At 45.0% G+C, this 288358-nt stretch overlaps 2 long non-coding RNA genes across 2 annotated transcripts in view; one reads left to right on the forward strand and one right to left on the reverse strand.

Annotated features, from left to right (window-relative positions):
* Window positions 1-21855: 21855 nt before the first annotated feature.
* LOC128329102 (uncharacterized) lies at window positions 21856-173645 on the forward strand. The gene is made up of 3 exons (XR_008309514.1): window positions 21856-21921; window positions 41756-41969; window positions 173518-173645. It is a non-coding gene; the product is annotated as an uncharacterized LOC128329102 (long non-coding RNA).
* A 27264-nt stretch (window positions 173646-200909) lies between these two features.
* Window positions 200910-288358, reverse strand: part of LOC128331722 (uncharacterized) — a 104144-nt gene continuing 16695 nt past the window's right edge. The window contains exons 2-3 of the long non-coding RNA XR_008310411.1: window positions 219404-219472; window positions 200910-201030 (exon numbers count right to left, since the gene is read on the reverse strand). This is a non-coding gene — a long non-coding RNA (uncharacterized LOC128331722). The remainder of the gene's footprint in view (window positions 201031-219403; window positions 219473-288358) is intronic.

The following is a 288358-nucleotide window of genomic DNA, read 5'->3' on the forward strand; positions in this document are numbered from 1 at the left end:
CTGACTCATTCAACCTCTTTCTATTTAATGTGCATTTCTTTAAACATACACTTTTACTATGGCCAGTTGGCAGATACAAGATCAAGCTCACATTTCTAGGAAAACAGCATTAATTTCATGGAATGTTGGCCGCCCTTCGAATCGAAGAATGAAAATTACTGTTTATAATTCAAATGGCTCCTGGGCGCTCTTCTCTCAGTACTACAACTAATTCTTAACCATAAGCACACAGCAGAATTGAGAAGAAGGAAAATGTGGGGGGAAAGCACTAAGGGTTTTGGTTTCGGGGAGGGGTGAGGTTTCATGGAAGAGAACCAGTAAGAAGACCACTCAGTCTTGTGCTGTTGGCAAATAGTTTGAGTGACAATAGGAACATAGGAAGCTGCCTTATATGGAGTCAGACCATTGATCCACCTAGCTCAGCATTGTCTTCACTGACTGGCAGCAGCTTCTCCAAGTTTTCAGGCAGGAATATCTCTCAGTCCTTCTGCATGCAAAGCAGATGCTCCACCACTGAGCTACAGCCCCATTCCCTAAGGGGAAATCTTATAGTGCTAATATGTAAGGAGGAGAGCTAGCCTTGTGGGGGCAAGCATGAATTGTTCCCTTTGCTATGCAGGATCCAACCTGGTTTGCATTTGAATGGGAGACTACATGTGTGAGCACTGTAAAATATCGGAACTGCTCTGGGAAGAGCACCAGCATGCCTGTATGCAGAAGGTTCCGAGTTCATTCCCTGGCATCTCCAAGATAGGGCTGAGAGAGACTGCTGCCTGAAGCTGCTGCCAATCTGGGTAGACAATGCTGACCTAGATAGACCATGGTCAGACTCAGTATAAGGAAGCTTCCTTTGTAGTCTTCCATCCAAATGCAAATCCTGCTTAGGAAAGCAGAGAATTCATGCTTGCTACCACAAGGCCAGCTTTCCTCCTGCTGTGTGATTGTGAGGATCTGCCCAGTAAGTCTTTATTTTTTCTATGAGATATATTCTTAAATGCCATTAAGTTCTTGGTTCCCAGTCAAACCAACTGTCTATAGGAGGAAAAATGTGTCCCATTAATTCCACCTTCAGTAGATTCACTGTAGGAGTGATAAATAAACTCCAGGACAGATGGCACTTACTGATCACAAACTTCAGCTCTACTCTAAAAATGGATTCCGAACTGCCCTTCCAGGTAAGGTCGACAAAGATGGCCCCAGGTTTCTGCTTAGCTGCCTTGTGAATCTTTGTTGCGGTTTCCAGCCGTACAGAAACCCAAGCCTTTGCCTCTCACACATATGCTGGGGAGAGCTTGCTTTGCTTGAGCTCTTTTAATAGCTCTCCCTAAGTATGAAATATCTGACCACTGGGGACTTGCCTGGCAAGTTGAACAAATTAGGCTGCTGTTACAAGTCAAGGATGGCTCCTGCCGGCTTCCTCCATCTGCCTGATGCTGCCAGGTTCTTTACAAGCATCAGGAGATGGAATTAAACAGATGGCAAGGAATGCTCTTGGCCCTTGCACTTGGGAGAGGAAGGCGAGAAGCCGCCAGTTCGTCTAACGTCTCCCCTTTCCCTCATTATTTCATATTAGAAAATGCAAATGTCATCACTGCAAAAGGTAACTATCATTAAAATACAAAACCAGCAGGGGAAAAAAAGGAAACTTTCTGTAAAGTTTCAGCCATAAGAAAACCACGGTTAGCCTCCCTAGGTGATTTTTACAGCTGATGGGTTGATTTTTTTAAAAAAAAATCACTTGGCACAACTAATAATGATCCTGCTGAACTTGTTTCTTGTTTTCTGTAAAAGACCACGGGAAACTGTCAGTCAGAAAGCATAGGAAGGCCATGTGGTAACTGTGCATTTAAAGGTCTAGAGAGGACACACTACTGCACACCATCATGCTGTTCTTTGATGAAGGATTATTACACTCTTTACTGGAAGCAATAAGGGCTGTATTGGGGGTTTATTGGTAGATACATCTTAGACCTTTTGCCAGGCTCTGTCTTCCCACCAGATGGTTCTCATCAGGCGGGAACCTCCCATGGACCTTGTTCCGTATAAGTGGCCTAAAATAGCCTTCCTTGCAAACTTTAGGCATGGTTGGACTTAACATGGCGGCAGTGACACCAGCACAATGATTCCTGGATTCTGCTCTGCAGTGCATGGTCCCTATGTTCAAAAAAGAAGAAGAAAAATGCCAAAACACTTCCCCAGAGAAAATTATTGCATATTCTGAAAGAATATTCAATAAGAATTGGAGAGTAGAAGCCAACACCTCTAGGGAAGACTCTGTCTTATGACTTATTTGATTCCTGAAATGCAAGCAGGGATGAAGTCTGGCTTGAGTTCCAGTGTCTTGGGACCAGCATCGAAAAGACTGTGTAGACAGTACTGAGCTAGATACTGACTTATATGGCAGCTTTCTATGTTCCCATGAACCCGTCCCTTGCACATCTTACTTCAGATAGTGAGGAAACATGGAGGCTCAACAGAATATCTCAGTGGTTGAGCAGATAAATATGGATGGAAGCGATTCTGTCCTTAGACTCTCTCAAACGACTAAAGGGAGTAGGGGCATAGCTAGGGGAGTGGGGGGGCGCAGTGTTCACCCCTCTCCCCAGTGGTCCTCAGAGTGAGGGAGATTATGAGGGAAATAGGAAGAGGTGGAGCTGGGGGGGGCCTGGAGTTTGGGGGCCCGGGTTCATTGAACCCATCCACTCAATTAAAGCTACACCCCTGAAAAGGAGATATGATAAAGATCTACAAAATTATGCATGGTGTGGAAAGAGAAAGAAATCCCCCCCCCCCGCCCTCTCACTCAACACCAGAACCAGGGATCATCTCAGGAAACTGATTGCTAGAAGGTTTAGGATTGAGGAAAGGAAGCACTTTTCCCACAGTGCATAATGGAATTCTTTGCCACATGATGTGGTGAGGGCCACTAGCTTGGATGGCCTTAAAAGACAAATTAATGGAGGACAGTCCTATTAATGGCTACTAGTCTGGTGGCTGTGAGCCACCTCCAGCCTCAGAGGCATGATGCCTCTTAATACCAGTTGCAAGGGAGTAACAGCAGGAGAGAGGCCATGCACATACTTCTTGCCTGTGGGCTCCCTAGAGGCATCTGGTGGGCCACTGTGGGAAATAGGATGCTGGACTAGATGGGCCTTGGAGCTGATCCAGCAGGGCTGCTCTTATGTTCTTAAACAGACTGCCTTCATCTTGACTTTAGAGTGGACTCTGAAGGTAGTAGCTTAAGACAAAACTTGTAACCCTTTAACTACTTGCACTGCCATCCCCTACCCCCGCCTAGCTTTCTCTATTCTATGCTTCCATCACTCCAGAGCCAGGTGAGGGTAACATCCCCACACTCCTCTATGGACTGCTCCCAGGGACATGTCTTGGAAATACTCGTTGAACTTCCTTGTATGTTGTCCCATTGACCATTGTTGGGCAACCACCAACAATGGTCAATGGGACTTCCTCATTCTGTATAATTAGCTAATGTCAGCTTTGACCTGAAGACTTAAGGCCTGGATACCTGTAAGGAAGTGACAATGGCTGATGTGATACAAAAGTCAAATGTAGGGGTGTGCACAAAACCAGTTTGCCCGGTTCAGTTTGAATCCTTGAGCCAGACCAGTTCAATGGTAAACCGGCTCGAGGTTGATGGTGAACCAGCTCGAGGCTCGCACATCCCTAATGGGGAGTGAAGGCATTGGTGCCACCACTGCTGTGGGCACAGAAGCACTGTTGTCACTGTTTCTGACTGGCCATTGTACAAGCAGCATCCTTGCAGTTTTTCCCATGGTGAAGAATGGGAGAAATCATGAATGGGAGAAGTCATGACCTGGCCATGCACGGTCCCACTGCGCAGGCGTGGCAGCCTCCAAAATGGCCACCATGACAGGGAATAGGCCTGGAAAGGGCCAAAGATGCCCAAACTGGGTGATTTCTAATAGAAGGAAGGCCAGTGGGGGAGGAGAAAGCTCTGTGGACCCCTCTGCCACCTTGCAGAAGCCCCCCCAGAGGGGGTAAGTTAGAAAAAAAGAAGAACATTAAAAAAAAAAGTTCATTGAACCCTCAAACTGGGGTGTGTGTGTGTGTTCATTCTGGGGTTGAGCCAAGCTGGGGATGGTTCGGCCCGACCCCAGACCTTCAAACCGAACTGGTTCAATGTGAAACTGATTCAGATTTGAGCTGGTTTGCACACCCCCATCTCTCATCCCCATCTTGGAAATTGCAGGGAGGGAACTTGTAGACTAGAACTTGAACTTACAGAACAAGCGTGCAGATTGTCTTCCCAGAGCAGCCCCATCCCCTAAGGGGAATAGCTTGCAGTGCTCACATGTAGTGTCCCATTCAAGTGCAAACCTGGTCAGAGCCTGCTTAGCCAAGGGGACAATTCATGCTCACTATCACAAGACTAGTTCTCCTCCCTAAAGGGTCTCACAGTTTGAAAACTCAAACAAAAACGTGTGTGTGTGTGTGTGTGCGTGCGCTCGGGGGGGGGGGGGCACCAGCAACAGCCACTGGGAGGGATACTATGCTTGACTGAATAGGGCCAAGTCCAGTTTTGACCACTTTAAAAGGTGCCTCTTTGCCCAGTTAGCAGGGGTTAATACTACTCAAGGTCTTGAGTGAGTTGTGAACCTTTGGGGAAATGAGAAGGTACTGGGCTGAAGCGATATTATAGGATTCCTTTGTCCCTAGTCCCTCAAAATCTGGCATTGGCCTGTTGTAGTCTCAGTGGACTCCTCACTTTTGTCTCTTTTTCTGCATTCAGTCTGGTGATGAATGTGCTTTATATGACTCTCTAGGGTCAGCTTTAGTAGTGAATAATGCCTCCATTAAAAAAAAAACAACTTTAGGGCCTTCTTAAACTAGCTTCCTGTTAACATTCAATGCCATGGTATATTTTTTCTGCTAAAGCTTGTTAAATTTAATTTAATTATAATGTGGTGGCTGTTACTGAATGTTAAACCAGATCTTTGGTGTAGTGTGTAGGCTCATCTGTTTCTTTAGACTACAGTGATGGAAATCAGACTCCTCCCTTGTGTAGTCTAGAAAGAGCTTTGGGACAGAGGATTCCATTGCTGCAGCTGACTTTTACAGACCATTTCTTTTGTTCTACTTTTGTTATTTCTGGTGACTGAACTTCAGGATTCAGGAGACTTGACAGCTCAGGTTCAAACAACAGTCGGCCTGCAGTTCCATGTAGTCGTATTTCCCCCTTTCATTGTTTGAAACCCAAACCAGCATGGTCAATGCCTCTGAATACCAGTTGCAGGGGAGCAACAGCTGGAGAGGGGGCATGCCTTCTTCTCCTGCTTGGGAGTTTCCTAGACATCTGGTGGGCCACTGTGGGAAACAGGATACTCTACTAGATAGGCCTTGAGCCTGATCCAGCAGGGCTGTTCTTATGCTAACTCTTCTATTTGGAGTAGTTTAATACGAGTAACACATTACTCATATTAATATGTTACTCGTATTAGAGAACTAGGGGAACTAGGGATAGACTGGGGATTCTGTTGGTGTACCGTCCACCCTCCTGCCCAGCTGACTCCCTAACTGAGCTGACGGAGCTGGTCGCAGAGTTGGTGTTGGAGTCTCCTAGACTTTTAGTGCTGGGGGACTTCAATATCCACTTTGGGGCTGGCTTATTTGGTGCTGATCAGGAGTTCATAGCGGCCATGACAACTATGGGCCTATCCCAATTAGTTTCTGAACCAACTCATGTTGTCGGCTATGCACTCAGTTTGGTCTTTTGTTTGGATCAGGGGGGTGTTCCGTGGGTGGAGGATCCTGTCATTTCCCCATTGTCATGGACGGACCACTACCTGGTTAAGGTTGGTCTCACAGCCGCAATCTACCCCTGCAGGGGTGGTGGACCTATTAGGATGGACCTATTAGTTTTACTTTGGTGAATGCATCTCATAAAGTAGAACATCAAGATCATTCCCGGAGGAATCCAGCAGAGGCAGATGCCATAAGCATCCCCAGGAATAAGTTTAGAAGGCAGCTCAAGTTTCATACAACCTTTTACAGTACTGATATCCAGGACTGATTCAGACATGTGAGCAATGTGTCTGGGTTTACAGCAATAAATCTTATAAAGCATGAACGGGAGGTGTGTGTGTGTCACTAGGGTAGGAGAAGCCTCCTACCCTAACTTGGAAGCTGGGCATGTTCCAAATTGTCGATCATGCGTTAGAGAAAACAAGGTTGGAGCTTGATCACCCGTCACACCTCAGCTGGGTAGGACAAGAATGCCCCACTCAAATTCAATCCCCAGCTTCTGAAAAAAGTAGGCAGGAAATTCATCCTACCCAACTGGAGCTTGACTGATTTTTTCTAACACACCTTACATAGGAACATAGGAAGCTACCATATACTGAGTCAGACCATGGGTCTATCTAGCTCAGTATTGTCTTCACAGAGTGGCAGTGGCTTCTGCAAGGTTGCAGGCAGGAGTCTCTTTCAGCCCTATCTTGGAGATGCCAGGGAGGGAATTTGGAACCTAGATGCTCTTCCCAGAGAGGCTCCACACCTTGGGCCTACTTGTTCTTTTCTAACACATGATCAAAAATTAGGAGTGTGTCCAAATTAGGATAGTAGTGGCACTGACCCAACAGGGGTGGTGTAGTCACTGTCACACTGTCCACAGTCAAACCGATGAGCACTGGTTCAGAGGGTTAGACTGGCTCAGGCAGGCTGAGGTTGGAATCATCATTCAGAACGGGAGCCCAGAATACAGGCTAGCTGATCTGATCCAAGAGGAGGTCCAGGTTAGCTGCTGCTCTGACAGAGACCTTGAACAGACTGCAGGCTTATTTTCCCTGTAGCCTAGGTTTGAACGGAGATCACTCCCCAGAGTAAGACATGGAGAGTCAAAAGGCACTCACCTGCTATCTTGTGTTCAGGTATTAGTGAGGCTAGGATATCTCAGATTTCCTTGTGGACCCCTCTGACTCTATGTCTGGAGGCAATAGAGTGTACTCTGGCCTGAAAAGGAGGGCCTAGGTGACATCTTAGGGTGTGGGATACCTGGGGATCCACAAGGGCCCTGGGTTTTCCAAGTAGAATACCTTGGGGTCCAGCACTCTGTCTTCATCCTCATCAGAGGTTTCATCCAGGATGGATGGGAGGCCATGACTATAGGTCATGACATGGAGGTTTCTCCTACCTTAATGATGATACCCCACTAATGCCCCCCCCCCCCAAGCTAATTGCTATCATTGTTAGCATGTTGGAAATCTCCTCTCCACATTTGGTCTTGGACCCCATTAAGACATGAATAAAATCTCTGCCATGCAAGTTAAGACCCGAGCCGTATGTTCCCCATCGCTACCTTGCAGGAGTTCCTTAATCTTTCAATTAAATCCAAACTGTATTCACTAATCTATGCCTCGCAAGGCATAACGAATTGGGGTCAAGATTGGACTGCCATGTTGTGTGTGTTTAAATCAAGATCCTCCTCTCCTTTCCCAGCGAGCACCATGCCCTGCCGTTCTGCCCAGCATGCCATAAATTATCCTCCTTGACTTGCCCATTAGTGAGCCGAAACACCTCTTATTTACTGATGTGATTAACTGCTCCAGAAGCCAGGCGTGATTCTGCCGCGTCGCTCTCTCTCCCCCAAGACAGCTGTAATGGCTGCATACACCTGTGGAGCAAGTACCACCAGCAGCGAGCTAACATTGTTTGCCACTAATGAGCCGTAAAATTGCAGCAGTTCAATGCCGCTTCCGTGGCTACTAGGTAGATAGAAGTGGACTGCAATGAAACCCAATCGGAGAACCCAGCTAGCTCTAGCTATGTGGCTCCTACAAGCATCTAAATTGAATTTAACTGGGCAGTTCTTGTTGAATTGCAGTGTGATGGATGGAAGGCTAATTTGTGAATGACAATAATTTACTGTGTGCCATGCCATATTAATTTAGAATTTACTATGGCTGGTTAGAAAATGGAGACGATAAAAATGGAACCTAGCACTGCATTCCCTGGGAAATATTATGTGCACAGTGTTCTATAACGCCAAGTGGACTAGCCATCCGTGGGTGTAGCGACAATAATAAATTAATATGAAGTGCCCTCACTAAAGCAAATGAACTCTTAATTGTTGTTTCCATAAGTAGGATAATGCAATGTGAATTCATTTGACTGCATTATTCTGTTCCAGCAAAAAGGCTAGAAAGAGAGTTGGAAAAGAAAATAGGCTCAGCAGCTAGGAGGATTGCCAACTAACTGGAAAAAAAACCTGGCCAAGCCTGCTCTTGTGTCTTTCAGAGCAGCCTGGTTTGCTGAAATCAGCAGGTGCAGCTTTTCATTGCCTGCAAATGAACATTCTCACCTGCTAATGCCTGCCAATCTTTCTGAAAAGTTGGCATCTCTAGTGTTCATGTATGTCATTGACAACAAGCCACCATTTCATTGGAATTGGGGCTTTCCTGCAGTGGATTCTTTATTTGTTGTAGGCCATTGCTACAAAACTTTGGCCCTCTAGATGTTTTTCTACTACAATTACCATCATCCTCAGCCAAATGGTCAGTGGTCAGGGATGATGGGAGATGTAGTCTGACATCTGCATGAGGGCTGAGGTTGTGCAACCCTGCTGTAGATAGCAAAGGGGTTCTTAAATGCAAGGTTCAGTCAAACCACTGTGCTTATCACATGTCAACTCATGGATTGTCCTCATTGGCTGACATACTGCACAATGGCACATCACTACACAATGGCACATCAACCTGATAACTTTGCATGCACGCAAGTTGCACAAATGCAAAATTGGCACAAATGATATCACACGAGAGACAGCTCACTGGAATCAATGGGCTTACTCTTGTGTAACATCATTTGTTCAACTTGTGTGCATGGAAAATTTTGTTGTGACATTGTGCAGTATGTCAGCCACTGTGTCCAAACAGGTATGCTTATCATGCAATACCAGTACCAACAGGGTTTGATACTTCTCAGTACAGTATTGTCAATTCCTTAACCCAGGGGTTATCAACTTGTGGTACTTCTGATGTTGCTGAACTACAACTCCCATTATTCCCAGCTACAATGTATTTTGGCTGGGAATGATGGGAGTTGTAGTTCAACAACATCTGGCACACCACAGGTTGAGAACCTCTGCATTGACCTATCTCACAGGGTTGTGATGAGGATAAGATAGAAGGGGCCTTGTTTGTCTCTCTGAGCTCCTTGGAGGAAGGATTTTTTTAAAAGTGAGGAAGAATTTTTAAAATGTGACTAGTCTGTGTGCCATAATATTTGCTCTGCATTTACTTAGCTGCCTTTGGTATTAGTTATTGATATATTGTTTTGCTCTGAAATTTTAGTTTTGTAGCTTGTCTTAATGCAGTGATTTTCACTTCTTTTAAAAGTGAGAGCCTTTTAAAGTCTTATTTATTTATTTGGTACATTTATACACCACCCCATACAAAAAAAGACCTTGGGTGGTTCACAATATAAAACCAATTAAAACATCAACACATTTAAAACAATTTAAAATGCAATAAAAACACAAAAACCGAAGCTTTAAAACTATAAATACAAAACGTATTTGTTTGGCCTGGCTTTCCAGGGTTTAAAAATCTGTTTTAATATTCTAACCTGATTTGGGGGCTTTTGATCACTGGGATTGTTTAATTGTTCTTTTAAAATGTTTTTAAATTGTTAATTGTTGTTATATTGTTTTTAATTTGTTTTTAGCTCTTTATGGTTTTAGTGGTTTGTTTTAATTGTAAACCGCCCTGAGCCATTTGGGAAGGGCGGTATATAAATCAATCAATCAATCAAACAAACAAACAAATAATAAATTCAAAGCCTGACTAAACAGGTATATTTTTAGGTCCTTCTTAAAAACATTCAGAGAAGGGGAAACTCTAATTTCATTAGGAAGCGTGTTCCAGAGTCCCGGGGCAACTCTAGAAAGAGCCTGGTTTCGAGACTCCACCAACCGAGCCAGCAACTGCAACTGAACCTCCCCAGATGATCTTAACAAATGGTGGGGTTGATGAAGAAGAAAGAACTCTCTTAAAAACCTCAGACCCAAGCTATTTAGGGTTTTATAGGTAATAACCAGCACTTTGTGTTTCGCCTGGAAACTCATTGGCAGCCAGTGTAATTCTTTTAAATGGGTGTAATATTATCTCTTCAGGCAACCCCGGAGGCCAACCTGGCTGCTGCATTCTGTACTAACTGCAGTTTCCGAACTACATACAAAGACAACCCAACATAGTGCGCATTGCAGTATTCAAGTCTGGATGTTAACAGCATAGGCACCCCTATTTTAAGGTCATTTATCTCCAGAAATGGATGTCGCTGGAGAATCAGATGAAGCTGATAAAAAGCACTCCTGGACACTGCCTTAACCTGAGAAATCAGAGAGAGGTTTGGGTCCAGAAGTACCCCTACACTATGTACCTGCTTTTTCCGGGGGAGTGCAACCCCGTCCCAAACCAGCAGATCTAAACCACTTCCTAAGTCTTGTTATCCCACAATGAGTACCTCCATCTTGCTTGGATTCAGCCTCAGTTTGTTCTCCCTCATCCAGCCCATTACCTCCTCCAGGCAGGCATTTAGGGAAATTAGGCCATTTACTGATGAAGCTGACATGGAGAAATAGATTTGGGTGTCATCAGCATACTGATAACACCCTGTACCAAATCTCCTGATGATCTATCCCAGCGGTTTCCTGTAGATGTTAAAAAGCATTGGAAACTGTATGGAGCCTTGTGGAACTCCATACCAGAGCTCTTGTCTTGAAGAGCAACAGTTTCCAAGTGAAACCATCTGGAACCTACCTGAGAGGTAGGAGTGGAACCACTGCAAAGCAGTGCTTCCCACTCCTAACCCCTGCATGAGTCTCAGAAGGATACTATGGTCGATGGTATTGAAAGTTGCTGAGAGATCCAAAAGGATCAACAGAATCACATCATAGGAATAGGAACATAGGAAGCTGCCATATACTGAGTCAGATCATAGGTCCATCTTGCTCTGTATTGTCTGCACAGACTGGCAGTGGCTTCTGCAAGGTTGCAGGCAAGAATCTCTCTCAGCTCTATCTTGGAGATTCCAGGGAAGGAACTTGGAACCTAGATGCTCTTCCCAGAGTGGCTCCACCCCCTAAGGGGAATATCTTACATTCTTCACACATCAAGTCTCCATTTCATATGTAACCACAGTGGACCCTGCTTAGCTAAGGGGACAAGTCATGCTTGCTACCAGAAGACCAGCTCTCTTCCCCCTGTCAGTTTCTAATTGGAGATCATCCAACATGCCGACCAAGGCCATCTGTCTCAACCCCAGGGCCTGCTTGAAAGCCAGTTTGAAATGGGTCTGGATAATCCACTTCCTCCAAGACAACCTGGAGCTGAGACCCGACCAACCTCTCAATCACCTTGCCCAGCCATGGGAGGTTGGCGACAGGCCTATAATTGTCCAATTCTGAGGGATCCAATGCAGGCCACTTCAAGAGTGGTCTTATAAATACCTCCTTGAGACAAGGAGGCATCCTGCCCTCCCTCAGAGAAGCATTAACAATCTTAACAAGGCCCTGTCCAATAACTTTGCTACTAGATCCTATAAGCCATGTTGGGCAACGGTTGAGAGAACAGGTGGTGAGGTGCAGTGTCTCAAGTATCTTTTCCACATCCTTGGGAGTCATAAACTGAAATTGATCCAATTTAGCCACACAATAGGAGCTCCTGGACACCTCCATGACAGACTCTGTGGTAACTGTAGAGTCTAATTCAGCTAGAATATGAAAGATTTTATCTGTAAAATAAAATCTCAATTGTTTTGGCAAACAAACAAAACATCAATGTGAGAAACTTCACTGCAGTACTGCACTTTTCCCATGTTGGGGGTGGGGTGTATTTAAGAGAAACAGGGCCTGAAAGGACTACATTTGAAAGGACTACATTTCCCAGTGCTCCATGCACACCTTAGAAAATGGCACTGCACTGGGGCTTCAGAGGCACCATTTCTCTTAAAGGGGTCCCACTGGCACTGGACAAAGTATAGCCTAATAAACAATCAGTCATTATTTTCATTTTCAGCCTAAAAATGTTCATAGGCAAACATTCCAGGCCAATAAGGAACTATGGGAATCATGCTTGCCAATAGGAAACAATAGGAAAACCATTAAAATAACCCTGTCACCTCACCCTGGCATGGGAGCACCAGGGGAGCCTAGGAATGGGCTGTCCATCAGCTTCCATTCAAATCACACTTGGGTATTCTGGGGGAGTCACTCAGAGCAGCTACGGTTTCAAAACACATGAAATGCTGGTCCCCGCGGCTGCACCAGCATGGTTGGGCAGGGGCGGGGTTGTGTTGCACCTCATTAGGCAGGACATGCGAGGCTGCCATCTTCCTCGGCCGAGCACGTGAAAGTGCTCGGCCAATTAGAGGAAGGATGACTGGCTCCTAAGGGTCAATCTCTCCTCCTCCCTGCACATGTTCTCTGCAGAGTGGCACCCACCCGCCCACCTCTATTCTCAGTGGGGGTTAACCGGTTGCCATTGGGGCCAAATAGGAATTTTTTGGGCTGTATGCCAGGAGCTGACACCGACAAGATGGCACACTTTACTTAACCTGATTGGTGCTAGGTGTGGCCTTTTTTTGTCTACTTCTCACTGAGTTCTTATGGGCTGTGTTCAGGGTGGTGGTGTTGTCAGGGTTGATGATCTTGTCATAGTTTGGTCACTATGGCAGGAGAGTGCTGGTATGGATAGGTAGGATTACCTATCGGTGTTCAGCTGGAGGGCCATTGAGGTGAGGGGGGCTACCATGGAAAACCCCTTCAGAGTTTTCCAGCCCAGTGGGTTGGGAGTGGCCCCCTTTTCGGGAGTTGCTTTTGCTCACCAGAGGTTTGAGTTGCAGTGGGTCGAGTAGCCCACCCCTCAATGTGGGAAAGGCATGTGGTGAGAGGTGAGGAGAACCCTCACTGTGGTTAGTTAAGAACTCTGCTGCAAATTAATTTGTGTTTATTAATAAAGTGGCCCCCTTTACTCCACTCATGCGTGTCTTGTGTTATTTGGGGTTTGGTTGCAAGCCAACATGCCCCAAATGACCCTGTTACTCCACCTAGATTTTTTAAATCAAATTCCACATCTGCATGGGATCAACTTCTGTGAATAATACTAATCTGGAAAATAATCCTGATTTCCCAAAAAGTCAGTACAGAGCAATTATGAAAAATTAGGGCCAATTAGGACAAAATTTGAAGTGAATGTAAGGGCTCCTTTAAGGAAAAATGAGAATTTTAAGGGAAGCAGAATGAATTACTATAAGATAAGTGAATTTTTGGAGACTTTTTGGCATATTCCTGTAAGTATTACTGCTTCTCATTAGCTTTTCATCAACACTGGAAAAGGACAGATTTCAACACTGGAATAGGACCAAACAGAAATCGGCAAGTAGATTTTTGACTTTTTCTAATTTTCCTAAATTTACTTCACTTTCAGAATCTCAAAACATTCATCCAAAGGGCAGTGCAAATGCTTAGAAATCCTTCTTTCTTAAGGACAGTAGTTTTACATAGAACTATGAAGTTGAAATTTTCTTCACTTAAAAGATAACATAGTGGAATTTCTTTTAAAGAATCATCAGGCTTTTAGTGACACCTGGTGGCTACAGTGCAGTACTCCTTTACTAACAAATTAAGTACTGTATGATATATACACTCACATATTTTTTCTCTCATGTTCACCTGGATCTTTTCATTATTCCAACCTACTCTATTTTGCATTATTCCAACTACTCAGTGGTTCTAATCCACTCCATTCCCCGATAATAATGAATAGTTGCAAACCATCTGAAAGCACTGAGATAGGCAAGCAAATACACATATCTCTCCGGTGTCTCTTATTGTCATATACGGAAACCTTGATCATAACTCTTAAGAATTAAGCTAGGAGTTTAATAATCTTGTTCAACAGAAGGAACAATTAGGTGTGAACTTGAGGATGCCACAGTAGATCTCATTATGCTCACTGTGACTTATATACTGTGTAGCTACTCACAGATGGAAATGGGTGGTGCACCTGCTGTCTCTGTCCATCTTGAACCTGCCTTGGCTTGCCTAATGGTGGTGTGAGCATATCTGTCCAAATTGTGCCCTGTGTCAGAACAGCTCTGCTCTGGGTGGAGTAGCGATTTGGAAGGGAACCATTTGGTCTCCCACACCATTGCTAGGGGCGCCAACATGGTTTCAGGATGGTCAGAGGCAGTGTGTACACCACCCGCTTCCATTGGCGGGTACTAGGTACTTGCACAGTATGTAAGGCAGTAGCCCTAATCTGGTGTTCTTGTCATCATGTGTTATGAGCATGCATGTTTGTGTGTGTGAGAGAGAAGGCTCTGCCTTGCTCCCTATGCATGTCCAATCAATGTACAAAGATCAGAGCTAGAACTTGCTGCCCTTCCCCTACATGTATTCATTGGTTGCCCTGCATCAATGTCTGAATAGGCTATTGTCTTGCATCAATGTAACTGGAATCCCAGGAAGGAGGTGGCCGTCATCCAAGCACCCACAGAATGGTTCTCCCATGGGTACAGAACCTTAAGTGTGTAGCTGGAGAGGAGTGAGGCCTCCGATGGATACTAATGCGACTACACCAGAGTTCTAGCTGTGGCTTATACATCTGCACTCATAGGCACAACTGCTTGGAAGAAAGTTCCACTGAAACCAAGCAGTGAGACATTTCTGACCAAATACAGGTAGGGAGCTGGGCTGCAAGAAAGCAAGCAAACAAGCAAGCAAGCAAGCAAGCAAGCAAGCAAGCAAGAAAGAAAGAAAGAAAGAAAGAAAGAAAGAAAGAAAGACACCTTGCCAAACCCAGTGATGGGGTTAATAAATTTTAAGTTATGCATCTGGAATGTTGAGTTGACAACCAATTTATGTTTTTAAAATGCCTACTTCTATATTGATGTGATAAAAGTCAGTGTCAGGTGTTGGCATCATTGGACAGCTGCTGAAGCCTCAGGCCCTCAGATGCACCCACTGCTGATCCCTGAAACCATCTATGTTCCCATAGCCTTTGTGTGGTGGCAGTGGCTCTCTTTGGATCGGACTTCCGGGCCAGGAGGTCCAGTCCCCTTCAGGCCTAGGGGGCCTCCAAATGCTGGCCTGGGGTAGGGTGGGATCCAAATGCTGAATGGTCCACTAATATAAGTGGCAGGATTGTCCATGCAAAATATGGTATCTTTCTGCAAGTCTGTGGGAAGTATCTTATTCAGAATCTCTTCTAAAAGGACACACACAAACACACAAAGTTTTCAGCTCTCCCTGAGCATGTTCTGGTGTTTGTTTGTTTTTTAAAGTGCATTGCAGCTTATCCAGCAGTGGTGGTGGGGGAGGTGTCCACCACAAAGGCCTTTAGGTCCAGGCTCCAAAATTACCTCGGTGTGCCTTTGAGTGGTGGTGGTGATGATGGAGGGACATTCAAGAAACCTAAGTAGGAGGGGGTCTATAGAGGGCCCCTGAAACCTGGAGCCCACCCTGCCTTCACTCTTCTCTGTCAGTATAAACCTTCAGTGGCCTGCCCCCAGCCCCCTTTAAAGGATGCTGTAAATAAAACCCAAGGTATCATAGACAGCCATTCTAGTTCATAGTCCCTCTTCCATGTCTTTGGATATTTTGCCTCTCATCCAGGGATATTCAGACTTGGGTCTCCAGATGCCTTAACATATTCCTTCAGCTCAGTAGTCTAGAGCAGGGGCTCTCAAACTTCATTCCCCAGATGTTGTTGGAGTACAGACCCCACCATCCCCAGCCACAATGGCCTTTGTCTGAAGCTTGGTGGTAGTGCATTTGCTTTGTAGGCAAAATGTTCCAGGTTCAATCCCTGGAACCTTCAGGTAGGGTGGGGAAAGACTTCTGAATTAAACCTTGGATAAACCACTGTGAGTCAGTGCAGACAAAACTGAGATAGATGGACCTGCCATCTTTCTTGGTAGGAGGCAGCTTCTTATCTTCTTTTGTAGCCCAATAACATCTGAGGACCCAAGGCTGAGAAGCCCTGCTTTAGATGACTGAGCTGAAGGAATAGGAACATAGGAAGCTGCCATATACTGAGTCAGACCATAGGTCCAGCTCACTCAGTATTCCTTGCACAGACTGGCAGCAGCTTCTCCAAGGTTGCAGGCAGGAATCTCTCTCAGCCCTACCTTGGAGATGCCAGGGAGGGAACTTAGAACCTTCTGCACTTCCCTGAGGGGAATATCTGACAGTGCTCACACATCAAGTCTCCCATTCATATGCAACATGGCAGACCCTGCTTACCTAAGGGGACAAGTCATGCTTGCGACCACAAGACCAGCTCTCCTCTCCTCACTGCAGCAGCCCAGGGCAGGAGAGGCAGAAGAGAGTGGAGCCCTGATATTATGGTGTAGCTAAGCGTGTGGGTTGCCTTCATCCTGTCTAGATATGCCACAAAATTGCACTTACTCTGCCACTCGCAACTGTCGTGCCTCAGATTCACTACCATGGTCATGCTAAAATGCTATAAAGTTTAAACTATTGCTGATCAGGAAGTTTTCAATGGAAAACCTTTAGGCTCATCACTGGGGTAGCAAGTGAATTTTGGGGGGAGTGAAACCAGTGAGGGTATTCTCACGATCACTGGAAAGTAGGCTAAGGGAACTTAGTCCACTTTCCAGTCATCGTGAGAACCAGTGGGCTTGCAGGCGAGCCCGGTGGTTCCCTGGCAGCTAGCCCACCAAAGTAGCCCTCCCCTTAGCCAAGGTTAGCAGAGCGAGCGCGCCACTAACCCGGGCTTCCTGATCGTGTATTGCCATAGCGCAGCTCCACGCTGTGGCAACACATGAGGAGACCCCCGGCCGGGAGGGTTTGGGGGTCTCTCCAGCATACCCCATGCACTTGTGGGGCATCCTTGAACTTCCGGGGGCTGTTAGGCCCCCGATCCCTGCAGCCCCCGCTGGCTATGTGACAGAGCTGGCAGTCATGTGGGTGGCCGATTTGGCTGCCCAGGGCTGAAGCCTTGATCGTCTGCAGGGAGAGCAGGCTAAGCCCACTTTCCCCGCAAACCCCCTTACGGTGAGTCTCACTGATCATGAGACTCGCCTCCGTGATTATTTCAGGAGCAAGCCTGAGAAAGTCTGAGAAACCTTCGGTGGCAACTTATTACTTGATGTCAGCATCCAGCCTTCTTTCCTCTATATTTTTTTCATGCCACCTCTTTGGCAGTGGTGACAACAGCAGTATGTGGCCTTTTTTTGGCAGCTGACTTCTGCTAGTTGTGAAGGATTTCCCCCCAGAATGCCATGGGAATGATGCTGCATCAGGACATGCCATCATTTCAAGGAGACTTCTAGATTGGGGTGGAAATGGCAGCTGCCCCCTCAGAATTATCATGATGTAGCATCACTCCCATGGTATGCTGGGAGAAAATTCACGGCAGCTTGCAAGAGCTGGCTGCTGTAAAAACACATTGCCATCACTCAAAAATGCAGCAGAAAATATTTGTTTCAAGGAAAGGACAGCTGTCTCTACTGCCAATCAGAAATAAAGCTCCTGAGACTTTCTCAGAATTTATCAGCCTCCCCTGAAAAAGAATGTCGAAATGCAACCCTCATTTTTGCTGCCCAGGAATGGGGTAGTGAAAATGGCGGGGGTGGGGTGGAAATATTTCACTCAGCTGTAACAGAACAAAACCTATATCAATAGTAGTCCTTGATCAAGCCAGTGTCTGGATTGCAGACACTGGATTATGAAAATGTTGTGGATGCTATCTAAATCACAAAACTTGGCATGGACCAATTTACCTCACAGGCCCGTTTGCGGGAGGAAAAGTCATGTATGCCACCCTGAGCTTATTTACTCACTCACTGACTGACTGAGGTAAATGAACAATATTAGCATGTTTGTACCACAAAGCACGAGATAGAGCTTTAGGCATAGGGATATTTGATTTCATCACAATGGACTAGATAATATATAAAAGGCTGCTTCAGGCATCATATGAAACCTAGTTAGAGCTGGGCTCCACACAATGTCCCTGAGCCTCAGAACACATGCTTGTCTCTCCCATCCCCACACAAATGTCTACTTCCTATTTAGATTAGAATAATCTGAGATTTATCATTCTGTTTTGAACCCACAGTCATGGCTTATTCTAACCTACACATTTCAAATAATCTGAGATCTGTACCCAAGGTCTAAAGAGAGTTACAGATCTCGGGTGATTTGAAGCATCTAGCTTAAAATAAACCAAAATTGGTCATGTCATCCAACTTCAACAATCCTGGCTTATTTTAACCTAGATAGGATGTAGAAGTTTGCATGGGGATGGGAGGGTGGACCACATCATCTTGAGACTCAGGGACACTGCACAGAGCCTAACTCTAACTGAGGTTTTGTGTGATGTCTGAACCAGCCCAGACTGATACTTAATGCCGGTATAACCTTCATATGAACTGGGCTGTGAGCTAAAGCTCGAGAAACCAGTTTACTTGTGGAAAATTTTGGCCAGAGGAGAAACTAGAGCTTGATTCATGTAAACAAGGTCATTCTTCATGAGCTAAACATTATTTGTGAAGCCACTAATTTGTGAACATCTCCTCTTGATAATTGAAGAGCAAGTTATCATGTGAACTAAGTTTAGTAACAGGGGGGAAAATTTGTGCGGAAAAGTTTGCTAAAAGACAGAACTGCTCATGCCTGATCCTTGTAGGATTTTCCAGAGATTCCTAAACATCTACTGTCTGTAGAAAATTGTTGGATTTAGAAATCTGAAACCTCAGGTGCATTGCAGCCTAGAACTGCATTTGCACGCATTCGGACATAACACTTCGGGAATCTTGACCCATTCAATTGTGGTTTTATGTTCTGTGTGAATGCAGCCAGTGCAACATCTCCTTCCTTATGAACTGGCAGTAATATGCAAAACAGAGAAGCTCTTTGTAAGCCACCCCAAACACCAGTGTGCTGGAGGAGGGCAAGATATGAATATTTCAAATGAATAAGTGTGTGTGTGTGTTTGTGTGTGTGTGTTTGTGTATCATGTCTCACAGGGACATGGTGGAACATAGGAAGCTGCCTTATACTGAGACAGACCATTGGTCCTTCTAGCTCAGTACTGTCTACACAGGCTGGCAACAGCTTCTCTAAGGTTTCAGGCAGGAGTTTTTCCCAGCCCTATCTGGAAGTGCCAGGGATTGAACTTGGGACCTTCTGCATGCAAAGCAGATGCTCGGAGCTATGTAAACCACTTTCATAAACACGGTGATTTACAGTGTTTCAAGAAAAAATAGTCAGGCCTTTGCCACCACAGAGTGTACAATGAAGCTATTCTCACAACCAGCAAAAACAGGGCTTGAGGTCTGAAGGCGGGGTTAGCACTACCGTGTGGAACCTCAGCATGCTCCCAAACAGGGCTGTGTCAGAAGAGGATCACCCAGTTCCCAGCCCCTCCTCTAAAACCAGGTTCAGCAAGCAGGGGAGGTTGCCTACCCCCTCCCAGTGCCCGTGTGGAGCCACGGAACGCTGTGGAACGCTGCTTGAGGCTCCCTCCCCGGGGATACCATAGAGACTGGATAACAGAGTGGGCTGCAAAGCAAGCAGAAGTTTGCTTGGGGAAAGCCTGTCCAGCAAACAGCACTGAGCTTCCTTAAAGTGGCAGGCACCTTGCAAATGAGCCCAAGGGAAAATATGAACATAGGAAGCTGCCTTCCACTGAGTCAGACCATTAGTCCATCCAGCTTAGTACTGTCAACACAGACTGGCAGTGGCTTCCTGAGGCTCTCAGGCGGGGTTCCTGCTCAGCCCGACCTGGAGATGCCAGGCAGGGAGCTCAAATCCTTCTTCCTATAGCAGCCCTATCCCCTAAGGGGAATAGTTGCACAGACACATGTCATACTATTCATTCATTTTACATTTTACTAGCTGACCCTGCACAGAGCATCTGTGTGGTCTTGCACTGAGCCTGTGGCATTGCACCCCCAAAACGCTCTCGCTTGCTCTCGCAACCCCCGCTCTCCCCCCGCAAGTCTCTTGCCACTCCCGCAATGCTCTCGCTCACTCTCGCCACCCCCGCTCTCCCCCGCAAGTCTCTCACCACTCCCTCAACGCTCTCGCTCGCTCTTGCCACCCCCGCTCGCCCCCCGCAAGTCTCGTGCTCGTGCTCTCTGTCCTCCGTCTTTCTATCTCTGTCTCACAGTCCTTGCTTCCCCCTGCCACTACCAGGGACTGTTGCCTGCTCACCTGACAGACTCTGAGCTCCCTGCCACTTCATGGCGCAGTTCAGCCAACCGTCTGCTGCCCGCAGCCCTCAGAGCCAACTGTCCAGCTTCCGAAGCTGCCCCCAGCATCCGAGCTCCCTGCTGCTTCACAGTGCCCCCAATCCAACTGTCAAACTGCTTTCCAGCTGCCCCGCAGGGCGCATGGCCCATCTAGAAGAATTAATAATATAGAATATCCCACTCTTCCTCCAAGGAGCCTAGAGCAGTGTACTACATACTCAAGTTCCTCCTCACAACAACCCTGTGGGGTAGGTCAGGCTGAGAGTGAAGTGACTGGCCCAGAGTCACCCAGCAAGTATCATGGCTGAATGGGGATTTTTGTGCTCCTTCCTTTCTCCTGCAAGTCACTGGACAAGATCAGGAGTGTCCCTGCCCTTGCCTGCAGCTGCCCTTGCCTGCAGCGTGGTGTAGTGGTTAAAGTGCTGGACTAGGACCGGGGAGACCCAAGTTCAAATCCCCATTCAGCCATGAGACTTGCTGGGTGACTCTGGGCCAGTCACTTTTCTCTCAGCCTAGCCTACTTCACAGGGTTGTTGTGAGGAGGAACATGAGTATGTAGTACACCGCTCTGGGCTCCACCGGTTCCTCCTTCCATCTGCTGGTGGAGTGGGAGCGACCGCTGTAATGACTGTCCGTACAAGGGTCACTGTTTCGGCCTCATGGAGGCAATGGCAGTGGGAGGAGGCTCGTGATGGCAGCAGGGGGTTCACGGCAGCGGCGGAGGGCCTCACAGCAGGGGCAGTCCAGGTACCCAATTTGCATCGGTGTGACACTGCACCCACCTGCCCACCCTTGCACCATCATCAAGATGCAGATGGTAGCAGTGCCAATGAGGGTGTGAAAGTGTGGGCGACACTTTGCCACTCACTCTCCCACCCTGCTGGCACTGCAAGAGTGGCAAGTGGCAGCATCAGGGCAGGTGGGTGATGGGGCACCCTCCCCCACATGCCTACTCTCCTACGCCCAGAGAAGCTAGCAAGGGGTGGCAGTGGCGGATTGATGGGGAGGCAGAGTCATCACTTGGCTACGGCGGCAGTGGGTGGGTGGGTTCTCCTTTTTACCTTCTACACACACTATACAGTGGGGTGGGGGTGTGTGCCATGGAGGCCACAGCCACAGCTGCGGGGAGGGTGAGCGGGCGAGGGGAAGGTTCCCCTTTCTGCCTTCCCAAACCATGCTGCAGTGTATGGAGTGTGCCTTGTGCCTGGGCTACTTATGGGGGCATCTTGCAATTGCTCTCATCGGCATCTGGCAATTGCTCCAGGGGGCATCGGCTGTGTCCCTCCTGGATCTGAGGAGTACGTTGGGGGTGTGTGTGACTCTTCCTTTGGGGCTGGTTGGAAGCTGCAGCTGCTCTAGTCTTCTCTCTCCTTTAGGGCATCAGGATGGAGTTCAGTTCCTTTGACAGTGCTGCAATTGCCAGGAAAGGGTTAACTGAGGCTACCCATCAGGGAGCAGCAAAGAGGGACTGCAGCTTGGAGCCCTCTGAGTGGTCTCCTTGGGTCACGTGTTTGCTCTGTCCACTCATGACTGCTGTTGCCATGGGCGGGGCTGGAGGACCAACAATGCTAGCAATGGATGGAGAGAACCTGAAAAAGTTAATCGTCTGTTGCTCACACTCCCTGCCATGTTTTCAGCATGTGCCCGTCTGTTTGCTATGAGGTAAAAATAGAGTTCTATCTGCTTTCAGGAGGTAACCCTGTTTTCTACTCGTCTTAATAGCTTCAATATTTTTTTAAAAAATGAATACAGCACATGGAGGGGAAAGGCAATAGTTGTGAGATGAATGTAAGCAAATCCATGTACTTAAGAACATAAGAACATGTTCTTAGTATCTGGTTACAGTTGGAAATGTGGATTAGAGGGATAAGTGAAAAGCCACATGGACGAGGTGGGTTTTTGAGGGAAGGAATAAGTACATCTTCATGTACATATTCAGGGAGGAAGTAACATGCATACAACACAGGAACATAGGAAGCTGCCTTATACCGAGTCAGACCATTGGTCCATCTCCCTCAGTATTGTCTACACCGACTGGCTGTGACTCTCTAAAGTTTCAGGCAGGAGTCTTTCCCAGCCCTATCTGGAGAGGTCAGAGATGGAACCCAGCACTTCCTGCATGCAAGCATACAGCTGCTCTACCACTGAGTTACAGCCCCATCCCTTAAGGGGAATATCTGACAGCAAATGCAAACCGAGGCAAACCTTGCTTAGCAAAAGGGACAATACATGCTCGTGACCCTAAGACTGGCTTTCCATCCCAGTCAGCTATGGAGAAGAAGTGGTGTTTTCACAGAGAGGCAGGGAAACATTTGGGTAGGATAGGATAATTCAACCATGCATATACTATGTTTAGGAATTAGCGAGGGGTATTTGACAGGTCCTGGCAATCCGATTTTCATTTCCAGACTAAAAATCTTCATAAGCAAACACTCTGGGCAACCCTGAAATTACAAATATCTCAGTTTAATGCACACTAAAAGTGTCTCAATATTGCTCCGGGTGCATTACCATCTACAGTGGGATCTCTCACCAAGAAGCCATCTGCCTTGTTAATGGCACAGAATGTACTTTCTTCTTTTGCAAAATATGTGCATTCAATTAATAACAAACATCTGCTCTTTCTATGCACGAAGTCTCTTTCTTCCCCTTGTGCACTCCTTGAGAAACCTCGCACAATCACTTTGGAAAAAAACGAGGGCTGGAAAAAAGAGGTTTCTTCCCAGGCGGCATTCCAGTGGGCTCCGACTCCCTTGGTTGCTGAAAAGGAGGAAGTGGGAGTGAAACAATAGTGTTGGCTGCTTTGTCTCCCCCACAGACAGCTGTGCGCTCATTCAGTGTCAGCAAGAAAATAAAATCTAACTAGTAAAAACAGCAGCAGGAATGGAGAGGTGCTGCTGATCTCTCCATAATAAGAAGGCCAAGCACAGCTGTTGAATCCCAAGGAGGTCTGCCTTTCCAGTATCAAAAGAGATACTTTTGACAACGAATGGAAGGGAAGTCAGGATGGTGAGGGGGAAATTAGGTACGACTGCCAAAAGAAGACAGGAGAGGAGGAGAGCTTGTCTTGTGGTAGCAAGCATGACTTGTCCCCTTAGCTAAGCAGGGTCTGCCCTGGTTGCATATGAGTGGGAGACTAGAAGAGAAGCCACTGCCAGTCTATGTAGACAATACAGAGCTAGATGGACGAATGGTCTGATTCAGTATAAGGCAGCTTCCTATGTCCCTAAGAAAGAAGGAGAATGAGGCCCAATTCTGTCATATGTTTTGTGTTTTTGTACTGTTTATACAATAATGTTTTATACATAATGTTTTGTGTTTTTGTATTGTTTTATTATTGTGACCCGCCCCGAGACTTTGGTTTGGGGCGGTATAGAAATGTATTAAATAATAAATAATAAATAATAAATAATAATAATAATGCAGAATTGTGGGTCCAATGGTCTGCACTCCTCCCCCCACTCTCCTGTCCGCTTTTGGATGACAGGGAGAGCTGCTTCTCTGCAGTCAGTGAGGCTGCAGAGAGGTGGGGGAGCTGGCTGTGTGGGCTTCCTTCTTGACAGAAAGACAGCCCACACAGCCAATTGGGAAAGAGGGAGGGAGGATCTTCCTCCCTCAATTCTGGTTCCATAGAGCCCAAATTGCAGTGCCAGCATTCAGATGTAATGCTGGCACTGCAAAACCAGAGTTAAGGACGGCAAATCTCCACTCTGGCAGAAGGTTTAGAGTGGAGTTTGGCGAGGGAAACCACAGGTTTCTTTTTGCCCTTAACTCCGGCTTGTTGGATTCAAACATTCAGCTTTGGACACCGGAGGTGAAGGGACCTCTGGTTTCCTATTTCTTCTGAATTCAGCCTATATTTCTGCCAATAAACTTGCTGGTCACTAAGTTTCTCAAATTATGAAAGTATAGGTGTATTTAGAGGACTCCACGCAATTGGAAAGTTGACAACATTTTGGTAAAATTTCGGAAACTGGGAGTGCACGTTCACATTGGGTATGATGTCTGAATCTGCCCACTTATACTGCATTACTGAGATTTTACCAACTTCTAGCCAGCTTCTGTAACCAGGATTTTTAAAAAAACTATTTATTTTTCATTTAAAGCACACAAAACAATAATATAAATGATGTATCACATAAAATTAGAAAACAAAATTCAAACAAAATACAGAGGGCGGTAATCAGCACTATTCATATCAAAAAGTGCATAAGAATAATTATCCATATCATTTTAAATTTCAATATTTCATATAATAAATATCATCTTTAACTTCTCTGGCCTAGCATAAATGGACTTAGAATTGTTGATGAAATTAAGAAAGTCTCTAAACATATAACCAGAAATTGAAGTTGGCTTGACATAGTCGATAGAATCTTGATAATGTGGCATGGAAAATGAATATAGAGTGTTCCATTCCAATTGGTTCTCCAGTGTTCTCAAGATGTTACCGACATACTATTGACTTATGAGCCTGCTGGTGGTTTTCTGAACCCGCCCTATGATATTTTGAGGCTCTTTAATGAAAATTATATTTGTAACAATAGGAGTAGCTATTATTAAATGACATCAGAATTACCTCATTAGTCAAAACAAAACTAAAGTAATCATAGTTGATGTGGAGAAATTTCTCTAGAGTGGAATTTCTTTCCAAATTTTAGTGTTTTCAGGGTTTACTCAAAAAAATTCAAACTATCTTTGGAATTTAAGGGTTCTTCTAAAGGAGAAGTTTTGGAGAATTTACTTAGATGGTTTCTCCACATCCATTCATGGCAGTTTGGGACAATTTTGCAGTGTAGACAAACTTGTACCAACTGACATTGGATGTCTTGGACTTCACTGACAAGAATCCTTTGAGCGGTGTGCAGGTTTCTCTGCATGAGAGCTGGGGAAATTGTCAATAAGGAAAAGAATCTATGCATGGCTCTCTTGTCCACATCTCTCTCTTATTAATACAAATTCAGAGGGGATAACCACTCAAAATGTTAAGAAATCCCTTTCATTATTCCGAGTCCATGTAAGGTAGCCTATATTTATTTCAAGAACTTTTTCTGCATCTAGAACTGAGCCTTCCATTTCAACTGATATTATTATGGAGTTGCTACTAATATTTTGCCAGCTGTGACATTTTAAGTGCTTTGGAGGATGCCTTCTCAGGCAAAACAGCTGAGAACGTTAAGGGAATACTAGAGTTTTCATAGGAATGACAAAATGTCTACTGGGGGAGGGGGATATGTTGGATGCACTCCTGCATTGTCATTTCATTTCACTTGTGCTGAGCTTCAAAGTACACTTGGAGTTCTGCCCTCATGTGAAATAATCAAGGAGTTTCAAGGGAAGCCAAAGTGTTTTGCTAAGACACACTGGGATTCCCCCAATGCTCCACGCATGTCACACAGTGCATTGTGGGAAATCAGGAAGTCGGGATGCATTTTCCTAGCCTCTGGAACTCTGCACTGCACCAAGCAGCACGGACTGTCTGGGAGCGCAGTCCACACTCGCAGCAACATCCCAGAGATAATCTGAGAGGAAGATGAGTAGAACCAGCCTACCCATTTCCCCACACCTGCCTGGTCATGTGAATGGCCCCAGTATGTTATATGAACCCATGCCTGAGTATGGTGAATGTTTTAGACACCATTACCCCTCATAAGCAGAAGAGGCTGTGCATGTCTTGAGGGAGCATTCTTCAGGCTGAGAAATTTCCCACTGATTTTGTTCAAGCCCTCCTTTCACCACCGAGTTCCATTTGCTCTGACTACCTGGTTGTCTGTTATCTGCCCTCAGAGTCTGCAAACATTCCCTCCATTGAGTTACATTGCAGCGATTGGGGGGATTTCCCCCCCCCTTGCCCTTTTTATTTTGCCATCTGATTTTTGTGAGAAGGATGGATTTGTGAGTTACCCCGTGTCTGCCAGTACCTCCCTCTCACCCTCAGATGCTCCAATTATGCATCCATAAGGATCATAACATTGCCAGCTCTTCTGGAAATAGATATCAGATTACTGAAATGTATTGGGTGGGCTTGCACATACCTAGAATATTTCTTACTTAACACATGGAAACAGTCTAATGATTGAATACTGATAAATAGCTTCAATTTGTAGCCATAAGAACAACGAACAATAACGTAGATGCTTACTATGGTAGCCATGTGGATTCTATAGTCCTTCCAAAGATGGGAAGCCAGTTTTCCAATGGCTGCAGCTGCCAGGCTTAGGCAGGCAGATGTATTTTTGTCAATTGTTCAGTGGCTGTGTATTTCAGAAGTGGCACTTGGGAATCTACATCATGCTGACAACAAATAGAAAGCAATCCAAATCTATTGGCCAGTTTGTAAAGCCAGAAGATGCCTAAAGGGCTGTGTTGGCACCCTGGTTGCTGTTGGAGTCTGGGCTGGAAGATATACAACTGAAGTTTACTATTCCAGGCCAATTCCATCCGTGGGCAGCCATGTTTGGAAATAAAATTTATTTCAACACAATGGTCAAAAGGAGATAGCAGAATTCCCATCAGAACCATCTGAGGTTATCAGCACTCCTCAGGAAAGACACTACATGCTTCTTCATGTGGTCTCACTCTGGGGAATATGTCTGGAGGCAGCAGCTGATTCTCTGGCTCTAGGTTCAAATTTCTCCCTCAATACAAAACCCTGGAGGGAAATAATCTGTTAAAGGCCTTTGTGAAACCAGAAGACCTCTTGGGTGTTTGAAAATGGCAATTTTTTCCATCCCGGCATCTTCTACGTAACCATTTCAGTCTTAAGGCTTTTCAGTGGAGAACAAGATGTGGTTATCATCCAGAACAGGGATTCTCAAAGTTGGGTCCCCAGATGTTATTGGACTTCAACTCCCATAATCTCCAGCCAAAGGCCACTGGGGCTGTGGATTATGGGAGTTGAAGTCCAATAACATCTGGGGCTCCAACTTTGAGAATCCCTGATCTAGAAAATGTGGTGAGGGCCTCTGCTCATTAAATGAACCCAGAATTCCCAGAATTTCTCCATTAAGTGTCAAAGCCTAGACTCCCCTCTCTATCTTGCTATTGGGCAAATATAAAAACCTTCCACATGAAAGCCTACACGTGGTGAGAAAACAAGGTAGCTGGCTTTAGTGGGCCTGTTGGGGCGGTTTGCACTAGGGGCTCACTCTAGCCTTCCAGAGTAAATCACTCTGTGAGGCGTTTTAGAAAATAAAATAAACGGATTTATTGAATTGCTACAAAAATAGTTTGGCTTATGTTTCCGCTTTTTGGTTACAGAGTATTTCAAAACACCCAGTTCTTTCTTGGGCGGCAGACAATGAAATCTTAGTTACTCAGTTGCAAAGAAGCAGATATTTGGGAATGCAAAGCACACACAGAAAGCAAAATAAGTTCCTAATGCAAAGTCTGACTAAACACACACACGCCTAGGTAATTTTGGAGTCTGGACCTAAAGGCCTTTGGAGCCCGCCCCCCCCCCACCTCAAGTGAAACATTTTTTGACATGTAGATTCTTGACGGCACACACCACACCGCCCAGGACAGACTAAAGACAATTTGGGGGCCCCCAGGGGGTGTGGAGGCCCTGGACTTTGGCCCTGAAGTCCAAGGGTAAGAGCACCTTTGCATACACACTGAGGTCATTCATAAGACATTTGGATAGGAGGGAGTTCCCGACCCAGCAGCTGCAGACCTGGGTAGCCCATATTTTGCTACCTGGGCAAAGAGTGAGGTAGGAGGGAGAAAGGAGTTAGTCCTACCTCACTTTTCAGTTGACTGAAGCACCAGGGCTCTGGAGACAGCTGCTGGCAGTGGTGGACATAGAGCCCTAAGTACAGTGTGGCCAGGGAGAGGAGCCCTGCTGCATTGAAGCAGGCTGCCTCTCCACTGTCCATGCAGTGCATTGTGGGATGTGAGAGAACCTCCTCCTCACAATCCCATGTCGGCCATTAGTGATGTGCACGGACCGGTTTGCAGGCCATTCTAAAGGCCTGCGAACCAGTTCGGGGGGTGGTGGTGGTGGTTCATGGTTCGCAGCCAGGGGGTGGCTCTTTAAGGGTGGAGGAGGGTGCACTTACCCATCCCGCTGCTTTCCCCCTGCCAGCGCTCATTTTTTGAAAAGCATACGAGGCAGCAGCGTACCTCCCTGCTGCCCCTTTCCCTGTTCCTCGGCAAAAGGCTTCAGAATGTGTTGCATGCATGTGTGCATCAGACTGCATGTGCGCTCGTGTGCATGCGCAATCGTGCATTCTGAAGCCTTTTGCCGAGGAACAGGGGAAGGGGCGGCAGGGAGGTACACTGCCGCCTAAAATGCTTTTCAAAAAAGGAGTGCCAGCAGGGGGAAAGCAGCGAGAGAGGTAAGTGCACCCTCCCCCTCCCTTAAAGTGCCCCCCCTGGCTGCGAACCGGAATGCCGCAGTTCCATGCACACCCCTATCGGCCATCTGCGACTGCACTGGTCATGTGGGCATACGGGTGGCAGAGTCACGAAGAGTCACTGATCATGTAGGGGGGAGGTAGGTAGGAATAAATAATTATTTATTATTTCTCTGTGTAAACTGCCCTGAGCCATTTTTGGAAGGGCGGTATAGAAATCAAATAAATTCATCATCATCATCATCATCATCATCATCATCATCATCATCATCCTGCCTTCTACCCAGTCTTCCCCAGCCTCAGTCACTATGGTCATAGAACTGTTCCCTCTGATTTTTTCTATCTGTGTACAGAATGAGTTTCGTTCTGGGCAGCAGTATCAAGGCACTGTGTGCACATGTGCATTAAGAGTGGGGCATTCCTGATTCAGCCTGAGTAGGATCTAAAATAAACTGAGCAGACATTTTTTTTTTTAAAAAAAAAACCACCTTGGAAGTGCAAGCACATTCACATGCTTTAAGGGAACAGTCGTCATGAGAACGGCCTCACTTTATTCTGAACAAAATGGTCTTGGTTATAGGCCGTTCCTGCTCTGTTCACTAGCTTATGTTGCTTCCACCTCACATATGCTCTTTTAGGACTTAAAAAACACTTGTATTTAAGTCATTTATTATCTTTCTCTGTTAAAAAGCCAGAGGTCTCACCACAGAAGAATGCAGGCCTTGTAATCCTCTAGATTGACAGTTATAGATTATTACAAGGATTGCATTCTTCCATGGTGAGACCTCTGACGTTTTCACAGAATAAGCTAATAAATGCCACCTTATTAATAGTGCAAAAGCATGTTCTTTTTCCAGTGGGGTGTACCCCTAGGTCAAGTGCATTTTGTCCTTACATATAGTCCAATAAAATGTACTCATTTTCAGAATCCTTCTGCCTATTTTGTATTCCGTAGCACTGTCCTGCCGGCAATATTTCAGCTTTTCTCTCCTCAGAAAAGTGGAGACTATCATAATGGAGGTCCAGTTAGGCTAACCAAATACAATGGAAGATGAGGTTACTGCATTTTTAATAGTGTTAGCAAGACTTTCAGCGGGCACAATGTTTCCTCCATATCTTGGGCTGGGGAAACCTCAGGCTCTGCATTATGTGTGAACCACACCCCAGGGCAGTTTGATTGTGGTTTATAAATCAAGATATGTAAATGGACTAGACAACTCAGAGAACTGTGATTTAACAATGACATAGGCCTCACTCAAAGCTGGATACTCAAGGTGTGGAGGAGAAAAAAGGGAGAGGAGAGGAGAGAGTGTATGGGCTTGATGCTTCTTAGGCTCATCTCCTTGCTCCAACAAACCATGGTGGTTTGGATTATCATTGGTGGTTTGGATTATTAACTAAGACACTATTCTGAGCATCCCTCCTGACTGGAAGGAAGCAAGCTTTGTCACTGACTCATGAACAGGGCCAGCCCTAGGGGGTTTTTGGGGGGGTGAAGTTTGAATTTGGAGGGCCGTCCCCAGCTGAGACGTGTGGAGCCCCAGCTTTAACCTGAGCCATGCTGGCTGCTCCTTTGCAAACTCGAATGACCAGCCCAGATGGATGAACAGCAAATGACTAGCCTGTGCTGGTTTGAGGATACAGTGGGAAGGAGTTCCCAGTTTATTACGGGGACAAAACTTGAGCACTTCAGGGATGAAAAGATGCTGCTGTTAATTTGGGAATCTGGTCTGAGACAAATTTAATATATAATTTGTTAGCTTCCCCATTAAAAATTGTTCTCTGGGCAGCTCACAACAATTTTTTTTTAAAAAAATCCAATAAAAACACACAAAACAAAGCAAACAAATTAAAATACAAAATACAATACAAAACATTGCAAAAACCTTTAAAAACAAACAATTTTTTGCTGAATGCTGAGACAACAACAAAAATATTTATATACCGCTTTTCAACAAAAGTTTTCAAAGCGGTTTACATAGAGAAATAACAAACAAATAATTAAGATGGCTCCCTGTCCCCAAAGGGATCACAATCTAAAAAGAAACATAAGATAGACACCAACAACAGTCACAGGAAGTACTGTGCTGGGGGTGGTGGGGATAGGGCCAGTTACTCCCTACCCCCTGTCAAATAAAGAGAATCACCACATTAAAAGGTGCCTCTTTGCCCAGTTAGACAGGCATTTCATACTCAAGAGAGAGAGTGCAGCTTATGAGACTAGCTGCTTATTGGTGGCAAAGAAGACAGTGTATTTCAGGGTGTGGAATGTGCAGACCCTTTGGGGAGCAGGGTGAAGTATTACGTAGTACATTCTTATACCACTTTAGGTGTGGAATACTTTAGGTGTGGAATACTTTAGGTGTGCAATACAAGAGGAAGAGATAAAATAATTGGTGGTGCTATATTCTGGTACGGTTCATGTACCCCCTTTGCCCACCCCCCCGAACTGCTGCCCTAGCTGACCTCCTAGGTCTGACTAGCGGATGTGTCAGCCCTGCTCATGAAGACATGCAAAGGGGAGTTTCCCTTGTGGTTGGGTGTTTTGGCATCACAGGAGTCTTTAATAATTTAATGAATTAATTTCCCACAGTATACTTGCAGTTCTCCTTCAGTATGCAGGTTGGGAATGACCCAGGATATCTGGCTGAACTGGCTTTCCAAAGAAGGGAGGAGAAGGCTTTCTTTGGCTTCATATCAGTTCCATTCCTGATTTACTGCTTCATAAAGGTTAACCAATGCTATAACCAGTGTATGCAATTTTATATGGCAAATTTCACTTGCCCACTTTTCCCCACCCTTGTAGTTGAGTCTGTGATTAAATTCCCCATCAAGAGCTTTGAACTCTTGGCTGAAAAAAAAATATCTCCAGGTTTACAAGCCAGCTATCTACCATTTCCAACCACATTGGGAATTGGTTTTCGTCACTCCCATCCCACAGCAGCCACCCAACTCTGATGCATCCTCTTCCTATGACTGCTGTACTCAGGACATGTGGAGCAAAGTCCCCGTGACTTAGCATATTTAGGGCTTGACAACTGTTATATCAGAACATTGGATTGATGGCAGGGTTGAATGGAGATGGTTTCTGCCGGCTTGGCTATAGAACGTCTTCAGCAGAAAAGTCAAGCTGAGGTCCAGCCCTGAAACACTTAACTGTGAGCAAGCCTAACTGAATATAATGCAGATTACTTTGTAGAAAAGCAGTGCCCTTTGGTATTGTTACTGGATTTTTTAAAAGAAAAACCTTATAATGTGGATGGGCCATAGCTCCGTGGTAGAGTTTCTGCTTTGCCTGCAGAAGGTTGCAGCTTCAATCTTTGGCATTTCCAGGTAAGACTGAGAAAAGTAGGAAGGTAAGATTCTGCCTCCCACCTCCCGCCCACCCCACTTTGGTTGTATGAACAACCTTATAGGTTCCATCAACACAAGGAGGGTGTGAGAGAAGCCAACCCAATTTCCCCCCTCCATGTATGCAGTTTAGAACATCTGGGAAATTCTTCATCACTATTGGAATGGGATATTTTGCCATAAAGCAAGGGTTCTCACGTGGGTCTCCAGTTGTTGAATGACAACTGCCCTTATCCGCAGCCACAATGGTCAAAGCCACCATGGACACAGGACCATAGAAAGCCGCCTTATACCAAGTCAGACTGTTGGTCCATCTAGCTTAGTACAGTCTGGTCCTTTTCCTTTCTCAGAAAATAGAGGAGAGCTGGTCTTGTGGTAGCAAACATGACTTGTCCCCTTAGCTAAGCAGGGTCTGCCCTGGTTGCTTATGAAAGGGAGACTAGAAGCGTGAGCATTGTAAGATAGTCCCCTCAGGGAAAGTTCCCTCCCTGGCTTCTCCAAGATAGGGCTGAGAGAGATTCCTGCCTGCAACCTTGGAGAAGCCGCTGTCAGTCTGTGAAGACAATACTGAGCTAGGTAGACCAATGGTCTGACTCAGTATATGGCAGCTTCCTATGTCTACATTGGCTGTCCAAGATTTCAGGGAGGATTGTCTCCCAGTCCTACCTGGAGATGCCAGGGAGTGAACCTGGGCCCTTTTCCATGCAAGCATACAGATGCCCTTCCACTAAGCTCTGCCCCCACCCCTTAAGGGGAATATCTTACAGTGCTCACATGCAGCCCCCTATCTAAATTCAAGCCAAGATGGACCCGGCTTAGAAAAGGGGACAATCCATGCTCGCTACCATAAGGCCAGCAAGCACCACCAGAAAGCATGACTGCTGAAAAAGAAGGCGATGCACCACACCAGTTGCTCTGGAACAACAATCACTCTGGAACAATAATCACAAGCTCTCCAGTTGTTCGAGAGCCGGCTCCCCCTTAGTTTACATTTGCATAGGAGACTACATGTGTGATCACTGTAAAATATTCCTCTTAGGGGATGGAACCACTCTCTCCTGCTTGCATACAGAAGGTTCTGAGGTCCCTCCCTGGCATCTCCAGATTGGGCTGAGAGACACTCCTGCCTCTATCCGTGGAAAAGCTGCTGCCAGTCTGTGTAGACAGTACTGAGCCAATGGTGTGACTCTGTATAAGGCAGCTTCCTATGTTCCTGTGTAGTTTGGAATGCAGTGGTGTGCAATCGGCTACCCTGCCCTGGCCTCGCTAAAGGTTGCCCCTGGTTTGGACGTCTCTGATTTGAAATAAAGCTGGATGCAAATAAACAAACCATGAGTACTCAAGAAGCTAATTCGGTCTGACTGGGAGGCAAAGCAGCTATGCCTCCCAGATCATTGCTCCGGAGAGCCGGGTTTGTGTCCCAGCCGATTAAAGTTTGCATTGCGGTGAGAGACTCCTGTTCACCTCAGCAAGGACAGTGAGCAAAAACATACATATGCAATATTTCTTGCCCTGTCATTGGAAGTATAAATGATAGCTCCAAGTCTATAAATATTTATTACAGTACAAACTGCCCTTTAGATACACTGCACAGCTTTGGAAGAAGAGTATTTACATAATCGGCTCATTCTCCTAATATAGCCAACACTCGACTATCCTGTGGTAACATCCAATTTCCCTATTAGCCCCATATGCTTGCGATACTGTGTCATAAGCTCTGTGGATTTTGCATGGGGAGAAAAAAGCTGACACTTCTCTTTAGTTTTGTTTGTGCGACTGACTGTAATTTGTTTTTTCACTCTTTGTGTTCTATTTTTTCTTTATATCAAAATGCATCTCTCTTCTGGTGTTGTTGTTGTTGTTTTATTCCTGGGGGCATTTTTTCCTTTTTCCTTCCCTGCTTAGCTTAAATATTTAAATAAAACAGTATGCACATAATGTTAGCACTTCAGAACCAGCCGCCCTTCTGTACTTCTACTGTTTCACATTGCATTTCAGTTGGTTCTCTAACAGTTTCTGCATTGCTACTGAAAATCATTCTGGTGAGCATCTCTGAAGTCTTTCTGGTTGTTTCTGTACTTTTTTACTGGCCTGTCTTCTTGTTCCTTTAACATCCACCTTGCAGAAATTTAGGAGCTGAAACTTTCCCCCTCCTTTAATTCTAGGAAAAGCTTTACCTGCTGCAACTGGGAGTCTGTTAAAATTGCAGCAGTAAGGCTGGTAAAAGAAAAAGGTTGCCAATCCTAAACAACAAAGCATGTGGTAAAACAGCCACGAAACTAGCCTGATATTAAGAGATCTCCTGTAGGAGTGCCCAATAATGTTTTGTTTCATTACTACATTCATTTTTGTTGTCCAAAAGTGTTTTCATTTCATCATTCATTAAACTTAGCTTTATTTCAGGTATTATTTCATCGCTTTTCATTACTCACATGTTTTCATAACTTACTAGCATGGCAAAGCAATGCCTCCCCGTTTTTCTTTTCTTTTTAAAGAACATTGAAAAAGAGCAGCAGAGTTCCATTTTTTGCAGCTGCTAACTCTCCCCGCCCCCCACACAAGAACAAATGTGCCCTTGACACTGAATCCTTACAGGACATTCTGGGGAAAGAATGGCAGCCATGATACAAATCTAGCAACTTCCATGGGCAGCCACCATATCCCTTTCCAGAATTCCCTGGAACAGTAGAACATCTTGGGCATTCTGGGAAAAGAAATAGTGAGCTCTAGGAGGCAACTTCCAAAAGCTGCCCTGCTGTTCCTTTTAAGTCTAAGTTTATAAAAGATAAAAGCTGCTCTAGCACATCTGTATATATATAGTTTGCTAAGACATACCCATGGCTAATCCCATGCGTGGCAACTCTCATGAGGGTTTGCGAGCAAGGGGAGGGGGAGAGGAAGGCGAGTGGCCAGCAAGAGAAAACAGCGGCTGGCCTGGCCACCAGGCGAGAACAAACTGGGGCAGAAGTGGGGGGAGGATGAACTGGGGCACAAGGGGGAGAGAACAAACTGGGGCAGAAGGGAGAGAGAATGAACTGGGGCAGAAGGGGGAGAGAATGAACTGGGGCAGAAGGGAGGGGAGAACAAACTGGGGCAGAAGGGGGGAGAATGAACTGGGGCAGAGGGGGGAGAATGAACTGGGGCAGAAGGGAGGGGAGAATGAACTGGGGCAGAAGGGAGAGAGAACGAACTGGGGCAGAAGGGAGAGAGAACGAACTGGGGCAGAAGGGGGAGAGAATGAACTGGGGCAGAAGGGAGGGGAGAACAAACTGGGGCAGAGGGGGAGAATGAACTGGGGCAGAAGGGAGGGGAGAATGAACTGGGGCAGAAGGGAGAGAGAACGAACTGGGGCACAAGGGGGAGAGAACAAACTGGTGCAGAAGGGAGGAGAATGAACTGAAGGGATGGGGGAGACACAGGGAGAATTAGGGGTGCAAATACTCTGCACCAGGTCAGCTAGTTACTATTAAGTCCCGCACAGTCTCCCACAGTTACACACATAAATTAGGGCCTGGAATGAAAGGAATAGTATATATGCCATCTGCTTCATAGGGACATAGGAAGCTGCCTTCAAATCATTGGTCCATGTAGCTCAGTATTATCTACTCAGACTGGCAGCAGCGTCTCCAAGGTTTCAGACAGGCCTAGGTTTCAGGCAGGTTTCCCAGCCCTATTGTGGACTTGCCAGGGAGTGAATGTGCCAGGTAAAAGTGCTGGGTAGGACAACAGCATTGGAGACTGTGCCCACCTCCACACAATCACTTTCCCCTCCTCCAACCTAGCTTTTATTTTTTTAATTTGATTTGTGCCCAAACTGAATCACCCCTGATTTGTTTTGTGTCCGAATCTTTGCCCTCGAATCACCCCAGACATGATTTGGATTTGATATGATTCAGACCTAAGTTTGTCAAGTAGTTGGCTGAGTCAAGGCAGACCCTAAGGCCCAGTTCATACGTAATGGGAAACCGGAGGTCCCTTCACTTCCGGTTTCCAAACCCAAACATCCAAACCTGGAGAAATTGAGTTTGTGGGGGAAAGTGGCCTGCGGTTTCCCTTCCCAAATTCCACTCTGAACCTGTGGAGTTTTGCCACCCTTACTTCTGGTTCTGTGGCATGAACATTACATACGAATGCTGGTACTACAGTCTGGGCCCCATGGAGCCAGAGTTGAGGTTACAAGCTCCTCCCTCACGCCGGCCCAATAGGCTGTATGGGTTGTCCTTCTGAGTGGAAAGAAGCCCACACTGCCAACTCCCCCATATCTCTGCAGCCTCACTGATTGCAGAGAGATGCTTTCTCCAGCGTTTGAATGCGGACGGGAGGGGGGGGCACAGATCCACGGGTCCATTGGTCCTGCAATTCTGTGTTACATATGAACCAGGTCTGACTTTAAAGTCTATCCGTTTCAACAGTTTGTATAAATTTCTATCAATGAATTGCTTGAGATTTTCGGCATCGTTACTTAGGATTGGATCTGATACTTTAATCCCTTATGAAAGCCTCTGAAAACCCCCAATCTCACAGCACTTAAAAATAGTTTCCTTCTCAGTCAAGAGTCTCTCTGTGAGCTAAGACATCCTTTGGAATAACTACTAATATTATTAGCTGCTTTGGTAGGTGAATCAGAAAACAGTTATTTGTGAGACATCAAGCTGTCCATGACAGCAACTTGCATTCTTTGTTCAGAAAGTACTACACATTCTCTGAAATAATGTTGGAATGCAGATCCCTTGATTTTGTTTTCTGAAACCAGAATTGCAACATCATGCAAAAGAGATACTGAGTATTAACTATAAAGCCCATGATGCAGGGTGGCCTAATGATTATTCAGGAAATCCTTATGCTGAAATTATCTTCATGTCTCAGAACGTTAAACAAAAAAGGTTGTCAGTATATATAATTTGGCACAGAATCTGAACAAGTTTGTAAAAATGTAAGTATAGTTCTTGTGTAATTCTGACATGTCTTCATTGAAACAGTATCAGTTCTCATTATGGATTAATGAGCTGCAAAATTTCACTCAAAGTAAAAATTCATTCTTACACATCTTGCGAAAGGCGGTACTCAAAGCGTAAGATTAACATAAAATAATTCAACCGCTCAGTAGTATTTTATTCCCTTGGTTATTTCATCCACAAGAGGGAAGTTAGGAACATAGGAACATAAGAAGCTGTCGTATACTGAGTCAGACCATTGGTCCATCTAGCTCCATATTGCCTACACAGCAGCGGTGGCTGGTGCAGGTGTTGCCTGGGGCGGGGGCGGGGGGCGGAGGAGGCACCTTTAACTGTAAATTAGCAAGTGTTTACCTCTCCTCCTGCAGCAGCTGGGTATGAGTGCTTTTCTTCTTATCTCATTCAGCAGCTGGGTACAGTTGCTGGGTAGGATGGAGTCCTCATACCCAGCTGCCACTTATCAGATTTCAAGGTCATTCTCACAACCAGCCTGTTGTGGATAGGAGAGGGTTAAGCCTGGTACAGAGGCTTGTCTGGAGCCATGGGAATCTCTTCTACCCAGCACTTGCCTAAGTGGGTAGCCTAACATTAGGACCCACACTTTAACCAAGGTAGGACAGAAACCCGCAATGTCCTCCCTCTCTTACACCTGAAAACACACCTGTGAGGACTGCACTTCTAAGGGACATATTTCCAGGTGGCACAGAGGGCTTCCTGGGGAAGGGGAGGGTGTCGAAAATCACCTCTTCTCTCTTGCACCTGTGCAGGCAGCTAGGAAGTTCTGTTAGGCGGCTCTCTCACTGCACTGGGGCAGCCTTGCTCTATATTGCACAAGTGCACAGTCAGTGTACTTGTGCAATATACCTATGCCAGGGGTGTCTGAATTTGGGCAATTACCAAGGGCACAGAGCCCCTGAAGGGGTCCCCTGCTGATGCCTGAGACCAGCTCTGTTTTCATAGTCCTTGTTTGATGGTGGTTGAGTGATTATCTTGGGGCCCAGCCAGGCGGGGGGGGCATGAGGGGCAGTTTGCAGACCTGTAGCTGGAAGGGGGAAAGGGTGGGCCTGCCCCCACAATCCCACCCCCAATATTTTATAAACAAATAATTTAAAATAACAGTGTTGCTTGCACAAGACTGATGGGGGCTAGATAAGCTGGTTTTGATGGGCACCCCCAAACCTTTAGGCTGTGAGCCTGGCAGTGTGCTGAGGCCCCCCTGAAAACAGCTTAAGACTATAGTCTCAGCAGGGAAACCAAGAAAATAAAGAGAGGAAAACCAATATGTGAGCCAGCATTGCTGCAGCTGGCTTCCAAGGGCACCGAGGAGCATTTGTGACAATCGAGTGCCTTTCTGTGTGCCATTATGCCACATCTTTTCTTTTCTCCTACATAGAGAGCCTCCCTGTGAAAATACTGTGATTAACATCATTGTATTAACAGCTTTCAGAAGTGCTTGCCTTTGTTCAAATGAGGGCAATGACTGCACAATGATTTGGAACTGATTCACACAGTTGGCATCAATAGCACATGGGCACATGAGAGCCTTGGGATGGCTGTGTGCCCGCTGATTGTGTAGAGGCAGCTTGGTGTGCATCACTCCACCACGTGATCACTGTTTGTGCAAGTATGGCCTGATTGCATCTCCACTTTGAAGTTGCGTGCAGTGATTGCATCAATGGCTGATTTTCACCAATGAGGCTCCACATGAACAACAGTTGCAGGATTAACATCTGATCTTGTGGCAATAAGCATGCTTTCCCCCACTTTGCTAAGCAGGGTCCACCTTGGCTTGCACTTGGATGGGAGACTACATGTGAGTGTTGTAAGATATTTCCCTTGGGGGATGGGAATTCCATAGCTCAGTGGAAGACCATCTGCATGTTTGGATGCAGAAGGTCCCAGGTTCACTCCCTGGCATCTGGAGTGAGGCACGCTCCTGTTGTCTGTTTGTGTGTAAGATTAAAAACAAGGTTGGAGTCTGGAAACTTACTCGTCTGTCAAGCCCCAGCTGTCATGCTCTTTCCTCCTTTCTCGTTCTGAAGCTGGGGACAAAATCTGGGTAGGGCATGCTCATCCTACCCAGTTGGGACTTGGCAGATGAGCAAGCTCCCCGCCTCCAACCTTACTTTTATCTAACACATGATCAAATATTGAGAGTGTGTCCAGTTTGTAACTAAGGTAAAAGAAGCCGCCTACTATAATGATTGATTATGAGGATGGTCCTAGAGCAGTGGTTTCTAAACTTGGCTCCTTCAGATGTTGCTGAACTACAACTCCTATCATCTACAACTACAATTTACTCAGGCCTTTTAAATTTAATTTTTTAAAAAATTGTTCTGATTGTAACTGATTTTTTTTTAAAAATGCTTTAAAATTGGTTTTGTATTGGGCGGCTAACAAATAAAGTTTATTAATCCCGGGGGGGGGGCAAATCTAGGGTTCATATGGAGGACCTCAAATTTGGGAAACACTGCCCTAGAGAATTAAAAATGGTGTTTTCTGGTCTACACTACACTTTTTTCATGCATGCAGTTTGAGCATTCAGCCTGCACCTTCTCCTTGCATGTCCAATCAGCTTCAGATTGCATTCGTGAGAAGGACTGCAGAGCAACTGGGAAGTATTGGCCTGGTCCAAACACAGAGCAGAACTTATTTAGGTTCCTTATTCTCGCTTCCCTGGGGCTGATCAGGGACAGAGAACATTCTCCCATGCCCAAATATAGCTTTGGGGGACCAGCCTAACATAATTATCCTGCAAGTGCAGGGTGAAACAGCCTTCTAACATTTCTACAGATGAAAGCAGTGCCATACCAGCGATGATTCACTGCCTGACCACTTTCCATCTTGTGCAGTGAATAACAGAAGGAAAAAGCGGTATTGTGGTCAGGCAGTGAAATCCTGGATCTTATAATGCATATGGGCACAGAGGCCTAGCAGAGATTGTTGAAGGAACACTTCTCGCCCCCCAGCCAGCAGCCGTTGTCATAGCAACCTTGACTTTAACTAACAGCTAGCATCAAATCTTATGGGCATCAATGGTACTTTCCAACATCACCAAAAATTAGAATTTTCCAGTTTGTGAGACTGAGGATATAAGTCCGAAAGAACTGCAAACATTTCAGCATCCATATTGACAATCTTTCAGACAGATTATTTGCATGGAAAATCCAGTACTGCAGAATTACATGGAATACATGGAAAATCTAGTACAGACGGCCCTCTTTATTTGGGGGAGTTCAATTTTCACCTAGAACCACGGGTATGCAAATCATAAATAAAGAAACCTTACCCCTATGGGAATCTAAGGGTTAGGTTCCTAATGCAGGGCGGCGGGGGGGGGGGGGGAAGAGCCAAAGAAGTGGGAAGGGAGGAGAAATAAAAGTAGAAACACACATTACCTTGCTTTCCAGGACTCCAGAAATACCCCCGAAAACTCACACATCAACTGAATTTTTGATGAATATTCACACACAAAAAGATTTTTTAAGGAAGTTCTTCAGTGCAGTTGTATATAAGCCATATGTTGTTTTTGTTTCTCTAAACGGAGGCATCCTCTCCCTTTAGAAATAACACCACTGAGGAAGGTTCCTAATCTGTGCCTCTAGTTCTCCCTCAGCCACCATTTTCTTTGCCTGCCGCCGTCTCTTTCTCCCCCTTCCCACTGCCACCATTTTCTCCACCTGTCAGCCAGTTGGCTGGCCCGCCACTGCTGCTGCGTTCTCCCTGCCTGCAAGGAATCCTGTCCCGTGCCACTGCTTTCCTCTTCCCCTGCCAGGAGCTCGCTCATGAACTCTCGCAAGAGCTGCCAGGCAGGGACGTAACGATGGGGGGGCAGGCAGGGAACGTGCCCTGGGCGCCACTCCGGTGGGTCACGTGGGGGGCACCCAAAAGTGGCATCTCCCCGACCCCCCCGGATCGCCGAGTGCAGCGGCGGTGGTGGCACAGTTGGGAAGCAGTTGGGAAGCGACGCCGGGCCAGATGGCAGGCCTCGGCGTCGCTCTGCTGCACTCAGCGGGCCATCCGCCGCTGCCCGCCACCGCCGAATCGCCGCCAGCCACCGCTGCACTCGGCAGGTGATCTGCCACCACTGCCGCTGCACTCGGCAGGCGATCAGCTGCCACCGCCGCACTCGGATCGCTGCCACCGCCGGTGATCTGCCGCCGCCTGCCACCGCCGCGCTCACTCCGGCCAGGGGGGCGCCGGCGCAGGTATGTGGGGGCCTGGGGGGGCGGGGGTGGGTGGGAGGAGGGTGCAATTTCAGGGGCAGAGCTTGCCCTGGGTGCCGTTTCCCCCCATTACGCCACTGCTGCCAGGTATGGGATTAGCGACGTATACGCCTAAGAGAAACATATATATAGATCACTGGATATACCTCTCCGAAACAGCTGTTGCTTTCACATGACCTTTTGCCACACTGCAAAGCATCATTGGAAATATTTCACAGAAATAGTCAATACTTTTAAATGGAATCTTTGGACATATCCATGGACTTGAATAAAGTCCACACATTGACCTCCATTGCACTGACTGGGTAACACCCCAAAATACAACCTTTGGACTTTTTTTTTTTTTTTTTTAGAGATTTTGTTTATACATTTGTTATAATAGGAATGGATTGTCTTATGTATGTTTTTAATGTGTGAATATTTGACGGGGTTTTAGTATTTGGGATCAACATATTAAAATTAAAGAAGTGCTGTTATTTAGCATTTATATCCATTTAAAATGGAGTATTCCATGATTTAATTGTTTAAATTGAGATTTTTCAGTTGGGATTCTTTTACATATCATTCTTTTCTATTTGAGTCCTCAAAAGGTTTTATTTCATTGCAGCAACCATGCTGGCCTTGCAAATGGCCACTGTGCATGTGTAGAGGCTCTGTACATGCCAGTGCCATGCAGGGGCAGCTGGGGAAGATTGCCACCAGCACGCATGGAGAGCTGGAGGAGTGCCACCAGTATGGCAATGGCGGTGAGCAGAGGAAGAGCAGGGATGGGCCTGCACTCCTCCGTGTTAAAGGGGCTGGGTAACCTCTCGATTTTAAAGGTATTGTGCCATGATTCAGCTTCCAAATCACATTTTGAGCATATCCCTACATCCTTAGGTAATAAGGCTACAACACCTGGGGCTTTTTAGTTAGAAAAAAGATGACTGTGGAGTGATGTGATAGAGGTCTATAAAATTATGCATGATGTGGAGAGAGAGATTTTTTTCTCCATCTCGCATAACACTAGAACCAGGGGTCAGCCCATGATACTGAAGGCCAAGAAATTTAGGACCAACAAAAGGAAGTACCTTTTCTATCCAACACATACTTAACCTATGGAATTCTCTGCCACAAAATGTAAGGACAGCCTCCAGCCAGGATGGCTTTAAGAAGGGTATAGATAAATTCATGGAGGAAACATCTATCAATGGCTACTTATAGGCTACCTCCAGCCTAAGAGGCAAGATGCCTCTAAATACCATTTGTAGGGGAGCAGCAGCAAGAGAGGGCATGCCCTCAGATCTTGCCTGTGGGCTTCCCAGAGGCATCTGGTGGTCCACTGTGTGAGACAGGATAGATAGTCCTTGGGCCTGATGCAGCAGGGCTGTTCATATGTTCTTATGAGGCACGAGGCAAGGCAAGGAGGGAGGCTGAAGGTGAGGTTGGAGGTGAGGCAGGAGGCAGGAGGCGAGGCCAGGTGGGAGCCTTGAGGTGATGTGGGAGGCTGGAGGCACGGCTGGAGGCTAGGCTGTACATGAGGCAAAAGGCTGTATATGAGGTGTGGCGGGAGGCTGAAGGTGTGGCAAGGCAGAAGGCTGAAGGCTAGATTGGAGGCTAGGCTGGTGCTACCTCCAGCTTCACTTCGCCTCACCTCCAGCCTCACTTTGATCCTCTAGCCTCATGCCTTGCCTCACCTCCAGCCTAGCTGGTCTAGGTGAGACTGGAGGTGAGGCGAGGTGATATACTGTAATTTTTTGTGTGTGGGTCCATTCTTGTTTTGTTTTTTTAAGGTTTATTGTGCAGGCCTTAAAACCTCAATAAGGGTTCATTTGTAAGCTCCTCATAAAAAGTTCACAAAAATGTGAAAATGGCAGTCCAGAAGCAGAAGAGAATGATGCACAATGATTCTCAAGAGCAAAAATTGTCCTATTTTTGTAAATACTCCATGAACAGTAATATTGACTGAAACATTTGGAGATCTTAAATATGACCCCACTATGATGATGATGATATCTGAGCCAGGATGGCTTATATTTTGCAGGGACGTCATAGGTGATGCCATAGGTTTCTGTGTACAAACCACCTAGCACCTTGAATAAGTCTGTCCCACAGAAGGAATCAATTCAAACTGACCATCCCTACTGTGTCCTATCCTCAGTTCTGTTTCTTGGGCTTAGAATGGAACAGTGGAAACCGGTTCTATGTATATCCATCTGTTGACTGAAGGGACAGGGAGGGGAGGGTTGGGGGAGGAGTGGCGCTGTATATCAAAGAAGGGATAGATTCCAATAAGCTAGAAAACCTAGGTGGACAAGAGTCCTCCACATAATCATTATGGGTAACATTACGAGGACTGAAAGGAAATGTGTTACTAGGGATGTGCTATCGCCCTCCAGATCAAAGCGCTGAGAGTGACCTGGAGTTGGAGAAACAAATAAGAGAGGCATCAAAGAGAGATAGGGCAGTAATAATGGGTGACTAACTACTGACACATAGACCACATAGACATAGAGCCAGCATGATCTAGTGGTTAGAGTTCTGGACTAGGACCTGGGAGACCCAAGTTCAAATCCCCCTTCAGCCATGATACTTGCTGGGTGACTCTGGGCCAGTCACTTCTCTCTCAGCCTAACCTATTTCACAGGGTTGTTGTGAGGAGAAACCTAAGTATGTAGTACACCGCTCTGGGCTCCTTGGAGGAAGAGCAGGATATAAAATGTAAAACAAACAAACTGGGTAAATTCACATTCAGGTTATGACAGAGATTCTAAATTTCTAGATGTGCTAAATGACTGTGCCTTAGAACACAGGGGAACCAACCACAGGGGACCAACACAGGTTGGTCGGGGAACCAACCAGAGAGATGGTGACTTTGGATTTAATCCTATGTGGGGCCCAGGACCTGGTGCGAGATGTCAGAGTTGCAGAACCATTGGGTAGCAGTGACCATAGTGTGATCCAATTCAGCTTATATGTGAGTGGTGAATTGTCAACTAATTCCAACACAGAATTGTTGGACTTCAGAAGAGGAAACTTTTCAAAAATGAGGGAACTGGTACGAAAGAAGTTCAAAGGAAAGGTCAGGAGGGTCAAATCACTCCAGAAAGCATGGAACTTAATAAAAACCACAGTAATAGATGCACAGTTGGAATGTATACCAAAAAGGCGGAAAGGTACCACCAAGTTCAGGTGGATTCCAGCATGGCTAACAAGTAGAGTCAGGGAAGCTATACAAGGGAAGAAGACTTCCTTCAGAAAATAGAAGTCCTGCGCAAATGAAGAGAACAGGAAGGAACATAAACTCTGGCAAAAGAAATGTGAGGAGACAATAAGGGATGCAAAAAGAGAGTTTGAGGAGCATATAGCTAGAAGTGTCAAGGGGAATAACAAAAACTTCTTTAAATATACGGGAAGGTGGTTGGACCCTTAGATGATGAGGGTGTGAAAGGGATTATTAAGGAGGATAAGGAGATTGCAGGGAAGCTGAATGAGTTCTTTGCATCTGTCTTCACAGCAGAGGATACTGACCATGTACCCTCTCTAGAATTGAGTTTTTCAGGTTTAGCCGCTGAGGAACTGGGTGAATTTGAGGTGACAAGGGAAGATGTTCTAAACTGTCTTGAAAATCTAAAAATTAACAAATTGCCAGGGCCAGATGGCATCCACCCAAGGGTTCTGAAGGAACTCAAATGTGAAATTGCCGATCTCCTAGCAAAAATATATAACTTGTCCCTATAATCAGGCTCTGTATCAGAGGACTGGAAAGTAGCCAATGTGACTCCAGTTTTCAAGAAGGAATCGGAGGGGAGGGGTGGGGTCTGGGAAATTACAGGCCGGTCAGCTTAACTTTGGTGCCGGGTAAATTGATGGAAATTTAGGACCGACAAGCGGAAGTACTTTTTCACACAGTGCATAATTAATCTACGGAATTCCATGGGGTGTGGTGATGGCTTTAAAAGGGTTTTAGACAGATTCATGGAGGACTGGTAAACAATGGCTACTAGTCTGATGGCTGTGGGCTACCTCCAGCCTCAGGGGCAAGATGCCTCTCAATACCAGTTGCAGGGGAGCAATAGCAGGAGAGAAGGCATGCATATACCTCTTGCCTGTGGGCTCCCCAGAGGCATCTGGTGGGCCACTGTGTGAAACAGGATGGTGGACTAAATGGGCCTTGTGCCTGATCCAGCAGGGCTGTTCTTATGATTCTGCAGTTAAAATTATTTTTATGAATTTTATGAATTCTAAGTGTTATGTTTTTAATTCTGTACACCACCTAGAGATTTTTATACTAGGTGGTATATAAATTCAATAAATAAATAATAATCAAGATTCAGCACAGTGAATTAACTGCCGTCAAGTACTATCCAGATTGTCCCCATCTTCCCCTATTCCAGTGGGCTAGTAGAAGCCCTTTTGCAGGCAAAGGTGTGAGAGATCTGCCAGGGGATTGTATATAACCCTATTACTCGTAATGCAGTTACATCACCAATATTGGTGTGGAGCCTATAGATGGATAGTAAGAATATCTGTAAGATCGTGACTAACAGGATAACTCCAGGCATTCACAGACTCTTAACAAAACATTTTCATTGAGCAACATACACACTAAGTAAAGATAGCAGATGCAACAGCTTGGCAGATTCAACATACTTCAGTCCAGAGTGAAACCTAACTGCAGATTCACTAAACACAATTCAAACATAACTAACAATATCTGTATAGCGATATTATTCTATTAAGTTCTGTTCCTAAGTCTAAGGCAAGAGATTTCAATTTTTTTTAAACAAGCCCGAGCACATAACTAGCTGGTCATGCGGAGAGAAAGAGGGAGGGATGCTGCCTGGCACTCCTCCTCCTCCCAGTGGTGAGGAGAGGGAGCCAGTGGTGTGTAGCATGAGAGTCATGGAGATGGCGGGGAGCATTTTGTGTATCCCCTACGAGGCTTCCAAGTACGTCCAGGGGTTCAAGTGCCCCTGGTTGAAAATTCCTGCTCTAAAGCAAATGAAACATTCATCACTGTCATCCTGTGTGCACAGAGGGGATCGTCACTGGTTCCTCCTGAGCCATTCCTAATACTGTAAAGTCCTCCTGTGGGTGACAAAGGCCAGGTTGTCCAGACCGCCATCTAAGCTGTGCTTTAGATTATTATGAATGGGCTACAGCAAGCCTTTGAGCTGCACGCTCACCCCGCTCTCCCCTCTTCTCCTTTTACGCTTGTGAGGGAAGGAGATGGAGTATGAACTTGGTACCCTGCCAACAATGGAAGGAAAAGAAACTACAGCCCGTCCGCTCAAGAGGAACCATGTGACCTGGGGAGTTAATAGAAGCTCTGCTAGTCCGATGGTAGGCAAGAATCCTAAGCTAGGCGCCCCAATAACTGGGGATGGAACCACAGCTCAGTGATAGAGCATCTGCTTTGCATGCAGAACGTCCCAAATTCAATTCCCGGCAGCATCTCCAGATAGGGCTGAGAAAGATGCCTGCTTGAAACCTTGAGATCTACTGCCAGCCAGGGTAGATAATACTGAGCTAGAGGGAGCCGTGGTCTGACTCCACATAAGTCAGTTTCCTATATTACCTCCCACACTGAGTAACCAGGCAGATTTCATCACCTTGCCTTGTCTTCTCTCACTTGCCTGATTGGGCACCTGACCACCAGCCTATCTTCAACCATGTCTTCTGCCTCTGGCCCTTTTGCTTCTCATCTGCCCACACAGATGGTGAGGGGTGGGGGTGGCTCAACCCGAGAATCTCTTATTTGCATATAGAATGTCCCAGGTTCTATCCCTTGTATCCCTAAATAAGGCCAAGAAAGACCCGTGCCTGAAACCCTGGAAGGCCACTGCTTGCCAGTGTAGACAATACTGACTTAGTAGAAGGCAGCTTTGTCTATTCATGCCAGAAATTGACCACCAGCTACAGCTTGGTTTGGAATTTAGCCAAAGCCTGACAACAGTCTCCATCATTTCAAATAGTAAAATAAATATTTGTGTCCCCCCGGACTCCATAGCAAAGAATTGACATAAGAGCAGCTCTTCTGTCCCCCAGCATTTCAGCTGTGAAATGTTTTATGGCATGAGCATCCTGAGCAAGAATCCATCTTTCTGGTTTGCTTACAAAAGAGGATTACATGTTTGCCTAAATTGGCAAGTACGAGAGACATCAGAAGAGCGAAAGCCTGGGCAGCTGTTTCTCCAGAGCACTTTCCCCTGCAATCTTTAGGTGGCGCTATGCCCCTAAAGTAAACTGAAGACAAATGTCTTCTCTCTCAGGCTGAGCTTGGAAAGCAAGCCCATTGTGTGTAAAACACATCACTTGGAAGTGGGTTGCTTAGTTTCATTTTCACATGAGTGCCAGCTGAAGAACGCAGTCCATTTTGCGCTCAAGACAAACAGAGCTGGGTCCCTCAGCACAGCACCAGCGGCTGTTCAGAGTATATGCATACATTGCTGCAGCTGGAAATCTAATCCTAGCAGAAAGGAAACTTCTGGCAAACTTCCTCCGCTTTCCAGCTAACCTGCTCTTGGCCTTGCCTTGGCAAGGAACCCTGACAGTTTGTAACGGATGGCTATTCACTGCCTGTGCTGACTAACATTTCCTGCTCTCTGGGTCTGCAGCTTGCTCCCTGCACAGGCTGTGTATAACCATATTTGTTAATCGGTCCATAGTATTTTCTTTCGTCAGTTTGGCGAAACAAATTCCCCCCTATCTTGGGAAGCTGGGCGACACTTTATTACTTCCACATATGGCTCTGAAGGGCTGTGATACAGAGGAACACAATGTGCTTAAGCCAACAGGAAGCTTAAAAAAAGCAACATGTCAAAAAGGCTTGAACAAACTTGTTTGTCTTCCCACCAAGCCTCTTGTCATTCGCTCCAGCAAGCAGGCTGCGGATTTAAATGCTGGAGCACAACCAAAGAACAAACTGCCGGGAGAAGCATGAAAAAGAAAGCTGGGGAACTGTCGAGTTTCCATGTGGCGTTGCTGTATTTTTGGTCGGATGAGCCAAATTCCACGAGGGAGTAGTCTCCTGGCTGTGGTGGATGCGGATGCCCAGCATCCTTCAGGGGTGAACTCACTCTTTCAAAACAACTGGAGGCCTATAGCCAGCCTTTTGTCTGCTCATGTCCCAATCAAAATGTGATTTATAACCACATAAGTGCATAAGAAGAGCCTTGCTGGATCAGACCTGTGACCTATTGAGTTCAGCACCTGTTTCACACGGTGGCCCATCAGATGGCTTGGGAAGCCACACAACCACGAGATGAAGGAATGTCCCCCTCCTGCCAGGGGCGGAGCCACCACTGAGTGAACGGGTTCAAAGAAACCAGGTTGCCAATGAAAAGGGCCGCTGGAGCCCCTGTTGTGCATAACTTCATGTGCAAAAGGGGCGTGGCCCAAATGCCAGAAGGCCTGCCCCATTCTCCACATCTCATTTCCAGGCAGCATTTGCTACCTGACAGCATTTTGACCTCACAGATGAGGCTCATCAAAGTGATACTCCTTGCTACAAGAAGAACAAACAACTCCTGTGCCAGAGAACCCAAGAATTAAGAGAAGTGTCCATTACATGAGACCACCTAAAAGACTTTGTCACTAAATTTTAAATTGGTTCAATTTCTGGTTGTTAAAAAGGGGAGGGATGTGTTGTATTCTATCCAGTAATCTTTTCCCTGGCAATCAGTTTCATGGGATGACCCCTGGTTCTTGTGATGTGAGGGAGGAAGAAGAACATCTCCCTATCCGTGTTCTCTAAACCCTGCATAATTTTATAAACCGCTATCACGTCTCCCCTTAGTTGCTTTTTTCCTAAACTAAAAAGCGCCCAAAGCCCAAAAATATTGTAGCCTTACCTCGTAAGGAAGGTGCTCTAGAACCGTGATAATCTTGGCTGCCATCATTCTGTGCCAACATAATGCAGACTGGAATGCCTCTGCACCTTTTCCAGTTCTAAAATACCCTTTTTGAGATACAATGGCCACATTCACATGTAATGCCGAACCAGAGTTTAAGGGGCCAGAGGTTGCCAGATTCATTACATCTGAATATGTGCAACTCGGGTTCTGCAACATGAGCAACTCAAAGCTGTCTCTTTGGAACTCCAGTTTGAACCCTTGGGTTGTAATGAGTTTCGTCACCCCTACCTGAGCTTCAACACAGCCTGCATTGTGTCAAAATTCAAAACCGCAGGCTGCATTCCCTTCAACTGGAGTTGAGGGAGGAAGCTCCTCCCACTCTCCTGCCATGATCGACTGTGCAGGCTGTCCTTCATGCAAGAAGGAAGTCTGCACAGACAGTTCCCCCTCCTCTCTGCAGACTCACTGACTTCAGGCTCCCTGCTCTCTGTTACATCCGAATTTAGAAAGGAGAGCTGGGTGGGGTGGGGAACAGAATCATGGGTCCACTAGATCCACAGCTCTGTGTTACATACAAATACGGCCAGTGACTGACCACTCCAACTCCACTTTGGCTGCCATTTTCCTTTTCCTCTCAGATTCCTCCCACTGGCCTGTTCCTCATTCCTTTGGGCTGCTTCTTCTCCCAAGTGTGGACTCTCCTTTCTTGGGCCCTCCTTTTCCTATGGGACTGCTGCCTCTTCAGATCCCTGCTTTTCTAAGCCCATGGCTGGTTCTTGTATACCATTTTCCTTAGGTACTTTTGCTGGCCTTGCCTCTCTCTATGACAGAGCAGTACACCCAATGAGTCAAATATGTTTGGCATCAAAGCACCTGAAGTAATGGCATGCAGAGATGTTTCTGTCTGCTTTTCCTCCCTAATGTTAAGGCAGCTTAGTCAATCACAGCCATGACCTTAGCTAATTACACTCTAGATCAGTGTGGGCAAACCTCTCCCTCTAGCTGTTATTGAACTACAACTCCCATAATCCCCAGCCACAATAAATTGTATATAAAAGATTTTTATACACACACACACACACACACACACACACTAGATTATATTATATGTAATATTGTGTTAACCAATTAAATTCTTATGCAGTATGGACAAATTCCTTAGTCCCAATTCACACATTTGGAGCAGTGTATAAACTGCTTCCCTGTGATGGAAGTCAACCTTGTTCTGGGAACATCTCTGAAAATGAAGAACATGGGTGAGTCAAATTATGGGATTCCTTCACACAACAGCATTCCACACGATTCCTCTCTGCAAATGTTATTGGCACAGCATGGGACCAAAGCTACATGGAACCAGATTATGAGGAAAGGGTTCACACATTAATTTTTGTAAATCAGATGTAAGTCACCTCATGTAAATTTCTAAGTATTTACATGAATATTGTGACTGGGTCTCACTTAAGGAGCTAGAAAAAAGAGCAAGGACCTGCAAAGGGACTTTTTCTGGAACTATTGTCCAACTGTGGAAGTTCCCAACATTTCCCACAGAAATTATAACAGACCTTCAAAGACACTCCTATGCTGTGACATTCTGGTGATGCACAAGCCTTCCCATCATTACACATCTAGACTGGGGAATATCCACATTTCTGGTCACTCCATATCCAAAAAGGCATGTTACCTTCATACCATGCCTCTGGGCTTCCCAGAATATTCTGGCTTTACATTTTTGGAAACTGGAAGCTGAACTAGATGGTCTGTTGCTCTGATCCAGTAGGACTCTTCCGATGTTCTTATAACTCTTATAAACAAGTTGCAGGATTATTTGCATTTCACCCTATGATAAACAGTTTCTTAGGAAACGAGTGCCTTTGGCGCCCCCTATGGTCAGATTGTCCGTAGCTCACTGCAGAGAGTACATCCAACAATTCATAGAAAGATAAAAACAAAGTCAGAGGCGGGACGCTTGACCTTCCCTCATGCCCCAGCTGGGTAGGATGATTTTTTTCCACCTTACATAGGAAGCTGCCATATACTGAGTCAGACCATAAGTCCATCTAGCTCAGTATTGTCTACACAGACTGGCAGCAGCTTCTCCAAGGTTGCAGGCAGGAATCTCTCTCAGCCCTATCTTAAAGATGCTAGGGAGGGAACATGGAACCTTCTGCTCTTCCCAGAGCGGCTACATCCCCTGAGGGGAATATCTTACAGTGCTCACACATGTAGTCCCCCATTCATATGCAACCAGGGCAGACCCTGCTTAGCTAAGGAGACAAGTCATGCTTGCTACCACAAGACCAACTCTCCTCCACTCTTGAGCTGTTTATCTTAGCTCAGCGCCCCCTTCAGGTTGGTGTCTAGCTCACCCATGACTTAGGGTGGCCCTGGCCTTTGGTTATTATATACTTCACTGACATTCAGTCCGTATGCTACATTTTATTCAATTATTGTACTGCCTGCTTGACCAAGTATCTACGATTAACATGTTTTAAGCACTAACACTTTCCTTCACAATATATGCTGTGCAACAGCATTCCTTCAATACAAGCAAGAAACAAATATATATGCAGCAATTACACTACACTCAAACTATTTTCTAAAGGAAGTCTGCAGTCTCATACCTTGTTATGCATGCTTAAATCCATTAATTCAAGTGGGCATAAGATGAATAAGTATATGAAGAATTGCTGACTGATGGGCAATGAGCATGACCATAGCAGTGTGGCGGCCAACGGCAGAATAAAGGACCAAGGTTTCACATTAAACTATTCTTTCTCTGGAGCCGTGACTATGTGGAGGTAGATTCCTCAATGTGGGAGTCATATGACAGGAAGCAGCACCAAGAGAAGTCTATACTGTGGTCTGGGAAACATGGCTTTAAGACACACACATCCTCAGAAACCAGCTGTGTCTGATTTGACATTTGTGTCCACTCAAGAGAACGACCTCAAAACAGTGGTGCATCAGCTGGTAACTTCCAGGCTTGACTATCGCAATGTGCTCTATGAGAGCTACCTTTGTATGCTGTTCAGAAACTTCAAAATGCGGCAGCCAAACTGACCTCTGGGGTGAACCGGAGAGACCATATTATGCCTGTTTTAAACAGTTGCATTTGCTGCTGATATGTTTCCAGACAGAATACAAAGTGCTGGTTATTATGGAGAGAAGAGCTGGTCTTGTGGTAGCAAGCATGACTTGCCCCCTTAGCTAAGCAGGGTCCACCCTGGTTGCATATGAATGGGAGACTACTTGATGTGTGAGCACTGCAAGATATTCCCCTGAGGGGATGGAGCCGCTCTGGGGAGAGCAGAAGGTTCCAAGTTCCCTCCCTGGCTTCTCCAAGATAAGGCTGAGAGAGATTCCTGCCTGCAACCTTAGAGAAGCCACTGCCATTCTGTGAGGACAATACTGAGCTATATAGACCAATGGTCTGACTCAGTATGTGGCAGCTTCCTATGTTCCTATGTAAGGTGAAAAAATCATCCTACCCAGCTGGGGCATGAGGGAGGGTCAAGCTTCCTGCCTCTGACCTTGTTTGTATCTAACACAGGATTGCAAAACAAGAGGGCACCCAGCTCCTGAAACTGGGTGGAACTCGCCTCCTAGCCAGTCTATAGTCGTTTGAATTTCTGCACACAATCTCATCTATCATCAGGGCCATCCCTAGCTTGTGCAGGACCTAGGTGAAATACTTGGTGCCCACCTGCTAATGAATCAATCTTGCTACAGCCATGGGTGACTGTCCCTATAGCCCTCCCCTTCAGACAGCTTCATCGCTCTTCTTCCTCTAAAGTGGCAATTCAGTGTCAAGGGGGCCCTGGGTAGTCATTGATTTCATAGACAACACCCCAGATCGGGTAGATAGTTTTTATGTTTTTATTTGCATGCAGCACAACTGAACAGTACTTGGAGTACCTTTGCCTTCTGCAGGGTTGGTCTGAGCATATTCCTTCAGAGTTCTGGCCTGATTTTCTGTTCAATGGGGCTTGCAGAGATCATTTCCTGTTTTTGGCTGGGGAGGACATTCTTTTCCTGCAGCCCCATAGTCAATGGGCTTACTTTATTTGGAGAAGGTATCCAGGTACCCAGCTTCTTTCCTTCTTTTCTTTCTTTCCTGCCAATCAGATTACCAGCCTTAAGGCAGGTGTGTGTATGTGTGTGTGTGTGTGTGTGTGTGTGTGTGTGTTTGATGACCCCTGATCACAGGTCACAGGTACAGTGATGTGCCGGACTAAATTACTCAGTGTAAATACAACACAAAATAGGGTGTATTGCTGATTAAAGAAAAAAAAGTAGATGCCAAAATAAGAGACCAGAACAAGAAACTAATGTAATAATGAGCTGCCCAAAATTCAGATACCTGAAAATGGGTATCTATCTATCTATCTATCTATCTATCTATCTATCTATCTATCTATCTATCTATCTATCTCTAAGGCGTACCTGTCTCTAATCCCATGTGTGGCTGAGAGAGAGAGAGAGAGAGAGAGAGAGAGAGAGAGAGAGTTTGTGAGTGAGCTGCTGGCAGCGGGAGAGGAAATTGGCAGCGCCAGCGGACAAGGTTAGAGTTAGGTGGGAAACAAAATGGTGGCTGGGAGGGGGGAGAAAACTGTGGCAGGCGGGCAGGGGGAGAAAATGGTGGCAGGTGGGTAGGGGGTGGGCAGGCGGGTGGGGAAGAAATCGGCAGTGGCGGGCAGGCGGAAGGGCGTGTGGGCATGCAGGCAGGGAAAGAAAGCAGTGGTGGCCAGGCGAAACGAGAGGTGCAGATGCTCTGTGCCCGGCCCAGCTAGTATTAATATAATTTACAAGTTCTATATAGAACAACTACACACATTTAAAATCATAACATAATAACCTTCCAGCACAGACAACAATAAAGACAACAAAACCACATAAAGGAATATATAAAAATGTCCCAGAATAGTCAAGGTAGGCTCACAGTGAGCCCAAACGAAGACTGAATACCTTTCCACCAAAACAATAAGAAGTATTTTCAAAGTGTAAGAGCTCTTTTCAGTGGGTCATTTCCAACGCTGACTATTCAGGGACATTTTTATATATCCCTTTATGTGGTTTTGTATCATATTGTTGTCTGCACAGGAATGTTTTTATGGTATGATTTTAAATGTGTGTCATTGTTCTGTGTAGAACTTGTACATTATACGACTATACCCATTTTCAGGTACATTCTGAATTTTGGGCAGCCTATTATTACATTAGTTTCTTGTTCTGGTCTCTGTCTCTCTCTCTCTGGCATCTGAATTACCCAGTGTGACATCAAGTGTGTTGGCAACAGGTGTTACTCAGGGTGCTTCCGTCTTGGCAGCCCCCTTCACAGTGGGTCCCCACATTATGCAATTGGAACTCATAGTCATATATCTCATGATATCCTATCTATATTACACTCTGATACATTTTAAATGGACATAGGAAGAATGTAGGGAACTGTCTTATATGGAGTCAGACCTCACCATTCATCCATCTAGCTCAATATTGTCTACTCTGACAAGCAGTGGCTCTCTAAGGTTTCAGGCGGGACTCTTCCCCCATCTTACCTGGAGATACTGGGTTTTGAACCTGGGGCTTTCTGCATACAAAGCGGATGCTCTACCACTGAGCTATGGCCCCAGACCTTAATCCAGCCAAGGAAATCAGAACATGATTCATTCAGAAACAAATGCACACCCTTAATTTGGATATTAGGGGTGCTAACATGGCAAAGCGGCGCCTTTTAACATGGTGATTCTCTTTATTGAGCAGAGGGAGAGTAACTGGCCCTATCCATCCCCAGCACAGGACCTCCAGTGACTGTTGCTGGTGTCTATCTTACGTTTCTTTTTAGATTGTGAGCCCTTTGGGGACAGGGGGCCATCTTATTTATTTATTTATTATTCCTCTGTGTAAATCGCCCTGAGCCATTTTTGGAAGGGCGGTATAGAAATCAAATAAATAAACAAACAAACAAATAAATAAATATGTCATCATAGTGCTCCAGGCAGGCATACATCTAATATCCAATTTATTTGTTTAATTAACATGTCAGAAAAAAAGACTTAAAGATCTCTTTAATATGTCAAATACTCCTATATTATTATATCAAATTAATACATTCATGTTCACTGCTTACCATTTGGTTACCAGTTTGTCTTGATATATAATTTATCACCAACCTCCAGCATTTCTAATATCCAAAGACTGGTTCTAACTCAAACAAAGTATGAATATTTATGTCATATTAACCATAGGCCATCACAATGGAACAATTCTGTGTCCACGATAATCCAGAGAAAGATAACATCAAATACAAATCAAAGTCCCCGATGATGTTGTGGATAAACTTGTACACATCAGCTCACAACAGAGAATAATTAAAACTGATGCTGGTGTAATAGGGTGGCCATATGCCCCCTATTACAGAGGACAGTCCTCTTTTTTGGGATCATTCCCTGTCCCACCCCCACATCCCCATGTCCTAATGTGGACCTGGCCACCCTACTGGCAATCATGTCAAGTAATACATCTAATCTATATATTTAATTCTCTTAGTCGGCATGTGTGTCCTCCTGGATATGGCGGCGGAACTCTCGCGACACATTGCGAAAGTTCCGTCCTTGGCTTGGGTGAGACTTGAAGGGAAAGAAAAAATGGAGGCGGCAGCGGTGGCAGGGGGCCACAAAACGGCCAAGGAGGTGGCGGTGGGACGGCCTGGCCTGACCATCCCAGGTGAAGAGGTGGCGGCGGCAGCCTCGGCTGGCTGCTGGGAGGTGGCGGCGGGACGGGTAAGGAAGTGGCGGCAGCAGCGGCAGTGGCGGCTGGGCGCTGGAAGGCACTGGTTGTAGGATGGCCTGGCCTGGCCACGCCGTCTGGGGAAAGGAGGTGTCGGTGGACTTGGCTGGCCTCTGGGAGTTGGCGGCTGTGGGACAGCCTGGCCCATTCTGGGTGAGGAGGCAGCGGCGGCGGCAGCCTGACCTGGCCACCAGGAGCAGGAGGCAGCGACGGGACAGACAGGTGAGGGGAGAGGAGGAGAGCCGGCGGGGGAGTGAGTGGGGCAGCCTGCGGTGAGCGTGGGGAAGGGGGGAGGGGGAGGGGAGGGGGGAAGAGAGTGAGGCAGGGGAGAGGGGAGGGGGAAAGAGAGGGAGAGGGGAGGGGGAAGGGAGGGGGAAAGAGAGCGGGGCAAGGGGGAGAGGAGAGGGAAAGAGAGGAGGGAGGGGTAGGAGGGAGGGGGGCAAGATAGAGTGGGATGGGGGGGCAGCCGGCCCCTAATAGCGCACAGATGCTCTGTGAGGGTTGGCTAGTATAGTATAATTTGTCTAATTTTCTGCTTTCTCCAGGACTGGGGCAGCTTGGTGAGTGGAGGGATTAGAATTATATTTTATACTTTGATGCCTGTTTATTGGTTCATGTTGCCTTTCGAAAATGTTGGGCTTTTATATGTTAATCCATATGTGCATCTATAAATATGAATTAACATATGTAGATTTTATGAAAATCAGTGTCATCTTTTTGTCTTCTTTTTTGGAGACCCATGTCCTCTTTTTGGCAATATGGACCTGGCCATTCTGAAGTATAGTAGATGCCAATCCCTTAACTTGGCAAAGATTCACCTTTTAACATGGTGATTCTCTTTATTGAGCAGGGGGAGAGAAACTGGCCCTATTCACCCCCAGCACTAGTACCTCCAGTGACTGTTGCTGGTGTCTATCTTGTGTTTCCTTTTAGATTGTGAGCCCTTTGGGGACAGGGATCCATCTTATTTACTTATTATTTCTCTGTGTAAACTGCCGTGAGCCATTTTTGGAAGGGCGGTATAGAAATCGAATAAATAAAAATAAATAAATAAACCTGGCAAGAACCATGCAGAAATCAGACTGAAAATGAAAACTGAAGAGAAGGCTATTTGAACTGTTTCCACCCTATTTTCTATCCAAATGCATCTTATGGGCATCTGAATTGCAATTGCAGGGGAGCACCAGCAGGAGAGGGAACAGGCCTTCATATCTTGCTTGTAGGCTTCCTAGAGGCATCTGATGGGCCACTGTGGGAAATAGGATGCAGGCTGAGATAGGCCTTGGTGTCTTCTTATGTTCTATGTACTTATTACCAGAATATTTTCAGGTGGTTAGGTAGAAATTGGACAGCCAGGGTGAAGGCATAGCTAACACTGCAAAATGTCAGCCATTGTCCTTAGAGACAATGTACATCACATTACTAAGGGCAGGGAGGCATTGTTCGATGCACAAATTGTTCGATGCAGAACTGGTTAATCACGAACTGGGCTGGTTCAGCGGATCGATCAGAAACAGAACCAGGGGCAGTTTGGTCCACGATCAAACTGAACCAAGCCCAGTTCAGACAGACCAGTTCTGTGTCTGAGGTTGTTAAAGTGTTTCTTACCTGGCTGGTGTGGCTGCCGGTGCTGCCACTTGCCCCACCTCACGTGCAGCTCATAGCCAAATGTGCACTGTGATGCCTCCTTTACAAAGTTGCCCATGTGGTAGCTGTGTAGTTCTGGCCGCTGAGCATCCATTTAGCTACTTTTCTTGCTGCCCCTTGCCCCTAACAGCCTCCCAGGACCCTCAGCCCTTTACATGTAAAGGGGAATCCTCACCAGATCCCCCTTTACAAATATCACCGCACTCAAACCGCTGAACCGATTCGGTTAAACGGAACAGACCAGCTGGATGGTTTGACCTGGTTTGTGCACATCCCTATTCTACATTTCTCCTCATCCTCAAGTTGCCCTAGCTTCCTATTGTCTCTCGTAGATTAGGTGCTGTGAGGAAAATAATGGTTCGGTACCTCTGTTTTGACACCAAACTATATTATCTTGGTTTGCCAGCTCACCTGTCTTGCTCATTTCTGGATACACTAAAGCCTCAGCTATTTCATTTAATTTTAGAGTTTCCAGTGTAAATGTGTGTGGGTGAAAAGGTGAGGTACTAATAGGCCTTGCAGCTGCTGCAAAATATTTTCCTTGGCCAGAATGAGTAAGTGGAAAGCCATGCCGCATGTCATGACAGTTCCTATGGAATACGGAGAATTAACACTGAGAAATGCCTTGAGACCAGGGCACAAATCCTCTGCGTTTACATGGAACTTATCAATTTGGAATAACATTCTGTTCTAAGTAATCATGATGGATTTGAGGGGATGAGAGGAGTTCCTGAGGTAGACTATATAAGGTACTTGTGGTCTAATTTGGACCACTTTGTTTATCCTGCAGTAAATAGTTCCTTGATTTACCAGATCATTTCTAGTACATATGACACGCACCAGACACTGAAACCTCTCCATTCAGCTTAAGGAATGCCTAGTTCTGAGTCAGGTGGTAAATCTACGTCTGGGCTGTACCACTGAAGGTAGGAATGCACAGGCTTAAATGCTCGTCCACCAAAAAAATAAGTTATATCCCTCCACATAGAAAAGAGATGTCTCAGAGATGGCTTCTTCCTCGACATGCTATTTTTACTAGTATGTAGAAAGACATTCAATCATGTGAGCCCTCAAAGGCCATCTGAAGATACTAGTTTATGACCTCTGTGAGGACTAGGCCACCTAACAAGAATAAATATTAGTTTCAGGCAAAAGGAGAGGCATAGGAATTTATGTTAGAGCCCATCGGCATTTTACCAGGTTAAAATGGTCAGGAGAATGTGGTGTAGTGGTTAGAGTGCTGGACTAGGACCGGGGAGACCCAAGTTCAAATCCACATTCAGCCACAATACTTTCTGGGTGATTCTGGGCCAGTCATTTCTCTCTCAGCCTAACCTACTTCACAGGGTTGTTGCAAGGAGAAACTAAATTTTCTCCTCTGGGCTTCTTGGAGGAAGAGCGGAATATAAATGTAAATAAATAAATAAATGTGATAACAAAATGGCGGGACAAAAAAACCCCACACAACTACTAAATGACATCACCATAGGGATAATTATTTCCCAGTGTCTGATATGATTGATGGTGATGATGGTGGTGAGTATTATTTGATTAATTGACATTTGTATCCTCTCCTTCCTCTGTTCTGCTCAGGATGGCATGCAGAGACAGGGGTTACCCCATTTTATCCTCACAACAACCCTGTGAGGGAGGACAGAGAGACAGTAAGCTCATTCTCGTGACTCTGCACAGTGTAGCAAGAGCATCCAGCCAGGGTAGAAGAGACGTGTTCACTCCTGAACAGCAGACATATGCATGCAAAGATCTAGGTTGGAGGAGGGAAGAGTGATCATGCAGGAGGTGGGAGCTGGGTAGGAAGGCTGTTCTTCTATCCTCAATGCTGGGGACAGAATGTGGGATGGTCAGGCCTGTCCTACCCAGCTCCTGACTACCGCATGATCTTTGCTAACACACAACTGCCAATCAGGAGTTTAACCACCCTGGCTGGGAGCAACTCCTAACCTGATTTTGATCATGAGAACAGCCCTCGTCACTGCCCCCGAGGTCACCTAATATACTTCATGGCTGATTTGACACTCAACACATCAGTTGACATCCAGACCAATGAAGTGCTTGTGGAAGACATGCTACTCTAGCTAGTTGTGCTAAGTCTGAAGCTTGCATTCCAGACTAGTGTTGGACGAGCACAAACATACACAGGACATAGGAAGCTGCCACATACCATATCAGACCACTGGCCCATCTACTTCAGTATTGTCTTCACAGACTGGCAGTGACTTCTCCAACGTTACAGGCAGGAGTCTCCCTCAGCCCTATCTTGGAGATGCCAGGGAGGGAACCTGGAACCTAGATGCTGTTCCCAGAGCGGCTCCATCCCCTGAGGTGAATATCTTACAGTGCTCACATGTAGTCTCCCATTCATATGCAACCAGGGTGGACCTTGCATAGCAAAGAGGACAATTCATGCTTGCTACCACAAGACCCACTAGTGCAACAAGTTGCACAACCTGTGGCATTCCTCTTATGTTTTGCTTGCAACAGGTTGTATTGTTGTTGGGGTTTTTTGGTCATGGATATTTTAAATGCACACAACTCCATATGCACATCAATAAAATGCTACCCCCTCCAAAAAAATAAAAATAAAAATAAAAATCTTGCTGCAGTCTTCTCTGTTCGTTTCAGGGACAATAAAGGGAACACACCGGCCTAAAAATACAACTATTCTTTATTGTTACAATCAGGATCTGTTGAAGTTCTACTCAACAACTCCAGCTCCCAAAAAACTACATGAGCTGCAGAGGTCCAAAAAGCATAACTAAACAACACAGTGCCCCCTAGCATACATAACACAGTCAGACAACCAATATCACACACATTTCTTTTTTTGGCAGTTTTTATCAACGTGCATACTGGTAAAGTGCAGGGAGGAAGACGTGAATGAAAGCCAAGAATGGAAAACTCTGGCATCATATTCTGTCCAAAATGCAGACATAAAAAAGAGAACAACAGACAATTTCTAATGTATTCATTCAATTTCATAAACAATGCACTGTAATTTGGAACTCCAAAATCCCAGGAGAAACCTGGATGAGTAGGATTTAAAAACAAATCCCGATTTGGCACTTCTTTTTTGCATATTTAACATATGCTGTATGAAGTTCACATAACGTTCATGTCTGCTCTTCCTGGTTTGCAGCATTTTTACGCTTAATCCACCTGTGTCCTATAACGGATTCCCAAAGAGCCATAAAATGCCAGTGAAATCCCACCATCTCTACCATCCTGTTCTAAACAGAGTCACAAAGAATGCTGCTTTGGATTCAAAGAATACTAGAGATTATTTGGGGACACTTCCCCAAAAGGGAAGGAAACCCCCAAAGCATTTTAGACCAAGCATTCTGCATAAAACAGCTTTTGCATCCTTGGGTAACAGAAGAGAATGATAGGTTGTTCTTTAAGGGAACCCTGTTATTTATTAACCAAATGCAACAGTTCAATAATTCCAATCCATTCCTCATCGGCTCAGATCAAGTTAAAGTCAGCACAAGACAGATTTATGCTCGCCGCTCCTCACAGACAGACAATGGGGGCTCTGTGCTTCCTAATGGTTTAATGTTTGTCAGCTTTAAAACAATGGGATGAACACATGTGTATGCACCGTAGGTTTTTTTTGGTTTTTTTTGACAGCTTTGTGCCATGGAGATCAATAACAGAAGTGTAATCTTTGCTTTAGACAGCTGTTACGCCATTTTTCCCAGGAGTATGAGTTTCCCAGCTCTCCTACTCTGCCTATATCTCTTTCCCCCTCGATATGTCTTTTTGCTCCCTCTGCTCTGTAGAAACTAACCTGCCATTGTCCCCTTGCATTACCCCCCTGCCTTTTATGACTCTCACCTGGAACTGTGTCACTGTAGAGGCAGGCATAGTACTAGACCTGGTTCCAGGCCTCACATCAGGCCAAAATCTGAAAGAACCCTGGAATCAGAGCCTTCCCCCTAAAACAGAACCCTCAGAATCTGAGCTCCCTGACACAGCTCCCTCGAAACGAGTGTCCCTATGACAGGGACTCCCAGATGTTGCTGACTACAACTCCCATCACCCCCGACCCAGGGTCGTTGTAGCTGGGGATGATAGGAGTTGTAATCAGCAACAGCTGGTGATCCATGTTACAGGGGACACTGCAGTTGGAACCTAAGTCCCCTGGCTCCACCCACACTGCTGCATCTCCTGATATTTTGAAGCCAGTGCCAATGGCAAATGAGGCAGGGTCAAATAGAGCAGAAGAGGAAGAGTGCCAGACTGCATAAGCCTGCCCCTTTATGATTTCCACTCCCCAAGCAAGGAGGTGGAGCCCAGGAGGGATGGCCTGAGCTCAGCCCTGTCCCCACTGCTTCTGCCAGGGACAATGGAGGTGGCCCTAGCAAAGGGTCCCCAGTCACTCTCTGTGGGAGTGGCTGGCTCTGGCAGATTCAAAACGGATGGTTCCAGGGGGCTGTCAACAGGTGTGGGGACCCAGGTTAGGGTAGACTCCCCTTCCTCCTCCTCCAGTTTGGTCTCTCCTGTGTTGACATCTGAGTGAACCTCAACACCTCTCTTAGGGATAACTAGTTAATTCCTTTGGGCAGGGGTATCAAACTGCAACCCTCCAGCTATTGTTGTCCTACAACTTCCATCATTCCTGGCTACAGGCCACCGTGCCTGGGGATGATGGGAGTTTCAGGTGAACGACAGCTGGAGGGCCACAGTTTGACATCCCTCCCTTATGTTTTCTACGGGTTGAAAATGCTTTATTCGAAGTTCATTGGACTGCACTGTCATCCATCCATCCATCCATCCATCCATCCATCCATCCATCCATCCATCCATCCATCCTTTAATCCATCCATTCATGCATTATTTTTTACATTTATATCCCGCTCTTCCTCCAAGAAGCCCGGAGTGGTGAACAAGGTTATGTTTATCCTCACAACAACCCTGTGAAGTAGGTTAGGCAGAGAGAGAAGTGACTGGCCCAGGGTCACCCAGTGAGTTTCATGGTTGATTGAGGATTTGAACTTAGGTTTCCACTGGTCCTAGTCCAGCACTCTAAGCACTAGAGCCTGCTGGCTCTCATGGTATACCATGGTGCATGCAAGATGTCCTTGAGCAGAGATTCATTTGTTGTTGTTCTAATTGTAGGCCATTTCAAATGTGGAGAGGTGCTGCCCTGTTAAGAGAAACAGGGGCCGCATTCGCATGTAACACAGAACCATGGATCTAATGGACCCGTAGTTCTGCGCCCCTGGCCTGCTCTTCTGTCCACATTCAGATGTATTGGAGAGCATCCTTTCCGCAGTCAGCGAGATTGCAGAGAGGTGGGGGAGCTGATTGTGAGGGCTTCCTTCTTGCTTGAAGGACAGCTCACACAGCCAATCAGGATGGGAGCGAGGGAGGAGCTTCCTCCCTCAAATCCAGTCCAGCCAAATGCAGCCTCCAGTGCTGCATTCGGATGGCAGGGAGGTTCCATGGAACCTCGGTTTGGAGCAGCATAACTCACTACAAACCAAGGGTTCAAACTGGAATCTCCTCAGTGCAACCTTGGGTCATGCTACAGATGGGATTGGAATTGCACATGTTCAGAATTAATGGTAAGTTAACCGTGGGTCCCTCCAACTCTGGTCCCCTGTTATGTGTGAATGCTGCTGGGGATGCTTCTAATTTTAAAAAAGGAGCTTTTTCTCCTATGACAATATTAGAAACCCAGGTCACTCAATGCCCTATTCAGTCATTCAACACATGTAAAATCTGTTCAATGCATTCACAATCTGTGTAGAATGTATGCACATACAGAACTTTATGCATGCACAATTATTCATACATTACATTCAACAAACGTAGAGTAGTACACATCGTGTCTGTACCCTGCATTTGAAGCGGATTACAGCCAAACTCACTTTTAAAACGAACTCAAAAAATTCACACAAAAATGTAAACATGTACAGACATCTGCACATGTTATGATGCCATGTCTGAATAAGGCTCAGGTCATCCAATACTGTATAAGCAATCAGCAGGAGATTCAAAACAAGACAAGGCTTGAAAGGACAAATTCATGGAGGAGGATAGATCTGTCCATTTGTCTATTTGTCGTGATGGCTGCTTGGGGCCTCCATGTTCAGAAGCATTATCCCTCTGTGCTTGTGGGATTCCTGGAGGTATCTGTCTGGTCACTGTGAGAAACAGTGGACATGATGGGCCTTTGGTTAGAGTCATCTTAAGGCTGTTCACACAACCAAAAATTGGGTGGGACAGGTGTCCTACCCAGGTGTGGGAGCCCTGCGTGCTCCTAATGTTTGGTTGTGTGGGAGCAAGTGATTGTGTGGGAGACAGGAGATGAGTTGGACAGCTTTTCTTCCTACCTTGGTCAAATGCTGGGTATGAAAGCTGGGTAGGATGGCACTGTCAGTCCAGCCCAAATCTTGTCTCCCACACAAGCACACCTCCCTCCTTCTACGTAGTTGTTTGCTCCCACACAATCAAAAATTGTGAGTGTGCCCCATTCCCAAACAGTTTCCAGTTGTGTGAACAGCCTCCTTATGTTGCTATAGGAGACCCAAATGTTTGTATAGGGGGAAAATATAGGTTCCTTCACAGCTTAGCCTAACTCACAGAGTCATTCTTGTGATAAAGAGAGTAAGGATGCAAAGGCACATTACACACTGAAAAGTAAATAGTTAAGAATGTTTTGGAAACTGAGCCAACAAGAAAAGCGATCTGCCTTTGCATACCTTGTGAACATTGCCACAGGGCATGCCAGCCGTGTACATGGAGACACCTTGCATTTGCCAAGATAAATAAACAAATGAGACCAAACCACTACAGATCTACAGATCTCCTATGTATCTTGGCGCAAAGGCAGCCTTTGCAGAAGGAAGACTTGGAGAATAGGAAACGCCAGCCCTTCTGTGCAAGTTTTTCCTCTTGGTGTTTTGGAAATGAAATGGATAACAACTGAGGAGCCAACGTTGTTCTCAGGAAATAGCTTAGTAGTGCAGTCAGATGTTGTGCCGATCTGGGCCTATAAAACAAACACAAAAGATTACAATGAGAATGGTACTACTGTTTGCTAGAGGTCAAAGTGATGACTGTGTGGCCTTTCTGTGGACCGTAGCCCAGAAAGAGAAATGGAAAGAATGGTTAGGCCCGGGTTTTTCATCACCTTACCATCTCGTGGGAACATAGGAACTTGGGAAGCTGCCTTATACTGAGTCAGACCATTGGTCCATCTAGCTCAGTATTGTCTCTACAGACTGGCAGCGGCTTCTCTAAGGTTACGGGCAGGAGTCTCTCTTAGCCCTATCTTGGTGATGCCAGGGAGGGAATCTGGGACCTTCTTCATGCAAGCAGGCAGATGATCTTTCCAGAGTGGCCGTAAGGGGAATATCTTACAAATAGAGGTACACCTAGGTAATTTTGGAGCCTGGACCTAAAGGCCTCTGGAGTGGCCCCCCTGCAAGTTAAGCATTCCCCCCCCCATAGGTTCTTGAGTGCACCAAGCACACCACCCAGGACAGACTAAAGAGGAGTTGGGGGCCTCCAGGGGGTGTGGAGGCCCTGGACTCCAGCCCCGAAGTCCAGGGGTAAGAGCACCTCTGTTTACAGTGTTCACATGTAGTCCCCCATTCAAATACAAGCCAGGGCAGACCCTGCTTTGCAAAGGGGACAATTCATGCTTCCTACCACAAGACCAGCTCTCCTTCCCTCTGCAGCATAATAACTGTGCCTCCTAGAGGACCAACCCACAATGCCTGACAAAAAGAATATAGATTATTCCATTCTACCAGGCTCTCTCTCTCTCTCTCTCTCTCTCTATCTATCTATCTATCTATCTATCTATCTATCTTTTAAGCAGCACTTATAGTACTCTTGGATTATAGAAGTACTGGGTGCAGGACTCACATTCATATAAAATAGGGGTTCCCAAGGTTGTGGCCAAAGGTGTTTCTGGACTACAACTCCCAGAGTCCCATCCCCAGGCTTTCCACGCAGTGTGTCCCAAGTTAAATCCTGGTCTCTCCAGGTAGTGCTGGGGAAAGAACCTTCTGGAGAGCCTCTGCCATTCAGTGTTGACAATACTGAGTCACTGCGATGACCTGACCCAGTACAAGGCAGCTTCCTACGTCCAACTCAGGGAACTATTTAATTGGATTATGGAATTTGTTGGCATAGGACATGGCGATGTCCACTAGCTTTAAAGTTTGGATGGCTTTAAAAGGGGATTAGTCAACTGGAGGAAAAGTCTATTAATGGCTACTGGTCTTGAGGGCTGTATGCTAACTCCAGGTTGAGAGGCAGGATGCCTCTGAGTGTTGGTCATAGGGAAGCAATGGCAGGAATGGGGGTATATCTTCATCTCCTGCTTGTGGGCTTCCCAAAGGCATCGGGTGGGCTTCTGCAGGAAACAGGATGCTGGACTAGATAGGAGTTGGGCCTGATCCAGCTAGAGTCATGTTCTTATGGACTGGTTGAGGACCAGTGGTAGCAAACATGAATTTGCTAAGCAGGGTCCATCCTGGTTTGTATTTGAATGGGAGACTACATGTGAGCACTGCAAAATATTCCCCTTAGGGGATGGGGCCATAGTTCAGTGGAAAAGGATCTGCATGCTTACACACAGAAAGCTCCAAGTTCCCTCCCTGACAATACTGACCTCCTGCCTGCAACCTTGGAGAAGCCATTGCCAGTCTGTGCAGACAGTATTGAGCTAGATGGACCAAGGGTATGACTGAGTAAAAGGCAGATACCTATGTTCCTATATAAGCTCCTATGTTCCCTTTCATCACCATGAAGAGAAAATAGTGATCAAAGATGGTAAGGGCATGTCTTCTTAAAACTCTGGAAGAGAATATCTCCTTCCTTCCTTCCTTCCTTCCCTCCCTCCCTCCCTCCCTCCTTCCTTTTTGGAAGGAAGAAACCTTCTGTTTCTTTGTAATATGACTGTATTGTTTCCCCCTCCTGGTTAATTTTCAGATTTCTCGCAGTTGCAAGAGAGTGGTGAGGTGGTGGAAACAGATTATCAGTTATATTCTTTAAATTTATATATGTCAACATAATTTGAAAAGCTCTTGCTCCCTCTTTGAAGGAACAGCCTTCCTGCTCTTCTCCAAAGCAGTGTACATTCTGTGCCATCCATCTGCCTGGTGACAAATTTTTCTTGATTGTCAGGCATCTGTCATGCCAGCATGAATGGACAACGTGAACCTATTCTCCAATTATCAGATTTTTTTAAGAAGTAAGAAAACTGGCTTTGCTCAGGATTTATAGAAAAAAGCGCAAGCCACCTTACCGGATTGTTGTAAGAATTACCAAGTTAGGTAAAGTAAGGTAAGGAAGTCAGGTGGTTCACAAGACCATTTTTCCTGGGGCTGGGGAGGTCTGGGGGAAAGGCAGGATCAGTCCTACCTTCTCCCACATGACTGCTGCCTCTGTCCCACTCACTGCACCATGCTCCCACATGATCACCCCTGCAGCGAGCGGTGTTGAGAGAGAGAGAGAGAGAAGCAGGGGGAGGGACACCCGGCCGTCAGGAATCCCACAATGCAATTTGCTGCTCCCACAGTGCATTGTAGAAATTCTAGAGGCCAGGTTGGCTACTGGCAGCCCGTGCTCCACACACACAACTGGGCAGTGGGGTATGAGGGTGTGCATGTGACATCCTATGTCATTTTTAGCCCAGTTAAAAACCTAGGCTACCTGGCAGAGGAGTGCTGGGATTGGAAGTGGTCATAAACAGGTCTCTCTGGGTGGACCTGGTCTTGTGAATGACCTCAGTGCATGTTAAGTGCTTTGAACACTCATGAGCACCATATAAATGCCAAGCATCCTGCAGCAGCAACTGCCAGAGGTCTGCCTACAATTGCCACTGGCTTGTTTGATGACATATTGGGGTCGGATGTTCTCTGTAGCCATCCCTGAGTTTTGGAACATTCTTCCTGTTGAAGTAAGAGGCTTAAGATCTCTGGTGGCCTTTAGGAAGGCCTTGACTTAACACCAGGCTTTCAACCAGGCTTCTGGTGGATGCTTTTTAATTGTTCCTAAATGTTTCCAATTTTTGTCTTTTGTTTTTGTTTGTAAACTGCCATCAGATTTTTATTATGTGGAAGTTATAGAAGGAAGGAAGGAAGGAGAGAAAGAAAGGAAGGAAGGAAGGAGGAAGGAAGGAAGGAAGGAAGGAATGTTTTATGGTCCTTAGACCAGCATAACATTTAAAATAATACATTTATAATTTGCAAAATATTCAAATTGCTAATACAAGCTCTACGAAGTTTGGATGCAACAAAATAAAACTTGGCCACATTATAGAAAGAAAGAACGAGAAAGCAAGCAAGCAAGCTTCTGTCTGCTGAGTCAGAGCATTGGTCCATCTAACTCAGTATTGTCTACTCTGACTAGCAGCAGCTCTCCAGGGCTTGAATTTTTCTCAGCCCTACCTCAAAATGCTGGGGATTGAAGATGACATCTTCTGCATGCTAAGCAGATGCTGTACCACTCCGCTATAGTCCCATCCCCGAATAAGTATTGTGCAACCATGTGTTTCCCAATGCAATCATACACAGAACACACAGGCACCCACCCCATATCAACCCAATGGGGTGAGTGCATGCAGGCCTGACACTGAGGTGAGAGATCTCCTCAGACAATCCAAATTCATTATTCTAATCCCATCTGGGCTGCATCTACTAATCCCAGGGGCAGAAATGGCCCGGTCCATTTTGTTACCAGATGCAGAAAATCTAAAGAGCATCATCGTAAACTATAAGAAAACTACCCTGCCTAGGTTTGGGTTAGAGGAAGAGACATCATAGGAAACTGCCTTATACTGAGTCAGACCATTGGTCTATCTTGCTCAGTCTTGTCTTCACAGACTGGCAGCGGCTTCTCCAAGGTGGCAGGCAGGAGTCTCTCTCAGTCCTGTCTTGGAGAAGCCAGGGAGGGAACTTGGAACCTTCTGTTCTTCCCAGAGCGGCCCCAATATCTTACAGCACTCGCATATAGAAGCTATTCACATGAGCGTACAAAACTGGTCTAAGGGAGCCCAGCCTGGTTTTGCACACTCGACTCATGTGAACCACCAGCTTCAGGCCTGATCCGGGTGGCGACATGGTGGCAAACCCGTCAAAGTAGCCTCCTCATTAAATGAGGTTAAGGGAGCTTGTGCTCCCTGAAGCCTATTTTGTTGGTTGTGTGTCTACTCGCAGCCACGGCAGGCACACTTGGGAGGGAGGGGAGCTCCCAGTAATGCACTACACACTTGTGTGCGGTGCATTATTGGGACTCTGGGGGTGGGTGGAGCACCATGCAACAGCACTTTCCTATGCCCGACCCCCCCCCCCCCGAGCTGCCGGGTGACCGTGGGTGGGCTGCAGGTCAGCCACTGCTCATCTGGGTGGGTGATCTGCCCACCCAGGGAAGGGTAAACGATTGTCTGTGGGGAGGGCCAGGCAAACCCACCCTCCCCACAGACCTGCAGGGAGATTTTCTCCATGATTGTGAGAAGAGCTCCATAGTCTCCCATTAAAATGCCCACCAGGGCAGACTCTGCTTAGCAAAGGAGGCGATTCACGTTTTCTACCACCACAAGAGCAGCTCCCCTCCCATTGTTCAGTGGTAGAGAATTAGTTTTGTATACCTAGGACTCCAAGTTCAACCCTTGGCATCTTCAACGAAACAAGCAGACAAACTAGAGCAGTAAGAAGGAGAGAAACTTTTCTGTCTAAAATCCGAGCAGACAATACAGAAATGACTTCGAAGGGAAGGAAGGCTGGCAAGTTCTCCCCCCCCCCCCCCGCCAAAAAAATATTCCCCACTCCCCTAATAACATTTTTGCCAGCCCTTTGCTCTCCCTAACTAGCTGTTCTAGAGCAGGGGGAGGCAATGTGTGGCTTTCCAGCTGTTGCTGAACTACAACTCCCATCATTATGGCTGGGTGTGTTGGGAGTTGAAGTTCAGCAACATTTGGAGAGCCACACATTCCCTCCCCCTGCTCTAGAATCACCCCTGAGACAATATGGAATGAGATGAGCCAATGGTCTAGCTGAGTAGAACACAGCTTCATATGGTCACTCCTGAGTTGCAGAAGCTTTGGATGTGATGGGCTTATATGCCTTATTCCCTCTGTATTTCCATATCATCAGCAATAGAGCTTTCACATCTCCATCCGCCATCTTTTTCCCCGTATGTGCACTTTTCTGGGGCATATGGCTAGCCACGATCAGAGAGGGATTACTAGACTAGACCAAGCTTCAGCCCAAGCACAGCCACCTATGTTCATGGCATTCTGTTGTGGTGCATGGCAAATTTTATATTCCTGCTTTTTGCCCAATAGCAAGGTACAAATCCAGCTCATGCTAGAAACTGGATTGTGTACAAGTGAGTAACTGCTGCACATTCCTTACACAAAGTAGCTGATCATCTGGAAATAACCTGCATCCTGGGTTTCCCTCTAATGAATGTGGGAGGAAATGAGGCAGAAGTTGGCATGAAGGCCGTCCTCAGAAGACGAACAGCCTCAGTGACTAGCAGAAGAAGTTGAACTGCTATTTCAGTTCAAAGAAGAAAATTCGGTTTCACCACAAAGGGCTACTATGAGTGATGATAGAAGAATCTTTCAACCGTTATTTTGCAATTTGCCTTTTCACTTGATGGACTTAAGAAAAGAAGGCAATGGGAATCAAAATAAACCTTTTGTGTGCTATTTTTTGTCTCACACACAGGCTGTTAAAGATACATTTCCACTGAACGTTGATACAACAGAAAGTGACCAGAATCATCATCAGTTTGCAAGATCAGTCTGCTCAGAGTAGATCTATCTATCTATCTATCTATCTATCTATCTATCTATCTATCTATCTATCTATCTATCTGATCATGCTTATTTTCTAAAATGAAAGGTTCTGGGTTGAATTGTGCTTGGATGTCACATCTACTCATGTTCAGGGCCAGCCCTACCATGAAGCAGAGTAAACCAGGATGCTTCAGGCAGCAAATTGTGGGTCAGGGGCAGCACTACAGCCCTCTTGGCACCTTGCCCCAGGGATGGCCTGTAGGGGAAAGAAGGTGAAATGCTTTCCCTCTTCCCTTACCAATAGAAAAGGAAGGGAGAGGGAGAGATTTGAAAGGAAGGGAGGAATGTGGACTATCATCTCCGATAGAAAAAAAGGCAAAGGGGAGGAAGGGTGGGGTCACCAGTTGCTGTCCACTTCAGGTCGCGAAATGTCATGAGCTGGCACTGGTCATATGTTTTTATTTATTACATTTATATGCCACTTTTCCTCCAAGGAGCCCAGAGCAGTGTACATGGCTATATTAATCCTCACAAAAACCTGTGAGGTAGGTTAGGTTGAGAGACAAGTGACAGGCACAGAGTCATCCAGTGAGTTTCATGGTTGAGCGGGGATTTGAACTCGGGTCTCCCCATTCCTAGTGCAACACTCTATGGATGCCCATATTTCCTGTCTCTGCTCTGTTGGTGTAGCTAATCTGTGATGAGTGGATTCACTTTGCACATACTCCAAGGGAGACTTTCTCTTTTTGAGGGGGGGGAGTTCTTGTGAAAGAACTCTTGCAAACTCTTGTGAAGAACTTTTGTGAAGAGGTCTGTTAAGAGGTCTTGTGAAGACGTCTTGTGAAAAACTCTTGTGAAGAACTTTTTTGAAAAGTTCTTGTGAAGAACTCTGGTGATCTTGATCTCTGGCTAGGACTGCCATATTGAAAGGAGGACAGACCTCATGTACCTTTAATAGATGCACAGTAGTGGGAATTTCAGCAGGTGCGGCTTGCCACATAGGAGGACGAAAAGCCACACCTGCTGAAATTCCCCTTCTGTGCATCTATTAAAGATACAGGAAACATGTCCTTCTTTCCATATAGTAGGCTCAGTTCTGGCCTCTGTGACTATTATTGATTGATTCTGTGCCTAGACCTATACACACTTGCTAGCGAGTAAGCATTGAACACAAGAGATCATACCTGAGTATACATGCATAAGATTGCACAGTAAGACTATTTCTCAATGTTTTCGAACTCACCTTTCTTCTGAACTTACTGTACATTCTACACCCCTCCTGCCACCTACATAGCACATACATGTTCCACAGGGGAACTTGGATATCATCATGTTCAGTTGCATTCAGCCTGATCCTGGACAGAAACAAGGATCTGTGCAATATTATGTTAATTCACCTCAGCATTAGAAAAGTAATAGAACAGGATAGCTCCCCCCTCCAAAAAGCATGCCCAAGGCAATAGGTTCTCCTGAGTTTCCTTTTTCACAAATCATGTTGGCGTATTCGCATGTAACACAAAATCAGAGGTGATGAGGCCTCCAGTTTCAATTTACATACATCCAGATGTGGGCAACTGTAGTTTCACTGTGTAATGTACCTGCAGTTTTCCGTCCTGGACTCTGATTTGTACCTTCAGTTGGGCGTAGGTTTCATGGCCAGTTCCTCAGTGCTAGCATTACGTCCGAACACAGCACCACAGTCTTGCTTCCCGACAACCGGAGTTAAGAGAGGAAGCTCATCCCTCACTCTGGCTGCTATTGGCTGCTAGGGATGTCCTTCAGTAAAAAAGGAACCCCAGGTAGCCAGTTCCCCTTCCTCTCTGCAGTCAGCGAGACTGCAGAGAGAGAGCTCTCCTGAATGTCTAAATTTGGATGAGAGTGTGTGTGTGTGTGTGGGGGGGTGTTGTGTGCAGAACCATGGGTCCATCGGACCCACAGTTCAGTGTTTTGTCCGAAGTTGGCCATTGTGTTAATAAGGAGAAGGCTAGAATCATAGTCACCTCAGAAATCCAGTGTGAATCAATCAGAATCCCCTGAGTGTCAGGTTTTCTGTAGCAGTTTCCTGTCCTAACTGGGGGTTGGACTAGAAGACCTACAAGAGCCCTTTGAAGTCTAGAATTCTTTGACTGGAGAATTGAACCTATCCAGGTTTTTGGCTGCTACAGGAGAAGGCTCCCCCACCTTCAGGATGCTATCCTTTCCTGAAACTCCGTTACTTCCTTTAGATGTCCCATGCTTTCCAAAGGGAGCCAGTTCCAAAACATGAGAATGTCTGGATTAAGAGGACAACTTTCCTGTATGTAAAAAATGGAATTTCATAAGATGTGCTTTCTTTAGTCCTCTTGCATGCCAACATTTACATGCCAAAATTAGAAAATATTTATTTTTTCCTTGTTCCATTCCTTTATCCTCCTGGGGCGTCACTCTGTTCAGTCTTCCACTCCTACTGAATTCCAGTTTGAGAATTTCTAAAATTAATTTCAGAATTGGAGCATGCCCAGTTTGCAGTCCCTCCAGTTTATTTGCATCTCCCCCCTGCTGCCTACATTAAGTGTGTGCACTGATAAAAAGCTGCAAAAAACCCCGCACCACCATCCTGATGTGATCATAAGTGTGACTGCAGCCAAGTTCTTTTTGTGCAGTGTTATTTGCAAGTACTAAGGTGATGTCCTTGAGGATGGGGCTGTAGCACAGAGGCAGAACACTTGCTTTGCATGCAGATGGTCCCAGATTCAATCCCTGGCATCTCCATAAACATTTGGGAAGGATTTCTGCATCAATCCTTAGAGAGCCACTGCCAGTCAGTGTAGACAAGATGAGCTAGATTGACCAAGGATCTGACTTGGTATAAGACTCATCATCTTAATCTATGGAATTCTCTGCCATAGGATGTGGTGATGGCTACCAGCTTGGATGGTTTTAAGTGGGGCTCAAACAAATCCATGGAGAAGAAGTCTATCAATGACTCTTAGTCTTGATGGCTATAGACTACCTCCATGTTCAGATACAGGATGCCTCTGAATACCAATTGCAAGGGAGCAACAGCAGGAGATGCGTCATGCCTGCATCTCCTGGTTGTGTCGCTTCTGAGAGGCATCTTTCCCCCACACGTTTCAGCCCAATGGGTGACACAGGGTGCTGGACTAGACAGTCCTGATCCAACAATGCTCTTCTTATGTTCTTACATTCTTATGTTTGAAGGCAGATTTCTATGTTTCTACCTATGTTTCCATGGGGGGCAAGGAGGAATCTTGATTTAGCAGTGTGTACAATCAATCTTGAGATTGTTTTTTACTTTTGTTTTTTATTGCACATTGGAAATGCAGAGAGGGTTAAAAAGACACAAATGAGCTGAAGGAATTTAAAGCTAGGGCATGCCACACATGTGCAAAATTTGGAAATAAAAAAAATGGAACAATTGGGAATTCCCAACACAGTTCTGCTTTAGAAACAAGCCCAGATAATTTGGAACTTCCAAATTTTAGGAGAGGTCCCATATGAGGACCATGTCAAAAGTATTTCTAGCCCAAATCCCCTGTTCTAGCCAAACATTAAAAGCACAGGATTCCTTTCCTCTTTTGCATCTGATCACTGTATTATTAATTCCATAATCCCATGTATAATTAATGGATCCTCAGCATACAGGTTTGTGTTCTTCCTCATTATCAAAAAATGATGGTTAGACCAGAAGATGGCAGTGGTGTCTTGTTCTAGCAATGCTCCTGGAGCGGTTCAGAAACATAATTTAATTGACAATTGTTCTATATATCAGAAGGGAAGGAGGGCATGCATGTAGTCAAACCAATTACCGGCTTTTTCTTTTTTGAAAATATTACACCTAACGTAGTTGTCACTGTTCAGGAATCTTCAGCGCAGCTCTCTTGTGTTGGCTCTTTCATTTTAATGTATAATTGCTCTGGAAATCTGTCATCTCCGAGCCATATGGCCAATATTATACACATGGTATTAACACAGAAATTAATTTGCAATGATCTGATTATCTTCACCTCAGGTATCTGAAATCCTTCCACGTATCCTCTAGCATCTTCATCACTCTTTGTATTGGTGTAGCAATTTTCGAATGCTCCAAGTAGATCACAAACATTATCTCGATAATATTTTCAATTTCAATAATTGGTTAATATCACATATTACAGCATGGGCTGAGATGGAGAGATAGTAGGCTGCATGAGGCCACTTTGGAGTTCAATGACAGCGATGAGATTCGAACCTCATTCACTCTTCAGCCTTTTAGCCACTATATCCGGACTTCATTTTGGCCCCTCAGCTGCTGTTAGACTACATTTCCCATCATCCCCAGGCATTGTGGCCAATAGTTGGGGATGATGGGAGTTCCAACAGCATCCGGAGGGCCAAAGTTGTGCAGCTCTGCACTATACTAAAGCGTAGGAGATGAGTCCCACATAACTGAATTCTTTGAATTCCCTCTCTTCAAATGGAGAAAGCAGGAAAGTGTGTTTCCATACTAGAAAAACATATGTATTGTGTTTTGTTCATAAATAACATACCTAATAGGGCTGTTGTAAGTATTCAGGACGTTCTTACCCCTGGAGTTTGGGGCTGAAGTTCAAGGCCTCCACACCCCCTGGGGTTCCCCCCGCCCCAATCCTCTTTAGTCTGTCCTGGATAGTATGGTCGTGGGACCATGTCATGGGCCTGCAATGAGCCAGACAGCTGAGTGCGATTGTGACTTGTGCAGGGTGCTTTAGAGACAGCGGGGGGAGTGGGGAACGTGTTAAGTTGCTCATTGAAATGTTTCTGCTAATGCATATTTGCATAAATATACCTGTTCTACATTCTTACATTCTTGTGAGTTCAGTTGCCCTCAAAAACCCATGTGTTAAAACTGTGTGTTGTGTCATAGTTTGTGTAGGGGGCATGCTTAACTTGGGGGTGGTGGTGGACTCCAGTGGGGTGTGTGTGTCTCCAAAGATCTTTAGGTCCAGGCTCCAAAATTACCCAAGTGCACCTCTGTAAGGATTATGACTCAATAATACATGGGAAGCGCTATATAAATGTTATATGTGACATTTGGAAGCGCTGAATAAATAAGTATTATTATCACTTAAGATGCCTGTTATATATTTACGTAATACATTTCTATCTTACTTTTATCATAAGATTTCATATTATTCTAGTATTCATCCAACTGCACTGCTTCCGTTTTATTTCTGGACACACCACAAAGTTCTGGTTGGCTATAACTATAAAGCCCTAAATGGTTTGAGGGCCAAGAGGATCATTTCCCTCCATGTAAATCTGCCCATCCACTGTGATAGTCATCGAAAGCCTTCCACTATGCCCTATTGTCATTGTTTGGGATATAAGAGATGGCCTTCTCTGTTGCGGTACAAGATCGTGCAACTCCTTCCTCAGAATAACCTTGTTAACGGTGTTTTAGTGGGCAATTAAAACATTTCTTTCTGTCCAACCTTTAGTCTGTTCTGGATTGTTAGTTTCGCAGTGAGGATTGTGGTAGCTGTGAACCCAATTTTATTGTTGTCCTATGATAGTATATTTCGAATTTGTTGAAGCCATCTTGGGGCCTCCTACTGGAGGAATATAACATGTATTTTTGTTATGTCAAGGTGGCAAATATAATGAAGTAATGAAATCAAGCAGAACAATATTTAAAACAAGAATAAACCAGGAGCTGACACTGCTATAAGTAGTAGGCAGACAAAGAGACTGTTCTCACAATCATATTGGGTGGAATGGAGGTAAGGCACACTTCTCCCTTGTGTGTGTCCCAGACAACCAGAGCCCCCTTTTGACTCTGCAGCTCAGGAGCCCACGTGAACACTGCAGCAGCTTTCTCCATTACTGATATCAGGAGCTGGGTCCTCCAGCTATCCCACAATGCATTGCACAAGCAGGAGAAAGGCAGCCCTCAGTGCTGCATTAGTTCAACTCTGCCTCACCTTTCAAGCCACAGGACACTCTGATAAACATGGCCACTGTCTGCCTGAGAACAGTTTGAAACGGCATGGCAGCACAGATGACCAAAACAAAAGGTAGGATGGGCTCCATTTTTCTCTTCCTACCTCACTTTTAACCTACGTAGCAGATAAGGGCTACCAGGTTTGGAACTGCTGGGTTGGGAGGACTCCCGGTACCCCGCCAATCACAGATTCCTGGGGCAAGCCTCTCCTACCCAGGAATCCCTGGTCATGAGAACAGTCTCAACAGCTATTAGCAGACTAGCACAGATTGCAGCCTAGCCTGGGCTAGGATTCTCATGTGGAGCCCTAGGATCCATGGAGATCCTGGCAATCCTGCCCAGCCAAACCCAGTTTCCAAGCCTGACCATTAGCTGAGGTTAAGGGCGCGAGAGTGTGCAGGATTGTGTGCAAGCTCAAGCTGCTTGCAGCCTGAATACACACAGAAGTGGGTGCCTCGAGCTCCCATCTCATGGGGGTATCCCCCAATGCTATGTCAAGGTGGCAAAGGTGGCATTCTTTGCAGGGTATATTGTGGGATACCTGGAAGCTGGGACGCATAGGAGAGCCACAATGTAGGAGCATGGATCATGTGGGAGCCGAGCGTGGTCCCCACTCCCAGCAGCGATTTTCAGTTGTCTGGGGGGGAGGTAGGTGAAACCCTGCCTATCCACCCTGTCAGTCGTGAGTATAGCCTCATAATCTGAATTAAAAGGTCTGAGCAAATAAAGTCATCTACACTGGACAGCTACAACTCTTTTGAGTTGACACCTGGCAGTGGGAAGGGCATTCTGCAGGAGGCCCAATTTTAGGTCACCCCACATTTTACTCCATCATCACCCCAACAGCTGAAATGCCCTCTACTTGTAGAGCCTGCAAATAGGTCTGTATAAGTGTGTGGAGGGGTATTTTGGTCTAGACCGGGCAATACCACTTATGCATCTCCTGTAGCATCTAGTTTCCACCTAAGTGAGGCCAGGGGTATGCTTACATAGCATCTACCTTCAAATAACTCAGTGCAGAGAGAGGCTTTCTGCAGTGCTTGTAGCCGGGTAAATGCACCAGATTGAATTTGAAATAACAGATGATTGGGATTTGGACCACTAATTAGCCGTGTATTTTAATCTACTCATATATTTAAAGAGAGCTTTGTGTGTATAACCTGTCAGTAACACAGTAGCATTAATTCTTTATATTCTTTCTGAACGCTCGCCAACTACCTAGATGCCTCTAGCTATTCTATGGAACAGGATTAATCTCCACTTGTTTTCTTTCCCTAGCACTGTTTTCTCCCTGTTATTTACCAAAAAAGACTTTAATTCCTCCCAGGTTAGGTTTAGATTTGTTTGAGCCTAACACACTGTCTGGGCATATCTTAGTTATGCAGGCTTGAAAGGACCTTGGCAGTGTGTGGTGAAAAGGTGTTAGAGAGTTATACAGGGATCAAAACCAGTGTGAAATCATGCAGATATTTCAGTCAATTGGAGGACAAAGTTCACCGACAGCATTTCAAGGTCCTTTCAATACATTCCTGCCAGGAAGTGAGTCTGAAATTCACAGGGACCTTAAGATGTGAACTGACCTTCTTTAAGTCATGTTTATGACACCTCCCATCAGAGCTGCTGACAGTGGGGGAGAACAAAACCTCCTGTCCCGCTGTCTGGAAGGCAACAGGAGGCCTAGAAGGGGAGGCACCACCTCAAGTGCCTGCACCTCCCTGCCACCATCATCTTTCCTCTTCGCTGTCTGCACTGCAAAGAAGTCAGTAATGTATTGATCTTGAGTGGCTCTACAGAGAGCCTCTGTGTCAGCACTCTACTGGCCTGCCAGGCTTGGGTTGCCATATTCAAGCTTCCCAAATCTGGGTGGCCTAATTTGCACATTATGCAAATAACTGCATGTTGATTTGCATATTATACAAATTAATATGGGACTCTAATTTGCACGTTATGCAGATTATGCAGCAACTCATTTGCATTTTATTTATTTATTTGACAGATGTATATACTTTCCCTCCTTCTCTGCCTACCCATGTGATTGTATCCAGAGCAAAATCTGGGCAATCCAGGCAGCGCATTTGAAATCCATGTAAATCTGGGGGGAATTTAGCTGCTGGGTGGAGGAGCCAAAATCCAGGGAATACCCTAAATTCTGGGGGATATGGCAACCCCATTCCAGGGGTGCAGATCCCCCCTAAGCATTTGAGGAATTTCCCCCTAATTTTATTGAGCCCCCACCAAGTCTAATAGCCTATCTCCCCCACCTTCCACAAAGGGTCTTTCCTATCGCTGACCAAAAAAAATTAAGTTAGGAGTCGCTAGTCACACTTTCACTCTATCTGCACCCTTGGTGGCCTCAATCCACTTCTGCTCCAGTGTTCTTTTTCAAAGGCTGAAGGTAGGCCCCAGTCAAAAAGGAAGGAAGGAAGAGGAAGGAAGGAACAAAAGAGGTGGGGCATACAGGTAGGTGAATGGAACCCACAATTGGTGCAACTCACAACTTGAAAAAGAGGTTTGAGACAGGTGGATGAGGAGATGGCAGAAGAAGCTGCCAACTGGTGTTCCTAAAAATGCTAGCCTGAAAAAATGTCTTGGGATGGACTCTGACTTGACTGTGGTCAGTCTGTGTAAAGAGTGGGGGTAGAATCCACCAATTTGATTTTTAAGACTAGTTCTTCAAGTGATGAAACAAAAATTACACGTGGATCATATTATAATTCTCTCTATAATAATTTTGCAATTGAAATTACAAATACAAATGTCATCTCGCAAGGCAAATAGGCTGTGAAATGCATCTTTAAGTGCCTCAGGTAAGATTGCTAATTATATTATATGTCACCTCTTGAAGAGGATTTTCAGTGAGATCAAAGGCAAGTTTTCCTGCAGAAGCTGCAGAAGTCCCAAATTAGGAGGAAAATTTGAAATATGTAAAACATGTGCCATGTTTGATATGAGCATCTGCAGCCTCCGATAAATGAAAACAGATCTTTTAAATGTATTTTATTGGCATTGATATAAAGTGTGAAGAACAAAACCAACTCTCAAGAACTTATATCAGTACAGGTGGCCCTTGTTACTCACAGGGGTTCCGTTCCTGCCATTTCCCGCTGATAATGAAACTATGACTAATGAGACTTTGAATCTGGGAACTGGTGGGGTTAGGTTTTTTGAGCTTGAAAAAAGCACTAAAAAAGCACGAAGGGGTCAGGAATCAGGGTAGAAAAGCACATTACCTTATTCTTCAGATCTCCAGGAACACCCCGCCCCCCCGCCGAATAATCTTTTTATTTAAAATCTGTTTTGTTTTGATTTACAAAAAAAGAGCCACAAAATTGTTCTGCACTTCAAAATGGTGGCCAGAAATGAGACTGGAAACTGGGTCTCTCAGATCCATGAAACTGTGATCCATGAAACTGCAGATAACTGTGGATAATAGGGTCTCCTGTATAGCTTTCATTCCTCAATAATCTGGACAGGATTAGTTGGGCATTGTAGTACTGATTGTTATGGTTGGCTAACATATTGTGTAGCATATCACAAGCAGATTAAGCACTGTTGCACTTAGACTTAGAGAAGAATACTTGCCAATGCATTAATTATAATTGAAGAGAGTATTTTGGAGAGTTATTCTATCCATTCTATTAAATGCATTGGTGAAATTATGCTAAAAATGGGATTTGTACAACAGCACTATTGCACAATAGTGCTGTTCTCAGTGACGCAAATGAGGTGTGCTGCAGTTGCACAAATGTAAGCAAGATTGTGGTTGCACTGTACTAGTCTGAGATTCAAACTCTAGACATCATACATCTAGCTAGCGCAGCGATCTTCACTACCTTGGTGAAAACACTTCAATGTGCAAGCCATTTCCAACTCTGCTGACCTTCGCACAGTTCTACACTTTCCTCAGTGCTGGGAGGGCCCTCTAAGAGAGACAAAGCCCTCTCTAAAGAGTTCTGTGGGGGAAGTACTGGAAAGGGCTACACTTCTCAGAACTCTTTGCAAGTGTCCCGAGATTGTGCAATTGCTCAAGAGGGCTCCGTTTTCCTTAAGGAAACTTAAGGGAAACTTACGTGCTCTGGGCACGGCACAGCACAGCGCAGCACTGCATAGGTTAAATGGTTCACATGGTGCCAGGGAGACTGTGCAGAGTATTCCACTTTGGCCAAAGCTTCACACAGGCCGAATAAACACTTTGTCAGGCAGCCACTCTTAGGCCTGACATGGGGCCATCACTGAGCCCTGTGTTCATTGTAAAGAACACTGGGCTGCCACAACAGATCTGTGTTAGCACAACTCCTTCCCACATACAGTATGCTGAGCAACTTGTCAGCCATTTTCTTAAAAAAGAAAAATGGGATAAAACATTTGGGCAGAAACAATCTTCCTTCTGAATTCTAAATTGTATATATGATTCTTGTAGTCTGGGAAACATTTCTCCTCTTTTTGTGACTTAGTTCTGAGGAATGTACCTGTATGATACAAGTGTTTGCCTCATTCACACATCCAAATTTTAGAGCACACTTAGGTGTCATCTGAGCACTTCAAAAGCATAATGTGTGAACATTAACCCTTGCTTCCAGAAATACTTGATTATCCAGGGTTTATCGTGGACCTGACATATGTAAATCCACGAGGGGGGGAAACTCAGCACAGAGAATTTTAAAGTGCATATTACAACCTATTTGCTTTGTCAGATGGCAGTTGGTTTGGTCATTTCAATTGCAAAATAATTCTGAGGAGAATTATAAGATGACCCCAATGGAACTTTGTATATGATTTACATAAATATGTACTACGGAATATATTAAAAAAATAAATCAAGGGATGGGATTCTGTCCTGATGATGACTTAAATGGGGAGTCTATGAGGAGACTGCACAGCTGGATCTGTCATTTACAAGAGAGAGCTGCGATGCCTGCACAAGAAGTCGCCCCACAATGAATCTAGTCTAGCATCAAAATGAGTGCTAATGGAATGGAATTGCTGCATAAAATGTAGAGAATGTTTAATGCAACATTGCGTTGAAGGCAAGAGGAAATGGTAGGAGGAGATGAGAAATGAAGAGTAAACAACAGCTATAATTCCTGTCCAGCCATGTTAGCATCCAGAGAAGTTTCAGAAGTCCAGAAGTATAAACAATGCCCCTACTACGTTATCCATTGAGAATGAGGTTATGAGTAAGGGTGAGTCATGGATCTTTCCCATTATTACTATACTAGCAAAATGCCCACCGTGATAACAAGTGGCATATAATAATATATACACTATATACAGTCACCTTAAGTGGTGCAGTGGGGAAATGCTTGACTAACAAGCAGAAGGTTGCCGTTTCGAATCCCCGCTGGTACTATATTGAGCAGCAGCGATATAGAAAGATGCTGAAAGGCATTGTCTCATGCTGCATGGAAGGTGGCAATGGTAAACCCTTCCTGTGTTCTACCAAAGAAAACCACAGGGCTCTGTGGGCGCCAGAAGTCAAAATCGACTTCACGGCACACTTTACTTTACTTTATATACTATATATTATATACTACATGTGTGGAACAAAAGCCATATTATTGCACAGACCTCAAGGAAGGAAAATGTCATTTCCTTTCCAGCATTGAGCTAGTGTGGCGTAGTGGTTAGAGTGTTGGACTAGGACTGGGGAGACCTGAATTTGCATCCATGTTCAGCCATGACATTCACTGGGTGACTCTGGCTAGGGATGTGCGGAACTGCTCCGGCGGTCCGATAGTTTGGTCCAGGGGTTCGTGGGTTCGGGATCAAACCGAACCACCCCCCAGTTCTGTTGGACCACAAATTTTTTAAAAAATTATTTTTTAAAAAAATGTTAAAGAAGTACCTGTAGCCCTTTGGGGACTTGCTGTAGCCGTGGGGTGTGTGTCCGCACCGGCTCCATCTCCCCCCCGCCAGCCTTCCTTATCACCGCTGCGGCCGGTAACCAAAGCCTTTTGGCCCTTTTGGGCCTCTGTACAAGCAAGCGGCCACCATTTTGGCAGCTGCTGTGCACGTGCAAATGCCCTCTGCGAGCTTCGCACGGCATTGCAGAGGGCATTTGCGCATGCGCAGCAGCCAGCAAAATGGCAGCTGCTCACTTGTACGGTGGCCCAAAAGGGCCAAAAAGGATTTGGTTACCGGCCGCGGTGGTGAAAAGGAAGGCCGGCGGGAGGAGAGGGAACCCGTGTGGGGACACACACACACACACACACACACACACACACACACACACACGCGCGCGGCTGCAGCAAGCCCCCCGAAGGGGCTACAGGTACTGCTTTAACTTAAAAAAAAAATTTAAAAAATTGCGGACTGGTCCGGGACCGGACTGGACCGGTGGGAGGGGTTCTATGGGGGCTGGACCGAACTGGCCTGGTTCCGTTAGAGGCCGGTCCGGCGTCGAACCAAACCGGGCCAGACGGTTCCGTGCACACCCCTAACTCTGGCCCAGTCACTTCTCTCTCAACCTAACCTACCTCACAGGGTTGTTGTGAGGATAAACATAACCATGTACACTGCTTTGGGCTGCTTGGAGGAAGAGTGAGATATAAATAAATAAATTGCCCCTGGGCACATTATATTCTCTCATATTCTTTTACATGGGAAAAAAAAGTAAAGATGTGCATGCAAGGGACAGTATTCAGATAGGGAGAAACCTCACCCTTGGATAAGGTACTGGGGAGGGTGGTGTCTTCATCTGAAGCTCCCAGATATTGGGTCTGATTCCAGCATCTTACCATCTGCAGCATAAGTTCCAATGCAAATCAGGCAGTTGGAGTCCTCTGTGATTCACGGCACCACCACCAAGGCTGTAATAACACCCTGGGGCCAGTCCCACGATCAGGCGAAGTGCTCCGCAAACCTGGTTTAAGCAATCATGAGTAGCCACGGAGCAGCTCCGCGTCGCAGCTACTCACGAGTAGACCCCCTGCGGGAGGCTGAAAAACAGCCTCCCAGCTTGGGGGTCTCCCCAGTACGCCCTGTGCATTTGCGCAGGGCATAGTGGAGCTTCTGGTGGCCGCACAGCCCTCGATCCTCCCAGCCCCCATCGGCTCCGTCGCGGAGCCGGCAGTTGTGTGGGCGGCCAATCTGGCCACCCAGGGATCCCGCCCTGCTCGTCGTCTCTCCGCTTACCTTTACAAACTGGGTCTCACTGATCGTGAGACCCGGCTCCATGCCTGAGCATTCAATCAGCTGACCTATCAAGCTCTAGCTTCAAATCTTGCTTCGTAGTCTGAACAACTTGTCTTGGGAGTGAAAACACTGCTTAAGCTCCTCTGTTTCCCTCAGTTGCTGCTGGGGAACTTGACCCCTGATTGTCTTGAGCAACTATCTGCTTCTCTTCCAGGTGGACTGACAGCGAGATCCAACTCAGTCCCAGAATGCAAACCCCTGGAGCCCGACTTTTGCTGAACCCTGACACCCTTGCCACTGGTTCAAACAATACTTTGAGGCCATTCACATAATCATAAACTGTGTTCTGCCCAGGTTTGGGAGATTTGTGTGCTCCCATTTTTTGGTTGTATGGAAGCAAGGTAGGAGGAAAAGCTGGGTAGAAGTAACTGTGTGGAAGCAAGGTAGGAGAAAAAGCTGGGTAGAAGTAACTGTGTGGAAGCAAGGTAGGAGGAAAAGCTGGGTAGCTTTTTCTCCTACCTTGCTTCCACACAATCATATCACTATTTTAGCTAAGTTATTTATTAAATTTTGTTAATATACTATCTACAGGTCTTATAGCATAGAGAGGTTCACGTACAATTTTTAGGCATCAGTGTTTTTCTGTCATTATTTGGAGTTCTTTTTGAAATATCTGTTAAATTGGGGAAACTCATTTGGGTTCTTTTAAGTATTGTGGTTAGGAACATAGGAAGCTGCCTTATTCTGAGTCAGACCATTGGTCCATCTAGCTCAGTATAGTCTACACAGACTGGCAGTAGCTACTTCAGGGTTGCAGGCAGGAGTCTCTCTGAGCTCTATCTGGCGATGCCAGGGAGAAAACTTGGACCCTTCTGCATGCAAGCATGCAGATGCTCTTCCCAGGGCAGCCCCATCCCCTAAGGGGAATATCTTACACTGCTCACACATATAGGGGCTATTCTCACAATTAGCAAAAATCGGGCTAGGAGAGATTTTTGCTAATCGTGAGAACCACCGGGCTCGGCTGCGAGCCCGGTGGTTCTAGAGCGGGTAAGCCGCTCCTGTAGCCCTCCCCATAGCCCGGGTTTATGGAGCGAGTGCTCCGCAAACCCGGGCTATCTGGTCATGAGTAGCCGCTGCGCGGCTCCATGCCGTGGCTGCTCATAAGTAGACCACCGGAGGGGAGGTGAAAAGCCGCCTCCCGGCTCCTGGGGTCTCCCCAGTATGCCCTGCGTGCTTGCGCAGGGCATACTGAGGCTTCTAGGGGCTCCGTGGCCCCCGCTCCCCCCAGCCCCTGCCGGCTCCATCACAGAGCTGGCAATCTCACAGGGCTCCTTCTCCGCTCATGAGCGGGGAGAGCGGGCTTAGCTCACCCTGCAAAACCGGGTCTCTCAGATCGTGAGACCCGGCTCACTGTCTCCCATTCAAGTTCAAATGAGGGCAGACCCTGCTTAGCAAAGGGGCCAATCCATGCTTGCAACCACAAGACCAGCTCTCCTGGTTGAAAATGCCAGGTCGATGGAGGGTACCCAACATTCTCCACTTGACATTTCTGGGATCTGAAGACACCGAAACAGTGGCAGGAGTAGGAATGTGTGCCTGGTGGGAACGGGCAGCTCTTCTCTGCTTACTTGCTGCCATTGTGTGGGAACCCAGCCATTGAGAACTGAGCCAGCCTCCATTTGCATGTTCACATTTCTGTCTCTTGAGATGCCTACCCTGTTTCTTGATGTGAAGGCAGGGTATGATGGCATCCCAGGCTTTTTAGCATGTGTGTGTGAGAGAAGATGCTTCAAATGGGTTATTATTATACCTTGTTCCAGCTCTCCTTCACTCACTGATTACAAATCATCATGCCCAATTGTGTGTGCAACTATGAGACCTCTGAATTTATTAGCCTGCACCTGCCACTTGTATGCCAAAGACCATGACCTCTGTCTAGCAATTAAACAGCTGCCCTCTAGTTTATAACCAACTTGACATCATCTACATGAATTTCCCCACCCGGTATATAGAAAGGATAGTATATCATCCCCTCCCCCTGCTCACCACCACGAGGGCTATGACATTCAGCATATTTAAATAGAACACCAAAAAACTTGGTGAACTACTTTTCTTTTCTTAAAGAAGGCCTGCATTTGAATTTCCATCCCAAAGTAAATCAACTGGGGAATATGGAGCAATGTGCAATTTTCTTGGACGCCCTACTTATTTTGACACAATCGCCACAGCTGTTCTGCTCCTCAGCTCTAGAATTCAGAGAAGCCTTTTTCTTTTCTTGAACAGGTGTCTGCTTTCCTTTCAAAGCAAAATGCCTCTAAAAATAAAATGGAAAGTAGAAATCCGAAAAAGGAGAAAGCAAAGTTGAGAATCCACTTACAAAAATATTTTCCTAATGTATTTTCTGGTAAAAGAGCGACATGTTTCCTATTTTAAAAAAACCAAATCGCCTCATTCTGAACGTCATCTTGAAAATGAATGAAGGTAATGGAATGTTGTATTAATGTTAATCTATTTGGCAAGTGTTATTTGAACTATTTTTTAACCACATGAGTCAGAGCAGCAATTCTAGACCCACTTACTTCTGGAATGAGACCATAATGAGACTGTGGAATTTACTTCCAACTAAACACACATATGACTGATTGCATGGTGGTAGTTAGTATTATTTCCCCATGTTTTGTTTAACAGCAACTATTTCTCTGAAGAAGGACTGTATAGCAGAACTGTGTTGGGACTTTTTATGTCTTGGTTGGACAGATAAAGTATCTCTGTGCCTTTGTAATCTCCTTTGCATCCATTTATTGTGGCTTTTCGTATGGATAATATCAAAGCCCCTAGCCATGATATCGGCATGTTCAAGCGAATAGCGTAATTTTTAAAAACTTACTTGGAACACATATATCTCCTTCCCAATCTCTCCCCGCAACCCCAATTACGATTAAAACCACATTATTTACAATTACAGCAATTTAAACTGGCAGCAAAGAACTAGTTGCCTTAAAAGTCTTAAATTAATGTCCAGATTTTAACAGTGTAGGCACCAGGCAAGCCTTTCTGGGAAGGGAGTTCCATAAATCAGGCACAACAAGGTGTATCTCCAGTCACCAATCTGACAGCGAGGCATCCAGAGGAAGACCTCCAAAAATGTTCTTAGTACATGGACAGGTTGATCAAGAAACAGCTTTTCCATAAACTAGTATCCAGGTCCCAAGCAGTACAGGACCGTACAGTTCAATGGACCGTCACTTTAAATTGAGTGTGTGCATGCGCAATACCCTCAGAGTAACATGGCCTCATGTGTACTATAGTTTGTGGTATACTACAACACCCATGATGCAGTGTGGCTGTGAGTGACTTGTGTATGCAAAAATGGGTCTGTCAATGCTGCTATCAGTATTATAGATCCCAGATGCTCTTTGGGAGATGCAGCTCAAAGAACTGAAATCGACCAGATGCCAAACAGATTCTGGTAACTGCTCCTTAAGAGAGAGATTGAAAAAAGAACTGCATGCACTGCCCACCTATAAATCCTAACTGACACCAAAGTTGCTATCAGAGCACGCAGTTCTGTTTCATTGAAACTTTGCAGGTCTTGGGGGTTGTGGATTTCAGCCTTTGGCTGAGATATCATCATTTGAGGATTCCTCGGGGATATTTGCCAAATGTAAACTAGCCTCTCCTGCTAAACAATTAAAGGTAAAGTGTGCCGTGGAGTCAGTGTCAACTCCTGGCGACCACAGAGCCCTGTGGTTGTCTTTGGTAGAATACAGGAGGGGTTTGCCATTGCCTCCTCCCGCGCAATATGAGATGTTGCCTTTCAGCATCTTCCTGTATCGCTGCTGCCCAATATAGGTGTTTCCTATAGTCTGGGAAACATACCAGTGGGGAACTGGAACCAGCAACCGCTTGCTTACTAGTCAAGCCATCTCCCCGCTGCACCATTAGGTGGCTACTGTTAAACAATTACCTCCTGTTTATCTGACTGACTTATGATTTCTCCAACTCTGATGGCTAAACATGCAAAGAAAATAAAGCTGGTGGGCAACACAGTGTACTCCCATCTACGTATTAAGTGCATCTTAGCTTCAGAGGAAATTGCTTTTATTACATGTCTAACCTGTGGTATCGTGTTAACCTTGGCCGATCACAGATTGGCCCACGACACCAGCCCTAGACATTATGTCCTATGAGCTGTACCATGTCTGTATGCCTGTACCTGCTGTTGTGTGAATGACCATGCGTACATTCATTTAAAAAGTGAATCTGGGTACAGATCCCTCAAATGCATGGTACAGAGAAGAACTGTACTGCCGTACCTGTGTTCAGTGTAAAGTGGGAGTACAGATCTGTACCTGTGTACAACGCATATGCTGAACAGAACATGTGAATAGGGCTACTGAGTTAGGGCCTCTTGGGTGGTGATCGGGTCAGCACCCCAAAAAGCAAAGCACCTCCGCTACCATCCCTTTGGAAATAAGAAGTCTGCCCTATCCTATCTGGAAGAGCCTGCATCCACAACTGCGATGTGAGCATTTTTTGCTAGCTTGTAACTACCAGTTCTGCAAAGCCCACTGTAGAATTTAGCCTTATCTGACCTTTGATTTCTTTTTTTCTAAATTGCCTGGTTTTCCTTGATGCTTTTATCTCTCTGTGTTTTATCAATAAAATACCTTTCTTGATTTGAGCACTCTAGACTTTTGTGATACTTCAATCCTGAAACTACCATGCACATTAAAAACCCCTGTGTATATTACTGATCTAAGTGGGGTGAGAGAGAAAAGTTGAAAAGACCTGTATTCAGAGACTGGGGTAATAGAGCTGCCCTTAAGGTTTCCTCCTCATTAATCCTGCCACATGTGACCCTACCAGGGAATGAGATATTACCTAAGGGATGGCAAGGACATCTGGTCTTCCAGTAGCAAGCATGAATTGTCCCTTTTGCTAAGCAGGGTCTGCCCTGGTTTGCATTTGGATGGGTGACTGCATGTGAGTCACTATCTGCTGTAAGATATTCCCCTTAGGGGATAGTGCTGTAGGTCAATGGTAAAGCATCTGCTTGCATGCAGAAGGTCCCAGGTGAACTGACATCTCCAGGTAGGTCTGGGAAAGACTCCTGCCTATAACCTTGGAAGCCACCGCCAGCCAGTTTAGATAGCACTGAGATGGATCAATCTAGGCTAGAGGGACCAATGCTCTGATTCAGTGTAAAGCAGCTTCATGTGTTCCTGTGGTAGATTTGTAGACTATCTCCGAATTAATGCCAAAAGGAGCGGATTGGAGGCAAAACGGTGAGAGCCAGTGAAGCTCCTCCAATGAGCCTGATTCCCCCCTCCCCTGAAGTTCCAGAGTAACTGCACTGGTGAAAGGGTGATTTTTGATGTCCTCACCTTCCCCAGGAAGCCCTCTGTGACACCAGAAAATATGTCCCTGAGGGTTGTGCAAAGGAGAACTCCCAAGCCATGCAGTTCCTCCCCATGTTTGCATAGGTGGAATGGTAACTATGGTATCAGGAGGTGTCTCAGTATGGGCTTTCCCCACTCTGCCTAGGCAGGAGTTCTGAACTTTGGGTCCCCAGCTGTTGTTGAACTCTAGCTCCCATCATGGTATTTGGCCATTGTGGCTGGGGATGATGGGACTTGTAGTCCATCAATATCTGGGGACCCAGGGTTGTGAACTGCTGCTCTAGGACATCTCACATTACCAAAGGGGTGTAGGAAGGTGTTGGTTCCAGTGTTTCCTAAACCACTAACAAAACATGAGAACAAGCCCTTAAATGTAGTTCACAGAACAACAGATGAGAGTACGGGTCTGCAAACCGATTTTAATTTGAATCAATGTGGTTAGATTCTGGATGATTTGATTGATTTGAATTCGAATAAAATCAACCCTTAAAAGGGCAATGCAATTCGGATTCAAATCGAAATTTTGAAATTTGATTCATATTTCATTTGAGAGCTGTTTGCCACCTTTTAAAAACCATTCAGGACCCCTAATTGGTTTTGAAAGGTGCCAGACAAAACAGGGTTGAATCAATCTGAATTTGATTCAAATTCGAATTGACTTTTTGGGCCAGATTTTCATTTGATTTGAAAAATTCATTTCATGCACATCTGTAGATGAGATATGGTAAAACTGTCCCTGGACTTTCCAGTATCAGACTACAGATGTGGGGTTGCATTATGAATTTGACACTCACCGATGAGCTGCAATTTGCAGGGTCATAGTCCAGGAACATTGTAGGGGGGTTCTCAAACATGGCTCCCCAGATGTTGTTGAACTACAATTTATTTTATTTTTATTAAAACAATGTTATTAAATTTCCATCATCCACATCCACCTTCCATTGTGGCTGGACTGATGGGAGTTGCATTCCAACAAAATCTAGGGACCCAAGGTTAAGAAGAGCAAAAGTTGAAAAATCAACACCAAACAGCAAGTGCCGCCTTTGTAAGGAAGCAGATGAAACCGTGGACCACCTAATCAGCTGTTGTAAAAAGATCACACAGACTGACTACAAGCAAAGGCATGACAAAGTAGCAGGGATGATACACTGGAACATCTGCAAAAAATACAAGCTACCTGTAGCCAAACATTGGTGGGACCATCAAATTGAAAAAGTTGTAGAAACTGAAGATGTAAAAATATTATGGGACTTCTGACTACAAACAGACAAACATCTGCCACACAATACACCAGATATAACTGTAGTCAAGAAGAAATCACTTCATCCACTGAATGTATGAGCCAGGTCTAAATTCAGTTGAAACGTGAAACATTCTGCATGACCCTTATCAGAAATGTTTTCAGGCTCTGCTAGCAAACTAAAGATGAATGCATCAATTATATTAGAACTTAGATAAACTAACAAGTTAACATGCCTCCTGTGGCCATTTCTCCCTTAGTGATCGAATCACGCTCAACCCTGACTGTAACTTTGAGCCAAATCCAATTGGTGCAGATTTGCCCCTAAAGGAGCTTATCATATATTAAGGGGTTTCTCGTTTGTCAACTTTTCACAAGACTGAAGTAAATCTCTTCTATCAAAGGTTGAATCATTTTAAGCAAGCTTACCTTGCAGGATTTTGCCTGTTCAGCTAATCTGATTGAAAAACAATTTGGTGTATTTTGTGAAATTGCATTGACAGAACCATTGCCAGTTCAGGAATTGATATAGGTGTTACAAGACCCAAGCTGAACCCTCCTTAGTCTCACCAGAGTGCCATTTACAGAGTGCCATTTACAGGGCTCTGTATTGTCTCCGATGTTGTTTAACATCTACATGAAACCACTAGGAGAGATCATCGGGAGATTTGGTGCAGGGTTTTACCAGTATGCTGATGACACTCAAATCTATTTATCTATGTAAGCATCATCAGGAGAGGGCATAACCTCCCTAAATGCCTGCCTGGAGTCGGTAATGGGATGGATGAGGGATAACAAACTGAGACTGAATCCAAATAAGACGGAGGTACTCATTGTGCGAGGTCAAAACTGGAGACGATTTTGATCTGCCTGTTCTGGATGGGGTCACACTTCCCCAGAAGGAACAGGTACGCAGTTTGGGGGTGCTTCTGGATCTGAGACTCTCCCTGGTGTCCCAGGTTGAGGCAGTGGCCAGAGGTGACTTCTATCCGCTCTGGCTGATACGCCAGCTGCGTCCGTTTCTTGAGATAGATGACCTCAAAACAGTGGTACATCTGCTGGTAACCTCCAGACTGGATTACTGTAATGCACTCCATGTGCGGCTGCCCTTGTACGTAGTCTGGAAACTCCAGTTGTTTCAGAATGCGGCAGCCAGGCTGGTCTCTGGGTCATCTCGGAGAGACCATATTACTCCTGTAGTGAAGGAGTTACACTGGCTGCCGATATGTTTCCGGGCAAAATACAAGGTGTTAGTTATAACCTATAAAGCCCTAAACAGCTTGGGCCTTGGGTATTTAAGAGAATGTCTTCTTCGTTATGAACCCCACCGCCCATTAAGATCATCAGGAGAGGTCCATCTGCATTTGCCACCGGCTCGTCTGGTGGCTACTCAGGGACGGGCCTTCTCCGCTGCTGCCCCGAGGCTTTGGAATGCGCTCCCTAGTGAAATAAGAGCCTCCCCATCTCTGACAGCTTTTAAAAGGTCTTTAAAGATGCATCTGTTCACCCAGGCTTTTAACTGATGCTGTTTTGATTGTTTTTAATGTTGTTTTTAGAGCATTGTTTTAATTTTTTTTAATTTGTTGTGTTTTAAATTTCTTGTTTTTGTTTTTAAATAATGTTGTTTTTATCTGTTGTAAACTGCCCAGAGACCTATGTTTTGGGCGGTATAAAAATATGTAAACAAATAAACAAACAAATAAATTTAGAGGACCTCATTTCAGACCTCATGTGACAGTTAGGAGCTCTGGCAACACACTAGTCCTACAACCTAGCCATATCCACTTGTCCCTCCACATTCCTATTCAGAGAGCAAGATGAAGTGAGGGGGAGCAGCACTGTGCCTGATGCCATAAGAACAGCCCTGCTGGATCAGGCCCAAGGCCTTTCTAGTCCAACATCCTGTTTCACACAGTGGCCCACTAGATGCCTCTGAGAAGCCCACAGGCAGGAGTTGAGGGCATGCCCTCTCTCGTGCTGTTACTCCCTTGCAACTGGTATTTAGCATGGTTGCCAGAACCTAAGGGATATACTCGTGAGTCAAATGGGCCATAAGCCAGAATTTGGCTTTTTAAAAGCCAAATCTGGCCACCTAGTTTAGAGGCTTTTTGCCTCTGAGGCTAAAAAAATAAGAACAGCCCTGTTGGATCAGGCACAAGGCCCATCTAGTCCACCATCCTGTTTCACACAGTGGCCCATCAGATGACACTGGAAGCCCACAGGCAGGAGTTGAGGACCTATAGCCCTCTGACTAGTAGCCGCTGATAGACCTCTCCTCCTCGAAGTTATTCAAACCCCTCTTAAAGCCAGTCAGGTTGTTGGCTGTCACCACATCTTGTGGCAGAAAATTCCACAAGTTGACTATGTGTTGTGTGGGAAAAAATACTTCTGTTTGCTGGTCCTAAATTTCCTAGCGATCAGTTTCATGGGATCTTATCTAAGCCCCCTTTAAAGCCATCCAATCTAGAGGCCATCATCACAGCCCATGGCATAGAATTCTATAGATTAATGATGTGCTGTGTGAAAAAGTACTTCCTTTTCTTGGTCCTATATTTCCTGGCCTTCAGTTTGATGGGATGACTCCTGGTTCTAGTGTTTTGGGAGAGGGAGAAAACTTTCTCTCTGTTCACTCTCTCTACTCCATGCATAATTTTATAGACCTCTATCATGTCTCCCCTTAGTTGCCTCTCTTCCAAACTAAAACTTCCTAGATGCTGTAGCCTTGCCTCATAAGGAAGGTGCTCCAGGCCCCTGATCATGTTGGTTGCCCTCTTCTGCACCTTTTCCAGATCTACAAAGTCTTCCTTAAAATATAGTGACCAGAACTGTACGCAGTACTCCCAATGTGACCATACCATAAGGGCATTATATTATTAGCAGTTTTATTTTCAACCTCCTTCCTAATGATGCCTAGCACAGAATTTGTATTTTTCACAGCTGCCACACACTGAACTGATACTTCCAACCATCTGTCCAGCATGACCCAAATATATCTCTCCTGGTCAGTCACCGACAGCTCAGACCCCATCAGAGTATATGTGAAATTGGAGTTTTTGCCCCAATATGTATCACTTTACACTTGTGTGCATTGAACCACATTAACTAATTTCAATCTGAAATCCAAACCTGGAAAACCTTCTGTACAGAGAATGTTCTGAATCCACATTTCATTGAAAAAGGGTCTCCACCTGCCTTTTATGTTCCTATGAACATTGTATTCCATGTTTTGTAGGATTATGAAAGGCAGGTTAACACCAGGTGTCCACATTGCTTGTCAGTAACCATTCATTTCAATTTAATGCATTTCTAAGTAAGGGTGACTGTGCATAGGATCAGGGCACACATTCTTGATTCAGCGCATATGCACTAAATCATGTGAGAGCTATTAGGGAGTGCTAATTTCCTCTGGGATGCAGAAATCTTACACCTCAGAGCTATTCCAGCAGAAATGTAGAGGGGCAGAATGTTACTTAAAAAGTATAGATTTGATGTAACCTAGATATTGTGGGATGGTGCTTCTGGTGTACAGAAGATGGAGTTGTTCTGCAAGACAAGATAACGATGAAAAAGGTGGCAGGGGAGAGGATAGAGCCAAGGAACTGATAAGTCTTGGACAGCAAAGTAGTATGATGTGTTAATGCTAGATTAGCCAAAGGGTTAAGAGCTTCTGAAATAGATCAAGGAGAAAAGAACTAGAGAGAAATCACAACCACTTATACCTGAGGGAGATAAAATCAAGTTGCTACTAAAACGCCCAAGGTGCTTATATCCTTTAAAGTAATTTTACATTTCCCTTCACCCAGAAAGAAAGAGAAGAGATAAATAGGAAGAAGGCCTATAAAGGCAACCATTAGGCCTTCCCGCTACATTGTAAAGTAGACCCAGTGATTTCCTTCATTTTGCTCCTTTAATTTGACTGTGCCTCCTTTATTCACAGTGTTGTGAGCATGAGCAAATATATTCATATTCTCATATTTTGAGGGTTATTGTGACTCAGTAGGCAGAGAGCTGAACTTTGAGGATATTAGCACCTTTCACAATGTACACAACATGTATAGGAGAAGGGTGGGGTTGCAATGGAAAACAGCACAGCTCTTGACCATGCAGAAGAGCCTAGGTGTGCCATGTGCACTGTCATGACCATATCCCAGAGTCTGATCCTGAGGAGGTGGGGAGCAGTTAGGGAGAAGGAGTTCTTCCTGGGCCAAGTTCCATCCCCAAGCTCTGACATCAGGCTAAAGTCTGAACCTACCAGCTGGGAGACTCTGGAACCAGGAACCCTGGACGACCCAGCACACACTGAGCATGAGCCTCTCAATGAACCAGTCAAGTACCTCATGCTACCCCAAGTCTTTACACCACCTCTAGAAATAGGCCAGGAGGGACTTGATGGAGCAGAGGAGAAGAACTAAGTTCCAGATGGGAGGACTGCCCTTTTAAATCTCAGTGTTATATAAGCAGGGAGGTGGAGCTTGAGAGGGGTAGGCGGAGCTATTCCAGCCCTGTCCTTGTTGGAACAAGTTGTTCACTGGGAGCTATCTTAGCAATAGCACTTACATTTATATACCGCTCTATAGCTGGAAGCTCTCTAAGCGGTTTACAATGATTTAGCATATTGCCCCCCAACATTCTGGGTACTCATTTTACCGACCTCGGAAGGATGGAAGGCTGAGTCAACCTTGAGCCCCTGGTCAGGATTGAACTTGTAACCTTCTGGTTACAGGGTGGCAGTTTTACCACTGCGCCACCAGGAGCTCTTAGGTGCTGAAACCCTGACTTCCAGGTGCTGAAACCACGAATGCAGGTGTATAGATGTACATTAGTATTGTGGTTGGAGGCAGAGTTCTTGGCTATATCTGTGGTTGCCCCCATCCCTACATGCTTTGGCAATATGTGCAGTTCGCCACATGAAATATGGTATGAACTCATGTGACCTGGAGATGTTTCTCTTCTTTTCAATTTCTCATCCAGAAATGAGAACACAGCTTAAATCTTCTGTTGTAAATGGATCATCTGTTAATTATAATCAAATTCAGACATTATGTTGTATGTGCATACAGGTGTATGTAAACTTGAACATGCTTTTGTGTGAATGACCATGCATGCATTCATTTTAAACGTGAACCTGAGATCAGGCCCCCTTAAATACATACTAGGATACAAATGCAGATAGGAAGTGTACTGCTTACATGCGCTGAACATGATACAGATCTGCGTGTGCATACGCTGTACACTGATTGTATGTGCAATTAACATAACATATGAATAGGGCTAAAGACCTCAAGAAAATAAATGTGCATGGTGTGTGCTATAGTATTGTCTTTCAAATGGGTGTTACATTGCTTTTCTTTAGAATGCAAATGCACCACTCTTCTCCAGTCTCAACTTGCAGTTAGTAATTTTTTCAGGATATTTCCCTATCAAATATACATTTCATGTTTATTGCATTAAATCTGTCTGTCTGTCCATCCATACAATCATCCACAAATTCTTGTTTAGTGCCACTGTTTTCCCTGGTTGCTTCCTCTTTTGTCCTTCTGGCTTAGTTGCATGGTGATCCCATCCAATCAGGGATCACAGTAAATGAAATGCTATCACAGTGCTATGTAAATCAAATTTGGCTATAAGATGAAGTCAGTGAGGGCAATGAAGAAAAATAGAGGTAAGTGCAATGTGCATGAATATGTGGATATTTTCATAGGGGAATCATTTTTCAGCACTGCCAGAAATATTCACAAAAAATGGGCTAGTTCTGGCTGAGCTCATCTTTTGCTGTTGCTGTTTTTTAAAGTCTTATTAGATAGGTAGACAAATAGGGCTGTGCACAAACCATATGATACTGAACTGGTTCACCTCAAACAAGACTGGTTTGATGGTTCGGTCATGAATTGGACCGGAGGCAGTTTGGTCCATGAGTGAACCAAACCAAGCCCGGTTCTTGTGGACCAGTTCAGGATCGAGGAGCAATGCGAATGTAAAGGGGAATCTGGTGAGGATTCTCCTTTACAAGGAAAGGGGTGGGGGAATCCTCAAAAGATGTTCCAAAGGGTGGCTGGAGATGTTTATGTTTGCAAAAGAAGTAGATTATGGTTCTTACCGGCTTGGCAGCAGCCTCCCTTGCCACTCAACCCCCGGCACAATCCAAATGCACAGCTCTCCCTCTGCAGAAACCCACCTTCAGGGCAGCAACACAGATTCGGCCTCCATGGATGCATGGAGGCCAGAACCGCACTGCTGCACAGGCGGCTTGTTGCAGAGGGAGCGCCACATGCTTGGGCTGTGCCGCAGGGGTGAGTGCTTGTGCTGGTGGCCACTACTGGGCTGATAATCATCATCATCTACTTCTCTTGCCACCCCTCGACCACCTTTGATGACACCTTTCAAGGACTCCCTCACCTTTTGCTTGTAAAGGGAATAACCCTCACTGGATTCCCCTTTATGCGTATATCCCCTCAAACCACCAAACTGGTTTGGTTGAATAGTCCGGACCGGCTGGTCAGTTCAACTGAACCTGTTCTGGGATGAGTGGTTTGGTTCAAATTTGCTCCAAATTCAAACCGAACCACAATTTTCAATTTGTGCACAAGTGTATAGACAAATAGGCAGACATCTCTCTTTTGATATGTGAGTCATGTTGCTCTTAACTACTTAACATGATGCATAGCCCTCCATTGCCAGAGGTTGTGGGTCCCTAAGAAGCAGTCCGCATCCTCCACTGAAGGCTTCTTTGCAGAGGACCAGGCATAGAAATGGAAGGAGACGTGATTTCACATCTCCTCACTCCCTCCAAAAGCCCTTTCAGGTTGTATAAATCTGTTCCTGGAGAGAGTGCAACATTCTTGTGAACCCACAGCCCTCCACATGCGATGGAGCTGCACATCATGTAAGCCATCGACATTTTCCACCTAGCAAAGCAGTCATGTGATTTCTTCAGAACTCACCTACTTCAGGCATCCTGCATATATGGAGATGAGTTATGACAAATAACATCTGTGGCAGATGACTGTGCACCTGCAGTATATCCTCAATCATTATTATTTATATGATGTGCCTACAGCAAAACTGCAATCCCACAATGCTAATCCAGTTTCATTTGAAATGACAGATTTTGGTGATTTTCCTCTCATTTACTATAATAACCTACATAGTAAAGAAATGGAATGTATCCGTTATAATAATGACACCTAACATGTCAGTATATGTGTGTGCGTGCATGTGTGTATACACACACACACACACACACACACACACAAAACTTTAAAATGATTTTTAAACCCTCTGCTAATAGCTTTGCCTTGCCATCTGGCTCTGTAATTCCCCACACTTTGTTTAAGAAAAGGAGTGTAAGCAGAGATGCAGATGGCTTCAAATCTAGGATGCCGACAACGATTTGCATGAGCAGGAAAGGTAGAGCACAGAGAGGGCTCCCTTAGAATGGTTTTGCATACCAAATTTCTTTTTTTGGGGGGGGGGATCTATTCAGTGAGACTGCGGCAGACGACACCATGCCAGTGTGTTATACAATCTTCTTTCAAATAATAGAAGTAAATGGATTTGGAGGCAATGGAAGGTACTCCAAGATAACTCTGCTTCCTGGAGCAATGGGGAAAGAACAAGCCAAATGTGATGCATGTCTAATGTAGATACAACAAAGCAAACATATAATTTGCTTAAGGAGTTTGTTCCACTTGCCGGATTTTATTAAGAAGGACTGTGGGGCTTTGATGTTTGATGAAATATTACTTGGCTGGGAGGCATGAAATTTGGGCACATTTCCGTGCGTAATAATGAAATGGAGGGTTCACTGGCCAGCAAAACAAAATCTCTAGCGGGTTTCACTGAATATTAATAGTGTTCTGGGGAAATAAAAACAGTATGACTGCTGGTCAGCTGAAACCTGTGTGTTTCTGCAAGAATCTGTAGCGTGACTTTGTGTATTGTCCAGTGATTTGGGGATGGGGCTGTCGCTCTGAGGTAGAGCATCGGCTCTGTACGCAGGAGGTCCCAGGTTCCATTCCTAGCATCTCCAGATGGGGCCGGGAAAGATTCCTGCCTGAAACCTTGGAGAACCACTGCCAGTCAGTGTAGATAATACTGAGCTAGATGGATCTAAGGAGAGGAGAGCTGGTCTTCTGGTAGCAAGCATGACTTATTTCCTTAGCTAATCAGGGTCCGTCCTGGTTGCATACGAATGGGAGACTATATGCATGAGCACTGTCAGATTTTCCCCTTAGGGGATGGAGCCACTCTGGGAAGAGCATCTAGGTTCCATGTCCCCTCCCTGGCATCTACAATATAGGGCTGAGAGAGATCCCTGCCCATAACCTTGGAGAAGCTGCTGCCAGGCTGTGTAGACCAGGGATTCTGAACATTGGGTCCCCAGATGTTATTTGACTTCAACTCCCATAATCCCCAGCCCCAGTGGCCTTGAGTTGGGAATTATGGGAGTTGAAGTCCAATAACATCTGGGGACCTAACATTGAGAATCCCTGGTGTAGACAATACTGAGCTAGATGGACCTATGGTCTGACTCAGTGAGGTTATTCCCACGATCGCCCAAAAGCAGGCTATGGGAGCCCAGCCCACTTTGGGGCAATCATGTCCTGCAATGGGAGCTGCACGGCTCCTGGCAGCTAGCCACATTAAATCCCCCTCCCCTTAAACGAATTTAACGGAGCGATCGCTCCATTAACCTTGTTTTTGTGCTTGTGTGTGCACAACGACAACGTTGTGGTGCATGGCGACACATGAATAAACCCCCAACTGGGAGGCTGCAAGCAGCCTCCTGGGCTCGGGGGTCTCTCCAGGATGCCCCATGCACTTGCATGGGGCATTCTGGAACTTCTGGGGGCCACGCAGCCCCCAATCCCTGCAGCCCCCGCCAGCTCTGTGATGGAGCCGGCAGTCGTTTGCACGGCCGATCTGGCTGCCCAGCTATGAGTGGCTACTTGGCTAAGCCGCTCTCCCCGCAGAACCCCGTCAGACACTTCACACGTATTGTGTGAAGCACCTCAGTATATGGCAGCTTCCTGTTTTCCTGTGATCAATGGTCTGAGTCAGTTTAACGCAGCTTCCTCTGTTCCTAAAGTTGCTTTTAGAATGTTCCTATGTTCCCGTGTTGCTTTTATAATATTAGACCTAATAACACCACTCCCTCCAGGTTATACTGGGATGGTGCTGGCTTTGCACCATCCTATTTGGATAAAGCACAAGGAGTGGATTAAGACGATATAGAGAAGGAGGTGTTTCAGCAGCCAATATGTGGCTCTTCCTACTCAGTGCCTCATTGTAGATGGGAACAACAGCCCACCCCCTCACCTGCGATTCCCAGGATAGGGTTAGCTGGTTGCCCATGGGAGCTGAGGAGGAATTTGGTGCTTCCTTGCTTGACTGTCTGTGGCTGGCTAACCCCCCACTATGTTTTGAACTGATGTGGTTGCAGCCTGATGGTCACAACTGGGAGTGCAGACAGGGGAAGAAACTACAGACACAGAGGAGATTCTTACAATTGGCAAAAAGCGGGCTAAGGGAGCCTAGCCCGCTTTTTGCCGATCGTCTGCTACTACGGGAGCCGCGCAACTCCTGGCAGCAAACCTCCCAAAGTACCCCTCCCCTTAGCCAAGGTTAACGGAGTGAGCGCTCCGTTAACCTCGTCTTTCTGATTGTGTATTGCCACAGCGCGGCTCTGTGATGTGGCGACACACAAGGAGACCCCCACTGGGAGGCTGAAACAAGCCTCCCGGCCCTGGGGGTCTCTCCAGGATGCCCCGCGCAATCATGCGGGGCATCCTGAGACTTCCGGGGGCTGTGTGGCCCCTGATCCCTGCAGTCCCTGCTGGCTCCGTGATGGAGCCGGCTGTCGTGTGGGCGGCCAATCCAGCCACCCAGGGCTGCAATTGTGATCGTCTGCAGGGAAAGTGGGCTAAGCTCGCTCTCCTCACAAACCCTCTTACGGTGGGTCTCACTGATAGTGAGACTTGCCTCTAAGTTCGGAGTCTTGAGACACTCTTTGAGCAAAGAGAAGATTCTTAAACCAATTTATCAAGGCTGGACAGTGTGAGGAATGAATTACAAGGAAATCGCACCTCATGGTGAGATTTCCCTATACAATTTGATCCTAGAAACTCAGTCCTCTGAATCTAAAAACCTACATTTCCAAAGAATGCTGGACTGGATGCATTAACAGCCAGTTCTGTGAGAACATTCCTCACAGAGGCTGCGAAACAGTAAATATGATTGTTCTTTGGGTCAAATTATTGGTGACATTATCCTCTCATTGTGAGAAGCGGGAAATACACTCAGTGTGTCCGACCAATTCTGTCAAAGTGCTCTGAACACTGAATGTTTACCAGTGTCTACTTGACCCATCTGTGGCACTGTCGCCTTTTCTCATTTCCCCTTTTCCCTGTTAGTCTGCACTATATCACATACCAATTGCCTTTGTCTGAATGAATGGCATCGTTTAGCTGGATGGGAATGTACAGTTCTCTTTGCTGCATTTTCAAGCACGGAGCTCCAAACCCTTCTTTCGGAATCTTTGGAATAGCTTGCAAGTCTGCAATTTTAATCACAGTTCATAAGATGTCAGCAAAGTGCCCAGTGTCCAACTCTCTTCCTTGCTTTGATGATTTCCACAGCTACAGTATTCTGAAAACTGTAATGGTACCTATAAACACCTTGGCCTCCTTGCATTTCACAATTTGGAACAGGTGTCCTGAGGTGATCCTAAGCAGCAGAACTCTGGATGCATAACAATAACAGCTGTTATTGTTCCCTTATCAGAAATGCCAATTTAAAAACTCAGTTGGACACACAAATGCATACTCTTTGTTGGTCAAATGGATGTAGCACTGTTTGTCCTACTTTTGTTTACACCTGCTGAAGATTCAGTTCCTGCAGAATATATGCATTGCTTTTGGTCAAAAGCGCATTTTTCACATAGGGCTTTGAGCTCGCATCTCCTCTGTAATGGAGGTGTGTGTTCACATATGGGCCAGATTTACCCTGAAGTCCCTGCGAGCTATCGTGGAGGACTTCCTACACAATTTGGGTTTTTCATAGCATGTTAGAGTGTACCCCGATTTATATCTAGGGTAAAATAAAGCCATTTTTAACATTGGTTTTGGGGGGCAACTTCGAACTCGCAGTAAAGCCTCGCGTAAAGCCTCGCAGTAAACTCACAGTAAAGCCTGCTGTCTGAAAACCCTCCAGGACGTAAGCTATAACACATTCTGCTAGACAAATCGCCTTTTAAAAAACCGAAACAAAGACAAGACAGCAACGTATGGGATGCAGATACGATCTGCAATCTTCCATAGACTTAAGATTGGCATCCAATGATAGTTACATTTGATGATGACAGATAGAATATTGTATGGCACAGAAAGTGGAGGGCGAGTGTACACACACACACACACACACACACACACACACACACACACCATTCTGAGATCATGCTGAAGATTTGTACATAGGAACATAGGAAGCTGCCTTATTCTGAGTCAGACCATTGGTCCATCTAGCTCAGTATTGTCTACACAGACTGGCAGCCGCTTCTCCAAAGCTACAGGCAGGAGTCTCTCTCAGCCCTATCTTGGAGATGCCAAGGAAGGAACTTTGAACCTAGATGCTCTTCCCAGAGTGGCTCCATCCCCTAAGGGGAAAATCTTACAGTGCTCACACATGTAGTCTCCCATTCATATGCAACCAGGGCAGACCCTGTTTAGCTAAGGGGACAAGTAATGATTGCTACCACAAGACCAGCTCTCCTCACTGTACAATGTGTGTACAGTGTACACAGGTACAGATCTGCACACAAGTACAGTTATTCACATGTTGTGTTGAACACAGGTACAACAGTACTTTTCAGTAACATCCAGTTTGGACTACTGCAATGCGCTCTATGTGGGGCTGCCCTTGAAGACTGTTTGGAAGCTTCAGCTGGTTCAGAATGCTGCCGCAAGGATGCTCATGGGTGCAAGTCACTTCATGAGTATTTCCCCCATCTTGCGTCAGCTTCATTGGCTACCAGTCCGCTTCTGGACTAGATTCAAAGTGCTGGTATTGTCCTCTAAAGCCCTACACGGCTTGGGGCCGGGGTACCGCATTCACTCATATGAATCTTCCAGTGCCCTCCGCTCATCATCTCAGGCCCTGTTCATGACCCCGCCACTAACAGGAATTGGCAGGAATTAGACACAGGGCCTTTTTGGTTGTGGCCTCTCAGCTGTGGAACGCCCTTCCTAAAGAACTTCACCATGCTCCCTCCCTCAGTGTTTTTTAAAAAAATCTTAAAATGCACCTTTTAAAGGAGGCTTTTCAATGCCCCATTTTTTTTTTGTTATATCTTAAATAATTTCCCTATCTGTACCAAACATTTGAGGGGCCTATGTACATTTTCTATCTGTACCAGCAGATAGGTAAAATGATCACTTTTAAAATGAATATAGATCCAGTCATTCATACAACAACATGTATTCATACAACAACATGAATATAAATCCAGTCATTCATACAACAATCTGCACACTTGTACAACATAGTGTCTGAAGAGGGCTGCTCACATATGTAGAACAAAATTGTCTAACAGCAGATTTTCAGCACAGACCGTCCAAGGAAGCTGGCTTCCTTCCTTCCCCACACAGTTTGTTAGAAACACTCAGCTATGGTACTTGGGCCGTATGCTGCATTTCACTGCTCTGCAAATCCATTTATGCGAAGCGCCACTGATCGAGGAACCCCAAGTGTATGAGTTGCAACCTTATACCTCCACGCAGATGTTTTTGGTAACAAGATGTTGAATGTCTAAAATGGGAATTCGTTTCATCTAAACTCTTGACTCCTTTCCAGACTCTTCTTCAGCAGAAGACACAGTAGGCCTACAGAGGCTCAATATTTGTTCCCAGTTCATTAGGTTCTTTAGTAGTCTGCAGCTGCAGACGTGTGATGGAAGAGCTAGAGTTGAGGGTGATATCATGCTGTGAGTTTGCTGTGCCAACCCAGATGTTTTTAATGTTAGCTTTATAACGGTTCATCTGCTAGGTAAGCTGTAGGTGTTGAGGTGTCTTGGAGCAGACTGTCTTGCAACCACACTTCTGCTCTACACCTCCACAGAGTTGGAGAATAATATAGGGCCTGAAAATGAACAAAGACAGCTAGGAGAGGTGCTTACACAGGGATCTGGTTACTACATGCATGTTGGAAAATGGCCCTCTTCATGTACCCTAAGAACATGTTGTTGTTGTTGTTGCTGCTGCTGCTACTGTTGGTAAACAGGTGGGGTAGATATTATCTGCTGGATATTGTAGAACCGGAAAAGGTGCAGAAGATGGGAACCATGATTAGAAGCCTAGGGCACCTTCCTTATGAGGCAAGGCTACAACATCTGGGGCTTTTAAGTTTAGAAAAAGGATGACTGAGACATGATAGCGGTCTATAAAATTACGCATGGTGTGGAGAGAGTAAATTTTGTCCCTCTATCACAACCCTAGAACAAGGGGCCATCCCATGAAAATGACTGCAAGGAAATTTAGGACTGAGAAAAGGAAGTTCTTTTCACACCATGCAGAATGGATCTATAGAATTCCCTGTCATGGGGTGTAGCAATGACCACCAGCCTGGGTGGTCTTAAAAGGGGCTTCGACAAATTCTTGGAGTACACAGGAAGATAGGAATCTGCCATATACTGAGTCAGACCATAGGTCTATCTAGCTCAGAACTGTGTACACAGATTGGCAGCAGTTTCTCCAAGGTTGCAGGCAGGAATCACTCTCAGCCCTATCTTGGAGATGCCAGTGAGGGAACCTGGAAACTTCTGCTCTTCCCAAAGCGGCTCCATCCCCTAAGGGTAATATCATACAGTGCTCACACATCATCTCCCATTCATATGCAACCAGGGCAGACCCTGCTTAGCTAAGGGAACAAGTCATGCTTGCCACCACAAGACCAGGAGGCTCTCCACACAAGCAGTGCAGAGAGCTGAGGAGTGTTCTGCAGGGAGAGTGGGCTTGACCCGCTCTCCCTGCAGATGATCCTGCACCTAGCCCTGGGCGGCCAGATCGGCTGCACAATTACCGACTCCATCACAGACCCAGTAGGGGTGGTGGGGATCGGGGGCCGTCTGGCCCATCAAAGTCCCAGGATGCCCCACACAAGTGCACGGGGCATTCTGGGGAGACCCCCAAGGCTGGGAGGGTCACTTCCAGTGACTATTGCTGGTGCCTGTCTTATGTTTCTTTTTAGATTGCGAGCCCTTTGGGGACAGGGAGCGATCTTGTTTATTTATTATTTCTCCATGTAAACTGTTTTGTTGAAAAGCGGTATATGAATATTTGTTGTTGTTGTTGTTGTTGTTGTTGAGACTTGTAGCCTCCTGGTCGGGGGTCTTCTCATGAGTTGCCACCGCGCGGAGCAATGCTGTGATTCACGATTAAAAAAAAAGTTTAAGGGTGGGGGCATTTACGGAGGCTTGCTATCGGGAGCCGCTTGACTCCCATTGCAGCACACTAGCAGCAGGAACTGGGATGGGCTCCCTTAGCTCAGTTCCTGCTGCTCATGAGAGTAGCCTCCAGGTCTATCAATAGCTACTAGCCTTGATGTTTATACCCACCTCCTCCAGGCTCAGAGGCAGGATGCCTCTGAATACCAACTGCAGGAGAGCAACAGCAGGTGAGAGGGCATGCCTTCATCTCTTGTCTGTGGGCTTCCTAAAGGCATCTGGTGGGCCATTGTGTGAAACAGGATGCTGGACTAGATAGGCCTTGGGTCTGATCTAGCAGGGCTGTTTCTTATCTGGTCAGTTCAGAGTCCATTTTGGAGCTCCTGCTGAACAGCATCCATCTTTGGACCTGTCCAGGAACCCCTAGACCCCACCGAACCTGATCCCAACAGCGGACAACTGTAACCACTAAGATAATCTCCCTTTCTGTCAGATCTGGTCAAAAAATTCACACATTATGTTCAATGCACATGCAGTCAGTGTACAGTGTATATATATGTACAGAACTGTACATATGGACAGTTATTAATGTATTCTGTTGAACACATGTAATGTAATTCTGTATTTACAACCCAAGGTCAGCATAACATGACATAAACAGAACATATCATAACATAGAGAGATACAATTGGAAGAAGAAAATATGTAACTGTTGAACACACGTACAGACATACACATCCTCTGTGTAACATTTGAAGGATCTGTACCTAGGTTCACTTTTAAAATTAATACATGTACTACAGTCATTCACACAAAAATGTGTACATCTTTACAGATACCTGAATGTACACATAGCATAATGTCTGAATATGGCTAGGGGCTCAATCTAGCCCGAGTTTAACTATGCAGACAATGAGGGCTCTCCAGTTTGTATGGGCTATTGGTCGACTAGAATCCCAGATTTCACATTTCCCATAAAAGATAACACCCCACATGTTAGGGGAGATTTGTGTAGGAGCTCCAGCAAAGTAAAGGAAAACATTGAGATCATTCTCATGACCAGTTCTACCTAAATTAGTGCAGCCCTAATCGGGTAGAGCTGGTCATGAGAAGTGCCAGAATCAATCCTGATCCCAGCACTCCTCAACTGGCTAGCCCAGAATTTAAACCTGGGCTAAAAGTGAGGGAGGAGGATGCACATGTGCCTTCCTCCCTACTACCTGGTCATGCAGAAGCTTGGGCTGTCTATGTTTTCCAGCCATGGACCTGGTTCACACCATCATTCAACTCCAAGTTTAATGTGGGTTCAAAATTAGCCTGATGGTGTGAATCCATGCCAAGGTGGTTTATGGCCGAAGATGAATCTGAGTTTCTCGCCTTGGTGTGGGTTCACACAATCACACTAATGTCAGTAACCCACATTAAACCGAGGTTCAAATGACTGTGTGGACTAGGCTAAAGTGTGATGCTTATTTCCCCCTCAGAAGCACCTGTATCTCTAGTTATTATGAAAAATAGAAAGGTAGTTAATCATATGCTCTTCTTTGAAAAAAATACCCACTGCTTTTTGCACTCTAATCTTCAATATGTCAAAGAGCAGGCCTTGAGAGTTTGCCATAAACCTTTTCCTCACCAGCCCTTACTGAAATTGGAAGTGGTGGCCCAGGTGGTGAATAGCAAGGGACAAGAGTTCCAAAAGCCAGGGATATTCATAATTCCTAGACAATAATAATGAGCTACAGAGGACACTTGTAAGGGCAAGTTAGCATAATAGGCAGCTGCCTCCAAGCTAGGCCCTGACATCCCTTAGTCAGTGGTAGGAGTGTGTGCACAAAACCGGATGGCTCAGTTCGGTTCGAGTCCAAACCAAACCATTAACACACAAATGGAACAGAGCCTATCTACGAATTGCATGAAGCCAACATGACACGATGAAGCACTTCAGACAACATGATGGCTTTTGACCTTTCCTTCCCTGCTGCAAATCCTTGGAGTAAAAATTGCGACAATAACCCTGATTGAAATAACAAAGGAACTCCACATTCTGCAATCCAAGCCTGGGATGGCGATGCTCAGGATAAAGAGTTTCTTTTCGGCGATTTGTACCTTATTACAAGAGCTTGTTCAGAAATAATGAGAGGAAATAAATACATAAATTCCGCCTTTCTCTAGAACAGCACAGCATGCAGCGCTCTGAAAGAGTGAGCTCAGCGGTTTGTAAGGATCCAGTTCCCTCTTTGACAACAACCCAAGAACATTACAGCCATTTTCCAATAGCCTTGGAGTGAAGGGAACACAATCCATGGAGCAGCTTGAGCCTGTGTTTAAGTGAACTGGGCTCCTCTGGCTGGCAGCAGCTGCTTGTTGGCCGATAGTGATTTATGCCGCTCGCTCCCAGGAATGCAAAACAGACCCGACAAATTCTAAAGCTGGCATTTAAAATAGGATCAATTGACGCATTTATGAGCGGAGTGAGAAACGGCCGGGCAAACATATTATCACCTCTCTGCGGAATGGCCATGAACAAGGCATGGAATTTGCAAAGCCTCCAAAGCCACGCAACAATATGGATTGAAATGAATGTTACAATTACATTTCAAATTCTGCAGCTTCAGCCTTTCAGAAGATTTCAGAACTGTCAGTGCAGTGCAAATGTTCTCTGGCGAGCCTGCTGCTCCTACTTCAAATGCAGCAGCCAGCCAGAAGCCTTACTGTAGAAATTAAGAGTCTTCTGGAACAAATGCATCTGGAGAAGAGGGAAGAGAGACTTCAGTATTGCTGGTGGGGCAGGCAGAAGAAGGCACCATATGGGACATAGGAAGCTGCCTTATACCGAGTCAGACCACTGGTCTTGTGGTAGCTCAGTATTGTCTACACAGACTGGCAGCGGCATCCCCAAGGTTGCAGGCAGGCGTCTGAGGCCATTGTGCTTGCAACGGACTTGCAAAAGGTTACTACAGATCTGTCCTGAGGTTTATAGAGATAATTACTACAGCTCCATCCTTCAGCCACAAATATGTATGCAAAGCATTGCCTTCTATCAGCAGCCCTTTTGTTTCTTAACAGATCTTATATGACCTACTTGCTCTGCCAAGCTTTAAGGGTACCCAAGTGGAGCTTTTGTTGCCACTGCTGCTTCTACAGGTTTTATTCATGATTTTAAAACTGATTTGGTTTCAATGCATTTCGCTATATTTTGTACATTGCCTCAGACACTTTTTTATGGAGCGGCAATTGAATTCTCCCTCTTCATTCTGGTATGTGTGTGTATGCAATTTTATTTTATTTTATTTTATTTTATTTTATTTTATTTTATTTTATTTTATTTTCCTTTTGCTGAGAACAGGTGATGGGATTATTATAGCTGACAGAGGGAGGTGAGATTACTTACCTTGTCTATTTGATTTGGAGTGATCAGTATCCATTCATTTTGGATAAATTATTATCACAGGATTAGACACAGCCTCTGAATCTCACAATCCCCTAATTGCAAGGGAGGACAGAATGGAAAAAAGTTGCTTGTTGTGTCTTCTTTTGTTACATGAAAAAGACATTTAATAAAATTTTGGTAACAAAAATAAAGCTAAAAAGTAAAAGAAATAATGATTCACTTCTTCACTACCAGATTTGGAAGCAGCAGTTTAGAAAAAGCTCTTGAGAAGACAAGGCCCAGAGCAGGCAAGGCAACAAACATTTGTTTTCTTTCCTGAAGAAGCAAGCAAGCAAGCAAGCAAGCAAAGTCAAATTTCTAAACATACTAAAGGATTGTGCCTTAGAACAGTTGGTTGTGGAACCAATCAGAGAGAAGGTGACCTTGAATTTAATCCTGAGTGGTGCCCAGGACCTGGTGCAAGATGTCAGAGTTGTAGAACCATTGGGGAACAGTGATCATAGTATGATTCAATTCAGTTTATATGCTAGTGGAGCATTGCCAAGGAAGCCCAACACAAATGAGCTGGACTTCAGAAGAGGAAACTTCTCAAAAATGAGGGGACTGGTAAAAAGGAAGCTGAAAGGGAAAGTCAGGAGCATCAAACCACTCCAGAAATCATGGAACTTCTTTAAAACCACAATAATAGAAGCTCAGTTAGAATGTATACCAAAGAGGAGGAAAAGTACCACCAAGTTCAAGAGGATGCTTGTATGGCTAACAAGTAGAGTCAGGGAAGCTATACAAGGGAAGAAGTCTGCCTTCAGAAACTGGAAGTTTAAAAAACCCTTCTTTAAGTACATTAGAAGCAGAAAACCTGCCCAGAAGGCAGTTGGGCCCTTAGATGATGAAGGCGTGAAAGGGATTATTAAGGAGGATAAGTTGATTGTAGAGAAGCTGAATATGTTCTTTACATCTGTCTTCACGTTGGAGGATACTGACTATATACCCATTCTGGGATAGGTTCATGTAAAGACTGGTAACTGGTTGAAAGACAGAAAACAGAGGGTAGGGATAAATGGACAGTCTGTGCAAAGGGATCACTACTGGCCCCAGAGCTCTTTAACGTGTTCATAAACGTTCTAGAAGTTGGAGTAAGCAGATAAAGGTCCAAATTTGCAGATGACACTAAACAATGTAGGGTAGTAAAATCCAAAACGGATGGTGATGAGCTCCAAAAGGATCTCTCCAAAGTGGTGAATGGGCGACAAAATGGCAAATTTAAGTTCAATGTAAGCAAATGTGAAGTGATGCATATTGGGGCAAAAAAACTCAACTTCACATATACACTGATGGAGTCTGAGCTGTCAGTGACTGATTAGGCAAGATGTGCAGCCACATTTGTAGTACTCCATACAGTTCTGGTCACACTATCTTAAGAAGGACATTGTAGAACCGGAAAAGATGCAGAAGAGGGCAACCAAGATGATAAGGTGCCTGGAGTACCTTCCTTATGAGACAAGCTACAGCATCTGGGGTGTTTTAGTTTGGAAAAGAGGCAACTATGGAGAACAAGATAGAGGTGTATACAATTATGCATGGAGCAGTGAGAGTGGATAGACCGAAACCCCCCCCCCCAACTCACAATACTAGAACTAGGGGTCATACCATGAAACTAGTGGCCAGGAAATTTAGAAGGCAGTACTTTTTCACACAGCACATAATTAATCTATGGAATTCTTTGCTATGGGATGTGGTACGGCCACTAGCTTGGATGGCTTTAAAAGGGGCTTGGACAAATTCATGGAGGATGGGTCTATCAATGGGTGGCTATAGGCCACCTCCAGCCTCAGAGGCAAGATGGCTCTCAATACCAGTTGCAGGAGACCAACAGCAGGAGAGAGAGGCATGCCCTCACCTCTTGCCTGTGGCCTTCTCAAAGGCATCTGTTGGGCCACTGTGGTAAACAGAATGCTGGACTAGATAGGTCTTGGGCCTGATCCAACCAGCAGGGCTGTTGCTATGTACTTAATAGTCCTGAATGGAGATTTTCAGCACACAGGTTTGCATGTCCACATCAGTTTTGAACACAGTCACTTTTTCTTGAAACACCCGTTATAATCTGACTCTCACGGAAAGGCCATAAATAATAGGGGTTCTTCTTGTATCCCTGATTTCTTTTTGGGAAATTTGGCTATGTCTCACCTGGAGTTTTGACTGTAAATTATCTGTTACAAAGGGATTTGTCCTGCCATATGTTCACTGCTGCGTAATTGTCACTTTCCGCATCTCCTATAAATAAGAAAGCATGTGTCAGTGTTCTGTGAAGTCAACCAAAGATGTGTGGGCTATTGTGATTTGGGATAAATTATAAATTGTGAAGGAGAATGAGAGATGAACCAGGAGAGGTGCCGAACACTTCCTCCTATGGAGTTTACTGCTAAAGTCAACAGCCTCTTCAATGGCTTTGAAGCGTGACTTCAAAGTAATCGTGTGTTAAAGTGTAAGCGGGATGACTGTTTACCATATTGATAGGAGACGAGGCAATACTTGCTTATTTTCTTTTAAGAAGTCAGGGGTGGATTTTTTCCCCCCTTTTGAAGTCAATGGTTGATTTTATATCAAGTTCTTAATTTATTTTGAAAGTCGCATCTTGGATGTATATGGGTCACTGTGCTTCTGTTAAGTGACAGGAAGTGAAAGCTACTTCGGCAAAGACCTTTCATGTAGTAATTTCAAATTAGATTCTGCTCTATTACTCCTGTTCCCCCATTTCTCTGAAGGCTGTTGACATATGAAACTGGTGCTGCCAGGAGTGGCATTACAAAGGATGCTCCAAACCCACCTCTGAGGAATACTGTAAGGCTTCATTCCTTCATGTCTGGGAAGTGCTTGGAAAAGCTGAACAAATGCTAAGAAAACTACAAATCACTCTTATTAATCTTGTTGAAGAAACAGGCAGAAACAGAACAATACAAAGTACTGAGCTGGTGTTCTTGGGAGTGCAGTGCAGTAGATAGACCACATCCGGGTACCAATTGCGTTTTGCTCTTTCATTTGAAATTTCTCTTGGATTAATGTTGTTGTAGGATTAATGTTGCTGTATACTCCAGGACAGTGTTCTTCACTGTAAGGACCAGGGGCAAGTGGTGGCCTTGATCAGCCCTAAGCACAGCTCCCTGACTAGTTTTTTATTGGGCCTCGGAGAAACTTCCGTCTGAGCAGAGGAATCCCCCTGCCGCCATGTGGAGGTGACCATTCTCATGGTGCAGTGCTGCACTTTGCCCAATGCTGGGGGGCTCTTTTAAGGAAAACGGAGCCCTCTTGAGCCTCTACACTATCTTGGAGGGCATGCACAGAAATCGGGGAAGTTTAGCCCTTGCCAGTGCTTTCCTCAAATAGCTCATAAGAGAGGGCTCCATCTCTCTTAAAGGGCTCTTTTATCCCACTGAAAAAGTGTAGTACTCTATGAAAGTCTGCACAGTAGGGAATGGCTTGCACATTGAAGGGTGGGGTTTTTTTGGTCAAAGTGCCCCCCACTTGAAAAATAGTGAACTTAACTGCTCTAGGGACCTCTATGCCTGGAATGCTGCTGGGTCCACCAGCTTCCTGTGGGCTCTGTGTTCTGGAAATGCACGTGTATTTCCTCAATCGAGACTGGGGTAGGCAACCTTGACACTCCAGCTGTTGTACTACAATTCCCATAACTCCCAACCTTTATTGTGACTGGGGATGATGGGAGTTATAATACAACAACAGCTGGAGACAAGGGCACCCTTTAGACTGGACATCTGGTAAAAAGTCTGGTCCCCACAGGCCTTGGGGCCCCCCAGTTCTGCTTGTTGTACCATGGGAGGTGGCCTGCCTGCACCCAGGCAGCCGAGCATGCCAGTGTGACTCGGCCAGGGCACCCAATCCGGACCTTCTTCTCTCCCTCCAGCCAGGTTCCATCATTGGAATCAGTATGCATAGCGGCAGTGGGGCTGAGTCGGCTCGAGATAAATTGCCAAGCAGACAGCAGCTTCTGCCCCAGCCGACTATGAAGAGGTGCAGTTTGGGGGAAAATTGGGAACTGGAGGTGAAGAGGAGGAAGAAGTGTGGCAGCAGTGGCAGCAGCCGCAGCAGCCAAGCAGGAAAGCAGGCTGCACTAGTTCCTGGGGCCAGCTGGGAACAGGGATGGGAGAAGATTCACTGATTCCCACCACTTCTCCTGATGCATTTCTCTCCTACAATCCACTGCCCATGCCTGCCAAGTGCCATCCCAAAGAAGGAGTTTCTTCACTGAGTTTTCACTGTCTTTACTGTGGCTGGTACTGGCACACTCCAGACAGAGTAAGTGGAGGTGAGGGAGGTATTGAGGAGGGTAGCAGGACTGTCCATACAAAATGCAATATGTACAGGTCAGTGGGAAGTTTCTTATGCAGACGTTTTTCTTTTTATTTCATTTTTAATTTTTCTTTTAAAAATCCAGCTTTCCCTGAGCATGTTCTGGTGCAAAAAAAAAAAAAAAGTGCATTCCGCTAATGTAAGGAGCAGGACTGTCCATGCAAAAAGTGGTATGTGCAGGTCAATGGGAAGAATCTTATTCAGAATTTATTCTAAAAATTGCATCTTGTGGGGGGCAGCTTGGGGGTTCAGAGGTGGTTAGGTCCATGCTCCAAAATTACCTAGGTGTACTTCTGGCTGGCTGAAGAGCCAGCGTTGCTGACGCCAGCTGATGGGAGAATCATGTACAACCAGATGTTGCACAAGAAGTTCTCTGGGCAGTGATTTATCCACAGCTACCTAAGCCCTCTTCAGATGTTATAAAACTATGGTTACTGGACGAATGTGCAGTGCCAATGGGAGAACACCAGCAAGCCTTACCCTGATGTGAACCACTCACATCCTGCTCTCCACTGAAAAAGTGTTTCTCTGCAGAGACAAATGCTACATTTGCGGAGAGATGTTTCCCATCACTGTGAACTCCCAATGGAATCTGTTCTAGAGCATTATAAAAGAAAGTGCCTCTTCACACAGTGGACAATTCATTCATGGAATCCGTTGCCACAACATGTGGCACCACCGCAACGTATGTTGAGGAGCACTAGTTAGGAGGGTTTTAAGTGGGGATTAGATGAGTCTGTGGAGGTTTATCAGTGACTATTAGCCCAGCTTACCTATTCAATATACCAATGGATACCAGTTGCTGGGGAGCAACAATGAAGAGGGCTATTGCATTCAAGCCCCATTTATGGGTTTCCTGGAGGCTTCTGATGGGCCACTGTGAGAAACAAGGTCATCGCTATAATTGAACAAGATGGGGCAAAGTATGTGAAAGTGTCTGTATGCATGAGAAATGGGTGGAAAAGGGCATGCCAATAAAGTTTTGTTTTCCACCATGTCTTTTGCAGCAAGGACCAAGGGTGGAGGGGAGGAGAAGAAGGGGGTTCAAGGGGGCAGGGGCCCATCTTCACTTCCTGTCCCAGGGCCCACTCCAACTTTGCTGTGCTAAGTGTGCTCCAGGTGAGGAACACAGTCCTACTCTCGATGAACTTTTGTTCTGATCTGCACAGCACTCGTCTTATGTTCTTACAACTCTACAATGGTCAACATGGTCCATGAAGAGAAGAGGAGAGCTGGTCTTGTGGTAGCAAGCATGAATTGTCCCCTTTGCTAAGCAAGGCCCACCCTGGTTTGCATATGAAGGGGAGACTACTTGCATGAGCGCTGTAAGATACTCCTCTTAGGAGATGGGGCCAGTCTGGGAAAAGCACCTGCATGCTTACATGCAGAAGGTTACAAGTTCCCTCCCTGGCATCTCCAAGATAAGGCTGAGAGACACTCCTGCCTGCAGCCTTGGAGAAGCTGCTGCCAGTCTGGGTAGACCAGGGATTCTCAATGTTGGGTCTCCAGATGTTATTGAACTTCAACTCCCATAATCTCTAGCCCCAGTGGCCTTTGGTTGGGGATTATGGCAGCAGGGGCGTATCTAGGGTGGGGCAGGCAGTGCACATGCCCCAGGCGCCACTTGATGGGGGGGTGCCATTTTTTAAAAATTTTAAAATTAAAAAAATGGCTGCCAAAAACAAAATGGCCACCGTGTATGCTCAAATGGCATCTGTGAGGCCTTAGGTCATGCCAGACCTTGCAGAGGCCATTTGAGCATGCGTGGTGGCCTTTTTTCCCCAGCGGCCATGTTTTTTTAAAAAATATTATTTTTTAAAATGGTCATATTGCACATGCTCAAATGGTCCCTGCGAGGCCCTAGAGGCCAGTGGGGGGAGGGGGTTTTGCAGCTGCCCCCCCCACAGTCCCCCTTGCCCCTGCCCACCCCACCCACCCCCCACCACTCCCGAAGTGGCTACAGGTAAAAAATAAATAAATAAAACTTAATATAATATAAGTCACTGTACACATATTCAGTTTGGCACTATGTACAGAGAATCAGGACTTGTGAATACTGAGCTGAAGCTTATGAGCTAGGATTTTATTCATTTGCTCTTACTTTGCTTCTTGTGATAAGTGAGTTCAATGTGATGTCTTAATAATATGGCTATTAATGGCGATTTTGTCTTTGAATCAGTGTGAAATCCTTAGTATTAAGGCCCACTGGGAGTTTCTTGCTCTCTTTCTCTTGTTTTAACTGTCTTTCTGAAATACTAGAATACTAGCTGAACCCGCACAGAGCATCTGTGTGGTACTTTACTTCCTTTTTTGGTTTAGTTGGGATAATTCGTTTGGCTGGTCCTCCCTTTGTAGCCGTGCATTGTACCCTGTTCCCCTCCCCCCCAGATCTCTCACTCTCTCTGTCCGTCCCCCCACAACAGCTCACTTGCTCACTCTGTGCCCCCCGCAGGCTCTCTCGCTTGCTGCCACCCCCGGCTCTCTCGCTTGCTGCCGCCCCCGCAGGCTCTCTTGCTTGCTGCCACCCCCGGCTCTCTCGCTTGCTGCCACCCCAGCTCTCTCGCTTGCTGCCACCACCACCACGGCTCTCTCACTTCCCGCCACCCCCCGGCTCTCTCACTTCCTGCCGTCCTCGGCTCTCTCGCTTGCTGCCGCCCCCGCAGGCTGTCTCGCTTGGTGCTGCCCCCAGCTCTCTCGCTTGCTGCCGCACCCCGGCTCTCTCGCTTACTGCCGCACCCCCCAGCTCTCTCGCTTGCTGCCACCGCCACCCCAGGTCTCTCGCTTGCTGCCACCCCCCGGCTCTCTCGCTTGCTGCCACCACCACCCCAGGTCTCTCGCTTGCTGCCACCCCCCGGCTCTCTCGCTTGCTGCCATCCCCAGCTGTCTCACTTCCCGCCGCCCCCCGGCTCTCTCGCTTCCTGCCGTCCTCGGCTCTTTCGCTTGCTGCCACCCCCCGGATCTCTCACTCACTCTGTCAACCCCTGCCCCCCGGCTCTCTCGCTCTGTCCACCACCCCACCCCCGGCTCTCTTGCTCGCTCTGTCCACCTCTCGGCTCTCTCGCTTCCCCCCCCTTAAAGGCAGCTCTTTTTGCTCACAGTTCCCAGCATTGTAGGCAATGCTGGCCCACACAGTCCCTTTTTTTGGTGGGATGACTAGGAGCACTGGTTCCCTTTTTTTTGGCATGGGGGGGGGGTCAGGAAGACTGTCTGGGGTTTGGGGGGGGACTGCCAGTGGCTGGCCCACGCTGTCCCTATGTGGTTTGTTTGTTTGTTTGCTTGCTTGCTTTTGAAGGGGTGACTGGGAGCTGAGAGGGTTTTTGTTTTTTTGTTTTTTTGGTGATGTGGTGTGTGGAAGACTGGCTGGTGGTTTTTTTTGGGGGGGGGACTGGAACAATGGCACTGGGTTTTTTTCTTTTTGGGCGGGCAGGTCAGCAGCGCATCCTCACAGTCCCAATAGCATTGTACACCTGTCAGTTTATTTTTGCAGCTCATGACGGTTTCCTTGTTGTTTATTTTTAAATGGAAGGCATCCACAGAACAAAATGACGATGTTCAATGCATTCCAAGATTGTGCCCTGCTTCTATCAATCAGTAAAGGTCATGGTTGCTCATATAGGGATTCCAACCTAGAGGTGTCAGTTAACTCCGGTTTAATCTAGATTCCCCCCCCCACCTATTTATTTATGGGATCTTTATTCCATGTTCCCATGCATGAGCACTCAACAACCTATGCAGCTGAAAGCAATTTAAAACCAATCAAGCAATGTAAAGAAAACATGACTGATTGAGAGGAAGAGACAGCAGATAAAACACAACCCCAAACTAACCAAGATTAAACGTGTGCCTGAACAAAAAATGTCATGGTGCTACAAAGACAACAGGAAGGGTATCAAGCGGGTCTCCAGGAGGGGGGGGTTTAAGAAATTACATTCAGAAGTACTGGTGAAAGAGAAGCCATCTTGGAACCAGTAGGACCTCCAAAATACTGATCGGAAAGAGATTCAGATTGGGGTTTAGGCCTCATAGTCACTGAAGCCTCACGCTGTTTCATCATAGGGTGACAGTTACTGCTGCAGTATTATGGGCATGAACTAGACCAGTGGTTCCCAAGCAGGATTCGTCCAGATGTTGCTGAACTCCAGTTCCCAGCATCTCCAGCTATAATATATTGTGGTTGGGAATGCTGGGAGTTGTAGTTCAGCAACATCTGGAGGAACTCTGCTTGGGGACCACTGAACTAGGCCCTTGCAGCTGTGTCTTCCCAGCATGCTGCTGCTGGTTTAGTCTGGATGTCAGCCTGTATTTATACCCAACACTATCTATCTATCTATCTATTTATTTATTTATCTATCTGATTGATTGATTGATTGATTGATTGATTGATTGATATACCACCCCTCCAAAAATGGCTCAGGGTGGTTTCACTGTTGCATATGTTCAGGGTTTGAAGTCCAACCATTTCATCGAAGTCCTCAAATTCTGTGGATTCAACACCTGGGGCGTTTTAGCATAGAAAAAAGATGACCAAGGGGAGACATGATAGAGGTCTATGAATGGTATGGAGAGAGTTGACAGAGAGAATAATTTTCTCCCTCTCTCTTACCACTAGAACCAGGGGTCACCCCATGAAAATGATTGCCAGAAAATGTAGGATGGAGAAAAGGAAGCACTTTCCCACACAGTGCAAAATTAGCCTATGGAATTCTCTGCCACAGGATGTGGTGATAGCCACTAGCGTGGGTGGCTTTAAGAGGGACTTAGACAAATTCAGGGAGGACAGGTCTATCACTGGGCTATAAGCCACCTCTAGCCTCACAGGCAAGATGTTTCTGAATATAATTTTTGTGGGGGGGGGACAGCAGCAGGTGAGGGGCCACACCTTCCTTTCTTGCCTGTGGGATTTCCAGTGGCATCTGGTGGGCCACTGTGCAAAATTAGAAGGGCCTTGCGCTTGATCCAGCAGGGCTGTTCTTACGTTCTTAATTCTGTTCCCAAAGAGCTTCCTCAAAGCTTCTTCCAAGAGAACTATATATCATAATGGCAGAGAAACCTCCCTGCAAGTCTGCCTGTCCACAACTACCAACCTTCCTTTGCACTGCTCAGGCCCCAAGGAATGTTGTTTGCAAACGAGGCTTCACTGGTGCCCTGCATGAGCCACGGGGGTGCCCTAGGATACACTCCAGGATCCTCTGCAACCAGGAAGGGTCCTTTGGCAGACATCCAGGCATTCCTCAGAAGGCAAATCAATGGGGAAAGGGATCCCTAAAGGTAGGAAGGTTGAGAGACACTGACAAGTCATCAGAATAGTGGGAATGAGAGATCTCTGATGTTTTATACAACAAGGAAATGCCATCTTGTGAATATATAAATAGCTCTTTTATGCCTACAGTATATGCAACAGTAGCTTCTCAAGCACCAAACGATCCTGCGCTGTGCTTTGAAGCTATCTTTGGCGCTGCACTAGAAATGTTAAACCTGATGAATTAACCACTTCCTGCCTTCCTATCTGTCCCAGCCTGTCCCAAAAGGCATGGGACCACCTTGTATTATTGTGCATCTAGATGTATGCAGAAGGGCTAGCTTGCACTCAGTCCTGGATCACTCAACGGACATATTAAAGTGCACGAGACAAGGATCAGATGTACAATCAGCATAAGGGTTACCACTGCAATTTCTAGACTCTCAGGTAGCAGTCAGGACCTCTGCAGTTAAAGGCACTTGTGCTTTTTATGGCTGCCTAGTGCCCAGAAATGTATTCGGCGAAGTAGGACAAATACAATCTTTGTCTAATTCCATATATGAATCCGTTCTCTCTGTCCTAACCTGAAAAGAGAATGGGAGAGAAAAGCATTAGCGTGCATTGGCAATCCAAGTGGACAGACGAGACCTGATAAAATATGTGACAGCCAGGGAGCGATAAGAAAAATGGGATGTGTCTAGCTGAAAATAGGGCAGTTGGCGAATATGAAGTTAGAGATAGAGAGCATTGTTAGGAAAGTGCTGCACGGTAATGAAAACACTAGTATGTATAGAAAAATTCAGTGGTTTTGATCATGCTGAGTCTGTGAACCACACAATTTCAGTAAAAGGGCAATAAGCGATTTCTCTTGGTTTTGACCCAGTCGGTTTAATTTGCTCCTGCTGCTTCGGCAAGAATAATGCTGAAGATGTGGGATCGCTAAAGGAAAAGAGGAAATCAACATGCTGCATAGAAGTATATCCCAGGTGTGGTGGGTTCTCTTGAGCAAGGAAAGAAATATTTCCCCTTGGTGGTGGCTTTTGTGGCATGGTAGGTGGTATTAGGAAGTTGGCATTACTGAGCAAGAGGAACATAGGAAGCTGCCGTATAGTGAGTCAGACCATGGAACCATCTAGTTCAGGATTGTCTACCCAGACTGGCAGCGGCTTCTCCAAGGTTGCAGGCAGGAGTCTCTCAGCCCTCTCTTGGAGATGCCAGGGAAGGAACTTGGAACCTTCTGCATGCAAAAATGCAACTGCTCTTCCCAGAGTGAGCCCTCTCTCTAAGGGAAATATCTTTCAGTGCTCCCACCTGTAGTCTCCCATTCAATTGCAAACCTGCTTAGCAAAGGGGACAATTCATGCTTGCTACCATAAGACCAGCTCTCCTCCTCCCCTCAGTGCTGGAGCAGGGGCATTACCAAGGTTAGATGCCCCTCACCTTCCTCTCCTCCCACCTCTGGGTCTTTAATACGCACCAGCCAAGAAATGTGACTCTCCCACATGCATTTTGCCAGTGTTGGTAGCCAGAAAAGAAATAAAAGAAAAGAAAAGCCAAATGAATCTGACCTGAACCAGGCAAACCCCCACCCCAACAACCATATCCTATGGATTCCTCCCATGTTCAGCAGTCTCCTGGCTAGGACTCCACAGCATATCCCTGGCCTGGCTCCACCTACTCTCGTGTGACTGGCTGGCTAGATGCTGAAGCTCAGCCCACCCCTCCCTCAGCCTGACTGACAAGCTCAGAAGCCAAAGAAATGCTGACTGATGTTCATTTCCCTCATAGCTGAGCCAGTCAATCAGGCTGAGGGAGGGGTGGGCTGAGCCCCAGCACATAGCCAGCCAGTCACAAGAAGTGGAGGAGGGAGGTATGCTGCTTGACACTCCTCCCCTTCTCTTCATGGAGAGGACATTGGTTTGAACCAGAGCCAAGTCCTGGTATTGGGAGCCCAGCATTTTGATGAAGTGGGAGGAAGAGAGTGAAGACTTGCCTGTTGCCCAGCTGGTGGCCCCCTCTCCTTTAGCAAGTCAAAGAGAAATGTCCCAGCGTATTGAAACTCTGCCCTGAGGGAGGATGTGTCTTTCCTGGCAGGTGCTACTTGGTGGCAGCAGAAGCAGGGACTGGTTGGGAGAGTACTGTGTGGGTGCATGGCCAGAAACATTCTATGTGAGCATGGGTCCTGGTGTTCTTGCTCCATAATATGGGCTGATGATGTTATGGCCCATAGTGGGTGCTGCTGGGAATTCACCAGATCCCTTGGTGCACGGTGCCAACCCAGCTTTTCTGTGCTTTTGCTACTTCTGCTACTGCTGCTGCCAAGTGATACCTGCCTGTAGGCTGTAAGGTTGTGGGGCCGCCCTCCCCAATAGTCATTGCTCAGCAGCTGTGGTTTAATTTAGAATATTTATAGACCAGTTTTCAGCACACACAAAAAGTTCACAGAGTGGTGTGTGTGTGTGTGTGTGTGTGTGTGCGCGCGCACGCACACACACACAGAGTAATTAGTTCCCTATACCAAACTCACAATCTGGAAAGAAACACAAGGGAGACACCAATGAACAGTCACTGGAAGAGACATTGAGCTGGGCTGAAGAGGTACAGTTGCTATCTTCCTGCTAAGTATGAGAGAGGGGCCACTTGAAAGGCACCTCTTTGCCCATTGAGCAGGGGTTTACTGTATCCAACTCATCTCTTCAGCCCCTACTCTCTCTCCCTTCCCCCAGAATTAAATCTTGCTTCTTTCCTGAGGCTTTAAGAAGAGCATACACTGGGCCATTTCAGACATCATGCAGAACCCCAGTTAAAGCTTGGTGCTGTGCAGGGTCCTGGACCCTTGGGAGTGCACAATCCCTCTCCACTGTCTGCACAGGTGTCTACTGATTTCAGTTAAAATATACCAAGATTTGTTGGTTCTGACATTTAAAGCTTGGCTTCAGGTCATAGTTTTTTCAAGGAAGTTGGTTAGAATAAACCAAGATTGGTTGTTTCAGACATCCAAACTCTGGTTACAGATCATGGCTTATTTCAAGGAACTTGACTAGAATAAACCAAGATCAGTTTGTCCAGGCATTCAAACCCTGGTTACAGATCATGGTTTATTTCAAGGAAGATTAGAAGAAATCAAGATTGGTTGGTTCAGACATTCAAAACTTGGTTACAGATCATGGTTTGTTTCCAGTAAGTAGGTTAGAATAAACCAAGATCAGTCATTTAGGATGTTCAAACTCTGGTGATAGATTTTTGGTTTGTTTCAAGTAAGTAGGTTAAAATAAACCACCATTTGTTGGTTTGGATGTCACAACCAATCTTGCTTTATTCAGAAGCAGACACTTGTGTAAGTAGGAGAAGGGAGAACACACCCTTCTGAGAGTTGGGACATTGCATGGAACCAGCCCTTAACTCTGCCTCCATGTGATGTCTGAACTGTCCCTCTGTCTCAACTGCCTTCAGTTTATTCTTCTAAAGGACAGAGGAGATAGGGAAGATTTCCAAGAATTCCAAGCATTCGTTCTTTACTTGCGAAAGGATTTGGGTCAATCTCTTTGGGTTCAAAAGATATGCCACAGATTAGCAAAGTGTGCTGAAAACATTCCTTTTGTGATATGAAGGATTTGGAGACATTCCCTTGCAGTGCTTGTGTTAGGTAGCTAGGAGGAATTGCAGGACAAGCCCTGAGAGTTGCTGAGCCAACTGCGGTGGTGGGAGCTTTACTCAAGTTATTCCTTTCTTATTAAGAATCAGTTGCGTTTAGCGAATCCAATTATAACAAGCCCAGTAATGCTGAACAAAGGGGCTACATGAGCAGTGAACACATTCAGAGGCAGTATACACATTGTGCAGGGTGACGGGACAGAATTTTTGATAATACTATGTCAGACTGTAGGTGGGGTGCTGCCTTGTGGAATGATCCCATATCAAAACTCCCTGGCACTAGTAAAATAATCTGCATTAATGGGGGTGGGGGGGAGATGCAGTCCTGAGAGAATAGAATGGACTGTACAATTTCAGATTGCACTTGGTGAGAAGAGCTTTGGGCGGGTCTGCGCGGAGAGCGGGTTAACTTACCCCCCCTGCAGACAATTGCCGAGCCGGATCAGCCGCTTACACAAATTACCGGCTCCATCATGTGCAAGTGCACAGGGCATTCTGGGGAGCCCTTCGATGCCGGGAGGCTTGTTGTAGCCTCCCAGTTGGGGATCTCCTCGTGAGTCTCTGTGCTGCGGTGACTCACTTTCAAAGAAACATTGTTAGTGGAGTGCTTGCTCTGCTAACCTCATTTAAGAGGAGGTCTACTCTGGCGGGCTAGCCGCCCTTGAACCACCGGGCTCACCTGCGAGCCCTGTGGTTCTCACGATAGAGAAAAATCAGGCTGGGTTCCCTTAGCCCAGCTTTCCTCCATTGTATAAATAGCTTCCATAGTTTCTATGTGTTGGGTAAAGTAGTTCTTTTAAAGTAGAAAACTAGCACAGCAGGTAGAGACCTGGGATAGAACATTTCTGCCTATTGTCCTAGTTTTTGGCTTGCACAGAAGTTTTTTTTAAAAGTAGTATTCCCCACCTGCAGAATAAATGGGACAGTCCGCTCTCCTACCGTATTCTTCTGCATATGTAGATTCACTCCAATTATTGATAAAGAATTCCCACAGCCGCAGCTTTGGAGGGTCAAACTAAGATGGTGGAGATCTGGGGCCAAATCTCTTGCCTTTTGACTTGTTTACAAAAAGCAAATGGGGGTTGTGTGGTTCCGAACTTAATTGGACATCCCCTGTGGCTGCTGTAGAATCCAGAGGAAATCGTTCCAGCACACAAGGACCAAGCAGCGGAGTATACTTAAGAATATTAATACTTTAATGAAGTGAGTCTTGTTTACAGAAAGGCAGTGGAGGCTGCTTCTCTTTTATCTATTTTCCAGGGTTGTTTGTCTGTCCTGCACTGTCTTATGGCATGTGATGAACAGGCAAAGAGTGCAATGAAACAGTATCCTGATCAACACAGGCGAACAACTGCAGTACCATTTAATGTGGGTGACATGGTTCTAGTGAAAAACCATCAGCTTCAGAACAAACTGTCACTGCCCTTGTATCCTGGGCTGTACTGAATAATGGAGATAAAGGGAACCATGATCATAGCCCAGCAGGGTCATGAGAAACGTATCTTAAAGTCATGAGAAACATATCTTCAAACCAGGGCCGAGCACACGTCAGGCTTCAAGCTCAGATGATGATGATGACTCCATGACTAGTGACAATGCCATCCCATCCTTGTCACCAGTGTAGAATCCAGAAGAAAGAGTTGTGGTGCTTAAGGACCAGGCAGTGCAGTATAATTAAGCATATTAATAGTTTAATGGAATGAAAGGCAAGTGCAAACTGCTTTCTATTCTCCAGTGGCCTGTTGTTCATCTGCCCCATCTCCAGTCTAGGACTGGACTAAATAGTAACTAATTCACCATTCAAGAGCTGGCCTGGATCAAGGGATGGATTAAATACTAGGGATGTGTATTTCGTTTCGGATACAAAATGTTTTGTGCACAAAACAGGCCATTTCGTCTGTTTTGTAGACAAAACAAAATACCCAATGATCAAAAAAGGACATTTTGTAGCCAAAACAAAACATCCTCTTTCGGATACAAAACATTTTGTTGTTTTGGCTGTTTCGGAACTCCATTTTGAAATCGCTCGTTATTTCTTTTAAGGAAATTTAAGGGTAAAATTACCCTCATTGGCCAGTGGGGCAGTGTGCACACTGCATGGGACAGTGTGCATTTCACTGTTGTTGTTTCACACTGTTGTGTGTAGATCAATTGCATTTCTGGGGGGGGGTGTGTGTGTGGATGTGCATGACCTTTGGAAATCTGCCTGGTTCTTTGCAAACCTCTGCTGTTGTTGATGTGTGATGTTGACGTTATTTGGGGTGGATTCAGGGCAGAATGGGGGCTTTGGGGGCAGAAGAGTGGGTCAGGTGGTAGTGCCCCAATGGGTGCCTGCTGCCACCCAGATTCCAAAGGAATTGGAAAAAGGGCTGATTTTTAAAAGAATTTCTGAAGTTTACATGTCTTTCGGGCAGATTTGGGGCAGAAAGGGGGGTCTGAGGGGAAAACAGTGGGTTGGGTTGCCCCAAGGGGTGCCTGCCACAACCCAGATTCCAAAGGTATAGGGAAAGGGCTGATTTCTTAGGAATTGTTGGAGTTTATGCATCTTTAAGGTTTTTCCCCATAGGGAATAATGGAGGTTTCAGAAGACCCATAACTCCACCTGGGGCGGCACTGGGGTAGCTGGGAGTGAGTGGTGTTGTAGTGCACATAGGGTGCCAACCACTGCCATGGGTTGCTAACCCATGGGGTGCTGGGTTCTGTTGTTTCTGAGGTGTTCTGAGTATAGATTCTCTGGTAGCATATGAGATTTTCAACAACAAACCATGAATCCATTCTCATATGCTACCAGAGAATCTACACTCAAAACATCTCAAAAACAACATAACCCAGTTCCCCATGGGTTAGCAACCCATGGGAGTGGTTGGCACCCTCTATGCTCTACACTACCACTCGCTCTGGGCCACCCTGGTGCCCCCCAAGTGCAGTTATGAGGCTGCTGAAACATCCATCATTCCCTATGGGGAAGAACCTTAAAGATGCGTAAACTCCATTAAATCTTTACAAATCAGCACTCTGCCCAATTCCTTTGAAATAATTCTGGCAGCTTCCTTGCCCCCACTGGGCACTACCACCCACCCAACTCTGCTCTGGGCTACCCCTTTCCACCCAACGTGAAGCTATACATTTGCTGAAACCTCCATTATTCCCTATGGGAAAAATCTTAAACTTCAAAAATTCACCAAAAACCAGCCCTTTGCCCAGTTCCTCTGAAATGTGGGTGGTAACTTCCACCCATTGGGCACTATCACCCCCACCCACTAGTTTTGCCCTGGGGCCATTTTTAAAAATCCAAAACGTTTTGGATTCAGATTTTGCAATTTCGAACAAAGAACAAAATTGGGGTGTTTCAGATTGGCTGATTTCGAACAAAGAACAAAACGGGGGTGTTTCGGATTCGGGCCAAAAACAAAACAGAAAAAAACCAAAATGCACAACCCTATTAAATACCACAGCTGCTTTTTACAAAAATTTAAAGACATGGGAGATCCACATATTTCCAATGCCTAATCTAATTTGGCCTGGAATCCACTTCTGACCCACCTTGGTTAGGAACCCACCCTGAGTGCGACCTGAGTGTGATACTGAGTGCGACCATAGGCCCATCTAGCTTAGCTTCGTCAATATTGACTGGCAATGGCTCTCTAGATTTTCAATGAGGAGTCATTCCCTGCCTACCCAAAGAGGCAAGGAACATCGGCAACTGCCTTATACTAATGGTTCATCTAATGCAGTATTGTCTGTACTGACTGGCAGTGGCTCTCCAAGGTTTCAGGCAGGAATCTCTCCCAGTCCTACCTGGAGATGCCTGGGAATGAACCTGGAACTTTCGGCATGCAAGCACACAGATGCTCTTCCACTGAGCTATGGCCCCATCCCTTAAGTGGAATTTCTTACAGTGCTCATATGTAGTTACCCATCCAAATGCAAACCAAGATGGAGCTTACTTAGCAAAGGGGACAATTCATGCTCACTATATCCCATGCTCACTACAGGGCCAGCTCTCCTCTCCTGGGAGGAAGAGGAGAACCTTCTGAGGAGAGGAGAACATTCTACATGCAAGGCACATGCTCTGCTACTAAGCTACAGTCCCTTCTTCTGTGTTAGCAGGAGAACCTCATTATTCATGAAACCACTATTCACGGTTCTGCAAATTGATGGGGTGTCTAATAGACACCTGTTTCCAGTATCCACGGATAATAATGGGTTTAAACCCACATATCCATGGTTCCTAGAGGGCCGGAAGTGACCATGGAGGCCACTTCTGGCTGATATTTTGTCTGGAAGAGCCCAGGGAGAGACAAGAGGAGCCAATTTATGGCTCATTTCTTGGAAAGAAAAGGACTCCCCCCTGTGATTTTTCAGTTTGGGGGGCATTCTGGGGAGCATTCATGGGAACATGGGGGACCTGCAGAGCATGCCACAGTAAGTTATGGGCCATTGGGGGGCTTTTTAAAATTTTCCCCTCCACCCTGGAACCAAACCCCCCTTTCCCCATAGCCTTAATGCCTTGTTACTTGTGGTTCTGTTACTCAGGGTAGTAGTTGAGAAACAGAACCCACACGAATAACAAGGTTCTCAAGGTTCTCCTGTACCAAGCTTAGAGGATAACATGGGATCACTCTTCTGTGAACAAACTAGATGAGATATTGCAAAATCCATTGATCTATTTTTTTTAAAACTTGGTAAATGCATCCACAGAGTGAGGAATGATTTAGACTAGGGACACAGTAGCAGGGAAGGCAGGTAAACCCTTTCCTGCATGCCATTTCCCCGGTTTAAATCTCAACCCAAGTTGCTATTTGCCACCGGGGTGATATGAGCATTCGACTAGTTCAGCCTTGCATTAACCAGTCCTGGGTGTGCTTTCTTGTGCTTTAGGTACCTCCCATTAGAATCTAATATAACATGAGCCCTGAAGAGTTTAGGTGATATCACACTTTGTCCTTTAATATTTCTCCACCTCCCCTCCCCCCACCCCCAGTAGTAGGGGAGACATGTGTGACTCGTTATATCTTGGAACAGGTTTCTGGAAAATCAGTTTGCTGGAGAAAGTGAAAGTGGAGATTATTTGAAAAGAGTATCCGATGGAAGGAGAAAACAGGATATTTTTCCCCCCTCTACTTTGCTCAGCAGGATATTAAGACAGACAGGCTGTTGGCTCCAGTGCAATATAGCGCTCACATTCTTGTCTATGATGTCACCCAAGGGCTTCCAAAGGGAGCCAGACCTCCAAAAAGGGGAAGGACCCTGGCACGTGGTTTATGTCCTGGCAAGCTGTCTTCCAGCAAAAAACTTCCAGGATGGTGCAGTTAATTTCCCCCGACTCTCTTTTTAGGATCTCCCACCAAGCCAATGCAAGTATGGAAAGAAGTGTTAATGCTTCCCCTCTTATTGCCATAGTCAGAAAGAATGGATGGGGGCTATTCTCACAATTAGCAAAAATTGGGCTAGGAGAGCCTAGCCCAATTTTTGCTAATCCTAAGAACCACTGGGCTCAGCTGCGAGCCCGGTGGCTCTTGAGCGTCTAACCCGCACAAGTAGCCCTCCCCTTAGCCCGGGTTTGTGGAGCGAGCACTCCACAAACCCAGGCTATTGGATCATGAGTAGCTGTGGCATGGCTCCGTGCCACGGCTACTCACGAGGAGACCCCTGGAGGGGAGGCGAAAAGCCACCTCCCGGCTCCGGGGGTCTCGCCAGCATGCCCTGCGCGCCCGTGCAGGGCATGCTGGAGCTTGAGGGGGCCAATTGGCCCCCGCTCCCCCCCAGTCCCCACCAGCTCCGTCACGGAGCCAGCAATCATGTGGGCGGCTGATCCGGCCACCCAGGGCTCCCTTCCTACTCACCGCCACAAAACGGGTCTCATTGATCGTGAGACCCGGTCCACTGTCTGCCTGAGGGCAAGGGATGTTGGTTGGCGACAACCATGAGGGGAAGTCAAGGCATATGGTTTGGGGGAGAGCTATGGAACACCTTTCTTAGCCAGCCTCACCAGATTATCTCCCTTTTTACTTTCAATGGCAGGTTAAAATATTCAGCCTCCGTTCAGGGCAAGAAATTCTACTTTGAAATGTCAAAACCGAGTTCAATTCATCTGCACATCACCCAGCACTCTGAAGGGGTGGAAGCTCCCAGTACTTGCCTCTGTGCAGATCAGTCCTGTGCCCAACACTGGGGTGTGTGTGAAAGGGATTCGGAGCTGTGGGAAGCCCCAGGGATATCTTGGTAGCACTGGGAGATGTAGTCCTTCCCAGCCCCTTCTCCATGCAGCAATGTGGAGAAAGAACTGGGAAGACTACACTTCCTAGCACTTGCTTTTCCCCCCTTCCAAGATGGCACTGGGACTTTCTGTGACTTTGAATTCCTTGAATGACCCTTCTCACTGTTGTGCACTGCTCTGTGTGGAGGTAAACACCACGGGAGTAGCTGCCTCCCCGCAGGGCCTGGAGTGATGTGCAGATGATTCGACTTCAAAACTTTGAAGCCAAGTCTTTGAATAGGCAGAGAGAACTTCCTGACTAAGCCTCTTCACATTAGGGGTGTGCACGGAACCGGCTGGTCTGGTCCGGTTTGAGTCAGAACCAGAACCAAACACACTGGGCCAGTTCAGTATGGCATCCCCTTGAACCCCACCAGCAGGGGGAGGTGGAACCTCCACAGACCCCACCCACTAGCCACTTCTGAGAACCCCCTTGGAGGGGGTAAGATTTTTTTTAAATTTTTCTTTTTTAAAAAAGAAAAAAAACACAAACCCTCTGAATGGGCTGCGGGGGTGGGGGTGGGGGGTTCAGTCCGGGGTCAGACCAAACAGGGGGTGGTTCGGTTTGAGCCCAAACCATTGAACCAAACCTGTTCGACGTCGAACCTGTTTGCACATCCCTACTTCACACGAACATTTAAACCAGGGTTATCTGCCTCTAACCTGGGTTGCATGCTAGTGTGGGACAGGGCAAACCCCCCAAGTCTGAACCTGGGTGCCCCTCCTTGCTTCTAACTGTCGGTCTCAATCCAGTAACTACCCTTTCACTACCTATTATTGGCTGTTTGTGGTCCTGGCAGGACAGCAATCATAATCCCTGTTGTTGCTTGGTGCTATCTTTATTTCTTAACCCAGAAGTCTCTAGAGTGAGGGGAGGAAGCATTGATTGCCTTCACTCTCATTTGACTTCATGGTAACATGGTGTAGACAATGAGATCTGGCTACATCATTACATCTGAGGCCAGGTCAGAGTAAGGGCAATGTGGCAGAGCATTTCCTTTGCGTGCAGAAGGTCTCAGGTCCAATTACCAGCATCTCCGTGTGGGGCTGGGAAAAACTCCTGCCTGAAACCTTGGAGAAACACTGCCAGTCAGTGTAGACAGCCCTGAGCTAGATATAACAGTGATCTGAATTGGTATGAGCCAACTTCCTATGTTCTTTCTATATTCCTATGTTCCTGCTCTTGCTCTTGCATCCTGTGGGTGAATAACATCTTGTAGAGAAAATAAAGGGATTTCAGAAGGCTGTGAAAAGGCAATGTTCATCTCAGTCATCTTCTTATTTGTATGTCATAGGACTGATTACTCCATATGTATCTAGAGCTTTTAGTGCATTCCTCTTCTCTTTGACTTTCTGGCACAAAATCAACATGGTTCAATTTTCTAAGATCAAGTCCAGAGTCCTCAATTGCTTTCCAAAGCTGTGCTTTATCTTGTTAGTTTAGCAATAGGATCAGCTCATTCAAAATTGCAAATCTACAATCATCGAGAGAGGAGAAACCATAAAATAATCACTGTGTTTACTGCAGTGACAATAGAAACCATTTTGATTTACTATTCTAGCAAAGATATTGTTTCACGGTGACTAATACAACAAAGATCTTTTATATCCTACTACACATATTTTTTACAGTAAGACTTCAATTTAAACATGCCAGCCACTGTGAAGAATATGAATAATGTTGATGGGCCACATTCTTAGGAAAATGAAACCGATTGCTATTTGTTTGATATATTCCGGCAGGTATGAGATGGCTTTAATGATCTGACTAACAGCAGCAAAAATTCTGCTGTTCCAATGCCATTTTTGCTCCTTGTCCCCATAGAAATCAACAAAGATGGAGAGGGATTGATGGAAATCAAAGTGAATTAACACTTTGATTTAAATCTCCAGTGTTAATAGCCGTTTAAATATTTGACATCATTACAGTGCTGCCTGATTTCTCTAAATGGCTTTGGAGTAATCAAATTATTGAGGCAATCAAAGGCTTGGATAAATGGAAATGCTTTACAAAGGTTTTCACTGGCAGTGTGATGATCTATTAGAGCACATACAAATGAGGCATCTGAGATGCATTTTGTTCTCATATTTGTATCTCTCCCTTTATAATAACATATGAACAGCTCTGCTGGATCAGGCCGAAGGTCTATCTAGTCCAGCTTCCTGATTCCCAAAATGGCCCACCAGATGCCTCTGGGAAGCCCACAAACCAGGAGACAAAGGCATGCCTGCAGTTGCTTCCCTACACCTGGTATTCAGAGGCATTCTGAATACCAGGATCTACTTAATATACCTACTAGGGTATACCTAGAGGCAGCCTATAGCCATCAAGACCAGTAGCCATTGATAGACTTGTCCTTCATAAATAAATTTGAAAGGACAAGTCTATCAGAGGAGAGCTGGTCTTGTGGTAGCAAGCATGACTTGTCCCCATAGCTAAGCAGGGTCTGCCCTGGTTCCATCTGAATGGGAGACTTGATGTGTGAGCACTGCAAGATATTCCCCTCAGGGGATGGAGCTGTCTGGGAAGAGCAGAAGGTTTCAGGTTCCCTCCCTGGCTTCTCCAAGATAGGGCTGAGAGAGATTCCTGCCTGCAACCTTGGAGAAGCCTCTGCCAGTCTGTGAAGACAATACTAAGCTAGATAGACCAATGGTCTGACTCAGTATATGGCAGTTTCCTATGTTCCTATGTTGTCTAAGCCCCTCTTAAAGTCATCCAAGCTGGTGGCCACGACCACATCCCATGGCAGAGAATTCCATAGATTAATTATGTGCTGTGTGAAAAAGTACTTCCTTTTCACAGCCCTAAATTACCTGGCAATCAGTTTCATGGGATGACCCCTAGATCTAGTATTGTGAGAGAGGGAGAAAATTATCTCTCTCCCCTCTCTCCACACCTTGAATAATTTTATAGAGCTCTATCCTATTTCCCTGAGTTATGTTTTGTCTAAACTAGAAAGCTTCAGACATTGTAGCCTTGCTTCATAAGCAAGGTGGTGCTTTAGACCCCTGATCATTTTGGTTGCCCTCTTCCTCACCTTTTCCAGTTTTGATTGATTAAGTGCCATCCAGTTGGTACCGACTCTTAGCGACCACATAGATAGATTCTCTCCAGGATGATCTGACTTCAACTTGGCCTTTAAGGTCTCTCAGTGGTCTTCTCCAGCACCAAAGTTCCAAAGCGTCAATGCTTTTTCTATCTTGCTTCTTCAAAATCCAGCTTTTGCATCCATAGAGTGTCATGGGGGAAACCATTGTCTGAACAATTCTAATCATTGTAGGTATAGACACATCTCTGCATCTAAATATCCTTTCTAAGGCCTTCATTGCTACCCTATCAAGTGCTAGTCTGTGGCGTATTTCTTGACTGCTGGATTCTTTAATGTTGACAGTCAATCCTAAGAGGCAGAAGCTGTCCACCACTTCAAAGTCTTCATTGTCATTTCTGAGGCTGGTTGCTGTACCTGTTGTCATTAGTTTAGTCTTCTTTACATTTCATTGAAGTCCCATTTTTTCACTTTGCTCCTTGACTTTCATTACTAGAGCTTCCAGATCATCCACATTCTCAGCTATCAGAATGGTGTCATCAGTGTAGTGCAGGTTATTGATGTTTCTTCCTCCAACTTTAAAACCTCGCTCATCTTCTTCCAATCCAGCTTCTCCAGTTCTAAATGTCTCTTTTGAGATACAGTGACCAGAACTGTACACAGGATTCCAAATGTATTGCCTGCAAAGAGCTCAGGGCAGTGAATTTGGGGCTATCCTGATTACCATCCCAATATGAAAGGTTGCTCTGGAACATTTGGGGCTGGCTCACAGATGCTTGTTCATTACTTAGGACTCCAACATCAAGTGTCCACTTATTCATTCCAATGACTTATACATTCCAGGCATAACACCTCAGGTAGAACTTTCATATCACCTGAGGTTACCTCAAATGTAAGACTTTTCACTGGAGAATATTCATTTGCTACTCATCAAGTGATGAGCAACCAGGGGTCAGCTCCAGTTTATCCTCCCAAGGCAGCTGCCCAATGGTGCTAACCCTGTTTTGACCCCACATCTTCCAGGAAAGTGTAGCATATTACTACCTAGAGAGAGGACTGCCATATTTATCTGAATAGAAGATGACTCTAACATGACCCCCTTAAAAATATGGGTTAGATATAGGTTATACCTTACCATTTATACAAAAGGATGAGGACCCTAAATTTAAAACGACAATTGCAAACATCAAAGAACTTTAAAAACCTAGAGGCTGTTCTCATGCAAGGGCAAAACCGGGCTAACAAAGCCAAGCCCAGGTTTTGCCTGTGTGTGAGAACCACTGGGATCAGGAAGACTGCGGGGCTCCCTGCCAGCTTTGGGAAGGGGAGGGGCATCCCCATAATGCACTGAGAACTTGCACGGTGCATTGTGGGGGAGCTAGGGATGGGGCGATGCATCCTGGCACCCTGACCTTCCGAAGTACGGGCAACAGCCGGTAATCATCTGGGTGGTTGATCCACCTGCTCAACAAACAGGAATTAATCATCTGTGGGGAGGAAAGCTTGTTAAGGCTTCCTCCCTGCTGACCCTGTAGCCCTCTTGGATTCAAGTGAATGATATAATAGTGCCTTCCTTTGAATTCTTGTCCAGGACAGGGGGTTCCCCACCTTGGTCCCCAGATGTTGTTGAACTATGACTGCCATCATCTTCAGGCACAACTCCCAGCATTCCCAGCCTTTGACCATTGTGTCTGATGGGAGTTGCCGTCCAACAGCAACTAAGGACCCAGCGCTGAGAGTCACTGGTCTAGGTTGCTGGTTGTGGACATGACAACATGAAGGTCAACTCTCTTGAAATAAGGCTGGCAGGTTTGTACTCACTCCTAGTAGTTTCCAGGTATCAGATGAAGTTGTGTTCACTTCTCTTTCTCCCTTTCTGCTCATGTATCTAAGCAGATGATCACATGTGCCACCTCCATATGCTACCCCTATTTGTTTTCAAGCCATCTATTGTACCACACTGTATGATGGATATTGCTGAGTGGATTACCTTTTCTGACATATAGCTAAGAAGCTTTGTGAAGTCCACAGAGTGGCTGAGAGAAGATAGATCTCTGCTTAAGCTTGTTTTTCATTTCTAGATGTACATGCACCCTGGCAAATCCATCATACAATTATATCTCGGATTCTGCTGGAATGCGTTAACATTTCATATCTACCAGGGTATTGATCCTCCTCTGCTTGCAGAAATTGTTCAAAGTTCAATGTGCTTCAGATCATCCTTCCTTTTACCTCTGACATTCAAAAGTAGGAGGAGTGGGTCTTCCAGTTTTTTTTCTTCTTTGCTGAAAAGATGACACTGAGTCTGCTGCATTTCTTAAAAACCTCCGAGCCAAAATAAACGTTCTGTCTCTGGATAAAAATAGTCATGAACTTGTTCAAAGGTCAGCAGTAACGATATGGCTGCTGTGACTCGTCTAAGCAGGACTTAGACGAATTCATGGAGGACAAGTCTATCAATGGCTACTAGTCTATAGGCTACCTCTGGCTGTAGGCTATAGGCTACCTCAAGGCTCAGAGGACACCTCTGAAAACCAGTTGCAGGAGAGCAACAGCAGGAAAAGGGACAACACCATCATGCAGGAGAGGGGGCATGTGGTGCCCATTTGAGACCTTGCGTTGGGGGCGTGCACTCATTTGGGAGGGAGGAGGGGAGCTGGAAGGAGCTCTCCTTCTCTCTTCCTCCACACTCTGGCAGGCAGCAGATGCTGCTTTAAGGTAAATGTGGGAACTTCCTCCCCCAACACAACCCCCCCCACTGCAGCTGCTGTTGCCCGATTCCACTGTGCAGGCAGTGGCGTTTTAATGTAAAAGGGGGAACTTTCCCTTTGCCCCCCACTCTCTGCAGCAGCTGTTATGTGCCTTTGCTGGTACAGCCCCCCATCCTGCCACTGTGGTGGCGTTTAGAAGAAAAATGGGGGGACTTCCTCCTCACCACCCCTACCCTTCTCGCTGCAGCGGTGGGGGCAGAACATCTTTGGCTGCCACCTCAATAGACTGTAACAATTGCAATTGTTTATTAGCCCTAGCCCTACGTTTCTTAGAAACCTTGCCAGGGACCAGTCTGGATCCTTCATGGATCCACTCCTTGAGGCCGGGCACAACCCCATTCCCCTCCCAACTGTGCTAGCGCAGTGACGGGGAGCAGCATATCACACAGCTGTCCTACGGAGCAGGAACCTGAGCATTTATTGTTGCCAGAACAGGAACAATGTGAGAGTTGCAGACACAGGCTGACTTCCAGAGTCACAAGGGGGATTTGTAAAAACTGCACCCCAGTACTGCCTTATTTGTGGCATGACATCTTAGTATACTACCCTTTCATTCTGAGTGCAAGATATTGAAAAGAGTCTATTTCTCAGAGGGCATCACACAAGTTTTCCTAGGAGTAAATGCAGTGTTGGACACATTATAAACAATAAATTCTGGTAAGAACTAATCTGCCTACTTTCCTTTCACTACAATCTTAATTGATCATTGCTATCTACACAAATTAACTCTCTTCTGCCTCAAATGTTCACACACCTGTCATCTTTAATTGTACCAAATGTACCAAATTTGGTCCAAATAAGTTCAGTGGTTCACAAATTAGCCCACTTTTGCCTCAAATGTTCACATGTCTGCCATCTTTAATTGGGGTGGATGACAACATCACAAACTATGTCATTGAGGTGTCCCTATGTGTCCATAAAACTGTACCAATTTTTGTTCAAATCAGTCCAGGCATTACAAAGTTCATAGGGGGGCACACAAATACACACACACACACCTGGGTGATCTCATAAGCTTACTATCATCAAGTAGGCTAAAAAGGACACATATTGAAGTATTAGCTGATCCTCTGATTGACATTCAGCATCCTTCCTTGCACCAGATCATTGCTACCCAGCGTGCAATGACTTAATCCAATACTAGCCCTTGGAACTGATGCATTCAAACCCCCTTTTGAATGTGAAACATTTACAGGGCCCGTAAATCAAGCATTCACTTTGGAGGTGCCCTTTTAAGCAGGCCTCCTTCCGCAAAGAGCTGGAAACCGAGTGCCGATCTAATCACCCTAACAGTGTTACTTTATTGCCTCGACTTTCCAATCTAATTATTATTAGAGGCAGGAGAAAGTATTTCATTTTCCAAACTGCAAGCTGGCTATTTAAAATTCTGCTTAAAAGGAGCCCAGCTGCTAATAAATCTGTACTTGTACAAAGTTATCAAAGGGGTAGAAATACATACTATACAGATGAAATTGATCCTCCCTGGGATAGATTGCTTTTTGAGCATTGCAGGAATTAAAACATTTTCACTGCTTATCCAGAAAGGCTGTAGCCAAAGAAACAATGGAAGGACAATCTAAACACTAAGGCCAATCTAGCTGTTACATGGGAGCTCTGTGATTTCCTATGCCTCTACCTCCCTCCCCTCCCTCCCTCCCTCCCTTCTGTGACAAGCAGGATTTGGATTAGGTAGGGGTGTATCTAGGGTAGGGCAGGCAGGGCATGTGCCCCGAGCGCCACTTGAAGGGGGGCGCCATTTTGTAAAAAAATTAAAAAAATTAAAAATGGCTGCTGAAAACAAAATGGTCACCGTGCATGCTCAAATGGCCTCTGTGAGGCCCTAGGTCATGCCAGGCCTTGCAGAGGTGATTTGAGCATGCATGGTGGCCATTTTTAAGCTGCCATTTTTTTTAAAAAAAGATTATTTTTAAAAATGGCCACCACACATGCTCAAATGGTACCTGCGAGGCCCTAGAGGCCAGCAGGCTGAGGGGGAACATTTGCAACCCACCCACCCCACAGCCTTTGCACCACCACCCCCCAATATTTTATATTATACACTGTACACATATTCACATTGGCACTATGTACAGAAAATCAGGGCTTGTGAATACTGAGCTGACACTTATGAGCTAGGATTGTATTCATTTGCTCTTACTTTGCTTCTTGTGATAAGTGAGTTAAATGTGATGTCTTGCTAATATGGCTATTAATGGTGAGTTTGTCTTTGAATCAGTGTGAAATCCTTAATATTAAGGCCCACTGGGAGTTTCTTGCTCTCTTTCTCTCATTTTAACTGTCTTTCTGAAATACTAGAATATATTCCAAGCAGTGACAAAGTTTACTCTGCATATCCTTTAAATATTTACAGAGTATCTGGGAAAAATCAAATTCTCCATTGATTTTTAAAACTTATGTAATGATGATGCTACAATGCATAACAGAGAATTAGACAGACACTTCTGTTTAGTTTTCCAAGTATACCTCCACATAGTATTTGGGTATTTCATGAGCCCCAGCATACTGAAATTTGTAGTTTTCCAGCATTTTTTGGTCTGGCTAAGTCCACTGCTAACTAGTATTTGAAATATTAAAAGATTAATGAGCCTGACTTGTATTTTTGAGCTGATATTGTGGTAAAGTTATCTCAAAGATGGGTGTCAGATGCTTGGACAGGGGGCGCAATTTCAGTGTTTGCCCTAGGCGCTATTTTCCCTAGATACGCCTCTGGGATTAGGACATATTGTGGGGAGGGAGGGGTGACTCTTTCATAAGGCAAAGTGAAGGACTTGCCTCAAATGGCAAATTACTGGGATGCCAGTAGGAAGGCCACACTGCTTTCAAAACTGACCCTTGCAAGCAGAGGTGCACCTAGGTAATTTAGGAGCCTGGACGTAAAGACCACCCCCTCCACTGAAAATTAAGAATCATCATGCTCTGTCAGGTGACCACACTGCCCAGGACAAAATAAAGAGGATTGGGGGAGGGGCAGGGTCTGTAGAAGCCCTGGACGTTGGACCAAAAATCCAGGGGTAAGAACACCTCTGCTTGCAACCTTTAAAAGTGCATGAGGGACAGGGAGAAGGGAAGGTTGCTAGCAGCTTCGCCTTCTGTCCTCATGTTTCTTGGGAGCTTTTCAAAGAGAGGGAGGCGAGCTGGTCTTTTGGTAGTGAGCATGAATTGCCCCATTCAGAAGCCACACACCTCAGATATACGGAATGTGCCGGAACCAAGATGAAATGGAGTTCCAAAGCCCTGTTCAGACGTTACATTGTATGTGCACATGTGTTTGTACACTTGTACATGTTTTTGTGTGAATATACATGCATTTATTCTATAAGTACATATACCCTCAAATACAGGGTGTAGATAGAAAGTATATTACCTTACATGTGTTGGACATGTGTGGATCACAGTGCATGTGTACAGATCTGTACACTCTCCCCATTTTACTTTCAATGAAACAGGCTCGTGAGGTTCTCCAACACTGCCTTTTATTTATTTCCATCTGGTAGATCTCTCCCTTTCAAACATGTCCAAGAAGAACAGTGGCAACCTTCCAAGGGCAACCCAGCTGTCTCCCTTTACCAGAGCAGTAGAAAGTTCAGCTTGGTCACAGGTTTCTCGGCTGTTTTCATTCGCACCATGTTAGCCATCTTGAACACGTTGTTGCTGCGGCTAGTCTATTTTTGGTGCTGTGTTCGGGAAACAGCCATGGGTTACGGAGGATGAGAAATCAAATGAATGACTTTTGTATTGGAGCTTCATTTGCTAAGGCTCATTGGCATTCCAACCCATCCTTCAGTTCCTCCAAGCTGTGCAGGATAACCTTTGCTAGCTGCTGCTAAAAATTCCTGCAGGTTTCCCTCCCATCTTTCCTCCATTCATCTTTTTCTGTGTAGCATTGCATCCATAAACAATAATCTTTCCAGCCAGAGTCCCTAAGGTAGAATTTTCATTTTGATTAGAAATGTGCTGATTTTCTCAAATGTGGACATTTTCACTGCAGTTTTTTTTTTTAACCTTTCTGTAACTCCCACTATAGTGCTTCTACATGATGAGATCCTTTCTCTGTCTAGCTCATTTTTGTTGGCCACCAGCATGTAATTAAAAATACATTGGCCAGACTCCTGTTTTTCTCCCTCTCTCACTGCACTAGAACCAGAGGTCATCCCATGAAATTGATTGCCAGGAAATTTAGGACCAAAAAAGGGAAGTACTTTTTGACACAACACATAATTAATCGATGAAATTCTCTGCCACAGGTTGTAGTAGTGGCCCACAGCTTGGATGGTTTTAAAAGGAGTTTAGACAAATCCATGGAGGACAGGTCTATCAATGGCTACGAGCCTTGATGGCTATAGGCTACATCCCAGTTCATAAGCAGGATGCCTCTGAATATTAGTTGCAGAGGAGCAGCAGGAGAGGGGGCATGCCTTCATCTTCTGTTTGTGGGTTTGTTTGTTTAGCATATTTGTATACCACCCCAAACACAAGTCTGTGTGGTTTACAACAAAACAATACAAACAACAAATAAAAAGCGTGAAACATTACAACAATTTAAAATTTTAAAATTTTAAAACTATTAAAAACTGTCAAACTATTAAAACAGTGAGGCTATTCACACGATGGGGTGAAATCAGGCTAGCGGAGGCTAGCCCGATTTCACCCCATCGTGTGAATCACCGGGCTCGGCTGTGAGCCCAGTGGTTCCTAGGCGGGTAGCCCGCCTAACCACCACTGCCCTAAAACCAGGTTTGTGGAGTGAGCACTCTGCAAACCTGGTTTTAAAGATTGTGAGTAGCCACGGCGCAGCTCCGTACCATGGTTACTCATGAGTAGACCCCCGGAGGGGAGACAAAAAGCCACCTCACGGCTCCGGGGGTCTCCCCAGTATGCTCTGCGTGCTTGCGCAGGGCATACTGGAGCTTCCGGGGGCTCCATCACGGAGCCAGCTCCATCACGGAGCCAGCAATCACATGGGCAGCCGATCCAGCCGCCCAGGGCTCCTGCTCTGCTCATGTGCAGGGAGAGCGGGCTTAACCCGCTCTCTCCGCTCACCCTTCCAAACCGGGTCTCACTGATCATGAGACCCGGCTCAGTATCTAATTAAAGGCTTGGGTGAACAAATATGTCTTGACTGCCATTTAAAAAGCTGTAAGAGATGGGGAGGCTCTTATTTCAGCATGGAGCATGTTCCAAACACTCAGGGCAGCAACAGAGAAGCCCCGTCCCTGAGTCGTCACCATATGGCTCGGTGGCAACTACAGACGAACCTCTCCTGATGATCTCAATGGGCTGCAAGGCTCATAGCGAAGAAGACATCTTAAATACCCAGGGCCTATGCTGTTTAGGGCTTTATAGATATAACCTTGTATTTTGCCTGGAAACCTATTGGCAGCCAGGGTAGATCTTTTAAGATAGGAGTGATATGTCATCTCTGAGACGTCCCAGAGACTGACCTGGCTGCCGCATTCTGGACCAACTGCAGTTTCCAGACTACATACAAAGGCAGCCCCACCGAAAGCTCATTCCAGTAGTCGAGTCTGGAGGTGACCAGCAGATGTACTACTGTTGGGAGGTCATTTATCTCAAGAAATGGACCAAATGCCTTTGGCTTCCCAAAGGCATTTGGTAGACCACTATGGGAAATGGAATGCTAGACTAGTTAGTAGCCACAAAACTGAGTTTGACAGCTTGGTTTGAATTTGGACTGGATTCTAACTGGAATGGGAAGGCTCAGTTTCGGCCCATCCAGACCAACCCCCGTTCCTTTTGAGTTGAAACCGACTCAAAGCCCTACCGGCAAAGGGTAATCTGTCAAGGATTCTCCTTTACCAGTGAAAAGGTGGGGTGGAGCCTTCCCTAAGGCGGGGGTTTTCCCTTTTTATGTTAGTAAAAATAAATACAAGTCACGCTGGTGGCCACAGAGGGATGGCAGAGTGCATCACGCGCAAAGAGGGTGTGGACCCAAGCTCCAGATAGCCTGAGTGAGTTCTCCCCTGTCATTTCAGGCAGTGCTTGCTGCCTGAAAGCATCTATTTCCCTTTCTCTCCCTTGCTGGGAGACACTGCAGCAAACACTGCCTGAAAATGACAGGGGAGCATTTGCTCGGGGCTCTCCATAGCCTGGGTGTTGGCAGGGGGAGTTCTCTTGTGGCTCTTCTGGAGCCCGAGCCATGTTGCTAGAGGGGCCGCCAGGCAGGGCCGGACCCAGGCTGGCTCCATGCCTTCTGGATCTTGCCTGGGTGTCTGAATGCTCCCATTCCCACTAGCAGGAGTGGCTGGCATATCTGGTTGGTCCAAGAGCAGGACAATTCTTCTGGACTCATAGATGTTGTGAAGGATGCAACAGGCCACTATCACCTGTGGGATTATATCCTCCTCCATATCCAGCAAGGTGCATAGGGTACACATGCAGGCCTCCAGCCTCTCAAAAGCCTGCTCCACCACCATCCTTATGCTACTGTGTTGGAAGTTGAAGTTTCTTTCAATGGTACTCCGAGGTGCATGGTAGGGGGTTACTAACCACTTCTAAAAGCTGTATTCCTGGTCCCCAAATATCATAGGCTTCATAAGGTGGCCATCAACAGTTATGGGTGGGGCATTTACCCAGGTCCCAGCCTGAAGCTTTGAAGGGAGAGGAGAGGTCCAGAAGATTGCTGTGTCATGGCTTCTCCTGGACACCTCAGCATAGACATCCATGAACCACCCAGTGGAGTCTACAACACCTTACTGGGTCATGATGTAGTAATGCTTGAGGCTGTGGTACTCATCATGGCATCCAGGCTATAATCTCCATGTGTGTCTCATCTATACAACCAATGATGGCAGGGAAACCCTTCTGCAGGAACCCTGTAATCACCTCCTGTGGGTTCCCCACCTGGATCATATCCTTAAGGAAAAGCTCATTCAGAATATTGACTGCCTCCCAGAAAATTGTGCATGCCATCGAGGTGCCAACCACAAACAGGTTGCTGAGTGTCAGGTATTTCAAGTTGGAGGCCAACTTGTACAATGTGATGGCAAGGCACTTACATACAGGCACAGCACGGTGCATGAATTAGTCCTGGATGGTGGAGTGGCAAGGAGATAAATAATGCGTGCTGGGATCTCCAAGAGCAAACCAACAAGAAACAATACGATCTCCACCAAACTATACAATAATGAAAAGTAAGCCACAACTTGATCCAGTGTGGTTCTATAATAGAATATATTTGCAGTCTAAGACAAAATATAAATGACTGGAAAACAGATCAATGAAAATAAATATGGGTTGGTATAGTCCATTGTGTGGAGAGTGATATGATACAAAATAAATGAGTCCATACATCCATGATGGTGACACAGTGACCTCTGTTTTGCTGTAGATCTGTACCCAGAAAATTGTACCCAAACAATCACCGTTCAACTTTGGCTGCGCTACTTGTGCACCCACACGAGCTGTGCTGTAGGGAGTGGCAGGGCCATCTGTAGGCTGGGGAAATGAAGTTCAGCCTCCAGAAATCCCACAATGCCCTGCGCAAGGAATATGGTGCATTGGGGGATTTCCTCACTGCAGGGTGCTTTAGCCGCCTGGAATTATTAACATTCAGGCTGCAGGAAGCCCGACTGTTCATACGACCAGGTACTGGGGTGGAAGGGTGCACTCGTGCCCTTCTATCACTGAATAAGACCAGGTTAAAAAAAATCAGGATACCCCAGCAAAGAGTGTCGGGATCAGGACTGATTCCAGCACTCCACACAAGCAGCCCTGCCTGAGTAGGACTATGCAAGTCTGGGTAGGGCTGTTCGTGTGCATGCCCTCATTTTCTCATCATTCTCCTACATGAACTGCTTTGAGAACTTCTTTTGTTAAAAAGTGGTACATATATAAAACATTTTAATCAATGAAGCTGGTCTTGTGGTCTTGATTTCTAATCAACAGCTAGTCTTGAGGTAGCAAGCATGAATTGTCTCCTTTGCTAAGCAGGTCTGCATTTGAATGGGAAACCAAATGTGAGCACTGTGAGATATTTTCCTGGGGCCACTCTGAGAAGAGCACCTGGATGCAGAGAGTTCCAAAAGCATGCAGAAGGTTCCAAGTTCCCTCCCTGGCAACTCCAGTCTAGGGCTTGGAGAGACTCCTGCCTGCATACTTGGAGAAGCTGCTGCCAGTCTGTGTAGACAATACTCAGTGAGATGGACCAAAGGTCTGACTTGGCATAAGGCAGCTTCCTATGTCCCTATGCTCCTATCATAACATCCATGTCAAATCACCCATGTCCACTGAAAAACAAACCACACTAAGGAGATCCTCTAAATCAGAGGTTCCCAACCTGTAGTACTCCAGATGAGGCTGAAGTACAACTCACATCATTCCCAGCCACAATAAATGAAATATACTCACTAAGTTAAGCTTTATGGATATACCATCACATAGCAGCAAAGATCCCTATGAGAAACTCTGTCGCAAGCAATCCAGTTGTGTTGTCTTTTCACTGAAAATTGCATGGCTGAAAGAACCTATGGATTTCCCGATATTCTACTACATCTACCCCATATTGGAATTTCATTCCATCCATAAAATTGAGTGGTGTGGAGGGGAAAGAAGGGAGACACAAAGATGGCCACGTGCCATATTTCTTATTGTTCCTTTCCCAACACTTCTCAATCTGCACTTGGAAAAAGGTAGGATTCATTGTCAAAAATGTCATAAAAATTGTAGCATTGTTTTCATTGGTTTCATTTCCTGGAGGTCCTCAAACTCTAGACATGAGTAAACACTGCAGAAGATACTTTGATTAAAGATTAAAGAATGCAGATGCCATTCTGTTAATAGCATTTGTAAGTCACCGCACATAATGCCTTCAACATTCCCGTTACAACATTGGCTGTTAACAGCATAGGATGCCATTACGAGGTTGTTTGGATTATCTGGACAGATGCTAGCATTTCACATTAAAGCAATTGCTCTGAGCATAAAATGCTGCTAATCTTACGAAAGGTAGCCTGTAAACGTGGATTAGTGGATGTTACAACAGCAGCTTGAAAAGCATCAAGAAAATTTATATCATAACTGAATCTGTGAATAAGAACCATATTTCTTGTGTGATGAAGCTTGACCAACTGTCAAATAATTCTGGGAAAATAAAAGATGCATTATATATAGCCCATTGCCCCATAAAGCATCTGATATTTTCAAAAGAGTTGCTCTGTTAAGCATCATTTATAAAGCATGAAACTTGAATAGCATGATGCAATCTTTGTCTCACAATATTGTCTTCAAAATGTTTCTATAAAGTTGGTCATTATTGCTCCCATTTTGCAGATAGAGGGTTAATTTGGATGGACACAGACACACAAACATGCACAGGTGCACACACACACACACACACACACGTCATTCTCACAACCAGTCCAACTTGGGTGAGACAGGGCTAGCCCAGGTAGAGCTGGTCATGTGAAGCGCTCAAGATTGCTCCCGATCCTTCCACTTTCCCCCTGGGTAACCCTGATTTCAAACCCAGGGTTATAGTGGCAGGATGACATGCATGTTCCAACCTTACTTGCGGGTTGTGTGGGTTGCTGCCCTATTGGCAGCAGCTCCAAGGCTGCTGGAAGCCATCTTACAGAGCTGGGGGGAAGGAGTGGCCAAACAGCATGGTGCTTTCGCAATGCACCACACTACTTGCATGGTATGGGATACCTCATGGCTTGGCTTCCTCCCTCCCTGCTGAACACCACTTGTCTCACCTCCAGGCCACTCCTTGTGGTGTGCTGTCTGGTGCTTGTTCACCTCAAATGTGGAATCAATATTATTCCAGCCCTGCCAGAATGAGAAAAGTTGCTGTTGGTATCCTGCAGCACAAGGTTCCCATAAGCTTGGGACCCTGGATGACCATACCCACTCCAACTTTCAGATAGTTCTGAATGAAGTTTTAAGTTTAACTCTGGACCTAGCTAGCAGTCTGGATGGGAGGTCACTAGGAGCTCTGTGTAATACATATAACAAAGCAAGCATATTTTAAAAACTGGTTTGGTGCCTTTCTTTCCCTGGGCTGTTGCTGCTTTGTTGGCTTTTGGTAGTGGCCATGTGGCAGGTGAAAGCCAAACTTTCTCTATAAAAGGAACTTGAATAGGTGGTTAAGGAGTCCAAACAAATGCTAGTATGCGACAAGCAGTCTTTGGACCAGGTCTCACAATCTCACGAGCGGGCTAAGACCTCTCTCCCCACACACGAGCGAGGAGGGAGCCCTGGGCAGCCGGATCAGCTGCCCACATGATTTGGAGCCAGCCGGGGCTGGGGAGCTTGGGGACCACGTGGCCCCCGGAAGCCCCAGTATGCCCTGCACGTGCTATCTGAACTATACTGGGGAGACCCCCTGAGCTGGGAGGTGGCTTTTTGCCTCCCCTCCAGGGGTCTACTCACAAGTAGCCATGGCCCGGAGCCATGCCGCAGCTACTCACAATCAGATAGCCCAGGTTTGCAGAGCGCTCGCTGCGCAAACCTGGGCTAAGGGGACAGGCTAGCCCAATTTTTGCTGATCGTGAGAATAGCCCCTTTATATTTTAAGGCTAAGAGGTTGACTCCCAGGGCTTGGACTGGGGAAGCCTAAGGGGGAAGGCAGGATACTATCTATGCCCCCACCCCCCAAATGTAGTTCCTTCAGTGTGCTGCCACTCGCATGCCTACACGGGTTGTGCTGTGGCAGTCGTCCAAGGTGGGATCAGGAGGAGAAAGGCCTCCTGCATCCCATAATGCCCCATGCAAGCAGCGGAGAGGCAGCCTGCAGCAGTGCAGCAGGGCTCCTCTCCCTGGCCACACTGTGATCAGGGTTCTATGGCTGCTGCCCAGCAGCCATTTTTTGAACCCTGGTGGTGCACATGACCAGGAAGTGAGGTGGGAAGATGTGCATGCATCCTCCTACCTCACTTTTATCCCGGGTTTAAAACCTAGGCTACCTGGCAGAGGAGCACCAGGATCAGGAGCAATCCCCATGGGTTTCATGACCAGCCCTAATGGGCTAGTACTGTCCTATCTGGGTAGGGCTGGTTGTGAAAGCGACCTCGAAGTTTCACAAATTTTAAGGGCAACAGAAGTTTCTTGCAGTACCAGTCTTTTAAGATGCTTGCATGGCGGCCTCCCCCTCCTGTTTGCTTCACACAACCATTCTCTTCCTGCATGACTGGCCTTCTGATGATCCACCATGTCAGCTCTTCACTTCTCCAATAAATTCTCTCTCTCTTCTTTTCTCCTCCATCTTCCTCCCCAACCATCCTCAGCTACCTTCATCTCAATGTTCCACACCCTTTGGCAATGGTTGCCTGACACCTATTTCCTAGATTCTAGAATTTGAACTGATTTGCACTGGAACTAGGTCAGTTCAGATGTTCTACCTCAGACCGAACTAGGTCTGGTTCAGTCTGAGGTCGAATTGAACCTCTTGTGCCGGTTTTGGCCTGGTTCAAGGGTGGTGGAGCTGTTAAAATTGTTTTTTAAAAGTAATGACTGACTGCTACCGAGGGCTGTGGTGGCCTTGGGGGTTGCTTCTGTAGCCATGGGGGGGGGGTCTGTCTCAGGCAGCTCCTCCTCCCACAGCCGCCCTCCCCTCATTTCAGCTGGCCCTGAAATGGTTCGGTCCATTTCAGGGACATTTCTGCCCTTTGAGCATGTGCAGTGCATTTTTTGGCTGCCACATGTGCACGCAGGCCATTTGTGTGGCCACAAAATGGGCCAAACTGGCCCAAGGAGACTTGGGAGGCCAGGGGGCAGGGGGGAGCCACCCTGCTGCAGCTGCCACAGCACCCCCTGAGGCTGCCGCAGCCCTCAGCAGCAGTAAGTCATTACTTAAAAAAAACAATTTTAATGCTCCCCCACCATTCCCCCAACATTAAACCACTCAGAGACGTAAGTTTTGGGAGGTATTAAAATATGTTAAATAAATAAATTCATTCATTCATTCATTCTCAATGCAGGCCTGAACCAGTTCTAATTCAAACCAGACTAGGCCCAGCTCGAGGGGAGCCAAAACCGAACATGTCCGGTTCGGTTTGGATTCGAACCAAACCAGGCAAACCGGTTTTGTGCACATCCCTACTAGATTCTCCCTCAGCTTCAGACACTAGCCCGAGCTGCTTCATCCTCCTTCCTGTTCTTGTCACATGGTTGATCCCACCCAGTCAGGGAGAAGATGATATCACAGAGCAATGTGATGATATCAGAGTGCAATGTAGCCTATCACATTTGCAGATGTCATTTTGGAAGCAAGGGAAACGTCAACCACCAAGCAAAGCGGGATGTATTTTGAATCACTACCAGAAATATATTCTCTCTCTCTCTCTCTCTCTCTCTCTTTCACACACACACACACACACACACACACACACCAAAAGTAGTTTTGATTCCACTACAGTTTATAATTTTCCTTGTGTCTCTGGAAATAAAGTACTCTGAAATGAAGAGCAATAATATATTACTCTTTTAGCAGATGAGCCAGTAGATTAATAAAAGGAAACAGGATGTTTTATACTGTGCAGACATGATTGCCTCTCAAAATTAGGATAATTGACAGCTGATGTGGTTAATTTGTCTTCGCGCAAATAGAGTTGATACGGAGATGGGGGTGGGGAACAGTACAGTCATTCACACTGGGTTCTTGATTGGCGACTCCACATGATCAACGGTTGTTTCAAAAATACAGACTGTAGATAATGGAAAGCCATTAGATTTTCACCTTTCAGAAATGCTTATTGAGATCGAAAGGGCTTCTTATTAATTTTTCTTGCTCTTTCATTAGTTTGGTGTCATTTGTTTCATTAGTTATGTGCTGTTTCACATTGATGGCAATGACACAAAACTAATAACCCTGCTAAATTGCATACATTATAAAAATAGTTTCATTTGGATCATTTGTATTTGGAATGAAGGATGACATCAAAATGATTTGTTCAGCTCTGCTCAGGACACTTGTGAGTGTGATTAATATACTGCTCGATGAGAAGGCAGTCATAGACTGAAAACATCTTCTGTCATGCCTCCCCACCTTTTGTTGGATGTTTCATGTTTGGTAACATTTCCAGGACTTAAAAAATGGATCAAAAAGGCAAACTCACTTCAACAATTGCAAGCTGAAAAGCAGATCAAAGTGTCCCTAGCTGCGTTCATCCAGCAGAGAGCAACAGAAAGAGGATGAGATTTTTATAAGCAGGAGAAAGGAAGAAAGCTGCTGAAATGCAATCCAAACTCATGTCTAAGCCATGTAAAGAAGGATTTTTAACATTAAGGCTTAACACAATAGCCTCGCCTCAATCTTTTTGGTAACACGTTTGAATTGATACTGAATGTATTATTTAGCATGCTTCATAAATTTAATTCAGTTCTAAATCTACAATAATTCCCCCCTTCTCATCTTAAAGATTTGAAAAATATTAGCCCTATTCAGATGTTAGGCTGGTTCACATGAAGATTAAAATCAGGGTTACCCTGATTTCATTGATCATCAGAATTCACACATTTTCCTCTAGTTTCGGTTGCTCCCGGCAGGGCTACCCAGCTTTTGTACCCAGCTTTTAACCAAGGATGGAAGAGAAGAGAGCCTTCCTATCCTGCTTCTCCAGTTGTGAGAAGCCTCATGCCTCTTATGCCCAGCCACTGGCACCCAGCATGCCCTTCCTTGCATGGAAACCATAGAAAGCCATGCATACAGTGGCCACCATCAATGGGTGTGCGAACCTGAAAAGCACACTATGATCCTGAAGCTGGAGAAGCTTTAGCAAGGGTGCAACTGCCTCCTGCTCCTTCTTGGCTAATGGGAGCTTGTCCAGGCGGCTGGAAGCTCAAAGCATTCTAGGAAAGCATATGTACCCTTGGAGGACTTTCCATGGAAGGGTGAGGTTTCCAGCTGCCAAGTTCAGCAAGGGAGCCCTTGACAGCTACATTGGTGTGTTTCCTGGGTTTTCAGAGACCAGCTGAGGGGATGCTTGTGCGTTACATACTGGGCAACATCTCAGCCGGGCTCCTATCCATCACAAATGGTCGTGTGAACAAGCCTGTTAAGTTCAACACTCATATGAGTGTACAGAGAACAAATCTGTAACCAGACACAAGTCATTTACTTGTATTCCTACTTGTATCATACATTTAGGGGGCCTGTACAGAGGTTCACTTTTAAAATGACTGTAGGTACAGTCCTATCCACACAAACACTTGTATGAGTTTTCACACATCTTTGCACTTGTACAACCTAATGTCTGAATAGGGCTATTCTCTGAACCCAATCTAAATGGCTTATGTCTGGGTATGTAAGATAACATCTTCTCAATGTTCCCCATCATTTATTAAGGTCCCTACTAACTAACCTCAGCTAATTGAGCAAAGAGGCATCATTTAAAGTCTGGGTCTTAGGGACTTTCCACCCTGTCTCAGTAGCAGCCCTTACAGGTGGAGCCTTACAGGGGAGTGGTAAATCAGCCACAGGCAAAGCCATTCCCTCCTCCCTCTCCTCATTCGAGCCACCTCATTTTGCTTTGCTTGCCTGCTGCTGTATTAACCCCAGATGTGTGGGCTACTCATTCACCTGGTTCCCCAACCTGGGAAAATAAGCAGCCTGTGCACCTTGGTGGGGGGGATGGTGAAGCAAAATGCGGCAACCATGATGGGGAGAGGTGAGTGGAGCATCATCGGAGGCTCGTTTACCACTCTCTGTGCTTGCCCATATGGTCCACTGCTGCCCTGAACTTTCCGCCTTGTCCCACAGTTGGGGGAGTCCCAGATCCAGAGCCATGAGAGCTGCACAGGAAGCAATCATATTGTATCTGCCTCTTCACCAGCAAGCTAACATGAGAAGGGACCTGACATGGCTCCAAACTGTCACATATCACATGTTTATAACTGGGGCGGAGAGGGAAGCAGGGGTACATAGTTACAATGTGAGCTCAATATTGCTTGAGGGGCAGGAGTGTAATTATTGCTTTCTATAACCACAGTAGGCCTCATCAAGAAAAGTCCATTATCTAAAGTCAAAGTCTCCAATGTGCCTGTTCTTAATTGTTGCAATGTTGGCGTTTGATGTGAGCCATTGTCAGATTCCTTTTTAATGACTACTATGACAGAAGTGAGCAAGGTCACCGAGCACGATTGGGAAGACAAAGAATTATTCTCCTTCGCCATTTATTATGAGGAAGAGCCATTACAGTTATCCTCACTTAAGGAACATGATTAATGGTGTGATTAGGAACTAGCTTGCATTTGAAAAGGATGGAAGCAAACCACCTAATCATAGAAAATGATTGTTTTCCAAATAGTTTTAAGCAGAGAACACACTCTCAATGAAGTCGCATCCAGTGACTCATCCTTGACTCTCTTATCTCTTAGGGTTGGCTTTCTTCTACTTCTTCTTTCTCCTCCTCCTCCTCCTCCTCCTCCTCCTCCTCCTCCTCCTCCTCCTCCTCCCTATAATCAATTTTAATAAGAAAAAAGTTGAACATTTAGTGTGGTATAGAAAGGACTTTTATAATAATCAGAGGAGTTTCTGTTAACCTGCTTCCACCAGGTTTTCTTAAAGTAATTAATGATCAGATAGCACCAGAACAAGGGCTGAGTAGGAGAACCAAGGGAATCTGAGCCAGCACCTCCACCATGACCTGAAAACACAGCCCAGCCTTCATTTTCTGAGGACTCCCTTGAGGACCTAGCAGCCTGAATAGTCCCCTAGAGCAAGGGTTCCCAACTGATGGTAGTCCAAATGTTGCTAAATTACAACCCCCATCATCCCCAGCTACAATGTATTGTAGTACTAGATGTCCACAGAGATGACATTTATATTGTACGAGATGTCTTAACATGCCCTTACATCCAGGAAAAGTGCAGATAAGCTTCCATATGTAAATTTACATTTTTCCTTGTGTTGAGAAGCAGAAGAAGAAGCGGGGGGTGGGGGGATGGAAGCAGAAGAGGAGGTGGGAGGATATGCAGAACTGGTTCATTGGTGAAGCAGTCAGCCATGAACCACTATGGACAGCTTCAAGTTGGTTTATCAGCCCGACTGGCCCAGCCAGTGGGTTCGACCAAATCGGTTTGGGGAGCCATAGTTTGATCTGAATTTGGACCAAACTGCAGCAACTGGTCTGTGCACATCCAGAGGATGAAGAGGAAGTGGAAGAAGAGGAAGTAGAAGAGGAAGAGGAAGATTTATATTTCAACAAAAAGGTTTTCAAAGCACTTTACTTAGAAAAACCCAATAAAATGTTCCCCATCTCCAAAGGGCTCACAATCCAAAAGAGATACTACAAGGGAGAGACTAGCAATAACCACCGGAGGGATGCTGTTTTGAGGCTGGATAGGGATAGTTGCTCTCCCTCTGTTAAATATAAGAGAATCACCATTTCAAAATGTTCCTTTGTGCCCATTTTTAGTTGGGGTTAGATGTTTCCCCCCTTCTCTTTCTCTCCTCTCCACGTCAAGGTTAAAATCTGAATTTCACTAAGGGACAGTAGAACTACCAATAATGAGAATGACTGCTTGCATGTATATTAGATATTAAACAACCAACAATGCTTTTTATTAATTTTCCTATCTTTTGTCTAACAAAAACAAAAAAACAAAACACCCCACAACCCTACAGCCTGCACTGTTTCTCTTTTTCAATGTAAGCAGAGATCAAACATTTATATTCAGCAAATATTTAATACAGAAAAAAAGGATTAAAAGCTTTCAACACTGTGGCTTAATATGCTAATTGCTCTGCTTGTCTCTTCTAGGTGCCCAAGAATCTCCTGTGAGTGAAAAAAAAAAACCCTTTGTATGTACATACAGAAAGCTAAAATTCCTAAATCTTCTTAAATTTTTATGGATTAAGTCAAATTACAATGTTCAGCATAAAGGGTATTTAATTTTGTGATATGTAAAGGCTCCACTTTCTATTGTGATTCAGAGTAAAGCCTAAAATGTAATTTAGGGGAAATTAAGTAGGCATTTATTCTTGAGGGGCGGGGGAGAAGAAGAAAAGTCAGTGTCTCCATTCAGTTCCTGAACACAAGCATCAAGCCATTTATTCTTATTGTGGATTTGCACTGTAGAAATCCACTAGAGTTAACATGCTAGAAAATAACAGCCTTAGGGCTGCTGTATACATTACAGTGGATCAAATGGGGATGGCTTTAAATAACTCCAAATGAAAAGTTGTTTATTGTGAGCAGTTCACCATTTGGTTTGGCAAGAGGTCAATTTCTCCCATGTTAGAATAAATAGCAACTTCCTGTGGCTTCACCTCTATTAATGTTAAGGATGGGAATATTACTGTGAAACACATCAGCTGACATCCAGATTAACAATGCACTGGTGCAACTGATGCTGAGCTTGCACTATGGGGGAGGAACAATTTTCATTGTCCTCACGTTCCCTCTGAAGCCCTCTGTGACTCTGAGAAATATGTCCCTGGGGGCTGTACAACCCACAGGGACATATTTTCAGGAGTCATAGAAGGCAAGGGAGGTTGACAAAAATCGCCCTTCCACTGTAATGTGTGTGTAGCATCACTGCACTAGCTTAGGAACACAGGAACACAGAAAGCTGCCTTATACCGGCAGACCATTGGTCCATCTAGCTCAGTACTGTCAACACAGACTAGCAGCAACTTTTCCAAAGTTGCAGGCAGGAGTGTCTCTCAACCCTATCTTGGAGCTGCCCAGGAGGGATCTTGGAACCATCTGCATTCAGTCATGCAGGTCCTCTACCACTGAGCTTTGGCCCCATCCCCTAAGAGGAATATCTGACAGTGCTCACACATGTAGTCTCCCATCCAAATGCAAACCAGGTCAGCTCCTGCTTAGCAAAGGGGACAATTCATGCTTGCTACCAGAAGACTAGCATTTTCTTAATCTGGATTTTAGCCACCATCTTTTTCCTGGTGCCCCCATTGTTCCAGCCCTGTATGGAGATACTAGAGTTTGAACCTGGGACCTTCTTCATACCAAACATGGGCTCTTCCACTGAGCTATGACCTCTCCCCTAGTTAGGATCTTGACTTCCACCCTGGCACTGGCTTGATGCTGGGTTTTTGTAGCGCCACACTTCCCAAAGACATAGACCGTGCTGCATATGGAAGCCCCTGGTGTCCCTGTCCCTGTCCTCCCTTTCGTCTCGTAACACACAGTGCAAATATTTGTGTACATTGCACTGCTATGCTGTATTTCATACTGTGGCGAAGACCTGGCTCTTTAAAGAGGCCTCTGGGAGAGAACGAGCCAATAATTTGTTCTGACTGCTCATTCTATTATTGTAGTATTTTATCACATTGTTTTAATATTGCCGTGGTTATTTGGTGTTTCGATGCTGTTAGCCGCTTTGAACTCCCTAGTGGAAGAAAATAAATAAAAATATATTAAGAGCAGCTGCGGTCACAATGCTACCCACCAAGATGCTGTGTTTCAACATCACGAGAGATTTGATGCTAATCACCTATTAAACCAAAACAGAGTCTCAACCTTAGTTATGCTTTCCTGATTCATTCATTCGATTTCTATACCACCCTTCCAAAAATGGCAGTTTACACAGAGAAATAATAAATAAATAAGATGGATCCCTGTCCCCAAAGGGCTCACAATTAGGGGTGTGCATTTCATTTAGGATACAAAACTTTTTGTGTCCAAAACAGGCCATTTCGGATGTTTTGTAGCCAAAACAAAACATCCAATGTTCAAAACAGAAAATTTTGTAACCGAAACAGAATGTCCATTTTTCGGATACAAAACTTTTTGTTGTTTTGGCTGTTTTGGAACTCCATTTTGCAGTCGTGAAAAGTCTTTCTCCTTCAGTCTCCATTTTGAGTTTTGACATCTGTTTGAATTTCCAGCCCTTCCAGTCTGCAGATTGGCCAGCGAAAGCATTAGCTGATCTGCTGGCAATTGCTTCCTTATTCCTTTTAAGGAAATGCAAGGGTAAAATTTACCCTCATTGGTCAGTGGCACAGTGTGCATACTGCGTGGGGCAGTGTGCATTTCACTGTTGTTGTTTCACACTGTTGTGTGTAGATCAATTGCATTTCGGGGGGGGGGATGTAGATGTGTATGACCTTTGGAAATTTGCCTGGTTCTTTGCAAATCTCTGCTGTTGTTGTTGATGCATGATGTGTGATTTATTTGGGGTGGATTCAAGACAGAAAGGGGACTTTGGGGGCAGAAGAGTGGGTCAGGTGGTAGTATCCAATGTGTGCCTGCTGCCACCTAGATTCCAAAGGAATTGGGAAAAGGGCAGATTTTTAAAGAATTTCTGAAGTTTACATGTCTTTGGAGCAGATTCGGAGCAGAAAGGGGGCCTGAGGGGCAAAACAGTGGGTTGGGTGGCAGTGCCCCAAGGGGTGCCTGCCACAACTCAGATTCCAAAGGAATAGGGCAAAGGGCTGATTTTGGTGGTAGCTTCCACCCATTGGGCACAACTAACCCCACCCACTAGTTTTGCCCCAGGGCCATTTTTTAAAATCCAAAACATTTTGGATTCAGATTTTGCAATTTTGAACAAAGAACAACATTGGGGTGTTTGGGATTGGCTGATTTTGAACAAAGAACAAAATGGGGGTGTTTTGGATTTGGGCCAAAAACAAAACAGGAAAAAAAAAACAAAACGCACAACCCTACTCACAATCTAAAAAGAAATGTAAGATAGACACCAGCAACAGTCACTGGAGGTACTGTGCTGAGGGTGATTTAATTTCAAAATCCCTTTAACTTTAGGAGATGCTTCTTACCTCTGAGGAAGGACTCCCCCCCACCAGTGCTCATCTCCAAATCCTGACAATATTTCCCTACACTTTTGCACTGACAATGTGGTTCCAGAGAAATAACACAGAGTTATAAATCAAAGGTGAACTGAGATCATTGGAACTAAATGTGCTCAATGTATAATTTTTTAAAACTGACACGAGAGACTTCTAACAAACAACTTCCATAATTAGAAATAATTATTTGTTGCAACTCATGATGAAATGGCCCAGATCAGATGTCACATGAAATCAGGATTCAATCCGAATCAGAATCAGTTCTATCCAAAGTCAAATTAGTTCTATCCAAATCAAGGTATATTTGTATCAGATATGTATGCTGATATTTTGGACTGTTAACAAGGTTTTGGGATCAAGTTAACATCTCTGAAACCAGATAGTTACAGTCCTTCCATGTTATTTTATTCTTATTATTTTAAGCAATTCCCCCCCTCCCAGAAATGTCAAAATGTTGTGTTTTCACAGTGACATGGACATCTTTGTCAGTTCAAGGGGAGGCATATCCTGTACAGGACATATTAATGCTTTAATGATTTAAGAGCAAGCACAACACGAACAAGGGATGTGCATATTAATGTCTACGGTTAAGTATATGAAGAGAAAGCTTTCCAGAATCTCAGCATATGCCCAGTAAAGTTGTTAAGCTATTAAATTAATTAGGAAATCTCTTACCATGTTTACTGACTTGAAACTTAATGATTGTTGAAATGTTTAAAGGGACCATGAGCATTCCCCCCAAGATGTTTTTATTCCTTTGCATAATTTCTGTTAAATTGGCACTTCAACAAATATTAGGAAGCCTTGTGTGGCAGGAAAATACAAGCCCATCATTGCATTGGCCAGTGCTTTCTGAGCTTCTCACGGGGACTGTAGACTCCTTTCTTGATAGAAGGAAGCTTCTGTACATCTCATTGTTATCTGAATGTGAGAAGTTTAAAGGTGAAGTTTCTAGGTATACTGGTATTATTATTATTTTATTTTTCTATTAAATTTATACATACATACATACATACATACATACATACATACATACATACATACATACATTTCTATCCCACTCTTCCTCCAAGGAGCCCAGAGTACATTATTATGTTTATATTTCTTTATCCCCACCCCACCCCCGCAAGTCCTGCTATTCTGCCTCATCATGGTGGCAGGGGGCGGGTGTTCTTGGGCGGGATGAGCAAAGTACACCAGGAGGTATACCCCCAGTAAGGTCAGCCAAAGCGTGAAGGTCATCCCAGCTGCCCAGCTAAAGCAAGCAAACACCTTTATTGAGCAGCAGTGATATAGGAAGGTGCTGGAGGCGGACGATCACTTCAGTGACAACAACAAAGGCATAATTTCATACTGCACGGGAGAAGGCAATGGTAAACCACTCTTGCATTTTACCAAGAAAACCACATGGATAGACAAAATGGAATAATTGTTGATGTAGTGCCGGATGATGGGCTCCTCAGATCAGATGTTACCCAACATGCTACTGAGGAAGAGTTGAGGATCTCTCAGAGTACTGATGGTGTTTATGATGTGGTTAGGCTAAAGCCTATTGGACGTCTAGCAGCTGATGTTGCTATGTGGGAAAAGAAAATCCGAAGCTGCAAAGACAGAATTACAATGGGAACGTGGAACGTAAGAAGCATGAATATGGGAAAACTCAAACAGTGAAAGATGAAATGAATCGACTACAGATTGACATTTTGGGCATCAGTGAATTAAAAGGGACTGGAATGGGACACTTTCAGTCAGAAAACCATACTGTTTACTAATCAGGACACGAAAACCAAAGAAGGAACAGTGTTGCTTGCTTTCATAGTCAGGAAGGCTATAGCAATGATGGTAACTGGGTACAATGCGGTAAGTGACTGACTTGTTTCAATTAGATTTCATGGTAGTGGTGGCACGAACCGGTCCGGAGGCCATGTTAGAGGCCTCCGAACCGGTTCGGAACCTGGCCGGTCCGGCGGTCCGGCACTGGGGTGGGGTCTAGCTTTAAGGGCAGGGGGGTAGTACTTACCCCTCCCACCGCTCTTCCCCCTCCGGCGCAGTAGTTAAAAGTGAAGTTTTGGAGGCGGCAGTGTTCCTCCCTGCCTCCCCTGCCCCCGTTGTTGCCTGGAAGTAGAGTAAAGTACCAGCACGCATGTGCCTGTCATTGCGCACACGCACCGTGATGGGCTCATGTGTGCTGGTACTTTACTCTACCACCAGGCAACGACAGGGGCAGGGGCAGCAGGGAAGAACACTGCCGCCTCCAAAACTGCAGCGCCGGAGGGGGAAGGGCGGTGCGAGGGGTAAGTACTACCCCCCGCCCTTAAAGCTAAACACCCCCCCAGTGCCGGACCGTGCCTCCGTGGTTCCATGCACACCACTATTTCATGGCAGGGGCGTAACTATAATAGGGCAAGGGGACACAGTTGTCTGGGGGCCCATTGCCTTGGGGGCAGCCCCAGAGGCAAGTCACATGACTGAATTCCCCAGCTGTGCACCTGCCCGGGCTTCCTTCAATTGTGTTCATCATCCGAAATTGATGTGGGTGTTAACACCTGGAGCTACCAGAACAGCATGTCTTTCTCTAGTACCATTAAATGACTTGCATCATCCACAATTTACAAAACCTTTAAAAAAATAATTAATTTAGGATAATGTTCTGTTGTCACACATAGGAGATATATAGCTATGGAAAGGGATAGAGATAGGGATAGAGATATAACTATGCTTTTTGTTACCACTATTCAGCCTCATTTAAGATTTCTTTACTTCATGAGCTGAGCTTCAGTGAGCGGGGGCATTTTAAAATCTTGTCTCTGGGCCCACTCCAATCTTGCTATGCCCCTGTTTCATGGGCAACCCTTTAACACAGTGATTCTCAAACTTGGGTCCTCAGGTGTTATTGGACTTCAACTCCCATAATCCCCAACCAAAGGCCACTGAGGCTGGGGATTATGGGAGTTGAAGTCCAATAACACCTGAGGACCCAAGTTTCGTTTGAGAATCCCTGCTTTAACATGACAGTTCTTCAAGTCTATGCCCCAATGACTGATGCAGAAGAAGAGGAAGTTGATGAGTTTTATGCTCAAGTCCAGTCTGAAATAGACAGAACATGCAAGCAAGATGTGATGCTGGTGGTTGGAGACTGGAGTGCCAAAGTTGGAAAAGGTATGGAGGAAAACACAGTCAGTCTTATTAGTTTCTGCCAAAGCAATGATCTCTTCATTGCTAACACATTCTTCAAACGACCAAAGCAGCACCTATAGACATGGACATCACCAGATGGGGTACATAGAAATCAAATTGATTACATTATTCATGCAAGGAAGTGGAAGAGCTCAGTTATAACAGCAAAGACATGGCTGGGGGCTGACTGTGGAACAGATCATGAACTGCTCATGTGCAAGTTCCAAGTCAAGCTACAATGGAAAAAGAAAGCTATCCAGCTTCCAAGAAGCTTAGGATGGCATAAAACATTATCCCTCCTAACCTGTGAGGTAGGCTAGGCTGTGAGATTGGCAACTGGTACATTTGTTTATATATTACGAGTTGGATTTTGTAGTGTGTTTTGAATGTTGTTACATTGGGTAACACTTATTGTCATTCATGTTTTACATTCTCACACTGACCAATATTGTTTGCTGGTCAATGACTGAATAAACTTACAGTATATCTATCTGACCAATATTGTATGAGATATGTAATTTTTAGTCTACTTTTATCTATGATTGTCATGTAAGTAAAGTAAAGTGTGCCACTGAGTCAGTGTTGACTCCTCATGACCAAAGAGCCATGTGGTTTTCTTTGGTAGAAGTCAGGAGGGGTTTACCATTGCCATCTCCCGCACAGTTTGAGATGATACCTTTCAGCATCTTCCTATATCGCTGCTGCCCGATATAGCTGGACCAGCAGGGATTCGAACCAGCAACCTCTTGCTAGTCAAGTCATTTCCCCACTGTACAAATGATTTATTTCTTGGAACTATAGTTTGCATATTATACAAACTATATTATATTACACAACCCAGTTTATATGTGTTGTGGTGCATCATTGACCATTGGATCTCATGCATGTGTGTTCACAATCGGTATCAGGTCACCCTGGCTCCATTGCATTGTTGTGGGGTTTGCAATGGTCTAATAATGCTAACTGAGAAAAGAGACACATTTTAAAATGGTGATTCTCTTTATCTTAAGCAACAGGAGAGGAACTGTCTCTATTAAGTCCCAGTGCACCATCCCTCCATTGGGATCTACCTTTTGTGGGTCTCATCTAAAATTGTAGGTCTAATTTAAAAGCAAATTTAGATGTGGGGATAGGGAACCATCTTCTTCCTATTCCTCTCCATGTTTGATTTAGACCAAAACTAATTTAGCTTTGGGGATAGGGAACCATCTTCTTCCTGTTATTTTCCTTGCAAACTGCTCTGAGAACGTTTCTGTTGAGCAGCGGCATATAAATATATACATACATACATACATACATACATACATACTAGCATGACAGGCAGAGAAAACAATGCAAACATTTTATTTTATTTTATTTTATTTTATTTTATTTTATTTTATTTTATTTTATGTTGATAACCCGCTCTTCCTCCAGAGAGCCCAGAGTGGTGTACATGGTTATGTTTATCCTCACAACTACCTTCTGAGATAGGTTAGGCTGAGAGAGAAGTGACTGGCCCAGAATCACCCAGTGACAGTTTCATGGCTGAACGAGGATTTGAACTCAGGTCTTCCCTAGTACTAGTTCAACACACTAACCATCACACCATTCTGGCTTTAGGTGGCCTTGTGACAAAGGGGATCTGTTGTGAGATCTGGTAGATGGTTTTGAAAATATTTTTCAGGATGTTTGGGAATATGCATGTATGTGTGTCTATGAATAGTTAGAGAGATAATGATTCTATCTTACATCACAACCCTGAAACTCACACTCTGATCCAGTGTGTGGAGAAGGGCTCAATAGCGTTGCTTCTCATTCATATGTTATCATTGCAACTGTCAGAAGAGTTTGGATAATAAATGCAGTGCTTTACCCACAAAAACTACTTTTTCTCTTCACGATCCCTAGACTCGTCAATAAAAGCCCATGGCATGTTAACTTTCCATCACTCAGATGTGGCACCCTGACATTTACAATGCAGAGAAAGGTAACAAAGTGTGAAGCACACCATAAATCATAGAAAGGGATCGGAGAGTGGGGGAAAGAAAGAGACTCGAGACAAAACCCTCCAGGAAAGTGGGGGAGAGGAGGGAGAGCGAAGCAAGTGGGAAATAAAATAGGCACCCAAATCTATTTTATATGAGAAGGAAATGGTGACCTTCTCACCCATCATCATTCACATGAGTTTTTCTTTCTCGCCCTCTGGAGTCTTGAACAAATCAGTCCCTGAATGGTACACTATATGCTTGACGAATGAACCTTTTATGATTGTTGCTATTATCCAGGGCATAATACCCTTGAGTGGAACTGGGACAGGGAGGGGAGAGAGGGGGGGAAGTACCAAAGGGAAAGTAAAGCCACAATAACAGATAGTTTTATATTGCAAAACAGGGTTGTAAATAAGATTGCTAGGAATGGTCGCCCATCCCTGCTCCACTTGCCCATGTTCTGCTCCCTGAATCTCCTCTTCTCTGCAACTTCCATCTTGACTTCTTTCTTGTTCTAGCTGGACTTGCCTCCCTCCCTCCTGCCTGCTGGTCCCAGGAAGTGTGGCTAGCCATTCTGTCCACCCTGCCTTGTGACTTGCCATTCTGTCCATGGGGAAACATAACAAGGGGTGTGTGAGTGGCTGGTAGTTATGTTTTGGCTCCTGCCACCAGCTCCCTTGCAGGACAGAGAGCTTTGTTGGGGCCTGAGGCAGAACATCCAGAGGGTGCCTTCCCCATACAGAATGCATGATGGAGCAAATTTGGAAGGAGGGCACCTCAGAAACTGAACCCACCCAGTTTGGAAACCTCATACCCAATACAAGCATAGACCAGCCCTCTGTGGACTTCAGGCCTAGCTCAGACATTAACCAATGCCTCCTGCTGGTCCCACTCTCTTTCCAAAGAACCTTACTGTTACAAAGGGCTAGGGGGACTAGAGCTCCAATTACAGGGGGGAGGACAGAAGGGCTTAGTTTTTCTCTTAGCTTTTGTCTTGGCTACTCAGGTACTTTTTATTTTTTTGAAGGCAACAGCAAGGCCAGAAGATGACTGTAACTGGGAGGGGTTGGAGTTTGTGTGTTTCTGTTTCATTAAGGACCCCCATCTTTTCTTTAATAATTTAGTAAGGGGGAAAAACAGCAGTGGTGGCTCTTTTGTGAGGCAAGGTGAGGCAGACACCTCCGGTGGCAAATTATTGGGGCCAGAGCAGAACAGAGCAGCAAGATGCCCCATCACTGTCCCCATTGGAGCAGCAAACTTGCAAGCAGAGGTGCCCTTATTTGGGCCAAAGTCCAGGGCCTCCACACCCCCCTGGTCCCCCCACCACAATCCTCTTTAGTACGTCCAGAGTGGTGTAGATTGTGCCCTCAAGAACTTACATGTTAAAAAATGATGCTTAACTTGGAGTGGGGGGCCTCTAAAGGCCTTTAAGTCCAGGCTCCAAAATTACCTAGGTGCCCCTCTGCTTGCAAGGATTGCCTCTCCTCACAATCTTTGCAAAGCTTGCATGAAGCACAAGGAGAGAAGAGGAGGCTGCTAGCAATCTTCCCTCCTCCCTTCCCCAATCTATGTTCAAAGCTTGCGAGATCTGCTTTTGAAAGGGGGCTGACACCTTGCATTTTGCACCTTGCTTCACACACTGCAATAATTTGGGAATCATAATTCCTCTTGGGAAGCAGTTATGGGGAGGACTTGCTGAAGGCAGAAGGGCTCAGCCCTTGAATTTCATGGGGTTCCACATTTGTGATTGTCTGTAATTAGAGGTTCTACCTGTAACCAAATCTGGAATCGGGCTCAGCTTTTCCGATGCCTAGCAGATGCCTGCAAATTAATCTGGTTACTCTGGATTAGTGCCAGAGCACACCTGAATGGGTCCACCCCATCAGTCACTATCTTCTGCATACAGCAGGCTGTTATTTACAGAGTTTCGGCTGATCCTTGTTCTTGAGCCAGACAAGATTGAAATAATTTCCATCTTCGCAGAGATACTCAGCTGTGAGTAAACTGTTCCACTGCTTGCTGTTTCATACCTTTCCCACTCTTAGCAATGTTGGCAAGATCACAAAAACCACTGAAATCTTTTTTTTTAAAACCTACCTCCGTCTTGGCAAATAAAGATAATATCTGAGATGGCCCATTCGATACTCTCTTGTTCAGCACTTTTATTTCTAAAGGCAAAGCAGCAGAGTTCAACTCACGAGGAACCATGACTTATCTTTTCACTCTTTGTTGGCTTCATAAATCAGAGAGCTCTATAAAATTACAGCAGAAATAAGAAACAATAATAATGCACTGTGAATCTCTTTAACCAATTATCCTGTTTCCTGCCTTCCCATTAAGCTGCACTCTGAGTTCCTGTGTTTAGAGAGAAAATGCATTTGCGTTGTACAGTAGGAGGCAAGTTTAAATGCATTACATGACAGCTGGTATATTAATGTCACTTGTGTAGAATAACAAGAATTGTTGATCGGAAAATGCCACAGGAAATGCAGACAACATGCTGGATAATTCCATGGGCCTGTGGTCAAGCTCACTGATACCCGCTAGCCTGGTGACCCTTGTTGGGTTATTTCCAAATAGCAGTCTATGGTTATTTGTAGTGATGAGCCCCAACCACAAATCTCAAATGCTGGTATTTGGGGGGATCCAGATTCAGATATGAGGACGGGCTCCTTCAGATAGATCCACCATCACAGTCACTTCAGACAAGCCTCATTGGACCCATGAACAAGAGGGCACATGAACTGGTGATGCTGTGAAGGCAGGACCTCCTCCCTTTTCACCCCACCACTCATGGCTACGGCAAGCCTTCAGACTATCACCTGAAGAAGCCTGATGAGTGTTTGGGTGTTAGCCATTCTCATATGAAGGATGTAATCCTATGCAATCCTATCGGACTGCAGACCATTGTAGAGGGTGCCACTGTGGGCTGGCATCTTTACCATCAGCCAGTCTCTAGAACCAGTCAATCCCCAGAAATGTATCATCAACATCCAGGGACCAGACATCAACACAACAGCATATCCCTAGGTGAACTGGACCTCATACCCTCCAACATGTCACAAATGGTCATGCTGAGAATGGGGCATAGCCAAGCAACCTGTAGACGGCTGGCCAAGGAACCTGGGAAGTGAGGCATACAATGTGAATAGGCATGGCCAAGCACTGGGTAGTGAGTCATAGAATGCATAGGAGGCCAGGCACCTGTGAGGTGTGGTGTACCATGTGCAGAGGCTATGGTCAAGCATCCTCAGAGCCATAGCATACAATAGGGTTGCCATGTGACCTGGAAAGTATGGCACGCAGTCCTGACCACAAATGGAAAGCATGTAATAAAGCAGGGGTTCCCAACCTGTGCTCCTCCAGATGTCTCTGAACTACAAAAACCATCATCCTTAACCAGAACGAATTGTGGCTGGGGATGATGGGAGCTATGTTCTCCATCACAGTAAGAAATGTGTGTAAAGGGAGGCAACCAGTGTCTGGCTTAGCATAATCCTCTTTAGGGGCCTGAAAAGTCATCAGCATTGGCCCCTTCAGGGTTCTGGGCCCTCAGCAGCTCCCCAAGGGTGCCTTATGCTGATGCCAAATATGAAAGCACATGGATTGTGAGGCTAATGTCAGAGGGAGCTTCCAGGCAACAGGTACCAGGCAACCATTGACAAAGATTGTGGAATGCTGGGATTGAGGTAGTTGGGGACAGCTGGAGAGGAAGGTGAGGAAGAGGAGGAAGAAAAGGGAGGAAAGGATTGTTTTTGAGGAGTGAAGAGCTGGCACTTGTGTGGGTCCTCAGCGGAGGTCCACTTCTCCACGACCAAATCATCAATTAATGGACCAGCGAGGGACAGAAAGGCTGTGAGGAGCAGGCAGGAGCTAGAGACCTGCCACACAAACACCTTCAAAGACTCTAGTGCTGTAGAGAACTTCTGATTGCTTCCCCAAACCCTCTGAGCTATTGCGCATGCACATTGCTGGGCTGAGGGCTGTTGGACAAGAGGGTTGGAGTATAGTTTCCAAGCTGTGTGGAAAGGGAACATTTGTAAAACTTTAAAGTCTTAAAAGATAAAGATAACTTGTTCCATACTATCATTTGTTTGGACTCCCTAACTCTCTTCTCAGATTGCTTTTACATTAACTCGTGATTTCCACCTGCCACAATTGACTGAGAGTATGACAGGGAGCTGGATCAGAATGGCAGGACCCAGCCCTGACCTCCACGCATCCACTAGATTGGGTTCACAGTCTCTGCACATGTACAGTATAGACTGTATATGCCATCAGGGACCTTTTTTCACATTCTCATTTGTATGTATAGAGCTTATGCGCATATAGTTCATATGCACATAGAGACTGCTGCACCATTATGGTAAGGGTGGACCTCTTGCCAGGATCCTATGTGCATTCCCTTTATGTGCTTTAATCATCAGAAAGGTGTTACCATGACGTGGAAGCCAAAAGGAAAACTTGAAGTCAGATAAGAACTTGATTCTTCTTGCATTTTTGTAACTCTAACGAGCCCCCAAACCCCACAGATCTCACTTTGACCTTTACTTGAAAGGAGACTTTTGCATTGATCTTTACATAAATGAATGAATGAGTAAATAGAGTTTCTCTATGTAATGGAGTTTATGACTGTGCTATCGTTGCTCTGGGAACTTTTAATCTTTTCTAATAATTCTGCTAAGGAGAACACTGCCTTTTGTATGCATAATAAGAACAAGGGTCAGGGCGGCGGGAGAGAGAAGAATGAATTATTTTGTGCTTCGGGAGCTGAGAACAGACAGTCCTGAAGGAAGAAAGGGGCTGGAATTTGAGCGTAAATAAAGCCTGTATTTCCCGGCAGAGCTCAAGACAGGCATACCTGTAGCCTTGACATCATAGTTTCGCTCTTGGTAATTACAGCAAGCAAAATCAAGGAAGTTCTATTTTGGGACGCCTGCATGAATGCCCAGGCCAATACTCTTCTTAAATTAAATATCTTTGCAAAGACTTGCCTATTTCTCTTGCAATTGATGTGGAAGCCTTCACAATTAATGTTATTTTCCAACAGATTCTCTCTCGCTGATTATATTTTTTGTGCCAATGACTCATTTTTCCGACTTAGTTAAAAAAGAATGTATGACCTTCATTTCTTTATGAAAATGCATAGTCTGTCTGTCCTGATGGTTTATGGAATGTTGCATCTCTTTCTACAATGATGCGCTTAAAAAAAGCCCCCCAAAAGGGATCAAAGTCTTTCCTGCTTATTTTGTCCTTTTAAGAGATTATGCTCTGTGTGTGTGTGTATAAGTGTCTACACGCATTTGCATGTTTTTGTCTGAATGACATGTGTTTGTTTTCAAAGTAAACCTAGGCACAGGCCCCCCCCAATTTAGCCTGCGGATCAGAAGTTCACTACTGTACATGAGTTTAACATAATGCATGAATAACTGTACATGGATACAGATTTGCACTTGCATACATTGGTTGACAGCCAGACTCTATGACTCTTGAGCAGTCCTATTGAAATTACTTAGCACTTAATTTCTTTAGAATAAGTTTAGTAATACTACTGTGTTACTTACTAGGCCCATGCACCATCAAAGATATTGGATCAGTTCTGGTCTGATGCAACTGGCAAAATAATAAAATAAAATAAAATAAAGTTGGAGAGGCTGACATGGTCTCCCCAGCACCCTTGGAGTCAGAATCAGTTTAGAATTGACCCAATATTTCACCAATATGCCTATCAAACTCCAACACTTCGCATTTACCTTTAAAGTTAAGACACCGCAGTTGCTCTGGGTCACTACTACTATCACTGGACCTCCATTGGCAGCCTCCAATGCTGGCCCCATTGCTACCACTGACCATTGGGCTGGTCTTCCAGGCCCACTGCCCCTCCAACGCTGGTGCTGCTACCAGCTGCTGCTCGACCAGGTCTGGAGGCCTCCAATGCTGCTGCTTCTTCCACGGTGGTGAAGAACTTCTGTCTGTAAAGGGGCAAGCAGGGGGAACAGGGGGCATTTTAAAAAGGCAAGTTATTTTGCTTGCAAAGAACATTTGCACATTATTTGCCACTTGACTTTTTTAGGAATGCCCACCCTGGGGCATGGGGAATTGTGGGGATTGTAGTTCCTGTACAGCAGGGCTGCTCAACTTTGGCCCCTCTGCAGACGTTGGCCTACAATTCCCATAATACCTGGCTATTGACTGCTGTCGCTGGAGATTATGGGAGTTGTAGTCCAAAAACAGCTGGAGGGCCAAAGTTGAGCAGCCCTGCTCTACAGGACGCAGCCATGGATTATACTTTTGTAACAACATTTGCGCAATATGTGTGTTTGCACAATTTGCATGCATACAAAGGTACTGGGCTGATGTACCCTTGAGCAATGTCAGGAGCTATTTATATAATAGTATTAATAGTCAGAGGTGCACCTAGGTAATTTTGGAACCTGGACCTAAAGGCCTTTGCAAGCTCCCCTGCTACAAGTTAAGCATCATTTTTTAACACGTAGGTTCTTGAGGGCACAAACCATACCACCCGAGAAAGACTAAAGATGATTGGGGGGGGCAGGGGGTGTGGGGGCCCTGGACTTTGGCCCCAAAGTCCAGGGGTAGGAGCACCTCTGCTAATAGTAAATAAATAATGTAATGAGCACAACTGTTTTTTTCCCCCAGCCTAATATGATTTCTCAGGTCTCATCACTGAGAAGACATAATAATCAATGGCAGCTCAAGACATCTGTGCACCTGAGGCAGGGCACCAAATGCAGCCCTCTTGAACACACCCTCCTCCTCCCCCCTTTCCCCCTTTTTTAAAAAAGTGGTAAGTAGGAGAGCATCTTGCTGTCTTGCTGGTGTCCCAATAATCTGCTGCCTGAGATGGCTGCCTCACTTCGCCTCATGGAAGGGCCATTTCTGATAATAATAGCCATCTACAGCAAGGATTCAGTGTATCAAAATACTCAGAGACCACTTCTCTACCAGTATTTCATCTTAAATTGTACGAGGTGCTGTACAAACATTAAAATCAAGAGCGTAGCAAGGTTCCTGGTGACCAAGGGACAAAGTTATGAAGGAGCCCCCCAGTGCCGAAACCATGCCCCCTTAATCTGCATCGCCCCCTTTTAATTACCTCTGGGGTGGGAGGCCTCACTGCCACTGCCGCCACCACTGCTGCCGCTACTTCACATCTTCGCTGCCAGGAGAGTGGTGGTGGTGGGTGGGCTTCTCCCTGGCTTCCCCCCATTCCACTACTGGCAAGGCTTCCCTTCTTCCAAACAGCACGTGACAGTGTCCATATTCAAATAGTGCAGGTGTGCTCTTTGGAGGAAGGGAAGCCCATGCACCGGCCGATAGTGGAATGCGGGGAAGCCTGCCTGCCATCACTGCTCCTCCAGCGGTGGAGATGGAAAGTAGCGGCGAGGGAGGCGAGGGGATAGTGGTGAGAAGTAGTGGTGAGGGCTGCAGGGGTGACTCATGGACAGGGGGGACTGCCCCGGGGGCCCTTGGGGGCCTCTCAAACCATGTGGGCCCAGGTGCAATTGTCTTCCCTTGTCCAATAGAAGCTACGCCCCTGATTAAAATCAACAGTCTCCTTCCTGCAGCTTTACAGTCTAATTGGAGTAATTCTGTATAATGAAATTACGAGCAGAGATTAATTTGTGCATATTAACTATTGATTTTATCTCTTGCTTTTAATTTTCTTGGTACATTACCCAGCAAGAATGTATATAGTGAAAACAGCATCAAGGTAGATCTAAATTTTGATGGGGGTTTGCAGATCTTACTGCTGGCAGAAACATGTTACCGTAAGTTCCCACCTCACTCGTGCCATGACACTTGGCAAATGTGAGCCCTTGCATAGAAATTATTTACAGACAATGAAACCTTCTTTCATCTTAAGTACTGCTTTCGTCGGTGTTTTTCACAGTGATGACTCTCTGGAATATCACATGTTGGTTTTATTGAGAGAAATAATCCAGCCAAAAATCATTTCCTCATGTTCCCTCTACTGCTGCAGTTCACTGGCGCACTGCTGTAAGTCAACAGTGCCAATATACACAACTGAAAGCTTTGGTGGGTCATTAAATACCTGGAGAACTCTGGAATGATGAACTCCTGGTTCAAATTGATGTCAGTAGGCTGTGAAGAGCTGGGAAGATGTAAACTCTGCTTAGTTTTCTTCCTCTGCTAATTCAAAATGTATTGGGAGGTGATTGTGGGGCAGATGGTAAAAACTCCCTCCTTTCTCTCTAAGAATTTACTAATTTCTACGTTTTGCTGGGTTTTTTAAGCATGTAATTTTTTGTCGGATACTTTAATTTGTGTCAGTCCCCCCCTCATTTGGAAGTTGTGTGATTTGATTGCCCTGCTGCTTTTATTATTGTTTGACAGCTGCTTTACTTATGTTAATATTTTTGCATTTGTCACTTTTAATTCTTATTTCCTTTTTTTCACTCATGCTTGGCTCAGAGATTGAAATCAAAGAGCAGCTGCTGAAGGCTCACTGCTGATCCCTGAGACCATCGCTGTGCCTGTAGCCTTTGTGTGTTTTGTGGCCTCTCTAGGTTGGAGGGGACCATGGAGGGCAATTTATTGAAAGTCCCCGTAGTCCTGAATGTGTATGCTGATTATGCAAAGAATGGGGGAAAGGGAGACCTACATTGCTGATAGAAATATGCCATTTCAAAATGTCACATCCTTTGTTCAGGCAATGTGTTGCCTGATTTTATTCAAATACTGATTTTTTTTTTGTTACTAACAATATATTAAAGGTACATTTCCATAATTAAGAATTCAAAATAATACAATGTACAAGAAAGCTATAAATAATCCCAGTGGTAATTGGCGCCCTGAGTGCAGTTCCAAAAGACCTTGAAGAGCACCTCAACACCATAGGGGCCACAGAAATCACCATCAGCCAATTACAAAAAGCAGCTTTACTGGGAACAGCCTATATTCTGCGATGGTATCTATAACAATTGACAATAAAATTCTGGCATCCCAGGTCCTTGGGAAGGACTCGATTTCTGGATTAAACAAACCAGTCAATAACACCTGTCTGACTGTGTAAACAAGAAATAATAATACAATGTACAAGAAAGCTGTAATAATAATAATAACAACAGCTACTACTACTACTACCACCATTCATAGAGAAGAATTGGGTTCTGATAATTGATATTGCAAACTCAGGCGATAGATGAGTCAACAAAAAGCAATTGGAGAAAATAATGAAATACAAGGACCTTCAGATAGAAATTGAGCGGCTCTGGAAAAAGAAAACAATAGTGGTGCCAATAGTTGTTGGTGCCCTTGGTGCAGTACCAAAAGAACTTGAACACCATCTTGACACCTTGGGCATCAATAAAACTACAACACATCAACTACAGAAGGCCACACTAGTCGAGACAGCACGAATACTATGACAATATCATTAATTTTTCTTTAGTTATCATAGACCCTTGGAATGGACCTGATAATTAAAGTACCTTAACCGGTCAATGACATCTGGTAGACTGTGTATAAATATAATAATAATAACAATAATAATAATAACAGCAATAATAAAATTATTATTATTATCCCACAGTGAGACACAACCTTGGCATGGTTGTGGCGCTTGCGTGCTCTGAGGAAGGTGAGAACTATGCCAGAGGTCCAACCATACTGGACAGTTCTCAGCAGAGGAGCCAGACAAAGAGTGCCTCTCCCATCAACAATATGGTGAGATGTAACTTCAATAAATCTATAACGGATCAGTTGTCGCCCGGGTCAACAAGGACCGCGCCAGGTGCTATAGTCCCTGGACATCTGGTGGCAAGTGGGCAACAGGACTCAGGATCTTCAGTTGAGCAACCAGGGCTGAAGACAGCAAAGTTACTGGAAGAAACATCGCTTAACTGAAAAAATATATACGAAAAATGCCAACAAGGAAATAATGATCTGCTATTACAAGTCTAGTCCAACTAGAAGAAAAAGAATGTACCAAATTTGGAAAGAGAAGCATCCAGATACAGAAATAACAGAACAAAGGCTAGCAGACCAGAGAAGATTCATAATAAGAAATAAAGTATTCACAGGAGTTGAGCTGGAAGAACTGCAAAGAGCAACACAGGCTCAAGATATGGAAGAAGAATTACCACCAATGGAAGCAGTTGCTCAGGCGCAGGTGGAGTTGGTGTTGGAAATAGAGGATGCCACTGTTGCTGAAATGTTTCAAAATCAAAAACAATCAACCTCCCCTTTGCCTTCACCTCAAAAACCCGAATGCCATTTAACAGAAAAGCAACAAGAACTAAAGCAAAAAATAACTGAGCACATGAACCAAACAACCACCAGGGTTCGACTTCCAGCTCTAAAAACAGTTGCCAAAAACAACTTGCTCAGGCATTAAAAGATGTCAATGCTGCACTTGCAGAAATAACAACCAATCATTTGCAAGAAACAAACCAACTAATGTACAGTGCAGCAACAATAACAACACAAGAGCTCGGATATAAGATCAATGGACCTGTACAAAAAGAAAGTAGTACATCACCTAAATGGAAGATTAGATTAGAAAATAACATCTCCAGCCTTAGATCATATGCTAGTAAATTGAAAAATATGAAAGACAAGAAGCTGAAGAATGAAAACACCAAACAGTATCTGATCCAAAAATACCACCTAGATTCAGGGAAAATTAGAGAAGTCCTGGAAATAATAAAGCAGCAAATAAGAGCAGTGTCAAAGAAGATTAGCATATATGAAGCCAGAATTATACATCACAGGCAGAATCTCCAATTCCAGTCGAATCAGACATGTTTCTACCAAAGCATAGAAGGAAAAACTGCAAGAAACATAGAAAAACCAAATAAAGAAGAAACAGTGCAATTCTGGCAGAAATTATGGGACAATCCAATAGATTATAATAAAAAAGCAGGCTGGATGAAAGAGGTCAAAAAATGTAACCAACAAATGCAAGATCTAATAATAACACCAGAATTAATAAGTGAAAGAGCAAAGAAAATTAAAAATTGGACTGCTCCAGGCGACGATGAACTGCATGGCTTTTGGCTTAAACACATAACAAGCCTTCATAAACAACTATCAAAACAGCTCAATCACATTTTGCAAGGAGGTGATATTGAACAATGGCTAACAACTGGGAAAACTCATCTCATCATGAAAGACCCAGCAAAAGGTGCAGTTCCAAGTAATTATAGACTGATAACCTGCCTGCCAACCATGTTCAAATTATTAACTGGAATAATAGCAGATGAAGTGATGCAACACTAATTAACTAACAAACAGCTTCCAGTTGAACAGAAAGGAAATTGCCCGAACACCAGAGGCACAAAAGACCAGCTGCTGATTGACAAAATGATTTTAGAAAATTGCCAGAGAAGAAAAACCAATCTAAGTGTTGCATGAATTGACTACAAGAAAGCCTTCGATTCATTGCCTCACACAAGGATATTAAAATGTTTAGAAACAACTGGTGTCAGCAAAAACATTCAGATATTTATAAAAAAAGCAATGAGCATGTGGAGTACACAGTTAAAAATCAATGGCGAGACATTTGGACAGGTTAGCATTAGAAGAGGTATTTTCCAAGAGGACTCACTATCCCCTCTGTTGTTTGTAATCGCCATGACCCCACTTTCACAAATACTAAATAAAACAGGCCTCAGATACCAAACATCTAAAACATCAAGTTAAATCAACCATCTGCTGTACATAGACGATCTGAAGTTGTATGGAAAGTCCCAGTCAGAAATCAAATCACTGCTAAAGACTGTCCGTAGCGATATAGCAATGGAGTTTGGACTAGACAAGTGTGCTGCATTAATAATGAACAGAGGGAAAATAAGAAAAACAGAAGGAATAGAACTGCCCAATGGAAGCAAGATCAAGAACCTGGAAGAGAAAGAACATTACAAATACTTGGGCATTCTCCAGGCTGATAACATTGCACACACTGAGGTTAAAAGAAAAATTGGCAGTGAATACATCAGGAGAGTTAGAAAAATCCTCAAGTCCAAACTCAATGGCGGGAACACCATACAAGCCATAAACACCTGGGCTATACCTGTTATCGGATACACTGCAGGAATAATAGACTGGACCCAGGCAGAGCTAGAGACGCTAGATCGTAACACCAGGAAAATCATGACCATCAATCATGCTCTGCACCCCCGCAGTGATGTCGATAGGCTATACCTCCCTCGCAGCTCAGGTGGAAGAGGAATGCTGCAAGTCCATCAAACAGTAGAGGAGGAGAAAAGAGGACTTGAAGAATATATCAAGGACAATGAAGAAGATGCACTTCAAATGGTCAATAATGAGAAACTATTCAACACCAATGAAACAAAGCAGGCCTACAAGAAAGAACAAGTCAAGAACAAGTCAAGGACTCGATGTCTTTATAAAACAAACCAGTCAATAACACCTGTCTGACTGTGTAAAGAATAAATAATTATTATTATTATTATTATTTTCAAAAAACTACTTTCAAAAAATTGAAAGGCTGTGGCAGAAAAAGACCAAAATAATCCCAGTGGTAATTGGTGCTCTAGGTGCAATTCCAAAACAACTTGAAGAGCACCTCAACACCATAGGGGCCACAGAAATCACCATCAGTCAATTACAAAAAGCAACTTTACTGGGAACAGCCTATATTCTGCGACAATATCTATAATAACAGCAACAACATTGATAATAAAATTCTGGCATCCCGGGTCCTTGGGAAGGACTTGATTTTTGGATAAAACAAACCAGTCAATAACACCTGTCTGACTGTGTAAATAAATAAATAAATAAATAAATAAAATTTAAAGGCTGTGGCAGAAGACCAAAATAATCCCAGTAGTAATTGGTGCGCTAGGTGCAATTTCAAAACAGCTTGATGAGCACCTCAACACCATAGGGGCCACAGAAATCACCATCAGCCAATTACGAAAAGCAGCTTTACTTGGAACACCCTATATTTTGCGGTGATATCAATAATAATAATAATAATAATAATAATAATAATAATATTGATAATAAAATTCAGCCATCCCAGGTCCTTGAGAAGGACTCGATGTTTGGATAAAACTAACCAGTCAATACCACCTGTCTTACTGTGTAAACAAGAAATAATAATAATAAATAGATGTAACCTCACCATCCCAACTTATGTCAACTATTCACTCAGTTCATACATCCAGTTTATTTCCATATCTAATACACAAATGATTAGTCCCGATGTCAACAGCACCCCAAAAATAACAAGCGAGGGAGGGAGGGTGGGAGGGAGGGAGGAAGGAAGGAAGGCAGTTAGGCAGGAAGGAAAAGTTCTAATTGATACTAATATTTGATCTAAATGGATTTATATTACCATGATAACCCGTAAAACATGCCTCACTTGACTGGCCCTGATCCAACTCTAATTGCGGGCAACCAACTGCATGCAACAGCCTGGTCCCAGATGGGAATGTAGATCTCCCTCTACATCAAAAGATGGATCTATCCAGTTGAATGGAAACCAGATGAGCACAGGGATGGGGATGTATATCCAGAGGCACATCTGCATCCACATCAGCTGCACAGGCAATAACTGGCTTCCACATGCTCATCTCTCTTGAAAGATCTGGATCTCTGCATTCATTCATTGAATGAATTACTTTTTCAGTAAACTTTGAATCAAAGTTTGGAAATTTCCAGGGTTTTTTCATTTGTTCTCAGTATTCTTTTTTTTTAAACCCACACATGCTTTACACTACTTCTCATTCAATTGCAGAGCACATGCTCTGAATATATCTGGGGGGAGAGCTGTTCTTGTGGTAGCAAGCATGACTTGTCCATTTAGCAGAGCAGGGTCTGTACTGGGTTGCATATGAATGGAAGACTAGACATGCGAGCACTGTAAGATATCTTGGGATGGAGCCACTCTGAGAAGAACAGAAGGTTCCAAGTTCCTTCTCTGGCATCTCCAAGATAGGGCTGAGAAACATTCCTACCTGCAACCTTGAAAAAGTTGCTGCCAGTGTGTGTAGACAATACTGAGCTAGATGGACCTATGGTCTGACTCAGTATACGGCAGCTTCCTATGTTCCTATATATGAGGTCCCAGTTCGAAAAATAGAACTGGGAGAGAACCAGCATGGCTTCTGCAAAGGTAAATCTTGCCTCACAAATGTTTTAGAGTTCTTTGAGAGTGTAAACAAGTGTATGGATAAATGTGATTCAGTTGACATCGTATACCTTGACTTCCAAAAAGCTTTCGAAACGGTTCCTCATCAAAGACTCCTGAGAAAACTTAGCAGAAATGAGATAAGTGGACAAGTACATGTGTGGCTTGCTAACTGGTGGAAGGACAGGAAACAGATGGCTGGTATAAATGCAGAGTTCTCAAAATGGAGGGAAGCAAGAAGTGGGGTCCCACAGGGATCAGTACTGGGACTGATGCCTTTTAATTTATTCATAAATGATCTAGATGTAAGGTAAGCTGCGAGGTGGCCACATTTGCAGATGATAACAAACTCTTTCAGGTAGTGAAATCCAAAACGGATTGTGAAGAGCTCCAAAAGAATCTCTTCAAACTGGGTGAGTCGGTGACCAAAATGGCAAGGGCGGATCAGTGTTTGCAAGTGTAAAGTTATGCACATTGGGACGAAAAACCCTAACTTCAAGTATATGCTGATGGCATCTGAGCTGTCATTGACTGACCAGGAGAGGGATTTTGAGGTTGTGGTGGACAGCTCATTGAAAGTGTCGACTCAATGTGCAGCAGCTGTGAAAAAGGCCAATTCCATGCTAGGGATCATTAGGAAGGGGATTGAAAATAAAATCTAATATTATAATGCCCTTATACAAAACTATGGTGCAGCCACACCTGGAGTACTGTGTACAATTCTGGTCACCGCATCTAAAAAAGGACCTTGTAGAACTGGAAAAGGTGCAAAAGAGGGCAACCAAGATGATTAGGGGCCTAGAGGACCTTCCTTATGAGGCAAGCCTACAACATCTGGGGCTGTTTTGTTTAGAAAAAAGACGACTGCGGGGAGACATGGTAGAGGTCTATGAAATCATGCATGGTGTGGAGAAAGTGGATAGAGAGACATTCTTCTCCCTCTCTCACAACACTAGAACCAGAGGTCATCCCATGAAATTGATTGCCAGGAAATCTAGGACCAATAAACTTTTTCACACAACGCATAATCAACGTGGAATTCTCTGCCACAAGATGTGGTGACAGCCAACAACCTGGATGGCTTCATGAGAGGCTTGGATAACTTCAAGGAGGAGAAGTTTATCATTGGCTACTAGTTGGAGGGCTATAGGCCACCTCCAGCCTCAAAAGGCAGGATGCCTCTGAGTACCAGTTGCAGGGGAGTAACAGCAGGAGAGAGGGCATGCTCTTAACTCCTGCCTGTATGCTTCCAGCGGCATCTGGTGGGCCACTGTGTGAAACAGGATGCTGGACTAGATGGTCCTTGGGCCTGATCCAGCAGGTCTGGTCTTATGTTCTTATCCAATTGTTTTCCATGTTTGTTATAGGAAGAACAAAATCTGAAAACACTACTGGGGGAAACACCTGTATCGGGGATCCTGGTTTTGCAATCTCAAGAAGATACAACAGTACCAAAGGACATAAACTGACCATTAGAAATCAGAATATTTCTTTGGCACAGGCTAATAAAAGGATTAATCTATAAATCATTGCTGGTTGTTGATGCTATTTTTCCAGATAGCCTGTAGAGCAGTAGTTCCCAACAAGGGTTCCTCTAGATGTTGCAGAACTACAATCACCCCCAGTTACAACATATTGTGGCTAGGGGTGCTGGGAGTTGTAGTTCGGTAACATCTGGAGGAACCCTGGTTGGGAACCACTGCTGTAGGAAGTGCTACAAACCCACCCCAAACCACCCCCCAGATGAGCATGTGTATGACCTTAGTGTGTATTTTTGGAACCCATACTCTCACTGAAAGTGCTGAGTGGAGGCAATTTTCATCAATCTGTTCCTCCCCGGAAGTGCTCTTTAATCTGCATGGTACGTGATTTCTGACTGACATTTCCTAACCACAGATAGGAGCAGCCCACAGGGAGTAGCATTCAACGGGCAGCAGGAGCATTCAACTGGCAGCAGGAGGGATGGGCAAGCACCCTAACAATCAAGAACATGGAGATGCCAGGAACAATGGGAGCCAGTGCTGCAGCTTGTGATAGGAATTAGAGGTCCCAGAATATATATGAGAAAATGAGGCTAGGCCTCTGGTGTTCAAAGTGCACATTAAGAACAAACACTAAATCTCAGGCGCAGGGAACAGCATCTAAAGGATGTTTGTCAGTGCACTTGCGTCCAATAATTAACATATATACTACGCCTAGCAAAATATACACACCAGGCAGCCAGAAACAAAAAGAGAGGATTGCTGTGTGGATTGCTAACTGGTCGAAGGAGAGGAAACAGAGGGTAGGGATAAATTGAGAGTTTTCACAATGGAGGGAAGTAAGAAGTGGGGTCCCCCAGGGATCTGTACTCAGACAGGTGCTTTTGAATTTATTCATAAATGACCTAGAAGTTGGGGGATGCGGTGAGGTGGCCAAATTTGCAGATGATTACCAAATAGATTGTGAAGAACTCCAAAAGGATCTCTCCAGACTGGGGGAGTGGGTAACAAAATGGCAAATGCTGTTCAGTGTTGGCAAGTGCAAAGCGATGCATATTGGGATGAAAAATCCCAACTTCAAGTATACGCTGATGGGATCTGAGCTGTAAAGGAATGACCAGGAGAGGGATCTTGGGGTCGTGGTGGACAGCTCATTGAAAGTGTCGACTCAATGTGCAGCAGCTGTGAGAAAGGTCAATTCCATGCTAGAGATCATTAGGAAGGGGATTGAAAATAAAATCTAATATTATAATGCCCTTATACAAAACTATGGTGCAGCCACACTTGGAGTACTGCATACAATTCTGGTCACCGCATCTAAAGAAGGACGCTGTAGAACTGGAAAAGGTGCAGAAGAGGCCAACCAAGATTATCAGGGGCCTAGAGCACCTTTCTTATGAAGCAAGGCTACAACACCTGGGGCTGTTTCGTTTAGAAAAAAGACAACTGCGGGGAGACATGACAGAGGTCTCTAAAATCATGCATGGTGTAGAGAAAGTGGATAGAGAGAAATTCTTCTCCCTCTCCCATAACACTAGAACCAGGGGTCATCCCATGAAATTGATTGCCAAGAAATTTAGGTCCAACAAACAGAAATACTTTTCACACAACACATAATCAACTTGTGGAATTATCTGAAAGAAGATGTGGTGACAGCCAATAACCTGGATGGCCTTAAGAGGGGTTTGAATAACTTCATGGAGGAGAGGTCTAGCAATGGCTACTAGTCTGAGGGCTATAGGCCACCTCCAGCCTCAGAGGCAGGATGCCTCTGAGTACCAGTTGCAGGGGAGTAACAGCAGAAGAGAGGGCATGCCCTCAACTCCTACCTGTGGGCTCCCAGTGGCATCTGGCGGGCCACTGTGTGAAATGGGATGATGGACTAGATGGGCCTTGGGCCTGATCCAGCAGGGCTGTTCTTATGTAGTTTTAGTGAAGGGGACAAAAGGAAATTATAGCTCACCCATCTATAATCCAATCTTTCAAAACAGAGAAGGGACTGGAGGAGAGGGACCCTATGTTATACATTTATTCCGGGTTCAGACAACTGATGCTTAGGCACTGCACTAGTAGCATGAATAAAGCCAGGGACTGCCTGCATTCTTGTCTCTCTATTTTCAACAAAGTGCAATATGCTGAAGGTCTTTTTAACAATTTGCAGAAAGAAGGTGTGGAAATCAGTGCTAAAAGCAGCAAGTTCACACCCAAGTATCTGAGCTTTATTTCTGGAGGTGGGTTGCTGGTCTTATGGTATCAAGGATGACTTGTCCCCTTAGCTAAGCAGGGTCCACCCTGATTGCATATGAATGGGAGACTAGAAGTGTGAACACTGTAAGATATTCCCCTTGGGTATGGAGCCGCTCTGGGAAGAGCAGAAGGTTAAAAGTTCCCTCCCTGGTATCTCCAAGATAGGCTGAGAGAGATGCCTGCCTGCAACCTTGGAGAAGCTGCTGCCAGTCTGTGTAGACAATACTGAGCTAGATGGATCAATGGTCTGACTCAGCATATGGCAGCTTCATATGTTCCTATGTTCTATTAACTGTATGTATGAATACTGAGCATAATGTCCCCTTCTTGGCTGACAGTAAGAAGAAGGAAACTAGGATCAAAGCTGTGTGTCCCTAGAGGGGAACATTATGTTTCTGGTGATACAGAAGCATTCTCAAGGGAGCCAGTATGGATCAATATAGCCTGGCTGCACTCTTTGTGGCTGCACTAGAAAGCTAGGTGCCTTGATTGATTGATTGATTGATTGATTAAGTGCTGTCAAGTTGGAGATAGATTCTCTCCAGTAAGTGCCTTAGAGCAGGCTTTCCCAACCTGCAGCCCTCCAGATGTTGCTGAACTACAATTCCCATCACCCCCAGCTACAACTTATTGTGGTTGAGATGATGGGAATTGTAGTTCAGCAGCATCTGGAGGGCTGCAGATTGGGGAAGCCTGCCTTAGAGTATCCAAATTATGGCTGGCATTACATCATGAGGCCTATAAGCATCAAACTAGACAATGCATGAGAACTGGAAGAGCAGGGTTTTTTTGCGGGGGTGGGGGTTGCAAAGTGGCGTTATACTGAAGTGCAGCCACAGAAACCTATGGATTTGACTGAATCAGCAGTGGGGAGGAAAGAGTTACTTAAAATCACCACCCAATTTGCCAGTGCACTTTGGCAAATATTGGTCCAAATATTGGTCCAATATTATTGGATTGGGTTGATCTGATCCCCAAAATGTTGGTCCCAGGTCCTTTGGACCCTTCAGAATGTTAGGATAGGGGGCAAAATCAGGGTCAGAACCAGTCCCTGCCCCTGGCAAAAATCCCCATGGGAAAGTTACATAGGAAAGTTTTTTTTAATCGCTGGGGGGGGGATGCTGAAAAGAGGGCTCTGAAAGTTGCCCCATAGGTAGGTAGGGGTGACAGGAGACTGTGTAATTAATTACAAATGAATCCAACCAAAGGAGAAATAAATGCATGGCTGGTCAGGCAGGCAGGCATATAGAGGATGGAAGATGGGATTCTCCACCCCAACCTGCCATGATTGCGAAAAGAGAGAGAGCAGACTCTCACTGCCATTTAGAGTTTGGAATACTCCAATTTCCCCTGAACGGTATCGGAGAAGCCCAAACTAGAATTGGCTTCCTAAATTCAGATTGGGAATATCTCCAACCACTTCCAAAGTGGCTGATGTTGGCCTATGTCCGATGCTCCAGATCCGACCTTGTACATGCTTACACCCCAACTGCTTTCCCACCCATGGCGGGGGAAATACAGGGGCCAGCATCCTAGCACTGTGCTATCATGATGCTGTTGCGCTAGCTAGTTGCACTAAGTCTGAAGCTTGCATTCCAGACTAGCGTATCTCTAGTGCAAAGATACTTATGGTTGCCAAGCTGCCCAACCTGTGGCATGCCTCATATGTTTTGCAGGGAACCTTGGCACAATAATGCAATTCCAAAAATCTCTGTAAGTTAGTGCAGCTGCAGAATCTTCTTGCACTAGTACTTTGTTGCACAAGCACAGAATTTATCAGGATTTTGGCCAGAGAACTCTGTAAGCATAGGAGACAGCATCCATGGGGATGTGGGCAGTAGGGATGTGCACAGAACTGGATGGCCCGGTTCAGTTTGAGTCCGAACCGGACTCAAATCCAACTGGGCCAGATAGGTCCAGCACCCCGTCGAGTAAGGTAATTTTTAAATTATTATTTTATTACACCGAAAAACATTCATGAACCCCTCGAACATTTGGGGAGTGTTAGGTCTGGGGTCGAACTGAACAGTTCAGCCCTGAACCGTTGAACTAAACCGATTTGACGTTGAAGTGGCTCAACATCAAACCAGTTTGCACATCCCTAGTGCCGGCAGGGGAGACAGGGACTATGCCCCCACCAGTTGAGTAGTTCACCCACCATCTCCACATACAACTTTCTGGACCTATTGCTGAATCACAAACAGGGAATTAAAATAAGGGTGCAACAGCTTTATGTGAAAGTTAACTCCATCGAAATCAATAGGACTTGAATTCAGAGAAAATATCCTTAAGATTGGAATAGTGGGGTGAAATATTTCTCTTTCAGAACTCTTACATGTGGGTCAAACCTCACCCCCTTGAAATGTACATTGCTCCTTCTCACCCCACCCCTTCCCTGTACCACCATAACTTAGGTACATAGGAAGCTGCCTTATACTGAGTCAGACTATTGGTCCGTCTAGCTCAGTATTGTCTACTCTGACTGGCAGTGGCTCTCCAGGGTTTCAGGCAGGAGTCTCTCCCAGCCCCCATGTTGAAATGTTGGGGATTGAACCGGGGACCTTCTGTGTGTAAAGCAGATGCTCTGCCAATGAGTTAAGGCCCCATCCGCATATGGCTTGTAGGTGGGAAAAGATGCAGGGAGCAATGCAGCTGGTATTTTGTAAGCAATAAGTGCCTCTTTGAACTTGTTTTCAGTAGCAGCTGCCCTCGACATGTGAAATGGGCCATTTGTTGGCTAATTCATTAGCACAGCTATCCAGCGCTTTTGGCTCAATTGGCAAAGACAGGTAGCTTTTAGATGAAATTGTGTTACAGGACAAGTGCCAGTTTCAAAGTGCTCTGTGTAACAAAGGCACCGTGGCCTCTCCCACTGCTATGGTGGAAATGTGCTAATGTAATCGGGGTCGTTACTGTATTTCATGTTGTAAAACATGTTAATACTCCAGCATATTCCAGCTCCTGAATATGAACTTGCCTTATTAGGAAGTGATGCTTTTTTGACACCTGTTGGATTTACTCGGTTATCCCTTTGCTCCACCTAAAAATGGTCTAGAGCAGTGCTATGCAACTTCAGCCCTCCAGCTGTTTTTGGACTACAGCTCCCAGAATCCCCAGCCACAAAGGGCAATAGTCAGGGATGATGGGAGTTGTAGTCCCACCATAGCTGGAGGGCCAGATTTGTGCAGCTCTACTCCAGGGATGTGCCAGAACGTGATTTGGTACTCAGTAAAGAAGAGTAGGGATCAACTCAAAATGCGATTTAGTGTCTGAATTATGGGCACACCCCTTTAAAAATGAGGGCTTCAACAACCCTTTTATAGATAGAGCGATAGATAGATAGGCGGAAAGCAGGTCCACAGCTGCGCCTCATTCAATTGCAGCCATTGCCATAATCCCAGTGTTTCCCCCAGCTATGCCCGTGCACCAGTGGGGTATCTCCCAACTGCCCCGCATCATGCCAGGGTACATCCCTTTAAAACAGTTTAAGCCCTCATTTTTAAAGGGATGTGCCCACGATTTGGATGCTGAATCGCATTTCAAGCACATCCCTAGTCTACTCTGCAGAATTCAGAACAATGCATTGGTTTCCCCCACAGAAATTTCTCCCCTCATGGATGTTCATAACATAATCTCAGAAATGATACCTTTAATTAGGCCTGTGCAAATTCAGGTTGGAAAACATGGATCTCATCTGAAATTGCCCATAATCTGTAAAATTTGTTACAATCTGAATCCTTTTTTTTTGGGGGGGGGGGGGAACCAGATTGGTAATGTTGGAATTAATCCTGAAATATCAGCATTAATGTTAGAAATACTTCAGAATTTCAGAATATGCAAAATTCACCCCGTTGAGGTGAATGCAGAAATCTAAAAAATAATCAAAAATCACCAGTTATTCCCTAAAGCCTTGAAACTTCCATTCATGTGGGGAAGGAAGAAAGGAATCCCTGTAGTGAATTGTGAAGATAATTGGCCAATTCTCTGATTTTTGGTGAATTTTTGAAATTTTTGTTTGATAAAATGGCTAAATATGGTGAAATCTGGCTTGTTTCAAGCCAGAACTTTACAAGGAGCAAAACCCCTCCATGGGCTATAATTGCACCAGCATGTGGAGGAATCTGACCTTGGCCTTCATGAAAAAAGTGTAACAGCATGCCCCTTCTGCCCCCATTTTATATTTCTGAAATAGATGGGCATACAGTTATGAAATCTGGCACACAGGAAGTTCACAATAGCAGGACTCTGCACTCCCCCCCCCCCCCAAAAAAAAAATAATAAGAAAAATAATAATGGATAACTACTGTGATTTCTGGTGAATTTTTGCAAAAAAGAAAAGAAAAGACTGAAAATGGTGAAATCTGGCTTTTTTCAAGCCAGAACCTTTTTTAAAAGTACAGTAATTTTGGTGATTTTTTTTTTAATTCTCTATTGCTATGGGCAGAAATCCAAATTTAAGTCAGAATCAGGTCCAATATCTGAAATCTAGAGTCCATAGAATCTGAATCTGATATTGCCAAATTCAGATCAGGTCAAATCCAAATCTGAATACAAATTTTCTGAACACACACAGGCCTACTTTTCATGGGGGGCAGTTCATACCTTCTGCTATTAGTTTTCAAGAGCTGAGAGATGGTAGAGATTAAGTGATGGACCTACATATGTGAACCAGCCTTTTTGAGATCTGAACTTTACCATGGAATCTTCAAAACTGATTGTTTCCTCTACCTTTTCCACTGTATAATTCAAGGGATTACATCCATTGAAAGCTCAGTGTCAAAAATTCACAACACATCTACTCTAACTTAAAGAAAACAAGTCAGCTAAAAGATCAGAAGATCGTGTTAATTAGAAGTCATGTTCCTGCTTCCCTGCCCTGTTTCATTGTCTTAGGAGACTCCATTATCATCACCCACATTACTGTGCTTCTTATGTTGGTGGAATGCTGTTTTTACTCCTCAACTGAACTATATAGGCACTACTGTGCATGTACTGTATAATAACAAAACAAACTTGCAATGGATAAAAACATTGGAATCTCGTTGTCAGCTGGGCATGAAAACAAGCAATTCACAACAGTCACCAACATCCTGACTAGTGCTGTACTTGCACAAGGACATTGCATTCGTGCAAGGCTGTTGCACTAGCTAGTTGCACTGAGGCTGGCACTTGCATTCTAGGCTAGTGTTGTGCTTACGCAACAAGTTGCCCAACCTGTGACATGTCTTGTACAATATGGTAATAACACAATTGCAAAAATCCCTAAGATTCAGCACATCTGTGTGACCTTCTTTCACTAGGGCAACTTTGTTCACTGAGCAAGCACAGCATGAGTCAGGATGTTGGCCAGCAAATGCACTGATCCAATCCACTGTGGCTTTTGAAAGACAAAGGAAGTTGATCTAGTTGTGACCATCTGGCTAGCTCGTTGGAGACTTTAAGGAAGATGATTGAAAACATATTAATTTTTTTAAAGGGTCTTTGATCTGACATGTCATTTTATGGGGCTGTTGATGATTGATCTGCTGCTTCCTTTTGATTCAAGTTATGAGACAGTCTATCTTGGGACCCCAGGTGTAAGAATGTGCACAAGCTGGTTCGGCACCTCCTTTGGGACGTGCGGAACCAGCTCAGGTGCCCACAGCCAAACCAGCTCGGCAGGGTGGAGGGCAGTTCCCGTAAGGAGCAGGTAAGCAGGTCCTCACCCACCCTGCTGCCACCCCACCCCTTTTTCAGCCATGGTGCTCACTCGAGCAAAGGCCATGCACAGCTGCAGTGCTATTCCCTACAGGCTGCACGCAGCATCAGCACGCACATGCATGTGCGCTGGCCATGTGCATGCCACTGCAAGGAACAGTGCCACAGCTCTGTGTGCAGCCTTTGCTCAAGCAAGCGCCACAGCACTGCTAGCCACAGGCAGGGTGGCAGTGGAGCAGGGAAGGATTTGCGTCCCTGCTCCTTAAAGAAACTGTTCCCCACCCGCACCTGCACAAACGGCTCATGCACATCCCTACCCAGGTGATAGGGAAGGGATACATTACAAGGAATGGCCATTACCTTCATGGTCTGCTTGTAAGCTTCCCAAAGTCCGGGAAGTTCAGCTGGCTATCGTTGGAGACAGAATGCTCCATTAGATGGACTCTTGGTTGATAAATAAGTCTATGGGCCGGTCTTCATGATACAAGTGCCACCCAATGCTGATCAGAAGGAGGGGGGAGGAGAAGGAGGCACATATGCTCTCAATTCTCAGTTGTCTGGCCGATGAAAACCCCAGTCGGAAAACCTGGAAGTGTTCATGTGCAAGGGGCAATTGTAATTAGTTGGTGTGGGCAGCCAACCTCCACCACCCTAGATCAAATCTAATATTTGAGATTAGATTACCGACAAATCTAAGTTTACTGATGCTGGCTGCCCTTGCTGATAAAACACATTTGACTCATTGCACACAATCATTTCCTGGTCCTTTGACTGGGATTTTCACTGCCCAGAAGATTGAGTGTCAGGAACATGACCCCCTCCTGCCCTCTCCCTCTGCCTGTCTTTTGGCTGCACTTTGTTTATAACAACCGGCCCGTAGGGTTACTGTATCGACCAAGAGTCCATTTAGTGTTCAAAGTGCATGTTCAGAGTGCTGCCAGAAGTCAGGCGTGCACACACCTCCTCCTCCCTCCCTCTGCCTGACTTTTGACAACATTTTGATCAGGAGAAGCGGCCCAGTGCTTACATACTTGAAGAGGTTGAATGGGTGTGGTGTGTGTGTGTGTGTGCGCACGCGTGTGCATGCGTCTGCGTGTGGGTAATCGGAGAGGGCAATTTGGCTCTGAACATCGATTTGATGTATAGTCCAGTTAGGGTATATCGCTATGATAAAACCACACTTGTTTACAGCCTTCTTTTATTTTGACGGCTTCCTGCTGTGTGAAATAAATTTATTGTTGTGGTCCTCTGATCGCTCTCCAAAGCCAAGCATGTTTTCAGAGGGAAACACCTTGCTAGTGTAAACAAGGGTGCTCAATGGTGGTGTCCTTGCATTAATGTTTTCACATATATATATGCCAGAGACATGAGTTTGGGGCATTATAAAATATATTTAATAATAATAATAATAATAATAATAATAATAATAATAATGACGACTCGATGTCTGGATAAAAGAAACCAGTCAATAACACCTGTCTGACTGTGTAAATAAATAATAATAATAATATTCAGCCATCCCAGGTCCTTGGGAAGGACTCGATGTCTGGATAAATCAAATCAGTCAATACCACCTGTCTGACTGTGTAAACAAGAAATAATAATAATATAAATAGAACCAACAAGATTAGGGGAGCAGCCGTGCGGTGTGGGCTTTTTCGAATGGGTGGAATGGACAGCGTTGTGGTGGGGTAGCGGGGGCAGCAGAAGACCCTCTTTTTAAAGCTACGGCTTGCCTCCTACTGAAACATTTTGGCTGCAGCAGCCCGAATCGTTTTGGTGCCTCACTACGGAGGCATTGAAACAATTCGGGCCAGGGGAGTAGCAAGGTTGGAGTGAGCCCAGAGACAAGATTTTTAAATGCCCCCCACCCACTGAAGCTCAGTACATGAAGTAAAGAAATCTTAAATTATGTGCCACAATAGAACATCATCCTAAATTATTTTTTAAAAGGTTTTGTAAATTGTGGACAATGCAAGTCATTTAATGGTACTAGAGAAAGACATGCTGTTCTGGTAGCTCCAAGTCTTAACACTCACATCAATTTTGCAGGATGAATACAACTAAAGGAAGCCTGGGCGGGTGTGCAGCTGGGGGGGTCAATCATGTGACTTGCTTCTGGGGGGCCCGCCCAAGGCAGTGGGCCCCCAGACAACTGTCTCCCCTTGCCCTATTATAGTTACGCCCTGATTCAGGCACATCCCTACATTGCAGTGGTCAGGTCTGGAGGTTACCAGCATATGTACCAATGCTCTGAGGTCATTTATCTCAAGAAACGGACTCAGCTGGCAAATCAATCGAAGCTGATAGAAAGCTCCTCTAGCCACTGCTCCAACCTGAGACATCAGGGAGAGGTTTGGATCTTGAAGCACTCTCAGACTGTGTACCTGTTCCTTCTGTGGAAGTGGAAGATGGATTCTGGAACTCCATCCAGAATCAGCAGATCAATATTAGTCTTCTGAGTTCCAACCCCACACCATAAGTATCTCCATCTTATTTGGATTCAGTCTCAGTTTGTTATCCTTCTCCAGGCAGGTATTTAGGGAAGTTATGCCTTCTCCTGATGATGTTGACATGGAGAAATAGATCTTGTTGTCATCAGCATACTGATAACACCCTGCACCAAATCTCCTGATGATCCCTCCCAGCGGTTTCATGTAGATGTTAAAAAGCATTGGATACAGTATGGAGCCCTGGAGGACGCCATAGAAAAGTTTACATTTTGAAGAACAGTCACCAAGCGACACCATCTGGAATCTGCCCGAGAGTTAGGAAGTATAATAAGTGCCTCTGTCTTATATGGATTCAGCCTCAGTTTGTTATTTTTATACAAGAGAATATTGCTTACAGGCCCCTTGTTTAGCTTTGTACTCAGGACATTTGTCAGCTAGTCCCAGACCTTCAGTGAGGTGCTACACATTCTTTGATGTGGTAGAGAAAAGACAGTCAACTAGCAATTGTTTGCAAAGATCTCAGACAGATTCTTTTAAATGGAAGAGCAATTCGACACCAAGAGACAGGGTAAGAGACAAGGCACTCAATTCAGAATTACTTAGCATGAAGTTCAGTAAAGGACACAAAGACTTTTCTCTGATAAAAGTTGCCCTAAATTATTTACTCTCGATCTGTCCCAAATGTTATCTCTTCAGTGGAAGAGTATATCCATTAAGGAGTGAAATTCGGCTGTTTTTACAGCTGTAGGAACACTTCACAAGAAGGTGGGGGAAAACAAAACCTTCCTTCCACTTGGTTAGATTGTATGGGGAAAATGCATGCAAGGAAAGAAGGTCCAGTAGTTCCATTTTAGGTTGGTATTCAAAAGATCTATACCATTGGGAGAGGCACTTAATTTTTCCCTATCATTTTCTGTTTGCAAAATGACTCCCCCCCCCCCCAAACCACACTCAAATACTCATTTATCTGTATTACTGGAATTCAAACCAGGCGTTTTGGCACCCTTGGTGAAGTTTGACTCCATACACACACACTCTAGCCAAGAATTGTGGAGCTCTGGCTATAAATTGAGCCACACAATCTGCTGAGCAAAAGAAGCATCTTTTAAGAGTGGTGATTCTCTTTATTGAGCAGGGGGAGAGCAACTGGCCCTATCCATCCCCAGCATGGCATCCCTCCAGGGGCCATTGCTGGTATCTCTTTCTTTCTTTCTTTCTTTCTTTCTTTCTTTCTTTCTTTCTTTCTTTCTTTCTTTCTTTCTTTCTTTCTTTCTCTAGATTGTGAGCCCTTTGGGGACAAGGAACCATATTGGTTGGTTGGTTGGTTGGTTGGTTGGTTGGTTGGTTTATATCTCTGTAAACTGCTTTGGGAATTTTTGTTGAAAAGTGGTGTATAAATATTCATAGTATTCATATTTGTGATATTATTTCTTGTTTACACAGTCAGACATCATCATCATCATCATCATCATCATCAATTCGATTTCTATACTGCCCTTCCAAAAATGGCTCAGGGCGGTTTACAGAGAGAAATCAAATAAATAAGATGGATACTAGAATTCAAACCAGGGCTGGCCCTAGGGTTTTTGGCACCCTTGGAGAAGTTTGACTTGGGTGCCTCCCCACCCCACTGCAGGTGAGAATTCTGGAGCCCTGGCTTTAAATTGAGCTGCACAGGCTGCTCAGTTGCTGGGTCAGATGACTAGCCCACACATATGACTAGTGAATGATTAGCCCATACTGGTCTGAGGATACGGTAGGAGAGGGGAAAGAGTTGAGGAGCTCAGACCCCCCAACACCCACCCTTCGTCTATTGCCTCCACCTCCCTTCCCTCAGCAGTGCAGTCCCTGTGAGCCTCAGGGACAACCCACCTCTCTCCCTGAAAACCCTTACCTCCCAAGAATTGATGTACTAGGCAACTGCCTAAGTCTGCTTAGTGCAGGGTTTCTCAACGTGTGGGTCCCCAGATGTAATTGGACTTCAACTCCCATAATTCCCAACCAAAGGCCGCTGGGGCTGGGGATTATGGGAGTTGAAGTCCGATAACATCTGGGGACCCACACGTTGAGAAACCCTGGCCTAGTGGGTGGGCTGACCCTGGTTTTATCAGATGGCAAATGCTTATTTATATTATCAGAGCTGCAATCCTGCCCACACTTTTACTAGGGAATAAACTCAATGGGACATTCATAAGTAAACATGTAGAGGACTGCATTGCATGCATCCTCAGTTGAAAGGTTTGGGGAGCATACCTTTTGGGCCACAGTAGCAGGGCCAGACCAGCGGTGGCCCGTGTCCAGATGCCGCTGCGGCCCCACTCACCCTGCCCCCTACATATGACGTCAGACGTGGGGGTTCGCCATGCCCCTGCACCTGATATCAGACATGGGGGTGTGTGGTCTGGCTCCTGAATGGGGCTGTGCAACCCTGTCCAGGAATTAGATTCAGGCCAGCGCTGTGTTCTCAGTGCAGCAAGGAGTGGCTCTTCCCCTGCCTTAAAGGCAGGGAAGATCTGCTCCTGGACATGCTATAAATGAAGCGATGGCCATTTAACTCCTGAATGGGGCTGTGCAGCCCCGCTTGGGAGCTAAACCAGCCCCACTGCATCTGACATCAAATGCGAGGGGGGTGTCAGGGCTGCAAGGCACAGTCCCTGAGGGGCAGTGGCCCGGGTTCTTAGAACCCAGTCGCCCAATAGTGGCTATACCCCTGGCAGGCCAGTCATCATCATATGAAATAATTATTTAAAACTCTAGGGCTATGCTTGGACAAAATTATCAGATCTGATCCGATTCCGATATGATGCAAGCCATTTTTGAATCTTGCAACCGATAATTGCACCAGCCCGGACTGAATTGTTCAATGCATCGGCATCAGTTCGATGCATTGGATGCATCAAGATATAATGACAGATGGAAAATAGTGGGAAATCATGGAAAGGTCTATAAAGATATTATTGTAACTCAGAATGGGATGAAACTTTCGGGCTTCCAGACCGTTCTTAGAGCTCATGGTGGGTCCTTGTTAGACCTTGATATTACTTCCATTTCTTGTAAAACTGCCAGAGTTTCAGAGAAGCAGCCAAAACTCTCCCCAACTTATTCCCACTTTTGCTTTATGTACTGCACTTTTGCTTTACTTGGAGACTTGGAGGCATGGAGGTGAGTCCATCCTGGGAGAACTTGGTCCCCCAAAGTGCAGGCTGATATGTGCCTGAGAAGAACGCAGGCAGGCAGGGCATTAGGTATATATGGTTTGGGAGATATGTAATATAACATATCATATCAGTCAGTAGCAGTATTAGCCATTTCCCCTTGAAACTGATACAGTGAAAATGTTGCTGATAGGGACTGTATCAAATCAGATCCAATTATTGTTCCAATTCAATGCACAGCCCTTATATTTACAGAAACCTGCTGTTGTGCAGTGGCTCTGTGTTGACTTTGAACTGAGAAAAATTTGAATTACCTTTTTGCAGCTAAGCACCCTCTTGAGGATTTTAGGCAGGTCACAGTTTTCTCAGTCTCAATTGCTCATCTACAATATGGGGATAACAATACTTGTACCGAACTATTTAAAGTACTAGGGCCCCAGCATATGGATAGGCATCATCAGGCACTTTTTAATGGGAAGAGATCAAGAAATTATCTACTGTTTCCCATTCACTCCCCCACCTCAAGATCAGGAAACAACAATGGCGATGGCGACATTTTATTTCTAGACATAGGAAGGCTCACCATGAGCACTACTGGGCCCTTGCTGAAATACCTATCAAGATTACTCCACACACCTCCTTAGAAATAATCTATTCCTGCTGTTATTCCCGCTGTTTTTCATGATTCCAGTTGAAAGACTAGAGCTCTACAGAGCTTAACTCTGTCAAATTAAATTGTCAATAGACTCTGCTGATTTAAATTTGAGAGGAGATAGACATGCCTTTTCAGAAACCCTCCCCCCACCATCATGACACAGACTGTATATTCAAGTGACATGTCTTCATTTCAATTCTTCAGTGTGTCAACACAAGTTATATTATGCAGAGTATTAGCATTTCCTGCTACAGATGTGATACAAACACAACTTTGTGCACCTCAGCTTTTATAGCCCAATGTACTGAGTAAGTTGCACAAGGAATGCTTTTGTGAGTGCACAAAGGACTATTTTTGCCAATCCCCTTATTCCCTCTGCAGCCAACTATCTTTCCTGTGTATATGTCCCTAAGGGTTCCAGGACTCTCAGGGACATATGTTCAGGAGTAACAGGTGGCTGGAGAGGAGGGTGTATGGCTGAAAATCACCCTTCTTCTTCATGTTAGGAACATGGGATCAGAAGAAGCTGCTTTATAGGGATGTGCAAACAGGTTCAACGTCGAATGTGTTTGACGTTGAACCTGTTCAGTTCAACAGTTCAGGGTCGAACCGAACAACCCCATGTTTGGTCCGACCTCAGACCGAACACCCCCCAACTGTTCAGGGGTTCACAAACCTCAAAATTTTTTTTTTGTAACTTATCCCCTTTGGGGGAGTTGTTCGAGGCAGCAGGGGGGGGGTCCACTGAGGTCCCCCTCCCCCGCCAGCCTCTTTTGAAGCCCAAACCGACCTGTTCAACTGGCTCTTTGGCCATTTTGGAGGCCGCCGTGCCTGCGCAGTTGGCCTCTGCATGGCCTGGGTCATGCAGAGGCCAATTGCAGGCATGGCTGCCTCCAAAATGGCCACCGTGCTGGAAGGGGAAGGCCAAAGAGGCAGCAGAACTGGCCAGTTTGGGCTGCAAGAGAGGCCAGCGGGGGGAGGGGGAACCTCCACTGACACCCCCCCGCTGCCTCCAACAACTCCCCCAAAGGGGGTAAATTAAAAAAAAATTGTAACTGGTCCAGACTTTAACCTGGGCTTAGGGGAGGGGTAGTTGAGCAGGTGACCTGCTTCCGTGAGACCAGGCTTGGCTGCAACCCCCCCCAGACTGAACTGGGGGGTTCGAGGGGGTGCCGGGCCAAACTGGCCCAGTTCTAGTCTGGTCCAGATACAAACCGAACCGGGCCAGCCAGTTCCATGAACATCCCTAATGCTTTATACTATGTCAGACCATTGTTTCATCCAGCTCAATACTGTCTACATAGACTGGCAGCAACTCTCCAAAATTGCAGGCACGGGTCTCTCCCAGCCCTATGTGGAGATGCTGGGGATTGAACCTGGGACCTTCTGCATGCAAGCAGTTGCTCTGCTATTGAGCTACCTTTAGGGAATATCTTACAGCACACAGTGCTCACATGTAGTCCGTCATCCAGATGTAAACTGGAGGAGACCCTGCTTAGTAAAGGGGACAATTTATAAATACATAAGAACAGCCCAGCTGAATCAGACCCAAAGCCTATCTAGTCCAGCATTTTGTTTCAGACAGTGGCCCACCAGATGTTTCTGGGAAGCCCACAGGCAAGAGGCAAGAGCAGGTCTTGCTGTTGCTCCCCTGCAATTTATACTACTGCAGGACCAGCTCTTTTATCAAAGAGGTGCAGCTTCTTGAATAATCCCAGAAGAAGCACATCTCCTTTCAGATAATTGGTGATAGCCCCAACCAGATGGATAGTAGGGATTGGAATCATCCTTATCCATCACCCCCACTTGAATGGGCACTACTGCTGATAGAACAGGACAACATATGCACTGCCCAAGGGTATGGATCAGGATTAACGTTTTCCCATTCTGCAGGGAGACAAGACTTCTGTTTCAGAATCTGGACACTGCTGCCATGCATGGAATGATGTTAATGGAGATCAAACTGAAAGTGTAATTATAGACGCGGACCCTGCCTCCTTACACACACTCGTACACACCACTCATCATAATGATAGACATCTTGCTAGTAAACTGAGAGAGAACAAAGCACAAATTGCACATTAAAAAGTCACTACAAGGCACTGCTCAACAAGTGTTTGGAAATAATTTACAGGCTAGCCCCCAAAGAGTATTTAATGAGTGAGAAAAATGTTGCTATGCTGACAAGAGGAATTCTATCAAAACATATTGGGCGGCAATAAAGGCGGAATGAGTGCAAACATGTGTCTTTAATTAACCCAAGAAAGCGAGAGGCACATTAAGCAATGCCTTTTTATTCATACCCAGAGAAAAGAATGAGGAATGAAAGCTGTTGGGATATTCTTTTCCTCCGCAGCCAGACCAGTCACATTCAAACACCTATCTTGAAGTCTGTGTGGTGTTTGAAACAAATGAGAAAATGACAGAGTTAATGTCCCTTAACATGGAATTCAATTGGAGTTGAGGCACCATATGAAATTTCATCCGGTGCTTTATTTGGGACGATCGGTCTCTCGTAACTAATCCTATCTCGGCATTCCATTATGTTTGTGGAAGGAGGAGGCGGGCAAGAACTTTCATCCCAGTGAGTGTGTTGCCAATTAAATGTTAACTGAATGTTATTTCAACAAGGCTCTCTTCTACCATAAAATTAAGCCATCATTTACAAAAAAAAGTCTGCAACATGAAGCAAACTCATGTAACATGTGAAACAAAAGCGCACACCAGAAGAACTACCTTTAAAAATAAATTTGTCCATCAACCAGTAATTGAACACACTCTCTCCCAGGATTGCTGTAAAGTCATGTGACTTCTGTGGAGATTATGACCTCAGCTACTTTTTTTTTCAAAATGGCTACTTGGTAGATTGTGATCTTAGGCTATAGTTTCTTCTCCCCCAAACGACTACTTGGTGGATTATGAGCTCATACTATATTTTTCCACAATGGAGGGGTATATATTATATATACATTGCACATAGATATTTAGTATCCACTCATTAAGGCCGCATTTGCATGTAATACAGAACCATGGCTGAAGAGGTCAGAGGTTCTGCGAGAGTTATGTCTGAATGTTTGCAACAGAGGTCCTGCACTGTGACATACATTAGGTTCGGATTTTATGCTTTCGATCTGAACCCTTGGGTTGTAGTGATTTTCATCACTGTGACCCGAGGTTGGATGCAGCCTCTTTTTTGTCCAAATGCAGAACCACAGGCCGCATCCCCTGGAACTGGTGATCCCTCAACTCCAGCAGTGATTGGCTGTGTGGGCTGTCCTTCATGGAAGACAGAAGCCTGCAAAACCAGTTCCCCCTCCTCTCTGCAGTCTTGCTGACTGCAGAGAGCACACTCTCCAAATCTGGATGGGAGAGTGGAACCATGGGTCCATTGGACCCGTGGTTCTGCATTACTTGCGGATCTGGCCGAAGACTACTATTTTGTTCCAAAAATGGCAGGTGTTCTACCCTAACTTTAATTTTACCCAAAGCTGCTTTGTCCAACTATTTTTGGTTAATGGAAAGCTCATTACATACTGACTTTCCCTCTCAGTTTTTGCACAATCAAGCCAAATGAACATGTCATCAAAACTACTGGATGGGCCACTATGTAACGCTGAACAGGCATGGTGAGCCATGCTCTGTTTCTTCCTTGGTTGCATTCCATTCCCTGCAATCCTCAATTCTGCCTTCTTTGTTATGAACCCTGCAACCTGGTACGATTTTCTGGAGAGGTCCGGTTATGGTTGCTGCCGGCTTGTCTGGTGGTGACCTGGGACCAGGCTTTCTCTGTAGCTGCCCTGGGACTTTGGGATATACTCCCCACTGAAATAAGAGCATCATCTTTTCTGTTTGTTTTCAGGAAGACCCTCAAGACTTGCAGGCTCTTTGATCTTGAGACCCTCAAGTTCTCACAGGCTTTTAATAAGAATTAATTTTAATAATTTGTTTTAATGACTGCTTTATGCTATTGTTTTTATTGTGTTTTGTGGATTTTAATCTGTTACTTGTATATTTTTAAATTTTGTACACCGCCTAGAGATGTATATATCAGACGGTATAAAAATATGATAAATAAATAAATCGCCACTCCATAGAGTTTATGGCAGTGTTCTTCATTGCAAGGCCCAGTGTCAGCCCCCATCAGCCCTAAATTCAGCTCCCTGACTCATTGTTTATTGGGCCTGTGTCAAGCTTTGGCCAAAGCGGAGTACTCTGCACAGTCCCCTTGGAGCCATGCAGAAGTGACCATTCTCACCCTGCCGTGCTGCACATTGTCCAGTGCCAGGGGGTCCTTTAAGGGAAACGGAGCCCTCTTGAGCCCCTGTGTCATCTTGCAAGGTATGCACAAAGTGATGGGAAGAATAGCCCTTCCCAGTGCTTTCCTCCAGTGCCTTTTCCTTCTGGATAAAGGGCTCTATCTTTCTTAGCCTCCCCACTGCTAAGAAAAGTACAGGACACTAAGGTCAGTACAGTAGGAAATGGCTCGCTCGCTCATTTTGTTTGTTTGTTTTTTGCCAAGGTGGCCCCTGTTTGAAAAAGAGTGAAGATCACTGCTTTATGGGGATGTTGTAACATGGAGCTTCCTTCACAGCAACCAAGGATCCAAGTTTTTAAAGGTACAGGGAACAATCTCTGGGTTGCAGTCAGGCAACATGTAACATTTTCCTCCAGAGGTATACTTCAGTCATTCATACAGATGAAAATCATTGGAAAGATTTCTTTATGGATGATTGGTTCATAGGTCTCTGTGAAAACCATTGTGTTGAGGTGTTATACCAAACCTGGCCTTTTCTTCACAATTACAGTTTTCAAGCCTTAGGGGACAGTAACATGAAAAGCCTTCTGACCTGCAATCAAAACTAACATATTGCTCTCCTGCGGTCAACATGAATAAAGGTGGAAGTGTACAGTTAATTCCATTTTAAAGTTACAGATAGCATTGGTTCCAACAAATATTTAGAGGATGAGGGAAATGCCAAATGTTATCATGACTTCAACACGCAGGGGTCAGAACCTCCTAAGTTGCTCCATTAGCTGTATATTTCCAGCATGGCAGATCTGCAAACCCCTGCCATATCTGTGAATAGGGGTCTTTCTCCGCAGATGGATCAGAAACCTGAACAGTATTCATAATTTAGTCTTATTACTAGTGGCGCACCCAGGTCATTTGGGAAACTGAAGGGCTTTGGAGGGCCCCCTCCCTGCCCCGATGGTGGTGATGGGGGGTAAGGACAAAGTCCCCCCCTTTGCACTGTTAAAAAAAATCATCACTAGCAGTGGGGAGAGTGGAGGTGGGGCGAGGAGTGGAGAGTTCCCCTTTAATGAGATATTTACCCAGGGGGAGGGGGAGATGGAGCATGATGGTGGCAGTTGCAGGGAGGGTTGGGGGGTCAAGGAGGGGAGAGTTCCCCCGTCACCATCTAGAGTGGGAGCAGCGAGCTCCGTCCAGCTCTGCTCCCTCCTCCCAAGTGACTATGCGGCCAGAGAGCTCGTTTCCAGCCTTCCACCATGTGGAGGAAGCAGAGAGGCCACCAGTCGCTTGGGAGGAGGGAGTGGAGCTGGATGGAGCTCAACTCCTCCCATCCCAGACAGAAACAGGAAGAACCCTCCCCTCCTGGTTTGCCCAACCTCCCTGCAACCACCACCGCCACGGCCCATTCCACCCTCCCCCTGGGTAAAGATCTTGGTAAAAGGGAACTCTCCCCTCCTCACTCCCCACCCTCCCCACAGCTAGTGTCACTGCTGCACAGCCCTGGTCTTTTTTTTTAAGGTGCGCTGGAGCGGGCGCAGGAGCAGCGGTAGGGCGGCACAGAATGGCTGCAGGAGCCCCCCCAGACCTAGGAGGCCATGGGCCAGCACCCCAAGGTCCAGGGGTAAGAGCGCCTCTGCTCATTACAAAGAGAGACAGAGGATCTTGTCACTTTACCATCAAATTCTACTTGTTTAAGAGAGTGTTGCAGAGAGCTGACATCTAATCTGAAATGGTATCTTTCTGCAGGTTCACACTCTATTTCTCATGTCTGCTATTTTCACAAATTTTCATCATTTTATCACGTGCCTCTTCCATCACTTCTCTCCATGAGTTTAACAACTGTCTGAGTTAACAGAGGCAGCAGGAGAGTGTGGAACTGCCAAGTCCCTCCGTATTAATTCTACTGAATGCCTCCCCAAGACTGAAATTGGATGGACAATCACAAATGATCTGGAATTGTCCCAGATGCAATTTATTAACAGAGTCTACATGTTCCACGGGATTATGAAACATCTGAAATCTCCAGTATTTTTTGGATAACCAACTTGCTCACACATTTTTGAAACACCTGAAATCTCCAGTATTTTTTTTGGATGACACAACCTTGCTCACACAAGTCAACACACATTGGGAAAAACTGTTGTGACTTGCAAATGAACCTAGAGAAAATGAACAAGCCTTGGTTCATTCGCAGGTCACGACGGTTTCCCCCCAATGTGTGTTGACTTCTGCCAACACTATGCACTGTGGGTTGGGTAGAACTTCCTTGTCTCAAAAGGCCCAGTGTAGGATGGCCAATGCCATGACCAAGGTTCATTGGACATCTTAGAAACATAGGAAGCTGCCTTATACCAAATCAAATCATTGGTCCATTTAGGTCAGCATCGTCTGCACTGACTGGAAGCAGCTCTTCAAGGTTACAGGTAGGAGTAACTTTATCTGGTTAAGTAGCCATATCTGGAGATGCCAGGAAGTACAGCTGGGACCTTCTGCATGCAAGCATGCAGATGCTTTACCACTGAGTTATGACCCCATCCCCTAAGGGAAATACCTTGTAGCACTCACATGTACTGTAGTCTCCCATCCAAATGCAAACCAAGGTAGACCCTGCCTAGCAAAGGGAACAATTCATGCTTACTACCACAGGACCATCTCCTTGTAAGCAACTGTGAAACACAGTGTATGTTGGTGGTGGTGGTGGATCTGAATATATCTTGTGCTTTATTCTGCATTACAAACATTTTTACATTCTGGGGATAATATTTATTTATTTATTTATTTATTTATTTATTTATTTATTTAACGTATTTTTATACTGCCCTTATAGCCCTGATGCTGCTTATAATAGAGTTTCCTTCATCCTGGATGCAGAAGAAGCCAGTCAATAGGTGTTGAAGCATGGCAAGCAATAATTTAATAGAGTAACTGATTATGCTGTTATTTCCATACATATCCTCCTTTTGTTTCAAAGTACCCAGTGAAAATGATGTGATTTGCCCAGGCTTTTCAGTTGAGAAATCATGCAGTTTTTTGTCTGCCTAATGCTGCTTTTAGTGCTTTAATGGTGTTTTAATGCAATCTTAATCTCCTGCTTGTTTTTATTTTGCTTGGTTTTATTTTATTGCTTTATTCTTATCTTTTATTTTCTTAGCCACCTGAAGAAGACCCCTGCTGGATCATCAAGGTCCATCAAGTCCAGCCAGCCAGATCCCCATAAACAGGATGCAAAAGCAATAGCCCTTCTCTGATGCGGAAAGGCAGATTCTAAATATATTAAATCAATAAATATAATAAAGCAATAAAATACTGAGCTGGCCCCAAAGATTTTGGAACTGAACATAGTTAAGTAACAGTGTGGTCCTTCCAATTCTGGAAGCTGCACCTGAGCTAATCTGAATTGTACACGTCCAAATGGATACCAATTCATGCAAAAACAGCCTGAGATGTTATTTACCCTCTTCTCTATCTTCTGACACTACAATCACAAAATTGAATTTATGGCTGGTTTTTACTGCACATCATATCTTCTTTTGGGAGGAAAGACAGAGGGGTGGGGGTGGAGAGGGAGAGAGAGAGAGGAAGGGAGATCTGTACTGGAATCTGAGCCAAGACAGAGATTGTGGATGCGAGGCTATATGGTAATGTGTTGGCTGCAGTTCAAGATAGCACAGATGCTCCAAACACCTTTTCAGAATTTTTAAATACTAACCATCCGTCTATCAAATTTACAATGGAAATGAAGCAAATAGAGCATGTTGCTATTCCCAGATTGTGAACTAAAATGTGCTGTTAAGGGCAGGTTTGAAAGGTTTCTGAGCTTACAACATTTGTACCTTTGGATTAATATTTCTCCCCCTCCACTTTGGATTTAACCATTATCTCTGGAACAGTATAACTCACACCGTGACTGGCAGAGCAGCATACTGATCCAGCAATCTTTTGTCAAGTGCCATTTATTTTCAACATGTGCAATTCATCATGTCTAGTAAATCAGCAGATTGCTAGTTGCAGGGGGAAGGGAAGAAAGAGACAGACACCAAGAGATGGTATTAAACAGGCCACAGCTTTATTAAAGAGACATGGCAGAATGCTAGCTATGAAGGCAGTGTGGAGGGGTGATTATTACACCCCTTCCTGTCATGATGTCCAGGAAGAATGGCTTAGTCTGCTGGATTGTGGCCTCCTGGCTAAAACCCTCAAGTTCACCCAGGAATTGTTTCACTTGTGGGGAAAGGCCATCTTATTTATTCATCCATCCATCCATCCATCTATCCATTCATTTATATTTCTAGCACTGATTAGCTGCTCTTTGGCGAAACTCTCACAGTGGTGTGGAATCAAAAACATAATTCCGCTAAACAGTAAAACGTATCAGATATAAAAAGCTAAATAAAGGCATATAAAACTTCAACATAGAAATCAGATGATCTAAAACAGAGATTAGCTCTGGAGCTACAGATAGCTCTTGGGCTTATTATCTCTCCAGGCTTTGGCCCTTGCTTCTCTGCTCCCCTCCTGACCTGGAATTCAGGGGGTTTGATGTTAAAATATTTTATTCTTTTTGACATAAATTTTGGTATGAGCTGTTATTTTGCGACTGGCTCTGCCTCCCCAGGTTGCTATTTGTGGCTGGTAGCTTCCAAGACCCTGGCCAAAAAACAACAACAACAAAAAAGGTAGTTACTAGAAACTTAAAACCAGTCTACCTCTATGCTAAAAGACTTGGGCAAATAAAAAAGTTTTCATCTGGTGCCAAAAGGAATACAGAGATGACAACAGGTGAAGTGTTTTCAAGGGGGATCCAAATGTGGGGAGCTACCAGTGAAGAGGGCCCTGTTTCCGGTCATAATTTGACTTGGCTCAAACAATGCAGGGATTTGGAGCTTGACCTCTAGAGATGATGGGAGTTGTAGGCCAGAAACAGCTAGAGGCTCACAGCTGGACACCCCTGCTCTTAGAGGAACAACAGCACTTCCACAGAAGCAACTGAATGCTTTAGCAAACTGTGTAAGCAATGGACCAGGCTCTGCAAAAACTACAAATAAAAAGTGGAACTGTGGAGGATTCTAAGGCATCATTTTAATGCAGGGGTGCGAAGGCCTGGGGACACACACACACACACACACACACACAGACACACACCCTGAACAAAAAAATGTTCTCATTTTTTTCATTTTGGGTGGGGAAATTAATTTTTCCAGTTTTTCCCCACCAGGCCTTCATGTCTCTAGTCCAATGGCAGATACAAGACCAGGTAATTCAGAACTCCAAAATCTGGTGAAAAGATAAGGATCATTCTGAAAGCATCCCAGTTAAATCAGCACTTTGGCCTGGGGACATTTTAAAAATCCAGGATGATGGGGACAATAAAGCATGGACAGGGAGAAAAATTTTTTTTATAATGTTCTCCTGGCAATCACCTCTATTTGACCATCCTTTTAATTAAAAGGGCGGGGGAGAGCTTTTTATCCCTTTTAGAACTGGGCATGGGAAAGTAACAAGCAACTAGGTGAAAGAAGAGCTGACCTAAACTTCACCCTAAACTTAATGTGAACCCAAATCAATTACTCTTAGTTTTTGCTGGAAGCAGAGAAGGAGGAGGACTAAAATAGAGCATGGTTGTTCTTGCTGTAGTTTAACTTCGCCAAAGCTAGGCTATAATGAAAACCTTCTAGAGAAAGCACCCTTTGTGAGGCTTCCAGCTGGAGCTGAGATAAATATTAGAGATGAAATATAAACATGCCGTCCGTCCTCTCAGTTAACTGACCCAAACGTCCAGATATTTTGATCTATGGTTTCAGATGTCTCCCAAGGTTTCCTGCTCTGGGGAAGTCCTCCCAACTGGGGCACCATGCCTCCCACTCATCTTTGAGTTTTCCCTGGCACAGTGACAGGAGAAATTGTGAGGAAGAAATAGAAATCATAAGATCACTTCCCCGCTTTTTAATCCCTAAGGCCCAGCTCTTTCAACTTGGCTTTCTGGTGTGGTGATGAAGTGCCTCCAGCATGCGTAGATAGCAATGTGTGAATGGAGAACTTTATGTAGAGCGCCATACCCATGTAAGCCAAATATGTGCAAGGTTTCCCTTCCCTTTACTGAGGGAAAAGACCAAGGGAAAAGACCTTTACTGAGGGAAAAGACCTCCAAATCCACACATGTGGACCTCCACATGAATGCCTGCCTTATATGTTTATTGTAGAGCGAAGGGGCCGATTACCAGTTTTCTGCAAAGTGATTAGGATTGCTGGCCTGTTAATGAATTGGGTCTCCATTTTGGACTGTTATCATCTTGTGTCTCACCCAAGACTGCAATGAAATGGGGAGATGGGTGAGAGACATCCACTGTCTTAACCAGGGGTAGGCAACTTTGGCACTTCAGCCGCTAAATTGTGGCTGAGGATAATGGGAGTTGTAGTTCAACAATAGCTGGAATGCCAGAGTTGTCTACTCCTGTTTCCACCAACAGACCTCAAAACAGAGACGATGACCATAGATCTAAAGCAGTGCTGCACAACTCTGGCCCACCAGCTATCACTGGACAATTCCCCTCATCCCAGCCACCGTGGTCAATAGTCAGGAATAGTGGGAGTTGCAGTCTAAAATGGAGACCCAATTCATTAATAGGCCAGCAATCCTAATCACTTTGTAGAAAACTGGAAATTGTGTAGCTGGAATTCTACATTGCTGATGAAATTGTTTCCTCTCAAATGTACAGCTAACTGCTTCTGTCTTTGATCTCTGACTCACAACTATATTTTGCATATACGCCCTATTTTTGAAAAGGGGAAGAAGATTATTTAAGGGATCATAGATGGTTTCAGTATGTAAGGCAATGAAGTATGTTGGAATCTCTTTTCAGATGTTAGTATATACGAAGCTGCCTTGTACCAAGTCAGACCATTGATCCATCTAGCCCGGTATTGTCTACTCTGATTGACAACAGCTCTCCAGGGTTTCAGATGGCTCTGAAGAGGAGCGTTCCATGGATGGATCTGGTTAGGTCTGTCTGTATTCTTTGGTCTAGTCTGGATGTCTGCTGAATGGTACTACTTAGGTGTTACTCCACAGGACTACTTACTTCCAGTAGGACTACTACACAGGAACAATTTAGCCTGGCTGTCAGTCAGCATTGTTATATTTTGGTAGTATAATATAAAAAATATAGCTTCCTTTTTGGTTAGTCTTACTAGTGTGGAACAGGAATTTTTTAAAATATAAAAAACCTCTCTGTGATTACATACCTATAACAATAAAAACTAATCTTTGTGCATTACCTCTTCAAAAAAAAAAAAAAAATACAGGGCACTAAAATATTTACTACAAATCAGGGAGCTAAGCCCAAATGGTTTACTCCATGATCCTTATTGTAAAGGTTGTAGAAGTAGGTTCCTTTCAGTGGTGGTGTGGGGGAAAGCCCTAGCAATCAAAAGCTACATGAAAGTAATCTCAGTTTTATTACACGTAAGGAATGTTCTCCCATGAGTGTTGATGCCTGCCAGGAAATAAATAAGAAAAAGAGATAAAATAAGACGGATTACTCAAGTTAACCACTCTGCCACATTTTCCTTTTCCAGACAAACTCACAGGGCTCTCTCTCTCTCTCTCTCTTCCTTCCTTCCTTCCTTCCTTTCTCTTCCCTTCCCTTCCCTTCCATCTACTGATCAACTTGGCAACATCAAGAAGCCCTGTTTATATTCAAAGTTGTCACTATGCAGGTTGCTCCAGACTCCCAAATTCTGCTTAATCTACATCACATCACATCTTGAAGGAGGGCAATCATGCAGAGCCTTCATGAGAGGTGTCAGGATATGGAAGAAACAGAGTCATAAGTGAAAGTGGGAGGAAGGAAGAAGAAATTAGGGATATGTGACTCCTGCGTGCTCCAACTCTGCACATTTGGCATACTTATGTGAAGATCTAAACATGCAAGAGAAATATGCAAACCTGAAGTGATCCATGGTTGTGGATCACTTGTGTAACTATTTATTCAAGTATTCATTACATGTATATTATTTGCCCTGCTTATTGGGCAAAGAGGTACCTTTCAAAGTGGTGATTCTTTTTTTTTCTTTTTTTTAAGCAGGGAGAAAGCAATTGGCCCTAAGGATGTGCATGAAATGTGATTCAGAATCTGAATCTTTAAAATGGGGAGATTCCACATCCCCTTTAACAAGGAGGAGAGCAGGTCCATACCTGCTCCTCCAGGACTTGCCGCCATTTCCTTAAGCGCTATCAGCATGCGCCGGTGGCCATCTACCCCAGCTGCCCCGGTCCAATGCCAGCATGCACATGTCCTCCGTGCATGTGCATCGGCCATGTTCTTGGTCAGTATGGTTGCTGGCCATGTAAATGGCCACTGCGCTTGCATGGAGGCCATGTGCATGCCAGCATCATGCAGGGGCAGCTGGAGGAGAGCGTAGCTGGCACACACTGATAGCTGGAGAGAGCACCATGCTTCAGGAAATGGTGGCAAGTGCTGGAGGAGCAGGTATGGACCTGCTCTTCTCCTTGTTAAAAGGGATGTGGAATCCCCTAGTTTTGAAGGCAAGTGGTGCAATTTGGATTCCAGATCCATGTTTCATGCACATCCCTAATTGGCCGTATCCAACCCCAGCATAGCATCCCTCCAGTGGCTGCTGCTGGTGTCTACCTTGTGTTTATTTTTAGACTGTGAGAATGATTTTTTAGAATGGACAGGAAACCATTCTTTCCCTTATTATTCTTTGTGTATGTTAACTGTTTTGAGAACTTTTGTTATTTAATAGCGGTAGATAAATAATAGTAATAGTAATAACAACATAATATATGTCACTCGCCTGTGATAGAGATGCCATTCCTGATGCAAATATGAGCTGGTCTCTCCTTCTCTGCTTCTTCCCCATTTAGTGTTCAATAATGCGCTGACCTCGGGTCCAGGTTTCTTTTGGATCCTGACATTGCTTCAGACATAGGGCGAGTTTTAAAACAATTAGTAAAACTATTTGACTAGAAAATTCCTTCAGGCTACTGGGATGGGGCCATAGCTCAGAGGCAGATCATCTGCTTTGCATGCAGAATGTCCCAGGTTCAATCCCTGGCAGCATCTCCAGGTAGGGCTGGGAAAGATTCCTACTTGACACCTTGGAGAGCCATTGCCAGTCATTGTAGACTAGGTGTAGGCAACCTTGGCTCTCCAGCTCTTGTTAAAAAATTTCTTTTAAATTGTTATTGGTATTTTCCAACTACTACTCCCATCATCCTCAGTCACAATTAATTGGGGGATGATGGGAGCTGTAGCTCAACAAGAGCTGGAGAGCCAAGGTTACCTCTCTGGTGTAGACGATACTGAGCTAGATGGACCAATGGTCTGACTCGTTATAGAGCAGCTTCCTACATTCCTATGACTTTCAGGTTGTTGCAAGAACATCTGATTGATCAGATGTTCAATCCCCTGGTGGCGCAGTGGTAAAACTGCCGCCCTGTAACCAGAAGGTTGCAAGTTCGATCCTGACCAAGGGGCTCAAGGTTGACTCAGCCTTCCATCCTTCCGAGGTCGGTAAAATGAGTACCCAGAATGTTGGGGGGCAATATGCTAAATCATTGTAAACCTCTTAGAGAGCTTCCAGCTATAGAGCGGTATGTAAATGTAAGTGCTATTGCTATTGCTAATATCTGACCAAATCAAGTGCATGGGAGAGGGGTAGCCGAAGCTCTAATTGTTTTAATGTTGAATTTATTTGGTGGCTTTTGGAGCTAGTATAGTATGGTATAGTATAGCACAGTAGCTGAGAAACTGAGCTATGAATCTGGATGTCCCTGGTTTGCATCTCACCCCTGCCATGAGACCACTAATTCAATGCTTGAATTACAGGGAGGGATCACCCACTAGCTTTTGTGATTTTCCTCTTAACTACTGTTTTAGAGGGCTAGCACAGGCATGATTTGCTCCCTCACCTCTCCTCATAGGTCCCCATGGGGACTCCTTCCTGGATCTCTCCACCATTACATTTCTATCTTTGAATTTGTGCCTAGTTAAGGAGGGTAGTCTACTCTTCAGTTCTGTATGTATTTGTATGTACACACACACACACAGCCTGTTTGGGGGCTCCCCCGAGGAACACCCTTCCTTATTTATGTATGTATTCATACATAAGCTATTCTTAAAAATGTATTCATACAAGAGCTATTCTTGAAAGAATAAGCCAAGTATTCTCCCTATGTTGGCACAGTGGATCAGGTCAATATAGCACCTCCTCAGGAAGGAATGATAAGAAAGCAACAGGTCATCTCTGCAGCTAATGAGTATGTTAATGGATGGCTCAGGGCACAGGAAGCTAGCTTGTTTACATTTTAGCTACTCCCAGATAGTCTAAAAAGACACGAGAGATAAACTCTTATGCATTCATTTTGCCTCTCCCTACACTGGTCTTTTCAGACCTTCCCTAGCCTTTGTTCAAGAAGAAGTCCACTCCTCACTTTTGAAAGGAACAATGTTGCATCCTGTTCTTTGTACCTTTTGTCCACCTTTGCAAGGTGTGATCAGCATATTGCCCTCAGGCAAGAATCTTAATATAAGAAACAAAGACACCATCAATCCATGTATCTCTTGGGTCACTTGTGCATCTTGGGTTCTGTGTCTCTCTCGTGGCTCTACCTCAGATTCACCAGGTGGTTCTTGCTTGGATCCACCATCTTTCCCCTTCATTCTACCCTACCTTGACTCTCACTCCTGCTTTACTTTTCACTTGCAGACTAGCCCTATTCCTAACCCAGTCTGTGCAGCACTCCTGGCTGCAGGATTTTGGTTTATTTTTTTTATTTAGCCTGGCTGAAGGACCTCTGCCTGGTCCCCAGGTTCCCACTCTCACCTCCCTGCTTTCCTGCCTGCCTCAGAAGAAAGAAGCCTCTCACTAATGACCGAACTGCAAGGCTTGACAGCATTCCTTTGGGGAGGAACAAGGTAGTATATAACCCCTATTGTCAAAACTCTTCTTCCCTTTTTCCTCATTTCTCCTAAAATCCAAAACTATCACATTTCTCTCTGGTCAGCCTTGAGTGAACTCAAATTTAGAAACTCAAGCCAAATTGCCTCTTTGTGAGCTGTAACATAGTATTTTGTCACTTGTTGGTCTTGCTAGTTTTGCTAGTTTATTGTTGCTCACTAACTATTATTTTCTCTAAATAATTGTAATTCTCTAAATAATTTTAGTACCTCTAAAAGCCCTTCAATAAACCCAATTTTATTATGAACTTTAACCTCTCCATTCAGTTCTTTCTGCAACCAAAGCTCTGAACAAATTTATTCTGAAGGTGGAACTGCTCCATTCCAAGGTAGCTAATTCCCACACACAAGCCTAAAATGTAGCTTGGGGTCCCCACCAATTCCCTGGGAGCAAGTCTATGGGTAACTCCTCTGATTTTGGGGGAAGGTTTTTGATAATATAAGTAGAAATGGGGAAAAGGTCTAAAATTGGCTTGTTTCAAGACAGAACGTTTCAGAACGTTCTGGATCTGAAGCTCTCCCTAGAACCATCATTCCACCCGCATGTGGAAGGAAAAGGACATTTGATTTTATATTAATTTTTGTCTTCCCCATTGCAGAAGAACGCATTCTGTAAAAGTGAAAGTACTTTGAATGTTTCTGTTTTTGTCATTAGTAAGAATTAGGGATGTGCACAAAATGGATTTTGCATTTTGTTTTGAGCTCAAAACAAAAATCAGAAAGCTGAAATGTTTAATCAAAACAGCAGCCGACCATGTTGTTTCAACAAAACAAAACCTGAAATGTTTCGAGTGTTTCGGCCATAGGGAACAATTATGGGTAAAGAGTCCCCTTTACACATAAAGGACTGCAGTGGGGGGTGCGAAGGAAAAGTCCCCCCTTTAATTTTTAAGAACTTTCCGCTCTGTGGTGGGATGGGGGCAGGGGCGGCCACTGAGGGAAGGGCAGTGAGGGTTATGGGGGGGGGAGTGGAAGCTCCCCCTTTAATCTTTAAAATTACACTGCTGCATGGTGGGATGGGGGCAGCAGTGAGGAGGCCAGCGAGGGAAAAGCTCCCCTTTTATCTCTTAAAGCAGCTGTGCCGCGGAATGGGGGCAGTGAGAGCACCTTCCAGCTCCCCTCCTGCCTCCAGAACCAGCAGACCGGCCCGCGCTCCATTCGGGAGGCAGGAGGGGAGCTGGAAGAAGCACTTGCCATCTCCATCTCGCACCTCCATCTCGCACCTCCATCTCACAGCTGCTGTAGCTGCTGCCAACCCCATCCTGCCGCACAGCAGCTTTAGGAGGTAAAAGAGGGGCTTTCCCCTAGCGCCCCCCCCCCACTATGACCCTCACTGCCCTCCACTCAGTGGCTGCTGCCCCATCCCACCACGCAGTGGCATATTTTTAAAGATGAAAGGGTGAACTTTCCCCTCACCTCCCACCACAGCCCTTGCCATAATCCACGCAGCGGCCACTGCCGCCTCATCTCGCCACGCAGTGGCATGTTCTTAAAGATTAAAGGGGAAAACATTTTCCTTGCCCTCCACTACACCCCGTTACTTGCAAAGGGGAATCATTGCCAGAATTCCCTTTACATGGCCCTCAAGCCAGTTCGCAAGCAGGGGGCTCAGCTTGGCTCATCACCATACCGAGCCCTCCCCACCCCTGTGCAACTCAAGGGGTGAGCCTTAGAGCCAAGCTGGCTCAAGTCCGAAATGGGCTAAAGCAGGTAATTTTAAACAAAATCTTAACCTTTACCCCAAACCCTCATATCACAAGCCAACCAGAAGCCAATGCCAGAAAACCAATCAGCAAGGGGGAAACAGACTTCCAAAATGGTGCTGCCTTATGATTAAGGGATCTCCCCCCCCCCACACACACTTTATTTCTGTTCTTTTCCAGTTATACTTACAAATATAATTGCTATCCTTGATTATGGTATATGCACTGTTGTAATCACTGAAATGAAAAGGAAGGGAGGGAGGGATGTCCAAGGAGTATCTTCGGTTTCAGAACCTTTTTAAAGTTATGGCTTGAAACAAGCCAGATTTCACTTATTTTATCCATTTTTACAAAAATTTCAAAAATTCACCAGAACTCAGGGAATTGATTACTTCTTTTCAAATTCACTACCCGGGACACTGACCTCCTTCCCCTCACATGTGGCAAGCTTAAATGATGTAGGAGCAAACAGTGATTTTTGGTGATATTTTTAACATCCCCATTGACCGCTTTGGGGGGAAACCTTGGTTTAAGTCAAAATTCAGATTCAGATTACAAATCTGATTTGATGTCCAACATTGCCACAGCTCATTGAATCTAAATCCAAAATTGTCAAAAGGTTGGATTGGGTCAAATCCAAATCTAAATTTTATGAATATGCACAGTCCTAATACACACAGAGACACACACCCTGCACACACACATGTACCAAGTCAGATCATTGGTTCATGTAGCTCAGTACTGTCTACTAGACCTTTGCATGGTTAAAAAAAAATGCTGGATCTATTCCAATCCAATTCAACCTGACAGATAAATTGTCAGGAGGGTCAACATGTCCTCCCTAAAACTGTTGGAGCTGAAGTGGAATGGAGCCGCTATTTCTCTGACATTATAGCAGACCCTTCCCCCAGTTGCCCTCTTCTCATCTCCTTCCCTTCTCCTGCCTTCCTCTATCCTTTCCCAGCCTTCTCTTGTCCTCTCCCTGTTCTCCTCCCTTAACTGAAACTGTGGACAGCAGCACAATGTTCTCTTTAGGGATGTGCAAATTGATTCGGATACAAATCGATTTGTACCCGAATCTAGCTGATTCGGGTGATTTGGAGACAAAACGAATCACCCCTGTGGTCCATTGGCTAGATTCGGGTACAAATTGAATTGCGGCTGATTCGATTCAAATTGATTCGGGTTGCGGATCTGTCCTATTAAGGTTTAATAGGACAGATCGAAAACCTGAATTGATTCAAATCGAATCAGTGGCAGTTCAGATCCGAATCGAATCTGGGGTGATTTGGATGTGTTAGATTCAGATCCAAATTGAATCGGGGCTGTTTCGATTTGGATACAAATTGAAACACAGAAAATCTGAATTGCACACCCCTAGTTCTCTTATGGAGACTGCTGCTAACCACCTGGCCACTTGTCTCTTGTTGCAGCTTCCATTTAAAAAAAATACTCCCCCGCCCTTCGAAGTCTTTAGGATCCCACCCAGTAGATTGTGGGAATCATCATTCTTTTAATGGATACAGCCACTGCACTCATGCAACCTATTGCCAGATTTGTATTCTCTCACTCAATGGGGATGTCCCCACTTCAGTGGCAAAGCACATGCTCTGCATGCATAATTCCACAGGTTCCATTCCTGTCACCTCCAGTTAATAAAATGGCCATGTAGCAGGTGATGGGAGCGACCTCTGCCTGAGTCCCTGGAGAGCCATTGCTAGTTGGAGAAGGGAATCCTAAAGTGGGTGCACTCGTAGTCTGAATGAGAATATGAAGTCAGCTTCCTATGTTCCATCAATAATAAAGCAGCCATTGCAATGGAAAGAGTATTCTAGATTGCATTTCCACAAGCCACTCAGAGTGCTGTTTAAGAAGCCAAAGTGAACTAAAATTAAGTCCCATGCTTACACATAGATTAGACTGGGGCTGTGCGATCTTAAGTGCAGTGAATGAATGAAATAAAGCAATGAAAGTCAATGGAGCAACAAATCAGATGGCAGCTTAACAAATCAAGGTGACCACCCAGCAATTCTCAGGAATAAAGGGAGGATGGATGTGAATGGAACACAAATGTTCATTAAAGGTTTGCCTTTCATCATTTTATTCATGCTCACAAGAGCAAGAACTGAACTGAACCAAACCAAACAAGATTAAGCAACATCCAGACTAAGGTACTCAATCGTACTACTCAGGAATTACTCTACAGGACTAATCCATTTCACCAAGACTTCTCGGGAATAATTTCGTCTGGACACTGGCCATTAATTTCAGTCCAAAACTAAAGAGAAAGGAACGAAGGAAGGGAGGAAGGGAGGAAGGAAGGGGGGAGCATAAGAGAATAATTAAGGGTTCGGGGTTTGTGACTAGGAGATTTGACACATTTATTTTAGATGCAAATTGAGCTCTTGTTATATTGGAGGGGAACCCTTCAAAGATGATCAGATTGAACAATGTTTAACTCTTACAAGTTATGATTAGTATCAAACAATTAATTCCTGGTACTGCATTTTCCAGGGGCGTTGTGTTCTTGGCAATGGCCCAGGGACAGACATCTACTTGCCTGCACTAGCCATGCCCACTACACCCATGTCAGAGACACGCTGATGGCCATGGCCATCACTAGGAATAGGGGATGCATGGCCCCTCACCCTTGTCCATTGGGGGCTACACCACTAGCTGCTTTTTTAAAAAAAAGCTCAGTGTGCTATCATACCTTGAACACCCTTATTTCTTAACAGCGTAGCATTCTTGTAAACAAAGACCACAATCCAAAGACTTGCTTAGGCCCACAGTGGGCTTGTGCTTGCTCAGTGAAATCTATGGTTGGTGTTTCTTTGGATTGCTGTACTTCCTGCTGTATCTCAAGCTGCATTGTAAATTTCCCTCCATTTCAAATATTAGCTTGCCATGCAGCATGGCGAGGGACAAAGGCACACTCCTATTCAGTAAAAACTTGCTGAAATAAATCAAGAAACTGTGGTCTATTCTGGGTATTAATCGAAACCATGAGGTGGGTCTCACGATCCGTGAGACCCGCTTTTTGCAAAACTGCGGGGAAAGCGGGCTAAGCCCACTCTCTCCGTAGACGATCGTGCAGGGAGCTCTGGGTGGCCGGATCGGCCACCCACACGGTTGCTGGCTCCATGACGGAGCCAGCAGGGGCTGGGAGGAGCGGAGGCCGCACGCCCCCTGGGAGCCCCAGTATGCCCTGCGCAAGAACGCAGGGCATACTGGGGAGACCCCCGGAGCCGGGAGGTGGCTTTTCACCTCCCAGTCAGGGGTCTACTCATGAGTAGCTGCGCCGTGCAGCCGTGGCTACTCACGAGCAGATAGCCCTGGTTTGCAGAGCACTCGCTCCGCAAACCTGGGCTAAGGGGCGGGCTACTTGAGCGGGTTAGCAAGCAAGCCCGGTGGTTCTTACGATTGACAAAAATCGGGCTAGGCTCTTCTAGCCCGATTTTTGTTAATTGTGAGAATAGCCCCCATGTTTTGGACTGTCATTAATTAGCTACAGAAAACCTAAGGCTCACACACTCCCTCTCCCCACTCTGCGCACAAGCAGGTGTAGATTTGAAGTTTTAACTTTAGGGTTTGACTAAACCACAGTTTCCTGTGATGTCTAAACTTAGGAAACTGTTCCCCCCCACCCGTAACTGTGGTCAGTTCAAACAAACCAGGATCAAATGTTTCAAAGAACCTGCCTTGTTAACTAACCACGGTTAGAACAAACCAGTTTGGGCATAATGGAAAACTGCTTTTTTTTCAAAAGTAAAAGTTAGAGCTTTCAACCTTCCCCCTTTATGCACAAAGAAGGAGAAAAGGGGAGAGAGAGGACATGAGTTTGCCGTGGGTTAATATAAACCAGTGGTGGCCACTCTCCAGCTGTTGTCAGGCTCTCCAGCTGTTGTCAGATTACAACTCCCATCATCTCCTGCAGCAGTTTATTGGGATGTTGAGTGTTGTAGTCCATCAACAGCTGGAGAGCTTCAGGGTGACCAGCCCCAATCTAATCTAGATAGTTGTCTGAACCAGGCCAGAATGGAAATCAATCAATTAGACCATTTTATTGCGCCGCCCTCCCCCGCCAAACCCAAAAACAAAAAGGGAAAATATAATTCTTGCATCCTATCAACTGATCTGAATAGGAGAAATTTTATCACCTCTATCAACTCGTGTGTGTGTGTGTGCTCATTAATTTCCAGCACATCTTCTTTCCTCTGCCTTTGGTATTCCAACCTCACTTCAAAGAGCACTTCTGCTCCCGCCATCAGATTTGGAACGTGCACAGATTGAGCAGAAGTGTGGGAGGACGATTACAGCTGGAAATCATTCCCTGGACTCATCCTGGTATTTCAACTGGCTTCATGATTAAATTTAGATCCAAAGACACCCACAACAAAGCAATCTGTGCAGGAGGGGGGATTTTGAAGGATGAAGTTGTCCTTGCTTTCACTGTAAAGCAAGCAAAATGGATCTTCAAATAGAGATTTGTGTCAAGTCTCCCAGTTCCATCTCATGTTCCTCATGTCCTCTCCTCATGCCTTCTGACCTCCAACTCTCCCATATTACCTTAAAGTTAGCATAGATGAACAACTGACATCACAGCACTTCAACCTATGCCTGGAAAGTCTCCGAGACATGTCACAGGGATTTTTTTTTTTGGTTATAAAATATTGTACCAGGAAAAGTTTCTTGGTCAATAGGAATGACCAGAGAATGGCCTTAGAAAAGCATATTCCCAAGACGATAGCCTCAAGGAAGAAAATATATCAAGCTCATTTGTGGGGGCATATTTCCCAAGGCCTTCATCTCCTCCAAACAGGGCTAACTCAGCCACAGAGGCAAACTAGGCAACTACCTTATATGTTCATATTTCAGAGGCACCTGCACTAGCAATGAAATTGTCTTACGGAGAGACATTTCTTGCACTTTGGGAGGAGGTATACAGGGGTATCTTAGCAGCTCATTGGCTTGGTGTTATTACCATAGAATGTAGTCAAGAACTCAATTTTCCTCCACCACCTGCCTATGCCCAGAGCTGTAACAGGAGAGAGGGAAGAGGAAGCAGGCACTAAAACATGAAACATCCAAAACATCCTAGGTCAACCCTTCATCATAAGGGACACAGTCCACCTTCACCACCCCATTATATAACTCACACTGGAGGCACAGTGTAGAGGATTCTGATGGAGCCTTTGTTTTCCCTACACCACCTCGATGTACATAGGGGCATATGTACAGCAGTGGCATAGGATGTTGGGGTCACATTTCCTATATCCCATCCAGCACTTCCCCTATGCCCAATGCAAGCTATCAATGATCACAAGAGTGGCTTGCAAAGCATGGTAGGCATGCATAGACCTCTCATTCCCTCTGACATCTTGCTGCCTGCACATATGTCCATGTGCAGAGAGGGGGGAACAGGGTTCAACTGAGCCCTCTGAGAATTCCCTGTGGTGGGTGCCTGGTCTGCAGTGTCAGAAGATCACATCCTTAATATGCTATTGTTATGCTACGCAACACGGGGCAGCCATTTCACAAGGCAAGGTGAATCAGTGCCATCAGGTGGCAGAGTATTGGGGCACTAGCAGGCAGCAAGATGTCTCCCACCATCACCATCAGAGCAGCTCAATGGGACTGATCTGGCCTTTGCAAATGATGGAAGGAGCACCTCTCCTCATACTTACAAAGCTTACAAGAAGCATGATGAGAGAAGAGGAGGTTGCTGGCAACCCTTCCTCCTCCCATGCAGTTTCAAAACTTTCAAGGGTTACTTTGAAATGGGGCTGGTTCAGGGAGAAGGCAACCTTTTCTACCTCAGCTCCAGGGCTGCAATGCCTTGGGCTACCCCGGGCTCAGCATAAGACACAAGCAGGGATGGCCCACTATTTGTCTGAGTACAGCTGCACAGTAACTCGACCTGCCTCTGCCTCCCAAACAGCTTTTCACAATGTCTGCACCTTGGAAGGAGCACAACTTCCTTGCTAACAATTTCCTGGTTTAGGTTTAACAGAATCCTTCTCAAAAATAGGATCTAGGTTCCCACCTTTTCTGCTCCCGCCCCTCTCAGTCCGGCTTTGAGATGCCAACTTTATCACAGGGGGATTAAATATGAATAGGACAAACTCTATGGGCCTTTTCCCAGATGCCTTGGCAGCAGTTCTTAGAAATGTCATGGTCACTGTGACACATGGTTCTACAGCAAAGCAAGAGAGAGCAGCCTTCCAGATTTATTTATTTATTTATTTAGATGAAGGCCAGTTGTCGCTTACACACCTTCCCCGCCCTTATCACAAGCGGCTACTTGTGCTGCTGCTGAACAAAGTGCCAAAGTTCTAACATGTACATGCATTTCCTTTCTCTCTCAGAGGATGAACTTTGTCAGTCTTTGCTGACAACTGTCCTTAGGGTCTTTTTGCCCAGTCACATGACTGTGAGCACAGGGATCTCGCAGAGGCAACGCACCTGCTCATGTGAGCACAACCAACCGCTTGGTGGTAGTGGCAATAAGAGAGGAGATGGGAACATCTCAAATGATGAAAGGGCAGGAGGATGGCAAATTTAAGATGGCCCGTGACAGCTGTAGAGGTATTTTGGTCACAGGAACCAGGAAGCTGTCTTATAGTGAGTCAAATCACTGGTCCTTGTACTGCATTTACCTGAATCCAAGATGAAGTTTTTCCCCATGTTTTGATATTAGAAATCATATCTATCTATCTATCTATCTATCTATCTATCTATCTATCTATCTATCTATCTATCTATCTATCTGATCTGATTTCTATACTGCCCTTCCAAAAATGGCTCAGGGCAGTTTACATATATTCAGAGCCCTGTTCCTTTTGAGTAAGTGCAGGTATAACCTGTATTTAACCTCTACTTTTTCAAGGGGTCATCTTGAATTCAAAGTTGTATAAAATTTGGGTAAATACTGACACTCCATATTGTTTACACTGACTGGCAGTGGCTCTCCAAGCTTTGAGGCAGGAGTCCGGGAATGAACCTGGGTCCTTCTACATGCAAAGCAGAGGCTTTGCCATCTGCTTAGAGATACCAAACTACACCAAACTGATCGGCAATGCATCAGGCCTAGTTCAGTTTGAACTCAGACTGGCTGCATGTTTTTTGAGGCTGGTTCATTTCGAGTTTGAGCTGGTCAAATCAGGCCAGTTCAAATCCAACCTGGTTTAATTCGAACCAGTTCTGCACACCCCTACTGACTACATTTCCCAACATTGTAGGTGTCGCAACATGCACCATGACAGCTGAAACTTCCTTAGCACTGTCTAACACTAACAGTCTATCTAGACACTGCATGACCTCCACAGCCTTCACACCAGGCAGGCAAGTCACCATGCTATACACACAGGTCACAAATCCATCCATGCCCCTAAGTATAGAATCACCCATACTAGGAGGTCCACAGCCCCCAGAGGAGTATCCTCTGTGCAAGAGGATATGGGCATATCACCAGAGGAAGGGGTCCCTTCTAAGAGAGCATCCCCTTCTTCCTTATACTGATGTCCTCCTTCCCTGAGATCATCATTCTCCATGACAGCAGAGCAGCTGTCAGCCTGGAGTGGGATGCCTCGATCACATCCTTGAGGTTCTCATCCACATACCTCTCTGCCTCTCAAGGTCAGCCATCTTGGCTTCAGGAGAACAAGCTGGTTCCCTAAGGAGCTCTTTCTGCAGAGTGCACACCCACGACTTCTGCCCTCCTTGATCCAGCCACTACTCCTCAGGCACATAGGGAGGAACATAGGGAGCTGCTATATACTGAGTCAGACCATTGGTCCATCTAGCTCAGTATTGTCTACACAGACTGACAGCAGCTTCTCCAAGGTTGCAGGTAGGAGTCTCTCTCAGCCCTATCTTGGAGAAGCCAGGGAGGGAACTTGAAACCTTTTTGCTCTTCTCAGAGCGGCTCCATCCCCTGAGGGGAATATCTTACTGTGGTCACACATCAAGTCTCCCATTCGTATGCAACCAGGACAGACCCTGCTTAGCTAGGGGGACAAGTCATGGGGGACACATGAAGTCTTGCAATGCGTGACAGAACTCTTGTGAGATTTAAATGGTTTGCCAAGTTCTGTCTAAGGCCAAGGATGAGTTTGAAGGCTGGTGACGGGACTCGGTCAAGCCAGGCTGCTGACAAGCACCACAGGATGGGGACGGGGAGAGTGAGCCAGAGAGAGAGGGAGGGAGGGGGAGGGAGAGCGTAGTGCTGTGAACTGTCCTGCCCTCTCACACTCAGGCCACCTTGAGCTTGAGACAGAACTCCCTGGGGGCCAGAACAGAATGGTCCTCATCTTGCTCTACTTTTATGCAGCTGCTCACAAACAACTAAGGGCCTAGGCTAGAGATGCACATCTCTCTCTGTTGAAAGACCAGGGGTGTAGCTATAATTGAGCAGATGAGTTCAAAGAACCCAAGGACCCCAGCTCCTGAGGGGCTTCCAGCTCCCGCCTCTCTATTTTCTTCCCCTCACTCTGTGGGGGCACCAGGGAGAGAGGCACACACAAGCCCCCTCTCCCCTGGCTATGCTCCTGTGAAAGACAACCAATAGGGCTTCAATGAGCATCAGCGCAGATTCAAATTCACATCTGCATCCACATTGGGTGTGTAAATGAAAGCCTGCTTCGATGTACAGATTGTCCTTGCTGGAGTGTCTCTGATTTTAAAAGAACATGTGGTCACTTGACTTTTCCCCTTAGTGTCTGTTGAATTAGAGATGGCTCAGACAAAGTCATACTCCTCATAATTAAAGCATCTAGAGAGAAAGCAGGCAAATGCCACCATCTGAAGTGCAGGAGCTCATAAGCAATGGATAGTGACTAAAGGTGAAGGGCGAATGACTAACTTAATCTCCAATAAGCTTCTCTAAAAGCAGTGCCTGTGGATTTTGACCTGTGTTTCTTCACGTCATAGCATACATATATTACAACAAAAGCTCTCCTCTTTGATAGCACCTTGGTGGGTTAGGTTGTCTCCAAAAACATCTGTCTTGGCTGGTTTAGAGGCCACAGATGATAAAGTCCAAGTGTTTTGAGACAGAAAGGACACAGCTAAAACATTTTTAATGGTGGCGGGTTAAACATTTTAGTCTGTTGACTATATCAGGGGATCTCAGCAATGTACAGAAATCTAAGAGTTATTAGTCTACGTCGCAAATGTGTTTGTCATTTGGAGTTGAAGGGAGGGAGGATAGAGACATGATTTTCCACATTGAGTTTTGATACTCCTACAGGCAATAAGTTGGAGATAAATTACACTAGTAATTGCTCTTCTGATTGGCTAAAGGGGAAAGGTTATTTGAAGCTACCTTTCAAAGGGAAGAGTAATTTGGCTGACTCAGAATGATTCTATCTTGCTGTCTAATGACTCTTCATCAAAGATTCACCCAGCCTGCAAAAATACTGTGGCAATTTCTCCATGGAAATGAGTGTCCATAGGGTTATTTCCAAAGTACTCTGTCAAGTACTTTCCACCATTCCACAAAATTTACTGGGCTCGTTCTCATGTCCATATGGGGGTGGGCTGCAAGGAAGGCACACTCTTACCTCATGCCTCCAAAATGACCAGAACCTCCTTGGGGCTCTGCAGCTCATGCGACCACATGGACACCACAGTGGCATTCTCCATTGCTGAAATGAGGAGCTGGGGTCCCCAGATATCCCACAATGCATTTCAGGAACAGTGGAGAGGCAGCCCTCGGTACTGCAGCAGCTCTCCTCTCCCTGGCCCTGCTTTCCACAGAACTCTTTGGTAAAACAGCCTGGGGACAGTTTAAAGCATGCCAGTGCCACATACAATGTAAAGAAAAAGATAGGACAGCTCTCTTTGTGTCCTACCTAACTTTTAACCCGGGTAGTGGATCTGGGCTACCCAGGTTCTGAACTGCTGGGTCAGGAGGATTCCCAGTGCCCCAGATGACCACAGATTCCTGGGTTAACCTCTCTTAGCCAGGAATCTGTGGTCGTGAAAACAACCTGATTGGCTGATATCCAGATGGGTGCAGCATGGTTTCAGACTACTCCTGCACTATTATGTGAGTGGGGGAAAGGAGTGATTCCACTGATCTCCCCTTCCCTCTGAAGCCCACTGAGCATCTTGAAAACACATCATGAAGCCCACTGCGAATCATGTCCCTGAGGGTCACATTTTAGTGACACACAGGGGACTTCATAGGGAAGGCAGAATTGGCAAAAATTGCCCCTACCCTAACTCATATGACAGCACAGCAGTAGTCTGGAACTCAGCATGCTGCACCCACACAGTGCTAGTCCGGATGTCAAACACTGTAATATGAAAATCCAAATTAGGGCTTAGGCACATGGGCACTCCGTTGTTCCCATCACATTTTGTTTCTTGGTTGTGGCTGAGCCCTGATCATGGCAATTGATTTCTTTGCCAAGTCTCATTTCACCTTGTGGAACAAATTGGAACTGCCAAGAGCAAGATGGTTGTGTGTACAGCTCATAAGAAATGTCCTGCTGGACAAGGTCCAAGCCCCATTCAGTTGAGCATCCTGCCTCATTATGCAGTGACCTCACACAATATCATGTTGGAAGATGGTAAATGGTGGTGGTGTGGGGTGGGTGGGTGGGTGGGTGGGGGTGCCCAACACCTTCCAAATGCTTGCCATCGATTCAAATAGCAGGTGTATACAAATGTTTTCTAATTATTCTTGATGTGTCCAAATTTATGTGTGCTCCCCTCAAGATTCCTTCGATATTTTACCCAAGGAGGAAACACCCCATTTGCTTTGAGCAAGAGCACAGTTTCCCTGCTCTCCTGCTAACTGAGCAAAGAGGCACCTTTGAAAGTGGTGATTCTCTTATATTTAGTAGGGGGAGAACAACTGGCCCTATCCAACCCCAGCATAGCATCCCTCCAGTGGCTGTTGTTGGTGTCTACCTTATATTTCTTTTTAGATTGTGAGCCTTTTGGGACAGGGTATCATTTTATTTATTATTTATTCTTCTATGCAAACCACTTTGCAAACTTCTGTTGAAAAGCTGTAGATAAGTAGTAGTCGTCGTTTCAAAAATCCCCATGCACAGATTTCCTACACTAGTGCAACTGTGCTCATTGTGCCTGTGCACTGTCAGCTGGGCTGACAGCCATTGTTGCCATTACAAGCACTTTTTTTAAAAAAAAAATTCTTCTCCAAAAGGCTCTTCTGCAGCCAGCACACTTGATATAAAATGACAGGTAACACAAACATGCCAACTTGGTAAGTGAGCTGATTTCCTTGGTCAATTTCAGAGTCTGTTGTGGGAGCTTAAATATTTAAGGATGGGGGAATGGACAACAATCATTAATAAAAAGCACTTTGAACTTTCAGTGTTCTAGTCCCTTTCATCCGAGAATATCAAAGCACCTTCTACGCATGAATTAATTAATGATTCACAACAATCCTTTGAGCTTTCAAGTTATGTCTTGCAGATGAGTAAAACTAAAGGAGGCAGACTGGTTGCATATGGCTTGATTCAGCTCAGTTTGTGACACAGCACTGGGAAGGGAATGAATGATATCCGGAGAAAGCTATCCATGCCTATCGGAGAATTATCACATTATCCACTTAATGAGAGAACACATGTCTGCAGGCCCCCTCTGCCTGTATTGGCCTTCAGAAAAAGGAAGCATATATTGGGATCAGGCCAGGCCTATGAGAGTGATCCAAATCTCTGTTACGAGGATGTGTTTTCCAGTTCCTGTACTGAGGTCACTGGAGCTAGAGTCTGGGGCTTGAGCTCTGTTTGGGACCAGGAAGGTAAAAGCTGGGCACTGACACACAGAAGGTACTCTGTTGAACAGATGAGGGAAGAAAGCAAGGCACACGGCATTTATAGTAGGGGTGTGCACGGAACCGGCTGGCCCGGTTTAGTTTGAGTCCATACCGGACTCGAACCAGACCAACCAAGTCCGGTCTGGCCTCCATCGAACCCCGCCCCCCATGTCCGGTCCAGGTTCGGACAGTTTGCGGATTTTTTGTTTTTTAAAATTAAATTAATATAAAAGTACCTTTAGCCCCTTTGGGGGGCTTCCGGTATGCCATGGGGGCGGGGTCTGTGAGGGCCCCTACCCCCCGCCAACCTCTGAAATCACCACCGTGGCCCGGGAATCTGAGCATTTTTTGCCTGTTCGGACCTCTGTAGTAAGCGGTGGTAGCCATTTTGGCTGCCGCCACACATGTGTAAATGGCCTCTGTGAGGCCTGGCATGGCCCACAGCCTTGTAGAGGTCATTTGTGCATGCGCAGTGGCCATTTTGTTTGGAAGGGGTGGAGCTGGGGGCCCTTCAGGAGCTGGGGGCCCCAGGTTCTTTGAACCCATCTGCTCAAGTATACCTACCCTGGTTTGAATCATCCCAAACCCTTTGCAGCTTCACAGACACCACACACTCCATTACCTTGCTTGGAAAGGGAAGAGTCGGAAGAGGCCGATAGTTATCCCGGTTGGCAGAATCAAGGGACAGCTTTTTAAATAGTGGTCTTCCCACCACCTGCTTGAGGCTAGATGGCATCTTACCCTCCCTTAATGAAGCACTGTGCAGTATATATTTTGAAAGCAGTGACCAAACGGATATTGTAAAAGACATAGTGAAGGCATGAGACCATTCTGGTGTCTGAGGGTGGAAATGACGCACAGGTGGGAATTATTCAAGGTCTCTCTCCTTTGGCATTGTCCCTGCCAGGCTGGCAATAACCGAGCACCCATAACAGCCTTAGGGCTGATATTTTCCTTTCCCCAGAAATGGTGGCCAGGCAGTAGGGGTGTGCACAAACCAGTTCACAGTTGAACTGATCCACAACAAACTGGGCCTATTTTGAGTAGTTCGATTGTGAACCGTTTTGACCCGGTTCACGCTGTCTCACTGGTTTGACCAGCCAAGCCGGTCAGTCCAACCAAATCGGTTCATGGAGCAGCGGTTCAGTCTGAATTTGGATGGAACAGCTGCACACGGCCCATGCCTACCATTCATGAAGTGGCAGCTGGTGCGGGTGTCTCTGGGGGGCACCAGTGGGGAGGCACCTTTAAGTGTAAATTAGTAGGTGCTTAACTCCCATAGTGCCACACCGGAAAGTTCTTTCCAGCTGCCGTGGAGGATGGGCTCTGCAACGTAGCTGGCAGAGGCCATTTGCGTGGCCACACATGTGCGGAGGTCACCTGAGTGGTGGAGTCGATCTTCCACCACAGCGAGGCCAGCTGAGTGGTGGAGTTAATCCTCCACCGCAGTGGGTGCTGGGCAGCATGCTGATGCTGGAAATAGCTTTCAGGTGCGGCAGTACAGGAGGTAAGCACCTACTAATTTACACTTAAAGGTGCCTCCCACCAGCCCCACCCTTTGTAGCGCCCATACCAGCTGCCACTGAGGTAAGGTGAGGTACCTTTCACGAGGTAAAGTGTCGCCTCAGGCAACAGACTGTTGGGCTGCCATCAGGGCACCAAAGTGCCCCAAAGTGTTCCACTGTCACTGGGGTAGCTCTTTGGGGCCAGTCGGACTCTTGCAAGATTTGCAAGGGATGCAGGGAGAAAAGGGAAGCTGTCTTCCTTTCTTCTCCAAAGCCTGCAAGAAGCACGAAGAGAGACAAGACTGCCATCTGTTTATCCTGCCCCTTGCCCCCCCCCCCGCTTCAACATGTGCAATGGTCAGTTTTGGAAGGGAGCTGGCCTCCACCAGGGATGCGGGATGAGGAAGCATTTGGCACTTTGCCTCAGGCTTCATAATACCTTGGGGCCCCCTGCTTCCAGGACCCTGCTTACAATGAATGGGCTGGGTCATGGTCACCCCCAGGCTGTAGTTGCTCCTAGTAGCTCTCCTGGTGGTGAAAGTACACCTCCCAAACTAGACTGGTATCCTGCCTAGTATCCTGGCCCAAATTTGTTGCTGGCATTCTGGGGGGGGGGAGACACACGTTGGGATCACTTTCTGTGAGCTCACTAACAATTTGGGCTTCATGCTACACATTCCAGACCCGGCATTGAAAGTGAAGAGAGTTTTAAGACATGTAGATGTAAGAACATATGAAGCTGCCTTATATTGAGTCAGACCAATGGTCCACTTAGCTCAGTACTGTCTACACTGACTGGCAGCAGCTTCTCCAAGGATTCAGGCAGGAGTCTTTCCCAGCCTGACCTGGAGATGTCAGGGATTGAACCTGGGCCCTTCTGCATGCAAAGCAGATGCTCGACCACTGAGCGATGGCCCCATCCCCATATGGGATGTTCCTTGCAATTATGTGAGAAGTATGAGCCATGCATTCCTTTGGTTCCCCCTCCACCTTCTACTAGATTAAAACTTGCATGAACAGCTCACTCTACAGAATATAACAGAGCGACAGAGCTGGGATTCTTCATAACAACTCCAGTGCCAGCAACGTCAATAATTCATCTCAAGGTTGCATTACCAGAGTAATCTCTGCTTGAAGGCTTAGAGTTATGTGATAGGCAGAAGCTTTCGGTTGCCAGAATTTTGTTCTGAATCGCTGACATATGAAGGCAACTTCACATAGGACTCAATGCTCCCATCTCCAAGTAAACAGGAATATTCCAGTAGATGGCATTAATCCACAGGCATCTATCTCTAGATAAAAGCCTTTTCGAGACCATCATGAACTCACATGTTGATCTTCTGCCAGTTGGCTTCCTTGCATGGAATTTTCACCATCGCAAAGTGTCCATTTCTTCACCTGAAAATGATACAAGACAAGCTTCCAGCAATCTAAGAGCCTTTTAACTGCACATCAGCCCAGCACGATGGTTTTTGAGTGTTCTTTTGGCAGTTGCTGTGTCAGATCATGTCAGTGATCATTGCAGATTATTTAGGGATACCCGATGCAAATCATCAGAGATACTCTAATTGGCTGGAAGTTCCTAATGCAATGGCAGTAATGTATTTTTTGCCCTTCCTGTCAACTGGAAATACATAGCAAAGTAACAGGGGAGGAAATCATATATTAACATTATGTCTCTTGCATTTCCTAGCAAGTGTATCCATTTCAGCTCATTCTCAAAGAGCCTATCACTACCCTAGTATATTTTAAAGAACAACAGAAATAACAGTCTTCCTTCCTGTGGATGTTTTGAGTGTAAATCAACAGTCATATAATACTACTCTCTATGAATTTTCTAGGGTCAATTATTTCAGCTTGGGAATTGGAGTTCATGAAAAATGATTCAAGCAAATGACCTGTCATTTTAAGATTGTGAGTTTTAGCCTAACTTCTTCACACACTTAGGGTTAGATTAGAGGAGATATTAAACACATTGACACAATCAAAAACTGTGTTCTACCTGGGTTTGGGAGCTGAGTGCACTCCCAATTTTCGGTTAGCAAGGTAGGAGGAAAACCTGGGTAGAAGTGATTGTGTGGAAGCAAGGTAGGAGGAAAAGCTACCCAGGTTTTTCTCCTACCTTGCTCCCACACAATCACTTCTACCCAGGTTTTCATCTTACTTTGCTTCTACACAACCAAAAATTGCGAGCACAAACAGCTCCCAAACCCTGCAGTAGAACACAGTGTTTGATTGTGTGAATGACCTCATTGGCTGTCATCCAGACTAAATTACTAACAAGTAGTCCCACTGGCTGACATCATGCACTACATTATGGAACTGTAACGCTGTGCCTTGGGGCTTCTGCAGACTTCCAAGGCAGCCCCGATGATGTTCTGAAGCAGCAACTGCAGAAGCAGTGTTCCTTCAGGTTTCCCCATTGACTCAAGTGGGAAACCCTCTGGAACTGCTGCTTCCACAACTGCTGCTTCTAAACAACATAGGGGCTGTCTCTGAAGTCTGCAGCAGCCCCGTGGGGCACACTATGGCTCTGTAATGCTGCACATCATGTCAGCTACTGAAATTAATGGGGCGAGTTAGTCATGACTAACTTGTCCCATTAATTTCAATGGGACTCCTAGTGAGTAATTAGTTTGGCTGTTAGCCAACATCAGCTGTACCTTTTTTTTTTAAAGCAGGAATCTGGGTTGGATTTTGGAATCAGGATGACAGGACCAATGCAGAGGGAATAATTCTTGGACTAGAAAGGCTGATCTACCAGAACTGTTCTTATGTTCTTTCCTCTCATGTTATGGCCCTAATAAAAATTGTGCCCTCCTCAAGTTGCTGTTTGCCCCGGGAGATAAGTTTCTATGGGCATCATCAATAACAGGTTCCCTCTTGGGGAAAAGAGCATAATTGAGGGTGGATGAGGGGGGAGATTTTCACTGGGAAACTGCATAGGAGAAAAGGTTCCCACTCCATTCACACTGTGGTCCCAACCTGTACTGGGCTTTGAACATCTACTTTCTTTCTTTTTTCGTTTTTTTAAATGGGAATAAGATGGCATATTTTAATGCCTTGTCTAGTTTAACCCTACAGCAGTATAAATAGAAGGCTAGCCTGATGAGTTCTCTCAGCAGTCTGAGAAAGTGCAGTGGATCTGGGGACTTTTAAAATAGGAAATCAGTGACATGGAATTGGCTGTGTGATCACTTGATTCTCAGGACCCGCAAGATGCAAGCTGAATATGTCTACCGCTTCCTTGTCCGCTTATGTGGCACAGAGAGTAGGGATGAAGTATCTGATCCACAGAGCTCCCGCTTCAAGCTAAATGGACACTGGCAGCCAAAGGCTGACATCTGGACTAATGAAGCACTTGCATAAATAATAAGGTGTGTGCACAAAATACATTTTGCATTCTGTTCTGAGAATGCATTCTCATTTGCATACATTTTGCATTCAATTTACAGAATGTAAATTCTGCTGATCATTCCATCAGAACAACCGGGCTAGCCAGTTGATCCGCTGGAATTAACCCATTCCTTTGGAATGTTCTGACCCCATTCCGAGTGCCATTTTGTAATCCAAAATGGCACTCGGAATGGGGTTGGAACATTCCACCTCAGAATGGGTCATGCTGTTCCGAGCTCGAAACAGGACCCCCCTTTTCTGTTTCAAGCACAGGACACTAGAACATTCTCCCTAATAAATAACAAGTTGTGTTAGTAGAAAAAGACAGCATCGTCGCACTAGAACTCAGGAATCTTAAGAATGGTGCTATTGTGTTATAGTGCTCTTGCACCAGAAATTCGCTTACAAAGAGATGAGGCTTGCAGTAGTGCAATACTGGTCTGGAATGCAAGCTTCAGACCTAGCACAAGGCGCTAATGCTGTAATAGCTTTGTGTTTGCTTAGTGTCTGACTGGAAGTGCTTAGTTAGTTAGGATGTCAGCCAGAGTTGACTGTCTTCAAAAACATAGAGAATTTGCTTTGGAAAAGACTTACAGACATTGTCTGCTTAAGGTTTGCTGAGGAGGTTTGAATTGTCGGTGAACACTGCTTGTCTTTTACTGCATAGTTTACCATTTATTTTAAGCTGCTTTGGGAGCCCATTGGCCTTTCAGTCTTGCTAGACATTATTAAATACATTAAATGCCTGCCCTCTAAAGGACCAGATTCTCCACATTCTGTTTCATTCTTATTCCCTAGTTTTGTTCTGCCTTACATTCCTACTCCTTTTGAAGTCTGGTTCAAATAGGAGAATCTCGAAAACTGATTCTGGAATCTGAGCATGCATAGTTTGCCTCAGCTTTCAGTCCTTTCAGTTCATTGGGTTTTTAAAAAAAACTTCTGTGTATTGATGTACATATGTGCACTGATAGAACACAGCAAAATAGCAACATTGATGTAATTTTATTTATTTATTTATTTAACATATTTGTATACCGCCCAACACACAAGTCTCGGGGTGGTTTACAACAAAACAATAAAAACAACAAATAAAAAGGTTTAAACAATACAACAATTTACAATTTAAAAGGTCAAAATTATTAAAAATAAAACAGTAAAAACAGTATCTAATTAAAAGCTTGGGTGAACAAATGCGTCTTGACTGCCTCTTTTGCTTGATTGCATCAAGAATCTTTTTGAATCGTGTTTTATGGATGCTCACATGTGCTCTTAATTGTAATCTTAATTCTTTACTGTCCTTCAAGAGAGCCCTTAAAACCCATCTGTTTGGCCTGGCCTTTCAGAGTTTTTAATTAGTTTTAATTGTTTTAATGTTAACCTAGGTTTCAGGGTTTTAATTGTTTTGATAGTTTAATTGTTTTTTAAGATGTTTTAAAATTGGTGTTTATATTTGTATTTCTGTTTCAATTGTTTTTAATGATTTCTGTTTTTTAATTGTAAACCGCCCTGAGCCAGCTTGGAAGGGTGGTATAAAAACTGAATAAACAAATAAACAAATAATAAAGCACCACACACAAGGGGCGGCTTCGCACGATCCACCCCAAGTAAGGCAGTTTGGGATATGTCAGGCAAATGTCTGGAACTGGCAGCCCATGTGGGCATGACATCTGAAACCAGTTTGGTAACCACACTAGATTCCTGGGATTCCCCTGAGATTCTCCCTAGATATTCAATTCAACTTCGAATGTAAAGGAGCAAGTGGGTGGAGGATCTTGGGTGACTCTCAGGAATATCAAGTGCAGGAACCAAGCATGATGCCCAGTGCTTCCATGAGCTGCAACCTCAGGCGATTCAGGTTGGCTCTCATGGAAGGCAACACACTTATGATGACTCCCCCTTGAGACAAATGGGGCCATAAGCATGAACTGGCTGGAGGGGATGAGTGACAGCATGGGGGTGGGACTTCCTCCCCATTTCTGCAGTTGTAAACATGGGCAGGGATGGTGCTCATAATGTGTGAATAGGGCTAATATCCCTTTGTCATAAGTTCCATACATTGATTCAGATGTCGAGCTGTCACTTGATTAAAGAAATCCCAGCAGATTAAGTGTAGGAATATTAATCAATTGACTGATGAACCTGCTGCATACATACACATATGAATACGGGCAATAATTCTGAGGGACAAATAAAAACTTATTTGCGTTTAAGTGGTGCTCCTCACATGTCACATAAGGTACTATCCTGCAGGAGCTATCTCCTTCCCTGTGTGAGAGAAGCAGGGGAATGTCTATGCAGGTTTTATAAGTAAAAAATAATACATTAAAATTGTACTACCTAGTTAATTGGGGCTGATCATAAGGCTTTTTACCCATTAATTTAACTAATTAGTCAGCTAACCACTGCAGTCCTGTTCGGATGAATCTCAATTTTTGCATGCAGAAATTAAGGGAATATTTGTTTTCCTTCTCCATCTCAACCACACACAATCCTTTTTTCAAAAGTGCTCCTCTTCTGTTTCACAATGAGAACTCATATTTTCCTCAGTCCTTTCCCCTCCACAATTTATTCATGTTGGTTTAGTATGATTGCTATGTTCCCTTCCAAATGCGCAGGGTAGACAGATCTCAGTAATGCAGCAAAAGCCTTTTTTCCTTCAAAATTGCCCTTTAAAATGCACTTGGGCTTAAGGCAGAGGAACAGAAAAGAGCACTTTTTCAAAAATAATTGCTGCCAAATTGGCAATCTCCTTTTAATTTCCAATGGAAAGATGTCCACATTGCAGAACAATCCACATAAATAGCATTAATTGGCACGCTGCTAGAAGCACTCCGAAGAGCATTAACGTAACGGTTCATCACTTTAGGACCATAATGTGGTAACAGAAGGACCCCCTGCAGTGCTTACAGTCAGTCTGTGGTAGGAGAGACCCGTGTCTGCTCCAAGAAGCAAGTGCTGCTCACTGTTTAAAGAAAATGTAGCAGTTAAAAGCCCAACGTATGTGCGCGACGCATCTCCCTACATGATGCAGAACTATATACTGTCATTATAAGAATGTACAGTGGTTCTGTTACTATATACTAATCTATGAATATTGTCTCACCATCTTATATCTATTTCCAAAAGAGCTGGAAACATTATTTATTTATTTTATTGATTTAACACATTCATATACTGCCCAAAACGCAAGTCTCTGGGTGGTTTATAACATGGATTATGGATGGATAATTCAGTGCCTGCAGATGAGTGGGAGCTACCGGCAGACTCAGGTGACTCACAGACATATCAGTGCTCAAAAAAAAGTCACCTGAAATCTTGAAAAATCTAAGGGGCGAAACAAACAAACAAAAAAACCAACCCACAAACTGCACCCATATTAGTCAATGGGATGGGATGTTCATGAGCTCAGAGTGCAGACTCCCCTTTTATGTCAATAAGATTACAGCAGTGTATATCACATGATCAAGGATAACAATTTTAAATGTGTAAAACTGAAAAAGAAAAATATAGGGGGTGGGGAGAAAAAGGATCCCTTAAGTATAACTTTAACATAATAAAATACAACCTACCAAGAAAAAAGAAAAAATGGGGGGGAGGACCCACCTTCTAAGGATATCTCTCCCTCTCCCCGCAACATAAACAATTCATTAAAATTTTATCAAATTGCTGAAAATTCCTCTTCACCTTTCTGTTTGAAAAAAGACCAGTTCAACTGCTGACAAGGAACACATATCAGTTACCCAAAGTTGCAATTCAAGAGTAAATTTGTCCTTCCAGTTCTGTATTACAATGCTTTTGGAGACCCTCCAAGCACGAAGAATCCACAGTTCTTGGTGTAATGCTAGATTCCATATGCTGGGGATATACCCCAACAAAACATGAGAGATGGTCTTGTGGTAGCAAGTATGACTTGTCCCCTTAGCTAAGCAGGTCCACCCTGGTTGCATTTGAATGGGAGACTACATGTGAGCACTGTAAGATATTCCCCCTCAGGGGATGGAGCCACTCTGGGAAGAGCGGAAGGTTTCAAGTTCCCTCCCTGGCTTCTCCAAGATAGAACTGAGAGAGATTCTTGTCTGCAACCTAGGAGAAGCTGCTGCCAGTCTGTGAAGACAACACTGAGCTAGATAGACCAATGGTCTGACTCAGTATATGGCAGCTTCCTGTGTTCCTATATGAATGTCCTTGACAGGCAATAATTGCTTCAGAGTCATGTTAACAGTCTTACGGATTTCACACCAAAATGTTACAATAACCGGACAGGATCAAACCATATGAATAAGTGTACCTTCATTCAAATTACTAGGGATGTGCGAAATGTTTCGGGTGCAGAAAGATCTGTACCTGAAACAGCGAATGCAGGTGATTCGGATCCGAACCGAATCACCCCCGAAGAGCCCCAAATAATTTCGGATCCGAAATGAATCACCCCTGTTTCGGATCCGAAATATTCGGATGTTTCGGACCTCCATTTTGTGGCCTTCTTTCCCCCCCTCCATTTTGAGCAATGACGTCTATTTGAATTTCCCGCCTTTTTGCCTCCAATTGACTTCAATGCAAAAAGGTCTGATGTGGTGGATCCCAGGGGCAAAATAGTGGGTTGGGGTGGTAGTGCCTAATAGGTGGAGGCTACCACCCTAATTGCAGAGGGATTGGGCAAAGGGCTGATTTTTGGTGAATTTTTGAAGTTTTAGTGTCTTTGGGGCAGATTGGGGGCATAACGTGGTATCTGGGCCAAAAGAGTGGGGTGGGGTGGTAGTACCTAATGGGTGGAGGCTACCACCCCAATTGCAGAGTGATTGGGCAGAGGGCTGATTTTTGGTGAATTTCTGAAGTTTACACATCTTTAAGGTTTCCCCCCATTAGGTATAATGAAGGGTGTATCGCTTCACATTAGGGGGAAAGGGGTGGACTAGAGTGGTGTGGGGTTGGTGGTAGTGCCGGGTAGGGGCAAGGAAGCTACCTGAATTTTTTCAAAGGATTTGGGCAGAGGGCTGATTTTTGGTGAATTGTTGAAGTTTAAGCGTCTTTAAGGTTTTTCCTCATAAGGTAATTTATGGAGCTTTCAGCAGCCCCATAAGTGCACTTGTGGGGTGCTGGGGTGGCCCAGAGCGAGTGGTGGTGTAGTGCACATAGGGTGCCAACCACCCCCATGGGTTTCTAACCCATGGGGTACAGGGTTCTGTTGTTTCTGAGGTATTCTGAGTGTGGATTCTATGATAGCAAATTAGAGTGGATTCATGGTGTCTCATTGAAAATCTCATTTGCTATCATAGAATCTACACTCAGAATACCTCAGAAACAACAGAACCCTGTATGCCAAAAAGCCATAATAATAAATGTTTTAGGTGAATAAGCTGCCAGCTAGCATTTAGCAATAAATCAAACTCAGCTCTCAAAGTTTCAAAGAATTTAAGAACAGTTTCAGAAGACATCCATCGATCTAATGTAATGATGTTGTGGAAGCCCAGTTAGCCCAATAAAAAGTTTTACAAGCAATCTTCAAACAGGGATTCTCCCACAACATATGCTTTTCATGCAAGAAAGGATCAAAACTATGTCTAGACCCCCAAATTCTTCATATATGCCTTGTGGCTTTAAACACCAGTAATGATCTAGATCCACAAACAAATAAAGAACCCAGCACCTGCCAAAATTTCAGCAGGATCGAATAATAACTTCCCCAGTTAACAGACAACCAATCGTATTTATATATTATTTATTTTTCTATGTGAATCTCTTAGAGAACTTTGGTTGAAGAGCAGTATACAAATATTTGTAGTAGTAGCAGTAGTAACCAAGTGGGTAGAACAAATGGAACTTTGTGTTGAGTGGGCGGGGGGGCATCAGAGTTTGAACAAAATGTGTGGGGAATTTCTCAGCTTGAAAAATGCTCCCTTAAGACTGTCACAGCCCCTTATGCTTATGAGGGGGAACGATGCCTAAAACTTGCACCATGCTCAGGCACAGCCTCAGAGATATAGTGCAGCATTTTGTTGCAGGTCCATACTTGTTCTTTCTGATAATCAAGCAGGACAGCTGCACAATGGAACCCTCCACAGATAAGAGGGAGTAATCACATTACCCAGAGGAATCCTCAGGTAGGCAGAAAAATACTGATTTTCCCAAAAGGCAGGAACCTCCAGCATTAATTGAGGGATGTACAAGTATGAGGGATGTGCATGCACGAGGGATATGCATGCATGCTGCCTTCATGCTGCCGTGCAACCTTAGCAGCATGAGGGCAAAGCATTTGCAAAAGTCCTCCAGGGGGTTGCTTCCCCCTGTGCTTGCCTTAAGGTGGGGGGACCCGCGTGTCAAAGCCAGAGGCTCGGGAATTGCTTGTAAGCTGACCCTGTTCCCCTCCAGAGGCTACAGTCCGGCCTTAAAGTGTGGGCCCCTGGCAACTTACCTGGTCAAGGCCTGTTAACCTCACAGGCTGCTCCTGACCTCCGTTGCCTTCCAGGGGCTTTGTTCTTCCCAGGGCTGTCTAGTCCATGACAGCCCTCAGTGGTCTGGTCACTCATCATGGGCCAGACCCTCTTTATATAGCTGCGAAGTCTCATGGCCGATCTCATGGGATCTGGTGTTCTTGCCAGAAATTGTGTGAGGGTTTGATAAGGGATCTTATGAGGTGGGAGCTGCATCTTATGAAATCTTGTCAGCGTTGGGCAGTGCTAGGTTGCTCAACCATGGGGGCCAGTAGGGCCTGTCTCAGTTGGCAAGAAGGAGGCACAAGACATCCCAGGAAACTGTGGCCCAGGATGGGAGGGTCCCACCGAGCCCTCGAAAGGTATGGGGCAGGACTCAGGATCCAGACACAGGTCTAGGGGAAGCATGCTGGCAGTCAGGGGCGTAACTATAATAGGGCAAGGGGACAGTTGTCTGGGGGCCTACTGCCTTGGGGGGGCCACCTAGAGGCAAGTCACATGACTGACTCCCCCAGCCACGCACCCACCCAGGCTTCCTTCAGTTGTATTCATCCTCTGAAATTGATGTGAGTGTCAAGACCTGGAGCTACCACAACAGCATATCTTTCACAAGACCTGTGAGCTACCACAATAGCATGATGACAAGCCGCTACTGTTGTGTAGGATGACTCTCAAAGGTGCATTCTCTGGGTCCCTTCCAGAAATGCTTCTGCCCAGACTGGGATCCATGATTTTAGGATGTTTTCCATTTGGAACTCCACCCCATCCCTCATCTTCTCTGAGTAGAATAATAGTTTATTTGTTTCCATCCAACTTATAATTGTATCTATATCTATATAGATATAGATATATGCTGGTCTTGTAGTAGCAAGCTTGAATTGTCCCCTTTGCTAAGCAGGGCCCACCTTGGTTTGCATTTGAATGGGAAGCATGTGTGAGCACTCTAAGAGGTTCCCCTCAGGGGATGGGGCTGCTCTGGGAAGAGCACCTGCCTGCTTGCACGCAGAAGGTTCCAAGTTCCCTCCCTGGCATCTCCAAGATAGGGCTGAGAGAGACTCCTGATGGACCAACAGTCTGACTAAACATAGGAAGCTGCCATATACTGAGTCAGACCATTGATCTATCTAGCTCAGTATTGTCTACACAGACTGGCAGCGGCTTCTCCAAGGTTGCAGGCAGGAATCTCTCTCGGCCCTATCTTGGAGAAGCCAGAGAGGGAGCTTGAAACCTTCTGCTCTCCCCAAAGTGGCTCCATCCCCAGAGGGGGAATATTTTACAGTGCTCACATGTAGTCTCCCATTCAAATGCAACCAGGGTGGACCCTGCTTAGCTAAGGGGACAAGTCATGCTTGCTACCACAAGACCATCTCTCATGTTTTGTTGGGGTATATCCCCAGCATATGGAATCTAGCATTACACCAAGAACTGTGGATTCTTCATGCTTGGAGGGTCTCCAAAAGTCTCTTGCTACCAGAAGACCAGATCTCCTCTTCTGGGTGTTTCCTCTCTAGATAGATAGATAGATAGATAGATAGATAGATAGATAGATAGATATGAGAGAGAGAGAGAGAGAGAGAGAGAGAGAGAGAGAGAGAGAGAGAGAGAGAGAGAGAGATGCAGCAGTTTATGATGTAGAGGATTAAGAATTTTGCAGTTCTTAAAGTGTTAAAAAAATCAACATGTACCCTTAATGACAGATTCATGATGGATTTCTAAAAGTTCTGCTGACTCAAGCCGCTGCTGTTGCTTACCAGAATATAATTAATCAGGTGCTGAAACTGCATCATCCTTTGAAACATTCTGGCACAGACAGACTGGCCTGGCCACATACCTTTCGAAAAGATCCCTTATAAGGCAACTGGAGCCCACAGTCCATCAAAAATGTTATTGCATGGTAAAGTGAGAAGGAGAGTTTGACTGTTGCCTTCCTTTCCGACTAAATGATGGCAAGTAAAACACTGGTGTTTTCTCCTTCATCTCCTTTTGAATGCAATAATGTCGCTGCCTCTGTGGACATCAATCTTGGCAAGGCATTGACTCCTGACTGAACTCCTGGGGGATCATCCTGGCTGTCAGGTGTAAAGTGCCATAATTAACACCACTCTGGGTGAACACATGGAGGTCAAACTGCTATTGTGCATCCTCTAAGGGAGAGTTAGATCTGGGTTGTCATCACCTTGGTCTTAAAGAGCTGCCTGCATATGTGTACTGAGCATTGTGATGCCCTGCCTTTTAGTCAAGCTCATCTTGAAAGGCTTGCTGAAAGGGAATCAGTCTTCTCTTGCGAAGAAGAATAACCAATACTCTGGTTCTACGATCCTGTGACTTTCAGGGAGAAAGCTGATTTTGTGGGACTCAGCATGAATTTGTCCCCTTTGCTAAGTAGGGCCTGCTCTGGTTTGCATTTGGATGGGTGATTACGTGTGCGCACTGTATGCTGTAAGCATTTTCTGCTTAGGGGATATAGTTCAGGGGTAGAGCATCTGCTTGCATGCAGAAGGTTCCAGGTCCATTCTCTGGCAACTCCAGGTAGGGCTGGGAGAGATTCCTGCCTGAAACATTGACGAGCCACTACCAATCAATGTAGACAGTACTGAGCTAGACGGACCAATGGTCTGATTCACTAGAAGACAGCTTCCTATGTTCCTTAGTTCCAGGGTATATGCAGCGGTTGTAAGCGTGGATGTGGGGAGTGTCAGTGTAGATGAGGAGAGGAGAGCTGGCCGTGTGGTCGTGACTTTCTAGAAGACACGTGAAACGTCTTCCAGGGCTTCCATACATCCCTAACCTCTATGCTCTGTGTGCAGCTTGGCAGTCTTCTTTGGATTCTCATCACCATCTATTTGGTATAGTCCTTTTTCTAGTATCTGCAGTCACAGCCAATCTCATTTCTTTTTCAGATAAGCAGCTGCGACCACTTGCAGTCCCAAAGGAATGACAAGCAGGAGCCATTTCAAGAATGTTTACACTGTTCATTCCAGGGCTGAACAAGCACATGCAATGGGGGTGGGGGGGGTGGGGAGGGGGAGAAACAGGTGAGAAGGTTTCCTGTTTTATGTAAGAAGGAAAGAACAAGGAAAAGCCCTGTGCAATTCACATCCCAAGTGCAATGTTCGGGCTTTCTGATTCGTTTCCTACCCACCACCCACCTCTATTGTAGGGCCGTAGGAAGACTTTGATCTTCAGATGCCTGCGGGGTGCGGTGGGGGGGGTGAGATAGCTTTTAATAGAAATAAAAGATGCAGAATAATCAGCCCTCAGCAGAACAAAAATGATTTCCCTGATACATTATGAAAACAAACGAAGCTATTATGTGGCTGGTATATTTGCAACTGATAATCTCAGAATCCTTTGATGTAGCAGGTTGGAGACGTCTTTCTCCTCCGCTAATTAATTACTTTGAGAAGAGTTTTCACAGTTCACCTGAAAGGCTATTCTCCAGAAGGAAGAAAATGCTTGTTGTACTGTTCCTCTGGCTTAAAAGAAAATGCCTCCCCCCCCCCGCACCTTTTTGCATTCCTCCTAGAAAGGAGAGCACCTAGGAAAAAGACATGCCATTACTCAGTGTTGAAGTTCACTCCAGGTCAGCAATCCACATAGTTCTACTTCAGATGGCAAAAAGATGCGGAATGTGAGAAGCTTTCATGCAAATTCTAAGGGCGAGATTCACTTGCCACACATCCCCACAGGCTTCTGATCTACTTCCCAGCATGACCTGAGGACCTGGTGACACAGAGTTCAGAATCAGGGCAGGTTTCTCATGTGATTCCTGCAGTGCTACCTGCTGGCCGACTCCTACATGGCAAGGCACCATTTCAAAGCCCTGACAACTGGGCAAAGAGGTCACTTTCAAAGTGGTGATTGTTTTTATATTTAGCAGGGGAGAGCAACTTCTGTATCACTGTTCAGTCGCAGCTCATGGTTGTAGCTGGTGTCTACTTCATTTTTCTTTTTAGATAGTGAGCCATTTGGGGAGAGGGAACCTGATAATGACGATGCTGATGATACTGATGATGCTGATACTGATGATGCTATTTACACACAAACTAGATGTTATTGACTGGATTAGGTACTTTAATTATCGGGCCCTTTCCAAGGTTCTAGGACAACTAAAGAAAAATTAAAGATAATGTCGTGGTATTTGTGCTGTCCCAAGTAGTGTGGGCATCTGTAGTTGATGTGTTTTAATTTCATCAATGCCCAAGGTGTCAAGATGGTGTTCAAGTTCTTTTGGTACTGCACCAAGGGCACCAGCAACTATTGGCACCACTATTGTTTTCTTTTTCCAGAGCCGTTCAATTTTAGTCTGAAGGTCCTTGTATTTAGTTATTTTCTCTCCGTGTTTTTTGTCGACTCATCTATCCCCTGGGATTGCAATAGCAATGATCAGAACCCAATTCTTCTCGATGACTGTCAGATCCGGCATATTGTGCACGAAATGCCTATCAGTTTGTATTCAAAAATCGCCAAGGATTTTTGCCTCTCATTTTCTGTGACCTTCTCAGTCACATGATGATGATGATGATGATGATGATGATGATGATGAATTTTTGATGTAAACCACTTTCAGAACTTTTTCTTGAAAAGCAGTATATTGATGATGATGATGATGATGATGAATATTTATATGCTGCTTTTCAACAAAAGTTCCCAAAGCAGTTTACATAGAGAGAGAGAGAAAAATAAATAAATAAATAAATAAATAAATAAATAAATAAATGGCTCCCTGTCCCCAAAGGGCTCACAATCTAAAAAAGTAAACATAAGATAGACACCAGCAACAGCCACTGGAGGGATGCTGTCCTGGGGATAAATAGGGCCAGTTGCTCTCCCCTTGCTCAATAGACTCATCACTTTAAAAAGGTGCCACTTTGATCAGTTAGCAGGGATAATGGTAATTCCACAAGCTGAAGCTGCTGAGGTATATCATGAATGACCGATGACGTATTGTGGGCCAGGTGTGTTTGCATAATCTAGGCCCATTCACATGTTTTGCTGTACAGATGTACAGATATCTGTACACTCGTATGTATTTTTTGGTGAATGATTGTACCTGTGGGCATTTTAAAAGTGAACCTGGGCACAAGCCCCTCAAATGCATGGTACAGATAAGAATTGTACCCTATGTACAAGATATTATGTGAATTGCTGTACCTGTGTACTGATCTGTACCTGGGTACACAGTACACTTGTAAAAGTGTTCAATGTAACATGAATGGAGCGTCTATCTTTATCTAAAATAATACATATTCTCTTGGCCTCTAGATCTCTGGAAGGCAGGCTACTGTAGAGAGTGGTGGGAGATACAGATAGGGCTGAGGGGATGGAAAACATGCTGCTGCTGAGGCTCATTCTCACTCTTCTTGCCTTGGCTGGCTCACTTTCTCACCTCAACCCATCATGGCATGGAGGTTGGATCTCCAACTGTCATGAGCATGTGGATGGACTCCCAGGAGAAGGATGAAGAGACGGACGGGATAGCAGCAGAGGTGGGAGTGCAAGGTCCAGAACTTGCAGAGGAGAGCGGGACCAGCCCGTGGGAGGCTGGAGAAGAGTTAAAGGCTGTCGTGGCAGCTCCTATGGAAGAAGGATGGAGAGGAGAGCTGGTCTTGTTGTAGCAAGCATGATTTGTCCCAGTAGCTAAGCAGGGTCTGCCCTGGTTGCATATGAATGGGAGACTTGATTTGCAAGATATTCCCCTCAGGGGATGAAGCCGCTCTAGGAAGAGCAGAAGGTTTCAAGTTCCCTCCCTGGCTTCTCCAAGATAGGGCAGAGAGAGATTCCTGCCTGCAACCTTGGAGAAGCCGCTGCCAGTCTGGGTAGACAACACTGAGCTAGATAGACCAATGGTCTGACTCAGTATATGGCAGTTTCCTATGTTCCTACATTCCTATGTCTCAGTAGTGGAGAGGCGTCTCTCAAAGAGACAGCAGAAGATAAAGGGCCGCATGTGCAGAACAGCCAGACTAACAGGAAAGGCTGCTGAGTCAGGGATCCATGATTAACAGCACATGGTTTCAGCCTATATTAGCTGGCTTTGCCACAGCCGCTGTGCTGGTATCAACGTTGTTCTTCACTGAGATACTTGGCTGTGTTCCTGTTTGCCGTGCCTGTGTTTTGACCTTGGACCGTTTGGACTCTGTGCATACCTGTGTGTTGACCTTGGACCGTTGGGACTCTGTGGATTATGATTTGGACTCTGTTTGACTGACTGGTGATATTACAACCTGGACTGACTCTGGATTGAAGAAACTGCTTACTTCCTGGCTTTGTTGTTTGACTTCTGCCCCTGTTTGTTTCACTCTCCGGCGGCTGATATTTATAGCTCCAGATTATTGGGACAGGTTTACAACACCAACCAGAGAATATCAGCCCATGCACCTCAAGTTAGCACTGTGGCAGCGTGAGGTGAGAGAGAGCAAAGCAGCCAAGGAGGCCGAGAAGAGTGAGCAGAGCTGCAGTTTGTTTTCTACTTCACCCCACTCCCAGTCCTATCCATACCAGCCTCCACTATTGTAGAGTAAATGATCACATTTTAGCAATGTGTAATACTGAGGCGAGGAGACATCGGAAGTGGTCTGGGAAGAGCAGGGAAGTGGTCTGGGAAGAGCAGAAGCAGCTTCAGGAGGTGAACAGGCTTTTCTAACGAGAACAACATCTAGCCTTTCCCCTCTTCAACCTAACTAACAGGAGGAGGGGAGATCTGGAAAAGGTACAGAAGAGGGCAACCAAGATGATCAGGGGCCTAAAGCACCTTGATTATGTGGCAAGGCTACAACACCAGGGGCCATTTAGTTTAGAAAAAAGACAACTGCAGGGAGACATGATAGAGGTCTATAAAATCATGCATGGTGTGGAGAAAGTGGGTAGGGAGAAATTCTTCCTCTCACATAATACTAGAAGCAGGGGTCATCCCATGAAATTGATTGCCAAGAAATTTAGGACCAGCAAATGGAGGTACTTTTTCACACAACACATAATCAACTTGTGGAATTCTCTGCCACAAGATGTGGTGACAGCCAACAACCTGGATGGCTTTGAGAAGTTTGGATAACTTCATGGGGGAGAAGTCTATTTACGGCTACGAGTCTGAGGGCTATAGGCCATCTCCAGCCTCAAGGGCAGGATGCCTCTGAGTACCAGTTGCGGGGGAGTAACAGCAGGAGAGAAGGCATGCCCTCAACTCCTGCCTTTGGCTTCCAGCAGCATCTGGTGGGCCACTGTGTGAAACAGGTTGCTGGACTAGATGGGCCTTGTGCCTTATCCAGCAGGGCTGTTCTTATTTTCTTATGGTCCAGCTTAAACAAACAAGGGTGTTACAAGCTTGTCTCTATTTTTATCTGAGATTTGCTGAAGGGAATGCACATCTGTGGATGAAGCTTATCAGAATCTCTAATAAGTAGGGCTCTCTACATATTCCCACAGGGGCAGGCATAGTTTGTGGTTCTCCAGGAACTCCAAACTGTGACTCAAACATCTTGTGAACATCACTCCTGCACTGTTTTGAAAGGGTTACATGGGGATCTTGTTCCATGCTTGAAACCCCTTTTGCTTAGTAAGGAAGAAATTCCATTCAGATTGATCTAATCTGATGGATTTTGAACATAGACCCCTTGTTATTTTCTCCAAGGATTCTAATTTATTTTGGTGTTTTTAGTTTAAGAGATCAACAACCCGGATGACTTCATTCGATCCCTTCAGAAGTTTAATGACATGTCTTAACACTCACTGCTTTCGGTGTTCCCTTTTCCTCCTACATCTATAAAATACTTTATTGATGCTGCATTAGATCAGAGCAAAAGCTGTTTGTGCTTTTCTGATAAAACCAGTGATTTATGGCAAAGAATCAAACGTTTATTAATCATCAGAGCTCAGGATATGAAATAATTTTTCAAGTTGTCCAGCTTTGCCTGTCCAGTTAAATTTGCCCATCAGTTGTGAGTGAAGGCATAAATATGGCCTGAAATGGAAATCTGTCTTCAGATACAGTTTTAATTTTAAGTCAACAGCTCCTGCAATGGTCAGACAGTGAATTATGAATTTTCATTTCATGGTGAGTTCTCTTATGATATTATGACTAAATATCTCAAGAATAATAGTCCAAAACCAACATAAAAAAGAAATACTTAAACAGAGCCAATGGAATCTCTAGCTTGACCATCTGCCTTAAGACATAACAGGCATTTTTCTTTTCTACCTGAAGCATTCCTGACAGTTATCCAAGCAAAATAAATTATGTAACTTTATTTCTGTAACTTTATTTAGGTAACTTATTCATTGAATTGTTCCTGAATTCTAGAATTGTCTGGAACCTGTTCTGTAAATTTGCAAAAAATTACCATTCCTCAGGGTTTCGGGAATGATTCCTGTTTCAATCACTACTGATGTAGCTATCACCTCTGCAATCACACCTAGAACAATTTTAACTCTGAAACAATAAAGTGCACAGGCAATTTACACCCCACCCCATCTCACAACGTCAAGCAAATCAAATTTATTTTCAGGGTGGAACCCATCCCAACTCAATCGATTCCTGAATTACTCTTGAAGTTAAAAATCTGGTAGCAGGTCCTGTCTAGGCATTTTACAGAAGGGTCCAACTAGATACAAAATATGAAGTTCTAAAAGAAAGAGAGAGAGAGCAGGGGGAGGGAGAGGGAGAGAGAGAATATTTCTAAAACAACGTCTGTACAGTTCAAAATTCAGGCCATGCAAAAGTTGTGTTATGCTTGATGATGCAAAAAAAATAATGACTGGTAACAATGAGAAATGTCAAGTGAGTAGTCCAGGCTCCTCTAGAACCCAGACCCCAATCAAGCATACCCATTTCTATTTCCCCTGCCAAAGATGCTTCTGGCAGGATCCACTGCTACTCCCCACAGTGTCTTCACCAATGAATAAAGCTTTTTTTTTTTTTTTTTGCATCAGTGCTGTCAAATTCACAGTGCTGAGGATTTTCTACCACTCTGGATAGGTTTCTAAATGTCCTGGAATGTGATGCTAGGCAACAAAGAATTCTTGTCCGTGTGCACGGACAAGGAAAATCACAGATGTCTGTTGTAAGAGTGCATGCCATGTGCATAAATTAGACTTCCATACCATTGTGTAGGTCTGCATTTTACTTACAAAAAGACCTGGAGCTCAGGGATTGTGCTTATCCCCTATGTCTAATTTTAGCTTCACAAGAACCCTGTAATAGGGGTGAGTATGAACGGTTAAAACCAAACCGCTGTAAACTGGGTCAGCTCGTCCGGTACGATTGTGAACTGCACTGGTCCTCAGGAAAGGCGGCCAGTCCACGATCGAACAGAATTGAACTCAGTTCAATGAGAACCAGTTCAAACTGGTTTAAAGATTCAAGTGTCTATCGCGGCCACCATTTTGTCTGCTTGCTTACTTGTTTTTCTCCCTTGCTGATTGGTTTTCTGCCTCGGCTTTCCAATTGGCTTGTGATCTCCTTTCCTCTGGTTGGCTTGTTATCGTTCCAAATCAAGTATTGTCAGGGAAACTCTGACCCCATTGTCTGGGGTCGGTGGAGGGAAAAATGAGGGGGAGAAAAAAGGAGGGAGTTTCAAAGTGTGTTTAAAGCTCAGGCAGACAGTGCCTGGCTTCACTCTGCCACTGGATCTGGAGGGAGAGAGCTTGCTGCTTTGCTGCCTTGGTGCCTAGCTGTGCCTGCTGCCTTACTTTTGCTGGACCTCTTGGACTGTTGGACCTGCCTGCTGCCCTTCTGGGCCTGCTTGCTGCCCTTCTGGGCCTCCTGCCCTGCTAGGCCTGTCTCTGCCTCCTGCCCCTCCTGCCCTGCTGGGCCTGCTGCCTCGTTGGACCTGCTGCCCTGCTGTGCCCGCTTCCTGCTGTGCCCACTGCCTGCTGCTGAATCACTGAGCGGAATCACTCTGCACTAGTAGAGCTAGTGTTGACACACTGACCCAGAAAAAATTCAAAATATCATTAAAAATCGCCTGGTTGCTCTATTGTTTTGCAGGTTGGGTGGTCAGTAGTAGCACCCATCATGCCCTATGTAGTGTTACTGTGGAAGATACAGCAAGGAGGTTTAGTGGTGTGGTCCCCTTTGTCCCTCCATACACATAGGATTTTGTAGATTCCCTATACAGCTGGGAAATGCTTGACTAATAAGCAGAAGTTTGCCAGTCTGAATCCCCGCTAGTACTATATCAGGAAGAAGCGATATATGAAGATGCTGAAAGGCATCATCTCACACTGCGCGGGAGGAGGCAACGGTAACCCCCTCTTGTATTCTACCAAAGAAAACCACAGGGCTCTGTGGGAACCAGGAGTCAAAATCGATTTGATGGCACACTTTACCTCCATATTTCTATACACATAAAGGGTTTCATTTTGAATTTTTATCACCTTAAACTTTTGTAGCCTTCTGAGAGCTTGTTTTTCACTGAACTACCTGCATGCATGTATTCATATTTTGACTTCATATATCCTTTTCGTACCAATTAGTAAGATTTACTTAAAACATCCTTCTAACCACCTGGAAAAGAGAGGATTGATAAGATTTGCTCCAAGAACAATATCATAATTAGAATGTCCTTGGCAGTTGGTCAAATGTTTGGGTTTTACCCAAACTACTGTTAAGATGAACCCACCAGATCATCTTCAGGCAGTGTTTATGACTCCTTGGCAGTTGTTTAGGTGTTTGAGTCTCACCCAAATACAAATAAGCATGCAACCAGACCATCTCCAGGTGTTGTTTATGAGTTCTGTAAAAGTATAAAAAGGGAGCAGGACACCCCAGTAATTTGAAACTCAGTGTAGAACTGGAGTCCTAGGAAGATGCTACACACCAGCCAGCATTAAGTGGGTCTGTCCGCCATCATCTAGGGTTCCTGATGGCTGAAGAGACATTTGGTATATCCGTTTGTTCTGTAATTCTCTTTAGGTATTCTTTATCTCTACCTAATCAAACTCTTTGGGATTTACACTGGTCTGAGTTTATTGTCTTCCTCTCCCTGCACCTATTGGACACTGGCTGGCCACCAGTGCCAATACACCCTACCACCCAACCCACTTTTGTGTCCCTAGGAGCTATTCAGTGGGAATAATGGGGTGGTCTCAGTTCCCCTTTATCCCCTATGGGCGAACCAATTCAAACCAGTTCAGGTTGATTCATTGAATGGACCAGACCAGCCAGTCAGTTCAACCAACCCAGTTCACAAACCCACGGTCCAAATTAGAATTTGGTTCTAATTCAAACCGAACCACAGAAAACAGTTTGACCGACACCTATACCCAGTAATGTGGGTTAGCTGAGATATCAAGGCTGACATGAGGTGCACACTAATGGAGCCATAGCTCCCCTGCTAACTGTGCAAGGAGGCACCCTTCAAAGTAGTGATTCTCTTATATTTATTTCACAGAGAGAGAGAAACTGACCCTATCCAACTCCAGGACAATATCCTTCCAGTGGCTGTTGCTGGTGTCTTCCTTGTGTTTCTTTTTAGATTGTGAGCCCCTTTGGGGACAGGGCACCATCTTATGCTTATTTCATTTTATGTGTAAACTGCTTTGTGAACTTTGCTGAAAAGCAGAATATAAATATTTGGAAGATGGAGGAGGAGGAGGAGAAACTATTGCAGGGCTGCAAGGATGCCAGAAGACAGCCCCAATGCTATTTTTCAAAACTGGAGACTGTGCTGGCATCTTTAACATATTTATCCCCATTGTCAGTAATTATGATCAATGCAGTTAATGCTGCTTGTGCAGCCACTGGTTTTCCAAAGTGCTCTCCCACAGTCATTATCCTCAGGCCACAGCAGAGGGTGAGGCAAGCAGTGAAGCCCCTCCATTGCCTGCAGAGGATCCAATGCCTTCTTGACCCTCCCCTCTGATGGTTTTGCCTTTAAAAAGAGGTTGTGAATCCCTTTGGGACAAGATGATGATGATGATGATGATGATGAATGATGATGATGATGTGCTGTAAGCTGCTCTGAGCCAGTCAGAAAGAGCTGTATATCAATCTAACAAATAAATTGATCACTAACAAGGTGTCAGGGCTCTCTTCTGGCTTCGTTACAGATCTTCCTCACGCAGAGCTTTATGATGCTGTTAGTAGTGTGTGCATCATGTCAGCCAATGAAGTCACTCAGTAGACTTCATGGCTGGATAGGGATTTGAACCCTGGTCTCCTCGGGTCTAGTCTAACATGCTAACCATTACACCATATAGTAATCTAGCCCTCAAGTTACCTAGATCCCACCAGGAGGAATTTGTGCCTCATATGAGCTTCATGACAGGCATTAAATATGTCTCTTTTTATAAGCTATGCATTCTCTCCATTCCAAAACCATCTCTCTGATGTACTGGAAATCAATTTATATCTGCAGAGAAAGAATTCTCCTCAAGCGAACTCATTCTCTTAATAATTCCCATGGGCAAAAGACAACACTATTATCCACCTGCTTTCCAAAGTGACAGTTTTAAGGGAAGAAAACACCATTAGTACCTAATCCAATCCAAAACGGATTTGGCTATTGTAAAACAAGGAGGAAGAGAATCAATTAAACATATTGCCTTACACCGATTGAATTAAGGATTTTTTTTCAAGACTCGGAGGTTTGAATTATATGACTATAAAGACAACTTAGCTGTCAGTTCTTCCAGAAAGAAAAAAGAGAATTAATTTCTGCAGAAATGATTTCTTGAAGAGGCCTCAGAGAACTTAGTTACATTATTACAGACATCTGAGAATTTCAAAGAAATATTAGATTCAGTGAATGGCTTTCGGTTAACTTCTGAGCATGTTCAGAAGCATTAGGATTCTAAATAAGGTTGAAGGAGTGTCCTGAGGTCTAGGGTTGTCCTCCACAGACAATGAACTGGGGTGGGGAGGGGGAGTGGGGAGGGGGCATGGCTATGGAGTATGTTGGCATGGGGGAGGGACTACTTGGTGTGCTCTCATTTCTGCTGTATTTGGGTACATGTACCCAGTTTATGAATCTCTGAAAAGAGTTTCTGCCCACTTGATCCCCAGTGAAATAAGGTTTGTAGCTATATCCCACAAGGCACAAGGTGTAGTAATTAAGGAGTCCACCAAGTGCAGAGGATTCTCCTATCCCCAGTGCAATGACTGTGAGCTAGGATTTGCAAATCTCTTAGAAAGACAAAATTATTCCAGCAATTCCTTTGGCACATCATGGGTGCATTACAACATCTCTCCTTCATGTTCTGATGCAGCCCTGCCCACCCACCCCACCCAGAAATCCTTGGCTTGTAAGCATAATTTGGGAGACTGTGCTTGGCTTTGACTTGTTTATGAGGCTGAATTTCATCTTTTCTAGGCATATCCAGAATCTCAGGTATATGTGCCAGGGCTCCAATGTACACCCAGAACTCTGTGAAAAGGCATAACCTCATCCCAGTTTAGTGTTGTGAAATAGTCCATGTGCGGAGTGGAAATGAAGAAGAAGAAGAGGAAGAAGAAGAAGAAGAAGAAGAAGAAGAAGAAGAAGAAACACGAATTGATTGATTGATTGATTAAATGCGGTCAAGTTGGTGTCTTTAATTCTTCTTTAGTTATCCTAGACTGTTGGAGAGGGCTCGATAATTAAAGTACCAATCCAGTAAATAACATCTGATGGACTGTGTGTAAATAGCTTAATAACAACAACAACAACAACAACAACAACAACAAACAAACAACTTTATTAGCTGCCCCATAACAAATTGTTCCCTGGGCACCTTACAACACAACATTAAAACAGGAGATAAAAACACAACAAATTAAATCATAACAGACCAAAAAAGAAAAGAAAAGAAAAGGAGAGAATACAAAATACAATACAAAACCATGGAAAAGACATTTTTAAACAAGCAGATAAAATCAAATTAGAATTTAAAAGGCCTGGGTGAACAAAAAGGTCTTCACGTGGCATCTAAAAGAACAAAGTGATGAAGCCAGGTAGAGCAATTAATGATATTAAAGACAATGGGAAGTCTCTGATCACATGGAGCTCCATGTGCAGATCAGAGTGCTGCAGACGTTGGATGGATAGATAGATAGATAGATAGATAGATAGATAGATAGATAGATAGATACTACTACTACTATGAATATTTATATACCACTCTTCAACAAAATTCCCAAAGCAGTTTACATAGAAAAATAAATACATAAATAAGATGGCCCCCTGTCCCCAAAGGTCTCACAATTTAAAAAGAAGCATAAGGCAAACACCAGCAACTGCCATGGGAGGGATGCTGTGCTGGGGTTGGATAGGGCCAGTTGCTCTCCTTCTGCTGAATCTAAGAGAATCACCACTTTAAAAGGTGCCTCTTTGCTCAATTAGCAGGGCTTCATTTCACACTTAACGTTCTCCTATATTTCCCTATGTGTTGTTTAAAAATAGATAGATAGATGGATAGATAGATAGATAGATAGATAGATAGATAGATAGATAGATAGATAGATAGATAGATAGATAACATGTGTATTCCACCCTTTCCCCAAAGGGCTCAGGACAGTGTGCCATTCACAGAGGTTACTCCATTTTATCCATATAAAAACCCTGTGAAATATTATATGGTGAGAGGTGATAACTGAGCTTCAAGGCTGAGTCTCATCTACCCAGATCAATCTATTATTTAGTTATTGTGTTTATGTCCTACCCTCCCATCATTGAAGGTATCATACATGGGGCTCCCAGGTGGTCCCCCGCCTCCAAATCCAGGCACTGACCATATCTGGACTTGCTTAACTTCAGCAAGATGCCTGGCTGTATGAGGTGCCCTTGGACCAGGCCCTGGGACTTTATAACATACCTCACTCCCCCCACTCCCAAATTCAACAAGTCTTTCTGAAATTAGGGATGACTCAAGTGCTTGAGAGAGGAATTGCAAAACACACAGTCCCCTCCCTCAGATAGGCCGTTCCCATGCAAGCTGGGTCCAGATCGAACTGGGGCTCACATTCTACCTTTACCATCCTCTCCTCTTGCTGTTAACTCTTTGCTTCCCTCCAGGAAAAGAGATTTTGGATTAGGGAATGAGAACCAGCAGGGATGGAGGAGCAGCAGCACCAGAAGTGGATTTTTTAAATATTCTAACAGAAAACCAATGTTTTTATTTATTTATTTCTGGATGAACCAGTGGGGCTCACACATCCTTAAAGAAATTTCACACTTAACATTCTCCTATATTTCCTTGTGTGTTGTTTAAAGTAAACCTTTCTGATTTTGCTCAATTTCTCTTGGTTGCAAAGAAGTGCACTGTACCTACAAACCCACTATTTATAATCTCCCTTGGAGCCACTATTATAGAAAACCTAATTAAAGAGTTCCTAAAATGTGCACTGCAGTCTAGGTCAGGTAAATACATAATCAGGGAGTTATTAATGGAGCTGCAATTAATTAATATGCTTCCATTGGAGCCATTAAAGCTGATTAATGTTCTGGCATACAAAAAGAAACTGTAGTTAACAAATCAATGACCTGGTAGACCATCTCGTATCCTGTGGAGCTGTTGCACTGCACCATATCAAAGCCTCATTAGAGAATTTTTAATGTACTGATTATCCTCCCCGCAATGGTCATTAGTTTGTCCGGGTTGATGCCTCATGTGCATATAGAAGTCGGGGGAGACAGCTGAGCTCCCAGGGTCTCCATTTTCTTTCAGTTTCAAAGTTGTAAATCAGTGGAAAATGCTGCTTGAGGCAGTGCCTATGCCATTGTGAGAAGCAGCATAATTGGAAATGTCGACAACTGCATCGACAAGTTTCATCCAAAGTGCTGAGACAAAACTGGAGGGGGGAACATTTTTAAAAATAATCCTCTCCCCATGAAATGAGTGGTATTTAATAGTTTCCCACCCCTTTGTGCAAGGGTGCAAAAATATACCCACCACTATTGGGGAGGAAAGAGAGGTAGTATTTCCACTGATGAGGCAACCAGGCTGACTGCCCTGTCTTTACACTGCACTACATTCAAAGAGATGAACCTCATAATGCACAGGAGCATTGGCCTCCGTGCTTTGGCAACAGGGGAAAGTTCTCTCTTTGCCCAACCCAAGCAGCAGCTCAGATGTCAGACCATTGGCCCATCTAGCTGAGCACTGTCTACACTGACGGCCAGGGGCTTCTCTGGGGTTTCAGGCAGGAGCTTTGACCAACCCTACCTGGAGATGCCAGGAATTGAACCAGGCACCTGTAAGGTAAAGGTAAAGTGTGCCGTTACGTCGATTTTGATCCCTGGTGCCCACAGAGCCCTGTGGTTTTCCTTGGTAGAATAGAGGAGGGGTTTACCACTGCCTCCTCCCGTGCAATGTGAGATGATGCCTTTCAGCATCTTCCTATATCATTGCTGCCCGATATAGTAGCACTGGGGATTCAAACTGGCAACCTTCTGCTTGTTAGTCAAGCATTTCCCTGCTGCGCCACTTAAGGTGGTCACAGTCCAAGGTCACAGCCCCATCTGTAGGGGGCAGTATATGAAAATATTGAGGTATATAAAAGAAGGTATATAAAAAATATGGAGGAGTGGAAGGCAGAGTTTTTCATGAAATGTTTTGTGCCTCTGAAAGAGTAACTTTTACAGGGACCTCACCGAAATTCAGTGCAACATTATTTGCTCATAAACTATTTTTAAATTTTTTAAAAGCAGTCACTATACTCTACAGGACTATCTAGTAGTCAGTACAACCACTAAGGAATGATTTAGTCTAAATGTCAGCCAGTAGCCTGATTGAACCCAAGTTGTCATATTTAACAACAACAACACACCAAGATCTTCAGGCCCTAAATAAGTCCCCCACTCACTTTGTAATTATTAATAATGATAATGTGTGGCAGGTCTCAGTGAAGAGGGCATTCCATGTCTTCAGCACCATGCCCAGATAGATGCAATTTGGAGTTCTCCACACATATCTCTCAAATCATAGGCAGGGAGGAAACTATCTTCAGTTATCTCAACTGTCATGAACATTCATATGGGAGGAGACCCCAACTCAAGCTGCTTTCATTCCAATTCAAGTTTTTCATTTCTTTTCTCAAACAGATAATATCTCTTATATATTCCTCCCCCTTGCTCAAGTTTATATGACTTAATAATGATGATTAGTATTTTTAGTTTCCCTACAGCATTATATACATTTAAGTCACATCTGCCAACACTTCAGAAAGAGAAAAAGGGGAAATTTTCCATGACATCAGTTTCCACAAACCCTACCCCACCCCTGGGGCAGGAAGGGGCACACAAAAAATTTACTTTCCCCCACCCCGATACACCAGGCCCATGCTCTTAAACCAGGCCCTGTTCTGTGGGTATACTGATGATATGAATGGAGGACACAGCCCTAAAAGGCAAAGCACACACTCTTGAACCAGACCCTAATCTGTGGGTATTATATTGATAATATGAACCCAAGAAACAGCCTTGAAAGGCAAAGCCCGAAACTAGACCCTATTCTTTAGGGACTACAATATAAAGTGAAGAAATAGCTTTGAAGTATAGTCAGTGCTGTCTCATGAAATCAGACCCTGTAGGGATTATAATATAAAATTGAGAATGGCTTTGAAAAGCAAATGCTCTCTTAAATGAAATCAGACCCTATTCTGTGGGGAATATAAACTGGAGAAATAGTTCTGAAACACAAGGGACTGGGTTTCACGATCCATGAGACCCGGTTTTGGGAAGTGAGCAGGAAGAGCGGGCTAAGCCCGCTCTCCCTGCTCACAAGCAGGGAGGGAACCCTGGGCGGCCAGATCAGCCACCCACACGATGGTCGGCTCCGAGACGGAGCCGGCAGGGGCTGGTGAGCTCGGGGGCCGCACGGCCCCTGGAAGCCCCAGTATGCCCTGCGCGAGCATGCAGGGCATACTGGGGGACCCCCGAGCTGGCATACTGGGGGACCCCCTAGCTGCTTTCAAGCCTCCCGGCCGAGGGTCTACTAGCAAGTAGCCGCAATGCAGAGCCACGCCGTGGCTACTCACGAGCAGATAGCCTGGGTTTGCGGAGCGCTCGCTCCACTAACCCGGGCTAAGGGGTGGGCTACAGGAGACGGTTAGCTGCTCCAGCACCACCGGGCTCGGCTGCGAGCCCAGTAGTTCTTACGATCACAAAAATTGGGCTAGGATAGCCCCAAGGTCTGTGCTCTCGAAGGAAATCAGATCCAGTTCTGTATAAACTGGAGATAGCTCTGAAAAGCAAAGTCTGTGAAATCAGATCCTACAGGGACTAAACTGGACAAGAAATATCTCTGAAAAACAAATGTGCCGTCAAATGAAATCAGACCCTATTCTGCAAGGAATCTAGGAGAAATAGCCCTGAAAAGCAAGGCCAGTGGTCTCTCAAAAGAAATTGGCCCCAGAAAACTGAAGAAATCAAGCGACAGCTCTCTCCCTCACAGTCTTTGTGCACTCAAACAGAGCATGCCTCATGGGCAAGGGTTTTATAGGGCCAGATCTGGCCACACACACACACCCCTGTTGGGAGGAGGCTCTGGGCTGCCCATTGTGAGAGCCTCCTCCTCCTCCCTCCTCCAGCTCCATCTGAGGCTCCCTCATCTTGTTGGAAGTCTCACAAGAGGGGACGTTGGACACTTGCAAGACTTCAGCAGATGGAGCTGGGTGCAGGGAGGAGGAGGAAGTGATCCAGCCAGGGGTGAGGAGGACGAGTTGGAGGCAGGGCAGGTTGGGATTTTTGTGGGCCTCCCCCTGAGGCTGGAAACATAAACAAAAACCATGGCTGTCCCAGGAGAAATGGGGCAGTTGGCAGGTATGTTAAGTAATCCTTGCATCAGCCCTGTAAATATCACCATATTATGGGGAGGTGGGAAGGTTAATGCATGCTAGGGCTGGAAGATGGTGGGTTAGCTAAAGCCATCAAGTAAGTTTGACTGACCTGTGGATTCCATTTGGTCATTTACACTCTTAGCCATTATTGCTTAGACTGTACGCTTTTGGACCATTTTGGCTGTGTGTATCTTGGTATATCATCTTAATACATATTATATAACCTATATGTTAATGTCCCAAGGAATTTTTTAAGTTGTAGTGATGAAGCCATTAATGTAATATGATGTCATGGAATCTTCACAAGGATCCTGTCTTTCCATGGAAGATGTCTTCCATAGAGTTGTGCCATTTCGGCATTGTGAGTTGAAATGAAAAGTTTATGCAAAGAAAAACTCCTCCCTCAACAGTAAAAGCAGTGTGAGTTATGTTGGGAATTGGGGCATCTGAGTTCCTGCCCCACCATTGTGGCCCTCATGTCTCTTGTGACCTCTGTATGGGGGTGGAAGGAGTGGAACAAGGAGGTTCCATCACCACAAGTGCCTGCCTCCTTCAGTTGTTCACCTCTGGGTCCTTTAGGACGCTCACCCAGAAGCTCAGGTTCTTCTCCCTGATTCATCATTGGCTGTCTTTTAAATATTCTCTGGCAGTTGCTCCCAGTCTTGCAAGAAGCTGAGCTCCTGACTTCCATGAGCTCATCCTCCCACAAAGCTGCCCAACAGCCAGTGTCCATCCAACCTACCTGTCTATTTTCCTATTGAGCACCTGGCTCGGTACATTGCTGTTGAGACGGCTGCTGTGCAGGTTTATCCTTCCTGCCCATGTTTGGACCCACCCACCCCCTCGATGGCACAGTCAGTTGCAGGCATGCTTGGCTGGCCATCACCCATGGCAGTCGCCAGACAGTCTGAGACTGGAAATCGCAGTGGGAAAAGATTCTGGGAGGAAAGGAGATGAAGGGACAGTTTGCTCAGAAGCAGAAGGACTGGAAGGAGAGCTCTGTTGGATCAGACTAAAGATCTATTAGTTCAGCATCCTGTCTCACACAGCAGCCAACCAGATGCCTCTGAGAAGCCCAGAAGTGAGGCGTGCAGGCAAATGACCCTCTCCTGTAGTTACTTCTCAGAATGGGTCTTCAGAGGCATAGTGTCTCTGCATGCAGGGGTAGCACATAGGCATTATGACTAGTCACCATGGATAGACTTGTCCTTTAAAAGGGAAGAATAGCAATCAATGAACTGGAAAGAAAGAACATGAAGGAAGATGGAATAGACAGAGCCCTGAAGGGGGAAAGGCAGAGGCAAAGGGGAGTTGAGGAGAGCACGAGTTAACAATTCATAGCTCAGGGGAGTGCATTCTGCTGGCAGAAAGTGGGACAGAGGAATAGACGTACTGAGCAGGCAGTGAGGCTGAGTGAAGGTCAGGATGGCCAAAGGCTGTAAAACAGCATAGGAATAGGCAACAAACATTGAAAAGCAAGGGCTGTGGAAAAAGTGGAAGATGGAGGCTTGAAGTTAAGGAGAGTCCAAAGAAATAGGGTCACAGAGGATCTATAGTCAAGAGCAGCTATGAATTGACAACAGGATGCAAGCAGACTGGGAAGGGAAGCTGCTATATGGTGAACTGGAAAGTCAACATAGGAACCATATACTCTGCCATATACGGAGTCAGACCATTGGTCCATCTAGCTCAGTATTGTCTGTTCAGGCAGGAGTATTTCCCAGCCCTACCTGGAGATGCCACCAGGGACTGAACCTGGGACATCCAGCATGCAAAGTAGATGTTCTACCATTGAGCTACAGCCCCATCCCCAAGTCAAGGAGACAACAGGATGGAAGCAGACTGGGAAAGGAAGCTGGAAAGTCAACACAGGAGGCATATACTCTACCATATACTGAGTCAGGCCAAATGACTCAGTATGGACCAAATCAACACCCTTGATAGCTCCTGTACATTTAAGAATTGCATAGAGGGGGGAATTCTTCCTAATGCAAACTTTGCTGTCCTTGGAACAATACGATGAGAAAACCCAAAGCTGGTGAATATCTCCATTCTTTGAGCAAGGACGGCCAGCCCATGAGGCAGACAGAGGTGTTCACCTCAGCTGGCAGATTGGCAGGTGGCACCCCATGCCTGTTCCACATCTGCCTCCTGCCAATAACCACCTCTTCTTGGCTTCCACCCCATAATCCCCCCCTACTTGGCACCACTGGGCATCACTGCTCCTCTTCCCATTCCTTGGATTTCAACAAGACAGAGGGGAGCAGAGTGAATGAGGGAGTGTGGAGGACAGCAGAGTGTCTCTACTCTTTCACATATCCTCTTCCCCTTTCTTGTTTAAAATCCAGGGAGTCAGAGATGCAGCAGCCATAAAGCCTATTTAGATGCTATGTCTAGCACTTGTACAATGACTGTGCAGTATATACAGGTTATGTTAGGCTATGTACATATTATGTTGAGCACAGATGCAGTAGTATCCATGCTGACCGCACAAAGGAATGCCACACGTGCACAAAAAGCCATGGTCAGGACAGCTCCCACAGGTGATGCCAGGCGGGTCACTGCTAATCACAGCAGCTACCACGTGCAGTCAGTATGAAAGGTAATGACATTTAAATCTACATCCTGCCATCCTGGACCTGCCCTCACTAGCCAACTCTGATCTTTACCATGCATTTGAAGGGGGCTCCAGGGGGGACCTGGGAAACTACAGGCCAGATAGCTTAATATCTGTTCTAGGCAATTGATAGCTTAATATCTGTTCTAGGCATTCTCAAGGATAAAATGGTTAAGCATATAGAAGAACTGGCTCTGCTGAGAGAGAATCAACATGGCTTCTGCAAAGGTAAATCTTGCCTCACCAACCATTTGGAGTTTTTTGAGAGTGTCAAAAGGTATGTGGATAAAGGTGATCTGGTTGACATATTATACCGGGACTTGAAAAAGCTTTGGACAAAATTCCTCATCAAAGACTCTTGAAAAAACGTAGAAGTCATGGGATAAGGAGAGAAGTTCATGTGTGGACTGGTAACTGGTTGAAGGACAGGAAACAGAGGATAGGAATGAATGCACATTCTCTAAATGGAGGGAAGTAAGAAGTGGGATCCTCTAGGGAGCTGTACTGGGACCAGTGATTTTCAATTTATTCATAAATGATCTAGAAGCTGGGGTAAGCAGTGAGGTGGCCAAATTTGCAGATGATACCAAACTATTTAGGATAGTGAAATCCAAAAGGATCACTCCAAACTGGCGGAGTGGGTAACAAAATGGCAAATGAGGGTCGATGTTAGTAAATATAAAGTGATGCATATTGGGGCAACAAACCCCAACTTCATATATATGCTAATGGGATCTGAGCTGTGAGTTACTGACCAGGAAGGGGATCTTGGGGTTGTGGTGGACAGCTCGTTGAAAGTGTTGACTCAGTGGGCGGCAGCTGTGAAAAAGGCCAATTCCATGCTAGGAGTCATTAGGAAGGGGATTGAAAATAAAAATGCTAATATTATAATGCCCTTATACAAAACTATGGTGCGGCCACATTTGGAGTACTGTGTGCAGTTCTGGTCACCATATCTTAAGGACATTGTAGAGCTAGAGAAAGTGCGGAAGAGGGGAACCAAGATGATCAGGGGCCTAAAACACCTTCCTTATGAGGCAAGGCTACAACACCTGAGGCTTTTTAGTTTAGAAAAAAGATGACTGAAGAGAGACATGATAGAGGTCTATAAAATCATGCACGGTGTGTAGAAAGTGGAGAGAGAGAAATCTTTCTCTTTCTCGCATAACACTAGAACAAAGTGTCATACCATGAAACTGATTGTCAAGAAGTTTAGGATCGACAAAAGGAAGTGCTTTTTCACACAGCACAAAATTAATCTATGGAATTATCTTCCATGGGAGGTGGTGATGGCCACTAGACTGGATGGCGTTAAGAGGGGTTTAGATAAATTCATGGAGGATTGGTCTATCAATCGTTACTAGTCTGTTGGCTATAGGCCACCTCCAGCCTCAGAGGGGAGATTCCTCTAAATACCAGTTGCAGGGGAGCAACAGCAGGGGAGAGGGCATGCCCTCATCTCTTGCCTGTGGGCTTCCCAGAGGCATCTGGTGGGCCACTGTGCAAAACTGGATGCTTCAGTAGATGGTCCTTGGGCCTTATCCAGCCGGGCTGTTCTTATGTTCTCATCTTATGCTCTTAGAAAAGCATGAATACATAACATACTTGTATTTATTTTGTTTATTTTTAATGTTTAGTTAGGTTTTAATACATTAATTTAAAAAATCACAAGAAATGACAAAATCACACAAGCCATAGACACAAATTTTCTATAAAAGGACTGGGAGGCAGAAATCACCAATAGAAAACAATCAGTGGGTTGGTTCAAATGATGCATGACCAACCAGCCCAAGTATATATGATCAGGATATGACACACATGTCTTTCTGATGAACTGGAGGTGCCTTTTCCTAGTTACGTGGCAGCAGGTGGTGAATTCATCCACACTGTTCCTCTACATGTGCTACAATACCTGTTTAAATCCCTCATATAGTTAACAAACTGTGCCCCCAATGCTCTGGGAGGGGGCAAGGACATGGACATTCATGGCATGCACACGTCTTTATCATATGGTGCCATATGGTGTCATTTGGTTGGACTGTGGGCAGTCTTGTCCGAACCAGAGAGGTCTGAAGGCTTTCCTTCAGAGCTACAGATAGAGAGGGTCACAACCGTGGTCTAGAATATCTAGTTAGTTCTGTAAAGATGGACAGTTGGTCTTGTTTTTCCTTTTGGTTTGTTTCCTAGTCTTTGTAATTTGAAGTTATTGCTTCAAATTCTTTTCTTTTTAAAAAATTTCACAAATTATTCTGGTTTTTGTTGTCTATGCATAGCTTGGTAGTGAACATAATCTTTCTCTGATCCAAGATAACTAGAGGCATATTTTCATAGCTTATGTTGTAGTGAGTGTTATTACCCAATCTTCTTAGGAATTGGGACAGATTTTTTGTTTATTTTTTGACATAGTATTCCAGCTACTATTTGAATGGTGTATGGTGAGGAAACTGAACACATTTTTTTTTTCTTGGAAAGCTTAGATAAATGTCAAGCAGAGGATTTGTGGCATGTTGCCAAGCTAGAGTCACCGTAGAACGAGGCTTATCCAAACGTTTGATTGATGGGGAGTGAAGGTTTAATAGTATTATCTTAGATTAGGAAAGCTAAATCCACTTTTGGAGTAGTTTAGTGTAATCTAGAAAAATGTGCCTTTTCTACATTGCAGATGGTTTAACAACAGCAAGGGTCTGCCAGTGAAGTCAGTGGGACAATTTGTTCTAAAACATACCCTGCCCCCAGATTCCATACACTTCAATAACTAACTTCTTTTTGTTTGAATTTTCAGCCCACACCATTCTTTCCTTATGAACACATGTTGAGTAGGAATAAGGCAGGGTAGAACACTACAGAAACCTAAAGGGAAGGTCTGGAGAAGATGCAGGGAAAGTTGCCATCACTATCTTCTGTATTATCCAAGTCAAGAACAAGCAGGATAGCTCATGAATACTTACCAGGTGCAGTACGTCACCTATACTCTATGTGCAATGGTACTGAGAGATCAATAAGCCACAATTTTATGTTGTTATTAGACAAAATATGTGAAGGGTTCTCACATAGGTAATGGACCTTTGTTGCTTCTGTGGGAAGGACTAGAAGCATGGGGTTGATTACAATCAGTGGGGCGGATTATAAGGAAGTAGATTCAGAGGCTGTTCACAAGTGCACCAAAGATTGGGCTTGGCTGTCTTAGTCCGATCTGTGCTGTGTGTGTGAACCATCGGGAGCCGTGCTGCTTCCACCAGTGGCATGGCGACAAAGCTGCCTCTGGAGACTACAGGACTGGGAGACTCCTGGCTGGCATTGGGGGGATCCCCATAATACACTGTGCACTTTCATGGTACATTATGGGAAGGATTTCCGGGAGTGGGGATTGGGGTGACGTGTCCAGGCCCCGACCCTCCACCGCTGCCAGGGAGAGCTGGAATCCATATGGGCGCATGATCCACACGCCCAGCACAGATGGGGGAAAAGTCTGTGGGGGAGGTATGGTTTTACAGCCTTCCTCTCCGCGCACCCCAAACCCTTTCTCATGGATCGTGATCATAATCCCCAACCAAAGGCCACTGGGACTGGGGATTATGGGAGTGGAAGTCCAAAAACAACTGGGGACCCAACGTTGAGAATTCCTGCTCTAGGTCAGGGCTCCCATAATTCTTATCCACATTTTATATCCCATAATCCCTAACTATTGCCTACTGTGGATAAGGCTTATGGGAGTTGTCATTCAAAAACAGCTGGAGGGCCAAAGTTGTACAGCCCTGCTCTAGGTATTCTGTTTACATTTCCACTCCAAAGGCCTCTACTGAACAGCCAAGCCTGGGCTTTCTATCTTTCAGAGAGGGCTCCTTGCTGTCCCTGCCTCCTGCCTCGGCAACCCAGATAGCACCCCTTTCCCCTTTCCTCTGGCCTCACCTTCTGGATACACTCTGCCCTCCAGTGTGAGGAATCAGCACTGTTTGCTTGCAGATCCAGACAGAAACTTCACCATCCTGCTGGCTCCTGCTGATTGTTGCCTACATCCTCTCCTTCCCTGTCCTTTCAGCACCAACCTTGGTGCTCAAGAGCAGTTGATTGCTGGTGGTATAGCAGGCTCAATGCAGGACACTTCTAGCATCCCAGTCAGATGGCTGTCCAGCCTCTGTATGAAAATCTCCAGGGAAGGAGGGACCACCACCACAGCATAAGGCAGGCTGTCCCCGCATCCCAGCAACAAGCCAGAGGGGACATGCCGGAACAGAGAAGGAATGCAAGAAGTCTGCCCATTTAAATCTCCCATATCTCCAGGCAGGGAGGTGGAGCCCGCATGAACACACATGGTTTGATGCCCGCTCAGTTAATTTTAGGTCCTGCTCAAGCTGAATTGGGAAAGCCCCATTCTGAATGCATGTGCATGCTCTCACACGGCCTTGATATACAACACTCATTCTGTACACAGAGGGAACTTGTTGGGACATGATGGGCATGGGATGGGGAAATGTGGAAGAACTTACCCTGGTATGGGGAAGAGCCTGGCTGTCATACCGCTTGCCCTGTGTATCTGCCCGATTTGATGGCAATAGCAGAATGGCCTTGTCCAAGAGCAGTTGCTACTCTTTCAGAAGGTAGTGAGATCTTGTGAGATTTCAGAATTAGATCATGTTTTTGGCCAGAATCTCGTGAGAATTGCCAGAGCTGTCAGAAACCATATAGGAGTGAACAGGCCAATGATGAGGGCCTATACTGGCAAGTGCCCTGTGGCTCAGAGTAAATAGAAGGGAGCACTTGTAGGGTTTGTGAGATTGAAGCTAACCCCTTCCTTGTGGTTTAACCCTGAAACCTCTGGAGCTTGTGAGAAGAAGCCAGGGTACCTGTGACCTGGGCACTTGGGAGCTTGACAGAACTTTGGCAGAACCTGAGAGGTGCAGTCTTAAGTTTGGAGACATGTAAGACCTCATTCCAGCTCTGGACTTTATCAAGCAAGGAGCTCGCTTGGAGCTCCCCAGTGTCCTGCAACCTTGCTGTCTATTGGACATTTTGGATGCTCCTCTACAGATGTGACAGGATAATTTAGCTGGCTTTTGAAAGAGATTAGTCAAACTCATGGAAGAGAAGTCTGGTTAGGGATATAGCAAGCTGCCTTATACGGAGACAGACCATTGTCCATCTAGTTCAGCATTGTCTACACTATCTGGTAGGGGTGTGCAATTTGGGTTTTTGGTGATTCGGTTCGGGACCCGAACCGAATCACCCCAGTTCTGTTCTGTGCCCGAATATGGGCTACCCGAATCACCCCTGATTCGGTTTGGATTCATGGTGTTTCATTGAAAATCTCATTTGCTATCATAGAATCCACACTCAGAATACCTCAGAAACAATAGAACCCTGTACCCCATGGGTTAGAAACCCATGGGAGTGGTTGGCACCCTATGTTCACTACACCATCACTCACTCTGGGCCACCCCAGCACTCCCCAAGTGCACTTATGGGGCTGCTGAAAGCTCCATTATTATACCTTATGAGGAAAAACCTTAAAGACGCGTAAAATTTAACAATTCCCCCAAAATCAGCCCTCTGCCCAAATCCTTTGAAAAAATTCAGGTAGCTTCCTTGCCCCTACCTGGCACTACCACCAACCCCACACTGCTCTAGGCCATCCCTTTGCCCCCGACGTGAAGCTATACATTTGCTGACACCTCCATGCTTCTTTATGGAGAAAAACCTTAAAGATGCGAAAACTTCAACAATTCCCCAAAAATCAGCCCTCTGCCCAATCACTCTGAAATTGGGGTGGTAGCCTCCTCCCATTAGGCACTACCACCCCACCCCACTATTTTTGCCCAGATCCCATGCTATGCCCCCGATCTGCCCCAAAGACACTAAAACTTCAAAAATTCCCCCAAAATCAGCCCTTTGCCCAATTCCCCTGCAATTGTGGTGGCAGCCTCCACCCATTAGGCACTACCACCCCACCCTGCTATTTTGCCCTTGGGACCCAAAATTCGAGCTGACATCACATCAGACCTTTTTGCATTCAAATCAATGGAGGCAAAAAGGCGGGAAATTCAAAGAGACGTCATCCCGAATCACCTGAATTTTTCGGGCATGAATCAGGGGTGATTTGGCTCGGGCACGAAAAATATTGGGGGGCATCGGGGGTGATTCGGTTCGGCCCCGAATCACCCGAAACTGCTCGTTTCGGGCACAGATCGATCTGTGCCCGAAACGTTTTGCACATCCTATCTGGAAGCAGCTCTCCAAGATTTCAGGCAGGAGTCTCTCCCAGCCCTACCTGGAGATGGCAAGGAGTGAACCTGGTACCTTCTGCATGCAAGCAGCTGCTCTTCCACTGAGCTATGGCCCATCCCCTAAGGGGAATATCTTATAGCACTCAACGTAGTCACCTATCCAAATGCAAACCAAGGCAGACCCTGCTTAGCAATGGGGAAAGGCCATGCTCTCTACCACAAGGCCTGCTCTACTACTAGTACTGGCCAGAATAGCCAAATGCAACCAACACCCTGCTTACTGAGCCAAGAGACACTTTTCACGTGGTGGTGATCTTTATATTAAGCAAGGGGAAATCAGCTGTCCCTATTCAATCTGAGCACAACATCTTTTCTATGGCTGTTGCAGATTTCTAACTCCTATTTCCTTTTAGACTATGAGTCCCTTGGGGACAGGCTACCATTTTCCTATCATTTTACTTTTTTCTACCTAAACTGTTTGGTGAACTTTTGTTGAAAAGCAATATATAAATAGTAGTAGTGCTGCTAACATGTAGAGAAAGTGTGTGCTACTGAATACAGATGCAGGGGAGAAACAAGAAGGATGGACTATTGACTTCAAGTCCTGTTTATCAGCTGCCTGGAGGCATCTGGTGGGCTGCAATTGGAACCAGATTTCTGAACTGGATGGACTTTTCATCAGAGCCAGCAGGGCAGATCTTTTCATATGTTTATTTTTAATATATATTCTCAGACCTTTAAAAAAAACACAAAAAAACATTTCCCAAGGCCAGAAAACCAGATTTAGGAAAATCATTTTTCATGTAAGGTTCAGGGTGTTGTTGTTTTTAAAAACCAGAATAGTTTTCATTCCTGTTGCAATATTATCTGGATGTGGGCATTTGAAAGATCCTATAGTTTGAACTTTTAATATTTGAAAGGGCCAATGGCAGCATTGCTGGCAGCCTTCCTAGCATGGTGTAGCATTTCATAAAATATTTGAGATGTTCTGTTGATATACTTGGCCAGTGCCGTGGGGCACTCCTCCGCTTTGACATTTTTATTATTTTTTTCAGACTCCCCTAGTTCGAAGTGGATATCTGTTTGTTTTTATTCTCTTACTAGTTTTGTGAAGGAGTTTTTTCCCATGTTCCCCAAAACTGGTGAATCTATGGATGTACAAAGCAGTTCTTCTCTATGTGAAATACCAAAATTACTGTTAAAGAACAACATGGCCAATGTTAGCTTGCAAATAGCTCTTATTTCTTTATTTCTATTCATGTCTATTTTACTTTATGTAAATTTATGTCTCTATTATTTATTCATCATATTTATATACCGCCCTAAATAAAATCTCTGGCAGATTACAATTAAAACCAAACAACAATCAAAACCTTAAATCATATAAAACCTTAAAACATACAAAACAAATTAAAATAGCCATCAATAACACTTTCAAACATTATAAACCAAATGCCTGATAAAACAGGTGCATTTTCAAAAGTCACTTGCAAACAGCCAGAGATGGGGAGGTTCTGATTTCATTTGGAAGTGTGTTCCAGAGACCTGGGGCAACCTTAGAGAAAGTCTAGTTTTGGGTTGCCACCAAACAAGTCGGTGGTAACCACAACCGGACCTCACCTGATGATCTTAATAGGTGGTGGGGATCATGAAGAAGAAGCCACTTTCTTAAATATTAATCTTTAAATTGATTTAAATTTGAATTCTATTTTAAATTATTATATTTTATTCATTTATAAAGTAACACCCTTCCTGCCTGAAAGCATCTAAGGTAATTTATGGTTCATTAAAAAACATAAAATATGTCATGAACAAGGGTGGCTTGCAGTGTGTGTGTGTGTGGGGGGTGAACACCCCCCAGCTGCCCCCCATTTCTGTTCAGAAATCTAACATGTGTGCCACAATCCCCACCCCCAGAATTGCCTTTCCCCCCTTCTGTGCCCCTGAGTTTGTTTTTCTGGTGACGCTGCTACCACTAATAGAGAGAATGAAGCTCTTCTCATGATCAGTGAGAAAATCTTCTGGCAGGTCTGCGAGGAGAGCAGGCTTAGCCTGCTCTTTCCATAGATGAGCAGCCACCAAGTCTTAGGCAGCCGGATCAGCTGCCCACACGACTGCCAGTGCCATAACGGAGCCAGTGGGGACTGAGGGGATTGGGGGCTGCCCAGCCCCTGGAAGTTCCAGGATGTCCCACACAAGTGCGCGAGGCATTCTGGAGATACCCCCGAGGCCAGGAGGCTGGCTGCAGCCTCCCAGTTGAGGGTCTACTCGTGTGTTGCCACGCACTGCAGCAGCAACACGAGCAAAAAAGTGAGGTTAACAGAGTGCTCAGGTCATTAACCTCATTTAAAGGGAGGGGGAATTAGGCAGGCTAGCCTCCTTGGCACCACCAGGCTCGCGTGCAATCCTGGTGGTTCCCACGATCAGTAGGAAGTGGGCTAGGCTTTTCCCGTTGGGCTGCCCACTTTCTACTGATCGTGAGAAGAGCTTCAATTTCTTCCCTCTATAGTGGTTATGTAGAAGAACTCAAAGATACTGAAAAATTAATAGTGAACACAAAGCAATGAATGAAATGTTGCCAATGAAAGCTTTTTATCTTAGTTCCCCCCCCTCCAATTATGTTTTTTGGACTGTGCTGCATACCTTCCAACTAATATTCATGAATTGCTACTGAATTTACTCATCACCACAAGGATGGTACTCATTAGACTCCGAAAAGCTTCATCGACCTCCACTAAAAGTGAATGGTGGAGGGAAACCTGGAATTTAATTAAGCTTGTTAAATTAATGACATCTTTAGGATCAAATTCAGACTTTCAAAAAATGTGTAATCTTTGGAGTTCAGTCATAAATTATGCTTCAGGAGTGCCAAGTGCTACTGCTATGGACTTTGCAGCTAAATATTTTAACTTAGTGTGGCTGTTGCTGAGTGTACCTAATAGTATTTGAATGTGCACATGTGAAAGATGTTCTTCTCGTTTGAATGAATACCTAATAATTGTTAATGAATGCTTGCCTTTTAATATTATTCCTCTATTGTAAGCCCATAATTATGTTTCTGAAAAAGAGATAAAGCATAGCAAAATTAAACAATCAGTGATATAAAAGGCAAGAGTTGAAATGCTATTGCTATTAATTATATACTGCTTTTCAACGAAAAAAAGTTCTCAAAGCAGTTTACAGAGGAAAAAGAAATGAGATGATTCCCTGTCCCCAGGGGGCTGACAATCTAAAAAGAAATGCACCCACAACAGCCACTGGAAGGATGCTGTGCTGGAACTGAATGGGGCCAGCTGTTTGCCCCCTGCTAAATACAAGCGAATCACCACTTTGAAAAATGCCTGCACATCAGTTTGAAATGCCTGAGTGTAGAAAAGAAGTTTTTGCTTTTAACCTAAATTCCAACAGTGAGAAAATGAATAAATGTTTGGGAGGAGAGTTGGTCTTGTGGTAGAAAGCAGCAATTGTCCCCTTTGCCAAGCAGGGACCACCCTGGTTTGCATTTGAATGGGAGACTACATGCAGGGAATACTACATGGAATATCTGTAAGATATTCCCTTTAAGGGATGGGGAAGAGCATCTGCATGCAGAAGGTTACAAGTTCCCTCCCTGACATCTCCAAGATAGGGCTGAGAGAGATTGCTAGAGACCCTGGGCCAGGTCGGCTCGAATCCGGTCCAGATTCTAGCAAAACCAGCAAAACTGGGTTTGTGCACACCCCTATTATATTCCAACCCTTCAGAAGAGGGTACTCTGAGTGGCAACTACAAATATATTAAAAACGGGAGCAATCTGCAGATACAAAAGGCTGTATTGCAGACACAGAATTGCCCTGTCTGTGATGTAAATCAGGCAGCCCACTCATGCAAGAGCTCCAGGTTTGCACTGAAGAACGCTCATTCAAGATTTACTTGAATCGACTCTAAAACGAATGGACTGACACTGTAGTCTTGAAATATCATTGTTGACCCTTCCCTTGTGCTATTTTGTCTCGGAACAAGAGAATAGGCTTGAGCCCGAAACGGCTTAGCCACGTTTTGGTGGCGGCAGGGGTGGCTCCTTAAGGGCGGGGGAGGGTGCACGGCAGATGGACACACGCATGCATGCGATGGGCACATGGACAGCCGCTACTTCTGGCAACTTATGGCAACGAAAGGGGGAAGGGGCGGCCGGGAGGTACGCTGCTGCCCCATGGGTTTTGGTAAAAACGGAGTGCCGATGGTGGAAAGTGGCGGGAGGGGTAAGTGCACCCTCCTCCGTCCTTAAAGCCCCCCCCCGCACCCAAACTTACCTATTTTGTCAGGCTTTTGCCCTGTAAATTTTTTTAGAAAAATGTTATTGGTATTGTTGTTGTTCACTGCCTGGAGTCTTTGGAGGAGGTGGTATGCAAGAAATTTTAAATAAATAAATGATTAAATAATATGTGCCTTATTATTATTATTATTATTATTATTATTATTATTTTGCATTTATATCCCGCTCTTCCTCCAAGGAGCCCAGAGCGGTGTACTACATACTTAAGTTTCTCCTCACAACAACCCTGTGAAGTAGGTGGCCTTAGTTCAGGGATTCTCAATGTTGGGTCTCCAGATGCTATTGGACTTCAACTCCCATAATCCCCAACCAAAGGCCACTGGGGTTGGGGATTATGGGAGTTGAAGTCCAATAACATCTGGGGACCCAACGTCTTAGTGCCGTGTTCCTCATCGGCCCTGGGGAGAACAGCGGCAGTCCCCATCAACCCTTTGTGTGGTTCCCTGGCTAATTGTGTATTGGGCCTGTGCAAGGCTTTAAGCATATCTGAATTCTCTACACAGGCCCCTCCCCCTCCCCAGCACCATGTGGAGTTGACCATTCTCCCTGTGCAGTGCTGTGCTTTGCCTAGTGCTATGACAGAGCCCTCCTGGGCTCCTGAATCATCTTGGAAGGCATACACAGAGCTCTGGGAAGTGCAGCCCTTCCTAGTGCTTTCCTCCTAGAGCTCTGAAGAAAAGGCTCTTTCTCTCCTAAAAGGCCCTCCCAGCACTGAGAGTTCAGCAGAGTGGGAACTGGCTCACACATTGAGGGGTTGTTGGTGTGTGTGTGTGTGTGTGTGTTTTGCCAACGTGGCCCCCACTTGAACAATAATGATGATCACTGCCTTAGTAAGTCCGAGAGTATTGGTCTATCTAGACCAGGGATTCTTAATGTTGGGTCCCCAGATGTTATTGGACTTCAGCTTCCATGATCCCCAGCCCCAGTAGCCTTTGGTTGAGGATTATGGGAGTTGAAGTCCAATAACTTCTGGGGACCCAACATTGAGAATCTCTGATATGGATTAGTTTCTAACTGCAGATGCAAGGGATTGAGCTTGAGGCCATATGCATTCAGTGCATGTTCTCCACCACTGAGCCTCAAATTAGTGACTGTGAGGTTCTGCTTTGGGCTGATAATGGTCACGGGTGTCAAGCGATCTGACCTTTGTGAAAACCAGCTGGGGTCAGTTGGGGTCCCTTTGTTCCCTGCTCAGGGCTCTTCACATTAATGAGCGGATGATTGCTTTAACCTTCCCAGGTCCCCTTGCTCATTTCAGCTGAGATGAATGCCGTCAAAACGAGAGAGCAAAGAACAGGAATGTTCATTTATGCCAAAGACATCTTCAAAGCAGATTGAATAAGCAACCTGTAGTGGAGCGCTTAAGATTGTTCTGTTTATTTACTAGCTCAAAGTTGAAAATATTTTAAGATCATTGTGTGGGGTTTGTCCCTCTTCTGTGATTAACATTTCTGGGAGAGCGAGTGTTTGTTTTCACCACTTGTGCTTAATGGTCCAGTGCATCATAAATAGTGCTCCCAACAATGAGAAAAATGCCTAGAATTTGAGTAATCACAGCCCTGCCTCTGCTTTCGCACTGAGCTTCTGAAATACTGGTGGCCAATTAAATGTCATGAAAATGTGTACAGTTAGACAACAGCGAGAAGTGCACAATTGGAATAATGAACACACAAGATATCACACCCCTTGTATTCTCAGTCCTAAAGAACTTAATCATCTTCCTTTCATATTTACAGTTAGTACTGTGTCATCACATTTTCATCTTTTCTTTTTAGCCTACTTTCCTTAAGGAAAGTAAGCTTATGAGATCAACCGAGCAGTGTGTGTGTGTGTGTGTGTCTGTCTGTCTGTCTGTGTATCTGTCCGTGTGTGTGTGTGTCCCCTATCAACTTCACAATGCCTGGACCAATATTAGGAGAGGAGAACTGGTCTTGTGGTAGCAAGCATGACGTCCCCTTAGCTAAGCAGGGTCTGCCCAGGTTGCATATGAATGGGAGACTATATGTGAGCACTGTCAGATATTCCCCTTAGGGGATAGAGCCACTCTGGGAAGAGCATCTAGGTTCCAAGTTCCTTCCCTGGCTTCTCCAAGATAGGGCTGAGAGAGATTCCTGCCTGCAACCTTGGAGAAGCTGCTGCTAGTCTGTGAAGACAATACTGAGCTGCATCGACCTATGGTCTGACTCAGTATATGGCAGCTTCCTATGTTCCTATGTTCCTTATACGAACCAAACTGGGTACAGTTGTAGGGACACGGAGAGACACCTCAATGGCATAGTTTGGGAAAATATGTCATGCACCCCAATTCAAGATGGGCAAAAGAAGCAAGATGAATTGTGATGGTAGTAAACTGCTTAGGGTCAGCTCACACAGCTGAGCAGCAATTCTGCATGAGCGTTGCTGCAACACTGCATGTGTGTGGCATGCATGTGGCTATATCAGTGAGGCCTCCCTTTTAAGGTAGAAAGGGCATGCCTATTCTATATTTTGTGTTTTGTGTGTGAGAAGTACAACTTTCAAATCAGTAGCAGCCAGTGAGCACCTCTCCGGAGGTGGGTGGGTGGGGCTGATGAGGGTGGGAAAACACCACTTTAAATAGCGGCTAGCTTACCCACCACCTGTATGGGGTGGAGGCCCCCGGCCCGGCATCCCACAAGCAGTCTGCTCTGCCCCCACTGCAGTTGGCCTCTGCACACCATTTGAGGGGATCTTATGGCACGGTACTAACCCCTCAAATGGTCTCCATGCATGTGTAGAGGCAAACTCAGCAGTCGGAGGCAGGGCAGCCAGGTTAGGCACCTCTGCCCCAGAGAGCATTGTGGGTGTGAGAGGCAGGTACATTTGCCGCTGTCTAAAGTGGTATTTCCCCTCCCTCGCTGCACCCCACCAAGTGGTGTGCACCTGCCACTACTGTTTCAACTGTGTGAACTGGCTCCTAGTTCTTCTACATACTTTTCACAGTTTAGGTGAAAATTATGGTACAGTCATTTGTTTTTTTCTGTACTAGTATGCCCCATGTCCTGAGCGAGAGTCTGGGAGCTTCCCAAATCCCTCTCCAACCCCAGCACAGCACCCCTCCATTGGCTATTCCGAGTGTCTACCTTATATTTTCTTTTAGATTGTAAACCTTTTTGGGACAAGGAACCATCTTTTGTTGTTGTTGTTGTTGTTTCTGTGTAAAAAACTTTGAACACTTTTGTTGAAAAGTAGTATATAAATAGTAGTAGTAGTACTTCACCCCACCCCCACCGAAGCTGCTGTTTGCCCTGAGAGATAACCTGTTATTTGTGTCCATATGGTTAAGAATACAAGGAAAGCGCTGCTGGAGGGGCCCAAGGCCTATCTAGTCCAGCATCCTATTTCCCATACTGGCCCATCAGATGCTTCTGGGAAGCCCACAAGCAGGAAATGAAGGCATGCTGTTCCTGGGCCCAATTCAAGGTGCTGGTTTTAACCTTTAAAGCCCTTAACGGTTTGGGCCTGGGATACCTGAGGGTCCGCCTGCTCCCAAAGGTTGCTGCCCACTTGATGAGGTCATCTCAGGGGGCTCTGCTCCGGGTGCCGACAATGAGGGAGGCTAGCTTGTCGTGCACGTGGGACAGGGCCTTCTCTGTTGCTGCCCCCAGACTCTGGAATGCTCTCCCGGTGGGTATCCGCTCCTCAGTCGCCATCACAGTTTTTAGAAAGCATGTCAAATTGTAGCTTTTTACCCAGGCTTTTATATGATTTGTCTCCATTGCTGCTTCTTGTATTTTGTACTGTTTTAATGCTTGTGTTTTATTTTTATTTATTTTTTAAATCAGATACGTTTATATATTTTTAGCTCAATATTTTAATGTGTCTGTTTTATAATCTTGTTTTTAAATTTTATTGTGAGCTACCTTGGGGTTTTCTTAATGAAGGGGGGGGTGTATAAATTTAACAATAAAATAAATAAAATAAATAAATGCCCCCTCTCTTGCTTTTGCTCCCCAGGAGCTGATATTTAATTGCAGACTCTGAATTTGGAGGTAGCCTATAGCCATCAGATTCATAACCATTCATAGCCCTGCCCTCCATGAATTCCCCCACCCCTGCTGGCCTCTGTCTGAGTAGCCCGGGCCAGTTTGGGCCCAGTTTGGGCCTCTACACAGGCACGGGGTTCACACAAATGGCTTCTATGCATGTGCAGAAGCCATTTTAGTGACCTCCATGCCTGCGCAGAAGCCTGAACTGGGCCTGAAATGGACCCGAACTGGCCAGGGCTACTCAAGGAGGAGGCCAGCAGGGGTAGGGGGGAGCCACCACTGCCCCCCGTCACCACCCCTGCCCCCACAGTCACTGGTGCAGTGGCTGCCAGTGGCACTTCTAAGGTACCTTTTTACTTCCCTCTCGCCTGCTTTTCTTTTATGGAAGCTCTGCCCAACCCCCTTTGCCCCTTGCCCCTTACAGGTAAATGGGAAGCAGTAGGATTCTGATCTTTTCTAACTGATTTGGTTCATACCTGAACTTGTCCGGTTCGAGAGTGCTCAGAACTGGGCCAGGTCAGGTTGGCTTGAATCCTGTTTGGATTCAAGCCAAACTGGCTTTTCCAGTTCCATGCACATCACTAGTCTGACTTCGTATAAGGCGGCTTCCTATCTTCTTGTGTTTTTATGATGACACGTCTCTATTTATGTCTCGCTTGACCCTAATTAAGATAAATTCAGAGTAAACCCAGAACACAAGAAGCTAAAAACTCCCTAAGAAAATAGGACAATTCAAATGACCTTAGTGAAACTACTTAGTTTCTCTAGGGTCATTTGAATTGTCCTCTTTTCCTAGGGAGTTCTGGGGCTAGAAAATCAGAGTCTAATCTCCATTACGTAACCATACATTGAGCACAGAATGCTCCACTGAGATTCATGGTGTACCTTAGAATATCTTTCAATGCATGCTGCTAGGTTAAATCATGAAGCAGCAAGTAACTATTGATAACAGAAGATAGAAAAGGACATGGGGAACTCTTTGATGCAAACTCTACTCTAGTTAAGGCAGAGATAAATCCACCCTCAACATTTGTAAAGAAATTTTTTTTTAATTGTTCCACTCTGAATCTGTGCCTAACCTGTGAAATAGAAAGAGTAGTGTAACTAGGATGCAATGACAAGGGGAGCTCCCTTGTGAACAACCAAGACACAGGTGCAAAATGGGCAGCAAAAATGTATAGTTACTGCTAAGTCAATGAGATGTGGGTTCCCCCTCTCCCAGTATGGAATAAGAACATAGGAAACTGTCTTATACCAAGTCAGATCATTGGTCCATCTAGCTCAGCATTGTCGACACTGACTGGCAGCTGCTCTCTAAGGTTTCAGAAAGGAGTCTCTTCCAGCCCTACCTGGAGATGCCAGGGAGTGGGCCCGGGACCTTCTGCATTCATGCAGATGCTCTCCAAGTGAGCTATAGCTCCATCCCTGAAGGGGAATATCTTACAGCGCTCACATATAGTCACCCATCCAAATGCAAGCCAAGATGGGCCTTGCTTAGCAAAGGGGGCAATTCATGTTCACTACCACGAGACCAACTCTTCTCCCAATGATTGAGCATGCTTTCAAGATGGCAGAGTTTTCTCAGATACTTCAACCTTATTCATACTTACGTGGGAGTCAATCTCTTTGAACACATGGGAACTTTCTTTCTAGAGAACCTGTATAGTGTTGGAAATAAAATCTTGGCCTGCACCTACAACCCCAAATAGTCAATCACATTTGGTCACGGCATCTTGGTGGTGTGGGTGGGGATAACAGTGGGAAAACATGAAATGGACAGGAGTAGAAACCAGTAGATATTTTGCACAACTACTTGGTGTAGGAACTGTCTACTTTGGAAGCAGTAGAAATCCAACAAATGTACTAAAGGTTCATAGTCAGTTTAAAGGTCCAGAGTAACTTAATACACTTGTTTACCTCAGGGGGGGAAGATAGAATTGGAGGTTTTCTCTGGACATAGAAAGGAATAGTTATGGCACCAGATAAAAGCTCAAGAATTATCTTACTGATGAACAGCTAATTAAAAAATTATATATAGGTTGATAATTGTAATTCATTTTAGCATTATTATTAAATGCTGATGTCTTACTTTTGTTTTCTCTTTCTCTAAGGCAATGGCTCTTAAAATAATTTAATTAAAGGAAATATCAGTCCTTCTTCCATCTTTCAAGTTCCCAGAATTTCAGAGCACAAATTAGGGATGAAAAGGAAATTGATTAATCTATGTGATTGACTCATTCATTTACAGCAGATTAAAGAGCAGATTTTTTATCAGATTTTAAGTGCAGAGAAAGGGCAGTAATGCTGTTGGCTTCACTTTAAAAAATATTCCTTGCTTTAGGCAGACTTGTCACCTCTTGTTTTTGTAGGGCGGCTGTGTCCTTAATTGCTACCTTGCAGGCAGAAATCCAAGAGGTGAAGCATTTCTCTTCACCGTATCCCTCTGCTGGGAAAAGCTGTTGATTTGGCTGGACCTTCCGCATTTAAACCAGATACTCTACCACTGAGCTACAGCCTGAGCCCCATGGCTGTGGTTTTAACATGTTTTTCTTCATATCTGATTTAAAATACTCCTGCTCAAGGTGAATGGACCATCTTTATTGTCTGCTACAAGCAGAATAATTGTATCTACCAACACTCGACTCATTTGTGGTGGCTTCAGACCATGCGCAACTATTCAGATAGCCTCTTCATCATGAGGAGGAGGGGGGAAAGCATACAGAGCAATCATGGACATCAGCTGTCAAGACATCTTTATACCTATCACTGTTTCTCATTTCACGGGCAGGCTAATTACAATCTGGAATGTGAAGAAGGGTGTGTGAGCAGAGAGATCCTAGCCATACCCTGCAGGGGAATGTAACATGAGAGAAAAGAGCATAAAAACGCTTTGAACTCACACACCCTTTTGCGTCTCCCTGAAATGTTATTTTTTACCTTGGCCTAAGGGAGGGTTGCAGGAGAGAAGACCATCCTATATAGAAGAGAGACATCACAACAGATACAATAGCATGTGCTGAATCCAAGCACCAAAAGGAATTTTAAGCAGATCCATGTGTCGGAGAAAACAAAATGGAGGCAGAAAACACACACTGCTGAGAACACAACCATCCTCCCAGTCTATTATGACTGTGGTTCAAAAGGTCCTGGACTATAATTTTATTGCTTATCAGTATTGAAGACTTAAGTTATTTGGACTGGAAAGAAGCCAAAATGACGGGGGGGGGGGATAAGCAAAAAGAGGGGTGTTGTGTGGTTTTATGTGTAACCTTAATCTGTTAGTTGCCTATTTCCTGCTAACCACTTAACGCCACAGCCTAATCACATGAAATCCTGCCAGGGATATTTCCCAGGGGTCTGTTTAGCCCAAGCGAAAAGCAATACCACAGCTTTATTGGTATGGCTTTAGCCAACATTCCATGGATGAAGAAAAGATTTGAGCAGTGCTGGTCGGTTAAATGGAGTTTACCCAGGTGCTAGAAAGTGAACAGAGCCCTGGTATGTAAATACCTCAATGAATTACTCCAGAGGAAAGGGGAGGAATTGGTCCCTTTATACTTAAGATACTACCCAACCCTATGGGTCCCCCCCCCTCTGAATTTCTTTTCCTCCCAGATTTAAAACATGCTTTGCTAAGAAAAACCAATTAAAACAGTTGTTTTAATGCAAATCCCAGTGTCCACAGAATCATGAAAAAATAGTTCTCTGCCCACCCCTACTTCTTAATTGAATTGTGAGACTGTCCTGAAGATTGTAAGACATGAGAAGGCAATTGAATCTTCACATTTGCAGCTACATATCTACTCATAACATCATTTCTTCTCTTACTTGTAATGCTGCACTAGCATAGCAGTTGTAGGGCAACTATCTTTTTCTTTCCCTAGCAAAGCCACCATCCTTTAAAAGCTGCATGATAGACAGATTCTCAACAGATAGGGAGGGATGCAAGCACTTGAGCAATATTTAGGAGAGGAGAGTTGGTCTTACATTTGGGACCAAAACAGAAATGTTTTCACATCAATGCAGACCAAATCAAATTTGTTAATGATTAATGGTATATGGGACTGGATGCTCTCCCTCTATGAGGGGAGTAATGATATCAAAACAGAACATCAGTAGCCTTTCCAGCATTAAACACTATTTCCAGTTCAGACTAGTCATTAAGACAAATAAAGGCTGGATTTTCATTACTATATGAGCTAATCATGATGCAACATTGTTTCTTCATGTTGTGATGTTCACACAACATCACAGCTACTTTAGATGAATTTCCAACCATAGTTAGAAGTAGAGTAGCACACTTAGGTTTCTCTGAGCTAGCAATGGGTCTGATCTGGATTATGCTCTCACCAATGTCTGTGGGGAAGCAAGATCACACCTTTCCTCTCCACCTACCTGATGTGCCTGTCCCACCTCCAAAGCCAATGGATTTCCATGCATAGATATAACAGTTGTATTTTGTGGCCATATCTCTGGCCTGAATATCACAACTGGTATTTCAGATAAAATCTGGAAAACTACCATGATCTGGTAGATCTGGAAATCAACCTATATACACATGTGCATCTGAATGAAATAACGTAACGATGTGCCCATAAGCGGATGTTCAGTGGCCTTGGATCTGGAACAAGCATGCTGGATGGGTGGAAGGGAAGGAATGTTCTCTTGGTCACTCACCATGCATGCAAGAGAAATTTGTGGCAGTGTCATTCAAACTGGGCCACAGTTAGCACAAACTTCAGTGAAGACAGAACTCCACACCATGGTTGACAGAAAGCAAAAGGAGAGGAGAAATTGTATGTCAGACAGTAAAGGAAGAAGGAGCATGTGTTGTAGCATACTCTCAATCTCCAAACCACAGTAAGGAGGTCAGGAATGTAAGAACTCCACAAAGCCATTGTTGGAGTGATGATTTATAGTAAGTTGTAACAATGCAGCCATGCACCATGGTGCATCCAGGGCACGGCTTCCTTGCCCCAGCCTCACTTAAAATGAAGCATGAGGCAATTGGGGCACTATGATTGGGTGGAGGGGGTTTGGAGTTGGGCCAGCATGTTTGAATCTAGATTCCCTCCTCAATCCATGTTTAGAAGCGACCCCCATCCATCCCTGGGCATAGTGAAGGTCTTGGCTGATCACCCTGTTTGGGGGACCATCAAGGAATTTTTTGTCTTCCCGCAGATTGGCCTATGGGGATCTTTTTTGGCTCCCTCGCACTATTGTCTCTTAGGCAGTTAGGCATCCCGGTCACAATGGCAGATACAGTGTGGCATATATGGGCAGTGTAGGGTGGTGAGCACCTTAAAGCACATGTTTGTTGTTAGGGGGAATCCTTGGCAGTCCTTAGAGGCTTTCTGGCTCAGGGAGCGCTGGCTTGGGACATTCTTCATCCTGCTGGGGAATCCCCAACCTTAAAGGTTTTTTTGGCTTGAGGGAGGTGATCCCTGAGGGAGGAGCTTTAACAATTGGTCACCTAAGAAGGTGGCATCAACTACAGGGCTGATGCTGACTGGAGCAAAGGTATATTGCCCATAGGTAGACTCACTGTGGACAGTGGGTCTCTAGATTCCGCACTGTAGGAGGTGGAGAGCCAATCCGCCTTCTTTGTTCAGAATAATTGGAATAAAGTTGTGGCCCTATTAATTCCATTAACTTGTCTCGTGTCTTCATTGGATCTGGGTGCAAGGCTCTTTCTTTAATGTGCAAGCCAACAAAATGTGTGATTCTCCCAATAAAGTGGAATTCTAAGAACATTTGTGCAATTTGAAAATTAAAGTCATGCAAAAGTTGTATTAGGTGGGTATGATGTAAAAAGTGACTGATAAGCATGAGAAAAGGAAAGTGAGTAGTCCAGTCTCCTTTAGAACCCAGACTCTGAATAAGCATATCCATTTCTCCTGCCACTGACAAAGATACTTTGCATAAACTCCACTGGGGTCTTCCCATAAACTCACTGGGGTCCCCACAGAGTCTTCGCCACTCAATAGAACACTCTTCTGCAATACTATTGTCAAACTCCCAGTTCTTATGATGTTCTCCCACTCTATGTGGGCTTCTAATGGCAGGGAATGTGACTCTAGGCAACAAATTATGTGTCCACAGACAAGGAAAATGCGCAGGCATGTGTGTTGTAACTGTGCATGCAAATCACACCTACATTGTACATAAGTACATTCTACTTAAAGAAAGCTCTGATCTGTAAGATAATATAAAGGCCATCCCAAACTTGATGTATGCATTCTTCCCCATCATAAAATGTTCCACATATACACAAATATTATATGTTTTGCATTCAGACTTTTCCTCTTCTCAAAAAAGAGATACTCCAGTGCACGTGTGTGGCATGTGCATCAGAGACACTGGATTATAGATTTAAGGGCTACATTTTCTTTGCCCAAGTCTAAGATAATTGATTTTTCCCCACCCACAAAAAAGGGTTATATTTAGAGCAATCACTAAAATGACTTGAATATTAAAAACTAAATAAAATAATGTTAGCAACATGCTTAATCCATATTTCAAAGGAAATCAAATCCAGTGTTACTTGGGGCACCCAGTATTGATTCCTGGAGGAGGAAGATCTGAAAAAAACAAAAACAAAGGATATTTCATCTTCTGCTGCCCTGGACAGCTCTTAAAGAAATGCTTATTTGATGCATTTCAGGTCAAAGAACTCATTAACCAAGAATATCAAACAAAGTTTATTTTTTAAAAAGTTTGCTTTGCTAAAGCTCGCAGGAATTGAAGGAACCAGTGAGGCCTCTGTTCCAGAGAAGTCATGGAAACATCCCTTGGATCTTTTTGGGACCGTTCCTTTCCTACATATTCTCAAGTTTGCAATGTCTTTAGATGCTTTATAAGACTGCCAGTTTTTACAAATCCTAGAAGCAAGCAGCCAAATGGTGGCTGCTTGAAATCCACACCAGCTCTGTGTGGAAACACAAATATTACATATTTATCGGCCCTTGTATGGCCTCCTACTCCGTGGCCCAGTTCAGAGGCTCAGCAGCCCCCAGAGCATCATCTGAAAAGTGTGACAACACAGATAAGATGTGGCTGCACCTCCACATGGAGGTTATTCATCAGGTCACTGTGAGTTGTATGATCATAGTCACTCATAAAAGGCCACAACAGCCTCATGGAGAATGGCACCTGTGTGTATAGCTCTGTTCTGGTGGAATTGATTCATATAATTGTAGGGGTGGCCCTGGACATTTTTCTGCCTGAGATGAAAGATGCTGTCCCACATCTGTGGGTACCTGTGTGTGTTCTGTGGCTCCAGAACACACACAGACACACACACACACACACAGACACAGACACACACACACACACACACACACACACACACACACACACATTTTATAGTTCAGTTCAGTTTAGTTTATTTATGGACCCTAGGCCAAATGCCAAGTTATAGATCAGAATGTTTCTTCCATACCACAGAAAAACAAAAAACAGAACAATCACTGCAACAAAAACCATAATTTAAAATCTATAATTTAAAATGTCAAAATATGTACTTTCATCGTCAAAATGGCATTGCCTATTATGATCCACAACACTGCGTATCACAGTATAAAAATGCTCCCAAAACTGATATAACTTTTTATCCAACATGCTTATCTGACTTTATACTATTCTGATATTGAAAAATAAGCCAGTCTTCATACACCTCAATTATAGCTATGCAGTTTTTCTATATTCCAGGTCTAAACAACAGGTGACCTGCCATCTTGTGACCTACTGAGCAGAAGATAGCCCACCAACTATTTGTTGAACATATGAAGCTGCCTTCATATTTGTTGTAGCGAGCATGGATTTTTCCCTTTGCTAAGCAGGGTCTACCTTAATTTGCATTTGGATGAGAGACTACATGAACTTTTTTCACCCCTACTTGGAGATACTGGGGATTGAACCTGGGACCTTCTTCATGCAAAGCAGATGCTCTTCCATTGAACTGCATCCTCATCCCCAGTAACTATTGTGGTCTGCTGGGTGTGTAGGAACCTGTCCTCACATTTCTGCAGTCCTGGGCAGTCAGCAAAACAGGAGATAATTTATCAAGCCCCTCTTGACTGCCATATATGGTTTGTGAGCTGTGCTTGGTTTGGTGGTTTACAACCCATCCAGGCCACCTATACAGTCTCTTATTTCAAAAATGACTTTATCCACGGTCATAGTTGAGCAAGACCCATTTTTCCTCCAGTTTTTAGCTATGTTTAATTAAGAAAAAATAAACATATCAGCATTAAGTACATGCTCAGTGTAATGTGTAGGATGACCCTTAGACTTTATTGCCACGTGGAAATCCAAGTAGTGTAATCACGGAACGTTTAGATTCTGATAGCGAGGCTTATCTCATGAGCAGCCAAGACCAGGCGAAGGCAGCCATGGACTTGGCTGCCCATGAGAACTGCCAGGATCCACACAGATCCCAGCAGTGGCACAGTGGAAAACCTGCCTAAGGAGCCTGCCAGTTAGCCGAGGTTAGGGCGTGAGTGTGCCCTTAACTCAGGCTAACGGCTCATGTGCAAGCACAGGCTGCTCTCAGGCAGCGCTAGCACAGGAGCAGGCTCCCAGCCATTGCCAGGGGTTCCCCACAATGCACTGCACGCTCACATGGTGCATTGTGGGATTTCCAGGGGCCAGGGCAACACTTCCCGAATCTCGTATGTCTGTGCTGCTTGGGGCAGCAGTCGGCTGTCTGGGCACACGTTCCACATGCCCAGCAACATAAGAACATAGGAAGCTGCCATATACTGAGTCAGACCATTAGTCTATCTAGCTCAGTATTGTCTACACAGACTGGCAGTGGCTTCCCCAAGGTTGCAGGCAGGAATCTCTCTCAGCCCTATCTTGGAGAAGCCAGAGAGGGAACTTGGAACCTTCTGCTCTTCCCGGAGCAGCTCCATCCCCTTAGAGGAATAACTTACAGTGCTCACATGTGATCTCCCATTCAAATGCAACCAGGGTGGACCCTGCTTAGCTAAGGGGACAAGGCATGCTTGCTACCACAAGACCGGCTCTCCTCTCAGGAGCGGAGATCTCATCTTGGTAATTGTCTGCAGGGAAAGTAAGGTTATGCAGCCTTCCTCCCTGTTCACCCTCCCACCCTCCCAAATGGTTGTGTGAATGGGCTCAGCCTGTGTTTCCACACCCTAGTGAAACATACTTCAACCATCCTCTCTAATAAAAGCCTTGGTGTCCGTCCGTGGACGGACACCAAGGCGTGTGTTCGTGCCTCCCTGGCCTGTTCTGCGCCTGCGCAAAGCGCAGGCGCAGAACAGGGCAAGGGAGACACGACGGCCGGCACCCAGTGGCCATCTTGGGCGGCCAGAAGCGGCCGCCCCGAAAAAGCAGGGTGAGCGGCGCCGGCGAACACTGGCCGCCGCCGCCTTGCCCAGAGGACACCCACGGCGACAAGGGAGAGGCCCCAGGGAGCGGAGGACCTGGCCAGAGCTGCGGGCGGCGGCGGGTGGCGGGCCCGCTGGAGCCGCGGGCCGCCGCGGCGGTGGGTGGCGGGCCCGCCGGAGCCCTGGGTGGCCGCCCCGGCCGGAGACACGGGCCGCGATGGGTGGCGGGAGGGGGAATGGCGGCGGAGGCCCAGACCGCCGCAGGGAGACGGAGGCCGGGACCGGGGGCCGAGCGAAGGCCGAAGTAAACAGAAAAGCAAAAATACAGCCTCCGCCGCTGCCTCCGAAATCCCACCCTCCCTCCCTCCCAGCTTCCAAAACCACCTTACCCTGTCCCATTATAGTTGAACAAAGAAAGTCCTAAATTTAGGAGGGAGAGGGGAGCTCTCAAGCAGTGCTCCTCCCTCTTCAAAGGCTCTGCCCGAACTGGCGCTTGGGGCCGAAAGGACGCAAGAGGCGTCCTTTCAGTCCCAAGCGCCAGTTCGGGCAGAGCCTTTGCAGAGGGAGGAGCACTGCTTGAGAGCTCCTTTCTCCCTCCTCAATTTTGGACTTTCTTTGCTCAACTGTAACGGGACAGGGTAAGGTGGTTTTGGAAGCTGGGAGGGAGGCAGGGTGGGACTTCAGAGGCAGCGGCGGAGGCTGCATTTAAAAAAAAAACAAACAGTAAAGGGGAGAGGAAAAGGCTAGCGCCCGTTATTATAACGGGCTTCAGAACACTAGTATAGTTATAAAATTGGATGGTTGACTATTTTTATTTAACATTTTAAAAAGACATTTAAATAGCATTCCATCAGGTTGCCTCTGAGTACCAGTTGCAGGGGAGGAACAGCAGGAGAGAGGGCACGCCCTCAACTCCTGCATGTGGCTTCCAGTGGCATCTGGTGGGCCACTGTGTGAAACAGGATGCTGGACTAGATGGGCCTTGGGCCTGATCCAGCAAGGCTGTTCTTATGTTCTTATCTTCCATAGTGTCACCAACAGCAGTAAAACAATGAGGAACGTTGCATTCCCCATTGTTTTACTACTAGGAAGTGTTGCCCAAAGTCATGCTGTAGAAATGTTATGGTTCTGGTGTTTTTCAATGGCACATCTTTCAAATTTGTCATCAATTACGATGTCTAGAGCAATTCATCTCTACTGTCTTTCTTCTCCAGACCATTATCCATGTTTTGTGAGTCCCTCCCCTCCCTTTCTAGAAGAAACATGCCCATTTAAACTGTAGTTCATTTTTCGATGTAATGGATATGTCATTTGTCAGATGTTGCAAGATGAGAGGGATTTCTTCTTCTTCTTCTCTGATCAGAAGATTTTTGCTTTGATTGCACTTCTCACAAAGTTTGCTAGCTTAACAATGTTGAACCTGCTTCGTGTTGCCTTTGAAAAATTATCTATGACTTCCTACAAAACAAATACAATGCTGGGAACTGATGAAGTTTCCGGAAATCCCAATTTACTCTTGAATTATCATCTCAATTTGTAATTCTGATGTCGGTCCTTAACCTTTGAAATTAGATTTTTATTTCCCAGAAGGAAGGGGGGGGAGGACTTGCATGTGCAGAAAGTCATCTCAGAAGCTCTTCAGAATATTGGGCCTGCAAATCCTTGTGTATGTTTTATGCATCTTTTTTTTTTGCCCCATCATAAATTAGTTGGAGTCTGAGGTTAGTTGCACATTTATTCATACTATTGGCATTATTAATCTTGCTTGTCATTATTTGGATGTGTTGCAGGATTTTTTTAGTATTAATTTGGACTGTTTTAGTATTAATATTTAGCATTTACAAAGCACCTGAACTTTGGAACATGTACAGAGTCAATGGAAAGGTTCAGATGCTGTGCAGAACATTTGTTATTGCCAAGCTCCACACAACATCCCTCAGCCTTGGTAGTGTGTGCTCCCTGCTCCCATCCCAAAGCAAGCTTCCACTTCCTTTCTAGGAAAATCTGAGATTGGCCATGTCTTCCAAATCCACCAGTCGCAGCTTATTCTAACCATCTTGCTTCAGAGAATGAGCTCTGAAACTGAGTTCAACCCTCAGGTTCAGATGCTGGGTTCTCTGAAGCAAATAGATCAGAAGAAGCTGAGATCAGTCATGGCATTTGAACCCACCAATCTCAGCTTCTTCTAACCTACATGTTTCAGAGAACCCAAACTCTGAAACTCACTTCCGCTCTCAAGTTCAGATCTCAGGTTCACTAAACAAGTAGGTTAGAAGAAGCTGAGATTGGTCATGACATCCAAACACCCCAATCTTGACTTCTTCTAACCTATTTCCTTCAGAAAATCCAACCTTCAGAACTCCCTTCAACCCTCAGGTTCAGATCTCGGGTTTTATGAAGCAAGTAGATTGGATATGACATCTGAACCCACCAATCTTAGCTTCTTCTAACCTACTTGCTTCAGAGAAACCAAGCTCTGAAATTTACTTCATTCCTTGGGTTCAGATCTTCAGATTAGGTAATGCAGTTTAGCTAAAAGTAGCAAGACTTGTCTTATTTTCAGCCGCTTTAAGGTCATCAGAGTTACTGGAATAAAGCACCCTTGAGCCACAAAGCAGACGCTGACTGTAGACTTGAGAAGAGCTGGTCTTGTGGTAGTGACCATGAATTTTCCCTTTGCTAAGCAGGATCTGGCTTGGTTTGCATTTGGATGGTGACTACATGTGAGTGCTATCTGCCGTAAGATATTCCCCTAGGGGATGGGGCTGCTGCTCAGTGGTAGAGCACCTGCTTGCATGTAGAAGGTACCAGGTTCAATTCCTGGCATCTCCAAGTAGGGTGAGAAGAGACTGCTGCCTAAAACCTTGGAGAGCTGCTGCCAGTCAGTGTAGACAATACTTTGCTAGAAGGACCAATTGTCTGGCTCTATATAAGGCAGCATCCTGTGTTCCTATGTTCCCATGAGATCTTCCCCCATGCCCTGTACTTGAGTACATGGAGCTATAACATATAGAGCAAGCCCAGGCTATTTTAGCTCTCCATTTTACTGATCATGCTTTCTCCATTTTTAATTTAGCATTGACATTGCAGCAGGCTCTGTTATGCCCTCAGAAAAAATCAGACTAGAAAATAAACAAGGGCTACTTGAATGCCCATGCAAAATATTATGAGAGCTACCTAATTTCTGATCTTCTGGGCTTCTATACCAATTGTGTAACTGCAAATAAAATTAATGGGTGGCAAGTTCCTTAGCAATATAATTACCCTAAAAGATCATTTTATGGAGTCCAGGCACAGCCCTGTTTATAAATTCCAGACTACAGTAATGGATCAGTGCAATACAATCTTTAGAAATGAACTCATAAACTAATAGAAAGTGCTACATATTGGCTGCAGTCCCTTCACCTAAAACAAATGTCAGTTTTAGATGATTGTAATTGAAATTGTGAATATTTAACAAGGGAGAAAAAATCAAGTGTAATGGTTTGGCTAAAGTGCATTCATTTTTGTTAGTAATGTAAGGCTAATGTTTATTGTAAAGCTAATGGGCAAATCAGTCATCAATTATTAGCGGTGACCAATTCTCATTAGGCCTGGTATTTCCAGCTCTAAAGTTAGCCATAAAATGCTCATTTATCCTGATCATACAGTGAAGGAGTGGGCATCCAGTACAGGGGCTACAGCCAACATTTATCATAGACTAGAGTGCTTCTGCCATCTTGCATATCTCCACTGCTTAAAAACCGGGTGTTTTTATAATCAGCACAATAGTGCAATCTGCACATTCATGTCATGACACGCTGAAGAAAAGCTTATTCATATTACATGTATGCAGCAAATGCTCCTACTCTTGAAGAGCTAGTCTCAGATACAAATTGCAATGGCTGGCATTCTGTGCAGTGGAACACCACATTGGGGCATCTGGGTATATGGCGGGCAACCAGGGCATAGCAAGGTTGGAGGGGGCCCTGGGACAAATAGTGAAGATGGTCCCTGCCATCCCACCTAGCTAGGGGACAGTGGGCTTGTGTTCATCCCTCTCTCCAGTTGCGCCTTGCATGTGTCAGACACCCCCCCCTGCATGTGATATCACACTCAGGGGCAGTGTTCTCGCTAATGTTTTTCATCCGTGCACAGAATGAATCTTGTTCTGGGTGGCAGTATCAAGACTGTGTGTGTGCACGTATATTCCGAATGGAGACTTCCTGATTAACCCAGAGTGGGATCTAAAATTAACTGAGCGGACATCAAAAGACATGTGAGCACACACACATGCCTTAGAGGGATCACTGCTCAGGAGGCGTAGCCAGCATCTGGAAGGGCCAGCACAGCTTTAAATTGTGTGTTATGACCTATGGTTACAACAATAAACTTACTTACTATAATTAGGCAATGGGTTCAATGAACCGAAGCCATCCAGCTCCTGAGAGCCCACAGACTTGCCCCTTGCCCTTCCCCTAAGCTGCAGCCTGCCTCATTCCCAGCTGGCTTCATTGACAGCAGGCTATTTTCTTCATTCTCTCCCTTGCTCAGAGTGAGGGACAGAATGAAGAAAATAGTTACCCATCCAACAACAAAGCTGGCTGGGAAATGAGCGCCAGAGGGCCACGCGGGGTCTTCCAGGTACTGACCACGCCCCCTGTGTGTGACATCACGTGCAGGCGAGATGTCCAGCACCCAGAAGAAGGACCACCACTGCCCTCCTGAGTTCAATTCCCAGCCAACAAAAAAGTAGCCTGGGAAATGAACTCAGGAGGGCTGTTCTCACAATGGGAGGGGGGGACTGGGCTGGGCTCCTCTAGCCCAGTTTTCCCCCATTGTGAGAATATCCTCTGTCTTTTTTTAATAAAGCTATTATATTCTGGCCAACCCTAGCATTGAAATCCCCAGCTAGTAGAATATCAGTATCTGGCAGAAGTTGCTCAAATTTCTCCAACAAAGTTTGTAAGTTTGTAAGCCCTGGAGCCACAAATTAGAATTACTACCCACAGGGAGATATACATTAATGCAAAGAATGAATCAAAGATATTTGCTAGCTATATGAACTGTCTGTATAGACTCACTATCAGACCAATCCCTTTGTGCAACATCTCCCTCAAGCTCAACCGAGATTAATGTTAATGGCCCTCTACTTGCTCTCCCATGGGGATCCTGTTTGATGGCTCATAGAGCAAACTATCCTGGCACCATGTCTCCTGAAAAAAGATGACCAATGTTTTTCAGATACTTTTCAATATTATAATCCACAAACTTATTCTGCCACACACCAATATTCCAGTAGACTGCTTTTATGGAGCTAGGGTTTTTTTTACAATCAATTAGCAGTCTTTGAAGCTGCTAGAAAGTTGGGGTCTTCCATGCAAATGCCTCTTTCTACATCAGGACACATTGGCAGCCTATTTTCAACTGTTGGGGGAAGTGGAGAGTTCCACTGTGCCAGGTTTTCCAGCTCCTTGGCACTTGCTATTGGTAGGTTAATTTTTTCTCATTCAGTAGTTGAACCAAATCCATCTCATAAACTGAGGAATTGTTAAGCCAGATAATCTCAAGCTCCTGAGTGGAGAAAGCAGGAGAGTAAATTGGTTCTTGTATCAATATTAGGTCATGAATAACACACTTTTGACTGTAATTATCTTTAGTAGAGAGACATGCTGAGAGTGGTTCAGCAAAGGAGCATAGGGAGGTCAGTGTATTCTTGAGGCCCTCTAGCCTATTTATAATCACGTCTTGTTCATTTCTTAGCAATATTTCAAAGGAATCAACCAGACATTCCTCCATTGAAACATATGAATCATTTTTGGGGTTTGGGGCCAGAGCTGATTTATTTGAATGTTCCTTCTCTAGCCTCTGGCAAGGCTGAGGACTGATTAGGAATGGCAATAGAGTCCATGCCAGGCTGCTATCTATAGTCAGAGGTTTTGGATTTGAACTCCCTTGTTGGAAGAGTGGCCTTACAGTCATGTCACAGAATACTCAGACAGGTGTGATTTGGATTGCATGCAAGAAGGATTTCATCTTTTACAGCATTTGTAGAATTGTGGGTTGATTAAAAGTTAACAAAATACTCTTAACTGCTGGAGGGCTAGGTAGCCAATTGATGACGACAAGATCAATAAACATCTCAAGAGCTGGCTCAAGGAATGAATTATTTCTCTGTGAGAGTGCCAACAATTTCTGTTAATATTATTCAGACAGACATAAAGCATAACCTGATTTAATTGCAATGTCCAGTTACAGTTTGTAACTACAGCTCTTCCAGTTCCAGCTGCAGGCTGGCCAAAATCCAAGGTCACAGCTGGTTGCTTTTGTTGCTTATCTGAGCCTGCTGCCTTGCTGAAACTAGGTGCTGGAGACTTAGTTACGGAGTCTGTCTTTGCCAAGTACTTCTGAGTAATATTTTCAAAAGATGTCATTAATAGGTCCACTGTCCTACTCATGGATGTAATATCTTCAAAGATTGCTATCATAGTTATTGCTGTCAACAAACAGTGAGTTGCTAAGAAGTCCATAGGAAAAGTGAACTGTTGCCCTAATTTCTGAGCCTCTTCCAATGCTTACAATTTATCAATTAAAGGCTATTGGTCATCAGACATTAATGTTACTCCTGGTAAAACTGGGCCATCAACTGATTAAACTGACCTCTCTAGGGAGAGGAGATAGTCTTTCTCAAGGGCAGCATTACTTGTCGGAATTGTAATAAAGTCCCTTTCATCTTTTATAAGAGGGTAACATTCATCTATTTTAAGCTGCTTGGTGGATTTTATCATTTGTGGGGACCCTGAGGACCCAGAATTGATCTGGATGCATTTTTAAAATCCCTATAACAGGTGATATAAAGGGATAAGATAGCTCTCACTGTCTTGGAAGTGTTGGTTGTGCTGCTTCACCAAGCCCTGAGCTCCCAAGGCACTGCATTTCTGGAGAATAACAGTCTTCTATCCACTTTCTGCTCTTCTGAAAGCTGAAAAATCACCAAAAAGGGACTTCCAGGCATCTCCAACATAGGCAGTGAAGATTTGATTTAAAAGACTGAGAGCTTTGCAGGGGCAGGGGAAAGTTATTTATGACCGAGGCTCTAAAACAGGCCGCTGTTCCATTGTCATCTTGCTCCCCCACATTTAGAGCCCCACGCTTGTTCTAAGGAGAGGCAGAATGGGGAGAGCAATATCTTGCCCAGTCAGCAGCACCACCCCCCGGAGCCCAGGTACATTTGCTTTCCCACCTTGGTCAAGTATAGCTACACCCCTGGCAGGCAGCCTTGATGGTATTATGCAACTGGTCAGTTGTCTAGTGTCTTAAAGCAGCATCCATGCATTTGCACAGCGTTACTTCCATTGGAAATGGATGCTGTTTTGAATCATTACACAACACCTTTGGGCACAAATCCGTTGGGGCTGCCTTAGTGGGACCCTAATGCAAATGTTCCACTAAGTAGAATGTCAGACACTTCCATGAATATCTCACTCTTTCTTCAAGGGCCTCAGGCAGCATACATTGTTTTGATTAATCCAGTTAACCTCACAACAACCTTTATGGTAGATTCGGCTGAAGGATAAGTGACAAAGTGTCAAGTGAGTTTCATGACTAAGCAAGAATTTGAACCCAGGTCTTCTTAGGCCTAGATCAACATCCTGTTCATTCTATCACACAGGCTCTATGAGCTAGGGCAGCATACTGAGAGACAAACTTGATGATAAACTGGAGATCCATGATTGGATTTCTTGTCTTCTTAGGGGTTTCCACCCCATAAGCAGCTGTCTCTGAGGAATTGCATTGACAGCATGGCACTGGCAGAGGGTGGGTAGGTTTAACCCTTTCTTCTCACATCATTTTCTCAGTGTAAATTTCTCCTAAGTTGCCTTGTTAGAGATAACATAGAAGAGATCTTTATCAGGAAAGCAATGAAGGAGACAGGGTTCCTCCTCCTCCTCCTTCTGCTCTTCCTCCTTCTCTTCTTACTACTGCTGCTGCTGCTGCTGCTGCTGCTACTACTACTACTTATATAACACTTTTAATATAGTTTTCAATGTGATTTACATAGAAAAAGAATAAGAAGATAGTTCTCTGTTCCCAAAGGACGCACAATCTAAAAAGAAACACAAGGTAGAAATCAGCAACAGTCACTGGAGGGACACTGTGCTGAGGTTGAATAGGGACACTTGCTCTTCCCCTGCTAAATATAAAGAGAATTAACCACTTTGAAAAATGCCTCTTTTCCCAGTTAGCAGGGATAACACTTCTCCCCCACCAGTGCCATAGTTCAAATCCAGTTCTCTATGAGAGAGAGAGAGAAAGAGAGGTAGGGAGGGAGGGAGGGAGGGAGAGATATGGCTCCAGGTTTCTGAAGAACTTCTACAAACTGCCCTCCATGGGCTCCATCATATCAGGAGGTCCTTGAGAGAGTCCCCCCCACTCCTCTACCACCACCACCACCTGGGCACAGGAGTGGTCTCAGGCATCATTCGCCAGCCCTTGTGAGGGATATGGGGCCTCAGCAACTGCAACCAAAAATGTGCATTAATATATGCCTGATTTTTATTTTTAGTAATTTAAAAGAGGGGCAATCCCATCATAGATCTTCCAACGTTTCATGTAGTCAGACTACATGACTTAGCATTTATAAAGAAACATCACCACCACATCTTCATGTAGAGAGACATTTATGTAAAACAGGCACCATTGTGAAATAAAACAAAATTTAAGTGCAATCAGAGAAAACATGGCAACTTTACTAATTCCAAAGCAAAGGAGAACTGGGCCACTTTCCCAGCTGCATTCACGTTCTTCACTAGACTGGCCCTCTAGACTCTAGAGGTACATGTGTGAGCGAGAAAGATGATAATCCACCAAGATTTCCTCCTAGAAGCCATATGGCTGAGAGAGTGAATGGAGATAGCGTATGATTTTAGTTTATGTTTCACAGTTTATTGACACTCTTCAACCAATTCTCTCAAGGTATATGTTGCTATTATAGGGACAACCGGAATTTGGTTCCATTTTGCTCAAGCTCCCATCACACTGATTTAAAGCAAAATGCTCTTAATTTATGTCAGCATGTTGACCAGACGTCCTTGAATTCCATTTATTAGATTCCACATTTTTGAGGTTGCTCAATAATTTATATAAACTCCAGTGAGTAGACATTTATATTTGGTGACTTAGAGAATCATTTTTTATTGATACGGGACTTTTAATTAAATATTTAAAACTCCTGCTGCAGTCGAGAATTGATTTAGTAATCAATCAGTTGAGCACAATCCATTAATAAGCAAATAGCACAAACCAGCTAGTGTACATGATGATCATGACTATTTCTGTCGTGCTCAGTAAACTTCAAATAAAAGTTGTGGATTTGATCTGTAAAGCCATAACATTCTCTTGGCATTGTTACCCAGCCTCCTTCACGATAATTCATTTAGTCCATGTGTTGAGTTGCCAATATTATTTTAAAAAATCTGGTCAGTGGATGGAACAAAGGGTGGATTTTGACTGCTCAAGGGGTGAATCCCTGGTGAGCTGGGGCAAAACCTGGGGGGTTTTATGAGTCTGAAGCATGACAGATTTTGAGAAATCAAGCAGTGGAGCCTAGTGAATGAAAATCTAGAATCAACAGAAAAAATATAGCTCCTCCCAGCTCTAAATACTGTTCAACAAAACACTTGATACCAAATCTAACATTTGGTTTTAAAAAAACCCCAAACCAAGGACTTTTTTCAAACTTATTGTGGGCTTTTTAAAGCTTCTGTAATGGTTATGAGTTCTTGTGCACAGTACAGACACTTGCATCGTCCTGTAGACACCCCCCCCCCCCAGTGAGTTCTGGCACTCTGGTCACACATGGAGCATGACCCACACTACTTGCACAGAACCACCTCCTGGCCAGCATTTGCTAATCTGTCCCTTTTCACGACTACTTTTATTTATTTATTATTTATTATTATTTATTATTTAACATATTTCTATACCACTCAAAACTTTCATCTCTGGTTTACAATTTAAGTTGTTTAAACATTAAAATCATTAACATTAACATCATTTAAAACCCAACATTAAAAGTATTAAAACTACAGATCTAATTGAGTCTGGGTGAACAAATATGTACAGTATTCAGTGCCTTTTCAAATGACCATGGCAGCCTTAAAGGAAGCTGTCCAAGATAGGACAGCATAGAGTGCAATGATCCATAGAGTGACCGAGAGTCAGACACAACTGAACAGATAGAGAGAGAGAGAGCCTTTTCAAAAGTTGACAGAGATGGGGAGGCTCTCAACAGGAAGTGCATTCCAAAGCGCATGGTCCGCCCAGAAGGCCCATCTCCAAGTATTATTTATTTATTTACACAGTCAGACAGGTGTTATTGACTGGTTTGTTTTATCCAGACATCGAGTCCTTCCCAAGGACCTGGGATGGCTGAATTTTATTGTCAATGTTGTTGCTGTTGTTATAGATATCGTCGCAGAATATAGGCTGTTCCCAGTAAAGTTGCTTTTTGTAATTGGCTGGTGGTGATTTCTGTGGCCCCTATGGTGTTGAGGTGATCTTCAAGGTCTTTTGGAACTGCACCCAGGGCGCCAATTACCACTGGGATTATTTTGGTCTTTTTCTGCCACAGCCTTTCAATTTCAATTTGTAGATCTTTGTATTTGGTGATTTTTTCTATTTCTTTTGCTTCTATTCTGCTATCCCCTGGTATTGCTATGTCGATTATTTTAACTTGTTTTTCTTTCTTCTCGACTTCAGTTATATTTGGTGTATTGTGTGGCAGATGTTTGTCTGTTTGTATTCGGAAGTCCCATAATATTTTTACATCTTCATTTTTTTCAACTTTTCCAATTTTATGGTCCCACCAATGTTTGGCTACAGGTAGCTTGTATTTTTTGCAGATTGTTCCAGTGTATCATCCCTGCAACCTTGTCATGCCTTTGTTTGTAGTCAGTCTGTGCGATCTTTTGACAACAGCTGATTAGGTGGTCCACTGTTTCATCTGCTTCTTTACAAAGGCAGCACTTGCTGTTTGTGGTTGACTTTTCGACTTTTGCTCTTATTGCACTTGTTCTTAGTGCCTGTTCTTGTGCAGCCAGTATTAAACCCTCTGTTTCTTTCTTCAAGTTGCGATTCTTAAGCCATTGCCAGGTCTTGGTGATGTCAGATTTTCCACTTATACTGTGCAAATATTGACAATGCAGGGGCTTATTTTTCTATTTTTCTGCTCGGTTCTTGACTTGTTCTTTCTTGTAGGCCTGCTTTCTTTCATTGGTGTTGAATATTTTCGCATTATTGACCATTTGAAGTGCATCTTCTTCACTGTCCTTGATATATTCTTCAAGGCCTCTTTTCTCCTCCTCTGCTGTTTGATGGACTTGCAGTATTCCTCTTCCACCTCAACTGCGAGGGAGGTATAGCCTATCGACATCACTGCGGGGGTGCAGAGCATGATTGATGGTCATGATTTTCCTGGTCTTACGATCTAGCGTCTCTAGCTCTGCCTGGGTCCAGTCTATTATTCCTGCAGTGTATCTGATAACAGGTATAGCCCAGGTGTTTATGGCTTGTATGGTGTTCCCACCATTGAGTTTGGACTTGAGGATTTTTCTAACTCTCTTGATGTGTTCACTTCCAATTTTTCTTTTAACTTCAGTGTGTGCCATGTTATCAGCCTGGAGAATGCCCAAGTATTTGTAATGTTCTTTCTCTTCCAGGTTCTTGATCTTGCTTCCATTGGGCAGTTCTATTCCTTCTGTTTTTGTTATTTTCCCTCTGTTTATTATTAATGCAGCGCATTTGTCTAGTCCAAACTCCATTGCTATATACGGACAGTGTTTAGCAGTGATTCGATTTCTGACTGGGACTTTCCATACAACTTCAGATCGTCCATGCACAGCAGATGCTTGATTTTACTTGAAGTTTTAGATGTTTGGTATCCAAGGCCTGTTTTGTTTAGTATTTGTGAAAGTGGAGTCATGGCGATTACAAACAACAGAGGGGATAGTGAGTCCCCTTGAAAATACCTCTTCAAATGCTAACCTGTCCAAGTGTCTCACCATTGATTGTTAGCTGTGTACTCCACATGCTCATTGCTTTTAAAATAAATATCTGAATGTTTTTGCTGACACCAGTTGTTTCTAAACATTTTAGCATCCATGTGTGAGGCAATGAATCGAAGGCTTTCTTGTAGTCAATCCATGCAACACTTAGATTGGTTTTTCTTCTCTTGCAATTTTCTAAAATCATTTTGTCAATCAGCAGCTGGTCTTTTGTGCCTCTGGTGTTCGGGCAATTTCCTTTCTGTTCAACTGAAAGCTGTTTGTTAGTTAAAAAGTGTTGCACCACTTCATCTTCTATTATTCCAGTTAATAATTTGAACATGGTTGGCAGACTGGTTATTGGTCTATAATTACTTGGAACTGCACCTTTTGCTGGGTCTTTCATGATGAGATGAGTTTTCCCAGTTATTAGCCATTGTTCAATATCACCTCCTTGCAAAATGTGATTGAACTGTTTTGATAGTTGTTCATGGAGGCTTGTTAGGTGTTTTAGCCAAAAGCCATGCAGTTCATCGTCGCCTGGAGCCGTCCAATTTTTAATTTTCTTTGCTCTTTCACTTATTAATTCTGGTGTTATTATTAGATCTTGCATTTGTTGGTTACATTTTTTGACCTCTTTCATCCAGCCTGCTTTTTTATTATAATCTATTGGATTGTCCCATAATTTCCCCCAGAATTGCACTGTTTCTTCTTTATTTGGTGTTTCTAGGTTTCTTGCAGTTTCTCCTTCTATGCTTTGGTAGAAACGTCTCTGATTTGACTGGAATTGGAGATTCTGCCTGTGTTGTGTAGTTCTGGCTTCATATCTGCTAATCTTCTTTGACACTGCTGTTATTTGCTGCTTTATTATTTCCAGGACTTCTCTAATTTTCCCTGAATCTAGGTGGTATTTTTGGATCAGATACTGTTTGGTGTTTTCATTCTTCAGCTTCTTGTCTTTCATATCTTTCAATTTACTAGCATCTGATCTAAGCCTGGAGATTTTATTTTCTAATCTAATCTTCCATTTAGGTGATGTACTATTTTCTTTTTGTACAGGTCCATTGATCTTATATCCGAGGTCTTGTGTTGTTATTGTTGCTGCACTGTACATTAGTTGGTTTGTTTCTTGCAAATTATTGGTTGTTATTTCTGCAAGTGCAGCATTGACATCTTTTAATACCTGAGCAAGTTGTTTTTTGGCAACTGTTTTTAGAGCTGGAAGTCGAACCCTGGTGGTTGTTTGGTTCATGTGCTCAGTTATTTTTTGCTTTAGTTCTTGTTGCTTTTCTGTTAAACGGCATTCAGGTTTTTGAGGTGAAGGCAAAGGGGAAGTTGCCTGGTTTTGATTTTGAAACAGTTCAGCAACACTGGCAAACTCTATTTCCAACACCTCCTCCACCTGCGCCTGAACAACTGCTTCAGTTGGTGGTAATTCTTCTTCCATGTCTTGAGCCTGTGTTGCTCTTTGCAGTTCTTCCAGCTCAACTCCTGTGAATACTTTATTTCTTATTATGAATCTTCTCTGGTCTGCTAGCCTTTGTTCTGTTTTTTCTGTATCTGGATGCTTCTCTTTCCAAATTTGGTACATTCTTTTTAAATAACCTCTTCTAGTTGGACTAGACTTGTTATAGCAGATCATTATTTCCTTGTTGGCATTTTTCGTATATTTTTTTCCGGTTAGGCGACATTTCTTCCAGTAACTTTGCAGTCTTCAGCTCTGGTTGCTCAACTGAAGATCCTGAGTCCTGTTGCCCACTTGTCACCAGATGTCCAGGGACTCCAGCACCTGGGGCGGTCCTTGTTGACCCGGGCGATGACTGATCCGGTATAGATTTATTAAAGTTACATCTCACCATATTGTTGATAGGAGAGGCACTCTTTGTCTGGCTCCTCTGGTAAGACCTGTCCAGTATGGTTGGATCTCTAGCATAGCTCTCACCTTCCTCAGAGCACGCAAGCCCCACAACCATGCCAAGGTAGTGCCTCACTGGGGGATGATGATGATGATTATTATTATTATTAATTCGATTTCTATACTGCCCTTCCAAAAATGGCTCAGGGAGGTTTACACAGAGAAATAACAAACAAATAAGATGGATCCCTTAAGATTTCCCACAAAAAACTCATTAAAAACATCACTGTGAGTAATTATGGGTTCCAAATACTGATTCAAGGGGAAAGGGCATGCACTAGCCCCCTCACAACCCTGAACAATTCCACTGGATGTGAACTTGTGGATGTGATACTGGTAGGGGGGAATCACTTCTTTGTCACATGTATTGCCTGAGCATACATCTTCAAATGCGCTGTATGTAATAATCTGTCAGATTCAAGTCGAGTCTTTAGGAACATAGGAACATAGGAAGTTTCCATATACTGAGTCAGACCCTTGGTCCATCTAGCTCAGTATTGTGTTCACAGACTGGTAGCGGCTTCTCCAAGGTTGCAGGCAATAATCTCTCTCTCCCTATCTTGGAATCTCTCTCCCTATCTTGGAGAATGCTGCCGTGAAGGGAGCTTTGACTGTCTGCTCTTCCCAGAGTGGCTCCATCCCAGAGTGGTTCCATATCTTACAGTGCTCAAACATCAAGTCTCCCATTGATATGCAACCAGGGCAGACCCTGCTTAGCTAAGGGGACAAGTCAAGCTTGCTGCCACAAGACCAGCTCTTCCTTCCTTTCTCCACTTGTGCTCTAGTAATCTACCTCGCCGCTTCAGTGCCTGCAGTTCTTCTGTATACCAAGGGGCCAGTTTCATAGTGGGTTGAAGAGGACGCTTAGGAGTGATTATGTCCACTGGCCTGGTGAGTTGAAAGTTACAATTCCCCACCAGGGTGTCAACAGGGACACTGGCAGAGCCAACACTAAATCCCACCAAGGTCTCTCTGAATACTTTTGGATCGAATAACCTTGGGCAGACCATCCTAATGGGCCCCTCACCCCTGCAGAGGTGGGACGTGATCGTGAGTCCAACCTTAGTGGTCCATCCATGACAATGGGAAATCACAGGAGTCCCCATCCACGGAACACCACCTGTTCAGCGTGAAAGACCAGATCAAGCATGTGACCAGCAATATATGTCGGTCCCAAAACCACTTGGGGCAGGCCCATATTCATCATGACTGCTATGCACTCCTGAGCAGGCCCGGACAAATTGGTTCC

Source organism: Hemicordylus capensis, chromosome 6 (genome assembly GCF_027244095.1).
Source record: "Hemicordylus capensis ecotype Gifberg chromosome 6, rHemCap1.1.pri, whole genome shotgun sequence".
NCBI lineage: Eukaryota > Metazoa > Chordata > Lepidosauria > Squamata > Cordylidae > Hemicordylus > Hemicordylus capensis.